The sequence below is a fragment of the Anoplopoma fimbria genome, chromosome 14, assembly GCF_027596085.1.
Source record: "Anoplopoma fimbria isolate UVic2021 breed Golden Eagle Sablefish chromosome 14, Afim_UVic_2022, whole genome shotgun sequence".
NCBI classification, from domain to species: domain Eukaryota; kingdom Metazoa; phylum Chordata; class Actinopteri; order Perciformes; family Anoplopomatidae; genus Anoplopoma; species Anoplopoma fimbria.
Window position 1 is genome coordinate 2,448,376 of NC_072462.1, and position 227,500 is coordinate 2,675,875.

Here is a 227,500-nt window from a genome sequence, read left to right on the forward strand (position 1 = left end):
AGAGGACAAAACACTCTCTTATTACTGCAGACTGTGATTCCTACTGACGTCTCTTCAGAGGAATATTAAAGCAGAACAGAGACTTTATTTACGTCCCTGCTGATTAACAGTCTTTGTCCTCGGGGTTAGCACCAAAATCACACAGTGTAAAATGAGTCTTTACTCGTCTAATGAACATTAAAATGAGTTTATTGTGTAGACTACTGTACTTAAGATACTTTGAGTATTTCCATTTTATGGAACTTTATACTTCTACTTCACTACATCTCAGAGGAAAATATTGTACTTTTTACACCACTATATGTATTTGATGCATTTTTTATTATTAGTGTACTTTACAGATTCAGATTATTAACACAAAATATTATCAACAAATATATAATAATAATAATGACATGATAAAATATAATTAAAGGGAAACCTACCCAGAAGTATATGAAGTAATTCAAATGAGATAAACCCATTCATTCTTCAGTAATTATAATACAATAATTAAATAACTATTATTCTGAAATAGGCCTGTTCTGCATAATCAGTACTTTTACTTTTAGTACTTAAAGTAAACTTTGACTAATACTTTTGTGCATTTACTTTTGAAGTTTTGAAAGCAGGACTTTTACTTGTAAAGTAGTATTTATACACTGTGGTTGAAGTACTTTTGCAGAAGTAAAAGTTCTGAGTAGTTCTTCCACTTCTGCTTATTCCACATATCCACACATTTTACGCTGATTAATGGATTCAACAAACTCTTTATCAGGCAGTTTTTTCTGATTGTGGAAACAGTATTTGAACACATCATGACCAGAAACAGTCACAGCTGGTTGACTGTTAACTGTAAAGCGTTAATTAACAAAAAGAAGAAGACTCGTGCATCAAACCCAAATTGGATTGTGTGGATGTGTGTGTTAGTAATATTTTAACAACATAAAATAAAAATGTGCCTGCAGCGATAGTCAGCTTTAGAGTGGGACAGCTGCACTGACTCTGAATGAAAGCACACTGGGGAATTATTTAATAAGGGAGGATTATTAAAAGGAAAGGCTTCTCAAAACGTTTTTTGGTGTGTCGTTTTCAGCACAACCGAGATTTCCACAAACGATGTGTTGAAATATGTCAACAGCCAGAAGCAGACTGAGCTATCGTGGTGAGAATCAGCAAATGCCAACACACTGATTCATCGTCTGCACGCTGTAGACCGTTAGCTGCAGAGTCAGAGGAGCCGAGACTTCAACTGTTACTCACAGACATTCACCAACAACAAGGAGACTAAATACAGGAGGTGGAGCTGCATCATAACACTGATGTTTTTAAGTGTGTTGTACCAACAGCATCTACTGTGTTGTAGTAGAGTGGAGTAAAACTACTGTGTGAGATGTAGTGGAGAGTGAGATGTAAGATGTAGTGAAAAAAAGTACAATATGTACCTCTGAGATGTAGTGAAGTAAAAAGTACAATAGTTACCACTGAGATGTAGTGGAGTAAAAAGTACAGCAGTTGGGCCAAGTTTAAAAGTACCTCAAAATTGCACTTAAGTAAATGTACTGGGTTATCATGTGACCTTACCTGCAGCAGCTCCTTCTCTCTGCTCTGACTCTCCTCTTTCAGCGTCTGGACTTCTTTCTTTGACTGTTCAACACTCTGCTCCAGCTCTGACAGGAAACAGAAGGACAACATCATTAATCATCTTCACCCAGACAAAAAAAAAATCATTCCACACTTTTTAATAAGCAGAAAGCCGGTTGATATACATCCGATGTGTTTACCTATCATGGTCTTCCCTGTCCTCCTTCTCTCCTCCTCAGCTGTCTCGAGCGTTTGTCTCTGAAAAGGAGAAACATCAGCGTGACTGCAAGCTAATCACTCACACAGTTACATTCTTCTACCTTGAGCTAATAATGACCGGCTCCAGAAAACATGCGAGGTTTGTGGATAAAATAACTCTCTTAATGAGGCCACTTTCACGACGCCCACGAGCAAAACGCCTCACAGGGGGGAAAAAATTAAGACAAATAAGGCAAAACTACAGTTACAGATTGGACCCTCACAGACGTGAAGTTCATCACAGAAATGTGTTTGAATGAACCCTAAAGTCATCTCACTTCTGGAGCTGAAACATTGATGGTTTAATTGATTAACAGACCATTAATCAACTATTTTGAAAATGCACTGATGATTTAAGCCAATTTTAAGCCAATAAATACAAACAGCTTCTAAAATGTGACACTAAATAGCTCTGCTTTTGAATTAAAGTACATTTACAGTATTATATTTATGTCCATGTCTTCTCAATGAATCATCAACTGGTGAGGATGATGACTTTCTGTCTGTTTCTCATGCTTTTTTTTCAATTTGTGCATAAAATAACCTAAGAGGAAATTAAAAAAATAAAATATTGAATGTGTTTTTACGTGGGGGTTTCAATAAAAGTAAAATGCAACAAAGTGCAATAGAAAAACATTTGGTGAATTAATCATAACGTACATTAACGTACACTGCAGAGCTCTTCTGGGTATTTTATTTTCTTTGCATCAGTTGTGTTCTCTTTTTAATCTGTGTAATGTATCCAAGCTCTGACATCTCTGCATAATGTATTCCCATATAATATGCATGTCTACATGCAATGTTGTTTTTTTGTTCCATCCCATTAGAATCTGTGACTCACTCGTATCTGTTTTACTGTCATGAGTGTTATGTATTGCATTCTATTCTCGAAATTCAATAGTTTACTTTGTAAAAGAAAAATGTCCACAGAATGAATGACAACATGAGATCTGTGTGGAGCGATGAGGAGACTGTGACCTTCCTCACATGAACACTGCTTTCACTGGAGCTTTTCTAATCACGTCATCTCATTGTGTGCTCTTCTTCTTTAAAAGGTTTAATGGCACCTGACTGGAGAATTATCTTGATGGATCCACTCCTAATATCTGGGGATAAGTAGTGGTACTAAGACCACTCAAAGCACTTTCGCACTACCTGTCATTCATACCCATTCATACACCTCCAACGGGAGAAACCTCTGGTTAAGTGTCTTGCCTGAGGACACATCTGCATGCACTTTGCTCTAAATTTAGATTGAAAACACTAGCTGGGTTTTCATCTAAATTTAGAGCAAATTCTCAGGAGCTAACGGGCATGTTTCGGGCAAGCTTGAGAAAATTTGACTGGAGTGGAAGATTGGTAAAAAACACAGGACTTTCACCCAGGAGACCTCTGTTTGTGTCCTGTGTAAACTTGTACTTTTGTTGCCTAAACATAACAAAGTAATTTTATCGCATTTTTGTTTTGTTTAAGTTTCGTATTTTTTTTTTTTTACCAAAGCTAAACTACTAGTTTTGTGGACTTTTTGTTTTGTTTCAATTTCCGATGTCCAATTTCAAACTGTTTAAAAGTGTGACCGTGATGCAGGAGAAAATACATTTCCCTTCCAAACATAATAGAGAATGCAGTTTAGTTGCATGCAAACGTAATTTTGAACGAAGAAAAATGGACATTATATAGGATCCCAAATGGCGGCTATGGAACAGAGGAACTTTGGTAAGTGTTAAAGGTTCATCACAGTAAAAATTCTGTTGTGACTTTTACACAAAATTGACTTGGGTTGCTGAGGCTGACGTGTAAAACTGCCATCTCTTTTAACATTTTTTCTCTCTTCTCTGTGTATTTGTGATGATTATGTACAGAGTTTCCTCCTCTCTTACCAGGCTGGTTAGCTGCTGCTCCAGCGAGCTCTTATCTTGCGTCACGGACTGAAGCTCTTTCTGTTTGCTCTCCAGGTCGACACTCAGCTCGCTGATCTGTTGGAGTACACACGGTATAGAACCATAAATGATGCATCATCACAGAAGCCATGTGTCTGTTTACATTAGGGGCTAAAAGGAGGGCTGTAAATAGAGATTACATAAACTCTTACAGTTTTAGATAATGCTATGAATTATACGATAATGAGAATGATTATTAATCCATCTTTTTAAGTGGCTGGTGTCACCTTCTTCTCCTGAGACTGAGCCTGGGCCTTGAGGCTGCTGATCTGCTGCTGGGACAGGGACGCTGCGTCCTCCTTCTGTTGGGACGCCCGGAGCCGGAGCTGGAGGTCGGCCACCTCCCTCTCCAGCTCCATGATCCTGGAGCGCTCAGACACCGTGGCCACCTGCAGCGGAGGGCGTAGAAGAGGAGGCGTGAGGGCGAAAAGAGGAGAAAGGAGCGCTGACAGAGGAGAGGAGACGTGGAAACAGTAGGTCTGAGTTGTTTAGACTTTAACCTGATTATATCTGAGATTCAACTGTATCTAAATAACTAAAAGCAAAGTTTTCAGCCACAGTGGTGTATTTTGATACACTGAATATCATAGGGCTGTGGCCAATAATTATATTATTTTTCAGTAACTTTTTGGTGATCGTTTTTGTCTAAAAAAACGAAGAAATTATGAAAATTGTCAAATTTCCCAAGGCAGCATTTTTGCTTGCTTTTTGTGCCGACCAACATCTAAAACCAAATTTAATTTAATTTACAATAATATGACGAGAAAAGCAACAAACCTCCTTTTAATTAATAATACAGATGGAACCAGCCAATGTTTGGGATTTTAGCTTGATAAAGTATGAGTTAAATAAAAAGAAAAGTAATCCATTACATTTACTCCATTTTATTTTTCTAGTATTTTAATAGATTGATTCTCCGGGATTTTTTTTTATTATTGTTCAACAACTTTTTTTATTTAAAGTGATGTATAAATAAACTTTTTTATCATAAAAATTGATAAACCGACATATGTTTCGGGCCTTAAAAGTGACAACAAAAAGCACTCATTTTATTACCTAATATATACATTTAAATATTATCTTACCTTACTGAAGTAATTACACAATTACTTACAGTTATTCACTTTTATTTCCTGATATGACGAACAAGTCTTAGTCCAAATGACATAGTTAAGCGTTTAGTGAGACATTAAGACCCTCCATAAAGTGACAAAATATTTATTTGTTTTTATGTGGAAATCACTGGTAAACGTTTTATGTTTAAGAAAACCAGATAAAGTAAATAGAGTTTCCTACTTTCTATATTAGAATAAAACTATTTATGTTCGACTCCTAAACATTCATTATGATAAAACAAACTAACTAAAGGACACCACTGTATCTGGACAGAAACAGACAAACACTTATTGTTCAGAGAGACTGAATAAGTAGCAATACGATGCTTAAGAAAATGTATAATATAATATATATACCATTTTTGTGTGGATTTGAAACGCGCGCAAATAAATTCTTAATCAAGAATTTTTTACTGTAAATCTCATATCATCTAATATGGAAACAGGCTTAAATAAACCACACTTGTTTTTAATGGATACAGTAGAAAAATCCTCTCCACAAAGGGGACCAGAGCAAAGTTTCAACCACGAACAGAGAATCTGGATTCATGGTTTTACTCCAGGAGAAAGCCGGGTCAAAGCTTTGACCTTCTGGTTAGAGAATAAAGAACAGCGGCGTTTTACATTTTTCTTATCGTCAACAAATCCCATGAAAAAACCAAACCAAAAATGTATGTTTCGTCTGTGAGTATCTAAAGCCTGATATCTCTTCTTCTTCACTGGAGCTCCAAGAAAAGAGAAAACACTTTAGTTTAAACACTTGGTTTAAACTTTATCAACTGATGAGAAAGAGCTGCAGAACCTTTACTTCCTGTGTACTTTTGTGCTATTTGCATCAAGCAAATGTAGCAAATATTGGTTCAAATTCAAAGTTTATTCATGACTCTAATGGTTCTTAAATCCTAAATTCCATGCATTGATTAGTTGCATGTTAGAAGAGAGATTAATGTTGTTTTTAGATGGATTATTTCTGTCCATCTGAACTCCTTAATTAGTATATAAGCATTAGAAAGACACTATTGCCTATTATGGTCTTGAACAGGACTCTATTTGTTCTGGACTTGGACTCGACTGGACCTGGTCTTGGACTTGCCTTGGTCTCTATTATCTATTTTTTTTGACTACAGCTCTGATTCAAAAGACAAACTAACACATTGTTTGGTTTTGGTCCTTTCATGGGATTTACTAAAGAAGAAAAATGATCGAGGCCGACTTCTTCAAAAGCACAAGCATTTCCAGATCTTTCTTTTTTAAATAAACTTTCATGCACACATGCATAATCTTCAGTGTGATAGATCGGGTTATTAGGAAAGCTCAAGGCCGATGAGATGTTAATGTTCCCATGTCAGGGCTAATCGTGGACAAAGCAACCCGTGATGAATCTGATAATCTGCATAATGTTTGTGGTTCCTTACATAAATCCTGTGTCATCATAATTAAAACCCAGTTTGGGGGAAAAAGCACAAATCTCCCAGTCCGGCTGTGGGACTGAGGACTGCCAGCATTACCCTAGTGTCCTCTAAATCCCTCTGGAGTTTTTCAGCTTTGGTCTTTTCAAAGAGCAGGCTCTGCTCAAGCTCCTTTATGTGGGCATGCTCCAGTCTGGTCTGCGTCTGTTAGTAAGAGAAGAGCAGGAAGAGAAGGAGAACAACACCAACGCAACACTGACATGCCAGCTGTGTGTGCCACGAAAGAAACAGAGAGAAGACAAGACTGTAAAAAGAGACGGCCGGGAAGTAAGAATGCAACTGATGGTTTCCAGTTACATCAGTTGGTTGTGAACAAAAGGAAGAATTGTGATCCGCTCATTCTGCTCTGAGGAATATCAGGAGTTCATTATTTCAATCATCTCATTCTGACTCTCAGATTCCTCACTTTTTTTTACTTTGTATTCCAGATATTGAATGAGGATAATTCAGGCGTTTATTTTCCTCTGAAGAGTGAGGAAGATGCAGACAAGAGAGGAAGATGAAGGCAAAAGAACAGGCATGTGGGTGAAAAGATGATAAGAAGATGGTTGTGTGAGTGCTGCAGATGGGAGGAAGAGTCTGAGAGGAAAGGGGTGAGTGAGTTAAGCACGAGTGAATAAATGAGAGGAGCAGGAAGAAAGACGTGTCTGAACAAGAAAGCAAATGAATGATTCAACGATGTGCAGGAAAAAAGAAGAACCTGAGACAGAATGATGGATCGGATCATCAGTTCTCAGAGGCAAAATGCAAAGCAGTAGTTGAGCTTTTTAAGAGTCATATAAAATATGAACAGCAAGAAAAAAGCAAAAGAGATCAAACTCAGGTGATCATTAGAAACAAGAGGGCTGACGGTTGACATTAGTATTGACTGGTTTTAATACGTGTGTTAAAGGGATAGTTTGGATGTTTAGAAGTGTGTTTGTATGAAGTTCTTCTCCACAGTCAGTGTTTTACTACAGTAGATGGAGTTTGAAGAAACAGACAGGAGAACAAATCAATGTACTGCTGTGGACGTATTTTAGAAACCTAAAAGAATCAATATCAGTTTAAGTGAACGCTATATTTACAATATTTTCACCTCTTTTCCTTGTTGTCAGACAGACCTTTCTGACGTGAACTGAAGCTGTTATCTATGCTCTCTACAAAGACACAAGACTCCATTGAGAAAAACAGTCATTTTAACTTGAAAAACACAAGAGTTGCTGGTCGAGTGCTGCCTTGATCAGTTAGTTTCAGTTAATAAAATGACTGTTTTTGTAAATGTAGATTTGTGTCTTTGAAGAGAGCATAGATAACTGCCTCAGTTTCCAGTCAGAAAGGTAAAATGGTGAAAATATTCTGAATAAAATGTAACTTAAAACTGATATTGTTAAAGGTAACAGCAGTACATTGTTTTGCTCCCGTTCTGGTTCTCCTGTCTGTTTCTCCAAACTCCATCTATTGCAGTAAAACACTGACTATGGAGAGGAACCTCACACAACCACACTTCTAAACATCCAAACTATCCTTTTAATGTAAAATAATTTATTCAACTATCCATCTCATTTGTCAATAATTCACGCATGAATTTCATAAATAAATCCAGCCGTTCAAGAGGGAGATAGAGCTGCAGTGAGTGAGAGAACAATGATTAATTGAGAACCAGATTATATAACCAAACGTTACCTCCAGGTCTCCTCTGGTGATGCAGGCCTCCTCCACACTAAACTGCAGATCTTCCACTTTCCTGTCAGACGGGGACAATCATAAAGTTTCTTCTAACTTTTCATGTCAGACAGTCAGCGGTAAATAAAAACAACGTCAGACCTGTTGACCTCTGCCCTGACTTTTATGTTCTCCATACACAGTTTCATGTTGCAGCCTCACCGTTTCTCCTCCTCCAGCTGGTTGAGCAGCTCCACTTTGTCTCGATCTGCTGCCTCCACCAGCGAACGCAGCTGATCCAACTTTGCCTCCATGTCCACTGCGTACTGTAAACACACGGAATGAATAACATTCATCATTATGACCAGAGTCAGGTGGCAACGACCAAAGCTGCCAAACAACAGCAATATTGGGTCAGAAAAAAAAAGCAAAAGCACAAAACTAAACTTGGAACAAGTAAAAACACATATGGGTGGGGAATAGAATATCTGTCAGCATGCAGAATAAGGCAGAGTTTGCACAGAGTAAGGATTCAACATAGCAGCAAAGCTCATTAACTTACATTTAGTTTTCACACCTTCAGGAAATAGTTTTGTGAATTACGTTTACTAAAACGACAGTTTAATCTTAGCAATAGGAAGCATTTCACTGACCCAGTTTAGTCTTTTTTTTAAAGCTAAATTGTGTTAATAATTGTTAAAAAATGTCCGACCTGATCGCGTCCTTTCCTCAGCAGCACCATCTCCTGCTGCACCTCCCCCGCGTGGCTCGTAGCCTTCGCCACCTCGCACCTCTCCAGGTCTCGCTCCGCCAGCAGCTGCTCGATGTGCTGCTGCTTCTCCTTCAGGGCCTCCTGCAGCGCTGTGGTGCCGGAGATCTTGCGGGCGTAGCGAGCAGATGTCTCCGTCAGCTGGAAGGATAAAGTGAAGGGGAAAATAAAACACCAAATACACAACTTTAGCGTTGACACACAGGAAGGTTTGGGGATGTGTTTGCACGACCAGTAAACATAAACCTCTGCAGTGTTGTTGGATGACGGCACAGAGCGGGTCTTACCAGTCCTGCTCGGCTGGGTTTGCCGCTGATGGAGGAGGTGGCGGAGCTGAGGGAGCTGATGGAGGAAGCACTGGGGCTCCTCTTGAGGCTGGACATCCTCCGAGAGCTCTTCACCTTGGCCGGCGTGGTGCACGGGAAGCCGATCCTCGTCACCTTGTGGGCCGGAGCGAACAGACCGTACCTGGACATGCACTGGAAGTATCTGAGAGGAGAACGGGTCAGGCACCAAATGAACGAGGTGGTTTAGAACATTTCCCTTGGAGGTTACTAAATGATGGTGTTAAAACAGATTACAAGCATGTTTTCTCCGTCCGTGGTCTTTACCTGGTCCCTGCCACGGCTCCATCATTCTTGCCAAGTGGTTCATCCAGTTCCACTCCACACCACCCGCCCTTTGCAAAGTCCGTCTCTCCCAGAAACCGAACTACTCCTGCCTTGTTACCGCCGACCTACACACAGAAAAACACATCAAAATCATTTTAATTCACTGTGTTCTTTGTTTCTTTATTTACAACTGAAGGTCTTCAGTCATGTCGTGGTTTATTCCAACAAGGTTTCTTGGATTTTTTGGGGTATTTCACTTTGTGTCAAATTGTTTCCTCTTAATTTCTGTCACAGTAATATTTTCCAGTCCCCTGTTTTCGTCAGCTGATGTCTATCAGAAAGTTGTGCAGATGGAATGCAGGCGGCAGGAAAAGGACCCAAAATCTAGATATAGAAGCCGGCTGACTGGTGCAGTGAAATGATTTATTGAACAAAAGGCTAAAAGACTGACAGTCCCAGATGCAGGCAGGTCAAAGCACAGAGGTAAGAGGCAAACAAAACTGCAGAAACAGAAAATCACAAAAACAGACAAAACACAAAGGTAGTACAGAGACTGAAGACAAAAGGAGAAGGGGGAGATAAAGAGGGACAGGTGAAAATCACACAGGTGGGAAACGTACAAGCAAAGAAGACTTTAAAACTAAACAAGAAACAAAATATAACAAAACCCCTTCAACCATGACGGCAAGACTTCCAGCTCTGCAGGGAGACATTCTTCCTTTTACTCTTTGATGACAATTTTGTTGCTCAAACTTTGCCCACAAATGGACTGGAACAGATTTCTTTCCAAAGTTTGAACTAGTGAACAAATCTCACAGATGTTCAAGTTGTCATGAACAGATGTTTGAATCAGCAAGTTTGTGCAATCAAAAGAGCTTGCTGAATCTGACTTGAAACATTTCTTTTAGCATTAGAAAACCAAAGAAAATGTTCTGTATGATTATAAAATGATAAATTCTGAGTACATTGGTGATTTAAAACTCTTACCAGCACACGGTCTCCCAGCCTCAGCTCCCTCCTCTTCTTCATGGACTCTGTATCTGACACGTTAGACACCGACTCGCTGGATGTGAGCATTCGGTTTAGTGCAGCACTCGTCTTTATGCCGCTGCCCTGAGCTGAACAAAGAAAGACAACACCTTTACACCACTGAGACACAAACAAAGTAAACATGTATATTTCAGTGATGAATTATCTGGACGGTACCAGTTGAGGTGGAGCCAGCAGGTGCAGGCTCGCTGGTCACAGAGGCTGCCGGTGCTGGACTGGCCTGCCCCCCGTTTGCCTCCGTCTCTGGCAGTGCGGTCTTGGAAAGCTTTGAAGGCCGAGTGAAAATCCCCTTCCCGTCCTCACACTGGAAGTACCGGACCCCGGCCACGGACCCGTCGTTCTTCCCGATGGGCTCGTCCAGCACGATGCCGGCCCACTGACCCGGAGCGAACTGCGTGCCCCCGATGAACTGCACCTGGCCGGCCTTGTTGCCGTTGACCCAGACCTTCTCGCCGACCTGGAAGTCCACGCCTCCATCCTGGGTCGGGGAGGACTCTCTGCCGGGGGACTTCTCTGGAGGAACTGGTTTTGGAGCGCCTGCAGTCACAATCAAAGCTTTATTTACATCTATTCAATACAACCACATCTGTCATACAAGTCAGTAAAAAAGGCGGCTTTTAAAAGGTGTGTTTTGGTTGCTTTGTTTACCTGGAAAGTTTGCCACAACACTCGTTGTCATGGCAACTAAACTCTGGGATGAAATACTGTTCACCATCCACACCACTACTTCTGTCTTTTCTTTTAAACAGCAGCTCAAACAACATATTTTCAAACTGGCTTTAAACTGACTTTTATGATTTAATATCTCCTGGATATATTATTTAATATTTGATTGAATTTTATCAGTTTTTACTTTTCAAAATAATTATTTTTTCATTGTCATTTTAGTGTTTAGTTGTTACTAAATTAAAAAACAGCATCTATATAATAAATGTTAGTGGATTACTGTACAAATATCAAAGGTTTAAGTTCAACTAATGATTATTTTCATGTTTCTGTTTAGTAACTCATTTGGTCTACAGAATGTAAGCAAGTAATAAAAAATACTTTGTGTTGTCTGACCACAGCAGCCAACAGTCCAAAAGCCAAATATATTGTAGTTTGAAGTTTACAATCATAGATTGTGAAAACTCTTTTTATTTACATTTGAGAAGCAAGAAACTAAGATTTCTGACTTCTTTGGTTTAAAGAAAGTCTGTTGATCAAAATAGTTGCTTATTATTTTCACCCAAAAAGAGAATAATGTGAATTTGGTTGTTTTATTCATTAAAAATAAAACAACCTGTTTGATACCTTACTTTAAAGGAATACTAACATATTTTTCTACAAAACCTTTCCCAAACAAATTTAAGCCAAACTTCTCAAATGCATCAGCATTACATTTTGTTTTTCGGACAAATCAGCAGAGCAAAAGCAGTTTGATGATTATGAAATATAAAAAAAATACTGTTTACATTTTTATGTAAGAAAATCAAAAGAATCAAAGAATAAGTAAACTCGATTAAAAATGTTATTAAGCATTAGATGCAAAAATATCTACCAATACTTAGGTACTGAGAACTGATTTCCAGCTCAAACTTTCAATTATATTTATTGTTTTACACATAAATGTCCAGTTCTGTTACATAAAGTACTCATCACATCCTCCACTAATACTTCCTCCCTAAATATAACGTCAGTAATTGATTTCTCACCGGAGGACGGAGAAGTCTTTGTGGGCACCCCAGATGGACGGACTATTTTGCTCGGGGGTTTGAGCCCGCTGGCCTTTCCTGGTGTACTCATGGCTCCTGGTTTGTCCATTGGCAGGGTTCTGGAGGGAGGGTTGTCTGGCCTGATCAAGGTGGGGGACTAGGCCTTCCCCACCACCCCATAAAGTCCCAATGTGATGGAAGGGAACTGGAAAACAAAACAACAGACTCCATTAAACTCATTCAAAATCAAACGTTTTGGTTGAATAGATCACACATAGAAGTCATGTTTTGCTGCCGACCACTCGCAGGGATGTGAATCACAATTGAGTTTCACTAAGCTTACGTTATTTGTCACACATATCTAATTCATGCTTGGTGATGTATTTGTAAGCAGAAACTCAAATCAATCAACCTTCTATTGAGCAAACATGGTCGTTGTGAAAAAGAATCATGTGATTTTGGTTGTTTGTGTCATTAGGAAGGTCACTTTCAAATGTGATGCTTCACTTTTCAAGCTTGTTTCAATTATTGTTTTCTTTATCAAATAACCTGCTGGCAATTTTCCTGATTAATTAATTAATTGTTTTGACTGTTGTTTTGTCCAGCATACTATCCAAAACGAAAGATATTCAATATATGATAAAAATAAAAGTAAGATAAAGAACAATATTTTTTATCATTTGTTTCAACTACTGTACAGCTATTTTTCATTTAAAAATTTTTTTATTTATTTAGTTGTTTTTTGTAAATATTTCTATTTTGATATTTTAAAATTTTGTAGTACTTGTTTTTAATCTTTTTTTCACAATGTTTATTGTCAGCTTGAACCAAAATACCAAGACAAATTTATTTTATGTGAAAATGTACCTGGCAATAAACCTGATAGCAGTGCAAAACTGCACTTTTGCTTGAAAAAAAACTGTAAAAGAACATATAATCAATTATGAAAATAGATTAGTTTGTTGTCAACCAACTAATCAATAAATAAAAAATGTCTTTGATTCAGTAAAAGGGAGAATACTTTTTAGAAGCTCTTAATTCCACATTTAAATACAACAGTATCTCTGTGAGAGCTGCTCCAAATATGAAACAGTTTATTACCAAGCTATTTATGATCACCTACACAATAAATGTGATGCCCAGCTGATGTTTATAGTTTCACCTCTCTACTCTAAATGCCATAAATGACAAATGTATACTTATCAAATAAAGTGAGGCTGGTTTTCCACCTCAGACTCTGAAGTAAAACATTCCTGTCTCTTGGACTGTGTAGGTTTTTGGACTACACAGACTGACCACGCCGCCATTTTTACTCATGAAGCAGATGATTCACTCAACAACTAGGTCACGACAGATATTATGTTTCACACAGTAAAGGCTGTGTTTCAACATAAAGTGCTCCATGCAGAGTGAGGATCTATTCATTCCTTGTTAAAACGCAGTGACTACATTACCCACAATGCAACTCTGCCACCCACAGCTTGGCCTTAGTGAGCATTCCGGTACAGAGATCACTTCTCTCTATTTTGATTCATTTTCCAACCTGAAGCCTAAAGCCACAAATGACTAAACAGCCTAAAACCACAAAAAGAACTCCATAAAGCTGTTCTACATAATGCAGTAGTACTCCCCAAGGACGTCGATGTATTATCCAGTGTTCCCCTTTACGATGCAGCATAGTAAACTACCACAGATACTCTTTTAATGTTTACTTGTCCCTCCCAGGGTTTAGATTTCCATCTGGGAGAGGCTGCATGTAAATTGTGAGTCCGTCGGTTTGAGGTTCATTTGATTAATTGCACATTTGTTTGGGAATATGATGAATTATAAGATAATTATAACCTGAAATGATAAAGGCTTTGAGGCGGGTCCTGCTTTGTCAGTTGTCCTGTCTTTGTTCATGCTCCTAAATCAATATGCGTTTAGTTCAATTATCACTAACAGGGGAACAATACTGACCTACAGCCCAAGTTTGTGCCAATAAAATCATGAACAACCTTTCTTGTTATTTAAAAAAATAATGTATCTGCTGCTTTATCAAACATTTTTAATCTGTTTCTTCATACATTGCAACTTGGGAATAACATATCTCATCTCTCGTTTTGAATGGTACAATACAGCTCAGGCAAATATTGTATTTCTTACTCATTTGTCTGACAGATTTATTTACTTTACAGATTACAAATTCCATTTTCCAAATACACTAAATATTAAACATGAACACAAGCTTTCTTTTCTGCCAGACTCCGTTCCACTTTTCAACAGGAAGAGTAGTTCATAGAAAGGAAGCACTTAGTTTTTATGGCTTTTTCCTCAGATTTTTTACTGCCTATGTACATATATCCTTTATCTCTTAGGGTGTGGGCAATAGTTTACATATCTTTTTTACTGTCTGTGGTGAAACACTGTACTGTCTTGTTGTTATGTTTTTTTAAGAGCTGAAGCACAAGTACTGTAAAATAAAAAAGTATATCTAATCTTATTTTTAAGTTATTTCATCCCCTTCCTGTCCAGGTAAAACCTCGTATCTCCAGATGTGTTGATGTTGAATGTTTGTGATAAACTGAAGGATGAAGTGTTTCCTTCATGTGTTGATAGAATCCTCCTACTTCTTCAGATAAATAAACTCTTTAAAAAGCCTCTTGGATCAGCTGGAAATGTTTGTTCTTTTTAGAGATAGGAGGTTCTCACAGGAACATGTGATGATCTTATAGAATATGATGCATTGATGTGGATTAAACTAACAAACAGGATATAAAGCAGTTAACATGCAACATGCACATTAATGCAGCAGAAATATTATATAGTAATATAGTAAAAAACTGACAGGAAACAATCTGTACTTTTACTTTAAGTAGAGTTTGCTGATACTTACTTTTCTTGAGGTGGGTTTTGAAGGCAGGACTTTTACTAGTATTAGAGTATTTATAGTGTATTAGTTAGTATTAAACCAGACAACAGGATATAAAGGAGTTAACATGAAACATACACATTAATGCAGCAATAATATGATATAGTAATATAGTTAAACAGTGACACAATCAGTACTTTTACTTTAAGTAGAGTTTGCTGATCTTGAGGTGGGTTTTGAAGGCAGGACTTTCACTAGTATTATTGTATTTATAGTGTATTAGTTAGTAAATAGTGAATACTTCTTCCACCTCTGACAGAGCTGCAGGTGCCCAACCCTGACATTTCACTTTAACTGGTATTTCCACAGATTTCCATTAAAAAGAAACATGTTATGATTTGTATTGACTTCATTCCTCTACCTGCTCATGTTAAGACCTTTATGGTTGCATGGAAGAAAAGGTGTTGCATGCAAATGTGCAGGTAACATGAGAAGCCTCTTTTTTTTTTTTTTTTTTTAATGCTGTAACATTACCTCAACACTGCTCACCCCGCCCAACCGGTGCTGCCAGACCACAACAACAAGCACACCCAGACCTGTCAACCCCCCCCTGTGTCCCTGCAGGCTTCTCAGACTGCCACATGTTCATCTCCAGCCCCACACAACCACACATGACCCATTCAAATGCACAAACCCCTGCAGCTGCTCTGCTATTATGACCATTAGATTTGGAGGTTGGCTCGTTTTGTTTGTGTGCGTGTCTCATTCTCCTGCAGAAACGCAGACACAAATGCACCCTCAGGAGGGGGTTTTAAAGCTGAATAAAAGCAGACATGAGTGTGGTGGAGCTGTGGTGGAAGCTTACTTGTTCTCTGCCGGTGACCTGGTGTCGTGGCTGGGTGCAGCGTGTCTTTAACCCCGGTTACATGCTGTGTTTTCCAGCAGAGCTTCCCTTTCCCAGCCCAGCCCCAGCGTGACGTCACTCTGGGAACTCGTGCTGCCTCCACGGACCGAACCGTAAGCTCGGACATCTGAGTGTCGCATTTTTAAATAAAAGACGCACAGAAAAAAAGGTAAGATGGCACAAATAAATTAAAATGTCTTGTTTTCTTATCCGCAAGTAAAATAGAAAAAAAAAGTAGATAAAAACAGCATTTTTATAGTGAAAAAAATAATAAAATAATACCTTAGTATCACAAGAAAAATTATAACTTAGTATTTCTAATTAACTATTTAGTATAGAAAAAATATTTAGCATTTCAAAATAATAACCTAGTATTCCAAAGCAAAATAATGACAAAATATGGACTTAAATACTTATTATTGTAAAGTAAAACAGTACTTCAATTCATTGTAGCAAGTGGAATAATAGTAACCCCTTCTTTTGTTTTTTTTATAAAAACAGCATTGAAAAAAAGGTAAGATGGCACAAATAAATGAAAATGTCTTGTTTTCTTATCCGCAAGTAAAATAGAAAAAAAAGTAGATAAAAACAGCATTGTTATAGTGAAAAATAAAAGTGTTTTTCATTTGACTTTGTGTCTAAAAAAATGACTTTGTATTGCAAAATTATTACTAAGAATTTCAAAATAATACCTTAGTAACACAAACAAATTATAACTTAGTATTTCTAAATAACTATTTAGTATAGAAAAAAATATTTAGCATTTCAAAATAATAACCTAGTATTCCAAAATAAAATAATGACAAAATATGGACTTAAATACTTATTATTGTAAAGTAAAAAAAAGACTTTAATCCATTGTAGGAATGGAATAACTTGTAACCCCTGGTTTGATTTATAAATTATTTTTATTTTATGTGAAAAAAATAAAGTACTCTGTTTAGCAAAAAAGATATGTGGGGAATTAACTTGTAGCTAGAAAAAAATATTTAGCATTTCAAAATAATAACCTAGTATTGCAAAGCAAAAAAAATGACTAGTTTTCACGAAATAATGACTTATGGCAAAATATGGACTTAAATTCTTATTATTGTAAAGTGAAAAAGTACTTCAATTCATTGTAGCAAGTGGAATAATAGTAACCCCTTCCTTTGTTTTTTAAATTATATTTCTCATTATTTAAAAAAAAAAAAAAGTACTCTGTATAGCAAGAAAGATATGTGGGTATTTAACTTGTAACTGGTTTGATTTATACCCCTTTTTATTTTATGTGTATTCTCTGCAAGTTCTTCAAAAAAAGGTAAGATGGCACAAACATGAAAATGTCTAGTTTCTTATCCGCAAGTAAAAAAGTAGATAAAAACAGCATTGTTATAGTGAAAAAAAATAGTGTTTTCCATTTGACTTTGTGTCTAAAAAAATGACTTAGTATCGCAAAATTATTACTAAGAATTTCAAAATAATACCTTAGTATCACAAAAAAAATGAGAACTTAGTATTTCTAAATAACTATTTAGTATAGAAAAAAATATTTAGCATTTCAAAATAATAACCTAGTATTGCAAAGCAAAATAATGACAAAATATGGACTTAAATTCTTATTATTGTAAAGTAAAAAAAAAACTTTAATCCATTGTAGGAAGTGGAATAACAGTAACCCCTCATTTTTGGTTTACAAATTATGTTTCTCATTATTTAAAAAAGTACTTGTAGCTAAATAACTTGTAGCTTGTTTGATTTATATCCCTTTTCATTTTATGTGTATTCTCTGCAAGTTCTTCTTTTATTTATTGTGCGTGCAATACAAATTGACACAAACAGTAATACGTGTTTTTTGTTGGTCATTATAATATTTAATTCATTTATTGAAAACAAAATATAACAGAAAAAAGAAACAGAAATTTAAAAAAAAAGACACTGCTTTGACATTATTTGTTGGAATTCCCTGCACTCTCACTACCTTCATGGACTGAGCTATCCTGGTAAACTTTGCAGTGATGTTTGATTTACGTGTTAAATGACAGTTTAACGACTGCACGTTAAGTTTTTAAAACCTCCCTCTGGCTGTTCAACTGATTTATACTGTAAATATTACGTTACTGGGTAGCAGATAATCAGTGATTGACTATGTAAAGTGTTTTATGAACTCCTTTACAAAGAAAAAAAATCTATCTGATAGATACTGTTGCCTTTATGAGCATTTGCTGGGCAACAAGTCTGGGTCAGCGTGCAACGGAAGCCTTTTCGTTGTTAAAAATAATTGCTCTAATTAAAACACTCGAGGGTTTTCGTTTAACCTACACAAGTACACAGCACTTAGCTGCTAATTAGTACTTTAGGTGGGTAATTGTGTTGTTCACCAACACAGCAAAACCTCTTTCCTACATCATATTATAGTTTTAAACTAGGGTAATAGTATTTCTATCAGTAGCCAGGCCTTTAACATGCTTTATGTATTTATTAGAGTAACAACAGGGATTTAACCCTTTCTACCATCACTGGTGGAAATGTCATTCTCAGTTGTAGCCGTCTGATCTGTGATCTCGCTCCGTCTCAGCAGTTTGTTCAGGAGCTTGTCGAAGCTGCCGCTGAAGGCCGGGCTGGAGAAGTAATACACCACGGGGTTGAGGACGCTGTTGAAGTAGGTGAAACACACCGAGGTGTAGAACGCCAGGTTGGCCTCCTCGAAGTATCGGCATTCGTTGTACCACGCCTTGAGGATCCAGACGGCGATGCGCGATATCGTGCTGGGAAAGAAGCAGGTGATGAATATCAGAGCCACGGCCGCCACGAACTGAACGGCCCGTTTGATCTTCCCCTGCTTGTCCATGGTCCTGACCCTCAGCTGCCACGTGATCCGGATGGTGCAGAAGGCCACGATGGCCGTGGGCAGGAAGAACTGGGTGACGTAGAAGGTGTTGTGCCAGGTGGAGAGGGGACTGAAGCCCATGCAGATGTTGAAGCTCTCGCACTGCGTTCGGTTGCCGTTGTAGAAGAAGTGCTCGTTGGCGAGAAGGTACCCAGTGGCGAGAAAGATCAGACCCCAGAGGGCGAAGGAGACCCAGAGGGCGTAGCCAAGACCCATCCGGTTGATCCGGTTCAACGGGTGGACGATCTTAAAGTAGCGGTCGACGGCGACGGCGGTGAGGAAGAAGATCCCCGCCGCACGGTTGGCCGCCAGCAGGAAGAGCAGGATGCGACACATGATGTCTCCGTGAATCCAGTCCTTGCCGCGCCGGTAGTAGTCGGCCCTGAAGGGCAAGCAGAACAGCACGATGGAGTCGGCCACGGCCAGGTGGGTCAGGTACACGGCGTTGGGCTTCCACGTGTCCATGTGGAAGATGAACATCCACAAGGCCACGACGTTCCCCATCAGCCCGAACATGAACTCCAGGATCAGAACCGGAGGCAGAAGCCGGTCCAGCAAGGGCGACTCGAAGGCGCAGCACACGTCCGACGTGGAGAGATTCATCTTCGACGTGGAGAGATTCATCTTCGGTGTGGGAAAAACAACCGCTGCTGCTCTGAACAGAGTCAACGTAGGTTATGCTCCACCAGCTGACTTCTTTAGTAGGGTGTCGTGTGTTTGCGTTCATGCAAACGATCCTCGGACAAACATCTGTGCACCAAGCGTTATCTCTGGGGAGGCGGTATTGACCCAGAGGAGCGCGGAAACAACTGTAAATGTTATCTGTCTGGGGAGAGCGGCTTCATTATAAAACTATTATGCAGGCGAGAAGGTTCACTCATGGGGGAAGTGAGTGGGAGAACTGGAAAACAAGCAACCTGAGGCCATTTAAGTGACTCAGATAAAGCAGGTGACTTCATCCTCACAATCCTTTTTAATGCGTTTTTTTTGTTGTAATAAAATAGACACAAAAGAAAAGAAATAAAGTTGGAAAGAAGATCGACAGGCGAAGGAGACTGAAATTTATTAGCCTACAGTTTTTGCTTGAGTGAAGAACATTTGGGAGCGATTCACGTCATACCACACCTTTGGCAAACGAGAGAAAGCAGCTATTGATAACTAAAAAAAAAAAAAAAAAAAAAAATAGATGCCAAGTGAGTGGCCAAGTCCACAGCTTTTTATGAACAGTAAATAAAATAGGTATAAAATGACTTAATGTGTACATTTGGCCAGGTTGTCGTCGTCGTTACAGGTCACATCCGTTTCAGTAAAAGTGCATATTTGGTCTTCACTTCTTGACTTCACCCAGATCATCAATGCTCTCATCGTCCACCTGAAACAGAGACACAGACAACGAATTCAGTCTCGTAATTATAGTAACAAATACTGAAAAAGATAGAGCACAAAATGTGGATTAATCCGCCGCTAAAAAGTGTCCCCTCGAAATGCAATATTTCTTCCTGTTTGTTTGATTTTAAAAAAATGTAGTGACCAGCTGTTTTAGGAGATTACGTCGCCACTTTTGAAAGGGAAACTATAAATTGGTGTCACATTAAAAGATTGACATTGTTTTTTTTTGTCTTTTCATGGAGTTTGTTGACATTAAACCCCAGACTAATTATTCAACGATTGTTTGGGTTTCTTATTAGTTAAGTACTCTGCACATGAAGCATTTTTAGAACCATCAGCAACAGTTTTCATGTGCAGAATATCTTGTGAGAAACATAAAATACAACTGTGTCACTTTTAATTTAGCTTTGAGGCCGATTTGTGTCACTGCTCTAATCCCTGAAACTCATTTAAGCCGCAAACTGGTGTATAATTTAATCTGAAAGCATGACAACGTAGGTTCCACAGACTATATTTAAGATAAATACAAGTGCAGCATAAGTATAGTTGTGCTCATTCAACTTCCAGACTGCTCAGTTTCATCTCTCTTTCAAAACGTCACTCTCTTCTCAGTAATGGAGCCACATCCCTCCTCTCCTCCTGCCAACTATCTGACATATTTTAACATCACTGTAAAAGGTACAGAGAAGTTCAACTCAGTGCTAAATGACTAATTCACAGCTAGTTCTGCCTCACCCACCGGGCTGGAGTTTGAGGGGCAAAAGAGAAAACGATTACAGAAAAACAGAAGTAGAAAGATGAACAATTTAATATTTTCCATGCAGCTCACCTCGGGCCACTTCTCTTGAATGACGTCGATTATGTCGTCTGTAAAATCTCCCTGAATGATTATTTCATCCTCTGCTGTGACTGAAGCACCACAGGAGAATTTCTGGGCGAAGAACCGCTGAGCCTCTTTAAGTTCAATGTCTGCAAGAGTCAACGCAGAGTTCACATCAGAGGAGAATAAAGCATTAAGAGAAAGTAAAACAATCAGCGTTAAGAATAATAAAACACACTGAAACAAGTCTCTTACCAAATGTTGCCAGGCCACACACCCTTGTGACGTATTTTTTCTTGGCTCTTGGGATTTTTGCTATCGTGACTTTCTGAGGAACAGTCTTCTTTTTCTGTTTGATCTGTCCTCTCCCACCTTAGAAAAGAAGGTTAAACAAAAATAAACCAGATTAAAGTATCTTAACACTTTTATAGGTTTAATACACATAACTTAAACTTGTAATGTCACTATAAACATGCAACCACTAGAAAAGGAGTTTAACCAAAACAGCTAAATCCTGAACTACAGACGGCATTAAAGTTATAATTATTTTCATTAAATCAAACATGGATACCATAATATACAAATTGCCTTCACATGCACACAGGAAAAAAAATGTTTGCAAATGTCACCAAATCAACTGAAATCTTAAGGATCACAACTTAAACAAAGCAGCGTATCCATGAAAAGTTTATCCTTTGAATCCAGGTATAACTAACACCATAATATTCTATAATAAGACTATTAAAGTTAAACATTCGTCCCCCTACCTCTCTTCTGTTTCTTCTTCTCCTCCTCCTCTCCTCCAGGGGGAGATTCTCCGATGCCGAGTTCCTGCTTGGGCACACTCCCTCCAGGGCCTGTAGTTCAGAGGGACAAGAGGAAAATAATAAAAACCAAAACGGCCATAAAGCTTCTTACCTTTTGGATGAGTGCCATCTCTTTTTAGTGACAGACTAGCATTGCTGACCAGTGGGCCCATAAAACACAGCGGATTCTTCTTTCAGTTTGACGGCATTAAAGACCTTTAGACCCGGAAAGACTTGACCTCATTATGAAGTCGTTTCTCACTCTGAATACATTAAACTGAATTTCTAGACTCAACAGCACACATTCATACATCTGTGTTAAGACTTTGATAGTATACATTTGTCTGATTAACTGCTCTTCTTTCATGCTAAAAGACTTTCCACTAAAGCTCTTTCTGTTTATATATTATGTAAATTAAATTTTTGGCGCACATGAAAATCAAATACTCTTCCACAACGCTGTTACAGTCCAAATAAATCACTGTAGGTAAACAAATAAACAAGGTTCTAGCAGGTAGAAAGTGTTTTTAAATGTGCTGTTCTGCAGTTGGGTCAGTCATTACAAATTCCTGCTGTGAAAATGTGTCTTTAAAGGAAATATCTATTTAATAGAATCAAACCTGGAGTGTTGTGTTTAATATTTCACTCATTGTAAACATCATACAGCAGTACAACAGTGTCATACGGGCAGAAAATGTGGAATATGATTATTTTCCTAACCTTTTGATCACTTATGGGGGGTAAAAAGGATAAACACATTATGGGTACAGCAATAAAAAGGTGACTATTGGAAAAAATTTACACACCAATAATGGGATTGAGAAAAACATGTAAATATGATGACCTTACAAGCAGTGGCATTCATAGTTTATCTAGTCTCCATCAGATAGTTGTGTCATCTGAATGCACATAAGCATAAGCTGTACCACAATATTACATCAGCCAAAAACCAACTATTTATTCTCATGTAACAATAAATTAATATATAAACCTATACTGCCCAGATTTATTCTTAGCACACACGTGTTTGAAGCTACTGCATGCGGACTTTGGAGAAATTAAAGAAATATATACATCTTTGGGTTAAATCTTAAATGGCACTCACCTACAGTCATCCTGGCAAACACATCTGGAAAGTTCTTCTCAAGCCAATGCCTACATTTGGCTGGCTCGGGCATGTACTCACAGTACTGCAGACACAACAGTGTACATTTAGTTATACTGTAAAGAACTACTTAAATATAGAGTTTGACTTGTGTATAGACACTGTGTGCATGTACTAGTAGTTATGTGTGTTCAGCTTTGTTGTCCTTATATTTAGCTTGTGTCTATTCTTCCTGGAAACCGTTTTATTACTGTGTGAGATCAACTTTAAACCAGAGTCAAATTCCTTGTATGTGTACAGGTAGTTGGCTAATCTAAACCTCAAATGAGATATTTATAGATGCTTTAGTGAACATCATACAGTTTAGGTAATGAACATATCCTTAAACTTACCTCCGTAGGCAGAGAGCACACTGCAAAGAAACAAGAAAAAAATTCACATCGTCACATTTTCAAAAGGCATTAACATACAATATCCCAAGAGGGAATATTGAGATGATGCAGCAGCACAAAGAACAGATTAATAGAGAAGTAACAATATATTATAATAATAAGAGGTATATACAACTAGAATAAGAATAAAAGTAAGAATAAAAAGTATACAACAGCAATTAAAGACAAAGTTAAAAGGTAAAGTGACAGTGGTGTCGATAATAGCAGCAAGTCAGCAAATCTATTATATATGTAAATAGTGTACAATAGAATCATATATACGATAAAGTAATGCTAATGCTACTTAGTGTTGTCTGTATTAATATAGCAGCACATAATATAAATAAAATATCGGGCTGATTATTTTCATTACTGATTTTTCTGCCCATCATTTTTTCCAAAATTCGATAATTTAACTTATGAAACATCAACAGAGTCAAACACGATGCCTTTATATGTGTTGTGTAGTTCAACAAAAGTCCAAATACCAAAAATAATAAGTCTACAATGATATCTGACCAAGAAAGCAGGAAATTGTATCATTTGAAAGGCTGGAAAAGAAGAGTACAGAAAGTGTTCCGCTATCTCAGCTTGAAAAATGACAATTAAACAAATTGATTAAATCGACTGACTTTTCCAGCTCTTGTACAAAATATGATGCAGTAAGAGTGTAAGTCAGCATGGTAAGATAATATGGGAAGAGAAGATATATATAGATATATATATATATATGCTGTACCTCCACAGTAAAGTACTTTCAGTGGGTACTTTGAGTCAGAGCAATATGTCACATTTTCTGGTCTGCTTTCCAAAGAACCAGATTCCATCTCAGTAGTAGCCATCACAAATGATCTGAAGAGAAGACAGAAAAGAATGTAAAACAAAGTTGTATGCACAGTGTGGACATATATATATATACTGTATATTGTATTCGTACTAGTTTGTTTCTGTACTTTTGCTCTGGTTTATGCTTCTAGATGCTTGTTTAAGAAAGGAGATGCACTTATGACTTCTGGTGACTAGTAGTTCTCTTGAATACCTATGTTGAATACACTTCCTGTAAGTCGCTTTGGATGAAAGCGTCTGCTAAATGACTGTAATGTAATGTAAAATATACAGGGGACAAATTAAAGGAAAAACCTAAATAAAAGAGTCAAAACACTGAATCTTTCATGAGTATTCATATAATGTGAATAAAATGAATATACTATAAATGTTAGACAAAATGACATCATATGAACTATAATATACATTGAGTGTCTGATGCTATAAGTTTGTTTTTGTTTCTGTCAGCTGTCCTCAGGTGCACATATGTTAATGAGATTACCTGATAAAATAAGGCTTTTATATATATATATATATATATATATATATATATATATATATATATATATGCACACACACACACTCCTCATTCAATGGTTTTTCTTTATTGTTATTCTGTTGTTGAATAAAAATAACAATAAAGACAAACCATTGAATGAGAAGGTGTGTGTGTCCGTGTGTGTGTATGTATGTATGTATGTATATATATATATATATATATATATATATATATATATATATATATATGGGACAAATTAAAGGAAAAACCTAAATAAAAGAATCAAAACACTGAATCTTTGATGAGTATTCATATAATGTGAATAAAATTAATATACTATAAATGTTAGACAAAATGACATCATATGAACTATAATATACATTGAGTGATGTCTGTGACTGTCTGATGCTATAAGTTTGTTTTTGTTTGTCAGCTGTCCTCAGGTGCACATATGTTAATGAGATTACCTGATAAAATAAGGCTTTTATTTATATATATATATATATATTTTGGACCAAAATGTTAGAGAATATACTATAAATGTTAGACATAATGACATCATATGAACTATAATATACATTGAGTGATGTCTTTGATTGTCTGATGCTATAAGTCCTTTCAGTTGTCTGGTTATGTTTGTTTTTCTTCAATATTAATCTACAATGTTGGAAAAAATAAAAATAACAATAAAGAAAAACCATTGAATGAGAAGGTGTGTGTATGTATGTATGTATATATATATATATATATACACACACACACCTATTGTATGTATGTATTGTTATTTTTATTTTATTATATACACATATATATATATGTGACCTTCTCATTCAATGTTTTTTCTTTATTGTTATTTTTATTTTTTCAACTATAATATACATTGAGTGATGTCTGTGACTGTCTGATGCTATAAGTTTGTTTTTGTGTCTGTCAGCTGTCCTCAGGTGCACATATGTTAATGAGATTACCTGATAAAATAAGGCTTTTATATATAAATATAAATATATATAAATATATAAAGTAGAGAATATCTTGTGATGACATGTCTTCAGATGTGTCTTCATCAGACTCCACTGTGGACATCAGGAACAAGGCTGCTGCAGAGGTGTCATCATGAGCTAGCATCATGACACAGGCAGCAGCAGCAGAGCTAGTTAGCTTTAGCCGGCTAACACATGCGGCCTAGCTTAAAACACGTGTTTATAATCCAAACATCACAGGTAGAGTGGACACTGTGACAACGATGACAGACTGTGCTTTAATGTAAAACACCTCTGAGTTTAGTTAAGAGTGGTGTCATTCATCAGGTAACCGTGGACTCACCAGCTGTCACCTGTGTTAGCTTAGCATGCTAACTAAGCTAGCACCGCTATTTAAACGGGCTAAGCTGCTAAAATATAACTTGTTAAAGACAGATAACGGGCTACGTACCCTCAGAAATATGTTCTTAAAGTTGATGTCTCGTCGGTGAACCCGCTCGCATTATTATTAACGTTAGTTTGACTTTTTAGAAAACCATTCTTAGTGAGGTTTTAGTTGGCGTACTTTGAGCACGCCTAGTGGCGCTTCTTGTTTTAGTCGCCGAGGTGGTCGATGCGCAGCGGGGATGCGCAGCAGCGACCCCTGGCGGCCGGAGGACGAACACAACACTGCACGGTTTTATTTAAATCTATTATATTATATTATATTATATTATATTATATTATATTATATTATATTATATTATATTATATTATATTATATTATATTATATTATATTATATTATATTATATTATTTAAAAAATAGGTAACATTTATTTTTAAGTAAATATTATTATTTGTGAAAAAAATAATTTCAACTCCTTTAACGGCATCTTCTAGGCTATTTAAAACAAGGTTAAGCCTAGATGACCGGAAGTAGGAACATAATTAATCTAATTAATTATTTTTTTCGTGTTCCAAGGCAATACATTATAAATACTCTTATTATACTTTAGTTCTATTATTATTATTTTTTTTTAAAGTTCAAAAAAATTGTCGGAAAAATACAAACTGGATGTACGTCGGCGTGACGTCACTGTCCCATCACCACTGAACTCCTTTACGTTTCAAAAGTTACACTTTCCCAAGAAGCTAACGTTAGCCGGCTAGCTAGCTAGCTTGATTTAAGTTCTTCCAGATTCTTTTGTGTCTCCACATAACGATGTATGAAATATATTCTGAAGCTTCTGGTTAATTTATACAAACGTTGAAGTTATTTAATCTAAATTGCAGAGTTTTAGTTCACTTTAGTGGTTATATTAGCCTTGCTAGCTTATGCTAACGTTAGCCTATAAAACGTGCTCAAAACCACAACAATGGAGGTGACATAACACAGGGTTACTGGGGGGGAAACATAAATACATTGGGTGTGATCATATAGTGGGTGGCTGTTATGATGTGATGGATGAAGGGGACAGACTGACTGGTTCCACTGGGAGAGCCTCAGACTGGTTCCACTGGTCAAAAGGTAAACAAACCAACAACATTAGACATTAAAGTCTGATGTGAAGGTTTAAAACATCCATTCTCCACTTTGCCTTCCAGATACTTCAGCTGAGCTCTGGCACAGCACTCCAGTTAAAGAGGTCAGTGAGGTTTCTGTTCAATTCAGTTTGTTTTATATAGCCCAGAAAAATAAGGCTTTTATGTACAGTACCAGTCAAATGTGTGGACACACCTTCTCATTCAACTACTTTGAATAATCTAAAATATAAAACATATTCTGGTTTGTTGAGCATTTGTTTGTTTACCACATAATTCCATATGTGTTGCTTCATAGTTTGGATGTCTTCAATATTAATCTACAATGTAGAAATAAAGAAAAATAAAGAAAAACCATTGAATGAGAAGGTGTGTCCACACTTTTACTGGTACTGTATATAAAAGCCTTATTTTATCAGGTAATCTCATTAACATATGTGCACCTGAGTACAGCTGATAGAAAGAAAAACAAACATAACCAGACAACTGAAAGGACTTATAGCATCAGACAGTCACAGACATCACTCAATGTATATTATAGTTCATATGATGTCATTTTGTCTAACATTTATAGTATATTCTCGGTCCAAAATATTCCATCGATGTTCAACTGGGTTCAGATCTGACAGGAGACTGTAAAGGCCGTAGCATGTTATTCACATTATATGAATACTCATCAAAGATTCAGTGTTTTGACTCTTTTATTTGGGTTTTTCCTTTAATTTGTCCCCTATATATATATATATATATATATATATATATATATATATATATATATATATATATATATATATAGTACCAGTCAAAAGTTTGGACACAACTTCTCATTCAATGTTTTTTCTTTATTTTTATTTTTTTCTACATTGTAGATTAATATTGAAGACATCCAAACTATGAAGGAACACATATGGAATTATGTGGTAAACAAACAAATGCTCAACAAACCAGAATATGTTTTATATTTTACATTCTTCAGAGTAGTTGAATGAGAAGGTGTGTCCAAACCTTTTACTGGTACTGTATACAAAAGCCTTATTTTATCAGGTAATCTCATTACCTTTTTGGTCCAAAATGTTCCATCGATGTTCAACTGGGTTCAGATCTGACAGGAGACTGTAAAGGCCGTAGCATGTTGTTCACATTATATGAATACTCATCAAAGATTCAGTGTTTTGACTCTTTTATTTAGGTTTTTCCTTTAATTTGTCCCCTGTATATTTTACATTACATTACAGTCATTTAGCAGACGCTTTTATCCAAAGCGACTTACAATAAGTGTTTTCAACATAGGTATTCAAGAGAACTACTAGTCACCAGAAGTCATAAGTGCATCTCCTTTCTTAAATAGCATCTAAGAGCATAAACCAGAGCAAAAGTACAGAAACAAACTAATACGATCTGTTCACATGCGACATCCTCTGTCCTTCCCTCACGTCGGCACAGGAAAAACTCCCCTAAAAACCCTTCAACAGGGAGAAAAAAGGAAGAAACGTCTGGGAGAGCGACAGAGGAGGGATCCTTCTCCCAGGATGGACAGAATGCAACAGATGTCATGTGTACAGAATGAACAACATAACAGAGATACAACACATGCAATGTATATGACATAAATGATTCATATAATAAGAGTAGTAAGCAGAGGAAGGAAAAAACAATGAAGACTACTTATAATAACAGCAGCAATTATTATAGTAGAATTATAATTTTGAAATAGGGAATAGTAATTTGACTAATAATAATAATGGTATATTATTATATACCATTATGTTAAATACACTCATAAAATAAAAGGAATTCAGAGTCTGATTGTGATGTGTATATATGCAACTTTTCAGAAAAATGGTGCTGCTTGGTTGGATGGTAGCCAACTGTCTGTTCTAAGCAGCTTCAAGATGGACAACACAGCAAAACAGTGGGCGAGAAGTTCACCTCCAATACCAGCAGACACACTCTGTCCTCCCAGCTCGCAGGACTCCGAGGTGGGATTCAATTTAGCCCCTAGGAGCTCCATGTTCCTTGTTTATAATGTATTTTATGATGAGTTCATGTGCAGGTTACAAGCTCCACCATATCTGATGCAAATTTCCCCGCTGCGAGACTAATAAAGGATTATCTTATCTTAATAGTCAGCTGTAAAAAAGAGCTGTGCACTCACAAACTTTTAGGAAATATTATAAACAGGCTTTATTATGTTGACATTAGCTAAACGTGTCTCTCTGTGTGCTTTGCAAAAGTTCCCTGTGAATGACCCGAGTGGCTCCACCATCCAGAGGCAGAGGAGGGAGCTCCAGCTGCTGATGGCTGAGCTGAAGGACAGGGACCGCGAGCTGAACGCCATGGCTGCCTCCCATCATAAGCAGCTTCACGCCTGGGAACAGGACCGCCAGAGGGTGCTCTCCCTGGAGCAGAGGTGTGCCCGTTTGGATGGTGAGGACACAAGGATTTTTTCTTTGATTTGATAAAGATCCGGTCCTCCTTTACTATTTCTAGATTTGCAAATAATGTAGAATGATAAATCATGAATATATATTTATTTTACTTCTGTTTGTCTATCAATCAATGCCCATAACAGTTCATTTGTTTTTCTGTTATTGTTTCAGTTCCAGACTGTGAACGTGGTTGTTTTTCCTGTTTGTGCAGATGAGTTGCAGAAACGCAACGAGGTGATCCGAGTCCTGACTAAACGAGTGTGGGCGGTGGAAACCAGGAAGGAGGAGGTCCAGAAGGAGCTCAGCGTAGCTCAACAGCAGCTCTGTGAGCTTGAAGGGAAACAGCAGAACATCAGCCAAAAATGTCAAGACTTTGAGGTACAATTAAAACATAAATACACATTTATATTCTCTATATTTATATCACATTGTATGGAAATAAGGCAGATATAGAGCTGTGAGAAATAGCTGGTGTGATTAAAAAGAGGTACCTTTAACACATTTATCAGATTATTTTCTTGGTGATAGTTGAAGGATAAGGCTGATGATATTCTATATTTCTACAATATATCACACTTTGATACACAATATTTATATCAGGATTTTTACACGCAGTCAAAAATAAGCTGAATTTAAAAGTAGAATAAAAGCTACACAATACTTGCTTGTATGATGGTTGGTTTTTGTCTTTTTATGGGATTTGTTGACAATAAGATGTTTTCTGGAAACATAGGCTTGTAATAGGTGTCTTTGTATGTAGGAGGATAAGAATGAATGATTTAATATTATGTAATATTGCTTCCAAGTGTATTCTCGAAGTCTTTCTTCTCATCCTTTTTATACTCAGTAGAAAACAGTCTTAGTATCTCTGCTTGAAGGTTTAAGTGTCTTTGTGTCTCTTAGGAGAAGAACCAGAGTCTGAACTCCACGGTCATGGCTCTGTCCTCTCAAGTCGGCTCTCTGCAAGTCAGAGAGGAGGAACTGAGCTCCATGCTCAAACTCAAGGTACTAATATTTCTTTGTATCTTCCATAAATAGAAGATAGTTTTGTATCTTTTTTGGATTCTGATATTCTGCTACTTTCACCCCCATCAGGACAAAGATGTGAGCGAGGCCTCTGGTCATGTGGTCGACCTCACAGGGCGCCTACGAGATCTGGAGACAACGATGTCAGAGAGTCGCTCACGGGAAAATCAACTCCTGAGAGACTCAGAGGAAAATAAACGCCGCTACAGAGAGTCCAGATACGAGATCTCTCACCTTAAAGGTACACGAGTAAAACTGAAGGTGTTCTGAATTAAGAAACAAGTCATCTTAAACTTTACTAAGTACAATCTTTACGAAGTGGCAATCCCTTAGATTTCAGTCCTGGTTTATTTACAATTTCTATTTTGAGTGAAACCTTTATCAGTCTGGTGTCTTTGGGCTGCGTCCGAAATACCATACTAACTAACTGTTGGTCATTTTTCAGAGCTGCGTGCATAGTTCTAGTTTTACAACAGAAAAACAGTTTTACAGCTATTTTTCCAGGTGTGTCAAAACAGACACCCAGTAATAATGCAAATATTTGAATGTTGCAATACTTTATTCAGTGGGCCAGAGGCTCAATCATCATTTTGTTAACTAATTCAGCGTTAGATAATGACTTAAAATACATTTATTTAAATGAAAATCCTAAAGATTGCCACTTTAACATGGAATCAGACGACCTGAATATACAGAGTTAAAGGGCCAGTGTGTAGGATTTGGTCACATCTAGCAGTGTTGTTGCAGATTTCAACCAACTGAATAAGTCTCGACTCACTCCTCACTTTCCAAGACTGTGGTAATGTGAGCTGTAGAGTCCAAAACTATGGTAAACTTTTCCTCACTCAGAGGCCGTCCATACCATAATGTCACTACTTTAGAAGCAATGGAGGTCAGACGGCAGCTGACGGTGCCACAGTTTTAGAGAACTATGTTGACCTTTAGGTGCTGTGACAGCGTGAAAGTCTCTCTCTAGAGTCCGTGTTGGGTTTGTCCATTCTGAACTACTGGAGAAACATATCATGCAACATAGCGTCTCTGTGAAGAGGACCTGCTCCCTATGTAGATATAACGTACTCATTCTCAGCTAACGATCAGGTGATTATACACACACACAAATAAAAACATAGTTATAAATAGTAAATATCGTTTCTACAAATAGATCCCCTGAAATGCTCACTGGCCCTTGAAGACATTAGTATGCTTCAAACTAAATGCTTATCCAGTCACTGTACAGCGTCTAGAAACCTCTCCATGTATCAAAACAATTATCAGATCTGCACATTTAAGAAGCTGAAACTAAAGGATGTTGTCATTTTTGTTTGAAATCAGTTATCTAAATACTTGGCTGTTCATTTTTTGTTGAATTACTAATATAAGAAGCTTCTAATTATTCCTGCTGTCCTTGTCTTTGTCTCTCTCCTGCGGTCACAGAGGAGCTGCAGCAGCAGGTCACACAGAGCAGCACTCAGAGAGAAGAGATCATCCGTCTGAAACAGGAGCTGCAGCTGCTCCGTAGAGATCTGGTCCTGTCAGGTACATTAAACTACAGCAGTCCACTCTCAAGCTGTCAGTGTTTTTAAATGATTTATTAGGTTGAAATGTCAGTATGTATTGTCTTCGTTTGTTTCAGGATTTCATTTATCCATTTATGTATTTATTTATTAGGAATTTTAATCCTCTGCATATTTGTTTTTATATTTATTTGTATGTTTACTGCTGTTATTTAATTTTAGCTTTTTGATCTGTTTTGTGTTCCTTGATTATTCTCAACACATTCAATTGAATTAATTTATACCTTTTTTTAACCTCTGTATTTTATATTCTCCATGGTGCTGCTATTTTTGCCTTTTGCTGGTTAAACAAAAGCAAAAAATACACAGTAAAAAATCAACAAAATACATTTTAGTGATGCACGCACAACAGAATTTATCCACATAGAAGCTTCTCATCATTTAAATTATACGAGGGCTGTAGCTGTGAATTTATTATTTAGTCTAGACAACAGTAAAAAGCAGAACATGTCACATTTGAGATAACAACCATGTTTCTCTTAGGAATCCTGTGTACATTCCTGTTTTATCTCTGCAGTGTCTTGATTTTGATCCGTGCAGTCTCTGCTTTGAGCCTAAAAAAAAGTGAATGTTCCTGCTGAGATAAGTGCAGCATTTTAATGTTTGTCACCAGGAGAGGGAGACAGCTGGAGGGACGAGATGCTGGAACTGTCTCGCTCCAAACAGGAACGCACCATGTCGGAGCTCCGCTGCTTACGACAGGTACAGTGTCTGATATGTGATGTCTCATAGAGAGATTAAAAACAAAGTCATTCCCTCAGCCTCACAGGAAACCTAGAAAATGCACCAACTTGAAAAAGTTGACAAAATTATCATTTGATCAGAGTTCAGAGTATACGTCATTTCTTCATTCCTGCTGCTCACACTGAGGCGTCTCTCTGGTTGGACAGCATTCCTCAGAGGTCTCCTTTAGTCTGTTTACTGGGTCACTGTCATGTACTTATACTTATACTTGTTTCAAAAACACAACAGTGACAAGAAAGTGTGTTTAGTTACGTTTCATAAATTAAATCACAACAAGGATTTTTCAACATCAGGATAAACTTTATTTGGACAATTGAGGTGTTGCAGAGAAGCACATGGACAGAAATAAATACAGCTAAATAGAGAATGTAAAAAATAATAATAAAAAAAGGTATATAAGACTAATACAAGAATAGTAGGAGCAAGAACAAGAGCAATTAAACACTAAATAATAAGGTAAAAGTGAGAGTGATGGGATGTAATTAGGAGCAGCAAAGTCACAGGTTGTAGTGTAAATATGTTGAAAATAATGATTTGAAAAGCTTTTCTGTATCGATATAATACAGTTATTTATGTACTAAAACATTATAAAATATTAACATAATATATAAAGTATAGCGATAGGATTTAAGCTATAATATGAGGTGAAATGTAGCAATATAATCTAACATAATATATAGTATCGTAGAGCAATATCTTCCTCAATATTCAACACCAAAATTAAAATAATAAGGCTAAGAAATTAATTAAATAAATTAGGCATTAAATATATAAATAAATTTAAATATATAAATGAGTCAATAAAGTTTATCGTTCGTATATAGTTTATGATTATATGTATTTATATATTTATTGCCTAATTTATTTATTTTGGGATTTCTTTCAAAGACATTTATTTATTTAATATTTAATTGAATGGCATTCCATAATATAACATACTTACATATTTATAAATTATAGTATAATAAATATAATATTTAAGTCTAAAGTCTAAAGACAAAGTGAGAATTTTATTTAGATCCATCTCGTTACTAAACCTCGCCCACATATTCAGTTTAACTCGGCTGTACGTCACACTGCAAAGATAAAGAACTGCTGTTTCACGGTGACTTAGAAGTGTTGGTCATTTTGTATCTGATGCTGAGAAATGTAAATACATAAAAAAATCTGTTCATGTGCTTTTACAGGTGTGTGAGAATCAGCGTAATGACCTGCAGCTTCTGCAGTTGAACCTGGAAAGTGCTCGTGAGACACTGCGGGAGAAGAGCAGTCAGGGGATAGCTGGAAGGTGAATAAGGCGTTTTACTGCAGTAGATGAAGTTTGTAGAAACAGACAGTAGAACCAGCACGACAGAAAATCAATGTTCTGCTGTCGACGTATTTAGGACACCTAAAAAGAACCAATATCAGTTTAAGTATGCACTATATTTATAATATTTTCTCCTCTTTAACTTGCTGTCAGATCTTTCTGATGGGAACTAAAGCAGCTATCTATACTCACTTCAAATTCGCCAGACTCCATTGTCATTTTAGCTTGCAGAGCCTGATTAGTTGTCGGTCTACCGCTGCCTCATAGGTTAGTTTGTTTCTGTTATTGTGTGACTTTGGTGAATCCGAACCAACTCTCTGAAACTCTAAAGTCACACGACACAAACACACTTACAGATGGAGGCAGCAGTAGACTAGAAACTCCTGTGTTCTGAGAGGTAAAATGCGTATTTTAAGAGGCTACACACTCTTTGTTCGTGTCATAAATGTGTTGTTTGGTTGTCCTTTTGTTTGTGTCTCAGTCAGGACGAGTTAAGGTGTGTCTGTCTGAACAACCGCTCGCCTTCATCGCTCAGAGTGAAGAACTCGAGACCTTCACGAGACCCCGCCTCTCCTCCAGCAGCCAATCAGCAAGTCCGAGACGACGGTGACCTGGGAGTCTTCTCAGCTCACTCCATTGATGTAAGACAGAAACACAGTTCTGTCAATTAACACATCAAAAAGTGTTTTTTTTTATCTTTGAAGTCAAGATAAAATACTCATGATCACACAACTTATATCAACGTTGGTATGTTCAACGTATTTCTAATCACGTAAGAGATGATTTCAGAGATAAGTTGTAGCCATAGACCTCCTGTTTGATAAATCAGACTTCGCACAAGAGGAACATATTAGTTCATCATAACAGCTGGATCATGATGGTGGAAATGTCCTGGAAAATGATTTCTAGAAACAAGGGGGAATTCTGGAGGTGCTGGATTATTTCTACCTTTTCGACAGAGCCAGGCTAGCTGTTTCCCTTTGTTTCCAGTCTTTATGCTAAGCTAAGCTAACCAGCAAGTCCCCCTTTCTCTCACCAGGGTGACGATCCGCTGTCCAGCTGTTTTCTGCAGCAGCTGTTGGACGAGTCCAGGCAGCTCGTCAGTCCAGAGCACAGCAGTCACAGTGTCCCATCGATGAGCTGTGGGACCACCGAGCCCCTTTACTCTCACCAGTGCCAGACATCCCTCCACCATCACCACCACCATCACCAGCCGAACACCGCCACATACAAGGTAGAGGAGTTTCATGATGCTGGTTTGTATTCATGAGGCGTATCATCGAGGGTGTGAAGTGTCCGTTTGAACGGCTCCTCCTTGTTGTTTGGGTGTGTTAAGACATAACAGTTTTTTTTTTTTCTCCAACAGGACAATGACACTCCACCCAAAGCCTGCCATCGACCAAAGTCAGCCACGTGGACGGGTTGACATTCACAAAAGCACAGATTTTATATATTTTTTATAGCTGAAACATCAGTATTTATCAAAGTGACTTCATGTGCTAAACTATTAAGCATTTAATTAACAGTCACGTATTCAAAAAAATCAGTGTTACAACAGAACCTGTGAGCTCACAGCTGAAGGATAAACTGTCTCTCAGGGAAATGATGAAGTAAAAAACATACATTCATGTCATGAATTTGTAACTTTTTTATACTATTAATCGTGTGTTTTTTATTTGGTGGCACTGCATCCTTTTTTACCTACATGTCTATGTTTTTAAAGGCCCTGTTCAGATTGTAAAAGGCTGTGTTGTGTGGAGTGGGTGAGATGTGAAACCAGTCCTACAGGGCTGGTGACTGGCTGTCTTTCCAGTTTCACTGCTTCCAGATTCACCGGTGACTCAAGAGGAAACAGTCGATGGCTCTGAACAGTTTGACATTTTATAACCTGCTCACTGCTTTTGATTAAAACAGTATTTATATGAAAAACGCATTGTCATTGTTTTGTTTTTATTACCTGTGAATGAATTAAAGTTGCGCGTTTTTACGCATTTGGAGAGCTTTTACGCGCAGGAGAAACGGATTGGTTTACTTGTACTCAGCTTTGTTTTGAGAAAATCTTTTTTCATTTGAAGAAGAGATTTGAATATTTTTTGGGATACACCTATTCTTATTTGAAAGAGGAACGAGAGCTCAGACGAGGAGCTGGACCTCCGTGTGGATTGATAGACTTTTAGTTTTCTTTGTTAGAGACAACATGAGTAAAACCAAGAACAAAAGCGACAATAAGACGGAAAAAGCTTTGGCTGCGGAGAAAGAGCAGTTTGCTAAACAACAGGTAAGAAGGTTTTTTTATAGAGATTTATATAAATCTAACTTTTATACTGTGGAAAAGGTGTTTTGTTCATTTCATATAATGTTTCTTGTTTTGCTAAATTCGTCAAAGTGACGCCTTGTTGGGGAAAAACACTTTAAAGTTGAATATTTAAGTGGAAATGTTTCATAAACTCTTTCATATTTCCCCTTTGGCTGGGATAAATCTAATTTAGAATGTTTGTCTTTATCTTTTATCTATTGAAGTAAGAAAGTTGAATTGTTTTAACTGAGTTGAGTCTCTTTACTTTCAGCTCCACAACATCAGCAAAACCCTGGTCTCCGGTGAAACACCACCCAAAGAGAAATATGTGCGAAGTATCCTTTTCATATTCAACAGCAACTTGGATTATTTACTGACAGATGACATAAAGAAGTCTACTTTGTTTGGCTGTACTCTGAGCAAAACAATACATGTATGAAGATTTGAACTGCTGGTGGCTCTAGAGGGAAAGTCTAGTAAGATCAAAGTAATAAAGGTTCATCCTTTGGGAACCTTGAATGTCTGTAGAAAATTGGATGGGAATCCGTTGAAAAGTAATCAAGATATTTCACTCTGAAACAGAAATATGAATCTCATGGTGGAACTAAAGGTAAAGTTCATACCCTGAGGACGGTGGAACTAGCAGAAAAGTCAGATGAGCAACAAAGTAATTAAGGTTCAACCTCTGGGAACCTTGAATTTATGTAGGAAATCTCATGGCAATCTGTTGGAAAGTAAACAAGATATTTCACTCTGAGCTAAATATATAAATGTCATGGTGGAACTAATGGTTAATTGAGAGGATCACCAAAGTTATTAGGGTTCATCCTCTGGGAACGGTGGAACTAGAGGGAAAGTCAGAGGATTACCAAAGTTATTAGGGTTCATCCTCTGGGAACCTTGAATGTATGTAGGAAATTTCATGGCAATCTGTTGGAAACTAAACAAGATATTTGACTCTGAACCACTAATCTAAATCTCACTGTGCAACTAGTGGGAAAGACAGAAGATCATCAAAGTACTTCAGGTTGATCCTCAGGGAACATTGAATTTATGTATGAAATCTCATTGTAATCTGTTGGAAAGTAATCAAGATATTTCACTCTGAACTACAAATATGTATCTCATGGTGGAACTAAAGATAAAGTGAGAGGATCACCAAAGTAACACAGGTTCATCCTCTGGAAACGGTGAAACTAAAGGTGATTGCAAGGGATCACCAAAGTAATTAAGGTTCATCCTCTGGGAACCTTGAACATCTATAGGAAATTGCATGGCAATTCTTTGGAGAGTTGTCAAGATATTTCACTCTGAACCACTAATATAAATCTCACGCTGGAACTGGAGTGAAGATCAGAGGATCCCAAGAATCTGTAGGAATCATCCTCTGGAGGATATGAATGTCTGTGCAAACTCTCAAGGCCATCCATCCAGTAGTAGAAGTTATATCACATATCACAGTTTGTACATCAGTATTTTGGAGTTTCCTTGACAGCTGTGATGACATCATCCTGGGAACCCATAAGGAGGGCGGAGCCACCACCTTCTGGTCCTACACCCTCAACCTGCCGCTGTCCAGCAACTCCATGATCAGCTGGAAGTTCTGCTACCTGCTGCACAAAGTGCTCCGGCGGACACAGAAATGTGAGTTTGAATCTGAACTTGTTGACCTTTGTTTCTTCTTTGACCTCTCTTTGTGATCTCCCTCCTCTCTGTTTGACCTACAGAGTGTCAGAGATTCTCACCGATACTGCAGAAACGTTAAAGACATGGGCATTCTCTGGGTGAGTAGCGGAGGTGGAAGAAGTACTTAGTTGTAACGATACAACACTGTAAAAAATACTCTGTTAATACAAGTAAAAGACCTGCATTCAAATTACTGCAGAAGTAAAAGTATCATCAGCTATATATATATAAAATATCAGCAGTTAAAGTATTCATTTTCAAGTAAAAAATGTCTTAGATAATACCGAAGAGTTACTTTTATCTACTTTATATACAGTAAGCTAGTTTAGTCCAGTGGTTCCCAACCTAAGGTTGAAACATTGAATTCTAGAGAGCTCTTTTGTATTTTCCCCATAGAGCTTAAAAGAGCCCATAAAAGTTTTATTTAATATACATATTATCCTTATAATTTGTATTGTGCAAATAAACAAATGACTAAATTATCAAGAACTTTCCACTTGTATTGCAGGGAAACTTACACGATCGATACGGCCACATTGTTGCCTTGTCTGCCAAGTTCCTCTGCATCAAAATGGAATTTCATGCAAAGGTAACACATGAATATCTTGTTTTATGGTTTCATATAACGATATGTGACAAACTCAGAATGATAATCATAAAATAAATCCACAGCATAAGACGATCCCAGGCAACCTGGAGGCCAGCGACGAGACTTTGGACAGGGAGGCGGGAAACGACGTGACCAACTTGTGAGTTTTCTATCCAAAACTATCCAGGGATCAGTGTTTTCCTTATCATTAGAGATGATTCATAAATGTGTTTTTAATGTATTGCAGGTTAGATATGACACAGGAACTGATGGATTACTGGGACGCTGGGCTGAAGATGGAGGACACGGGTGAGCTCTTCTACGTATTCATGTTTTATTTTTCAAATACGATAGCAAAGCTAACTTTAATGTGCTCGATAAGTTTAGTAATATTCTATATTATTGTTTGTGAAAAGACTAAAACCAACAGTGTGTTAGTTCGGCTCTAAGTGCTATCGATTTAGCTACTAAATATACTCTTTCAAATATCTCATAAATATTTAGATTAATTTTTAAAAGGATAAATAATCTCCTCAAACAGCTGCTTAATGTAGTTTTTAATCAAATAAACAGGGGGAAATGCGAAGTGCATTTGTTGCGGACTATTTTCTGTCGTGGATTAATCCACATTTGGTGCTCTAGTGAGTTTTTGTAGCAGCAGGTCGTTGTTTGTGTGATTGAGTCAGAATAAACTACATTGTGTGAGTTCATTATGAAGAAACATGTCATCCTGTTCAACATTGATGTGTTTTAATGGAGCTCTATGGCTCTGAGGAAGAGGAGATATCAGGCTTTGATAAACACACTTGTTATGGGATTTTTCAACAATAATAAAAATACAGAACCCCACCAGACTTCTCCTCTACCTTGCATTTGATTTTTATGTTTTTCTCGCTCATAGTTCTGCGTCAGCTGGACGTTAACGGAGCCACATCTACGACTCCGGCCGGTCAGTGCAGACTGACTCCTCTGATTCCTCTCATACTGGACTGCAGCTTCCTCTACCACTTCTCCGTCCTGCTGATGTTCAAACTTCACAGCCGTGAGTCACATGGAAATGTTTTTTTCTTATACAAACCATAAATTGTTACATGAAGCCTTTGAGAACATTTTTGAAAGACAGACACATTTTTTTTAATTAAATTTGTTCCTTAATAAATGGCATTTAAATTATAAGGGATCATTGTTCACTATGGTTCTGTCATTTATTCCCTTGCATATGTTTAGCATCTACAGTCTTTTTAATGTCTATTTGCCTTTGTTTGAATGTGTTGCATTTTTATTTATTTTTTAAAAAGCACTTTGAACAACATCTCTTGTATGAAAAGTGCTCTATAAATAAATAAATGTATTATTTATTATTTATTATTTATTTTTTGTATCATATTGTTTATCATTTGTTTTTATTTTTTATTTATCATTATTGTTATTATTATTATTATTATTATTATTATTATTATTATTTCTTGCTTATTTGTTTATATTTTTAATTGGATCATAATAAACATTTCCTCTGGTTTATAGGCATTGGTCCGGATGTTCTTCTTGGACATCGAGAGCGGTTCCGTGATCTATTTAACAGGTATTTTATCAGTATTATCATGAGGCATAAACACACTTTTATATTGTTTATTGGTTCTGTTAATAACCATCTCGTTTCCTTTCTTCAGCCTCACTCAGTTCTTCGACCGAGCCCGAGAAATGGAGTTCTTTAAGAGTATCATCCAGATCCCAGATCTCCCTGATGTAAGAATCCTCAATGTTTTCACATGTACATTTAATTTGTGTGGTTTTATATCATCGAAATACTTTGATCGTTTATTTAAGTACTAATACGACACGTAGAATACTCTGTAACAAGTAAAATCCCTACATTGAAAATGTTACTTCAGTAAAAGTATGTCAGTTTAATCAGGAAAATGTATTCAAAGAATTCAAACTGTGACTGTTTTACTGTTATATATTCTATCATTATTATTGCTCAGGCATTAATGTAAAAGCAGGATTTTACTGTTTAACTAGTTGATTTATAAACTAATGATTATTTTCATTATGGATTAATCTGCTGATTACTTTCTCCATTAATCGATTGATTGTTTGGTTTGTAAAAATAGTGAAAATAGTGAGAAATGGTGTCACAATTATTAAAGAGCCAAGAGTGGCACCTTCATAATGTTTGTTCATTATGAAAGATACATCAAAATTATCATTAAAACATCAATATTATTATTAATATATCAACGTTATTGGTAATACCACAACATTATTTACATTATTACTAATACACTAACATTATTAATATTTTTAGAAAATCTCCACATTTTAGAAGCTGGAATTGTAAAATGTTTTTGCAGTTTTGCTTAAAAAAATGAAATTATTTGAAATATTATTGCAGAGTTGTTTAAACTTTTGCATAATTTGATTATCAACAAAATAAATAAAAAATAGAAGCTCTTTTTGATGCAAAGAAGCTGAAGCTGTAAAATAAATGTTGTTGAGTGAAAAATATATTACCTCAAGATGTAGTTGAGTAAAAGTATGAAGTGGAATAAAAGTACCTTATTTTTTTACTAAATGAGTAAATGTACTTTGTTATATCCCACCAATGTATTTCATGCACATGTTATGTATTTCTTTTATACATAGGCTCCTCCAAACTTCCTCCGTGCCGCTGCTTTGGGTGAATACAAAAGGCCGGTGGTGGTGATGCCCAACGAGGAGCGACATGACGAAGAGGAGGTGGAGACGCAGCCAGAGTTCAGAGTAGCATCACAGACGCCACAGGTACATGCAAGTACAAAAAACATAAAAAACGTTGTTTTCCAGCTCTTTTCTGGTAGTATGGCTGACGTGTTTTTATCTCCATGGTAGTACTATTCAGTGGAGCAGAGGGGGTCCGAGAACGAGAGTCTGAAGAGAGAGCTGGAGGTTCTCAAACCAGAACTGCAGCTCTTAAGGACCGAGGTAAGACGAGGACGTATTCTGCACCACATGGAGCTGTGACACGTCTCCGGGTATGATCAACCTGTTTCCTCTCCTCAGGCTCAGAGGTGCGTCACGGAGCTGAAGTCTCAGGTGAATCGACTGGAGGCCGAGGTGGAGGAGCATCGCGGCCACAAACAGATGGCCATGATGGAGAAGGAGCACCTGAGGATGGAGGTGGAGGCTCTGAGGTGCAACAGCGTGGCCAACGCCGGAGCTCAGATCGGATTCAAGGAGGCGGACAGTGAGTGAACGGATATATGATTGATTTATATTCATGCATTATCAGACAAAAAACTAAAGTGAAAAAACTTACTTCCAACTTTGTAAATTGTTAGAAAACATTCAACTTAAAACTAAACAACAACAGAAAAACAATCCTGAAAGACACCACCTTTTAAAGAAAAATAGAAAAAGAACTCCGACAACATAAAACAATTTTCGCATTCATGTAAAGATAGTTTACTGTTTTAGTTCGTTTGGATGAAGCTCATTTAAAACTATTACCTAATGATTATTTTCATTATGGATTAATCTGCTGATTATTTTCTCCATTAACCAGTTACTAATACATAAACATTATTCAAATTATTACTATTGTTAACAGCATTACTAATAACATGATTACCAATACATTAACATTATTAACATTAATACTAAACATTAACATTATTAACAATATTACTAATACATTAATAGTATTAATATAATTAAAAGGAAAAGCAGCAAATATTATATTCAAGAAGCTGTAAACATGAAATCTTTTTGCTTAAAAATGCTTAAACTATTATAAAAGAACAATTTCCAATATTCATAAACTGCTGCATAATTTGATTATTACGAAAATATTTCCAAAGCTCTTGTTCTGTTTGTCAACATTCTTAATTTGTAAATTAACTGAAGCACTAAGACTAAGGACAGCTAAAAAACATGAATATGATTGTAATATTCACTATAAATCTGTTACTGTACTCTTTAAAATGTCCGAACCTTTTGTTTTTTTCACGCAGACAGAGCTCAGGCTGCTGAGATCCGCTTCAATCAACTCAAAGAGAGACACGCAGAGCTGATCACCAGTCACGCCGACTTAATGAAGAAGGTGAGACGACCCGTCACTGTCGTTTATTTTCCTTATGATGCTTAAATTGAATTTTGGAATGATAAATATAAGAAATATGTGGAAAATTGTGCATCAAACGCATACGGCCACACTGAAAACAACAAATGCTCAGAAGGCAGATCTATTAAGTGTATTAATATACTATAATATAATATAAAATATAAAATATATAATATAATATATACTATATATATATAATATATAATATAATATAAATGCAAATTAATAAAATAATATGAATTTAATAGGAATATTTGATTAGTTTAGCTTAATTAAGCACAGATTAAATAAAGGAGACAAAACATCATCAGTGAGTTTTCCCATTAGACAGAGCCATGCTAGCTGTTTCCCTATGTTTCCAGTCTTTATGCTAAGCTAAGCTAAGCTCAGCAGCTATTGGCAGTAGCTTCATATCTGCAGACATGTGAGTGTCATCAATCCTCTCATCCAACTCTCAACTAGCAAGCAATCTCAAAATGGCCAATTGTTCTATGAATAAAAGTTTTGGGTTTTTTTTGTAGTTATTGTGAACTTTTGTCTCTTTGTTTGTGCAGAACGCAGAAACAGTGAGGATGCTGTCGGGTGCAAAACACAATCAAGACGACTGGCTGAGAATCAAACAGCAGCTGGAGAACGAGCTGGAAAACCTACGTCAGGAGAAAAGGAACACGGTGAGAACTTCTGACAGCACAGCCAATAAAACCTCCTGATATCATCCTTCTTTTCCACCAGAGGAACTTTTCTGGTGTTGAATTACAAAAGGCTGTCATGAGTATTGATCAGGTGTCTCCTCTCCCGATCAGATGAATCAGCAGCAGGAGGTTCAGCGTTTGAACAAAGAGCTGATGGATCAGAGAGCAGAGCTGGCTCACCTTCACAGCACTCTGAACAGTAAAGAGATGGTGAGCAGGAATGTTAAAGAAATATAAGACAAACTTTTAGTCAAAGCTTAGTATTTGTCGTGGATCACACCAAACTCCCTCTTTTGGCTTTTACAATTCTTAACATTTTACAGTTTTGAGGAATGTCCTTTTCTGAAAAGTTAATCCAGTCTTTCCTTTATAGAAGTTAAACTTCAACACTTTTATTTATTCTTCATCAGATATTTACTGGTTCAAATCAGGATTTTGACATTTTTAGAGTGTATTTATTAAGGGGAAAAACATCCTTTTTGACTGCTAGAAATGGTGGAAGGATATGTTTATACTATATGATGTAAGGTATTTTAAAGAAAAGGTATAATTTGGAAATCTGTATCAGCACTGTTATTAAAGGAAACGTTACTCCAGTCATATTTATTCTACAGAATGTCAAAAAGAGCATCTTTGTTATGACGTTATTAGAGGATTAGAGGATGTTCAAACCTTTTTAAAGGAACAGTGAGTTGGATTTGTTAGCTGCAGTTTGTAAACACAAAACATTGGCCAATATTTGTTGCTTATTCTTGGATGCTTGTTTACGATCTTGCATCCTGGCCGCTATGTTTTTTAAAGAGGTTGACGTCCAGAAACGTCCCAAACACAACAACTTTATAAGAAACATCTAGGCAGAGGAATACAGACATAGATCGAGAATATATACATATTTTTTTGGGGGGGGAAATCTAACTCATTGTGCCTTTAACTTTAATGAACTTCGCAATGTTTTTGGGACCTAACGCACACAAATTCTATGTTGCATTGTGAAATAATTGTGGAATTTATTTTATGTGTCTTACCCATTTATCCTGTTTTGATCAAACACATTAGAGTAAAACTGCAAAGACTAAAATATCACCCATAGAGTGAAATGGAGACTTGTTATGACTTATTCCCTCAGGATGAAACAAATTAAAGTAAATTACTTATGATGAGCGAGACTAATGGAGAGATTCAGCGTTCCTAATCACAAACAGAACAGGACCAACATGTTCCCTTTTTGTTTGACTCACAGAAAGTGTTTCATCTTTTTTACAGCCTTGATTTAACGCCTCCCATGTTTTCTGTTTTTCTTCAGGAGGGATCTCAGGTGAGCAGCAGTCTGGCGGCGCTGCAGGCGGAGCGTGATTTGCTGCTCCGCTCGTCCAGAGAGCGAGAGGTGGAGGTGTCCTCGCTGAGGCAGCAGGCCCAGCAGCAGCAGGGCTCCATGGACCAGGAGAGAGACCGGCTCCTCCGAGAGCTGGAGGCTCTGAGGGCTCAGCTCCAGCAGCAGGTACGGACCCGGGACTTAAATCATCACTGAAAGCTTTAAATGAACCATGTTCTTGTATTTGTTTATGCAACTTACGCGGGTCTGTTTATTTTATATTTGCACTCTTTCCGTCGGGATAAATAAGTTCTATCTTTTCTTATCTTGCACAGTTATACTTGGTAAAGTTTCTGCATGTCTTAGATTTTCTTGAGTCAAACCTAAACATGAAGAAGCAGTTTTTATGCTTCACATATCTAGAGGAAATGTTCTTGAAAGTTTCTTTAACTCCCATTTATTTAAAATCAAGGCTTAAAACTTTTCTAATTTACTGCCCTTTTTAAATTAAATCAAATTTGGGACTAATCAATCATACTTCTTACTGCAATTTAGATTTTTCCTATGTATGTGATTGTTATAACGTTGTATTTCATATACGTACGGATTCATTTTCACAGTAATATACAGAATACATTTTTTGAAAAGCATGTACGAATAACTTTTCAAAGGGATGAAATAACAGACGTGAAAACACACAATATTTAAAAAAAACTAATTATTTTAAAGAAACAATTTGGTGTGCTTAATGCAATAATTATTTAACCATAGCAAGTTTGGTCTTAAAGCTTTTGGGTTTTTTAAAAGAAAATCAAGTAAAAAAACTTTCAAACACAATATCTGATAGTATATTTTATTTACTGTGTAAATTTAGAATGTAAACTATAATAATTGCTGAATACACATGCTGACATGTGAATAATGGGAGTACCAGAACTTATTTTTCCACTTCATGCACTGCTTTAAATCCTATTTATTTGTCCTGTTCTTCTTTTGCAATTACAACAATTTCCTTGTTGTTTGAAAGGTCACTTTACAAATAAAACTTTCCTTTCCAAAAAGCTTGCCATCAACGCTGAACAGAAGCTGGAGATCGACAGACTGAGACGAGAGCTGGACTCAACACGGGCCGAGCTGAACCGAGCTAACGGAGCCCTGCAGAGCAAAGAAATGGTGGGAAGTCATTCTAGTTCCTTTTCTCACATCGTCTAAGAGTGAGGAAATAAAAAGTACTGATTGATTCATGTTTGGATCCTCAGAGCGGCACCCAGCTGAGCAGCTCTCTGGCAGGGCTGCAGGTGGAGAGGGAGGTGCTGCTGCGCTCCATGAGGGACCAGGAGGCCGAGCTGAACGCCCTCAGGCAGCAAGCTCAGCTCCACCACACCTCCATGGAGCAGGAGAGGCAGAGGAGCAGCATGGAAGTGGGAAGCCTCCACGCTCAGCTACAGCAGCAGGTGTTTTACTCACACACACACACACACACACACACTCACACACATTTTACAACATGCACAGTGAAGCTGTTGTGAGTATCAGAGTGTTTAGTTACTGATGTGTGTGTAACTTCAGGCGTGCCGTGAAGAAGAGCTCTCCAAGAAGCTGCAGGAGGAGCAGTTCTGCCTGCTGCAGTGTGCCGTGGTGGAGGCCGAGGGCATCATACTGGACGCTGTGGCCAAACTGGACGACCCCATACACGTCCGCTGCACCAGCTCACCTGGTAAACACAAAACAACATGCATGTATAAAGATGTTTTTGATTGAACAGGATATTTAAAAACAAACTTCATGAATGACTTTAATGACTAATCGTTATGTGTTTAATACTTAATACAAGGAATAATAGTTTAGAAATTAATTAATACACTTAAAGATATTTGTTCTTACAGCTGCATCATCTGGTGTTACAAACCATTTATTATTATTTTAATATGCTGCTTAAAGATGTTAAATAAAGGAGGTTAAAGTTCTTCTCACCAGTTCTCCTTCTGTTCTTCAGATTATTTGGTGAATCGAGCTGAAATCACTCTGAGTGCTATCGACAAAATGCAGCAGAGCCACGTGGTTTATCTGGGAAACATGAACGGTGAGTGAGTTCTGTGTTCAGGTTTAGACATGATGTATGTTTATGTTTAGATGAAGAGTGTATCTAATAAGAAGAAGTATTAGAGATGTAGAGGAGTAAAAAGTACAATATTTACCTCTCAGAAGTAGTATAGTAAAAGGTACAATATTTCCTCTGTCGTTTAGATGCCAGTGGTTTGTTGAGGACGGTCACTCAGTTCTCTCATCTCGCTGCCGACACCATCGTGAACGGATCAGCAACATCTCACTCCGCTCCCACCGACCAGGCCGACCGTAAGAAACTCTCTACTGTTATAAATATATATAAATATATACTAAATACATGATGCACAAACCGTCAAACTCTCTCCTGTTTCTTTGTGTCCTCCAGGTTTGACTGACAGCTGTCGGGATTGTGCGAATCACTGCCTTCAGTACCTGAAGGATCTGAAGCTTCAGGCCACTTTACCGAGAGCAGACCCCTCCGCCGTGCGCTACACCGTCCAGCGCATCCTCACTTTGGGAAAGGTGAGACAGGGTTTACCTTTTTAGTCTGGCTTTAATTGAGTTTTATTGATGTATATTTTTAATAATTTATTTTTGTTTAACCTTTCGAAATATTTATTTTTATGTTACCTTTTTAGTATGGATTTAAATTGAGCTTTATTTATTATTTATTGTACTTTATGTTTTTAGTCTGACTTTTAATTGAGCTAAATTGATAAATATTTCTGATAATTTATTTTGTTTTGTCTTTGAAATTATTTATGACCTTTTTAGTCTGGCTTTTATTTGAGCTTTTATATTATTTATTGTACTTTACCTTTTTAGTCTGGCTTTTAATTGAGTTTTATCGATGTATATTTCTAATAATTTATTTTGTTTATTTTGTCTTATTTATTTACCTTTTTAGTGTGGCTTTTATCTGAGTAAAGCACAAGTACCTCAAAACTGTACTCAAGTACAGTACAGTTACTTTCCAGCTCTACCTGTTAAATACTCTTTTTTGAAGTTTTTCCACGGGTGTTGTGTACTTTAACGGTATGATTCCTGTTCAGGATCTGCGTCCTACAGGACAGGATGTTCTAAAAGAAGAGCTGGGAGCGATGGTGGACAAAGAGATGATCGCTACGTCCACTGCCATCGAAGAGGCGGTGCTGAGAATGGACGTAAGGCACACACACACACACACACACACACACACACACACACACACACACACACACACACACACACACACACACACACACACACACACACACACACACACACACACACACACACACACACACTTGGTGATGCTTAACATTTCTGTTTTAAATGTCTGTTTTTCAGGAGATTCTGAATCAAGCAAGGAGAGAAACTTCTGGCGTCAAGCTGGAGGTCAACCAGAGGTGAGATGAATTATCCATAAAATAGTTCATTTCAGTTTCTCTGCGTCTTTTCCTTTTCTCTAATCTGTGTGATGTTTGTTTTTCTGTTCCTTCTCAGCATCCTGGGATCCTGTTCAGACCTGATGAAGGTGAGAAGTCTGTCTACTTTTTTAAAAATACATTTCTGTGAACTTCTGTGGTTCTTTTTTATTTAATTCAAGTGTTTCTTCTTCTTCTGTGGTTGTTTCCTCTTCAGGCCGTTCACATGTTGGTGATGGCGTCTACTGACCTGCAGAAAGACATTGTGGAAGGAGGCAGGGTGAGTCACCTGAAGTACAAAATACAAGACAGTTTAAATTCTTCTCAGAGGCATGTTTTAACCAAACTTTTAGGAATCAAGACTCATTTACGAGTGTGTTTTCTTTGTTAGTAAAATCTTTTGTACAGTTCCAGTTTGATTCATTCATAAAAGTCCTCTAACCTGTGTCATCTAACTCTCCAACCACAACAGTTCAGATGGTAAAAGCTACAAGTTCATTTAAAATGCTTAAATTCATCTTTACTGACACATAAAATCGTTCTTTTTTTAGGGAGCAGCGTCAGTCACTGAATTTTACGCCAAAAACTCTCGCTGGACAGAAGGACTCATCTCGGCCTCTAAAGCTGTCGGCTGGGGCGCCACTCAGCTGCTGTAAGTATCCAAACACATTGTAACATGTTCTGAATATTAAACTATAACATAGTAAACTTCACCTCTCTGCTGTCAGGGACTCAGCCGACCGGGTCGTTGGTGAAAAGGGAACCTACGAGGAGCTCATCGCCTGTTCTCATGAGATCGCTGCGAGCACGGCTCATCTAGTCGCCGCCTCTAAGGTACAAACTCCAAACGTTCTGCTGCTGGTCTTATTCTACTCAGATCTGGTCTTATTCTATTCAGATCTGGTCTTATTCTACTCAGATCTGGTCTTAGACTACTAAGATCTGATCTTAAACTTCTCAGATCTGGTCCTATTTTAGCCAGATCCCGTTTTATCCTACCCAGATCTGTTTTTTTCCTACCTAGATCTGGTCTTAAACCACCCAAACGTCAAGAATACATATTTTCACACTCAGAAAATGAATGTTGATATTTCTTGTAATTTGTCTGATGTGTTCTTGTGAGACGTGCTGACCCTCTCTTATGTTGCGTCACTAAACATTCTTTAACGCTGCTGTGACTCGGGATGATTTCAGGTGAAGGCCGACCGCGGCAACAAGAAGCTGTCAACGCTGAAGCAGGCGTCGCGTCACGTGAACGACATGGCGGCCGTGGTCGTCACCTCCACCAAACACGGACAGCAGCAGATCTCTGACCAAGGTGAGAGAAGTCTAGTCGATGAAACATCTTGATGTATAAATATTTCACTCTGGACCAAAGTAGACGTTTCCATCCATCGAGCCTCTGATCTTTAACTCTGTGATGTGTTTACAGGTGTGATGGACTTCTCCAGCATGTCTCTGATCAAACTGAAAACAGAGGAGATGGAAGCTCAGGTGAGGTGTTCAAGTCCCCCATTTATCATCTTGTTTTGTGTATTTTTCCAGTGTTGGATTGTAACAAACTACATTTACTCAAGTACATATTTGGAGGTACTTTACTTGAGTATTTTATTTTCATTCCACTTTAAACTTCTACTTGATTGCGATTGTCTAACAGCTTTAGTTACTTTACAAATTTAAGTATTTTGCACACAAAACATGTGGAAGCACAGCTGAAACGATGAGTCAATTAATGGATTGACAGATAATTTATTAGCAGCTATTTTCATAATAATGTGGTCATTTTTTGTGCAAAAACAAAACAGTTCCAGCTTCTCAAATGTATTAGTAGTAATGTTGATGTTTGGACTAAAAAAGCATTGTGAAGGTGTCGAATGATGAAATATATATTAATATTAGAACAGTCGCAGTTTGAAAACTACATTTTTCTGATTAATCTTACATACTTTAAAGTTAATGTGAGGAACATTTAACTGGTTCTGAAATGGGAAAGGAGACACAGGAGAACCAGAACCAGAACCAGAACCAGGACTGAGCGGGTCAGACTGTCAGAGCCTGCTGCAGTAAAATGAAAAGTTTTCTAAAGGAAGTCTGGTGCTAGGATGCAGTACCACTTCTGTCCACATAGGTCGCCAGAATCAACACAAAATGAAAGTTCCTCGTAGTAGCTTTTAGTCACATTTTCAATGCAGGACTGTTACTTGGAACATAACAAGTATTTCCACAACGTGATATTAGTACATTTACTGAAGTAAAATATCAGAATACTTCCTCCACTATTAGTATTTTCTGTTTATTACAATCAGCTGACTCGTTGTGCCCTCTTGACCTTTCAGGTGAAGGTTCTGCAGCTGGAGAGCCAGCTGGAGCAGGAGCGAGTCCGTCTGGGGGAGCTGAGGAAGAGGCACTACGAGCTGGACGCCTCCGGGGACGTTGCCGTCGCCGCCGATGACGCCGGTGGTGGAGACGACAGCTTCCCTCCGCCGCCTCCACCCACCCTGCTGGACTCCACCCCAGGACCTCAGGCCTTCTCACAGACGCAGCCGTACCTGAACACCCAGAGCTTTGCATCGACCAATCCCTTTGCTCCGGCTCAAACACAGCCTCAGTCCTTCACGCCGACAAACACCTACACCCCGTCTCAAACCTACACCCCTATCCCAACTTCTACACCTTTACAAACCTACACCCCTATCCCAACTTCTACACCTTTACAAACCTACACCCCTATCCCAACTTCTACACCTTTACAAACCTACACACCAACCCAAACTTCCTCCCTTTCTCAGGCCTACACACCACCTCAAACCTACACCCCTTCCCAGACCTCCATCCCATCTCAAACCTTTACCCCGGCTCAAACCTACACCCCTTCTCAGACTTCCATCCCGGCTCAAACCTATACACCACCTCAAATCTACACACCAAACCCCACCCAAACTTACCTAAATCCTCAGACGTACTCGCTGACACCGCCCTCCACCGTCTCCCCGAGCCACTCCCGTCCTCAGTCACCATCTCTCCCCCAGACGGCGCCGCAGAACAACACCGAGACCGTCAAACCGGCCTCCAGGAGATCCAACATCTTCACCAAATCTGGAAACTTGCTGAAGAATGCTGTGAGGACTGAAACCAATATAATGTAGAGCTTTGTGTTCATCATCATATATGATTAATAAGTCTTAATATTAATGTGTCATTTTCTTTTTTTAATTACAGTTCAAGCGAGGTGAAACTGGAACCGGGGAGTCTTGAAGCCCGACTGAACAGGAATCTGATATATTTTACTTAAAAATCACTGAAAATACAAATAATATACTTAAATAACTTAAAATCACTCATTTTTAATCTAATTTTATTTCTGGCTCTGTAAATAAAAAAAGATTATAGGAGCTTAAAAGAACAATTGATTGTTAAATGCATATAAAAAATGTGCAAAATTATTTTTGTAATCATACTGAAGCCTTTATTATGTTACTGATTGTTGTTGTATACCAAGTTCATTTATTAAAAATAATAAAATAATCTGAGACAGAATAAAGCAGTATGTTTGCTTTGATTTCTGATGTGCAAGTCTTGAAATATTTTTTATTTTATTTACAGTTGTTCATTAACAAGCAATAAAAAAATAAAAAATAAAGAATTATCTTATCTTATCTTATGTGGTCACCTGTGTTGTCTCTGTTTTTATTCTTTTTGTTATTATTTATTTTGTAAAACAGCATTTGTTTACAGTTGTTCATTAACAAGCAATAAAACAAATAAAGGATTATCTTATCTTATTTTCTCTTATCTTAAGTGGTCTCCTTTGTTGTCTCTGTTTTTATTATTTGTATTATTATTTATTTTGTAAAACAGCATTTTTTTTTTTACAGTTGTTCATTAACAAGCAATAAAAATTAAAAAAATAAAGAATGATCTTATCTTGTCTCCTGTGTTGTCTCTTTTTTATTATTATTTGTATTTTATTTTTTTTTAAAACGCTTTTTTTTTTTTTTTTTACAGTTCATTAAAAAGCAATGAAATAAAATTAAGGATTATCTTATTTTCTCTTATCTTATCTTAAGTGGTCACCTGTGTTGTCTCTTTTTTTAAAAATTATTTTTGTTTTTATTTATTTTGTAAAACAGCATTTGTTCATTAAAAAAACCAAAAACCAAAAATAATTTTATTTTGAAACGTCTAGGCGGAAACACCCTGATCCAAAATGGCGGCCTCGCCCGTGGTGTCCGGTGCAGTGGCTCAGAGGAGTCACCGCGCAGTCAGGACAGCGACGGTCCGCAGCCGTTAGAGATGTGTCGCCTGTAGTTCCGGAGCCGGTTTGTAGTTTTTAAAGGCGTTCTTCCGGACATGGAGCTCTCCTCGGCCCTGGAGAAGAACGCGGCCGACCTCACGGTGATGGACGTGTACGACATCGCCGCGGTGGTCGGGCAGGAGTTCGAGCGCATCATTGACCAGCACGGCTGCGAGGCGCTGTCCCGACTCATGCCCAGCGTGGTGCGCGTGCTGGAGATCCTCGAGGTGATGGTCAGCCGCGGCGGCGTCGGGCACGAGACCGACGAGCTGCGGCTCGAGCTCGACAGGCTGCGGCTCGAGCGTCTGGACCGGACGGAGAAGGAGCAGAAACACAGACAGGTCTCACAGGCCACGTGACCCGATCACAGCTGTCACTCAGATCAATGACCAGTAACCAGTGATCAGCTGACCAGTAACCAGTGATCAGCTGACCAGTAACCAGTGATCAGCTGATCAGTAACCAGTGATCAGCTGATCAGTAACCAGTGATCAGCTGATCAGTAACCAGTGATCAGCTGACCAATAACCAGTAACCAGTGATCAGCTGACCAATAACCAGTAACCAGTGATCAGCTGATCAGTAACCAGTGATCAGCTGATCAGTGACCAGCTGATCAGTAACCAGTGATCAGCTGACCAATAACCAGTAACCAGTGATCAGCTGACCAGTAACCAGTGATCAGCTGACCAGTAACCAGTGATCAGCTGATCAGTAACCAGTGATCAGCTGATCAGTGACCAGCTGATCAGTAACCAGTGATCAGCTGATCAGTAATCAGAGCAGAATGCACCAGTGTAGAGAGACATCAGAGAGTACTGCAGGAGAACTACCTACAGTACTGTTACAATACTGTTAAAGTACTGTTACAATACTGTTAAAGTACTGTTACAATACTGTTAAAGTACTGTTACAATACTGTTACAATACTCCATTACTGATGAGGAAAACTACCTCCAGTACTGTTACAATACTGTTAAAGTACTCCATTACTGCAGAAGAACTGTTAAACTACCTACAGTACTGTTACAATACTGTTACAATACTGTTAAAGTACTGTTTAAATACTCCATTACTGCAGGAGAACTGTTAAAGTACCTCCAGTACTGTTTAAATACTGTTAAAGTACTCCATTACTGCAGGAGAACTACCTCAATACTGTTTAAATACTATTAAAATACTATTAAAATACTGTTACAGTACTGTTACAATACTGTTAAAGTACCTCAAGTACTGTTAAAGTACTATTAAAAGACTCCATTACTGCAGGAGAACTACCTCTAGTACTGTTTAACATACTGTTAACATACTGTTAAAATACTGTTAAAATACTCCATTACTGATGAGGAAAACTACCTCCAGTACTGTTTAAAATGTAAAAGTACCTCCAGTACTGTTTAAAATGTAAAACTACCTCCAGTACTGTTACAATGTAAAAGTACCTCCAGTACTGTTTAAAATGTAAAACTACCTCCAGTACTGTTACAATGTAAAAGTACCTCCAGTACTGTTTAAAATGTAAAAGTACCTCCAGTACTGTTACAATGTAAAAGTACCTCTAGTACTGTTAAAATACTCCATTACTGATGAGTAAAAGTACCTCTAGTACTGTTAAAATACTGTTAAAATACTCCATTATAAGAACTGAATATCTAGTGGTATTCATGAGTAAAAGTACCTCTAGTACTGTTAAAATACTCCATTATAAGAACTGAATATCCAGTGGTATTGGTGAGTAAAAGTACCTCATACCACTGTAAAAGTACTCCTTTACAGGTCCTGCTTTGACAATGTTACTCAGGTAAAAGTAGAAGTACAAGGATAAAAATACTCCACTTTAAGTAAAAGTACTCCAATCAAAATATAACTTGAGCAAAAGTACCAGTACCACTGCTAAAATACTCCATTACAAGAACTGAATATCCAGTGGTATTGGTGAGTAAAAGTACCAAATACCACTGTAAAATACTCCAGTACAGGTCCTGCTTTGACAATGTTACTCAGGTAAAAGTAAAAGTACCAGTGCCACTGTAAAAATACTCAATTACGAGTAAAAGTACTCCTTTCAAAATGTTACTTTAGGTAGTAAGTATCAGTTCCACTGTATTGAAAATAAAGTGCCAATACCACTTTACAAATACTTCATTGCAAGGAAAATCTATCCATTGAAAATGTTGCTTAAGTAAAAGTACCAGTACCACTATAAAAATACTCCTTTACAAGGAAAAGTCCTCCATTCAATGTGTTAATTAAGTAAAAGTACCAGTGTTATAGTAAAAATACTCCATTACAAGAACAAGTCCTGAGCTGAATATCCAGTGGTGTTGGTGAGTATAAGTACCAAATACTGTAACCACTGTAAAAATACTCCATAGTAAGTTAAATCCCTCCATTGTAAATGTTACTTGAATAAAAGTACCAGTACCACTGTAGAAATACTCAATTACAAGTAAAAGTCCTCCATTCAATATGTTAATTAAGTAAACGTACCAGTGTTATAGTAAAAATACTCCATTATAAGTAAAAGTCATCCATTGAAAATGTTACTTAGGTAAATATAGCAGTACAACTGTAAAAATACTCCATTACAAGAAGAAGTCCTGAATTTAAAATACTACTTGCATAAAAGTATGATGTATTATCAGGAAAATGTTCTTGAAGTATCAATAGTAAAACTACTAACCTTATAACTATTCTGTTTACTGTCATTAAGACAAAACAAAGCAGCAAATCATCACATTTGATATTATGAAACAATTAAATATTTTGCATTTCTGAGCATTGTTACTTGATTTCACTCGCCCAGTCAGATACTTCCTGTTTGTTTAGCTGCAGATGATGACAGTCGAAGGGGAATTTATTTGTCCCTTACTCAGCAGGAAACTCTTCACACTCCAGTTATATTTATCAAGTGTGTCACTGTTTCCAATTAGTCATCAAAGTATATTTAATGGTTAGTTGCAGCCAAGTCTTTCTAAAGGAGTACTTTGGATGTTTAGAAGTGTGTTTGTATGAAGTACTTCTTCATATTCAGTGTTTTACTACAGTAGATGGCGTTTGGAGTACCAGCAAAGCAATGTTCTGCTGTGGACGTATTTTAGACTCCTAAAATAATTAATATCAGTTTAAGTGAACAATATATTTAGAATATTTTCACCTCTTTACCTTTCTAACGGGGAACTGAAGCTGTTATCTATGCTCTCTACAAAGACACCAGACTCCAACCGGAGTTGTTTGTCTACTGCTGCTTCTATTGGTTAGTGTGTTTGTGTTATTGTGTGACTTTGGTGTTTTAAAGGGTTAGTTTAGAAACACTAAAGTCACACAATAACACAAACTAACTAAACTATGAGCCAGCGGTAAACCAGCAACTCCTGTGTTGTGTGAGGTCAAATGACTGTTTTTGTGAATGGAGTCTGATGTCTCTGAAGAGAGCATCAGAGACTCACTGTGGGAATATAGTGTCGGTTTAAAACCAGGCCTTCAGCTCAGACTGCTATAAAAAAGTAGATGTGTGAGTTTCTGGTGACGGTGAGTAAACCTTCACTGGTTAACTGATCTCATGAGTGTGATAAAGTGGATGTTTCTGGAAGTGACGGCTGATCCGGTTTCCATTGTTTTCACACGGAGGACTCCACATCTGGATTAGAAATACACACCGCTAAACTCTCCAACTCAGTATTCTGGTGGAACAACCAACTGTAATGATTAGAATAAGAGAAAACATGAGAATTAGAAAAATAAATACAAAATATTAGATGAAAAATTATAAATGTACTAGAGCTGCAATCCCTGATTATTTTTATTAGCATTAAGCTACAGATTATTTATTTATACTGTTGATCCTCACAGTTCAGTGTTTTTTTTCAGTCCAAAACCCAAAGATATTCAGATTATTATGACGTCTGACAAAAAACAATCATATCTTCATGTTTGAGAAGCAAGAAACAGATCATTTGGTGCATTTTTGTTTAAAAAAATAAAAATATTAGATTATGAAATTAGCTGTCTGTCAGACATCTACTTATTGCAGTTCTAAAATAAATGTAATATCAGTATTAAAATGCTAATATGTGTATTTTTTTTGTCAGTTTGAAGGTAGGCCGTGCAAATTTTTCCCTCTATAAGAAAATGTAAAAAACATTGTCACAGTTTTAATGCAAAGTATATAATAACATTTTGTAGGTTATATTTTAAGAACAGTTTGTAAATTTTGCTTGTAGATGAAATCATTTTTTTATTGGAAGCCAGTGCTTTGTTTTTGTTGACACTATTTATAGATTTTCTGTTGTTTTAGCACAAAATTAAACAAACATCGATAATTTAGTCAATAATTCATCTTTTAAGTCAAACTTTATTTGGTTTAAGCTTCTAAAATGTGACGATTTACTCTTTTTCTGTGTTTTAAATCATTGTAAATTAAATATTTTTTGGGTTATGGACTGTTGGACGGATTAGAAAAACAGGAGAAATATATGTACAGAACAACATACACAAACAAAAAGCAAACACATTGAGCCATAACTTAAGACAGATGGCTGTCAAAAAATACAAAACTAAATCAAACAAACAGAAAAAACCACAAAATAAAACATTTAATAGATAGACAGCTAAAAATGAGTGACCAAATCTAATATACACGGCATTTAATCTGATCTCTGCGTAGCTCCACGGACCGTTAGCAGGCGAGAAACGTCGTCATGTGTGAAACAGAATCTGATTTCAGAGCACAGTGGAGCTTTTCTCTACATACAGACGATGACGAATTAAAGGAGAAACATAACGAATGCTGATAAGACAGAAGTTTCATGTCAATTATGTCCAAGTAGAAATATTCCTTTACTGAAGTAAAAATACTAATACCACATTGAAAATACTCCACTATAATTGCACATTCAAAACTTTAAGTTGCATCAGAGTACTAAAAGTAAAAGTGTGAACTGTGCAGTGTTTTATTATTCTGTTTGAGATGTAGTACAGTAAAAAGTACAACATTTACCGCTGGGATGTAGTACAGTAAAAAGTACATATATATAATAAACGTGGTCAATAATGTTCCTTATATAATAACACATTGTGTTTTGTTGTCCAGGAGCTGGAGCTGGTGGAGGACGTCTGGAGAGGAGAAGCTCAGGACCTCCTCACTCAGATCGCTCAGCTGCAGGAGGAGAACAAGAGCCTCCTCACCAACATCTCCAACAAAGACCCCATGAGTGAGGAGGACCTGCAGAGGCACGAGGGTGAGGACCTCACATGCTTATCCCCTCCTTTGCAAAGCGTTGGATGACAATGTTCTATACCTCTCTCATGTGTGTATGGTGAATAAGAACCTGGAGCCAGACAGCTGGTTAGCATAGCTTAGCATAAAGACTGGCAACGGATGGAAACTGTTAGCCTGCTCCGTCCAAAGGTAATAAAATCCACCTATCAGCACATCTAAAGTTCACTCATTCACATATAATATCTTGTTTGTTCATATTTACTGTGCAGACATGTGAGTGGTATCAATCTTCTCGTCTCAGCAAGAAAGGAAAAAAAATCCCAAATGTTGAACTATTCCTTTAAGTGATAAAACAAAGCAAGAGAGACTTAAATCATTTGCTACCTGCTGTTTTTGTTCTGTTTCTGCAGAAAACTGTCACTGACACCGTGTCTCACTTCCCCTCTCTGTCTGTCACACACACACACACACACACACACACACACACACACACACACACACACACACACACACACACACACACACACACACACACACACACACACACAAAGGAGGCCTTCTCTAGTGTCTGACGACGAGCCAGTCTTGTCTCTGCATCAGAGGCTCTTTTTCGTGTTTTTCCACACAGAGGACACAGTCACCCTGACACAGTGTGGACAGACCAGCCTCAGTGCACAAGCACACCTGCTCCACACACACACACACACACACACACACACACACACACACACACACACACACACACACACACACACACACACACGTTTGCACACCAATCAGGGTTTCCTCTTTACAGCTAAAAGACCTTTCTCTGCCAATAAAAAGATTATAAAGAATTTAAACTATTTAAATGTCTAAATCTTCTTTTTTGTATGTGTGTGTTTTTTTGGTCTCCAGGTATGACAGAGAGAGAGAGGCAGGTGATGAAGAAGCTCAAAGAAGTGGTGGACAAGCAGAGAGACGAGATCCGGGCCAAGGACCGCGAGCTCACGCTGAAAAACGAGGACATAGAAGCAGTAAGACGACATACAGGAGAAGATTTAATACTTAATCCTTTTTGGATTCTGATCAGAGACGTCACATCTCTTCTAGCTGTATTTTTTAAACATTCTTTTTTCGGCTTCTCGAATGTGAATATTTGAATAGATGTAGATAAATAAATCTGTTTATGATAAAGGTTTTACTAATATAATACAAGAACACATGATCTGAGCTGATTAAATTAATAATCTGTTTCATTTTCTCACATACTTTTGTCAAAAACAATCAGTAGAAGTCAGGTAAATGTGCTTCATTTGAGTTTAATAGCTTGGAAAAATTTGTATTTCTCGAAATAATTGGAAAACCTTTTGTTTTAATTCTGCTTCTTTTTGTTTTGCAAGTTTTAATGAAAAAGTATTTAAACCCCTGCTGTTTTTACTCTTCTGTTTTAATGAAGAATATTTCATATTTAAACAGTGGCCATGCATCACACTACAATGGAATTCCGGGGCACAACATACATGATACAGATGTTTATACACATCCCAGCTATGGTAGAATGAAAATATTCACAACATAAAATATTTTCTGTTCTTTCCTGTTCTCTCATACTCTTTATTTACCCATACTCCCTTGTTCCTGTCTGCGTCTCCCTGCAGCTCCAGCAGCAGCAGTCCCGCCTCATGAAAATCAACCACGACCTGCGCCATAAGATCTCCGTGGTGGAGGCTCAGGGGAAAGCGCTGATAGAGCAGAAGGTGGAGCTGGAGGCCGGGGCTCAGACACGCGGGCAGGAACTCGGAGCCCTGCGACAGGAAGTTGCACGCTTGAGGGAACGACTCCAAGGAGACCTGCCCGCCCAGAACCCAGAGGAACCTCCACCTCAGCCCCCATCACCTGCAGAGGTAAGGTAGAACAGGAAACCATTACAGACCTGCATGTCAGGTTATAGTGAAAATGTAATAATGTGCAAGAAAACCCAGAAAAATTATAGTTTTTTATAGATTATAATGGCATCCTTTCCGAATACAAGTACAGTGCATTGTGGGTAAAATGTGATATATTGTCTTCCTTTTTTTCTCTCAATCTTTCTGTATCTTATCTAAAAATGTTAAACAACCAAACCAAAGCCTTAAAAAAGTACTTGCTTTGCTTTCTTGCTGAGATTCAGATAGCTACCACTCTCATCTCTGTTTGTTCAGCACGAAGCTACAGCCGGGAGACCATTAGCTTAGCTTAGCATAAAGACGGTACAAAGGTAGAAGAGACCTGCCTTGTTCCACCACATAACCCCCCTTTAAACCACAACTACAAGAAACTATATATAGCATGTTTATTGATGAGCTGTAATGGTCCTGGAATGAAAAATGTTTACCTTTGGACAGAGCCAGGCTAGCTGTTTCTCTTTGTTTCCATTTGTTATGCTAAGCTAAGCTAACCGCCTTGTGGCTCTTCCTTCATATTCAGCAAACAGACATGAGAGTTGAATTGAACTTGTCATCTAACTCTCAGCAATATAGCAAATAAGCGTATTTCCAAACATATCAAACTAATGCTTATAAGTATAAATGCAGCTACCCAGGCCGCTCATATTATGTTTCATATGTTCCAGTTTAAGAAAGGTCTGTTCTCTTATATTTTCAAACCCCATATAATATAATATTACCTGAGGAGTCATGTAGCTTTGACCAGAATTACAGGTGAATGAGTCACAAATAACATTCTGTTAAAAAGGAGAAAAAAACGAGGATTGCTTTGTAAACAGATAATAAAGTGTCTCTTACTCCACCAGTGTGGTAAAGCTGCTACAGAGGTGGTGGTGGGGGGGGCGGAGGGCTGGTCAGACAGACCCGACCCCTCTGAGCCGATGTTGGGGGGGTTTGACCCTTCCTCCTCCCCGCTGCCTGGTTCCCTCAGCCCAGAGGGCCACGAGGATGAGGAGGATGAGGAGGCTGAGGACGAGGAGGTGTTGCTTTGGGTAATACAGTCGTGCTATCTAGCAAACCAGAGTGGTGTGATTGTCCCGACTCTTAACTCCAAACCTGCACTCACCCCCCCACAGAAGAACAACCAGATCAGTAGAAACACAACGAGCTAGTGCACTAACATTAGTTCCACACAGGAGAAGTGGTGAACCGGTTTGTTGTGGGTGTCAAAGAACTAACAGAGTGTCGTCCAACTGGGTGAGACGTTCTGGGCGACAGCACCGATGACCTTTCCAAACTTAGATCCCCTCCACAGCTCGGCCTCTTAACAGCACTTGACGTTGTCCTTTAATGCACCATGATTCTGAAACGCTGAAATAGAAATGGAAGTTGCAATTCCAACTGAATTGCATGATGTTTTCTGCTACAGATGTTAAAATCACATGTCCTGTGTTCTCCCCTATTTTCATATGAATTTGTTTACCCTCCGTCTACGTAGACGCAAGAATTTGCCAATCAAATTGCGTCATTTTAAAGCATATTTGGATTTGTAACATCGTTGTCAGTTGTCAAGCTTTCATCCAAACGCAGCACAAATTTGAATGAAAATCGCCAAAAGAAAATGCTATTTTTTGCATGTTTCCATCCACTACTGTTATGTGAATATTAGTTAGTTGGGTTATTGAGATAAACAGTTTAATGCCATTAAACTCTTGCAGAAGAAGAAGATCACAGAACAAGATGAGGTCATTAAAGAGAGCAAATCAAATGATGGAAACAATGTGGAGAACATGATGGAAATATGACATTTCTCCACCTCAGCCAGGAGTATAAAAATGTTCCGGTGTTTCCACATAAGAGGAGGATGTCATTGCACTGATTCACAGACAGATATTATCAGCCTGCTACACAACACTAGAACCACAGACACTGAGCAACAACAAACACTAGCTCTCCCCCTAAAAGCTTCTTCTTATCTAACATACAAACCTGGAGAACACGTCTTGTCTTGCATCTTAACGTGTTGAAAGAGCAGCTAAACTGCTAACGTCAGATAGCTAATTAGCTGCTCAGTTGCAGCACATTAAACAGCATGAAAACAAATCTGCAAATGTCCCTTTAAGGTGCTGGTGTGTCCGCCCACGACATGCAGCTCCACGTTTGTTATCTCTGTTTACTCCAGCTGAGAGGAGAAGGAGCATTTCTGATATTTCACCAAAGAACCTTTTATCTCCCGTTTTAAAATAAAAACAGTTAACATCCAATCATTACCTTCTGCTTCTCCGGGGCCTCCTACAAAAAGTGTTTGACAATTAATGCAAAAGAAATGAGAAAACGGTTCACACTAAATGTGACTTCAGTTGGACGTATCAATAATGATTATGGTGTCTTTATGCTGCTCGATGCATGAGCGACTTCTGCCCGCTGCATGTGTCTGTTTTTATCAGTGACAGTGAACGTCTCGTGTGTGCTGAGATCAAAACAAACCAGAGTTTGAGTGTAAAGGGAGGAGGGAAGGGCGAACAAATGTATTGGAACAAGGCCCGATGTCTGACTTAGAGTTCAATGTTTGCCACCAGGAGGCGATGTGCGATGACGACATGCCTGCTGTGTTCCAATATTTTACAAAGGTATCCTCACTTCCTTCCCCGCCTTCCTTCCTTCCTTCCTTCCTTCCTTCCTTCCTTTCGTTCTTTTTCTCTCATTTTGTTTCCTCTCCGTGATGCATTTTGTTTCTCTGCAGGAGGCGCTGTGTGAGGAGGAGACGGGAGGTCTGGACCCCAAGGACCCCAACCGGCCCCGCTTCACCCTGCAGGAGCTGAGGGACGTCCTCCACGAGAGGAACGAGCTGAAGGCCAAAGTGTTCCTGCTGCAGGAGGAGCTGGCCTACTACAAAAGGTAACCACACGCGCATATATATATATATATATATATATATATATATATATATATACACACATATATACAGAGTATCAATCTGAGCAGATGAACTCTAAACAATCACAGAGTTACGGCCATGTTGTTGATCATAAATCTCATGTCTGCAGTGAAGAGGCAGAAGATGAGATGACTCCTTTTCCGTCTCCTTCACCTGAGCTGAGGACTCGATCACGTTCTTCTGCTCAGCCGGAGTCGGGAATCAAACGCCTGTACGTTGAATACACATATCACACCCACTCACACACACAGCTGCTCGTGAAAACACATTGGCAGAGATAAGTTCAAGTCAAAAAACACTCAGATTTCTTTGCATGCGCTGAGAAAAAGGCTTATTAAACAAGTCCCTGCATGCTCAAACATTTACTTAATACTCTTTTGGAAATATACAGATTAAATCTGGGCTCAAGAGAAGTAACATCTCCTCGACCTGCAGTACCAGACATTTGGGATTATTTCAGGCTGGAAACATCAGCTTTGTGTGCTTTGTCATAATCCAAAAGTCACCACCCATTAAAGAAGCACATTAGCACCGAGTCTTAAATACAGCCACAGCAATAGTTGTGTAAAAACTGAAACTTTCAGCGTCTACAACAGGAAACGCCTCATTCTGTGCTTACGGCTCACTTCCTGTGTTTGTTTGGACTGTAAAAACAAACTGGAGATAACAGCAGCTGAACAAATGTGTCAAACTCTCAGATCTGAGATCAGATCAGATTTTTATTTTAACCGATGTTCTCCTGCAAAGTGAACATACAATGTGAGTCAGATCACATCTCATGTAGTGAACACAGAAAGAAGTTGCTTTTTATCAAACAGTCGCCTCATCTGTTAAATACGTAGTCTTTGGTGTGTAAAGTCCCGAAGTCTAATATTATATTATATTTCATTCATATTTCAAGTGTTTCTTTAATTTATATACAAATAGTACAAAGGATTTAAGGAATTATCTGTGAATCAGACATTCTTTTACAATTAAACAAGTATTTTATTTAGTTTCATGAGTCCAAAATCCAAATAGTTTAAATTTCCAATGATATAAAACAGAAATACGCTGCAAATCGTCACAGTTTGAAAAGCTGCATTTGTTTTGTCATTTAAACTTTATTCTATGCTAAAAAAATATTTTATTCATAATTACAATTGTTCTATTAATTGATTTTTAATTTGATTTTGAGCTTAAAGTACGTTGTGTGTTCCTTTTTTTTTTGATACCTCACAAGTTTTCCACTTATTTGTTACATAACTAAATATATTGCAGCATAATTAACTTTAAATAGGGAGGGACCATTTGTCACATCAGTCACGTGAACAGTTCCTCTAATAACTTTGTGATTTATTTATTTGTCTTTGTTTGCTGTTTTTTCTGTTCTGAATACTTTTGTTTTGATCTGCATGTGCACGAAGGATGCTCCTCGCACTCACCACTGTGTGTGTGTGTGTTGTGTGTGTGTGTGTGTGTGTGTGTGTGTGTGTGTGTGTGTGTGTGTGTGTGTGTGTGTGTGTGTGTGTGTGTGTGTGTGTGTGCGCACGGTTAATGATTAGCATGCTTTGGTCATAGGTCAGGTATAGCACATGATACACACACACACACACACACAAGGATTCTACATTATTTCTATCCTACTGAACTAAAGCATGACTTCTTTGGTTTAATGGGATCTTTACCTGAGAGGTCAAAGGTTGACGTGGTACCTGTCTCCCCCTGTTCGTCCCCCTCCCCTCCCCTCCCCTTTTCCCTCTCTACACACCTCTACCTGTTTGTGCTTGTGTGTCTTTACTGTTTGTGTAACAGGATCTTCACTGCCATTATGCCGATGGTGGCAGCTGGTTTGATCCCAGACGACCCCACTTTACAGCCAATCAGACGTCTCATATCGCTTGTATGACTCTATATTCTGTTGGCTTCAGAGTCTGTCGCTCTTTCCGCTAACAGCAGCCCCCCCACTGCATGTGCCAGCTTCTTTAAGCCTTTTTCTCCCACCTTTGTAGCATTCTGATTGGCTGATTGTGGGGCTGTCTTGTTATGATTGTCCAATGGGACCATTGAGGATCAGCCAGTCAGAATTGACTTGTAGTGTGTTGTCGTCTCATCTTTCCCCCTCACTGACCTCAGTAACATGTCTGCACCTCTCTAAACTCATTAAAATAATTATGTTTTAATTACAAACTAAAGCACTTTTAGCTCTTTTTTAAATAGTGATTAAATAACTTATAACAGACAGTGAACTCATCATGTTTTACTCTACGTTACTGCACTGATCAGTTCAAACATAACTGATGTTAAAGTGAAAGTTCTCTGTCGCATTCAGCATTACATTTGATACATTTGTATAATTTCTGTAAAGAAATAAGAGAAATTAATGAAAGCGTTTTCAATGTCCAAGTGTACAAAGGAAATCTGCAGCACTGCTTACACTACCACTTCTTTTGATGGATGGATGGATACTTACTACTTACTTACTTGCACAAATACATGCGTAATACCTTCATTACATACAGACATATACATGCATACTTACTTACTTACTCGATCACTTAAATACAAACGTCCTCACATACCTAGTTACTCACAAACATACTTACATAGATACATACTTACTAACATATTTACTTCCTTACATATTGACTTGCATACACACTTCCTCACATACATACTTGCACATAAGAGTATTTTTACAGAGCGGTACTTCTACTTCTACTTCAGCAAAAAACAAGTATTTCTTCAGCCACTCAGCACGGACATATACCACTAGAGCAAGAGCAGCATTCCATCAGCCACTTTACGATCTTTGTCTGCATCACGTTGTTGTCACGAGCTTGTTGCAGCCGATGGCACGTTGTTATCTTAATTACCTTAAACACATTTGTGCATATTTGTGCAAGCAGACTAAATCAGGAAAACGGCCCCAGTGCTGCAGGAAGAAGCTGTGGGATTCACAGGATATTTGGTTTTGAATGTCTGGAGCAGATACACTCTCAATTGTTTAGAGGAATAATACCAATAAATCACAATTAATTTATCAACAATAATACAGTTTGAAATGCCATAACTGCAAACTCTGCTTCTCTGCACACACTTCATACATGTTCACTTCCCTGACACCCACTAAATCCTCCGTCTCCTCTCCTCCCGTCTAATCCTTTTAGGTTTAGTTTCTTCTCACGGGACAAGCAGCGGAGCTCTCAGCGCGGCGGCCAGTTTGACGCCGGCCTCGGCTCGTGGACGGTGAAGGAAGACGTGTACACGGAACAAGCCCAGGAGGCTCTACAGCACCTGTAGAGTCACGGCACCGGGCGAACTCCAGAACTCTCTGCACTCCATGTCCACCACTCGAGGCCGGCTTTGTGAAAGCGTTGGATTTGCACACCCCGAAACCACAAGTGACTGAAAATAGCTCGCAGCCTTTCAGGTGAGACGGAAAGAAGAGAATCCTCCTTGAATGAGGCTCCAGCTTAGATAGATTTATTTAAACATCTGAGAATACTTTATATATATATACATACTGTATATCTCAGTGAGCAATGGCACATATAAACTTTAAAAAATGCAAGAGAAGATGTTGGAGGAGAGGGCAAACTCAAGTTGTAGGATGGAAAGTGGAAAGTAGGATAAAGAAATGTTCAGTGGGGGAAAATGAAGACAAAGATGAAGGCTGGGGACATAAAAGTGTGCTGCTGATATTGTGTTTAAATATCACACGACTCCATATTTATATTGTTTGCTATTCGATAAAAGACGAGGGTTTTACAGTTTACGATCCACCATAGAATGAAGAAAGCATACAGGTAGTTTACTGAACAATGAGCAACACTTTTGTGTCCCTTCTGATTTATTTAATGTCTCTTCCTTGTTCATGTGAGCAGCTCGTAGGTCCATCACCAGCACTATCAGCAAGTCATAACTATGCAGCTCTAAAAAAACTACAGAGTTTAAGGCTTTGTGTGTAAAATGTTGCATAGAATCACAATTTTAAAAAAACAGATGCTTTTTATTTATAATCATTCAACATGCAGTAAAGTATGGAAGCCCAGTTCTGACAAGAAAAGAAAAAAACCACACAAACATAAAGGGTTTGACCCGATAGAAATAAAACTACTAATGTGACTCAAAATGATATATTTTTGACTATAGTAAGTAATGTTTTATTTAAAATTATTATGTCTTCATTTTGACTTAAAAAATCCAAACTAAGATGATAAATTATACACTAATGTCATATTAAAAAGACAAATAAAACAGATTGACAAAGGCTGTGAATTAAATTATAATAATAGTAAATCATCTTAATATTAACTCATAGTTTTGACTTTGATTCACACAGGACTAGTGTTACCTTCAGGCCTCTAGTAATTTATAATAATTGTGAATAATCTAATGTGATTTTAATCCTGTGTAAATCAGCTATTTCCATATTTGTTAAGTAAAACTTCCATATGTCGCCAAACACAGAGGTCATGTGATAATAATAGTCCCATGCCATTCAGCGTCTCTTTGGCTTTGGCGTCTTATTTATTGTTTTTTTTGCAAAGCTTTTTGTTTTCTCTGCTCCTTCTTCTGCCTCCAGGTCAAACATTAGAGGAGGCTTCACTGGCAGTTATGAATGAAAGTTTTGACAGAATTTTGGCTGCAAATTCATGAGGCTCATCTCTCTGTTGAGACCCATTCGCACTGAAGCAAGAGGTCTTTTTGTAGTATTTATTAAACAGAAATAGGCCGAAATAATATGTCTCATATTTATAGTATTAAATATAAATATGATATAGTATCATATGTTTAATATAAACTGATATTACAGCTTTTTAATTTTTAATAATAATAAGTAAGTAATTTGTCATAGTTCTGATTTAGTAACTCATAATTTGTATTTACTAAATTAAAAATATGACTTTTTTATAATAATTATAATAGTTAATCATAATCATCATAATTATTATCTTGCATAACTTCTCATGTGTTTTTTCTTCTCATCTCTGGTGGAAACGGGCTTCCATAAGTAAATATGAAATGAACACTAATGTCAGAGAGCAATAGATGCATTGTGGGTATTACTACTGACGTCCAGCATCCAGAGCCTCTACGTCTGGTTTTAACTCTATCATTGCCAAAGCTGTCTCTTCAAATCATACATAAATATTCAAACCTCCAGTTTTAACAATAACAGCAACTTCAGAATCACCAGCTGAACCAAAGCAGGTTAAACAAACATCTTCTTTGGTGGTTTAACAAACAGATGCAGTATATTAAAAACAAACACAGCTTATAATTCATAATCTGTGCAGAAACCTCACAACATTTAAGCACTCCAGCCTTATCTCTTAGAATCAGTTTTGTCTCACCGAAATTTGTCACTGAGACATTTTTTGTGGGATGACAGGAAAACTAAAGAACAACTGGAAAACATTAAGAGAAAAGTTCTCGTTCAAGTTTTGCCACTAAGTGATGCAACATTAAACATTTTTATTTCTTATGTAAAGCTACCTTTATAAAAAACAGAGCCAGGGGAGGGGGAATATATTCAGATTAAAAAAAACAGACTTTTCGAGATTAAACATGATAAATTACGCAAAAAAACTTTGAGATTCTTGAGATTGAAGTGGTAAATGTATGACTAAAAAAACTAAACTCTGAAATTTAACTAAAATACTGCTCTTCCAAATATGTCTCTTCATAGTCTGGATGATCTCATAAGAGAATTTCTAAAATTGATCATTTAATAATCTCAGAAGAAGTTGTAGTTGTAAATTTGGGATTTTTTATTCTCGTAAATTGAGAATTTCTGAGTTTTTTTCTCTGAATTAAACCCCCTCCCCCGGCTCTATACTTTATTTTTTCTACCTATAACAGCCACAATACGCCATCGTACATCTTTCAGTATTCCAAAAATAAAATATCCAACCATAAGCACACATCATGTAGAAAATACACAGCAATATATAACTTTGAATTTAGGTTTGTTAAATACCTACTACAAGGCCTCGAACATGCTTTCAAAGCAATGTTTTCAAAATGCACAGAAGAAGAAGAATCCTGTAAAATCATGAAGCTACATAGTAAAAAACATTTAACAATATTCCTCAGATTGTGTTCAGGAGACGGATGAAAAGTTGGAAATGACAGAAAGATGTGCTGATGTGTTTTTTGGAGTGAAACCGGGAGTGTTTAATAGTAGAGACACTTCTTTATGAATGTAAAACGACAGGAACACTATGCTGAGCGTCAAAGCAGCTCCTCACATATTCAGATACAGAAAAGATTAATGATGAGACAGAATCTTACATTTAGATTTATATCTGGAGGTCAAAGGGATCTGGACATTTTAAACATGAACACTTTAAAAGGGAAAACTGGTGAAAATAACAATAAACACTCCGGTTCTCCAGCTCAGTATTTTTTATTGTGTTTTATCTCCACCTCTCGTGTTTCCCTGATTTATGAATTAAAACTGATATTTAAAATATATACTGAATGGATCAGAGCTTTATTTAACGAGCCGGCTTCTATTCAAACGTGTCTCCTCAATAATAAACATTCTGTCATGTTGGAAGAATTTGTCTGTTTGTTTTTAATTGTTAGCTGTCAGCAGTGGATGAATGTACACAAGTACTAATATATATGTTTGCACTTGTGTACATAACTTGAGTATATATGTATACTGTGTATATGTATGTATGTGTGTGTATGTACACACACATACATATATACACATATTAACATATACATACACATAAACATACACATATAAGTATATATACATACACACATAAATACATATACATATATTTATATGTATATAAATACATATATTTATATGTATATATATATATACAGATACAAATATAGACATGTATATGTCTTTGTATTTTTTATTTATACATGTATATATACATATATACAAATATGTATTTACATATATATATATATATACACGTGTGTATATATATACATGTACATATATATACATGTGTATATAAATACATATATACATATATGTATTTACATATATATACATGTGTGTATATATAAACACCTATATATATACACGTGTATATATGTATTTACATATATATATATATACACGTGTGTGTATATATATATATATATAAATACATATGTGTATATATGTATTTACATATATATACACACATCCATATTCCCTCTTTCTCTCTCTACTTTAATATTTAAGCTGTTTTATTCCGCTAACTATACAAATGATAAAATGATTGATGTGATTTATTGTTTTGAATTGAGAAAAAACAATCGACTTTGTGCTCATTCACCTTGTATACATCTTTATTTTAACACAAGAACAAATCAGATGCGGGACTCCGGTTACTTGCATATTACATCTTTATTCATCGATGCCTTAAACCCCAGCATTAAGATTTATTCAACGCTACAACAGCAAAGATCTATCATGTCCTAAAAATGGCCAACAGGTCAGTTTTGCCTCTTCTGGTATTATTCCATTAGTTCTACAGTTTAAAATAAATAATGGAATAATCCAAAATGTTTAAGAATGGAAACATTTCACACATGTGACACAATGCTACAGTTAGAGAGGCGGCAGGTGAAATGAGGAGGAGGAAAGTCAAAATGTGAATGTGTTTCCTGAAATGTGTTTTATCCATAAACACATATGCGACGGGGCCTTTTTGTATTAACACTGATATTTTTATGATATTTGAAAACCGTTAAAACAGGGAATCAAAATAATCCAAAAATTCAATAATATACATATTTTGAAAACTTTTAAGAAGTCCATTTCATGATTTTTGAACACTTTTGTATGCAAACTCTGAACATAAACACCTACAGAGATGATGAATAATATTTGATAAAGCTTATTTTGCATTAGATTAAAGTAAAAATACACCTTTTTCTCTTCCTTGCTGAGAGTTAGATGAGAAGATCGATACCACTCATGTCTGTCGGAGGAATCTCAAGATACAGCTACAGGAGGTAATTAGCTTAGCTTAGCATAAATGCTGGAAACCAGGGGAAACAGCTAGCATTGGGTTTTGACTCAGCAAATAATTCCCAACTATCCCTTTAAGTCTGAACCTTAAAATAATGATACTAAACTAAAAATAATAATCAAAAAATCGTTGATAATTTTAGATAATACCAGCACTAATACAAACCGAGCTTATAAGAGGAGAAAGTGCTGTACAATTAAATAAATATAATTGTGTTATAATGCTAGACTGTCATAAAATGCCAAATTATTGTACCGAACCACTGAATATTATATATATATATTGATATTTATATATTTTAAATTGTATCATTGCCTTTCCTGTTACTGTAATAAGAATAATAGGGTGATGTTCCAGATATTTAGTACTGTTAATAAATACCATGAATAAACAAAACAAACAGTGAATAATTGTGCGTGTTTACCAAAGTCTGATATCTAGAGACACTTTGTTGGGTTTCTTTTGGCTTCATGGGATTTGTTGACAGTAACAAACAATATAGAACATAACCAGACTTTTGCTTTAAAACAGATTCATTATTTTGATTTAAACATTTGAATTTGCAGTTATTAATTGTACCTAACATTCAAGCTAAAATACTGTAAATTTAATTCTGTATTTCATATTAGATTTATGGGATGCCCCTGTGATTTAATTCATGAAAATTAAAAGGTATTGTAAAGAGCAGAATTGGAAATTTCCTTTAAAAATATTTCATATATACGCATCACCAATTAGCTAAATTATTAGTCTCGCAATGTTTTTCTAGATATAAATCAAACAGAAATCAAGATAAATAAGATAAATGTGAGAACTTCTGGCTACAATTCATTGAAAACACATTTGAAAGAAAAAAAACTAAAATATTAAATTAAAAAAAATGACCTGTTGGCAGTTCAGCTGTTAAAATACTTTTCACATGAAACAATATGAACAATATTTTGTGAATGGGGGGGGAGAAGAACAGATGTGTAAAAAAAACCTGCAAAGATTTACACAGTAGGAGTGTAACAGTTCACCAAAGACACGGTTCACCTGAACAAAACAACACGAGAGAGATTCCCAGAAGACCATTTGACCTTTTAGTTTGTTAAAGGAAGAGTTTGACATTTAAGGAAACACAATTATTCACTTTCTTGGCAAGAGATAGATGAGAATATTGATACCACTCTCATGTCTGTATGTTAGATGTGAAGCTTAGCTTAGCATAAAGACTGGAAACAGGGGGAAACAGCTAGCCTGTCCAAAGATAACACAATCTGCTATTTAAGTGAGACTGGGCTGTTTTTAAACACGACTAAGCTACTTTTTTATTTTCCCCTGATAAAAATAGCTATGCTACAAGCTTTTTACGTTTAATGTTTAATGATCTGAATTTGGTTTATTTTTTCCTCTTTTATTCATAAATCAGACACAGAACATGACTGGAAAGCTCTGACAGGCTTATTTCCTTCCAAGTATAAGTATGTTACACTAAAATTAAGTTAAAGTGTTGAATGTCAAAAAAATGTAAATGAAAAATTGGCAATTTTGACAAATTCACGGCTCTGATTAGCTTTGATATTTAAAATCGTGTCCCAAAAAAAAGTCAAACTATTCCTTTAAACCACCCGATGATTTGCAACCCCAAACCATGAATAAATAGATTCACATCGTGCAGTAATAAAGACAGCGTCGTGAGTTTTAAGTGAAACTAAAATAGTGATGATTTGACAGCTGAGAACGTCGACTAGATAATCATGTGAGCCAGTCGAAGTACGGAGAAACTTTAATTATTTTAATTCTATTTATATTAGTAGATATTTGCCTAATAAACTTTCATACACATTTGTATTTTAACAGTAATAACAGAATATACTGTAAGTACCTGAACACTTTACTACATGATAATGGTCTTAAATATTAAAAAATACAATATAGGGTTAAAAGAAAAAGCATGAAAAAGGAAATATTAATATGAATCATTCCTTAGTCTGTATGTTTAACAAGAATACTTGTTTTCTTGTATTTATGACCCAAAAAATGCCAACTGAACCATGAGTTTGGTAAACTATTACACTTCCAATAAACAACGGTAGATTGTGTTGAGTTTCGATGGTTTGAAATCAAATTCCATTGAACAGAATATATTAATAATTTGCATCTCATAGTTCTTGCTGATCCAAAAAAAAGAAAAAAGAAAAAGGCTCTGGGGCCTTGTAAGTATTGCTAAGTATCCAACGACTAATTAAGAAAAACGCAGTATAAAAACGCAGAGCATTAACTACCACCTGCATGCCGTAGAAGCATTGGTCTATAGGTAATACAAAATGTACAAAAGAAATGTGCTGCAAAACAACCAGAATGTTTCATATACACATAAATAAAAAGTACAGATGTCGTCTGACAAAGCAGACGGACATTAATGTGATACGTACCCCGTCGACACATAACCCCCCCATCCCACCTCCTCAATACCGGAACAAAAAGGGTACACATTCTGTTTCTAAGGCATTTTGTACACTAGTTAATGAGAAACACAAGTGGTACTTTGAGTCTCCCTTTTTGTTTGTTGTTGTTGTTGTTGTCGAGGATCAGTATTTGAGCCACGGGTGAGCGGCGATGGAGGCCTTACTGCGGTCTCCGTAGTCGTAGAGCAGCTCCTCGCCCTCGTCGATGTCGCGAGAGGCAACGAGGATGAGGTGAGGGACGCCGTTGATGTCGTGGAGTTTGGTTTGGCAGTTTCCGTTTTTGCTGTGATTTATCAGCCGGCCCATTCGACCCGTCTCTCTGGTAGCGTCAACACTGCAGAAACAAAACAACACAATCAGAGTTTATAGGAGAAAATGTTTAACGCACCTCAACAGTTTAAGATAAGAACTTCAATACAGTTCAAAGCTTCTATAAGTTCATTCACAAAACTTGAAATGATCCTGTTACATGAGCCTAAAACTTTAAAAGCTCAATAAGTCATTTTCTCTCAATCAAACCATTATAAAAAGTGTTTTTCTGACTTTGAGAGGCAGCGTGGGATCATGGGAGATTCCTTCAGTGATCAGGGTTCAGGAAAAATATAAATATTTCTCCTGCTGCTAATGTTTGCTCAGCTCAGGGTGCAACCGATGTGGAAGTGTCTTAAAGCTGCATTCTCTCTAGTGTCCATCAGGGGGCGACTCCTCTGGTTGTATAGAAGTCTATGAGAAAATGACTCTACTTCTCTCTTGATTTATTCCCTCAGTAAACATTGTAAACATGAGTTTATGGTCTCAATCTCTAGTTTCAAGTCTTCTTCAATACAGCATGATGTTCATTTAGTAAATGATGCTCCATTTAGAGTCAAACAGACCATAAAGCAGGGGATGCTTTAGGGCGGGGCTACACCAGATTGACAGGTCGACACCAGAGACGTCTCTCTACGTCACTCCTCCTCAGTCCAAATATGGACACTTCTGCTCAGTGTTTACGGGAAAAAAACATGGCGATGGCCATAATCTGAGATGGCAATGACAGTCGACAAGCCAATGGATGATGTCACGATGTCTACGTCCAATTCTTATAAACAGTCTATGGCTCAGCTCGTTTCTCATCCGGTTAAAAAACACCTAGATCTAAAAAGTGTATCATAAAACGTGGCTTAAAACTAGTTATAAAGTCAGTTTACAACGGCTTCCAGCAGACAACCACAACGCTGACACATGCACAAAATCAGTAATCAATGCTTTTAAATGTTGCGTTAATGGACCGGCATTGATTTATCGTACCAGTATGTTTTGCAGAGGTACTGGAAGTAGTACATGTAGCAGCCCGTGGTCGGGTTCAGAGCGTATTCGGCCTCCCTCTTTTTGGCGTCGGTGATCTGCAGCAGGTCTCCGTGGTACTCCACCACGTACTCGCCCTTCTGGAAACACCGCGTCGCAAACACTCCTCTCCCTTTCCCTTCTATATGCTGCACCTAGAAATAAATAAAAAAAACATTATGAGAGGTTTCCACAGCTATATGTATAATTAACTTTAGCCCATTAATTTAAAGCATTGATATTGATCTTCTTCACATTGATCAAGGGTGCAAACAATAACAACAAAGCTTGCATTGATTTTGTTTTGCAATCATTTTCCAAAACCACCAGCGGCTGGATTTCTCTCCTGCTTCACGTTTGTTTACATATCATTTCCTGTTGTCTAATCCCCCTTTACCCTATCACATAGAGCACATATACTCCTGACCTGGTCACCAATGTGATTAATCATGTGATCACTTGAAAGCTGCACACAAACACTCAGGAGCAAGTTTAATCTCTCTGATTTAATTTGCATGACAGTTTATATGAGAGCAATGTGTGAAATCTGACACTTGGAGGGTGGAGACACGTGTGAATCTGATTAATCACCTTTCAAGTGCTCAATTAGCTGAAGCAAAGAAATGCATTTTTAAGAGCAAACATTTGTACCTCCATTCCTTCTTCTATTCCGTTTGTGATGAGATCATCCGTGTGCTTCTTTTCTTCACACTGGGAACAAAAAGAAAAGATGAGATGACGACAAAGAGAGGATTGGATTTCTCTCTCTGGAACACAAACACATCCAAAACATCCACATGGGAAATAATAGAATTATGTATTTAACACAAGCAGATAAAGAATAACTTATTTTAAAGAAAAAAATGAAGACAACCTGGATTTAAAAAAGGAGCTTTTCTGAAATCAGTTTAAGGAAAAAAGAAAAACTGTTTGATAAATGTTTAATAAACTATATCGGTTGTTTAGTTGGGAAAGTTTTCCCCAAGAAACTAATCTGTATTTACACCAAATCAGGCTCACTGCAAATATATTTACTGTTACATAGTATTTACTTATTCCAAAGGTTAACATCAGGTCCTCACTGTACAGGTTTGGCCTTTTGTCTTGCAAAACTGAAACAAGTTAACTTTACTCCTTACTTTGTTTTAGGCAAAATATCATCAATACTAAGGAGACATATAGAAACCGGTGGTTCTTATCCGGAAGTCATTGTTTTAAAGAAGCGGAATAGTAAATAATTGAGAAATGGTGGAATGGAAGTCCTTATCAAGCTTTTTGTCCCGTGAAAAGTATTAAAATACGCTTTAGTAAAATGTTTAAAGATAAAATGTAGTGGTAATGTTTTTTGTGATATTGATGGAGATGGAGGGAGATTACCTTCCTGATTCATTTGTAATCAGAAGATTGTGTGTTTCTTTATTGATTACTTTAGTAGAATACAAAATGTGAAATCTGTCAGAAACTCAGCTAAATAAAAAATGGGTAAACAGACATTAAGGCTACAAACAACCTGTTTATCCGTGAAACTGGAGAGTCAAGGGAGCAGGGGGTACTCGCTTCATCTGCTGTTATTTAATATATATAGCCTTATATTCATGACAATACAGTTATATCTGGTCCAACTATACCTTCAATAACCATCCCAACAAATATATATATATAACAATATCTTACCTTTAGCTCCGTTTTACTCTTTCTTGAGCTTCGTCTTATTGGATAATAGTCGGTAACTTTTCGGTTTTGGGAGTTTTTCCCGCTTGCACTGAAGTGGAAAAACAGAGAGCAACAACAAACTATTATAAATATATGATTAAATATCACTCAAATCATGTTATCTGATAGGATTCATCCTTTGGAAAACGCATCAATAACCATGACGTACATTCTCAGCGTGGATTTCTTTCCTTTGACCTTGAGGCGGACGCCTCGCCGCTGGAGAGCGATGCTGCTGCTGTTGTTGTTGTTGTTGTGGTTGTTGCTGGCGTGGAGGGGAGCGTGAGACAAGCTGTTACCCAGAGGCAGGGGGAGTTCGGCGGGGGAGCGAAGGCAGGTCTGAGCGCAGTGGAGCTGCGGAGGCGACGGTTGTTCATCTGACCAGCAGGGTGAACACGCGCTGAAGCTGCTCTCCATCGCAGGGAAATCTGTCTTTGAGTCTTTTGGTGTCGCGCTGATGGCGTTTGTTCTTCTGCCTGGAAGGAACGAGGGAAAGAAAAAGTATTTTTATACCTGGCTGCTCACTGTTACATAATCTCCCAAAATACAGAAATAAATAGACGTCCTATTGCTCTCCTGTGTGGTGTTAACACACTAAGCTGGAGATCGATCTGACTTACCCTCTCCCTGCCGCTGAGCATCATTTTGCTGGAAGCACACTGGAGAGCACCTTCCCTCCTGTGTCAGCTTGATTTCATCATGAACTGGTGATATGGACCGGGTGCAGCTTAAGACAGCGACTGAGCGCCTATTGCATACGATTTGCTGTGAATGCAGAGAGAAAATGTATTCAGTCAACAGTTCCTGCGATTGATGTGTTTTTATTGACACTCTGTCCAAAGTTGGTGCAGCTGATTGCTTCAATTCTCCATGAAATAAATCAATCAAAACGAAAGACCGAACATGGCGAACCCACAAGATATAATTAACATAATCAAAACAAAGTGAAGAATGCTGACGAAACAGAGATACAATCAATAATGATAAATAAAGTTAAAAAATGCGATTAACGAAAATACAGCCCGACCCAGAAGAGACTCCAAACCAATCCTCTAAGAGCTGCATGAAGTAGAGTTAACACTAGAAAAGTGATGGACTTCTGCCCCAAAAACAAGAGATAAAACAAACTAAAGATATTCCCATTACTGTCATATAAGAAAAGCAGCAAATCTTCACATTTTAGAAGCTGGAACCAGAGCATTTTTGCCACTTTTTGCTTGAAATATGGCATCAAAATGTTTTTCAATCTATTTAAAAGATGTATCAGCTCTCGATCACACAAACAAACACAAATTCATTCATTTTGAGGAAGAGAAGGCATTAAACATGTTTGTTTACCTAAGGTCACACAAAGTCGTTTTGTACACAGGAAACTCTATTTGTTTATAAAAAACTCCTGAGGGCAGCCTTTAAATATTTGTTTTTAGACAGCAGCCTTTAGTCCGAAAGACTATCCCCACTGAAACAAAGCAGTTATTGATTGAACGCAAACAAAACTTTGGATCATCTTTAAATAATGCAAATAAAAGCAGACACACCCCTGTAGTTCTGTAGTCAGACACAACCCTGCAAAGCCAGATGACTTCAGCAAAATGTCCTTTAAGTATGAAAAGTAGAAGTACTGCTCGTCATAGTGCAGTAAATGTTCTCTGACAGTGTTTTACTATTAAATATGATGTCAGGATTAATGTGTATGTTTCCTGCATCATCTCTGTATCTCTAAAAAAGAACAAACAGCCTGTGTTATATACACACATATATATACTGTCTATTACTGGTGTGGGTGGGGCCCTGAGAAGGGGACCATGCTGGCCACACACACACACACACACACACACACACACACACACACACACACACACAGAGACAGACACACACAGACAGACAGACAGACACACACACAGACAGACACACACCCACACAGACACACACAGACACACACACAGACACAGACAGACAGACACACACACAGACAGACACACACACAGACAGACACACACACACAGACACACGCCCACCCACAGACAGACACACACACACACACCACACAGACAGACAGACACACACACAGACCCACACCCACAGACAGACCCAGACACACACACACACACACACACACACACACACACACACACACACACACACACACACACACACACACACACACACACACCTCTAGGGGTCAAATCCACTCCTATTTATTTATTATTTATTTATAAAAACCCACTTGTGTTGTTTCTTTGTTGCCATGTGACGTCACGCACCATGCTAGCATGCACATGTAGCATGTGGCTAACGTTAGCAGCTGGTTAAACTTACCCCGTTCATATCCGGCTCGTCCTCGTGGCTCTGCTCGCGCTCCTCGGCCTCGTTTTAAAGGATAAAAATATAATAATAATAATATAAATGAAGCAGAGATCAGCCTCGTCCTCCTCCCCCCACGTCCACGGTGAACGTGTTCCCCTTTCTGTTTGTTGTTTCACTGCCAGCAGCTCAACCGATGCAGCCTCCACAGCTCCCCTCCGCCATCTTTGTTTTTTTTTCTTCATGTAGAATGAAGGAGGCGGTGACGCGGCTCTGTCGCCCCCTGCAGGCCGCCGGCGGTACTGCGCGTTACAGCCGTTCACTCTTATTAGACTATAAAATAAAATAAGATTATTAGACTATAAGATAAAATAAGATTATTAGAATATAAAATAACATAAGATTATTAGAATATAAGATAAAATAAGATTATTAGAATATAAAATAAGATAAAATAAGATAAAATAAGATAAGATAAAATAAGATTATTAGACTATAAAATAAGATAAGATAAAATAAAATAAGATTATTAGAATATAAAATAACATAAGATTATTAGAATATAAAATAAAATAAGATTATTAGAATATAAAATAAAATAAGATAAAATAAGATTATTAGAATATAAGATAAGATAAGATAAAATAAGATTATTAGAATATAAAATAAGATAAAATAAGATTATTAGAATATAAAATAAGATAAGATAAAATAAGATAAGATAAAATAAGATTATTAGAATATAAGATAAAATAAGATAAAATAGGATTATTAGAATATAAGATAAAATAAGATACGATTATTAGAATATAAAATAAAATAAGATAAAATAAGATTATTAGAATATAAAATAAGATAAGATAAGATAAGATAAAATAAGATTATTAGAATATAAGATAAGATAAAATAAGATTATTAGAATATAAGATAAGATAAAATAAGATTATTACAATATAAAATAAGATAAGATACGATAAGATAAAATAAGATTATTACAATATAAAATAAGATAAGATAAAATAATCCTTTATTAGTCCCGCAGCGGGGAAATTTACAGGATTACAGCAGCAAAGAGGATAGTGCAAACAAGAGACATAGTAAATAAATAACACAAGATCAAAATAAGTATTATAAATAAGCAAATGAGCAATAAAAACAGTAAAAAAACAGTAAAGAACAGTAGAGATCCACAGTAAAAATATATATATATATACAGACAGAAATTATTATAAGTGTTGTATTGCACAGTGTATTAATGTATTAGTGTCATATTATACATAAAATATATATGTTTTTTATTATGAATTACAGTGGTGGAAAGTACTGAATACATTATTGAAATGCTTGTACTTCACTTACACTTCATGAGAAGGTGTGTCCAAACTCTTGTACTGTATACAGTGCAATGAAAGTAATATCCTAGAATATAGGATGTACATTAGATAATGCTAAAATATGTACAGTAAAGTGCAAAATTGTCATTAAATGTTAGAATAAGCTCTGCATTTACCGTATGTACAGTACCAGTCAAAAGTTGGGACACACCTTCTCATTCAACTACTTTGAAGAATCTAAAATATAAAACATATTCTGGTTTGTTGAGCATTTGTTTGTTTACCACATAATTCCATATGTGTTTCTTCATAGTTAGGATGTCTTCAATATTAATCTACAATGTAGAAAAAAAAATAAAGAAAAATAAAGAAAAAACATTGAATGAGAAGGTGTGTCCAAACTTTTGACTGGTACTGTATATGTTTTTTTATGAATTACAGTGGTGGAAAGTACTGAATACATTATTGAAATACTATAACTATAATTATTCTGTCCATATTTATAAGATTTTTATTTTATTTTTTCTACTATGTACCTTGTTTGCACTATATCTATGCTGCTGTAATCCTGTAAATTTCCCTGCTGCGAGACTAATAAAGGATTATCTTATTTTATCTTATCTTGTACCTCACTTGTGTATTTTCATTTACTTCATCTCAGAGGCAAATATTGTACTTTTCACTCCTTTACTTTAATTATCATATACATTGAATGTGTTGTACCTCTGTTATGCTGTTCATTCTGTACACATGATTACATTACATTAATTACATTACATTACATTACAGTCATGTAGCAGACGCTTTTATCCAAAGCGACTTACAATAAGTGTATTCAACATAGGTATTCAAGAGAACTACTAGTCTTACTAACCTTACTAAACTCTGCACCACGTGATAGTATTTGGATAATAATTTTTGTAAAGCATTTTCTTTTTTTTCAGTCACAAGGGGAATTGTTTTTGCTTTGAGGACTTTAATACTTAAAGTACATTTTTGCTCATAATACTTACATACTTTTAAATTAAGTAATGTTTTTAATGCAGGTATTTTACTAGTAATGGAATATTTTCATAGTGTATTAATTGTACTTTTACCTGAGTAATGTTTTTAATGCAGGTATTTTACTAGTAATGGAATATTTTCATAGTGTAATAATTATACTTTTACCTGAATAATGTTTTTAATGCAGGTATTATAATGGAATATTTTCAGTGTATTTATTGTACTTTTACCTGAATAATGTGTTTAATGCAGGTATTTTACTAGAATCTTTTTTTGCATGAGTAATGTTTTTAATGCAGGTATTTTAATGTTATATTTCCACAGTGTATTTATTGTTCTTTTACCTGAATAATATTTCCACAGTGTATTAATTGTACTTTTACATGAATAATGTTTTTAATGCAGGTATTATAATGGAATATTTTCAGTGTATTTATTGTACTTTTACCTGAGTAATGTTTGTTAATGCAGGTATTGTACTAGTAATGTTATATTTCCACAGTGTATTAATTGTTCTTTTACCTGAGTAATGTGTTTACAGTGTATTAATTGTACTTTTACCTGAATAATGTCTTTAATGCAGGTATTTTACTAGTAATGTTATGTTTCCAGTGTATTAATGTGTTTACAGTGTATTACTTGTGTTTCCAGTGTATTAATGTGTTTCCAGTGTATTAATGTGTTTCCAGTGTATTAATGTGTTTACAGTGTATTACTTGTGTTTCCAGTGTATTAATTGTGTTTACAGTGTATTAATATGACTCTTAATGGGGTAAACTATCTCAATTCTTCCTCCAGCACTTGAAAGAATCAGAAAGGAGGAAAAAAACAAAAAAAACCACGAAGAAGAAGAAGCAGCAGCAGATCTCGTCTCGTCGTCACTTCCTACGGAGATCTCGCGTGATCTCGTGACGTCGCATTAGCTCGCTGCCTCTGCTTTTGTGTTTTCATCGTTTAATGAAATGTTAACTTTTCCCGCTCCGGACCGTCGACCGTGTCGCGTGGACGTCGCGCGACACGGTCGACGGGTCCGGAAAGCGGGAAAAGTTGTCGAAGGAGGCGGTTTACGTCACGTGACCGGCGTGCTGCTGGGCCGTTTGATAAACAAAGATGGCGGCGGCTCAGCGGAGCGGAGAGGACAACAAACCGCCGGAGAGCAGCGGCCACAGCAGCCGCGGGGACCGCCACGTGAGTGCCTCCAGCGCGGGAGAGGACGGGGGGGTCATGTTACTGCTCACCTGACGCACGAGCTCGTCTGCGCGCGGGGATCCTCCCGGAAACGCGTTTTTTTGTTTAGTTTTAGAAGCGTCTTCCGTTAAAAAGCGACCATGCTAACACGTTAGCTTAGCCGCAGCAATGACACGGAGCGCTAGCATAACAGTGCGGGAGAGAGGGGGGTGTAGGTGGTAGGTGGGGGGGGGCACACAGACACACAGACACACAGACCCCCCACCTACCACCTACCCCCCACCCCACCCCCCAGGTTGTCCAGGCGGGGTCACGTTGTAGTTTATTAGCTAAAACAAGCTAGCACCGTAGCTAGCTAGCTAGCTGTTGATGTGCTGTGACGTCACGTTCGACGTCACTTTAATGACACGGATGTCACGTGACAGGAGACAGTGTTGACAATAAGGGCTCACACAGGACTAGTAGTGTGTGTGTGGTTATTTATATTAAAAAATAAATAACTTTACTGGTTAAAATAAATATTTAAAAATATTGATTATACAAATATTACTTTTTCTTATTTTAAATTTTAGTTTTTTTTTTTTTTAAATTCATAATAAAGGCTCACACAGAACTAGTATAAATATTTACAAAAAAATAACTTTAGTAGTAAAAATAAATATTTAAAAATATTGATTATACAAAAATACAAAGATGATTAAACCTTTTTTTCTTATTTTAAATTTTAGTTATTTAAATGTTTTAATTCATAATAAAGGCTCACACAAAACTAGTAGTGTGTGTGGTTATTTATATTGGTCCAATATAAATATTAAAAAATATTGATTATAAAAATATGACATTTTAATTAAACCTTTTTTTCTTATTTTAAATTTTACTTAAAAAATTAGATTTATAATTATTAAAAAAGGCTCAAACAAAACTAGTAGTGTGTGTGTGTGGTTATTTATATTTGTCCAATATAAATATTAAAAAGAAATTACTTTACTAGTAAAAATAAATGTACAAAAATATTGATTATAAAAATATGACATTTTAAGATGATTAAACCTTTTTTTCTTATTTTAAATTTTTGTTATAAAAGTAGATTTTTAATTATTAAAAAAGGCTCAAACAAAACTAGTAGTGTGTGGTTATTTATATTGGTCCATATTATTTCTAACAATTCTCCAATATACCAATAAGGCATTACATTAAAAGAAAATATTTAAAAAATATTGATTATACAAATATGACATTTTAAGATGATTAAACCTTTTATCTTATTTTAAGTTTGAGTTAAAAAAGTAGATTTTTAATATATATTAAAAAAAAAAAACTAGCAGTGTGTATTCTCAAAATAAATAAATACCAATAAGCAAAAGATGACAATAAAAATATGCCATTTTAAGATTATTAAACATTGTTTTTACATCGCTAGCTTCCTAGTATATTCTAATATGCAAAGTCACATTCATACATTTCTATACATATCTTTACCACTTAATCTTATTTAAAAATTTAATTTTAGCAATTTGTAATTCACAAAAAAGACTCAAACAAAACTAATATAAATGTTTTATATTTTAAAAACTGCTGTGAACTAACGTGTTAGTGACATTGTGCACATTTATATTATCTTTATTTATGAACATGCACTCTATAAATTAAACAGATATTTATTTTAATCACACATTCAATGTATAATAATAATTTATAATAAAACACTCACACACCAGGTAACAAAAGCACAATGTCACTGTGAACACGTGACCGTCGGTGACCCTCAACAGCTTCTCCCTTAAATGTGTAGTTTTCTGACCCGGGTCTGGTGTCTCTTCTAGCTCTCTGTTAGCACAGTTAAGCCGTGTCACCCTGATTCAACCGGACCAGTGCGGCTCCAGTGGCAGCCTTCACCGGGGGGAGACTCATCCTCACCAGCCTCCCTGGACTCCTGCAACCCCAACACGGCTGAAACCACCTCTCACATCACACCTTTTAACACCTTTTTGTGTTGTTTTGTCACAAACCTGCAGAGCTAAAGGAGGAGTGAAGGGGGAGCAACCAGGAAGTAGTGCGCACCAGAGGCTTTGCAAACACGTGTCTTGTTTTGGGTCACTGTGGAGCGGCTCTGACCTGAGGCGTGCAGACGTCGCAGAGAGAAATGGATGATTTTAAGTCTTATCTCCTTCAAATACACGTGTGGTTGATGTGAATGCATCGAGTCACTGCTACGTGTTTCTGGTTTCGTTTCCACTTTCATTCGGCGTGCGTTGCATGAGGATATACTGCGAGGTGATTATTCTGCACATCTGAATGTGTTAACATGCTTTCATTTGGCTAATATTTGGGCTTTAAGGTTTACATTGTTTTCTGTGTTTGCTCACATGTGAGTACTAATATATATTTTTTATATTGTGTGTGTATATATAAGTATTTACACATTTCTGTGTTGGTTCTTTTTGCAAGCTTTCACTGTTGCATTTTGTGTTTTGCTCATGGCTATGGCTATACAATGTGTTATTATTGATGTGATACATGGTGGCCAGTCACGGCTGGTGCATCCATCAAAATACATTGTTTTTTGGTATTGTCCACATTCTGGATATAAAGTAGATTTATGTGGAGCAAAGTAATCTCAAAGTTTAATCTTTAATTTACATTATATTGTGGAAAGTTTAGAGTTTAGTTATAAAAGCATGAGATTGTAAATGTGTTTTTTAAAGCTAATTTTTTTAGGACTATTCTTAAAATATTTAAATAACAATAGGGTATTAAATTAAAAGGAAATGTTAATAAATATTGATTATACATATCCTAATATATATATATTTTTTATATTGTGTGTATATATAAGTATTTACACATTTCTGTGTTGGTTCTTTTTGCAAGCTTTCACTGTTGCATTTTGTGTTTTGCTCATGGCTATAGCTATACAATGTGTTATTATTGATGTGATACATGGTGGCCAGTCACGGCTGGTGCATCCATCAAAATACATTGTTTTTTGGAATTGTCCACATTCTGGATATAAAGTAAATTTATGTGGAGCAAAGTAATCTCAAAGTTTAATCTTTAATTTACATTATATTGTGGAAAGTTTAGTTATAAAAGCATGAGATTGTAAATGTGTTTTTTAAAGCTAATTTGTTTTTTTTTTACCTTGCATATTATTAAAGCCAGACATATATCTCCTTTTTTTATTTTTAACAATATATATATTTTACTATCACATATATTAAACTAAAGCTGTAAATCTTCACATTTGAGATGCCACAACCTATAAATGTTTGATACGATGTAAATTTTTTGTGCATTCAATCAATCCACTAATGCTTCGGCCTCCTAAAAAAATGTTGTTATAGTTTTATCATTGTTTTAATAAATGTATATATACATTTGTCTTGTAGATGGATCCTGGACAGGATTTACTTCTCGCTGCCCTGAGCGAGAGTGGCATTTGTCCAAATGATATTGGCTTCTTTGATGTTGATTCTCAGGATGCTGCACAGCCCTCTACAACCCAGCAAGTAAGATGGATTTGGCTCTTATCGAGGAGAAGTGATTTATTTATGTGCTCGTGGCTTAATGTTAACGTTCTGATGTCGGTCCTCTTCCAGTCTATCTCCATCAGTGCCCTGGATGTTGGCGTTGGGACGGAGTCAGTGGGAGTTGTACGAACTGAGCCTCAAGCTCCAGTCCCTATAGTTACTATCAGGGTGAGATTACAGAGCATTGAGCTCCCTTAATTAATTATTGAACACATAATGATGTGTTGCAGCTGATGTTTTCTGTTTGGTATGTAATAAAGTCAATTGTGCTCTCTGCTAAATGTCTCCAACAGCACAAACCTCAGCCATCAACCACCACGTTTGTCTTAAATCAGCTGAATCAGTTGCCGTCACTCGGAGCTAACGTGACCAAACAATCCGTTACAAACCCCATCAAACATACCATAACTGTCACCAAAGTGGTCCATGTTGCCAATTCAGCCCTGCGAGGATGTTCGAGCCCCTCCTCCACAAATATTCCTTCGTCGGCGTCCACAGTAGTGCCTTCAAACAGAGATCAGGTACGTTTGAGAGGACATAAAGGCACAGAAGAGGAAAAAGCATCTCTTGGGGTTTTGCTGATTTATATTTTTTGTCTTTTAGCAGATTCAGTTGAAAGACCTCCTTCGGTCCAGCAATGTGAAGAGCACCGGTCTAAAGGGCAACAGTCTGATGGAGCTCATGAGGTTAAAGCCTCCAACTAACATCGCTCCACCAGTAGCAACGGCAACAGCCACAGGTAATTTCCTGGTATTTGTATATGCAAATGTATTATTATTTTTATACATTTGATTTACAAATATCAAACAGTCGTGGTGTGTGGTAATCATCCACATTTGAGGAGGTTTATAAGGTATGAAAAGAGGTTATAAAAACAAGTGTATATGAGGTCCAGAGAACCAAACTAATGAGCTAAAAGAGTAAGATTGTAATTCTATTCATTAATCGTTTGGTGTCTAAAAATAGTGATCAGATGTTTACATTAGCTATCAAATTAGACAAAGAGAAGCATGAAATGATCCCATATAAGATGCATGAACAAGGTAATGTTTGGCATTTATGCTTGAAAATACTAGTTATAAACATCAACAGCTTATTACTTTTTTGTCGGAGCCAAAGTGTAATACTTCGACGTGAACGCTGTGTCTCTGTTGGTGTTTCAGGTGAAATGAACAATGGGATCAAGAAGGAAGTGTTGGGTAAAGATGCTGCCAGGATCTGGATCAATGAAGACATGAAAATGCAAACCTTCCCTCATTCTCTGGTACGTATTATTATAATAAAGATATATATATATTTATTTTTTTTGAATGCTGCCAAGTCTGATGGCAAGCTAAAGTCACTTTTGGCAAGTTCATATTAACTCTTAAGTCTTCTATGATGACAGAAAATCCCAGGGATGAAGGAGGAGGATGAGCCCGAGGAGGAAGAGGAAGATGAACTGGGCCACGCTGAGACTTATGCAGAGTACATGCCAATGAAATGTAAGTGTGACTGTTGGGTTGGTAAATTGTGTACTTTCCCCCCTAATCTCATCATGCCACACCTCTATTTGGCAACAACCAAGGTCTTGAAAACGGCAAGTCATGATGATTCTTAGTCTAATTAAACGGTGACATGGTGTAGATGTACTCGTCTATGAGGCTATCATTTACTGTGAGGGATAGTAACATCAGTGCACCGTATCACCTTTTGATCGATGGCTCAAATCAAACAAAATACATCCTGCTACTGTTAACCTCCCGATGCACTGACCAGTCCGTTTTCCAATGCAGTGAAGATTGGCCAGCGGCATCCCGACCCGGTGGTGGAGACCAGCTCCCTGTCCAGCGTCAACCCTCCGGACGTGTGGTACAGGCTGTCCATCTCAGAGGAAACCATCGATCGGGGCTGCCTGTCGGCGCTGCAGCTGGAGGCAATAACGTATGCTGCTCAGGTAAGCACAGTTTATTTTGTGTAAGATGGACATTTGTTGAATAATTTTGTTCGCAATGAAAAGGAACATTTTTAAAAGCTGCCTTTTGGAAATGAAAGCTATGACAAAATGTGTTCAAGGTTTCAAGGTTAGGAATATGTTGAGTTTGTATATATAGTCCTTGAAAAATTCTGATTTTCAACATAATATGCTGTCTCATCTACACAAGCAACTCGTGTAAACCTAGAAGTCTTTTAATATTTGAAATGAAACAATCTGTCATCATATTTTATCAAATCATGATCAAAACACTTTATAGAAGTTTATATGAACAGCTGGTAAAATAAACAAAGTGACAATGTACATTAATCGCTGTGGGTATAAAGGAATTCTGTAAACTTGAATTTTCACAAATGCATTTATAGCAAAAAAATTGATAAAGGCTTTCTAGACTCTGGACATTTAATGTACCTTCAAAGTGTTTGAATTTTACTCCTAAAAATCTGTATGAAAACTGCAGATTTTGTGGACAAACAAGAAGTAAATGATTATGTAAATGACGGACAAACAATTTAAAAATTACATCTTTCAAAAACTCAATATTTTGAACATATTGTGCCACTTTTCTGGCATCTTTTTACTGATTAAGAGTATCTTTAAAAAAGTGCTCTATGAACATCATATCTATTAATACAATTTTTCATAAAATGTCCTAGAGTTTTGTAGACTGAAATAAGAATACTACTACTATCAAGCAAATTAATAAAATGTGACTAAAATGGAAATGCATATTTATAAAGAATGAAACTAACTCAAAATCAGGTGCAATCATTAAAACTGCAGATAAATACTAAAGGATGTCTCTTTTTAATACCTGGTTTTGGATGACTCAACCTGTTTTTAAAGGGAAATGGTTCAGTTTTGATCATTCGTTTGTTTTCCCTGTGCACCACAGCAACATGAGACATTCCTCCCCAGCGGTGATCGCGCTGCTTATTTAATCGGAGATGGAGCTGGTGTGGGGAAAGGCCGGACCATTGCAGGGATCATCTACGAGAATTACCTTTTAGGCAGGAAGAGATCTCTTTGGTAAATACCCAGAATCCTCTACAGCACATTTAACACAGAGGATTACAAAGTATTACCTCCAAATAAATGTTCTTCTCCTCTGTTCAGGTTTAGTGTCTCAAACGACTTGAAGTATGACGCTGAAAGGGATTTAAGGGATATAGGAGCCAAAAGCATCCAGGTTCACTCGCTGAACAAGGTCAGATACTTTTAAAGATGCATGGATGAAAAATGCTGCCTACATAATGTCGAAAGTGTGACTCAATTACACGTTTATATTTTCAGTTCAAGTATGGGAAAATCACCTCTAAACACAATGGGAGTGTGAAGAAAGGTGTGATATTCGCCACCTACTCTTCGTTGATAGGAGAGAGCCAATCAGGAGGGAAGTACAAGACCAGATTCCAACAGCTCCTCCACTGGTGTGGGGAGGACTTTGATGGAGTTGTATCCTTTTTAAAAGCCATCAGTTGTTAGAATAGATGTCTGGAAATAATGAATACTTTTCATGTTGTCAAAGTGATGTAAACAACATCCTATTAGACCGTCCTTTCCTTAACAAAATGTCTTTTTAGATTGTGTATGACGAGTGTCACAAAGCCAAAAATGTGTGTCCAATCGGTTCGTCCAAACCTACAAAAACTGGGCTTGCGGTGTTGGAACTGCAGAACAAACTCCCCAAGGCTCGGGTTGTGTATGCAAGTGCTACAGGTCAGTAGACTCAATCAAATTAAAACAGCTCTTTGACAGTGTAAACTCTGTTTGAGGTGGCAAATGCTGGGAATTCTGAAAATTCTACTTTCTATCAAGGTGCTTCTGAACCGCGAAATATGGCCTACATGAATCGTCTGGGCATCTGGGGGCATAAAACACCCTTCAGAGAATTTGGCAACTTTATCCAAGCCGTAGAGCGCAGGTAAGTTTCTCTTATTGCAGGTGACAAAACAGGTGTCTTAATGCCCAACAGGTGACGTGTGAAAAACATCCTAACATGTACGCTTTTGTACATTTCTTCCCTACAATTTCAGAGGTGTTGGCGCCATGGAGATAGTTGCTATGGACATGAAACTAAGAGGGATGTACATTGCAAGGCAGTTGAGTTTTACAGGTGTGACTTTCAAGATTGAGGAGGTTCCCCTGACTCAGAAATACATCCACATGTACAACAAATCTGTGAGACTGGTAAGCACATAAAAGTAAAGCGTACAGAAAAGCAGATTGGTGCCATTCTTTAATTTGTCCTAACAGGTAATAAGTCATTTTTAATTATGCTTCTCCCAGTGGGTGAGTGCACGTGAGAGGTTCCAGCAGGCAGCGAACCTGATGGACGCAGAGCAACGCATGAAGAAGTCCATGTGGGGCCAGTTCTGGTCCGCTCACCAGAGGTTCTTCAAGTACCTCTGCATCGCCTCCAAAGTCCGCCGGGTGGTGCAGCTGGCCAGAGAGGAGGTCCAAAATGGAAAGGTGAGAAGACTCTTTAGATATAACAGAACGTAGAGCTGCAAAATAAATAAATAAAAATCTTAATTCTACGTCTGTGCAATTTCATTAGACCAAAAAACTTCTCTAACCTGTATCTTTTTAAAATGACAACTGTATGTTACTCCATGTGACAAACACAGGAAGAGGAAGGAGAAAAGCTAAGATGAGGAAGCAATCAGTGGCAGGGAAACTTGTCACTCTACTACTCTATAGCAGGAGCTTTTAAAAACACTACAGAGGCTAAAACAGTTTATATGTTAGCCAAAGATACTGCAAAACAAGCTGTTAATGCTTTGTCAGACAAAAGCTACTTGATGCTCTCCTGAAAACTGTTCTTGTTGGGCTTCCTGCTCTAACGTTGCATCCACATTTCCTCTGCAGTGTGTGGTCATCGGCCTTCAGTCCACTGGAGAAGCAAGAACTCTGGAGGCCTTGGAGGAAGGAGGAGGAGAGCTCAACGACTTTGTCTCAACTGCAAAGTACGGACTGATGAAAGCGGATTTTTACACCTGTTACACACAATGTTCACATGTACGTCACTATAATGACCTTTGTTGTTGTTGTAGAGGTGTGCTGCAGTCCCTGATTGAGAAGCACTTTCCAGCTCCTGACAGACAGAAGCTTTACAGCCTGCTCGGCCTCGACCTCCCGGTGAAGAAGACCCCCTCTCCCATTGAAACGCCAGCACAGCTAGAACAGAAGGGCAAGAAGAGGAAAGGTAATGAAGATTTTATAACAAGGGCGTTATCTTAAAAATGTCGTCTGCCTCGACTCGTGAACAGATTTATGTGCTGTTCAGAAACGTTTAATGTCTTTTCCGATCATCTCTCCAGGGTCAGAGGTAAAAAAGCAGCAGCAGAAGAAGAAACCTCGCAAGCACGGCGGTCTGTCGGGCACCAGCTCGGAGGAGAGCCAGTCTGAGGATTCGGACAGAGAGTCCGGTAAAGACAGCGACGACAGCTTCAAGTCTATCAGCTCAGGAGACGAAGACGATGACTTCAACCCCTTCAGAGACGAGTCGGGCGACGACGGGGAAGACGGTGAGTCTCCTATTTAAGGGAGGACCGAAGAAGTTGAATAAAAACATTTATTTATCCAATTCAGTGCTCACAACAAATGTTCTGCCTTCATTTTGTTTTAGATCCGTGGCTAATCAGAAAGGAACCAAAGAAAGGGAAAGAGAAGAAGAAGAAAAAGAGGAGGGGGAGCATCGATCCAGACTCCATTCAAAGTGCCTTGTTAGCATCTGGACTGGGCTCCAACAGGCCTGCTTTCACTGCCCCCGTTATCCCCCCCAGCGCCCCCGTCATAGGTAAGAACGACACCACACAGCTGAGCAGGATAACAGCACTCTGATTCGGCCTTTTAAGGGTTAATGAACGCCTTGTTTTTCCTTGTTCATAAGTCAAGGCAGAGATTCAGGATAGCTGCCTAACAAGTCAGGACGCAGTGGAACACGCTCAGAAAATGAAGAAAGAGCTACTGGAAAAACTCGAGGATCTAGCTGAGGATCTACCTCCCAACACTCTGGACGAGCTGATAGATGAGCTGGGAGGACCCGAGAACGTAGCTGAGGTAGGAACATTTGTAACTGGCGTATTAAGTATTTCCCTTTTTTTTTTTTTTTTTTTTTTTATTTATATATAAATGCTGGATCAGTTTTTGGTTTGTAAATTAACTCCCTTCGCCGTTTCTTCGACTGTTCTTTAGATGACAGGCCGCAAAGGTCGTGTGGTCAGCAACGACGACGGCAGCATCACGTACGAGTCTCGCTCTGAGCTGGACGTCCCGGTGGAAATCCTCAATCTCACAGAGAAGCAGAGGTTCATGGACGGAGAGAAGGTAAAGGATAAGATGTTGTGGAAAGAGGGACAATGCTTTTTTTTTTTTTCCTAAAGTTTTTTTAGGTTTTAAGTTTATTTGATCTGGAACAAGAAAAGTAGTAGTTTTGGCCCATTTTGCATTCCCCAGTATTCATTTGTGTATGAAAGTCCGACTAAATATGTTCTTCAACGAACATGACTTAGACGAGACATATCGGCGGCAGCGCACAATGAGCACAGTCAGGAGGACTTGGAGTAGCTTAATTAAGTTAACAATGACACAAACAAGGCTATTGGCCGAAATGTTCAAGTCTGATGACTTAAACAGTTTTCATTGACTCAAACTATACTAAACTAAGATGGGACTAAAATATGCAGACATGACATGAATCTCAAAGGTCCTCAGCTGGAATCAAACCAGAAATGTTGGAAGTTATGTGGCAGGCAACGCTCCAACTAAGCTATTGTTTTAATGTGGAACCACCCAAATTACATTAAAGTCTTTTCTTAAAGAATAGTCATGTTATAATGAGAACTGTGTTTTGCTTTTGTATCAAGCAGCAGATTCAATGCTGAAGTGACGTATAGTGCAACCCTGAAAAACAATCCTGTAGCTAGTCTTATTTGCTTTCTCACAACAAACAAATAACTTCAGACAATATGTTTGGAACCCTCAGTCCAGTTGTTTAGTCCATCGCAGTGTTTCATTGACAGTTTTCACACCAGAGTTCAGTGTGAATGCACCTTAAGATGTCACAAACCAGTTCTAACTTTAAAATTTAGGACCAGCCAACCGAATGATTTAATTAAACAGGGTTGACAGACTTTGATAAATAAAGAATAACATTTGTACATCAAAATGAACACTAACTGTCTTTCCTTTCTACCAGAACATAGCCATCATCTCGGAAGCTGCCAGCTCGGGTATTTCCCTGCAGGCCGATCGGCGGGTGAAGAACCAGCGGCGGAGAGTCCACATGACACTGGAGCTCCCGTGGAGCGCCGACAGAGCGATACAGCAGTTCGGTCAGTAGACATTCCCCTGACTATGTACCAGACAAAAGGCCTCCAACTCACTCATGTAATAAATAACCAATGTGGTTCAAAATGTACCAAACGTTCTGCTCCGTTTGTGTGATGTTCACAGGGAGAACTCACAGGTCGAACCAGGTCACAGCTCCAGAATATGTCTTCCTCATATCGGAGCTCGCAGGAGAGCAGAGGTTTGCATCCATCGTCGCCAAAAGATTAGAAAGCCTGGTAAGGACTGATCGAATGTATAATCAAAAACATAGATACTTAAAGAACGTTTAACATCAAATGTATTTATTAAATGTTTTTCTGTAACAGGGCGCTCTCACACACGGAGACAGAAGAGCGACAGAAACTCGAGATCTCAGCAGGTTTAATTTTGACAACAAAGTAAGAACATCAAGCTTTTTGTCTCAGTAAAGTTCCCATCACTGTATTTAATTTTTCCAGTGACTCACTCTGGTTTATCTTTGCTGCAGTACGGCAGAAACGCTCTGGAAATTGTAATGAAGTCGATCGTAAAGCTCGATTCTCCGTTAGTGCCCCCACCTGCTCACTTTAAAGGAGATTTCTTCAGAGGTACTTTGACTAATTATCTGTTCCACACAAGCCGATTTATTTGTTTACCTTTCAGTGAATATACCCACAATCTATTGTTTGTTTTACAACTGTTTCTCCCTGTAGATGTCTGTGTCATTATTGCATACCTCTTTGAGTTCTATATTTATATATATAGAATATGTCTGACTTTCAGTAACGACAGTATTCTCCTTCTGTAGAAATTCAGATCGGATTAATAGGTGTGGGCCTCATAAACGTGGAGGACAGATCTGGTGCCATGTCACTGGACAAAGGTGAATTTTTTTATTTTATTATTATTAAAAGGAATGACTTCCCAAAATTTTGGGTTACTGTTCTTTTATTTTTTCATATTGCAATATGTATGCCAGATTTTTCTTTTTTACAATGTCAGTTTTTTACAATATCATGCATCATGGCAACTATTCTCACTGTGAAATGTGATGTGCGATGCATGTACAGTTGTAGTGTGAATCTCCACATCAATGTAACACACATACTCTGTTACTGCTGCAGACTACAACAACATGGGGAAGTTCCTGAACCGTATTCTGGGCATGGAGGTCCAGCAGCAGAATGCCTTGTTCCAGTATTTCTCTGACACATTGGCAGCCGTGATTCAGGAAGCCAAGAAGAGTGGCAGATACGACATGGGCATTCTGGGTAAGACGGCCGTCATTCTTTCATATTTATCACACACACATGCAGAAGCAATAACTGGGGCAGAAGGAATTTTACGATGTTTAATTATTTAAAGTGTTCCGCTGTGAGAAAATGAGTTGAAGCACGATCATCTGTCTGCACTGGAGGATGGATTTCAGCGTTTCATTGGATCTGAAACAAATCAAAATCATTCTCCTCCTGTCCGCTTCTTAGATCTGGGCTCCGGAGATGAGAAGGTGAAGAAGGTAGACTGCAGGAAATTCCTAACGCCGGGCTACACCACAGCAGGACATGTGGAACTCTACACCGTATGTTCATATATTTATTTAATGCAGTTTTGACCTCCCTGCCCTCTCGAGGATATGCTTTCAACGCAGTAACATCACCTGACTTTGTCTCTTCTCACAGGTGAGTGTGGAGAGGGGGATGTCGTGGGAGGAAGCCACGCATGCTTGGGCAGATCAGAGCGGAGCAGATGATGGTTTCTATGTTCAGGTAAGAGAAGGTTAACGGTGTTTCTCACTGAGAATTTAGCTCTGCGACTTGTTAAAATTACCTTTTGGTTAGTGAGCAAAAATCTGTATCAAAGTAATTTTCAAAGAGTCTTGCAGTTTCACGGTATATCTGCGTATCATTTTTATCGTTGAATGGCTGGGTATTTTATATAGGCTTATTCTAAAGTCAGGAGTACATGGAATATACAAAAAACATTTGAATGTCACTATAGAGTTTTCTTGACCCCACAACATTATAAAATATATGAAGATATCCAAATGCATGAATCGGCTGGAGAATGAAAACAGTTCTTATTGTGCAAACTGCAACGTAGCAAAATAATAACCTAATAAACTAGTTGGATATGTCAGCAACTTTCTTTTCAAAACAAAATATTCCAATAAAGTTGTATAAACACTATTCTGATCTGACATAATGGAGTAATAAATAAGATTCAGATTTTATCTCCTCCTTTTGATCATATTATGATTTACGTCTTTGTGATTCGTGTTGATGGTACAAACATGTATCAAGATCATCCTGCTACATGAAGGAAGCCCATCAATGATTACATGCAGAGGATAAAATCTCATACTGTTATTCAAAAGGATGATGTTTTGTGTTCTCCGTACACACATCTGAGATGTATGATGTTTGAATGCAGTAGTAGTATTCTTTACATCTAACACATGATCCATTTCATTCACGGGAAATTAATGTCCTACTTGAAAGTTGGGGAATTTGCAAAAGACAGATTTGTACAAAGTTGTCCAAATAAGTGCAGCAGAAAGTCCCTAATGATTCAAAGGCAAAAAACTGCTGGGGCCTACATTTCCCAGAATCTGACTCAAAGGCTTTTTTCTTGAGACTCAACTGTTTTCAAAGGCTGAGTAGTACCGCCCATGACGAGTAAACAGATCTCCATTTTGTATAACCATGAAGTATAACGTGTTTTCTTTTTCAGATGAGGAACAACAAGAAAACGGCCATCCTGGTCAAAGAGGTGAACACTAAGAAGAGGCTCTTCCTGGTTTACAGGCCGAACACCGGCAGACAGTTAAAGCTGGAGACGTACACTGACATCAAGAAGAAGTTCAAAAAGGTCACACAACATTCTTTTTATTTAATTCCTTTGAGAAGAACTCTTAATGCTTTACGTGGTGAATCATGTTTTATTTGTTTTGGCCTTTAGGTTTTGTCCGAAGACGCCAAGCAGCACTGGATTGATCAGTACAAGTCGTCAGCGAAGATCTGCTCTCATGCTTATTGGTATGTGCACTTCAGGCCTCTGTTAAAGGACCAGTCTGGTCAGATTCTGTGTTTATTACCATGAACAAACACACTTTTGTATACTTAGACACTGTCCTGCTACTCTAGCACTAAATGTGAATTAATCCGCTGCTAAAAATAGTCCCAAACTAATTTAAATACGGGTATTATAAAGTGCTTTGACAGACAAAGCAAAGCGAAAACAAGGCAATAAAACAACAGAAAGTAGATGAAACAATAAAACAATCAATACGATCTGAACAATTTAATAAATTCAAATAAAATAACAATATTAAAATTTACCAGTAAAGAGACAACATCACATAAAAGCCAGACTGTAAAAATGGATTTTAGGAAGTGATTTAAAAGAGACAAAATTATAGAATATCCATCAATTTATTCTTGAAACCCAAACTGTCTGCCTCACTTTTTAAAACTTTTTTAATACGTTTTGTTTCTGCTCTCAGGCGAGGTAACTGCAAGAAGGCGTCGGTGGGTCTCCAGTGTGAAGTGGGTCTGCGGTGTCGGACGTACTACGTTCTGTGCGGCTCGGTGCTCAGCGTGTGGAACGAGCTGGAGGAGGTTCTCACTCCGGTCAGTGGAACCAACGTGAAGGTGCAGATAGTCCGACTCCGAACAGAAGACGGACAGAGGATAGTTGGTGAGTTCAAGGACTGCTGCTTTTAAGAGAATCGCTCTGACATTTAGGGAGACTTGTTTTCTTGCAAAGAGTTGGATGAGAAGATTGTTATCTTCTTAGTTTTCTATCTGAGGCTAGATGTTCAGGGTCTCTGCAGGTCTTAAAAACTCAGCATTAAATTCAGTTCCTCAAAAAAGACTAAAGAATTTATTAAAGAAGTCTTTCATTTACAAAAAATCTTAGATATTTTACTTAAAAGGATTGATTATTATTATTATTATTATTATTAAAGAAGTACATCAGCAGTATTTTCTGGTTCTGATTTTGGCAGTCAGGTACATTACAAATCTATAAACTACAATTTAGGAGATTGTATGCACAGGAGGCTGCTCAGTCCTTTAATTTCAGTGAATTCTTAGTCAGCACCATCATATCCAAACTTGCAGATGTGTTAGAGTTAAGGAAACAGCCGTAAGTCCTCAAACTGAAGATTGGAAATCTTTTCCATTGGCACTTTTGTCCGTGCCTAACTGAATCACTGTGGTTTTAAGTTTGTTTTGTCTCCATTTCTACTTTCTGTTTTCTGCTTTATATTAGTTTTGTTTTCAGCTTCATATGAGAGTTGGAAGAAACTTTATTATTGCCACACCACAAAACAGAGCTGGTATTTGTTTTTAATTGAATGCAAAGAAAGACAGAAGAAACAAGAAACAGACACCATAAGTCATTGCAACACATGCACAAAAAAGAAACTCATCTTGATTGTTTATTACGTGCAAAAACCAAAGTGAAAGTATGTGAAGTAGTTAATGGGCCGGACTATCATCGTTAAGTTTCCAGTTTCATATTTACCGTGCAGATATCAGTGATGTCATTCCTCTCATCTCACTCTATTTTCACCCAAAATGTTGAACCCTTTCCTTTTATTTTCTGTTTGATATAAATGTCAATACCATTGGTCTCATTGTCTCATTGTTAACCTCCACCCTTCCCTTTTCCTTTCTTTAACAGGACTGATCATTCCAGCGAACTGCGTGTCTCCGTTAAGTAACAAGCTCTCGACGTCGGACCAGTGCCAGCAGCTCGCCGTGCAGGAGCTCCAGAAGCGCCAGCAGCTCCACCCCCAAAGTCTCTGTCATGCACCCAACACATAGTCTGTGGTGGACTTATGGGTCTCTTATCTCCAGGAACCTCCCCCTCCTCCATTGTCTCTGAGGGGTCAGAGGTCACACACCGAGCTGTGCTGATTCTCAGACGTGAAGCAGCGGTTGTACAGAGAGAAAAGATTTCAGGGGTTTTTCTTTCTTTCTCTTTTCCTTTAAAAAAAAAAAAAAAAAAAAAAAAAAAAAAAAAAAAAAAAATCTCCAGAGACTCTCTTGTTTCTCACCTGGACTGATTTTTGATGGGTGATGTTTTTGTCCTCTGACATTCAGAGTGAAAAGATTTGTGACATATTGATGGAGAAACATGTAAAAACCTGGCGGGCGTGTTGGCCCTGTGGCTGTCGAGTTGTCCGCTCCTCACCCGTGCTTTAAGCTGCTCAGTCCGGACTAACTGGTATGAGGCAAAGACTTTTTCCTGGTTCAGACCAAAGGTGGGCGAGACGTTTAAAGTCTGATTCATTCAGAAAGAAAAGGGGCATTCGATGCTAAACTACAATCCCTTATTAATATTTATCAGTGCATAGCTGCTCAGAAACGATTCAGCACTGATGCAGAGAGGGAGTCAGTTTGAAGAAGAACATTCATCCAGTTACCTCCAGGAGACCTGATGTGTTCTGTCTGATTATCGGTAGTTAAAATGTCGTTATTGTCAGAATCCTCTTGCTACGTAAGTCTCAAATTTATCAGTTGGTTTGTTATTATTTCAAATGTCATTATTTTGTTCCTCCAATTCCATATTGTAACATTAAAAGATGGATTGATAATCTCGGTCTTTAAACAGCAGAAAGATTCCTGAAAAAGCATTTGACACAGACGTTACTTGCTGTAATTATTCCTCCTGTTTGTGCCGGACATTAAAGGGACATTCAGCCCAAAAATATAAATACATATTTGTCCTCTTACCTGTACTTCTATTTATAACTCTAGATTGTTCGGGTTTGAATGTCTCTTCTCTCTGATGTTATGGGACTGGATGTCACTCAGCAAAAGTACATTTTACAAACTCAACAGCGACGTCTCGTTCTTAAAACTGTGACCCGGTTACTGAAGATGATCAACAGACCTTATTGTGAGAAGTTGATGTGGGATTTTTGGAAAGAGATGTTGCTGTTGAGTTTATTTGTGAGTGACATCTAGTCCCATGATATCCGAGAGAAGGTATAGATAGATAGATAGATAGATAGATTTATCAGTCTAGATTACCAAATAATCTAGACTGATAAATAGAACAGTTCAGAGGAAGGATATGTATTCTTGATTTTGGGCTGAACTTCTCTCTCCTAAAGTTTTTATAAAGTTATGAGGCTGCAGCAGTCCGACTTAGACAAATCAAGTGTAGGTGTTTTATAATCTCTGTTCTTTTTATTACAAAATTCCCTTTTTGTTCACCTGTTAAGTTGCAGAAACAAATGGAGGAACATTTGTACTGGAAGATACTTCATCTGTATAACTCAGACTGCTGAAGAGGAAGAGATCTTTTAATAGCTAGAATGAACAGGAGGAATAACCACAGCCAGCAAAACATGACTGACCCTTTGAGACCTGAAAAAAATAGTGAACGTTTCCTTTAACAGTTTGTTAACTGTGCTTTTCTATCAGAACAAAAAGCTTCTGCAGTCAGACACCTTTTACAAAATCACCAACCACATTCTCCCATTCTGACAATCTGCTGGTTTCTATTTATAGTTCATGAAAGTGAGAAAATATTGAAACGGTAAAAAAAAATCTGAGAAATTAGTAAAGTTGTGTTATCAGCAAACCGGTCTTTCTTCTTTTCTTCAGACTCAACACAAATGAAAATCTATTTAGCAGAATTAAACGTTTTTAAATGGTTTCTAATGCTATAATAATGTAATACGCAGATATAAGACCTTCTCCTATGAAGATGTTTCATATCATAACTTTAGTTATAATTCATTGTCAGTTCAAACAGCAGCCTATCGAGTTATAGTGGCTGGTTTTCAATAAATCGCTCCTAATCTAGTCTATGAAACGTCAAAAAACAACCAACACAACTTCTTAGAGCCAAACATAACGTCTTCAAATGTCTTTTTTCATTCAACTTAAAGTCCAAATACCCACATTTATTTAGTTTACTATGATAACATGACAGAAACGTAGGTATTTGTCTCATTTTGGAGGCTGAAATCAGAGAATGTTGGAATAATTTCACTATTTCTGATTTGAAAAATGATTACAACGATCAAAACAATTGCCAATTTTGTTTCCTTTTGACTTGCTTATCAAACACATGCATATATCTGCTTACAAGTACATTATGATGCGTTACAAACTATTTATTAATGTTTATGTCCTGTCTATACATAAATCGGGGTGGATGACTGCTCTTGTAGTTTAGCGGTAGTGCTCCTTTCTCCACAGTTTTATCAAAACACTATTTTTTGAAGTGTGTTGCAGGTTGAAACCACCTTTGGTCTGATTTAAACGTAGATCCTATGAGATGTCGGTGACACCAGGCTGGACAGGAGACGTGTAACTTAAACTTACAGCAGCCAAGGAAATGTGAAATCTTTGATTTTCAAAGCAGCACCGTGCTCTGCTCATTTTGTTTTTTGATTAAAAAGACTTCTGCTCAGGGGTTTAAACTCGTACAAAGACCCTCTTTGGAAAAACAAAAGTCTTTTACAAAGTATCTGCATGACCAGAACTCCAAAAATGTTCCTTCGAAATCTACTCGGTAACTCTGTGGTTGTACCGTCTCAGTAAAATGTCTCCAAAGTCCTCTGCTGTCTTGAGCCCAGTTGTGATAAAAAAATAAATAAATGGACGCCTGCTTCTGTTCGAGTTGTTTTACCTCCTCCGCTGCCTCCTCAGTCCTGTATTGCGTTTATATTCAAATCTGCACTGGAAGGGACGGACCAAAGTCTGGATACACGAGCTGTCCTCATAAGCTGTTTAATTATATAAGACGTGATGTGTCCTCTGATGGACGCACCGTTAACCTGTGGATCAGTTCATGTTATTAACTCTGTGTTCTTCATTGATGCATTTACAAAAAGAGTGAAACAGGAAGAAGTCTTTGTATCATACCAACGTGCATTTTGTACACTTTGTAAAACGGATTTAAAAGACAAAAAGATGCTGTTGGACAGACTTCTCTGATCTGCTCTTTAATTGGGAAGTATTTTAACTTGAATGTCCACCGTATAAATATATATATATATGACTCCTATATATATATATATATATATATATATATATATATCCAACAACTCCTGTTTTTATTTGGTCTTTTTGAGATGTTAGAAAAAAACGGGCTGCTGATTCTGTAATGTTGTTTTTTTGTTTTTTTTGAACGCCGCCCGTCTCTGCAGAACATCGGCTTTAAAAACACTTGAAGGACTTTGTATTTTTTTTGTTTCGTTTTCCTCATTTTCATCTTTGCACGAGTTGCACTACTGACCGAGTTGTACAAATATTCACCTGTACATGAACGAGTGTGATGCTCAATAAAGCTTGGTATACTTCTACCTCGTGGTACGGTTAATTGTACTACAGAGACGTGTGATCCCATTTAATTATGAAAATGTTTTATGATTTTGAACAAATAATCACGGCTATTCAAATGTATCTTTGAAGTCTTTTCATTAAGGCTTGTTCCTCAGAAATCCTCCCCATTTCTGATTTATTTCAAAGGGTTTCAAGGCACTTTTGTGTGTCTATTTACAAAACCAGAGGTCAGTAATTCTGTCATATAACATTTAAAATGTTCAGGGTTCTCCATCAGTGATCAAAGGAAGTATTCAGATCTTTTACACATGAAAAATAGCAATAAAACACTTAAAAACATACTCCATTAAAAGTAAAAGTCCTCCATTGAGAATGTAATATAAGTCAATGAATATACATTTGAACAGAATGGAAGAGCAGTGGCCCCTGTGAATGTTATACTATATATATATATATATATATATATATATACACATTTATATATATACCTGCAAAAATATGCAGGCAAAAACTTTATTTGCACCTGAAATCATACAATAGTGTTATTCGTATAACTGTTTCATTAATGTATAATTATATTGATATATCTTTATTTATTCATTTTAAGTGTTCCTTAAATTGTTAGTTTATATGGAAAAGCATGTTTTATAATCTTTTAAATGATGCTTTAGAATAAAAGCATTTAAAATCATCATTTCATAGATATATATGTAATATAAGTCATGGGGGTGTTTAGTACTTCTGTGTATTGTTTGTATTATTGCATTTATTTGTTGTATTGATACTATTACTTCAGTAAATAGGCTGAGTACTTCTTCCTATACTAACATGTTTTGCCAATACCATAATTAATCAAATTACTACCTATTTTCAGATCAAAATGATGTGAAAACATGCATCACATTTCCCCATTAATGTCCTTAAATCAGAGCCTGTTAACCCATTGACATGCACTCATCAACTGGGGCCATCCCACTGCCTCACTGGGAGGGTCAAAGGTCATGCCACTGGGCCGGGATTGGGCCAAACCTTGTGCTTGTGTGTCCAACCATGTGGTCAAAAGAGCCGGATGGGACCCACTGAGGAGCTTTAACTGTCTGCTTATGAAGGAAGGAGGGCAGAAAACACACATATATATATATTAAATATATATATTTATATATATATATATAGAGGAGACAATGGATCCACCCCCACAGACAAAGACAGGTATCTGCAACCCAGCTCTTTGTTTTCTCTATTTATGTCAACTTAAATTTAATTAAAACCTTTAAATTAAATATTGATGATGATTTATAAAACATTAAAAAAAAAGTGTGGTTAAAAAAAAAAAAAATAGTTTAAAAATGCAAATAAACACATTTGACAAAATCACTTTTATGTCAAATGTGAATTTTTTTTTTTTTTTAACAAAAAAACTACAATTTAAAAAAAAAAGTGTAGTTCAAAGTAGATTTCCCGGGTTTTGTTAATAAGTACGCGCGCGTGAGAGCAGCGCGTGCGAATCCAACGGTTATTTTTTGTTTTTTTTAAAACGCTATAAATACGGTTGTGACCGTTGGAACGTTTCTTTATGTTCTCCCGCAATGGTTCCCAGCAGAGAACACAGTGGGTGTCAATATAAAGTGACGGCCATATTTGCCGGTGCCGCTGTTGTAAACAAAAAGTGAGAGACAGACGCTTCACTGAATTTCGGGTCATTTTTATTTCTTTAATTTAACATGTCTTTGGGAATGTCTTACAAACCCAATGTCCACCAGCACATTCCGGGAACTTCTGGGAACCAGGGTAAGCAGAAAAAACGGCGGAAAATCAGAGTATCCGTCCGTTAGATCGAGTGTTACAGACGGGGTCTCGCGGAATACCTGGAGGAAGACCGTCTGGAGTTTTTTTGTCCGGTTCTATATAAAAGGGTCAGATCCCGGATTCACAGCCGCCATTATTACGACTGTGTGCACGAGCAGCCCGGCGCGAGCGGACGGCGGTTGGGACGTTTAAACGAGGAGCCAACGGCTCCATAAACGGGTTGAACCGGCGTCCCTGTGAGGGGCGGAGGTCCCGGTCCCGACGGTTGGTAGCCGTTACGCGGGGACAGAAACTGTATCACTTGTGTCTTCTTGAGCCAGCCCTTGTTCCGTTTCCTCCATGATGCTCCTCGGTCGGAGCTGCTGATTGATCTGCCTCTCAGGGTTTTTATTTTTATGGCTCTTCGAGGACCTCTCGCGTCCGAGGTTGAATACTGCAGCCGAACAAAGCGGCAGGGGAGCGGCGAGGGGGAGGGCGACCAGAGGCCTGGGTTCTGTGGAGGAAATGTATCAACTTAAAAAAAAATTAAAGTAGAAATAAAAGTAGCTTAATTATATAAATAATAATAATATTGGCATTTTAAATGTTTAAAAAAAAAAAAAAAAAAAGTTCCCACTAGTGAGTACTTTTTAATGTACATTAAAGTACACATTTGAGGTACTTTTACTTCAAATTTATGCAGCTTTATACTCCTACTTTACTTCTTTTTTTTTTTTTTTTTTTTTTAAAGTACCCACTAGTGAGTACTTTTTAATGTACAATTTAGAGGTACTTTTACTTGAGTTTTAATGCAACTTAATACTCCTACTTTACTTTTTTTTTTTTTTTTTTTTTTTTTTAAATATACACACTAGTAAATACATTTTAATATACAGTACAATTTTGAGGTACTTTTACTTGAATCTTTCAAATGTATGCAGCTTTATACTCCTACTTCTTCTTTTTTTTTTTAAAGTACCCACTAGTGAGTACTTTTTACAGTACATTAAAGTACAATTTAGAGGTACTTTTACTTGAGTATTTCTATTTTAATGCAACTTAATACTCCTACTTTACTTCTTTTTTTTAAAGTACCCACTGGTGAGTACTTTTTACTGTATGGTACAGTTTTGAGGTACTTTTACTTGAATAACTTCCATTTTAATGCAACTTAATACTCCTACTTTCCTTGTATTATTGTAAAGTACACACTAGTACATACTCTGCAGTACATTTTGAGGTACTTTTACTTGAGTAACTTCTATGCGAGCAGCCCGTTGCGAGCGGACGGCGGTTGGGACGTTTGAACGAGGAGCCAACGGCTCCATAAACGGGTTGAACCGGCGTCCCTGTGAGGGGCGGAGGTCCCGGTCCCGACGGTTGGTAGCCGTTACGCGGGGACAGAAACTGTATCACTTGTGTCTTCTTGAGCCAGCCCTTGTTCCGTTTCCTCCATGATGCTCCTCGGTCGGAGCTGCTGATTGATCTGCCTCTCAGGGTTTTTATTTTTATGGCTCTTCGAGGACCTCTCGCGTCCGAGGTTGAATACTGCAGCCGAACAAAGCGGCAGGGGAGCGGCGAGGGGGAGGGCGACCAGAGGCCTGGGTTCTGTGGAGGAAATACATATCAACTTAAAAAATAAATAAAAGTAGCTTAATTATATAAATAATAATAATATTGGCATTTTAAATGTTTAAAAAAAAAAAAAGTTTTGAAAAACATTAAAGTACACATTTGAGGTACTTTTACTTCAAATTTATGCAGCTTTATACTCCTACTTTACTTCTTTTTTTTTTTTTTTTTTTTTTTAAAGTTCCCACTAGTGAGTACTTTTTAATGTGTGCAGTTTATACTCCTTTTACTAAAGTTTTAATTTACTTTTTTTTATTTTTTTTAAATACACACTAGTAAATACAGATTTATACTTTATACTCCTACTTTACTTCTTTTTTTTTTAAAAAGTACCCACTAGTGAGTACTTTTTACTGAGTTTAGCAGTACATTAAAGTACAATTTAGAGGTACTTTTACTTGAGTATTTCAAATTTATGCAGCTTTATACTCCCACTTTACTTCTTTTTTTTAAAAAGTACCCACTAGTGAGTACTTTTTACTGTACATTATAGTACAATTTAGAGGTACTTTTACTTGAGTCTTTCTATTTTAATGCAACTTAATACTCCTACTTTACTTTTTTTTTTTTTTTTTTTTTTTAGAGGTACTTTTAAATACACACTAGTAAATACAATTTAATATACAGTACAATTTTGAGGTACTTTTACTTGAGTATTTGAAATTTATGCAGCTTTATACTCCTACTTTACTTCTTTTTTTTTTTTTTTTTTTTTTAAAGTACCCACTAGTGAGTACTTTTTAATGTACATTAAAGTACAATTTAGAGGTACTTTTACTTGAGTATTTCTATTTTAATGCAACTTAATACTCCTACTTTACTATTATTATTTTAAAGTACACACTAGTACAGTGGTTCTCAAATGGGGGTACGTGAAGGCACTCCAGGGGGTACGTGAGATTTAAAAAATATATATTTAAAATTAGCATCCATTCAAAAATCCTTTGAAAATAGTTATTTAATAAATATTCAATAAAATATAAGTGTAAGTTCATAAACTGAATTTAATGCAACAATGCAATCGTCAGTGATGACAGTTTAATACATCTGACACTGATGGCAGAGCGCTTAGTATTACATCTTTTTTTCAACCAAAAATGCTTTGCGCTGGTTAGGGGGTACTTGGCTAAAAAAGTATTTCACAGGGGGTACATCACTGAAAGAAAACCACTGCACTAGTAAATACACTGTACTGTACAGTATAGTACAATTTTGAGGTACTTTTACTTGAGTCATTTCCATTTTAATGCAACTTAATACTCCTACTTTACTTATATTCTTTTAAAGTACACACTAGTAAATACATTTTATGTATGTACAGTACAATTTTGAGGTACTTTTACTTGAGTAACTTCTATTTTATGCATCTTTATACTCGTACTTTACTTCTTTTATTTTAAAAAGTACCCACTAGTGAGTACGTGTTACTGTACAGTATAGTACAATTTTTGAGGTACTTTTACTTGAGTCTTTCCATTTTAATGCAACCTAATACTCCTACTTTACTTCCTTGCATTTTGGAGGTAAATATTGTACTTTTTACTCCACTACATTTATCTGACAGCTGCAGTTACTATGCCGTTTCATACGATTTAAAAACGCTTTCATTTTTACGTAAAAAAGTACCAACTAGTAAGCACATTGTAATTATAATTTTCTATTTTATTCAACTTTTTACTCCTACTTTGCTACATTTTAGAGGTAAATATTGTACTTTTTGCTCCACTGCATTTATCTGACAGCCGCAATTACTTTGCAGATTAAGATTAATAATACAAAATGTACATTTAGATAAGATAAGATAAAATAAGATAATCCTTTATTAGTCCTGCAGCGGGGAAATTTGCAGGCTTACAGCAGCATAGAGTAAAGTGCACACAAGAGACATAGTAAAAGAAAGACAAGATAAAAATGAAATAAGTATTATAAAAAAAAACAGTAGAAAATCAACAATAACTGAAATATTATATTTACAGACAGAAAATTGTAATTTAATATAAATGATGAATTAAGGTGCCCAAAAAATGAGCTACACCTAACAAATAGCTATAGGTACAAAATGAATATAGCAGAAAAAGTACTTTAAAGTGCAGTAGAATACAATTTTAGAAACTCAAGTAGAGCAGAAGTTATTCTGTATTGTACTTATGCACAGTACTTGAATACATGTACTTGGTTCTTTTCCACCACTACCTCGGCCCAGTATTTGTAGTGTGAGTTACTTTATTTGGCAGTTATAAGGTTTTTCTTTGGTTGTTTTCAATATTTTTCGACCAAATTGCCCATGTTTGAGCCAACAAAATAGATCAATAAATTACCGCTGCGACGATAAATCGACTAGTAGTTTGGAAGAAAATAAGTAATCAACTATTTGGATAATAAATTACTCGTTTGATTCATTTATCATTCTAAGCATGCTCTGGTTTCAGCCTCTCAAATGTGAGGATTTTGCTGTTTTTACTCCTGTGTTAATTGTATATCTTTAATTTGTCAACTGTTTTTCTGACAAAACAAGCAATTGTTGATTTACCTCGATATTTGAGGGAAAAGTTTTTTTCTACTTATTTTCTGTATTTCTGCAACAGAAAAGCACAGACATACTGTAGATTGTTATGCTGTAAATCTTAACTGGTGTCGCTCTGTATTCTCTGAACAGTTGGAAGCCTCCAGTCTCCCTCAGCGGCTAACCTGGCCACGTTGCAGTCCTACAGGCCGCTCCTGAGCGACTATGGACCTCCATCTCTGGGATTCTCACAGGTAACTGAAACTGAAACTGAAACTTTGATCTCTTTACTATTTAAATGGATGCATTGTACCTTCATAAAGTAGAGGGGGAGGCTGTCAAAATACAGAATAAAAAGATAATAATTAGTCAAAATGAGAAGACATTATACAACTTATTTTTGAATAGTTTCTTAACATCAATTAGTGGAAAAATATGATCTAGATTAGACATAACAAAACTCTCTGATTTCAAAAACAGAAGATAAGATATCAACGCACTAACCAGAGAGTCTCCTTGTTGCTGGTGAACAAGACAATAAAGTGATTGAAGATGGAAGTTTGGCACAGAGGACAACTAGGATGTTCGCTGTATTAAAGAACCAAATACTATGTAAGACGTGTCGTACCCGGCTGATCTCGTTCTGTTTGTTTGACCTCAGGGCTCCAGTGGAAGCCAAGTGCCTCAGAACAAATATGCAGAGCTGCTGGCCATCATCGAAGAGCTCGGGAAGGAGATCAGGCCGACGTATGCTGGAAGTAAGAGTGCAATGGAGAGACTGAAAAGAGGTAAATGCAACCAAGTACATTAACTCAAGTACTGTGCTTACGTTAGACACAAGTACATACATTTTGTTTTGAAGTATTTCCATTTAATTCAACTTTATACATCTACTCCACTACATCTCAGAGGTGCATATTGTACTTTTTACTCTACTACATCTCAGAGGTGCATATTGTACTTTTTACTCTACTACATCTCAGAGGTACATATTGTACTTTTTACTCCACTACATCTCAGAGGTACATATTGTACTGCACTATGAGTACTTTCCCTGCTGATATTACTTACATACTTTTACTTAAATAAGGTTTTCAATGCACGACTTTTACTTGTAGTGAAGTATTTTCACGGTGCGGTGTTGGTACTTTTACTCCTGTAAGCTTTCTGGAAATTGCACTGCATATGCAGAACAATTCAAGTGAAAAACATACAGTATAGTAATGTTTGTTAATCTAAATTGTCTTTCTCTCTTCAAAGGAATAATCCATGCCAGAGGGTTGGTGCGTGAATGCTTGGCTGAGACGGAGAGAAACGCGAGGTCCTAGCTACGAACACACATTCCTCCCTGCAAGAAGAACTAACAGCGTGCGTCTCAAGAAAAGATTAAAAAAACTTGCATGGTATTTCCTTCAAGAAGAGGAAGTAAAAGAACAAAGGATGGGAAAAGAAAGCTCCTAGAGAGAGATAAAAAACAAAAAAACAATAACACAATTAATGAATCCTGAGGTTTCTGCAGGATTCATTTAAATCATGTTTCGGTTACTGGAATTCATCTGAGAGGATATCATGTGTTTTTATGCCCCACTTTTGGGAACCTAGTTTTTGACTTCATATTTAAAACATTGATTTATGCATGCGAACGGGCCTGGGGGGGTAAATTGTAGACAGTGCATGGCTTGTACAGGGGTAGATGGAAACAACTTGTTTTTTGATAGTATTTCGGTCCGTTTTTTCAGACCCTTATAACACACATGACTGAGTGAGTGAGGGGCAGAGATGTGCCAAACGCATCGGTTCATTCGTGTTGAGGTTGGTTTTGGTATAAGGAAAAAAGGAAAATGCTGTTACTTGCATCTTTGTATGTATTTATTACTCAGTGTAATAAATTGTATTTTCAATATAGTTGTCATCGTTTGATTCAATGCATTTAAGAGGTTCTTTATCCAGTTTTGATAAGTCTGCTTTTAAGTAAAACGAGTAAAGAAAGCTGCAGGGATTGTTCTCTTTTCTAGAGAAAGAAGATACTAAACTCCAAACGGGATACTTTATGTCTAAAGACAAAAAGAAGCCAAGCTATGAACTGTAAACATCTTTAAGTGCCACTAAACAACACCGACACTCCCGATTACTCAGCAGAGAATTTTATATCTGAACTCTATCATCCACCAGCGTCTTGCTGCAGAGGCGGTTCTTCCTTCACGGATCAAGTGAAATATTATTTGCTGTATATTCATGAAAGCACAGCTGCAATTACAAAGCTCTGCGATCCGAGGTCAACGACCCCTAAATTAATAATTTCTAAATTGCAGAACAAGACTTTCTTGTATTAATTGTCAAAGGTGGGACCATTTAAAACCGGAAAATATGCAAATTAGAGAAACTGAAACATAAACAATTACTGCAACGATGAATTGATTTATATGCTAATCATTCCAGCTCCAGTTTGTGTGCTTGGTACTTTACAGTAACAAAAAACTGCAGTGTTGCAAGGCAAGTTTATTTATAAAGCACATTTCATACACATGTGCTTTACATAATGAAGTAAAAAAAAAAAGAAGAGGGCAATTTGAATAAAAAGGCAGCAATGAACATAAAGGTCGTAAAGTGGTTACAGTTGGTGTAAATCTGAGACGGCAGCTTTTACAGCAGCTAATTCACATAAATCACAAAAAACAAACACTAATGAGGTCTGTTGGAACCAGGTTCAAATAAAAGCCACATTCTGTACAATAACTAGAACAAAACTAGGAATATAGATGAAAGATAGGACCCTAATGTGTACTAAATACACAGCACCAGTCAAAAGTTTGAACACACCTTCTCATTCAATGGTTTACTTTATTTTTATTTTTTTCTACATTGTAGATTAATATTGAAGAACAAACATATGGAATTATGTGGTAAACAAACAAATGCTCAACAAACCAGAATATGTTTTATATTTTACATTCTTCAAAGTAGTTGAATGAGAAGGTGTGTCCAAACTTTTGACTGGTACTGTAAATGTTTTTATTATGAATTACAGTGGTGGAAAGTACTGAATGCATTATTGAAATACTTGTACTTCACTTGTGTATTTTCATTTACTACATCTCAGAGGCAAACATTGTGCTTTTCACTCCTTTACCTTTAATTATCATATACATTGAATGTGTTGTATCTCTGTTATGCTGTTCATTCTGTACACATGATTACATTACATTAATTACATTACATTACATTACATTACATTACATTACATTAGTCATTTAGCAGACGCTTTTATCCAAAGCGACTTACAATAAGTGTATTCAACATATGTATACTGTGCAATGAAAGTAATATACTATAATATAAGATGCACATTAGATAATGCTAAAATAAGTACAGTAAGGTGAACAGTTGTCATTAAATGTTAGAATAAGCTCTGCATTAACTGTATCTATAATATATGAATATGATAATACTTTGTATATTCAGATGCAAGGGAGGTACAAGTACTCATATATGTTATTAAAGTAGAAGTATCAGTACTACAGTGTATTCAAAACCATACCCGGAACAAGCAGAACAATGTAAACTGTGTCTGCAGCTTTTCTGTCAAGTTTGTGTCCCAAACAGAGGTGTACGCCCACTTCCGCCTTGGAACAGCCAATAGGAACGCAGCATGAGCGGGACAGCCAATCACAGCGCTCTATTTTTGAGTAGCGCTCGACCAATCAGGAGGCGCGGCTGTGGACCGTACAGCAGCCAGAGATCACTGCAGTGCAGCAGCCAACCAGCAGCAACATGGAGGAAACGATGACACAAGTCCACGGGTCTGTTTACATGCTACTCTGTTTATATGCACCTTTATGTCTGCTACACAACACTGTGTACCTCTCCATGCATGTGTGTTTAAATCTGCGATGCTAACAAACCTGCTATAAAGCAACTTAGCTCAACTTAGCTAGCTAGCTAGCTAACCAGCTGGCTGTCTGACACTGTAGCTAATGTAGCTAATGCTAATGTAGCTAGCTGTGATGGTGTTGATGCATATGGTGGTAAATCAGCTGATAGCAGTCAAACATGGCTGTCACTCAGGAAACACATGTCATGACAGACAGGGAAGGATTGCATATATATATATATATATATATATATATATATATATATATGTATATGTGTGTTTATGTTTGTGTTAACTGTTGAATGTTGACAGCAGATATAAGGCTATACATATTATTATATTCCTTTATTGATCCCCATGGGGGAAATTCAAGTGTTGCAGCAGCTCAACTACACAGACACAGACAATAAATACACATACTATACAACTACACAGACAATAAATACACATACTATACAACTACACAGACAACAATAAATACACATACTATACAACTACACAGACAATAAATACACATACTATACAACTACACAGACAATAAATACACATACTATACAACTACACAGACACAGACAATAAATACACATACTATACAACTACACAGACAATAAATACACATACTATACAACTACACAGACAATAAATACACATACTATACAACTACACAGACAATAAATACACATACTATACAACTACACAGACACAGACAATAAATACACATACTATACAACTACACAGACAATAAATACACATACTATACAACTACACAGACAATAAATACACATACTATACAACTACACAGACACAGACAATAAATACACATACTATACAACAAAAAATATGGCATAGACTGGGTGTTTATTATTAGCTGTAATAGCTGTGTAATAATTTTAAAAAAGGAATATGTTTTGATAGTTAAATTAGATTTGATTTAACTTTATTGTCATTGTTCAGGTTGTGAGACAACAAAAACAAGCATCTAACCAGACTGCAAAAAGCAGTGAAGTGCATAATATTATACAGAATAAATAGAATGTAGAGTAATGTGCATAATATTATACAGAATAAATAGAGTGTAGAGTAATGTGCATAATATTATACAGAATAAATAGAATGTGTGTTATACAGAATAATGTGATAATATTATACAGAATAAATAGAATGTAGAGTAATGTGCATAATATTATACAGAATAAATAGAATGTAGAGTAATGTGCATAATATTATACAGAATAAATAGAGTGTAGAGTAATGTGCATAATATTATACAGAATAAATAGAGTGTAGAGTAATGTGCATAATATTATATATAATAAATAGAGTAGAGTAATGTGCATAATATTATACAGAATAAATAGAATGTAGAGTAATGTGCATAATATTATATATAATAAATAGAATGTAGAGTAATGTGCATAATATTATACAGAATAAATAGAGTAGAGTAATGTGCATAATATTATACAGAATAAATAGAGTGTAGAATAAATAAAAGGTTATGAATACACTGTAGTGTATTAATGCTTTGTATGAATACGCTAAGATATATTAGATATACTTATATATATATATAAGTATGAACATAATAGAAATTGCAGGTATAGTACAAAAGATAAAGTGCAGAATGTGATTACGAATATTGCTATTTGTAGACAATGTATACAGAATAAACTGGAGGTATCATAAATACGCTATAGATATGTACAGTATAGACAGTAGTATATGAATACTCAGTATACAGAGTACAGGCAGTAGTAGTATAAATGTATGTGAATGGAGAGTGTAGGAAGTGCAAGTGAGTAAGTGAATGTGCAGTAGTTTGGCAGCGTAGGCCAGTACTTCCTCATCAAGTTTACTGCTTCTTTTTGCACTTCTGGTTAGATGCTAAAACTGCATTTCATTGTGACAATAAAGTTGAATCTAATCTAATCTAATCTAATCTAATCTAATCTAATCTAATCTAATCTAATCTAATCACATGTCTGACTGCCTCTTGTTTCCCCCTTTCTCCTGGTGTCCAGCTGTCAGACTGACCCCCTCCGCATGGGCCCATAAACATGTCCACAGATGACAGTATCTCTGAGGATGTGTCCAGCTCGGGGGCTTTAAGCCATTGCCATGTCAGCGCCGATGGGGGTAAGGAGAGCGAGACCTCTTTGGTGTCCTCTGAGGGGACGTCGGCCTCTGGGCTGGCTGTCTCAGAGGGAAGACACACAACCTCCCAAACAACAGGAGGCACTGTGGAGAGCCGGCCCCTGGACATCACACCAGCATGCAACAAGATCAGGTGCAGTACCTGTAAACATGCTGCTATTTATGGAAAATATAAAGAATTATGTTTTTCTGTGCAGGGACAAAATATGTAACCGTGACAACCGGTAGATCCATCTTTTATGAGAAGGGATTTTAAATGTTCTTCTACATATAAATTGTGTTAAATTGAAGTCTAAAAATATGAATCTATTTCCGAATTACCCTGAACTTCCCAGAAAATAAATTAAAATGTAAAAGTTTTGGGGGCAGGTTTAGACAGACATCAGTTTTGTGCTTCTTACATGTCTATTGTTTTGTTTTTTTTAAAATAGATGTTCCAATTTTTGAGGCATATAGAATCCTATGCAGCTAGGTCCTAATATGTTAAATCCTGGTTAAAGTGTTGGCACATACGTGTATTACAATCCTTAGGTGCAGTAAGTGAATTTATGGTTTGTGGTTTTCTTGCAGGAGTCTTTGTCTGAGCACAGATGAAGCATTTGAACAAGGGAAGAGCCTCCCATTCATCAACCCGAGCTCCCTTGAGACGCTTAGAGCTTTGGTGCAGGAGATCCAGAGCAGCGGAGAGACCGACCCTGAGATCTGGAAGGATTGTGAGGTGGGGAAAATACCACAGAGCCTGAAAGGCAGTAGTTATTGTAGAATGTGGAGATGAGAGTGTAAATGCACGCTGATGATGATGAAAGTGAAGCTGGGGTTAGCTGCTGTGGCAGTTGTTCTTGTGCTCTGCAGCTGGCAGCCTCATTTCTGAGCTGTCACTTTTATTTTTTGTGCGGATCACACCTGACAGTAAGACAGACAGACAGACACACACACACACACACACACACACACACACACACACACACACACACACACACACACACACCCATATATAGCACCACACTACAGCTGATCTTTTCAGACACAGGATGTGATTTGCAAGGAACAGACAACTGTGATGTGCTACAACAGCAGAGACACTTCACTGCATAGTTCATCAGGCCTTTTATTTTACATACTTGGGCCAAAACACATCTGATCTTTAATAAATCTTTGATGGGTTATTGAATGGCCAAATGACTAATTAATTATTGTTGTTTGTGTCACAATCACAGTGATGCACAGCTGCTTCTCCTCAGAAATACAAATACTCTTCACATACTCTCTCACTCAGTGTGCTTACATGCAAATAAAGGTATATAATGTTGTCACATTGTCTGTTGCTGTTTGAAAACAGCATTAGTCAATGCATTGTTTATTATGAAATTGTTGCATAATATATATTTTTAGTAACCTGGTAACTGCCTGGTTTTCTGCAGTAATCTGACATCTTAAATGTCATGTAAAGTAACCGTTATTGGACAGCTGATAAGAGATTACACTGCTAGATCTCCCCTGGATAAAGCTGATCTATTTGACATGTATATGTGTAACGGGGAGGATGTAGGCCGGGCACATGGTTCTGTTTCTGCTGCATTGCGTTTCTGCATACACGAACATGTTCACACATGTCGGGCTGCACACGGATGGTCCACGTGGACCCATGCGGCAAGGAGCAGATGATGGACTTCACATGTAGACAATGCAGCACTTTGTATCACTACAAGCAGTAAAACACCCCCGCCAGACTTGTTTACTGCACAAAAATACTCTTCTTGGATAGTTAAGTTAATGTGCCTTGTTTAAAGAAAATCTTAAGACTGCATCTCCTCCTTCTCCTTCATTGAAAAATAATCTATGAATATGCAATTATTGTTCATTTCAAAACTTTGACATCAGTACACAAAATATCTCATAGATTTCTCAGAGTAACCTGGTTTCTTGTGTGCCTGTAAATATCCCGGCTCATTAGCTGAGCTGTATGGAAGCTCATACTTCAATTTAGCATCACCAGATGTTGAGTTTCCACTTCGCCTCTGCAGTATTAAGATGAAAAGACAGGTTAAAGGCAAATGAGGAATGTTTGTGTACATTGACAGTGATTAAAATAGACCATGGCTCTGCACCAGCTGTTTCACTGTAGGTTAACTTCTTGCTGTGAGTAATTAAAGTGCAGTTTTCTTTTTTCTGCAACAGGGCCGATGGTTGCATCTGTTTCAGCTGGTTGAGAAGCAATACCAAGAGCAAATAGTCGCTCAGCAAGAACAATACCAGTGCCAAATACAGGTAAGAGTGCATTTAGTCATGTCTTATCATGACTCTAAAATACCAGTTTATCCAGTAAAACAATGTTGTTGTTTTTACAGTTGATTCAGGATGAAATTAAAGCTCTGGTTCAGCTCCAGAACCGCCAGGCCAGCATCCAGCCGCACACGGACTTCTCTCCAACATCGTTGACCAAAAGGACTCCAAACACAAAGGACTATATTCTCCCCCTCCTCTCCGGTGACTGCACACTCCTCAAAAATGTGGCCAGTGACAATGACCGCCTGGCAGCTCCTGCCCTTATCCCTTGTTGCTCCCCTTATTCCCCAACCAAGAGATCACAGACCGCCAACCAGTCGGAGGAGCGGGCGACCACGCTGCTCAGCAGTGGGTACGGGACTCTGTCTACTTGGGAAACAGGTCTGGAACCAGCCGGGTCTCCGGGGGAGGATGAGGAAGGTTTTCAGGGGAGGGAGAAGCATCATTGGTCCCCTAACCTCCAGGAGGATCCAGAGACAAATGTGACTGGGGGCCAGCAGGATTTTTCTCCTGTGAGGACTCTGGGAGTGGATGAAACTAACCCTCTAGACTACCAGCAGAGAACCTCTGGGTAAGTCTGACTTTGTTTTAATGCACACACACACTAAAGAGCTCCTTATGTAGTTCTTGAAGAGTCTTATTGTTGTTCCAGACCTGTATATATGGACTTTAATGAGTCCATGTAGTTTCTGCTGCTTATCTGGATACAGGTTCTGTTTGATGAGTTATTAAACCTGCAATAACAATTATTTTGTGCCACTTTGGGGCATCACCTTTTAAGTTGATATGGTGAATTTGTAAGCAAAAAATTACTTATTTACACATTCAGCAAATACAGAGGAACACTATGATTAATTTGGAGTCTTTGTGTGTGTGTCTCCTGATGAATGTAAGTCCAATATTCTCTCTCTTTTAGCTCTATTTTTACAGCAATACCTGGGGGAAATATATGTTTCAATCAATCAATAATTCAATCAGTCAATAAATTCAAGGTCATATCATTCCCTCTGGTTTATAGTGATATCTTTCATACTTTGGCAGGTATGACCACATTCTGTTTGGTAACAAAAACGTCTAAAAAAGATTATCTTTTAACTTTTTTTATAAGTATATATATATATATATATATACTAGTATATAAGTATAATATATTTCTACTTATTTGTTTTTATAATTTTTTTATTTAACCAGCAAAAGAGATTAAAAATCTTTTTCAAGACCATCTTTACCAAGACACACAGCAGCACAAATAAGAGGTACAAAGAAACATAACAATTTAAAATAAACAAAATGACAGAATTATAAGATATCAAAAGACATTCTTAAACATTCAAAACATCTACAGCCAGATGTGCAGACTTCCAAGTAATTAAAAATCACCTTTAAATTCATCAAATGAGAGTGGCTCTTGAAGACTCAAGATTCCAATCTGAAGGAGCTGCATAATTAAACACCCTTATTCCCAGTTCAGTACTTACTCTGACCTGTTCTGGTCTGTTCTGTCTGCAGCACCAGCCAGCTTTTGACCTCCTGGGCCCAGAGGCAGAAACTCAGGCCCAAGAAGAGCAAAGCAGGACCGGCTTCATCCCAAAACCCCGAGTACGAGGAGCAGCCACTCGGCATCAGAGAATCCCACAAACAAACCCCCCCAGAGAGCTCAGACCTCCAAGACCAGGTACAGCTCAGTGTGCAGAGTGTTTATCACTCAGAACATTACTTTGTTTTGATGTAAATGTCTCCTGTGGTTTGTCCTGATTACGTTCCCGCTCTGCTGAGTCTAATCCTCTCGTCTCTATCGGGTTTCAGCAGCGACCGTCCGGGCCTCCGTCCAGCTCTTTCCCCCTGAGGAGGAGTGACAGCCTGATGTCTGAGGCGTCAGGTAACGATTCACTGACTCAGACAAAAACACAAAGCAGGACGGCTCTGACAGCGTGAGGAAATCTCTATGTGCCTGTTATAGACAACAAATACAGGATATTATGTGTTTTAATGGAAGACGTTGCAATTACCACATGTGACAGTAAGATGGCACTGTTGTACCACTGGGGGCTTTATGATCAGGAATAATTTGAATTCCCTTTTTTCATTTCCTGAAACATTTCACACATGTCTTACCTTTTATAAACTTTGACAGGTGTCACCTTAAACCATTATGAAGCAGAGCTGAACTGTCACTCCAGTCTGACAGAGTGCATTTAAAGGATAAGCCTGGTTATGTTTTATATTTTTCTTACTCTCATCAAATCCCATGAAAAAAAAACAACCAACAAGGTATTATATGGTGTCTCAGTATTTAAAGACGTCCTTACTCTCAGCACCATAACACATTGGTTCCTACTGAAACATAAATCTTTAAAAACTGGTAAAATAAAATATATACTTTTTTTTAAGGATTCAGAAAAGAATCACTGTGTTCTGGCAAACAAACAGGAGGAAATGTTGCATGTTTAATTTTTTTACATAGGCCCATCTCTCTCACTCCAATAGAAATATAACTGTGACCATTAGAAACAAGGGAACCTGCAAGAGGGAAGGAACATAAAACGTTATATGAATTATTAAAAGTCTGCCCGCGTAAAATTGATAGAATGAATCCAAAATTTGTAAATCTACTTTTCCATTTTTTAAAAATATATTTCCAAAACTACCCCATACCAATCTTCAAACGTAGGTGTTGGATTACTCTGTCCTCTCCGTCGTAGGTCTCACTTATTGGCGTCTGACTGAGAGTGAGCTGTATCACCCGCTACCGGACAGCTTCGACAGCGGCGCTTACCTCCTTCTGCAAGAGGCATCCCTGAGTCTTGTGAGTAACAACTACAGCTCACCTGTGAGTGGTCTGATTGAGGGATGTGTTATGAGTAAAAACAAACCTGAGGAACCTCTCCTCCTAAATGTCTCATCTCCGTCTCTTGTAGACTCCGTCTCAGGAGCCTCGTCTGTCTCTCAAAGAGATCTACCAGAACAAGCACAGAACAGATTGTAAACGCTCGGACTGGGAAGGCTCTGTGACATCCAGTCCTTCCTCACCACAGGTACGTCACACCTCTCATCAGTGATCAGTTTATTCCATGGCTGAGACCTAACTAGTCATTCTCAAAACTTAGGTTAAGAGCAGGCAACAACCTCAATGCTTCATGTGTTAAAGCTGCATTCTCTCTCCTGTCCACCAGGGGGCGACTCCTCTGGTTGTATAGAAGTCTATGAGAAAATGACTCTACTTCTCTCTTGATTTATTCCCTCAGTAAACATTGTAAACATGAGTTTATGGTCTCAATCTCTAGTTTCAAGTCTTCTTCAATACAGCATGATGTTCATTTAGTAAATGATGCTCCATTTAGAGTCAAACAGACCATAAAGCAGGGGATGCTTTAGGGCGGGGCTACACACTGATTGGCAGGTCGACACCAGAGACGTATACAGCATCTCTACGTCACTTCTCATTCCAAATATGGAATCTACCGTCCACTGGTTGCAAAAAACCAAGATGGCTACGGCCAAAATGTCAACTCGAGGCTTTAAAATGACACTCCACAAACCAATAGATGTCATTTTATTTATGTGTATATGTAGTCAATAACACATGCATGAAACAGAAGATTTGATCAATCAAACGTATATATCTCTTCTATATTGATGCTTTACCTGTACAAGATATTATAAGGTGATGCAGAAATGGCAGTAAAAAATGTCAAGAACATTCATTTAAATTTCCTCTTCTTGAATTAGGTCACAATGGTCTGTCATTCTAACCCATGTTTTTGCTTTCTTAGGTGTTGACTTTGGACCCAGCAGCAAACCAGCGGCACTCGGATAGAACCTCTGGCTTCACGTCGCCCTCTCACTTCAGCAGCCCTTCCTTCGCCGCTCAGCCCCACCACTACCCCCAAGTAGGGACCCCTGTGACCCCTGACAGCATGGTGGAGGGCAGTCCAAACCCCGGGGATACGGACTGCATCTCTGACTCCTCCAGTGCTTCAGCTGCCGGACCTTCCCCGTCTAACGGTCAAAACTTTTGGGGAAACGGGTCCCAGGCCGCCCCGTTTACCCTCCATGGTAATACCCAGACCGGCTCCCACACATCCAGCCAGCAACACGGAGCCAGCGCCCCCTTGGCCAGCGAGGAGGAGGGCAGCCACACCCACACCAGCACCCTGAAGCCCCGTTCAGCCTCCGGTGCTTCTCAGCGGCCTGCAGCCGGTCCACACATGGAGAGAGCTTCATCACTGGAGGATCCGGTCGTCCTTTCTCTGTGAGTGTTACATACACAGTTTTCACTATTTATTCCCACTGATTGATGCAAAAAGTATTATTATTTATTCAGCACTCTCTTAAACACATTTATAAATAACTTTATAGTAGAAAAAATGGAGATTTAAAGTAAATGAAATCAGATAAAAAGAGAAATAACCCTCTGAACCCCAAAACCCGCCGGCGGGATTGAAAAGCATATTTTCTTTAAACAATCGCCAAAACTACAACGTTTGTCACAGTCAGAAGCTCTACAAACTGCCATTATCATCAGATTTTTATCTTTCTGATGGTCCTTTATAATATGTTGATGAACTCTACCGTCAGAAAAAACATATTTCATCAAAAACATTTTATTCTACATGTCTCATTTAACATTTCACACCAAATAAACCTTTTTCAGTAACCTGATTCTGTAAAAAACATTAAATTCTGTGCTCCTACATAGCACGTAGAGCCTCCATTTTTTGTATAACATTGGTAGCACTTGTGGACACTTGGAAACATGTTGGATATATAGATTCCATTGTTTTCCAATTTTTCTATAATAAATGATCAAATAAATTAAACCTCTTATGGTTTATGTCATGGTAACTGTGTGATATTGCACTACTACTGCAGTTTTTTGCGTTCTCTCTACTTTAAGCCATGGTTGTGCTGTTTCCATAGAGATGCAGGACTTTTATATTGCAGTGACAATCAAAGCCACAGTTGGAGTTCAGAGGGTTAAATCATTTAAAACAACTGGAGAATGACATAAATACAAACTCTGTTTTAAGACAGGATTTTAAAGAATATACTTTGACTGCTTGAGGTTCTTCAGTTGAGCAATCTGGACTGAGAAGACCTGATCCGACCCTGAGACCCTGCCAGAGGATCTTAAGCATTTTTCAGGCTTGTAGGGAGTTAGCAGTGATTGATTAGACAGATAGAAGCAGGAGCCATGCAAAGCTTTAGAAAGGTTGTTTTTAATCAAAAGAAGTAGTTAGCATCTTAATCACTCTGTGTTGTTGTCGAGTCCCACAGATGTCGTCCGCTTTAAACAGTTTCATTCATCTTCCTCTTTTCCCTTTTTTAATTCTCTCAGACTGAGGCAGAACCTGAGAGAGAAGCACTCTCGACACGTGGCTGATCTGAAAGCGTATTACGAGTCTGAGATTCAAATGCTGAGAGACAAACTGAAACTCAGAGATCTGCCCCGGGATCTAGAGAAGAGCAACCAGGCGCTCACAGAGAGGTATCTCTTCATTTCTTTATTCATAAACGGCACAAAGATACTGCTCTTCTTTCTCTATTTTTACTTTACTTACTTGTGTAGGACATTATGTCTAGACATCGGACGGGTCAACGTGGAGGGGAAGCATTTGTTTGTTTTAGAGAAGGGAGAGAGGGAAAGATATGAACTCGTCTTTAAGGTCACAAATGATTCATATTCAAAGTTTAGAGATATACAAATGAAGTCCTGCAGGACCCCACATTATACTTACATTATGCTTCAGTTGTCCTCCATTTTATTTAATTTCCTAACTTTTTCTTATTGTCATTTCTGTTCATGCACAGGTGCAAACATCTAGAGAAAGCGCTGTCTGAGGCCACCGGTCACATTCAAGAACTCGAGGCAACAAACAGCTTGTTGGAGAAAAAACTGGTATCAATCCTCAGATTCCTTTTAACATTATTTGTCACAGAGTAGCAAGCTAAAAATGCCTTCAATTAAATCCATTAGGATCTTAAAAGTGATTAACTTGGTAGATTTGGATCTATTATTAAGTGGTTATTTCTACCAGACTTTCAGCTCTTCATTGTTGGGCTTTACAGTGCACAGAAACTTTGGATGTAGAGGATAGTTTAAGTTGTGACCACAATAAACATATCCTTATCCCATTAATGTATGTCACTTGTCAAAGGAAAGCTTACTACGATGTCATATTAGGGCCGTTGCGAAAGTGGAGCTGGGGAATATTCAGAGAAAAACTCAGAGATTAAAGTCTTAAATTTACCAGAAGGAATTTGGATATTTTCTCAAATGAAAGTGGTGAATTTACAAGAAAAAACTCACAAATGTACGACAAAACCCTCCTGATATTGTCTAAGATTAAAGTCATACATTTGCGAGAATATGAACCCAAAAATCAAACTCAACCTCAGATGACGCCACTTATTACACCTGCAGGAGATGACCTAATCAGTTTGTACTCTGCAATCGGATTTAGCAAAAAGGAAATACTAATGATTTGAGCCCAAAATCACCATCTTGTCAGATGCATCCAGATTTCAAAGAGATATTGCTGTGAATTGGACTTATTCAGAAGAACAGTAGATACTGATTTGAGTTTTTTTCTTGTACATTTATGATTTTATTCTCATAAATGAACAACTTAAATCTCAGGGAATAATATTTTTTTCCCATAAATTTACTAATTTTGATACGACTTTCCCTCTTCAGGCAGAGTGGCCGGAGCGGTATGCCGTCGCGGGTGCTGCCGTGAAATCCTTGCAGCAACGACTGGAAGAAAGCAAACGTTCGGGCAAAGAGAAGGACGCCCTGGCAGCATGTTTGAAGGCCCACGTCCGTCAGCTGGAGGAGGCGGCGCAGAAAACCAACAGGGAGGCAGACGAGAGGGAGGGGAGGAGGGAGAGAGAGTACAAGATGCTGCAGGATGTGAGTCTGAGATCAGATCACATAATCTCTGACCTCTAAAGTTCACCTCGTCACTGGAACCTTGCTTCTATCATTATGTCATTTTTTACATATATTAAATCATAGCTTCTATTTAGGGATGCACCAATCAGATAAGTTGGATGAATATCTCCAGATATTGACCTTATTAAGGGTTGATACAATTTGCATTTAGTCTCTGTTGTTTTGTTTCCTCAGCTGCTCAGAGAATATGACTCTCTGGTGAAGGATCACGAGGGAATGAAGGTAATGGATCTCTAACTGGAACTGATACATACTGTACATATTAAAATAAACATGTTAGATCAGCGTCATCATCTTCATTCATGCTTGTGTATCTACAGAACAACCTGGTGTCGACAGAGAACAAGCTCGCCGATGCCACAGATCAGATCTCAGAACTGAAGAGGTGAGTGGTTAATCGTAGAGTGTAACAGAGTATAGTTATTTCATGGTTTTGTTATTCTAGAAAATCTGAAGTTATGAAAGACATGCAATCTGTTTTATGCTTTGCTTTTTGTTTGGTATCCAAAGGTCAACAAAATGCACCTGTTAGCCTTGGTTAGCATTGTGTGACCCTCAGTTACACACTTTTTATACCCTCCGCTGTCTGAAGTCACAGCCTTAAAAAAAAATGCTTATTGGGCTGAGATTTTACGAGAATTTTTTTAACCAGTCAATAATGTTTCGGTCCAGTTTTAGTTTTTCTTAAAGATAATTGTATCTTTTTAGATTTAGTTTAAGTTTACAATTATAACCCTGGAGCAGAGGTTAAAAAATATGCCTACCTGCACCTCAAAAGATCTTTAACTGACACGTTATATCTTGTCGTTTAATACATAGAAAAACCAAAGTGTAAAAACAACAAGTTGAGGTGTCATGAGGGTGTTGGGTGCCGCATTAATTCTCGGTCTGGAGTTTTCCTTTGGTGTCAATCTTTTCATCCAACTCTCAGTTAGAAGGATAATAAGTGTATTTCCAAAAATGTCAAATTATTCCTTTAAACAATGCTGACTAAATATAGTGAATAGCCTGACACATGTCTTGAGCAGATCCAGTGGTGAGGTTTTTAAATAGTATTGGACGCAGACTCTAACACACGACACAAACTGTATAAAGATCAAGATCTCCTAGCAGAGCTGTGACTTTACAGCTGTAGCTTCAGGCCTGTCACGTTGTCATTGGCTGCCTCCAGCTATTCTGTAAAAGAGCTGCAGTGGAGGCTGGATGACAGCGGGGAGATGGAGATGGAGAGGATTAATCAATAGAGCCTTAATGATGGTCTCTGTGCTGTCGGAAAAAATAGATAATAGCATTCATTGGCCGTCACTATGCAGCAACTTTCCATCGCGGTTTCTGCTCCTGCCTGTAAATTGGCAGCGATAGAGGCAGCGCCATGAACTCCTTATTGATGAAAGTCCGTCACGTCGATACAGCGGAGTCACGGACAGATAACAGACTGCAGCTCGCAGAACATCGATGTGTGTGTCATAGGAGCGCTTTAGCACTGAAACAAATCACCTGGAGGGAGACCGAGAGAAAAGACGGAGAGGTTCAAAGACCTTTAAGTGACCTTTTTAAAAAAGAGGGAGACTAGAAAAGAAGTTACTATAATGTACAAACAAATCTATCAAGTCAACATAAAGTCTGTCTGTATCTTTAAGTCTTGTTACCATCTATTTTGTCTCCGTGTCCCCCCCTCACAGAGTGATCTCCAAACTGGAGTCTCAGGTGAAGCAGCTGGAGCACGAGAACCAGGCCAGGGCTCGGTATTCTTCCCACAATAACACACAACCGTCCGGGGCTGGGTGAGCACCTCCACGTACTGATGATCTGTCTCTGCTACCAATCTAGAGTCGGTGCTGTAGACCGATTATGTCTGCGGCTGTTTAATGTGGGAAACCACTGATGCAGTCCAACGTAAATGAAATAGCATATTGTTTTCCTGCTACAGCAAACATATCTGTCTGATCTGAATCACATTAGCCTTCCTGCTAAAGTCTCCTTCTTATCTAACGTACAAACATGAGCGTGTCTTGTTCTGCATCTTAGCTTTTTGAGCCACCAAACAAAACATTCCCCTCTGCAGGCACCATGCCGGCTAGTTAGCTTCTCGTTTAGATGCCGGTGTCCTTACTCTTCAATACCACTAAAAACACGCTTTCTGACACATGACGCATGGTTTGATTACTTTGTCTTTTCGTTTTCCTGACAAAAATCATCAAACACACAGAGTATTTCTATATTTTCTACTGACATTTTTCTTCTTTTAAATAATAAAAAACTATTGACAATAAATTAAACAAGCGTTAAATACCAATAACTGCAACCATCAACACTCATGCATCCATGCGTTCACACACCACCTAAAACAACAAACACTTGACCTTCATGCCACATTACATGACCTGGGATGCCAGCTAAGTGATGTTATTGTTTTTATTTGCTTTGTTTTCATTGTTATCGCTTTTTCTGTTTCTGTTTTTACATGTAAACCTTTTGAGAACCTTTTTTCAGCCTCCTAGGGCAAAAACTTTTATCGACTGACGTTTTTTTGTACAGAAATCGATGTCTAAGTTTAAATTGTCCTCTTTACATGTCCTCAGCCTCTTCCACCACCCTGACCTGCTGATGTCACCCAGTAAACGCACAGCAGAGCCAGACGTCACCCGCAGAAAGTCCCCCTCCGAGCAGCTGAACAGCAGCAGAAAATCCCCATTCCCTCAAACTAACCAATCGAGTATCCACAAGAGGTCACGGCATTCATTAAATGATCAATCATCAGTAACAGGAAGCTCTTTGGACTCCTCTACAGCTGGTGTTAGCTGGAGGTACCTTCTTATTGTTGTGGTTGTTTTCAGAAACAGAACCTGGTGTAGATGTTAGGGGATTTAACAGACATCCTGTCCTGCAGGTGTGCGTCTCCCCCGGAGTGTGAACAAGCTCCGCCTCCGCAGCGACACCAGGAGCCGAGCCAGCGGGAGGCCGGACGCAGGGAGGGGTCCTGCTCCCTGACGCCCATGATGAGGGCCCTGATACAGCTGGAGGAGACCCGAGCCACAGAGAGCCGGGCCCCCTGTAAGAACAGCTCCACCACCCTCAGTATGACTCACACTCAGGCCACATCCACACTGAAAACACAAAACCTTTGCTACGTTTATCTAGTTGTACGTTATTCAGTTTCATTTGCAAAGGTTTCGAGATAACTTTTGAGGCAAATGAAACAAAAGATACCACTGTGGGTACGAAACAGTCGGCGTGTCATAGAAGGGTTTGTGACTGGCTGTTTCCTGCAGCACCAGCAGGAACAGAAGGGAACAATGGCTGCAATCATTTTGACAGAATGAGACTGTGATGTGAAGCGACTGGCATCCAATCAGGACTCTATTCTAGATGCTCAGAGAGGTCTATCACAGCAGAGCCTGACGTGTTTCACAGGATAAACCAGGAAACTGTTACCTTTAATAAGAGAAAACAAAACTACGGCCGACTGCATCTATTATTATAAACTTATGGTATTTACAGTTATTTTATTTTTATCTAAATCTGAACAGGCCTTTATTTAAACAGTATGGTTATATACATATAATGTTCAGAAATCTCTCTTTTAACATGATACTCAAAGATAAAAAAGCCAGTGTGCTAAAGAGAAATACACTGAACTTCTTAGGGCTGCAACTAACGATTATGATCATGAACAATTAATCCTCCAATTACTTGAATATTCAGATGTCAGAATATTTCTATAAAATGACAGGAAAAAGTGAATAATGCTCATCATACTTTCTAAAAGCCCAAAGTGACGCCTTTAAAATGTCTTATTTTGTCTAATTAAGAAAACATAAAGAAATTAAATTTATTATCACATAAGACAAAGAAAAACTGAGAAGCTCAAGTTGTATTTTTTTGATGTTTATACTATTAATATTGCTCATCACATCTTATTTTCGTTTTTGTTAGTTTTACAGTTTACTTATTCATTATATCTTTCTGTTGATTGATTAATTGATAAACAGATTTTCTGATTGTAATAAGGCCAATCAAACACCATGATTTCTAACTTCTATGTGTGATTTTTGTACTCGGCACACACAACATCTCCGTCCTCGTTCTGAAGCTTTTTGAATTGGACCTCATCACGTCCGTTTGGTTTCTCTCCTCAGGGGTCGGCAATCAGAGGACCACCGTCGGGTTCGTGGAGCGGAGACACAAAGAGGTGATTCAGGAGCGAGGCGGGCTTCAGGCGGACCGGGAGGCGGTTAAACCCGGAGGAGCGGCAGCCAGAGCTGAGCGAGGAGGAGGAGGAGGAGGAGGAGGAAGAGGAGGAGCAGCAGCGAAAAGAGCTGCAGCTCTGCTGAGAGCTCAGAGGAGTTTGTCTCCAGACGGCCACAGATCTGCATCACTGCCTCCTCCAGAACATCGAAACAAACACCCAACCACGCCCAGTACGTCCTCTCAGTTAAATGTCTTTCTGAAACGTTTCAGAAGAGGAGTTTAGAGTTGTTTATGTTGTTTACAAGCTTAAATATTCCTCACTCAGATGCCGACAAAGCTTTTCTGCCATCACTTATTTAAAATGTAAATACAGCCAATCTCTAGCTGCTCTCATAAACTATATATATATATATTTTTTTTTTGTCTGATGATTTTACCTGCAGCAGCTCCGCAATGACTGCTGGTCAACGTAGCATTAATGAGCTGCGATCAGATTTCATTCAGAAACAGAAAGACATGTAAAGGAAAGTCGGTTTATAGCTGCAGATGTTCTGTCGACCACCCACCTGTGAGCTGTTTCATCTTTGGGAAAAGTTTACACTTCAGACGGATGAAACAAATGAATAGAAAATGAATGACGAACTGTAAACACAGAAGAGTTTTTTACATACTTGATCAAACATATAATTATGTATTAAAATAAACTCTTAGCCAAGGAAAACAAAAGCCAACCCAATAAATTCTTAATTTAATGGAGAGTGTAGTTATTTAATGATTGTTGAATTGTTGTGTTGAAGTTTTAATTAAGTGTGTTTTTTCTCTTCCATCCAGCAAAGAGAGGAACGTTACTGATGCCCATGTCTGCTAAGTCCAGTCCTAAACGCTGCCCCACTGAGAACTACTCCACTGCTTTTGGTCACCTGATGCCGAGAGAGGAACACGTGCACAACAGGTGAGCAACACACAAGTTCACATATATTGTCTAAGTCTATTGTTGATTTTTTTGTGAGTTTTCTCTGTCTTGAAAACGCACAAATTTTGGGTGGAAAGAAAGGGTATTAGAGAGACAGAGCAGTAGCCTCCTAACGAGACTGTTATCCACATTAACACTGAATGAATGAATAACAAAACCACCTTGTGTTCCGTCTACAGGACTGATGGACAAGCTGACCAGAGACGTCATTCATTCAACAGCAGCAGTCCCAGGAAGAGACTCCAGTTCACGTCAGACAGAGAAGATGGTAAAATATAATATAGCAATATATTAATCTATAAAGTAACAGAGATCAGAATGGGGGGCATATAAGCCATATTTACTTTTACATTTTTTTTTTTTTTTTTGTATTTCTGCAACAGCCCTGTGTAAAAAAAAAAGTGCCAGTTTATCCTGTGTTTTTGGGATTGGGTTTTGTTCAGCAAGATAATGTGATAATGTTTAATAGTCACATTTAGACAATTGATAGCAACCAACTATTTTAAGACATGTAAAAGCTTTAAAATTCACAAGAGAACATCTCTGGTATTAATCACAGACCTTCTATCAAACCAAAAACACCAAAAAAAACATTGACTTTGAGGCGAGGGAACTGGAAATGCAAAACTGCTGACTCATTTCTGGGTTTTAGGACTCATTCCTGCAGCACTCTATAATGTGCAACACCCAAACGTCCACAGTGCCAGGGACAAAAACTGGTTAAGGTGCAAAATATACTTCATATAGGTATTATTGGGGTTGTAGTGGGTGGTGATGTTGTACTGGAGTGCTTTATATTAACATATTTACCCTCCTCGTTTATGTAAATATCTGCTCACACATCAGACTCTCTGTCTTCTTCTCCCTTCAGACCTCCAGCGAACCGAGTCGTCCCGCAGCATGAACCCACCGGAGGGAGGCTCCCAGCTGGGCTGGGAGGACCAGGGAGTCTGTGCTGGATCCGACCTGCGGGACTCCCGCGAGGACTCGTCTCCGCTCCTCGTGGACGGAATCCACTCGCTGGCTGAGGCCGAGAAACTGTTTGATGAGCTGACGCAGGAGAAACTGCAGGTGAGGGTCTTCATTCTTATTTAAATCTGTGTGAGACGAGCTGAGATCATCACATCGCTCTCAGCGTTGTCTCACATGTCAACCAGGACGTTTTTTATCAACTCAGCAAATTTACTGAGAAGGACTCCATGTAGTTCAGTTCAAGGAGCCTCAGATATTTACAGACTATTTTATTAGATTAATCTTTGGTTCCAATAAAATACTCTTGATATGCAAGTTGAGATTAGCTGTGCGTGTACATTTTACCACTGCTAGCCTCTTCAGAACAAGGTCCTCTGGCAATTATGTGTATGTAGAAATGTTTTTTACTTGCGCATAATTACAGAGAAATGGAGAAATGTCTTCCATCAGTTGTGTGTAAGCATGCTCTGAGGCAATTCTAAATTTGTTCACAGAGTAAGAACAAATTGAGGAAACATTTATGAATCATGATTTGTGTGTAAAACGCTCCTACAGATTTGTAGGAACCCACACTGTGAATGAAGCCCATGATGTTAGGAAACAAAATAAACACATTACGAATTGCACTGATCGCACAGACTGAGGACTTCCTCGTTAGATGGGCTACTGCAACTTGATGAACATTAAAGTCCACTGAAAGCTCTGCATTTCTTATAAACGGCACACAAATGTTTAGAATTTCACATTATTGGAGTCAAGTGATTTCACATGTTTTGTTATTTTAGTTATTTGTGCCATAGGTTCACTTGTAAATAATTACATTTCTAAACCAATACATAGATTAGATAAGACATTGGAATACAAACATGTTTTCTTAACATGAATAAGAGTGCATTTAGGTGTCTATTAAAACAATTAATTATCATTGTGGCATGTCCTGATAAACAGTAATTAAAAACATAATAAATAAGTTCCAGTGATTCTTAATTACAAAAGCTCTTACAGTCAGTAATAGGCGTGGTTTTAAATATTAACAGCTCCTTGCAGATTTATTCTTATTTACAATAATTCACTATGTGTTTACAATAAAGCAGAAAAAACTCATTAATGTATATGCAATAATTAAGATTGGTGTATATGATGGAATAGGGGCATTCAAATGTCCCAGAGGAACCAGGTTTGGGCTTTTTCTGACCCTCCAGCCGGCTTGTTTTCCTGGTCTAGTCTAGTCTAGTAATCCTCGACCCGACCTCTTATGTAACACAGACTTCATTGTTTTCAAACCACCGCAAAATGACTTCTATTTATAGGAAGTTCATGACCCCCCCCCCCCCCCCCCCCTTCTGCCCTCCATTCTACCCCCTCCCTCCGTCCTCCGTCCTCTGTCCTGGTCATACTGGGACGTCAGCCACTAATCAGATGAGTCCAGTCAAAGTGTTTCAGCCAGTCATGTGCTTGTTGTTGCATCAATATAATTATTTTTCTTAATGAATGATTAACCTTTTTCCTTGTGTGTGTGTGTGTGTGTGTGTGTGTGTGTGTGTGTGTGTGTGTGTGTGTGTGTGTGTGTGTGTGTGTGTGTGTGTTGTGTGTGTGTGTGTGTGTGTGTGTGTGTGTGTGTGTGTGTGTGTGTGTGTGTGTGTCAGATTGAGGCCGCTCTGAGCCGGATGCCTGGAGCAGGAGGGAGAGTGACTCTGCAGACCAGGTTAGATGAGGTAAGACTCCAGATATTGATTTATCTTCATATCGTTTTCCTGTTTGTTTGTTTTGTAATTAGAGCTGAATGGAGAGTTGATTAATTATTAAAGTAATTGTTTTTTCCAGCTTCTCAAATGTGAGGGTTTGCTGCATGTTTTTGTTTTGTTTCATTGCAAATTGATTAAATAGGTGTTTTTCTTTTTACTCTTGGTCCGAGAAAAATACAAGAATTGAGCTTGGAAAATGATGATGAATATGTATTTCAGTTCAATAAGTTTGAAGCTTTGCTCCAAAACAGCAAATCATCACATTTGAGAAGCCGAAATAAGAGAATGGAGTCGTGTTCAGCCGATTAAAGCAGTGCATCTCTAATGAATCAGTGCTGGGATCATTTCCTGCTCTCCCTTCCTCCTCAGGTGGCCTTAGAGAAGCGTCTGGAGAGACTGAATCGTGAGCTGGGATCCATCCGCATGACTCTGAAGAGATTCCACGTCCTCCGCTCGTCTGCCAACATATAGCAATGTCTGTCCTTTACATCACAGCGTAGATGATGCTACAACCTAGTGTCTTGGTTTTATACACTGAAACACCGATTGTCTCCATGTGCCATAAGTCCATCTGTACAGTATCTCCTCCACGCCATCTTTTTATACGTATTACTCTGGGATATTTTTTATATGTTGGAAAGATATTGCAATTTTATGGAGTCTATTTTTAGTAATGCACAGATTTGTAATAGTTAATTACTTTTTTAGTCACAGAAATATTAATATAATATGTTTTACTTGCCATATTCAGGTGTAGATTTTTAAAAAATCTGCTATGTGAATGATCAAAAAGGCTTTCCAGCAGAGACATTCATCCACTTTGGAAATACCACTGCCATTTGTTCATGTGTTTATGGACATTTTTATATGTTTATTTTATGTTTCTGTACGTATTTTACATGTTTATTTTTTTTCTATTTGTTTTGGGCCAAATTTATCAAACTTGAAGGAAATATTTTATGTTTCTGTACATATTTTACATGTAGTAAAGTATATTTTTTTCTGTTTGTTTTGGGCCAAATTTATCAAACTTGAAGGAAATATTTTGTTTACTTGAATCAATCGCCTTTCTTCATTGTTTATCTTTTCATTCCTACTTGCCACTTTCGTTTCATTGTGTTTCATATACAGGACTGGATGAACCGGATCAGAGCCACTTGTAATATCCAAACCAGCACACTTTTTCAGTAGACAAACACACAAACAAACACATCTCAGTTGGTGGTTTCTCTAGCGATGCTTGTGCATGGAATTTCTTGCACTGCTTCCTTTTTGCCATGCAGTCTATTTCCCCCTACCAGACAGGAACTTCACTGGAACTATAATGTTGTTGTTGCACAATAAATGAAGCTTTTCTTTTTGATAATAACAAGTATTCTTCATCCTATTATTATGGCTGACAAATGTATTATTCCCATTGTGAAACAGCGCAGTGATTCATTGCTTTGAAGTCAAAGGAGTTACACGAATCTCACCGAAGCGGTGCGATATGACACAGTTGATAATTCACTTTCTGGTCTGAACACACCTTTTTAAATGGTTAATTTAAATATAAGAAATATGTTTTAAAGGCAAAGCATCTCTGCTAGACTAACCTTACATCTATGAACAATAACAGACAGACGGTGTATTGTTTTTATTACAGAAAAGAACTCAGATATTTTACTAAGAGTAAATAATAAAATTTCATATATACAGTACCATATATTTCTTTATTTTTTTTAATTATTTTTTTCTACATTGTAGATTAATATTGAAGACATCCAAACTATGAAGGAACACATATGGAATTATGTGGTAAACAAACAAATGCTCAACAAACCAGAATATGTTTTATATTTTAGATTCTTCAAAGTAGTTAAATGAGAAGGTGTGTCCACACTTTTGACTGGTACTGTACATATGTTTTATAATCGGATTATTAGAAGTGACAAATGTTTCATATAATACAAACTCATTTTAATTACTTAATGTATCAACTAGATTAATCATCTTAATCCATAACTATAAAGCATTAGTTGCTTAAATATTTGTATCAATGTGAATCTGTAAATTCACTAAAGCATAAATAATAATTAACTTTTGGTCCTTTAAATATATTTTTCATGCTCATATATTTTGTATGCAGGACTTTTACTGCTGACATATTATTATTACACTGTGGTAAAAAATGTAAAAGATCTGAGTATTTATTCAACCTGTGATTAAAGTCATTTTTCAGCAGGAATTTCATAATATAATATAATTTCATAATTAATATCATTTCATAATTTATTTCTCTGAGCGGCTGCAGGCGGCTTTGCACCGCTTGGTGGCGCTGTTCTCCTCTGGTTGTCTGACAGAGGGACGTCCTGTCTTCTGATGTAACTGTTAACCCGAATATATCATCAGTCACCGGGTGCTGGAGCACCGACAGGACGGCCGTGATCCTGGATGGATGGAGGTGTGAGAGCCGGGTTCACCTGCACTGCTCTCCGGTGTGAGCTGGACAAACACACCTGGAACACCAATGATGCATTCAGCCTTTCTGTGCAGGTCCAGCTGAAGAACCGGGACTGCGGATCCACTCAGCTGCAGGTGAGCCCCCCAGGATGGATGTGTTGTTTACCTGATCACACCATGTCACCACTAATTCACTCTCAGATTTACCATCAATTACACAGAGTGACACGATGCAGATGTTGTTTTTGATGTGTGATTGAGCTGCAGTGGTGGTGGCCATCTATCATTGCAGCTGATCAATATCATCATCTATACATCTGATCCTGGTTTGTTTGCTGTGCAGATATTGAGTCTCATATATCAGCCTCTGGTAGTGGAGTCATAGGTTACATAAACCTAATCCTATTTACATTTTATCCTATTTCAAAACACACATGCATGTGCTATCTCTGCATGCAACACACCCAGTACACTGCACAATGCTCGGTATGAATGTGCATTAAATGGCTGTAATTCAGTGTGCATGGCTGTATTAACCTCTGTGCACTGTTTATGTACACTGTCCACCATCTAGTAATAACATAATGTTCAATAATTCACAATAATTCACTCTGGATTTTTCTACAAAACATGCAGGACCCACAGCACATGTATTTGTATTTTAATAATGCAAATTTCCAAGTAATCAAACCAACTGGACTCAAAAACAGCCATGTTAGCGACTCTGTAAAGCTGCTTTAAGATAAAGGCTTATGTTTGTGTGGATCTGAACCAAACACTGGGCATGCCTTTCATCTGCACAAACGAGCAGGGCTGCAACTAACGTTTAATCTATTGATTTGGTTTTTTTGATTAATTGTTGGTTTTTTTGATCAATTGTTGAGAAAATAATGAAAAAGTGGCTGTCACAACATCACAAAACCCAAGAGGACATCTTCAGATTGCTTGTTTTGTCTTGTCAACAGTACAAAATGTGAATATATTGAATTTACAAATATAGAGGACAAGAAAAGCCAAGAATAAGAATAATGGCATTTTGTTTTTTACCTCATCATATAGTTTCAGATTTATTATCAGATGATTGACCAATCAATTAATAATTGTTTCCGCCCTGCAACTGTAAGTTTTTTATATTATAAGTTCCTGCTGTAATATTTATTTATGATCCTCTTTTGTTAGATTTATTTACTTGCTTACTCTCTGTATGAAACCTGACCTGTCCTTGCTACAAATGTCCTGCCATCCTGCTAACAATGCAGGCATCTACAGAGCCGAAGCTATTTATAGCCTCTGAAGGTGAAAACACTAAAGAGCTGCTGCTGCACGTGTGATTCACACCGAGCCTGTAACTTATTTAGACGGATGCTGCTGTGGAGCCAAAACTTTCTAGGAAGAACACTTCAAACCTGGAAAGAGTTTCTCAGCTCGCCTGTCGCCAAATAACTTTAAATAATCAGTGTCAGCACCTGGCGTCAGTAGATTAAAGCAACAAAAACATATCTATTAATCTAACTGTAGATTTACAAATGTGTGTGGGCCTTTTTTTTTTCTTCTTCTTTTTATTTGGGGATTTTTTTCAACATCAAATACTCCTTTTTAGTGGCGCATGTAAAAAAAAAAAGCCTACATTTGAGCTAAAAGCCGACATTAGCATTTAGCAATTATTGCTGAGGCCGATGGTGAGGTCAGTCATTTTGTTGCTCTTTATACTACATCACCTGAGTTACTCCTTTGATCCCTTTGTAACAACAAGCAACAACAAACAACAAACGTAAATATGACTCCTAATCGTAGACTGTATTTATAAGTGGATGTAGTTATTGTGATGTCATTCATTGGTTTGTGGAGTGCCGTTTTGAAGTCTCAAGTTTGGCGTTTTGGCCGTCGCCATCTTGGATTATGGGCCTCCCCGTCTTGGTTTTTTGCAACCAGTGAACGTAAGTGACCATATTTAGTCTGTGGAGGAGAGACCTGTCAATCAGCGTGTAGCCCCGCCCTAAAGCATCCCCTGCTTTATGGTCTGTTTGACTCTAAATGGAGCATCATTTACTAAATGAACATCATGCTGTATTGAAGAAGACTTGAAACTAGAGATTGAGACCATAAACTCATGTTTACAATGTTTACTGAGGGAATAAATCAAGAGAGAAGTAGAGTCATTTTCACAGACTTTTTGTCAGACAACCTGTACGGCTGTTTTTTTCCTGTAAGGACATTTTGTTCTCAGCCATGCTAGCGGCTTATCTCTAGGGATGATAGCCGTCTATCAGATTACATAACTATAGTTGTTGAGATACTTCACTCATAAGCACAAATGTCAGCCTCATGGTGGGGCTAGAGAAAAAGTCAGGGAATCATCACAATCATTAGGGTTCTAGCTTTGGGCACCAGGAATGTCTGTGCAAAATGTCATTATACTCCAGCCAGTAGCTGTTGAGATATTTCAGTCTGGACCAAAGTGGTGGACGATCAGCAGACCGGCCGTTTCCTAAAGAGCCGAGCTGCTATCGCGGCTAAAAATCTGCAGGTTATCCAAGGATTTCACCTGCTATCTGAAGTAGTATCATATTGGCAGCTTCACTATCACCACAACCATCAGATCCACCGCGTAATGCACTGGTCCTGTTTCCTCCCATTACAGCTCCACTGTGCATGATTTTAATGTGTGTGGTTTGGATTGAAAGAAGATGGAGCCTCCCAGGATCTGATTATCGGACCAAAATGATTAGGTTTGCTTTAATGAATGCTGTTAGGAAGTGGCCACCGCAGAAAGAATGAGTCATGGTATTGATTGCCACCCCCTCCCTTCAGTTGCTCCTTCTCCCTTACCTCCTCTCTGTACCCTCCCCCCCCCTCTCTCTCTGTTTACCCATCCGCCCTTCCGTCTCTTTTTTCCTTCATCTCACCCCTTAAAATTCATCTTTTCCCATCTCATGAGACAAGTCAGATTCTTTCTGCAAAGATACGTCAGACAGGATTTTGAGGAGAGCTGGTGTGCAGCCGAGGTGAGCGTTGCATACCAATAACCACATGACTCGCTCAGCGGTACAGTCTGGGAAAGAGGGAGGAGGAGGAGGAGGGTGGTGGTGGGGAGCTGAAGAGGAGAGGAGGAGGTCTTGTCACGGGATGCCACGTCATCGCAGTGTGTGGAATCTATTTTTAGCAGGGTAAACAGAGGGATTCCAGCCCACTGATCATGGCTTCACAGCCAGGACTGTGTGGTGGGAGGATGGAGACGCTCTTGGATGTGAATGAAACAACGCTTGTATTTAGTCCCGACTATCTGCCTCCACCCGTCACTCCCGTCCCCCCCCCCCCGCCGCCGCCACGTTCTGTCGGGGAGAAACACTGCGCCACAAATAGGCCGACGAGCTCCCCGTCTGTCGCTTTTCTCCTCCTCACTCTGCTTCACATGCGAGCACATATGCACTGCGTCTCCCATGAGGAGCGTTGTAGCATGCGTACCAATGCTGGAAAATAACCATAACCTATAATGAAAACTAGATCTTTATTTGTGACGCATTCTGAGGCAAACACGCCCGATAAATTATATAAAATAACAGGTAATAGAAATAATACACACTACATGTTAAGTCTTTATACTGTCAACATTTGAACACTCATGTTTTTAAACACTGTACAGCTCTTTTCTTTTTTAAACTAATATTTTACCTATATTTTATTGTAAATAGTCTGGGCAATAATTCCAAATGATAATTGATCGTCTTTCAGTGTAATCAGATCTTGTGATACACATTTATGTCGTCTAAATTGACGAGCACATACTTCCTCATATTAATCAGAAATCTGATTATTTTGCATTAAAGCTCTTAATTGAATTAGAAAATACTTTGTATTTTGTAAACAATGTCCCATTTCCTCTCATTTCCATCTTGTTTCAAGCTATAGACACTTATTTATTTAAAACATCATCAAAGAGGCAAGAAATACTTCTGTTCTTTTTCTCAAAACTTGTTTTTATAATGTGGCATTACTACTTTTTTACTTTAGTAAAGTCTTTGAATATTTCTTCCATGTCATACAAACATAACAAGCTGTATATAGACTCACATTGTCAGGGTTTACAGCGGGCCTTCAGAGGATGCCCTTGCTAGAAGAACGTTTTAAATATAGATCCATACCTCCATCATGTCCCCAGTTGCTCTGGTGGGATTGTTCTGAGAATCTAAAGCTGTCACGTTCGGCCACGTTTTGCGGTGCGAGCTCGAGCACTTACTCTAATTAACAATCCCGGGGCTTTGTTCAGGTCCAGCGAGCCGTTGTGTCCTCATCAAATATTCAGATGCACACACATGTTCGCTGGTATGGATGAAGGAAGAGCAACCTGCTTACCTGAGACTGAGAGCGTCACTCGGGTAGTTAAAAGTTATCTCATCAAACCGGTTGATTATCATGGTAGCAGCTCTGTGGGATAAATGCTAACAACAGCATGCAAACATGCTGATGTTTATCAGGTATAATGGATACCATTTTCACCATCGTTTAAGCTTGATAACTTATGCTAATTAGTAGGGCTGCAACTGATTATTATTTTCATTATTGATTCATCTGCAGATTATTTTCTAGATATATCGATCTAGTGTCCGTCCTAGTTTCTCAAAGGCCAAAGGTGAAGTCTTTAAAATGTCTTATTTTGTCAGTTTAAAACCCAAATATTCAGAGGGAAGCAGGACCTCTCCATATTTGAGAGGCTGAAAATAGCATTTACTGCATTTTCTGCATGAAGAATTACTTTAACAAATATTCATTTATCGATCGAATTAACAATTAGGCGACTAATCTTACCAGCTTTACTAATTAGCACGAAACACAAAGTGCAGCTGAGGCTGTTTGGTTGGGCCGGTAGTTCTGCAGGAATTTGGACCATTGGACAAATTGAAAATTTGAAGCGATGATGGTGCTGGATGCAAAGTTAAGGGATCAACAAAGTTATTACAATAAATCCTTTGTCAAGATGTTTCACTTAAAGGTATAAATATCAACCAGCTGGTGGCGCTAGAGGAAAATTCTGAATATAAATAAAGTCAGTAGGATTCATCCAACAATGAATGTCTGTGCAAAGTTTTAGATATTGATTTAAGATATTTCAGGCTGCACTGAAGTGGATAACTGAGGCACCAACATGTCTAAAAACCTGTAACATCTGTGTGATGATCCTCTCTTTATAGTCATGACGTCATGAATGTGATCCAGAGATGCATCTGTAGTCTTAATAGATTCTTAATCTCTGTGGACCGGGTGTCACGGCGTCCTGGATGGTGTACCACGTCTCCCACGCTACACCGGCTGTATATTAACCGGCCTCTCAGGCCTGGAGCCGGGCCAGACAGTAATGCTATTGGCTCAAAGAGTGGAAGTTCCCTTCCTTTTTATTATTGGGCCTTCAATCTTCTCAGCTGTCTTCTTCTGTTTCCTTGTCTATATCTCATTAACAGAACCCCCCCTCTCTCTTCTGTCTACCTCCACCTGCTGACCCTGTTGTTCCTGTGTGTCGGTATGTGTGGATATTACTGCTCAGGTGTCACGTCTCAAATTTAAAAAACAAAACCCAGCCTACTCTTTTCTTCTCAGTGCATTCCCTCCCTGAGCCTCCGTTCATACCAGTAAACGGAGGCGGGGCTATAAATGGAGGAGAAATTATGAGTTGGTAAAGTTAATTAAGAGTTGTTGAAAGAGGAGGCAGACAGTAGACTCCGAGGCTGCTTCTCTGATCTGGACAGCCTGCTGCTTTCCTCTCTTAGAACAACGCATACAGGTTATTTGAAGGAATAGTTCGGTATTTCTTTCTTTCTTGCAGAGAGTCAGATGAGACGATTAAGTGTCTGTTAAATATGAAACTGCAGCCTCGACAGTCAGCTTTTTGTTGCCAGCTACTCAGGAAATTGTTTCATCTTTAAGGGCATGACTTTGTGTTTAGTAAAAGAGGAAGATTGACACACTATGTGACCCAATCAGCAGGTGGTTTATCTTCATATTTGTTGAGATCTAAGGCTTGTTGTAAAGAACATTTGTGACATTTAGCAAGGACTGTATTGCCATCAAAGCAAAGATGACAACTGAGGCATTAATCGTGTGTAAATTGTTTTGATTTGGAAAGACACACCACTAAAACTCAATATCAACTCACTATCGCTTGTCAAAATGCACAGGTTGCATGTTCTTAAAATGTAACATTTTTTATTTTGTATGCAGATGACACAGTCTTTAATTTCTTCTATTTCAAGATTGCAATCCATCTTTAACGTTCTTCAGGCAATATCTCTGCAGAATCTCAAGCTTGGACTGAATGCTTTCAAGACAAAATGAAAGCATTCATTTAGTTATCAAGAACCCATAATTCCACTTTGCATCTCCCTGCCATCGTACACTTAATAAGTGTACTTAATTTGTCCAATGTTATTAAATACCTGGGGATTTGACTAGAGAGTAGGCGTTTAAACGTTTAAACACTCTCATAAACTAAAGATAATATCTGGCTAGAGCGTGTTTGTGTCTTGAGGACAGGAAACTGATTGTAGAGTCGACCACCAAGTCTGTGCTCGACTGTAGAGATGCACTTAAAACAACAAAACCATGCAATATATGGTTTTTGTTTTGTATCATTACAGAATATAAATATTGTCCTTGTCGCTGTGTACTAAATGAAAAAGTAGCAACAAGAAGAGAACTATATTCTGTCTTTTCAATATATCAATTCTCTTTTTACATTTAAAGCCACTGTTCAACAGAGCAGATCACGACTGTTGTAAGTCAGAGGATTTTGAACATTGAATGCCTCATTTCATTGGTCGGATTTAAACTTCAGATCTATTTAGTGATATCTGTGATATGTTTTTGTTATGTCTGCCTGCGTTCTTTGCATGTTATATGTGCTTTTGTTTGTGTTTATTTCTCTTTGCTGTACTTTATTACAACGTAATATATGTTGTAATGTCGTGTTTACAGTTTGTTCTTCTACCTTCGAATAAGAAAAAACATCCAGGAGCAAATTGTGAATCATAGATTGATATGTGGAAGTATTTTAAAAGTTTTGACTGCTGGGACTTAAAATCTGAGCTTAAAAAGAAAAGTAAGGTCTTTGTTAAATATCTAAAACAAAAAGCAGTAAACTGTCGAAGTGCATCTGTTTCCTCATTCCTCAAATGTTTGTTTTTAAGTGCAGTGTGCACCATTATAGATGCTCAGAGTAACCAAGGACCCAGATGAACGGTGTGAGAGGAGATTAGCCGAGCCCCCCCGTCAGACAGTGATGCATCATCGCCTTTTACCCCAACGCAGAAAAGCAGAGCAATTTGAGAAGCATCACAACTAACCCCTGCCAGCAGCCCCACCACCATCACGCTGCTCCCTGCCTCCCCTCCACCTCCACCGCCGCCCTGAGCTAAAAATAGCTCGTCCTCTCTCATCACCAAGCCATCACGTCAGGGCCGCGCTCACTCTCATTTGCTGCCCACGCCTCTTTTTATGTTGTGATGTTTTGACGGAGTCAGATGATCACATTAGCTGTCGGTGGGGACATGTTTAGCATCCATTAAGGGGGAAAGAGATTTTAAAGCGAGGTGTAGTTTTCCCCTAATGTGTTGTACTCTATTTTATTCCAGCCCTGTTACGTTTCTGTGTATCTAAAACTGGATTGAGGAAGGAAATGTTTCGAAACATGACTTCTTGTATTTATGTAGTGTGACATTTATGTGTTAGTTGTGCGTGCCTCGTAAAATTGACATTAGCAGGATATCATTGAGTCTCATCTCGGCTGTTTCTCATTCACAGGAAGGAGTGGAAGATAACCATCGCTGGAGATGGACTGCAGGTCAGTGACAACATCTCATATCTGTAGTTATGTTAAACTAAACATTTTCTGTTTGCATATTCATGGTGGAGGAAGTCATCAGATCCTTTGTTTAAAGAAAAGTACCAGTGGTTCTCAAAGGGTCACATATTAGTCAAATAATTCCGGTCTGATTCCTTTTTTAAATTTAAAGATTTAATGACGTAGGAAAGAAATTCTGCTCTGCAAATTTGTATACGTAATAGCAACAGCTATCAGATAAATGAAGTGGAGTTAAAAAGTACAACATTTCTTAATAAAATGTAGTGGAGTAGAAGTATAAAATAGCATAAAATGGACACACTCGACCTCGATACAAGTACCTCAGAATTGTAGTTAAGTACAGTACATAACTCCCCTTTAAACCTTTCACCACTGCAGCTGAGATTATTTTTGAACGATGTAACCTCACCACTCGGTGTGACAATGAAATTAAAACTGTAGAAATCCTCTGGGAAGACAAACAAAACACATTGTCACACAGTCACATCACAGGAGTGGATGCACGGTAACCTGTAACCCCGGGTCTCTGTTTGATACGAACAGGATGAGTAACAGGACTGTCTGGTGTGGAAAGATGTGTTTGACAAGATCACAAATTAACAGCTGTAATAGTAGCAGATGTTCACGTTGTGCAGAGGTTGATTCTGTTAAGGTGTGTTCTGCTGATGCTCAGATAAAGTGTGTGTGTGTGTGTGTGTGTGTGTGTGTGTGTGTGTGTGTGTGTGTGTGTGTGTGTGTGTGTGTGTGTGTGTGTGTGTGTGTGTGTGTGTGTGTGTGTGGGTTGGGCGGAGTACCCATCAACAAGCCATTTCATTCTGTGGATGTTCATCCCTGCAGCTCGCAGATAAAACCAGAGGCTGACACTGAGGAGGATGCTGCTGCACGAAGCTCATTCTCCTTCTCGGCCTCACTTCCTGTTCGTTGGTATGGCGAGTAGTATTATGAGTACATTTAATCTCGGTGCAAGTTCACCTTTTGTGATCCGCTGTAGTAAACGTCTCCAGGTTCATCCTCACACAGACTCAGTCCTTGTGCTGGAGAATGTGTCTGAAATGTCCTAAAGGATGAACCAGCAGAGACTCAATCCCCCGTAGAACTGCTCGGGCTGCAGGTGGGGGGTATTTTTAACCTCAAACCCACTGAGACGCGTCGGCTGGATGTAATTAAAGAGACAGTTATAAAGCAGACATGTGAGTCACAGAGTTTATCCTACGCTCGCAGCGCTCACAGATCTCATTCAAAGAAACAGCTTCAGATTCTGCCTCTCTTGCACATTCATTACAGAGCTAAGCGTCAAATATTGCGTGCAACAAATGCGAGAAATAAGGTTGATATTTCTGAGCTTTCGCACCACGAATGAAGGCATCAACTAATTACTTTGAGCGGAACGGGTCGAGTTTAGACAACAACATGGAGGCAAACTTAATAACTCCTTTAAACCTTGACTAAGGCAGTGCAGACCAGATCTACTCCCACTGTTATTACCTTTCACAATAAAAGCCCTAGACGTATAATATTCAAGTATTTTGCATTTTTTGTGTTGTTGATTTTGTCACGCCCCTCGGTGTGTACTGACAACTAGAAAATATAATATGACTACTCAGCTTTACATGTTTTATTCACAGTGTTTAAGCTCATATGCAAAGTAAAATTCATATTACATTACAAGATACCATGATGAGCCAGTGTTGTTGTCTTGATGCAAAATCTTAAGCATTACATTTAAGTCATTTCAGTGTAGAAAAGCTGCTGCAGCCTCCACATGTAAATGTAGCTTGTAGCCCGTGAGGTAATGGAGTGGCGTCACAGCTACGGTCTGTAATAAAAGCGCTCAGTGTTTGTTCATTCACTGAGTGGGTGGGCAAAAGAAAAGACCTGTGCTCGCACCACTCAGCTGGCTCATTCAGATTCCATGGGGGACGCAGGTGAGAAACATCCACAGCGGTGTGGTCACGACGCTCTGGAAATAGATTCATAATCAATCAGAGCAGGTGATCTGCCTCTGGGGGCAAAGATAAAAGTGATTCATGCACATGTGATTTACTACACCTCACTTTCAAACTGTATATATTAATATCACATTTAGAAATAATCACAATCGAGTTAAGTTATTGCTTAACGGTTTGTGAGTTAAATAAAGTATTTTTAAATTATTCTTGATCATAACTTCCTCTAGAAAAATGAGATTGCAACAATTTGTTAATTTATCGATTAGTCTAAATGTTTATTTTAAAGCAAAAATTACAAATTTTCTCAGATTCCAGATTCTAAAATATAACAATGTTTTATAAAATTATATTCTGGGGTTCTGGACTGTTGGTCAGACCAAAAACTTGCACTTGTTTTATTGCATTCTGTAAATTAATCAATCAATCTAGTAAATAATGGGCAGATAAATATATGCAGACAATAATCATAATCATTTTTTAAAGCAAAAATGCCAATTTTTCTCTGGTTTCAGACTCTGAAATGTGCATATTTGCTGTTTCTTTATTTTTTTATTTCATTAACAACATTGTATAGTAAATATCTTTTCGGTTTTGGTCTGTAGGACAAAATCAACTTTGAAAACGTCACTTTGAACTTGTTGTTTAAAACATTTAAAAGGGCATTATGCCCATTTGTTGCAGACTTTAACGGTTTAAAAAAAGGTTTTTACGAACAGAAAGAAAGAAAAAGCGATAAACCTTTTTTTCTTTTCTTTTTATGAATATAAACTAATTTAACAATAATAAAAAAATATAGGAGACTCACCAAACAACTCGTCATAAAATCTACATACACTTTTTAGGTTTGTAGATGGTCTTCAGGAGTCTGTGTATGTGAAATTTGCCAACTAAAAGAATGAAATTTGCAATAACACACAACGCTTTAATGTTATTCTTATTCTCTTCTTTTTTTTTTTGTTCTTATTGAAAACAAATTCCTGTATATTTGTCCAAAACTGACTTGAAGATGGGAAATCAGCAGTGGAGAAAAAGACTCTGCGTTAGCAAATGATGTACAATGAAAAGGCAATCAATCCTGTGGGCTGCACCGCCGACTTACTGCATCACAATAAACCCCACCAATCGGGCTTCAGCCTCATGCGTCTCCATGGTAACAGAGCTTCCTCAGTCCCGAGGAGGTGGAGACAGCAAACTGGGGGGGGTGGAAACAGAGCAGAGGTGGACGGGGGATGAAGAGGAAGAAGAGGGAGAGAGAGAGAGAGAGAGAGAGAATCGATAGCTCCTCTTATTTCACAGTGAGGGTTTTAAAAAAGAGAAGCTCCTTCCCGATCAGAAAAGGGGTGGGGTGGGGGGTTCAGGGCGAGCCGGCGGTGGATTGGCTTACAGTAGACGGCAGAGGAAGGAGCGGCGTGCAGGGATGGGGTGCAAGGATTCCTGGGCTACTGGTCTCTGTGGGACCAGCATCTGCAATGGACCCTAAAAGCCTCTGCTCAGTGGATCAGCTGGCTTAGATGCTTCCTTCTGTGAGGTAAACCGCTTCCTTTCACCTGCACATTTTTACATACTGCAGCAGTTTTGCTGTTATTGAAACACATGTAAAGTAGAGGATGGCAACATGGACGCCTGCCAGTTGGACTGTGGCTCAACAGGCAGACTGATCGAATCCAGACTGATGTAGATGGGAGGAAGTGGAGGTTGAGGATCTGCAGGTGGCTGCATTTAGAGGTGGGGAACGATAGACGGCTTTGTAAAAAAATATAAATATGAATGAGCACAAGCGGTGGATTTAATGTGTGAGATTTATTTGTAAAGATCAGAGAGATATAATGTGTTGTTGCAGTGGAGCAACACATGTTTAATGGTCATGTTGGGTGGTTGTGATGGGCTGCACGTTCAGTGAGTTTCCCATCTGTGGGTTGTGTTTGCTGATCAGAGGAAGCAAAATCAATCAGGAGGCAAAGAAAGGACAATAAAATATCATCTGAATCTTTCGCAGCTAATTCGAACGAGAACATACATTACAGTACAGGGTTTGTACTCTTGGGATTTCACAAAACCTCATTCATTCGGCGAGCCTTCATGTTTCTTGTGATGTGAGGAATGCTGTGGTGTGTTTTGGATCAGTGTGTCTGTGTGTGTTATTATCAAAAGAGAGGAATCCTGTCGGGGGATCTTGTTATCGCAGCACGAGTCATGTAGCTTTACTAACCGCTGAAGAAACGAATCAGATGCATCCTGGTGCAGCACGCTGTGATGTGTGAGATCGACACGGTGCATCGGCTTATCGCTCTTAAACATGCTGGAGAATGTCACAGGACAGAGTGACAGCTACGTATGTTTCATATATTCTATATATTTATATTTTCCCTTTGTCCTCGTGATATTGCTAACTCATTGAATATGCGTTCTGCCAACATGTTCTGAGGAATTAATGGCTAATGTTACAATTTGTTTTAGTGCTGACCATACTTGTGTGAAGAAGGCCTCCGTGGTTTTAACCCGTGCTGCCTGTTGATTTCTCACTAAATTAGCATTCCTGCTACTAGCTGCCGTTTTTCCATGAAATTCCATCAGTCGTGCTCACGAGTTGACCGATGTTTTTGTGCGTAGTTAATACGTTTTTTGAAATTAAAAGATACAAAATAACCTCTAAGAAGTTATATTACTGTTTCCCAAATAGTTGGTTTTTTTTCTTAATAAGTCAATGTTGAGTTTCCACTTTGTTTCCACTGCCCCCATGTGGTCAATAAATCTGTAATTGCAGGTTTAAGGGGGGAGGGAGTTGACCGGCCTCTTAAACTAGTGTTGTATGTAGCCCTGTACACCATTACATGTGGTTTTGATATTATGAGTAATAATACATTTTGCATTTCTGCAGAATAAGATCTTTTTAGAGCAGTTGTAGCAGCAGAAAAGCTTGCAAAGGGCAAATAAATGCATCCAGATCCAGAGAAAAGTGTCAGCTCTCAACATCCAGTCTGAGACATCAACAGTGGGTTTCTCCGTTAAGGAACAGGGTTTGAGTTCAGTCTGAATGGGTGGACGGTAGGATGGGGTTCTGTTTTCAGGGGATGGGTTGAAGCTGCTGGCAGGCGGTGCTGTGTTTAATGGACCAGAGCCTGTTTTCCTCTGAGTTGAATGCCTCGATGTCAGAATTTGGTGCAGTTTAGCTGAAGGCTCTCTCAGTCTGCCGTCACACAGGACTGTGATGGAGGGAGGCTGGCAACCAGTCAGCCTCTTAGTGGTGCAGATGAGACGCTTACTTTCTCTGCGGAGGCGACACTGACTGTGATTTTTCGACTGTGAGCTCAATTAGGAGGCCTTTGAATTTAACCAGCAGACTATGGTTTGAAATTTCCCAGCGGCTTCATGAAGACAATCTTTTTTGTTGGAAATGTTTTCACAGCTCCCCGGGAGTTTGATCCACCCATCAGTGCTCGCTGTTTTTCTAAAGAGGCCGGTCTTCCTGTAGGATTGGCTGCATGTGTTTATTACTAATGGTACGTTACGAGGTCCAAACTTCATCAGTTAAATGGAATAGAGTGGATAGAGGTACACGGAGAAGGCAGGAAGATAATTCCCACCATGCTGTGGTTTGGTTGCTTTGTGGGTAAATTGGCCACAAGCCCGAGGGAACTTTGTGTATGTTTGAAGTATCGCTGGTCATTCCCAAAGTAACGGGAGGGAACGGAGCCATATCCAGAATGAGTTATGAAAGCAGATGAAAAGCATTACATCAAATGTTGAAAAACCTAATTGAAATATGTGGTTGTCTGCCAGTATTTTAATGTTCTGCTTTCAGGGTTAAGTGCTGAGTTTATTATAGTGAGGGCTGGATGAAAGCTTATTGTCTTACCAATATTAATATTTACTGAAATACACACAGACAGTAATGTTACACTGGATAACAGTAAAAGGTTGTTTTGAAGTCCATGACCAAGTGGAAAAATTGTACTTTAGTCAACATTCTTTATTTTTCTGTCTTATTTTTTGTATAAATTTTGTGTTGAACAACATTTTTGTGATAAAATATTGAATTGCATAAATGTGGCCACGCCTACCCTACAGTACAGTAAATGTTAATTTTACTGTAGGTTGATGTAGGTTGAGCAAAACAAGGAATTTGAAGTCGTCCCCTTGGGCTCTGGGATATGTTTTAGTATTTTGTATTGTATATGTAGCTATATACGTCAACTAAAACTAAACCTTTCTGAAAAACTGAAACTAAACAAAAATTTGCAAACACTCTGAAATCAAACGAAAATGAAAAGGCAAAAATAAAATAAAATAAAAAACATGTAACTTTGATTTTGGGTGTTGTTTGTTTACACCTGATGATTTAAGTCCAATGTTCTCTCTCTTTTATCTCTGTTTTTGGTCGCCACCACCTCCTGAGGGAAATATCTGCCTCTTTAGCTGCTAAATGCTCCACTTTGTTTACCAGCTAACTGTGTCTGTCTGCTGTTTGCTGCTGAGCTGGTAAAGAAAAGTGTTTTTTTACAACTTTTTCTCTGAAAACAACACCATGAGAGCGATGACAGTGAACCAAAACAGTGATATGAGGTCTGTAAAACCCAAACAAGGAGCCGAAAGGGGCTAAAGATGCCACTTTATCCAGACCTATCCCTGCTATGTGGTATCTAGTGCTGGGCCTGCAGCTAACGACCGTTGTCACTGTTGATTCATTTGCCAATTATTTCTCGACTCTTAACAGTCCAAGATTTACGTCTTGTTTTGTCCCAAAACCCAAACAACTTTATTTAACAATGGTCTTAAACAGAGATATTTCTGGTAGCATTCCTCTTCTAGTCAGCCCTCCGTCCTCATCACCTCCTCCTCCTCATTATTCTTCAGTTAATGTTTATCTTTTTCCAGAGAATGCCGGCTGCCGTATCTGATGTGCTGACTCACAGCTCACTTAGCTGACGGAGACAAAAAAGGCTCGATCTTCATGCGTGGCTCCGCCTCTCTATCTGTTTATGTGTCAGCTCTCATCTGTCTCCGTCTCACATTCTGCTTCATGGGGATTACTGTGTCTCTATAAATAGCAGTTCTTCTGTCGGTCAAGGACTTATTCTTCACAGGATTCACCGAGAAACGCCACTCCATCTCCTCGCTGTAATTATATCAGAAAACCGCCGCAGCTCAATAAATAAGGTTGCACCTTACAGCCTCTGGATTTGCATCTTGAGACAGAGCCCTGCAGTTTTATTACCTGTAGATATTGTTTATTAAACGCATCATGAAGTCATCATTATTCTTGATTCTTGATGTTAGTCTTGTGTTGAACCTAAGGCCGAATAACTGTTTAACATTATTAAACATTATTGACAACATTATTGACAATGCGATTGAGATATTTAAGTTTAACTTAATATATATATATTGGTATCAGTCGGTCCGTACCAAAGCTGTGAACAAACAGACCGACGCTGCCGCCATCCTTATCGCCCAGAGCAGCTGAAATTAAATAAATGTAGAATAAATATTAAAAAGCTAATGAAGCCTGAAGCATGTTGTTGGCACGAAGAGCCTCCGGGCTACTGTCACTGTCATACTGTACTTCCTGACCTCTACGGTTCATCTGCTGCAGCAGCTTCACCAAACATGCATAACCTAATCATGCACAGATGGACAGACGGTGGGACACAACCTGCACACACACACACACACACACACACACACACACACACACACACACACACACACACACACACACACACACACACACACACACACACACACACACACACACACACACACACACACACACACACACACACACACACTTTCCAGTTGACACATCAGCTCCTCCTCTTTTCTCTGTCATGTTAACAGCATCAGATTGACCCTCGTTCTTATTAAGTCTGAGATTAAGGAGCCGTTGTCATGTGACTCTCCTGACCTCGTTTGTCTGTCTGCTTGTTAGTATTTGACGGATCACACTTTCACTACTGTTTGGAATAGATGACAGTGATCATTTTTTTGTGAGCCTTAAATAATGTTATTTTTATAGACACATATATCACAATATCAGTGGTGGAAGAAGAATTCTAAGCCGTTACTTAAATGAAATGGTAATAACACAATATGAATATACTATACTATACACTATACATACTCTGGTACAAGTAAATGTCATGCATTTCAAATTTTACTTAATTAATAGCACAGAAGTATTATCAGCAAAGTTGGTCTAAAGTACTTTGGAAATAATAGCAGACTGCTGCACCAGAATTATAGAAATTGAAACTTGATATTACAAATTTTTCTTAAGAAAATAGTACTTGAAGCAGATATAATCTATATTTTTATAATATGAATGTGAAAAGAGTCTCTGATAGAGATTTACCTGAGGAGAATGATCAGCTGAATCTGCAGCTTTATAGTGAGTCAGCTTGTTTTACTGCTCTGCTTCCCTCTCACAGCTCTTGTAGCCTTTAGACGGACACAGTTAGAGACCAGCAGGTAAACGTAGTGGAACATTTAGCAGCTAAAGAGACATATATTATTTCCCTGGTGGTGGGGACCAAAAAGAGAGCTAAAAGAGAGAGACTATTGGACCTACATTCATCAGGTGACACAAACACAAAAACCCCTCATGAATATTCATGCTGCTCTCTAACTACTGGATGTGGAAGTAAGAAACTTTTTTACTAACAAGTTCAGCCGAAGAAATCAGCTTATAAAGAGATTTTGTGCATTTAACAGTGCATCATTGCAGTAAAAAGCTGTAGAGCAGTAGAAGTAACAGGACAATTAAATACGACAACATACCTGGATTTAAAGTCAACATTGAGCACAACTTGGCTGAATCTTCAGTGTGTGCAGAAACAGTTGGGATTTAGGTTGCTGGGGGATTTCAGGGATGATGCTGGGTCAGTGGATTACCTTGTAATAGATCTGTAGGAGGGCTGGAGGACACACACACACACACACACACACACACACACACACACACACACACACACACACACACACACACACACACACACACAACACACACACACAGTGTTGGCTTGTGCATGAGGCGGGGGGGTTTAATCCTTGAGACAAACATGCTAACTCCTCCTCTGCTTTGTAAGTAACGCTGGAAGCTAAAATCTACACATTCTTAAAACCTCTTCTTGTCCGTCCGTCCCACTGAAAGTCTGTTTTCTTGTCTCCTCACTCAGGCGTGAATAACGATGACTCCCGTCCTCGCTGTTTGAACATGCTGCTCGGGTAGAGGAGCGTCTACCCGCTTTACACTCTGGACACACAGACACACGGAGTCGGCCCAATTCAAGCACAACCATGCTGATCAAGGAGTATCGCATCCCCATGCCGATGAGCGTGGAGGAGTACCGCATTGCTCAGCTCTACATGATCCAGGTGAGTGGGTTTTTCACTCAGACAGCAAAATCCGTTTGTTAATGAGGTGTACAGAGGAAACTGGAAGTATTTACCTTAAAGTTCAGGTTTGTGCGTGAAGGTTGGGAGGCTACGGTGGAGGTCAGGAGTTCAAAGTGTCGTCGTGTCATACTGTACCAGAACTAGAGCAGTGAAGAACATGGTCAAAGGGTCACAGGGTCGCTGTGGCTCTGCAGACCAGATGGTGCTACCATATGCCTGTGGATTGTGTTTCATTAAAATCATTTTGTGCAAATCCACACACACATAAACACACATCCCCAAAAAACACCCACAGAAAAAAAGATGAGGAAGAAGTTTTTTTGTTTAGCTAATAAATGCAGGAAAGTAAACACAAAATAAATGTTTTATTCAAATTAGCGTTTAAGCCATGAATCAAGGACAAGAAAGCAATTAAGTTAGTGTGATTAAATAAAAACATAAAATCAGATTTTTGAATAAGCCTCTAAATAAAATGAATTAGTTTGTTATTATGTGCATATTGTCACCTAAAACAGATTGAATAATTATGATAATGCAGTTTATTCTAAGTGGCAATAAATCCACAATAATTTGTAGTTCATGTTTTTGAGACTTTGTTATTGAGCATGTGCAGTTAATAATAACATTCTGTACAAGGATTTATAACGAACAACGCGTGACAACACCAAAGTATAAGAAAAGACAGGTTGGATATTTATCCCTGTTTTTATCATTATGTTAAACAAATAGAAAACAGAAAGAACATGAAGAAAAACGCTACTTAAGGAGCAACAAAAGTCAGCCTGGCGTTAACATGATTCTGCATAATTTTCTTGCAAATATATTACTTTATAATGCCAGAGAATATTTGAGTATTTATCTTGTAAATTCTGAGTATTTCCTCAGAATATTACCCCCCTTCTCTGGCACCATAAACATTTTTTTCTTAACTACAATAGTACTGATACACAGTACTGCAACAGAGGAGGGAAACCTCTCCCTGGACAAACAGACATGCAATAGATGTCTTGTGTACAGAAAAAACAATATAATTAAATTACAGTACAAAGAATCAGGATGACAAGTAAATGTTAACATATATAAATAATATGAAACCAAACCTACATGGCCAAAAGTATGCATAGAAAACCTAGAACAAACCTCCTGAATATCAGCTTTGATGATGTACACGCACACACACACACACACACACACACACACACACACACACACACACACACACACACACACACACACAACACACACACACTACTGGACCCTTCCTCCCCCCCGCTCAGCGTCACAGCTGAGTGCCGGTTACCATGGTAACTGGTGACATCAGCTGCAGCATGGCATCATTTGTTTGTGATATGGGCGGAACGAGAGAGAGTGAGAGAGAGAGAGAGAGAGAGAGAGAGAGAGAGAGAGAGAGAGAGACGAGGCGGGAGGAAGGGATGGACGGACGTGATGGTGCAGACGGCGTTACCATGACAACGTTGAGTCTAGCTCTGAATTACTGGATTCCCTTTAAAGTCACATGCTCAGTATGAGGGGGGTGGACACAATAACATGAACACCCTGATGATGATGTTGTGTTGTTTCTTTTACTTTTAATGAATATCTAGTTTGGAAACACCGACATGGACTCACGTTGTGGTCAGAAAAAAACAACAACAAAATCTAAAACAGATCTATGAGCCGCTCTGTTTTCCTGGATGATATGTTTATTCATCATCATTGCATTTCTGTTTCATTTAACCACTGAACTGACGGTTTCATTTGCTAAATGGCAGAATGGCTGAAGTATTGGTCGTGGTCAGCGTCCGAGCAGCCGGTGAAGCTGTTTGAGGTTCTTGTGTTGCTCCGGTAGGACTGTGCGAGCGCCGGAGGAGGGGGGGTTGTGTCCCTGGTTTATGCTAACCTTGCTGTGTCACATGAATTATTCAGGGGCAGCTCAGCCCGGCAGAACCGAGACCCTCAGCAGAGCCAGACCCGTTACAATTCCACAGAGTCAGTCTGCACAGAGCTCGTTGCAATTCTCAAACTGTGCATGGATCTGTTTTCTTTCACTTCTTCTTGTTTTTTCTCTTCCTGTCAGCTGTTCTTTTCTTCTTTAACCTTTTCTGCATTTGAAGCCACAGCTCTTTTCCTCTCAGATTTCTTTCTCTTTAACAGTTTGTGTTTTGGTTTCAGAATGGATAAATCATGTCACATAACTGCTTTTTATTTCATTCAAGGACTTTTTCATTTAATAATATCCAAATTATATTATTATTGATAATGTTGTTCTTTATATATGTTCAATTGTATGTTTGCCTCTCGACAGATTTCATATTTTTGCATGTTGAGCTGACCTGCTGTTCACCAGACTCTCTTTTTAACGTAACAATGAATTACAGTTTAATAATTGTTATGAACACTCTTTTTCCCCTATAATTAGTACCAAATCACATAGTTCATTCCAGGAAATTTATAAGTAAATGTTTGGGGAGATTATTTGGGAAAAACCCGGACCTGTAAACTCAAGTAAAAACAAGAGTTCTTACTTTATATTCAGCTTTTCCTCACCTGCATATTTTCCCTGAAGCTGCAGTTCCTGTTCTTATCCGAGACACGAGGAAAACAAACACAAACTTGTTGAGTCTTATTATTGTAGCAACATGAAATAGTGTAACATACTCTTGTCAGAAATGTTAGTTTTTATTGGAACTTGCGTGCAAATTAATTAATCTTTCTTTTTAAATCTAACTATTAGCGGTAGATGATTTTAAAACGTGTTAGTTTAGAGAATATGAATGATCCAAGATGAAACTGACAGAAGGACTGACTTCAGCACCACGGACAGCGCCATGTATTTATAATAAATAGTGACCTCCTTTTAGAAACAATAGTAGGTTGTGTGTATAACGTTAGCAAGTGTGCGTTCAAGAGAGAGAGTTCTGTTTGTAACGATGAGTATGAAAGTGGCAGTTTAGGCTGATATAGATGCAGCAACTCCTCGAGACTCAAACCACGTTATGTGTGACTGTGAAGTTACCTCTCCGTTAAGTTAACCAGAAGTGACATTAAAGGGTGGAGCTAAGTACAACTAAATGCTGAATAAGACATTTACCCGACCAGAATGTTACAATTAACTTGAACATGAAGTGTAAACACACTTTGAAAGGGTTAAAGTTATAAGACAAAAACACGGACAACACCCAGACCAGACAGCACCGCGTTAACGACCTGTCAATCAGTGTGTAGCCCCGCCCTGAAGCATCCCCTGCTTTATGGTCTGTTTGACTCTAAATGGAGCATCATTTACTAAATGAACATCATGCTGTATTGAAGAAGACTTGAAACTAGAGATTGAGACCATAAACTCATGTTTACAATGTTTACTGAGGGAATAAATCAAGAGAGAAGTAGAGTCATTTTCTCATAGACTTCTATACAACCAGAGGAGTCGCCCCCTGGTGGACAGGAGAGAGAATGCAGCTTTAACACATGAAGCATCGGCTTCACTCTTCAGAACTGGAGGTTGCTGACTCATGTTTTTAATTGAAATGTCTCAACAACTATTGGAAGGATTGCTGTTCAAATTAGTGAAGACGTTCGTGTCCTTAGATACTTTGTTTATTGGTCATTGTGAGCATTTCTGCATGCTGACGAAGTCCAGCCTAACAGAGCTGCTGTACACTCTTAGTCTTGCTGGCTTCTTCCTTTCCTCAACAAGTGTGTGTGTTTGTGTTTGTCTGTGTGTGTGTTTGTGTCTTCGTCTGATTTTGATGACAGCCAAACAGCAGAAAACACTCACCTCAGCAGCAGAGGCAGCGTCCTCTGGTTTATAAAAGCTCCCTCTGTTTGCTCATGACAGTCTCTGAGTCAAGCAGCAGAGAGGGAATTGAAGGTTTTACTACGACATATATTAAAACTGCTGACTGCATCTTTAGCTCCAGATCTTCCCTCTTGGTTGTGTCTGACTGTTGGACAATTATGCAAGAGAATATATTTTACTATAAACCCAACAAAGACCTGTATTATATGTTGTTTTTATAAAGATTCATAAACCTTAAAGTCCGTGGAGAAACGCTGTATAGTCCGATCCTCTCTCTCCTGTGCTGCAGCAGACACGAGGAGGGTAATTTAAGGCCCTTAGCTCTTCACCTAAATTACATTACCTGCTAGATTACAGCAATTTTCCAGCTGTTTGCCTCCTCTGACCTTCATTACTGATATCACCTCCCTAAAGTCTTCAGGAGAGACAGCTCAGCGTTCAATCTGAGCTCTCATTCTTGACCCCGAGCACCCCACTCTTGCTGTTAATAATGATCGCGGTGATTTGTAATCGCGTAGCGCTGTTCCTCGACCCGCAGCGCATTACAATGGAAGGAATAAAACAGCTTTTCAATCATCCGTCTGACAGCAGAATACATTATATCTACCGTGCGGTCATCTCACTGCCTCGGCCGTAAGATTAAAGCTTAGCGGCCTGTGCAAACAAAGATTTACTATTTAATTAGTTGATTCAAACTACAGTGCATCCGGTCATTTGTGTTTTGAGCACCTGTTTGCATTAAGAAGAGTTCATCATGGTTGTGATGTTTGGCTTAAGCACCTGGAAAAGCCTTCTCCATCACCAGTCTGTGTATCAAGGCTGCTTAAAGTGGATGTATGAAAATATACCAGATCATTTCAGAAATATGAGGAATTATTTAACAGTAGAAGCCTCTAAGACATATTTGAATGCTATTATTCTTTCCTATTTTCATTACTGTATATCATGTTGGTCTTAAGCAATATAATTGTTTTACTTATGAACTAATTTATCATTCAACTGACTGTAAAATGGCTATAAAACTTTAAAAAAATGTTTTAAAACCATCACAATTTCCCCGCAAAAATATTTAACTTACAAAGAAAAGCAGCACATCTTACAAGCTGGAAACGGAGAACGTTTATGAAATATTTTCCTCAATATTTGTAGACGGACTAATTGATTAATTGACGCCTCAGTTCAGCACGAGTTGATCGCTTCTCCATAAACTTAAAGCTGGAAGAGTAAGGGTTCCCGTATCAGATCCTGGAGGAGGTTACTATGTTTTACCAGCCATGTAAACACTGGCGGTTACAGTCTAAATGGAGAGCCTCTTAAGGAGATGTAGTGTGTTTATAAACTGATGCTGTAATCCACGTCGCCCTCTGTGGAGCAACAGGCTTAATACACAGATCAGTGTTACAGGATCTGTTGGGTTGAACCATCTGCTGGGTTCTATTAGAGGAGGAAACATGCTGGGGAGAAAGAGAAACCTCTGATTTGACATCATTTATGCAGAAAGTTTCTTTTAAGAACTCATCAGTAAAAATGTAACAGTTATGTTTGGATTATTTAGCACAGAAGGAGAGGAGAGATGAATAAGAAGCAAAGTGAGCTGTGAAGGAATAAAGAGGATGTGTCTGGAAAGAATGAAAAGAAAAGCAGTTTTCTTCTGGGGGTTTTTTCTGTGCGCCAGCTTTTCTTTCCCCGGCTCATCACTTTGGCTCTGCTGCATCATCCATCCAGCTCTGTGAGGGTTTTACATGGTTGGGTCTCGAGGCGCATGAGAGACAGGAGCGCTGCGTGAAGGTCTCAGGGGTTTCATTTGAAGATGAAGGAAAGGAGGGAGGAAGGGAGGAAGGGAGGAAGGGAGGATGTTTTTCGGGCTGGATGACGTTGAATTTTTGCCTCACTTTTGCAGTGTCAGTTTGATTCACTCACTAAAATAACTGTGAGAAACTATAAAAACTCTGCAACTTTCATCTCCAGTAGGCCGCTCTTTACTACACCTGTAATTATCAAGCTTTACCCTGTGGAGTTTACAATGCAAACGGTGGCCAATGTTCCATCGGAAGACTTATTCATTTTTGAAAACATGGATCAGAGGATGAGAAACTCATCAGAACCAGCTTCCTCAGTCACTACTGTAGCTTGTATGCTTGTTAGCCGAACATTGCAGCTCACTATTAAGCAGAAAGACACACTGTTTAATTAATGCTTCACACTTTACATTTGTATTTTACATAATGGAAAGGTTCCAAACCTTTCAAATGACACTTTTAAAGTCTTATTCAATGAATGTTTGGGGTTCCTTCTTATTTATAACATTAATTATCATAATGTTCCAGGTCTCTATTGAGGAAAACAAACATAAAGCATTTCTATTTATTTTAAACAACATAATAAGCACTCTTATGTAAGTGCCAGAAATAGCTATTTTTGGAAGGGGGTTGAACTCCGACATCTGGGATGAAACCAAACCTCCACCTGTGAAAGAATATAAGAAACATATTTGATGAATCTGAGCAGCTTCGTCTCCTCGTCCTTCTGCAGAAAAAGAGCCGAGAGGAGAGCTGTGGTGAGGGCAGCGGGGTGGAGATCCTGGAGAACAAACCTTACGAGGACGGACCCGGGGGATCGGGTCAGTACACACACAAGGTCTACCACATCGGCAAACACATCCCGTCCTGGTTCTGCGCCATCCTGCCTCAAGCTGCCCTCCGCGTGGAGGAGGAGTCCTGGAACGCCTACCCCTACACACGAACCCGGTGAGTCATCACACACATATTAAAAATGATGAATTTGGACAAAAAAGAGAGACTTAAATCATCGCTGTGCTAAAACATTGGTTAACACTTATGGATACATTACATAAAGTGATTTTAGGAAGATTGTCTTATTTAAAGTAGAAAGACTGAACTCTAAGTAACAAAACACTTTTAATGGTTTTAATTTTATGACTTCTAGATTAATACATTTATGAAGTATCACTCACTGGATATTGCTGATGGAGCCTTTTCTTTATTTGGAACAATTTCAGCTGAATAATTAACTTTTTATATCCTCCAGATGACTTCATTTGTGGATTAATAGAACTCCTATAAGTATTTCATTTTTTTTCTTCACATAAACTGCCAAAGTGATGGAGGAATGTGCTTCATGGACACATACTCTTCTTTTTTTTTCACAGATACATTTTTATCAAATTCTTTATACTATTATATTAACTCTTTCCCAGCCTTAAATGTCCTTGGGTCTACTTATGATAGCATTAATAAAACTATAAACCAAAGTAAATACAAGCAACTTAAAAGACTTGCATAGGAGGAAATAAACATTAAAACATTGCAGTAAAATGGACTATTGTAACAGATACAAAATGACAGTAAAGGAGACATGAGAAATGAATCAGAGCACATACACTAATTGTAAACTTGCTTGGCATACATGTGAGACACATCGAGGCACACAAACTGTACATATGCATAACTGTTTTATGATTTGATAGAAAGCAAAAAGCAATCATGGGGACAACAAACAAGCGGTGACAAATGACAAGAACAACAAAACAGACAAAAAATAAAGAAAGAAATGGAATAAGATAGAAGTAATAATAAGTAAAGCAAAAAGACATATCACTGCTTCTAAAACTGTGTGTCTCTTTTGTTTCTCAGGTACACCTGTCCCTTTGTAGAGAAGTTCTCGATAGACATTGAGACGTATTATAAACCAGATACTGGAAATCAAGTGGACGTCTTCAACATGTCTTCTGCTGAGAAGAGACAGAGGACTGTAGGTAAGTCACGCACACAAGAACACACACCTACTGCTGCCGGTATGAAAACTCACAGATTGAACTGTGAGCAGGATCAGGAGTCAAACCTTCTCAGTGTCATGTGCAGCGTGAGGCAGACTGAGGCAGGCTTCGTGTTCAGCCTCTGAATACTAAAATCCACCGGGGTGCAGGAGAAATGTGCAGACACATTCCCCGCAGGGAGTTATTACATAAACCTCTCACACACCTTTTCAGACAGGTGTTGTGACATCTGTGCTGCTCATGCCTGCTGCTCACATCTGCATCCTATCTGCAGTCTGGTGTGATTAATGATCATTTGTTTCCCCCCTTTGCAGACCCCATAGACATTGTAAAGGACTACATCACTCCTCACGAGTACCTGGTGGAAGAAGACCCTAAACTCTATCAGTCAGTCAAGACCAAGAGGGGTCCGCTGTCGGACGACTGGATCGAGGAGATCAATCAGAATCCTGGAGAAAGTCCCGTCATGTGCGCCTACAAGCTCTGCAAGGTGGAGTTCAGATACTGGGGCATGCAGTCCAAGATCGAGCGCTTCATACACGACGTGGGTAGGTATATGTGTGTGAGTGTGTGTGTTTTTGGGTCACCTTTAAGGCTATTTCTTTCCTTTTCTATTCATATAAGAGTCAAGTCTTATTATAAAAAGTTACCTGAAAGAACAGAACCTGAAAAATCTGGGGGAAATCATGAAAAATCAGGATTATTGCTGAAATGGCACAAATTCCTGAAAAGTAATTGAACCCTGGAAGGATTGGAAATAATCCTGATAAATCAGGGATGTGGGAATAATCTTAAAAATTCGTGAATAATCCTAAAAAAGTGAGGATTGACCGTAAAAAACAGAGAATAATTTCAGTAAAGTAGGAGGATATCCATGAAAAGATCAGCATGGAAATTACTTTCTTTCAAATCTTACAAATACTTTTGTAAGATTTGTCTATAGTTGGAAAATATTTAACACTTTTATTTATCTGTGTTTTTAAAAGAAAACAATAAACATCATAAAAACCTAATCAAAGTAAATAAAAAAAGAAGCAAAATATTGGAAAAGTTGTGATAACCCCCAAAATTTTGGGAAGAATCCTGAAAAGTGAGTGATAATACCGAATAGGAATTAACCCGAGAAAAACTTGAAACCTTTGGAATTACCCAAAAATATCACTGGTAACCATAAAAAGTTGTAAATATATATATATATATATATATACATTTTCATACTTCTTTCACCTGGGAAATGACAGTAAAAGATTACTCTGTCAAAAACATTTGGTATTCTCTCAACATCATCATTTTTGATCTTAATGACATTACCTGATTAAAAAATGAAATTGATATATCTGAAAAAACAAAAAGACTGGAGAAATCCCTGGATCCTCTGAAAGAGAGTGAAAGTTGGAAAGATTTAATTTCATTCGACGTCTTTCTTTTGATTTACCGAGAAGCACCAGCTGCTTATAAAACCAAGCAGATCATTATTAAAGCGTTCAACCTGGCAATAAAAAATAAAATTAGCAAACAGAGAACGTTATTAGATTAATATCCAGTGGAAATAACCCTGACACATTAATAAAGTTTGACAGGTTCTGCATTATACAACCCAGAGAACCTTGTTAGAACTTGTGTATGTAGAGCTGATTCTAAAAAATAAAACAAAGCATGTGTGTTGAGGTAGCAGTGGACGCAACAGGGACAAAAAAAACCAAAAACAACAACACAAACACATTTAGTGGTTGAAGATCTGTTGATTAGACCACAGAGTGAGAGAACCATGAGGATGGAGCAGCTGCTGCTTCATTAGCCGGGAAGTGAACGCTGTGAGGGAGCGAGCGGACGGCCGACGGGGTGTAAACAGTCTTAAATCACAGCAGGGAAACAGAAACACCGGCAGGAAATGAATCCAGTCTGCTCTGTTATCTCACGGAGCCAGACTTCTTCTCTGAGCTGCCTCCTCCTCTCACACACTTTCTATAAGGTACCTTTAGTATTCAGTCTTACCTGTCCTCTTACTGTTCCTCACACTCACCTTGATCTTTCTCAGTATCTCTCCCCACGAAAAGTATCAAAACTAAAAGTACATTATGCATTATACATGAAAACTGGGTCTTATATATATATATATATATATATATATATTATATATATATATATATATATATATATATATATAAGAAATATATATTTTGTTAATATATATATCTATATATATATATATATATATATATATATATATATTTCTTTTTTTATATATATATATATGTATGTATAACATATAAATAGATATGAATATATATATATATTTAAATATATATATATAAATATATATATAAATATACATATATATTTAAATATATATATATAAGAAATATATATTTTGTTTTATATACATATATTTTTTTCTTTTTTATATATGTATGTTTAACAAAAAAATATATATTTATAAGAAATATATATTTTGTTTTTATTTATATATATATTTTATTTAAATTTTTTATATGTATGTATAACTAAAACAAAGAATGTATATATATATATGTATATATATATATTGTGCATATAATTAAGTCCTAAACAATATTTGAATGATGTTGCAGTAAAGTTGTTTTTTTTCTGAAGTTCAAATCAGCTATTGTTAAAAAAAACATTAATACTACAATATTAATATTTTTATTATGATTATGATTATGATATTTGCTAAACAGAATTCCCGTTGTTTGTTTGTCTGTCTGGTTGAAGAGTCTAGACTTAGTTGTTCCTCTCCTCATGTCTGAAACCGAACCGACACCTTTGCTCAGGACCTTTACCTGACATTTTTAACTGTGCATCTCTGACCAGACATTCTGTTTTTGCCGACCATAACTATATAGTCTTAAGGTTAACCCACTTAAGTTGATTTATGTCACAGAAATATGATTTGTTCCTCACTAGAATGCCAATAAATCCTCGTTGCTGTCCCTGCAGGCCTTCGTAAAGTGATGGTCCGAGCCCACCGGCAGGCGTGGTGCTGGCAGGACGAGTGGTACGGCCTGACCATCGAGGACATCAGGCAGCTGGAGCTGGAGACCCAGCTGGCTCTAGCTAAGAAGATGGCCCAGTACAGCGATGGGGGAACCGAGAACAACGGCTCCTCCGTCAGCCAGGACCAGGGTCAGGGGGCCGAGACCGGGGGTCGACCGCGGAGGTAGAAGGAGGCGGAGGAGGAAAGCTGGGAGATTCACTGGAGACACGAGGGGAGCTCACCAAGCAGTGGTCAACGTCCTCCAGATCCTCCAACAGATCTTCTAAGAGAGGCGGTGAGGACCACGTTGTGCTTTCGACCTCATTTATTTAATATTGCTTTTCGGCAAACCTCTTGTAATTTCTATAAGATTAAAGGAAGTTTAGGAGTGTGGTTGTTTGAGGTTCTTCTCCACAGTCAGTGTTTTACTACAGTAGATGGAGTTTGGAGAAACAGACAGGAGAATAAATCAATGTTCTGCTGTGGATGTATTTGAGACACATAAAAGAATCAATATCAGTTTAAGTGAACGCTATATTTAGAATATTTTCACCTTTTTACCTTTCTGACGGGGAACTGAAGCTGTTATCTATGCTCTCTACAAAGACACCAGACTCCATTGAGAAAAACAGCAATTTCACCTCACAGAACACAGGAGTTCCTGGCCTCCATCTGTTAAATTGTTTGTGTTTTTATGTGACTTTGGTGAATCCAAACTACTTTTAAAACACCAAAGTCACACAATAACACAAATAAACAAACCAATGGAGGCAGCATTAAACCAGCAACCCTCATGCTCTGTGTGGTGAAATTACAATTTTTGTCAATGGAGTCTTGTGTCTTTTAAGAGACTAGTTAACCGCTTCAGTTCCCCATCAGAAAGAGCTTAAAATATTCTAAATATAGCCTTTTTCTTAAACTGATATTGATTATTTTAGGAGTCTAAAATACGTCCACAGCAGTACATTGTTTTTCTCCCATATATTGTAGTAATACACTGATTATGGCGAAGACGATACAAACACATCCAAACCATCCCTTTAACGTCCCGACCTCATGCTGTGTTGTGTGTTCACAGGAAGTCCGTCTCACCAGAGCATTTCAGAGTGGAGGATGCAGAGCATCGCCCGAGACTCAGAGGACAGTACGGACGATGAGTTCTTTGACGCTCATGGTAAATGATACATAATACATCAACATTAGCCAGTGGCTTTGTTATGTATTTTAAACATGCACTACTTGTGTTATAGAGCTATGAATGATATTCCAGCATCGCCTCCTGCTTCGTTATGGCTTTACGGCATGCAAACATGATTAGATCATCTACTTGTATTATATTTCCCAGCATGACTGAAAATATGATCTGTGCAGCCCCTCAAGGTCTCCTTTCTCAACCCTGACATGTTTGCTTTTTGTTCTCATTTAGCTCCGTAGTATAGGTGCATTTCTTTTTGTAAGTTAATGCTTTGGAAGAATAAATAGTGGACGTATCAGACCATCAGATTTATAGAGGTGAGGTGATTTATAGAGGTCTAATAATAGATATAAGGAGCCTGATTCAGCTGCCAATCTCCCAGTCGAATCGTCGCAGTGATGGGAAAACGTGTTATGAAATATAGGATCATACATCATTCATAAATAACAAACATGGCTGCTTCAAAATCAAATAATCAGAGCGCTCACATAAAAACGTAGCACTATCAGAGGCTAGATATATTCTTTTGTATTCATGAACAATTCTCTAAAGTCAGCTGGGGGGAGGATCATAGAAACAGCTGTTCTCTGCGTGTATAGCAGCTGTTTGCCTCCTCCTCGTTTACCTTCTGTCTGTTGTTTGCTACAAAGAGGAAAATGGAAATTAGGACCTCAAGTTCTTTTTACAACCACGAAGAGCAAACAGGATAAGAAAATGTGTCTCTCAATTACACAACTGCTGTACGGTCCATAACAGTATATTGTATTTCTGCCAATTATGTTATGTTGTTTTTATTATATTCTTATAGATATATAAAGGTTAAACAAAGGACTATCAATGAATGGACGAGAAGACCTAACCAATCAGACTTGACTATGTAAATTAGGGTCTTTTATCCATAAAGCAGATTTAAAACAACAAACAAGGAATAAATATGGTATTTGAGGCAGGAGGGTTTTTTTATATATATATAATTGCAGGGTTTGAATAGATTCTTGTCTGTGTTATGAGATGATTATGATTGTTCTGACCTGTGGAGAAGTGTCGTATATTTATTGCATTACCTTTGTTTCCTGAAGAAGACTTTTCTGACAACGAGGAGATGTTTGCAAAGGAGATCACTAAGTGGAACTCCAACGATCTGATGGACAAGATAGGGACAATGGAGGTGGACGAAGGACAAGGTAAGTGACTCTGCTCGTGTTTAATAAAAGCTTAATAATGCTTAATAAGATCAAAGAAGTCATCTTTTCTTTTCTAAATTAATTCATGTTTTTCACAGAAATGTTGTATCAGGAGTCGGGCGGGGAGTACGCTGCCATGAGTAATGAGGAGAGGCAGATGGAGGTACAGCTCCTTCACTGTTTTTCTAATTTTATTCATGTCTCGCTCTCTCTCACACACTAACACCCTTAATTAAATAGCTTGTAGATAACACTCCTACTCATAAATGAGCTTTTAGTCATCCTGCCAGTGTTGTGAAATTAGGATCCACTTTACTGCTGCAGACATCAGCTGAGTTTCATCTCACCAGAGGTAAAATACTAAAGGCCCAGACCGACCACTTGAACCATTATCTCTGGCCCAAAGGCTTTCAGAGGTTACACTGTTCGGGTTTGTATGAATGCTGCGTGTTCTTGCTCTTTGTGTCCGGTGCTGTGTCCCAAAAGGCAAGGACATGGATCCATCAGAAAACTAAATGAAACGGAAAAAGCTGCGTTGTAGTGGACAGTTCTTCTACTTTCTCACTTTTAAGCTACCTGGTCACTGGATGCAACTTCATACTTAGCAGACAGACAGAAGAGCGGTATCAATCTTCTCATCTAAATGAAAACGAATGAGCCTATTTCCATAATGTCAAACTATTCTTCACCTGTATTATTCATTTGCTTCTTAAATATTCATAATTTGAAGCAGGAAATGCTTCAAAAACAAATGCTTTTTCTCAGTTCTGATACTTATGTTAGTATACTGTGTACACTATCTACATGCGTTTGTTGTGAATTCGTCAGGGTAGTGTTATCTCCTATCAGACATGGCTGTTGGACACTTATTGGCAATGACGATCAATATCTTCTTCTTCTTTTTAATGGTAAATTGCAACCAGATTAATACATATGATTAAAATGTCAGAAAAAAAGTGAAAAAATACCTTACGGTTAAGAAGCCAAATAATTTAAGTTTACAATGATTTAAAATAGAGAAAACCAGTGTTTTTTATTTATTTTATTAATTTAATGTCACCTGACTAATCTATTTACCTTTTTTAGCATATTTTCCCCCTTTTTGTCCCTTTAATCTGTTCGCTCCTTCTTCCTTATTTACACTGTTTCTTTCCTGTCTTCTCACCTGCAGGACTGTTCGTCTCAGCAGTGTCTCCAGTCGGCCAAAACTCACGTCCTCGTTCTGGTCCTGCATGGAGGCAACATTCTGGACACTGGCTCTGGTACAGCTGCAACTTCCCTATAAAAGTCACGATTGCATACATAAATTCTAAATTCTAACTCCACGGGTGGATATGTAATGTGAAACGCTTCGAGCCTACAAAGAATTATCACCTGAATCTGCAGTTCCCTTCAGCTCTACGGAGCGTTAAAGCATCTTTCAGCTCATTGTTTTTTTTCGGCGGTGACAACTTTACTATTTCCCTTCACATCTCATAGATTTCATAGCGTTGTTTCCAGCAGCAGGCAGGTTTTTTAAGAGAAAAAACTCTTAAAAATCACCTGCACAGTGTATAACGGCAGGCAAACAAAGTGAGAGACTACCTGGTGAACATAGTGCAGCATTTAGCAGCTGAAGAGACAGATATTTCCCTCACGGAGGTGGTGGAGAATAAAAAACAGACTTTGATTAAGATAGTTTTAACTCTTTAAAATTCTTCACATGACTTGTTGACCAATGCAGCTTGTTCTTTGCAGGTGAACAGAACAGCAAGCAGGGAGACCTGAATACGCTGAGTGGAGCTTTTGAGACGGTGATGAGGGTTCATTACCCGGCAGCGTTGGGCCGCATCGCCATCCGGATGGTCCCCTGTCCCGCCGTGTGTGTCGACGCATTCTCACTCGTCTCCAAGTGAGCCGATACTCTTTAGCATTCAACAGCATTCAAATGACCTGCTGTAATACACAGACAGATATATACAGACAGATAACAACACCCACTCCTCTCTGCTCTGCAGTCTCAGCCCCTACAGCTACGACGAGGGCTGCCTCTCCAGCAGTCAGGACCACATCCCTCTGGCTGCTCTGCCTCTCTTGGCTACCTCTGCGCCACAGTACCAAGACGCCGTTGCAGCAGTCATTTTACGAGCCAATCAGGTGTACAACGACTTCGTCAAGTCTCTGGAGGGAGCGTCTTTTAACGGACAGGTCAGTGTGTAACCTGGAGGTTCATATTTTCTCCCCAGAGGTTTCATCATTCATGTTAAATAGGCCCTATTATGCTATTTTCCGGGTGCATATTTTTATCTCAAGTTACAGTTACAACATGTTTACATGCGTTAATGCTCATAATCCTCCTTGTTTTTCTCATCCTGGCTGTCCTGCAGCACCTCTTCTCACCCTCTCTCTGAAACGCTCCGTTGTAGCGCTTGCTCCTCCCTCCAGAAAGCAAAGTCTGCTCTGATTGGTCAGATAGCCCGCTCTGTTGTGATTGGTCAATGTTTCACATTTCAAAAAACTTTTCCTCCGGAGATTCAGCTCAGTCTCTCTCTTTAGTTGTTTGAGGGTCAAACTAGCCGGAAGGAGTTTTACGTCACTTCCGTAACATTATGACCTCATGAAGTTACATTGTGACCTCATAAAGTTACATTATGAACTCATGAAGTTACGGAAGTGAAGGAGAGAATTCATTAGAGCCGTTTCAGGCAGCTCAGGAGCTTCTGAGGGGGAGGGTAACTCCTTTTAGGCGTGGACTTCAGGTTTTACACTCTGACCTTTTACAAAAATATATATAACACACTAAAGAAGAGGGAGGAAGTGGAAAAGCATAATAGGGCCACTTTAAGATGAAGCTGATTCATGTGTGTTTGTGTTTTTGCTTTGACACAGGTGTGTGTTATTGGTGACTGCGTTGGAGGAATCCTGGGGTTTGATGCTCTGTGCAGCAGCTCGGTGACGGTGTCAGAAAGCCAAAACAGCAGCAGACGTGGCAGCGCCATCAGTGTTCAGGTAACAATCTCAACTTGGCAAATCATGACAACTTCATGGCAAACCAGTCAATAGACGTTGAGGTATTTATCGTCTCCGTCTCTCAGGACACGGACCTTCTCTCGCCGGGTATCGTCATAAACAGCATCTCTCCGTCCCTCGAAGGAAGCCGCCATCTCAGCCGCAGCAACATCGACATCCCCCGCTGCTCGGGGCCCGACGACCCCAAGAGACAACTTCCACGCAAACGCAGCGACTCCTCCACGTACGAGCTGGACACCATCAAACATCACCAGGCCTTCCTGTCCAGGTGAGACGACACAAACTCTCCAACAGATTTCAGCTCAGTGTTCATGTACAAAATCTTACTCTTGTTTTTGTCATGCATTTATTACATCACCGCAGCTCTTTCAGAAGCTGAATTCATCCACTTAATTACTTTCCACTATCTGGGGTTAGCTTCAGGAGGGAAGCTCAAATATCAGACATTTTTCTTTAGCCAACATCTTGATGAAGACTAAGAGGATTGACTGTCATGGTTTATCCTTAAACTCATTCCCTTTAATGGCAACACAAAGTATGTTGTTTATTAAGATCCTAGTTAGCATTTGCATCACAGCAGCTAATCTTCTTGTGGTCCATACAGTTACACACAATGTAATGCACGTTTAATGTAAAGAAAGGAGTAGCTGACTGAAAGTAACCTCAAAGGTACATCCACATCTGGCTAAAAGTTGTTTCTTTTTCAAAGTATTCTTATTGGAAACATGTATGTTGAATCCAATTTTGCATTTATACAGTCATTTGTTAATTTGTGATTAAAGATTAACTAATTTCATCAAAATTCTTGTTTTCAAAGGTCACTTTTCCTTTTAATTTTGTTTAAGTTATGAAAAATAAATTCATAATTCTTCATTTTTTTCACCTAAGTTTCATTAACGTCATTAACTTTGTATGAATGTTTCAGTCTTCACTCCAGTGTGCTCCACGGGGAGCCCGGGTCGCGGCGCTCCAGCGGCAGCACGATGCTGGAAGGAGGCTCTTTGGGAAAGTTTGACTTCGAGGTGACGGACTTCTTCATGTTCGGCTCTCCTCTGGGGCTGGTGCTCGCTCTGAGGAAGACTGTGGTGCCCACGTTAGATGGTGAGGAAGGTTTGCTTCTCTTTCTGTGCACCTTTTAGTTCTAGTTTGGTCATATATCTTTTTAAGTGCATGTTGTAGGTTTAAAAACACGTCTCCTCTAATATTTTTCCTTGTTCCAGATGAGCAGGATGTGGTTATTTGTAGCTTCTTTTCCTGTGTGAGATTCTCGTCTCCAGCAGCTGGAAAGCAGGTGTCAGGGGTCAGAGGTCATGTTTCTGATCTCAATGTTTTGGCTACGAATCTGTAGTTTGTGCGCTTTGGGGTTTAAAGGAGAGAGGATACTGACCTGCAGCTGGCGGGTGAACATCTGGACTAATTTACAATCAGATATGATTAAAGTCGATGTTGTTTCTCTTTCTGTTTCTTAGATTTCTCACGGTTTTGATTTTTTGAGGTTCATTTTGATCAAAATTTGCCAAACAATAAAAAGACAATTACTACAAATGAAACAGAAGAAGTTGTGATTTTACAGAGGTTTACAGCTGGAACAAATTTTTCCTTCCTGAGAGTTTGAGGTGCTGGTTGGCAGTATTTTGTTCTTTTGGACAGAGCAAGGCTACCTTTTCCCCTTGTTTCCTGTCTTTATGCTAAGCTAAGCTAACCGGCTTCTGGCTGTAGCCTCACATTGTGGTATTTTCTCCAAACTATTCCTTTAAACAATGAGTCAACAGCAGCTTAAAATCTTGTGAGTGCTCAGCTCCAGTGGTTTAATTTCTCACCTGGCTTTAGTGAGGTAGAAGTGTACTCCAGGGCGTGTCAGTACACTGTGACATCACTGCTGGGTGTGCCTACAGGTTCAACAGACTTAAAACTTTAAACCAGAGATTTAAAAAAATGTATTGGTTGGCTCTTGAAGACTAGTTTCTAGTATCACCCCAGTTTTTTCTCTTCTTTAAATCACTTTGTAAACCTCTTTCCCTCTCGTTGTGTTTCTTCCTCCTCTCCAGTGTCCGCTCTGCGTCCGGCCTGTCAGCAGGTTTACAACCTGTTTCATCCAGCCGACCCGTCGGCCTCCCGCCTCGAGCCTCTCTTGGACAAGCGCTTCCACCTGCTGCCTCCCTTCAGCGTCCCTCGTTACCAACGCTTTCCTCTGGGCGACGGACACTCGGCTCTCTTGGGTGAGTCCACACAAACGAGACATACATGAGACCTTTCACTGCCTTAATACTCTACATGTAGATGAGTAATTTGTGTCTCTCTCTTCCTCCCTTCATGTGGCTTCTTAGTTGAGACCGTCCAGAGTAACCCTCAGCTGCTGAATGATTCTGTTGGTGCGTTTGCCCAACGCTGCCAGGACAGCACCGTCAACGAGACCTCCATCCCCGTGCCCGTCCTCAACTGGCAGCTCCACACAGACAGTGTGTATATAAGAACTTTGTCTATCAGTCCTGTTGCTCTGTTTATCTGTTTTATACCTCTCGTGTTTGTTTTCTGCTTTGGCGTATTTAAAAGGAAATTTGTGTTTATTAGAATTAATTATTCAGAATAAATTATTCCAGGTTTTACCATTATTTTTATCCCTTTTGTTAACACTGTTCTTACAAAGTTAAAGGAATAGCCATACCTACTGACTCCAGGAAGTCCTTGGGCACAGTCAAAAAAATGGTTCTGCACATTCCATGAAACGAACAAGCAAACCCTTTTTATGCTAAGCTAAGATAACCAGTTCAGTGCCCAAACAAATATGAAAGTGGTATCAATCTTCTCATCTCACTCTCGCCAAGAAAACAAATGTGTGTATTTCCAAAATAAAAATCTTCGAGAAACATACAAACAGTGAAACAATTAGTTTGACAAACTTATTTGAAACAGAAAACAAAGGCCAACAGTAAAATTATTCCCATTACTTCAGTTTTGACTTTGTGTTTCATCTGACAATTGACCTAACGTACTTCAATTGCAAACACAATTCTCCTGTGCAATTAGTGAAAATTGTTGACATTTCAGATGCACTTACTTTCAGTTTTACTCCCAAATAAACTGTTGACTTGTTTACAACCTGTTTGATCGTCTGGTGCTTCTTGCCCTGTCAGACTTTGTTGTAGCTTCTGCCAAATACTTCGCAGTTCTGTTAACTGCTCTCATAAAAAAAAAAGTTTGACCCCATTACATTAGCAAAGTGGCTGCTCATCAGCTTTGGACTCAGGTCTGTGTCTTTATGATGAAGGTAGTGATTAATAGGCAGAAATCACATTAACAGATTTTTGGATTCAGGACCACGACAAGAAAGATCGTACAGTTTTATTAACTTCTTATGTTCTGGAACTTTAATTACCTTTAACATGTTTTATGTGTAAAGCCCATAAGCCATTCGTTTTTTAAAGGTATTTTCCCGTACTGGAATATTTATTTTCCATCTCTGCAGTGAGGGATGTGACTCTAACTCCTCCCTTCTGTCTCTGCAGCGGATTCTCTTCACTCTCACGTTTTTGTGGACGGCCAGTTCCCGTCTCCCACGTCACCAGGGGTCCCTCACCTCCGCTACAACCGCAGGGCCAGCGAGGCCAGCATAGCCAGCCAGGTCTCAGGCCTCGCCGACTCTTACACCGCCTCCAACATCGCCACCAGTGAGTTGACCTCTAACCTTCCCCTGTGTGCGACCCAATTTTCGGCCCACGAGCTGACAGTTTACATGTTGACGTTCTCGTTTCCTCCCTCCAAACGTCCCCCCTCAGCACACAAACGTGAGGTCAGCCACTCTAAAAGGCCCGGCCTGCTGTCCCAGCTGGCTCTTCCCTACAATAGATTTGCCGCTCGGAGCTCGTCCCTGCGCTCACGAACGACAGTCCGTCGGGTTTTCCCCAGACCCAACGCCGTGGAGTCCCAGCACGGCTCTGACGTTAGCTCTGACATGACCTCTGACCTCACAGATGTCACGTCCGACATCACAGACTTCAGCTCAGCCCCTCCGTCGCCTGGGGTGCTGAAGAACATAGCGCAAGGTACCCTGGGAGATGTAGTAAGAGGACGTTAGGGAAGGATGCTAGGCCTCATCCTCGTTTCCCTGTGCTGTTTCCTTCCTCCTCTGGCTCCTTCCTCTCTCAGATAGTCCTCCTCAGTAGTCATGTTTCAAAAATGACAAACAGGACTCGCAATCCTCTCTCAAGCTCAGTTTCATGAGAACCACTTCTATGTTTACTATTGCAAAACTACCAGAAATAAACTGTGACAAGGTTCTCACAGAGTCTGAGCTGTTGTTTCCTTGCGAGTGTCGATTCAAAACCTCTTTACAACTCTTCACTGTGTGTTTATATTAATAGTTTGGAGTCTAGTGCCTCCTAGTGCAACCCTTTAAATCTTCTAACTTCCTCCTGTTTATGATAATAGATGTTTACCTCTGGATGAGCAGATTTTAGATCGTCAGTGGTGGACACTACAAACAAAGATCAATATACTGGATGCACTGATTCCTAACATCTGTCTGTCTTTGTTCCATCTCTCCCTCCCTCCCTCCCTGCTGTAGTTGCCTCTCGGTGGTGGGGCAGTAAGAGGATGGACTACGCTCTGTACTGCCCTGATGCCCTGACGGCGTTCCCCACCGTGGCTCTGCCTCATCTCTTCCACGCCTCCTACTGGGAGTCTACAGACGTCGTCTCCTTCTTGCTCAGACAGGTCCTTTCTCTTATTATTTTAATATTCAAATTGAAAGAGTGTTTTTTTTGATGGGAATCCACCATTTGGTCCAGACTGAAATATCTCAACTACTATTGGATGGCTTGCAATGAAATTGAGTCTAGTTTAGCTTGGCAATATTGGACAGATTACCACAAACTTTGGTTCATGATCCCCTCAGGATGAATTAATATAACTTTGCTGATTGTTTGACTTTTCATGTAGCACCATTATCAGGTCAAACAAATGTTTTATAGATACTTTGGTTTAAGACCAAATACCTGCAGAACTAACGACATTTCCATCAGCCTCAGCTTCACTATGTTTTGTGCTAATAAGCAAATTTTGTGGAACAAACTAAGAACCATTGCTGACATCATACCAGTGTCTTAGCATTTTTATTGTGAGCATGTTAGCATACTGACATTAGCATGAATCCCAAAGCACAGCTACATCTGCTTTGTTACAGAATTGCTTTATTCTATACACATTTTATTCCACCAAGTTTTGTGGTTAATGAATGTATTTCTTTGTCGCAGTTCTCCATTCTTTCCTTACACTGATAATTCAGCTGCAGATACAATCTAGAGTTTTGTGAAAAGGCCAAAGCAATTAATCTTGAAATGACACGATGCAACAGCAATTTAAATGAATATTTGTTTCGTTGCTTTCACGAGCCAGATAATACAGACGAAGATGCCAAGAAAGGAAGCAGAGAAAGTTCCTACTTTGGCTCCAGAATGAAATCTAAAACTTTAACTACTTTGCAGTAGCAGAATGCTGCAGCATAGTTTTATCTTTGGCTGAACTCTTGAGTGCTGAATAAAGCAGAAGCTGTATGAAGATCAGGATGACTGTGAAACTGAATCATTTAGTGTGAAACAGGGATAGACTTAAAATGTGATGGGCTTTATTTTAAATGATTAATCTTCCCCAGGTGATGAGACACGAGAACTCCAGTATTTTGGAGCTGGATGGAAAAGAAGTGTCTGAATTCACTCCGTCCAAACCCCGAGAGAAGTGGCTCCGCAAGAGGACTCATGTCAAAATCAGGGTACGGTCAGAATCCACAACACTCCCATTGCAAATATGGACTAATCACCACACACTACCTGTTACATTATCATCTGTTATTACTTCATAGATAGAGACCCGAATTTCAAAGTCGTCAATGAATCTTTAACTCAATAAATTATGTTTTATTTCCATCTTTACTTCAAGGACAAAACCTTTACTGCATTATTTAAAAAGGTAGTCTCTCAAGTCTTTCTTTCTGGCCAGTAGTGGATACTTTAGTACAATATTGACATACTTGTACTTTACTTAGCTGTTTCCATTTCATGCTACTTTATACTTCTACCCAGCTTCATCTCAGAGGAAAACATTGTAGTTTTTACTTCACTAACTTTATTGACCCCTTTGCTAAGCCCCGCCCCTGGAACACAAACCTGCCAATCATAGTGTAGCAATCGACCTTTTGTGTCAATTTTGATCAGTTTATAGCTTCTATCATCTGAATTTTGGCAGCTAAATAAGAGGTAAAAAGAAAAGTGAATGAATCAAACCATAACTGGAGAAGTGAGTGGAGATGACACCTTTAAACAATCACAGTGAATGTTACAGAAGAACATAAAGGAGGAGGTTGGTTTTCTGATTTCCTGTTTCATCTTCTTCTGTGTGTCAGAACGTGACGGCTAACCACCGAGTGAACGACGCCGTGTTCACGGAGGACGGAGCCCAGATGGTGACGGGACGCTTCATGTACGGCCCGCTGGACATGGTCACCCTCACCGGAGAGAAGGTACGGACGACATAAAGAAAAAGACAAGTTATATACAAGTTATCATGTCACTGAGGTCAAACAGTGTTGAGAAGATCTTTGTGTTACTTCCTGCAGATCGACATCCACATCATGACGCAGCCTCCCTCTGGAGAGTGGGTGTTGTTCAGCACGGAGCTCACCAACAGCAGCGGGCGTGTCTCCTATCTGATCCCTGAGGGCAAAAAGCTGGGCATCGGGGTGTATCCCGTCAAAATGGTGGTCAGGTATGTGAAGTACTTTTATTTCATGTAAGAAAATGTACTTATAAATCCCCTCCTTTCATAATAACTTCCATCTTCCTCTGTCAGGGGCGACCACACGGTGGCAGACAGCTACATCTCCATCGTACCTCGGGGAACAGAGTTTGTAGTATTCAGTATTGACGGGTCTTTTGCTGCCAGTGTGTCCATAATGGGCAGCGACCCAAAGGTTCGAGCCGGAGCTGTGGATGTGGTGAGGTAAGGATCGCATATGACAGAGATATTGTTCATATTTTTGTGTGGATATAAACATATAGTGTAGTTTAGTGTAATGTGAAACATCTGGCCCGGGTCACAAGGAATTACAAGACAGCTTTCAAACAAAAACAAACAAACAAAAGAGCAGAAAAAAATAAATTACCACATTATAAAGTACTTCTATATTCTAGTTTGAATATTCATTACTGTGTTTTTTCGTTCTTCTTCATTTTTTCCCTTAAGTTCTACTTTAATGCTCTATTTTATTGCCTATTTTATTATTTTATTATTATATTCTAATTTAAAAGGTTTGAAATTTTGTTTATACATATTTCATTGTGCAATCCTGTTGTGTATAAAATAATAAAGCTAAACCTTGAAAACAGGATGCTACCAGTCTCAATTAAAGCCACCATATGCATAAATATAATCCGATTATTTCTTTCATTTGTTGCAAAATGAAACAATCCTAGATAACTCCCGTGCACTTTTAGAACAATTGAATAAAATAGGATTTATACGGTAAGAGTGATACATCACCAACTCTGCAGTTTACTTCAGCTTTACACAACACACACAGCAACTTCCAGCTCATTTTACTGTTTTGGTTCAGTCTCACCACTTTCATAGTTTCATTTTCATCCGCAGCAGGCAGTTGTTTTTGGTATAAAACCACATTACACTATCTGCTCACTAGAGACCAGCTGGTGAACATTATGGAGCATTTAGCAGCTAGAGAGACAGATGTTGCCTCCAGTATTGGACTTCATCAGATGGACATAAACGCTGTGCTCCATTTATGTTATTGTTTTTTCTGCAGACACTGGCAGGACTTGGGCTACGTGATAGTTTACGTAACGGGTCGTCCTGACATGCAGAAGCAGCGCGTGGTGGCCTGGCTCTCTCAGCATAACTTCCCTCATGGCATCGTCTCCTTCTGCGACGGGCTGGTTCACGACCCGCTGCGGCACAAGGCCAACTTCCTCAAAAGCCTCATTAACGAGGTGAGTCAGGGGCGCAGTGAGTTCGAGGGAAGCCTTCTGATAAAATCCTTGAGGTCTCTGAAAGCTGATTTCATCTCTCTGATCAGGCCCACATGAGGATCTTTGCAGCCTACGGCTCCACCAAGGACATCTCCGTGTACTCGTCTATCGGCCTGCCTCCCTCACATATCTACATAGTGGGAAGGGCCACCAAGAAGCTGCAGAACCAGTGTCAGGTACGGAACAAATCCTCCACTAAGTAAAAAGTCATGCAATAAATAAGTATAATTAACTATCAAAATTGAAAGTACTCATTCTCCCCTGTGGATGTTGATTACAGATGAAATTATTAGATATTTAATGATGATGCATCAGTTACTGTTGTAGCTGCTCTGGTGCAGCTTCTTTTAACTACTTTATATACAGTTACCTAGTTTATTCCAGTGGTTCCCAGGGGTCGAGAGATGATTAACGGGAGAGAAGAAGAAGACACTAAGTTCTGATGAAAAACATTTGTATTTATTTTATAATAATAATAATAATCTTTATTTGTTTAGCACATTTCATACAGACTATGTAGCTCAAAGTGCTGTACATTTAATAAATAAACAAAAATAGAAAACTTTACTTTTACAAATAAAATAAGTGGTTAGAAGAAGGGATGCATTTTGCACTTACATTTTAAGTGGCATTTAAAGAAGTTCAATGAATAAGATCTGGAAAACAATTTACATTTGAAATTAATTTTTTTTTAGTTTTAGTTGGACAATTTTATTATTATTGCTTTTTCTGTGAAATATTGTATAATTGTAGCTCAAACTGTTTGTTTAAATGAAACCGTCTGAGAAGTAAATCTCATTGTATACGAAATATCTCATGGTCGAGCTATCTTAATTAAAACAGTTACTATAGCTTTAAATAAAGAACACTATTGTTCTTGAGTAAATGTACTTTTGTTAAATTCCACCACTATGTTCAGTAGACTAAGAAAAGGTTTTAGTATTGTTGTTGTCTGTGTGAGCTCAGTCACTGGTTAGTAAACCAAATCTAAACATCTTCCCGTCTCCTCCAGTTCATCTCGGATGGCTATGCTTCCCACCTCTCCCAGCTGGAGTACAACCAGAGGTCTCGCCCTGCCAAGTCCGCCAGCACCCGCATGGTCCTCCGCAAGGGCAGCTTCGGTCTCGGTGCAGCCGGAGGAGACTTCCTCCGCAAGAGAAATCACATCTTTCGCACCATCTCCTCTCAGCCAGGAGGGGCGGGGCCGCCCTCCCCCAACCCGCCGGGCCGGACCGAGCGAACCCAGAGCCAGTGTGAGGTGGAGCGGGATCGAGTGGTCGGGGCGGCGGCCCAGAGGAGCATGAGCATCGCTTCAGGGTGCTGGGGTCGCAGCGGGAGCACCAAGGAGGGCAGCGGAGGGTTACTGGGCCCTAAATGAGGTTCAAAGTGGAGCTGTGGTGTTAAAGGACCCGGCCTGAGCCACCATGATCTCTGGACTGGACTCAGAGAGGAGGGTTGAAGAAGAAGAAATGGACTGAGGGTTTGTATTTTAGAACTTAAAGGGGTAGGTCGGGGTTATAGCATGAACCCTCTTGATGGGATAGAGAGACCAGGAGGAGTGGACTAATCAGGCCAAGAGGGATCCAGCGAACAAAGACAATTCTGTAGCATGACTCTTTTACAGTAATACTTTTATAGGATACATCATTAATTAATGAGAGAAAATGAGAAGGAAGGATTTAATGAAATATTGTAAGCCTTAAACTACTCTCGTGTAACGGGATCCCCCCCCCCACCACCTCCCCTCTCCAAACACACGTTAACAACACGCTGTCCAAGCATTCACACCCTCATGAGCTCAGGACAAACTGCAGAGCTGGTCGAGCTCGGGGTTTGAGGCCGAGTTAAGAGCCGACGACCTTCGGTTCTGTTTCAGTCCCTCTGTCAGCTGAGCGACAACATGTTTCTCACACAACAACTGTACCCAGAAATGACTGGCAATAAGCAAGTGCAGAATTCAGAGTCAGTTCATCCAAATGACATAAAAAGACATATTTTCTCACTTAAAGACATGTTTTCTCACTTAAATCTTGTGGTTTCTATCCGTGCAGGAAGTTTTGGGTTTGTTTGCCATCGATTACTGCCTCCAACTAAATACAATACAGAATCCAGAGTCAAGAGGACATGTTGAACTTTTGGGTGGATCCCGATGAAATTGTGTAGAAACGTTCATTGTCCCCAAATGAAGACGTCCAGAGACTTTTTTGATCCCTTGACTTTTCTTGTAGCAACACCATGAGATCAATATTTTTGGTCTGATGTGAACTGTCTCCACAACTACTGGATGGATTGCAATGAAATTGGGTACAGATATCCGTGGTTTCCAGAGGACGAATCCTCCCTTAAATATTCTCAACATCTACCAGATGATTAGCACAACTTTTTGTACAGACATTCATGATTCCCAGTTGATGATTGTGGTGATCCCCAGACTGTTTCTTTAGCGCCACCATGAGGTTGATGTTTGTATCAACTGTTGGAAGAATTGCCATGAAAATTGGTAAATGTCAAAATTTAAATTTTTCAAATACCTTCTGCTAAACTAATGACTAATACCATCAGCCCCATAAAGCAGAATCTTAGTCTTATTTAAATAATATTGCGCCTCAGTTGCATTTAGACGGAGACAGAAATCTTGGGAAAGTTTGGCGGATAAAACCAAAACTGTAAGAGAGAGAATGTGTCTTTGTTTTGTAGTTTGGGTTACCTGATCCTTTTAAACATCTGAGAGATGGATTTGACATCATGAAATATATTGCATCAGAGGTGAAAAGCACTTCTTGTCTTTGTTCCTCACTGCTATGCTACATGTATTCAAAAGGCTAGTTTTTATTCTACAGTTTGTGTGAGACTCAGAAGTATTTTCCCTTTCAGTGTGGCCTCTGGGCCATCCAAGGCCTTAACATCCAACAACACACTTGTTCCACAGACGACACAGACAGCAGACAAACAGGGCATGCAGCATTAAAGCAACAAGTGAAACTCTGTACAGTCCACAGCAACAATCCCTTTATATATTCATCCGCTTGCAATACCTCTGATCCACCAGTTGGTGGTATTCTGTCCCCCAACATGTGCTGCTGCTGCTGGGACACACTAGTGTGGCGTTTTCCCAGCTTTTTGCTCTTTTGGACGGATGGAGGATGGACGTGGTGTTTCTGCTGATGAGCTCGTTTCATGTTGGGCTGGACTCTTGGAGGGACGGAGGCAGTATTTCCACATCGCTCTCACTCACAGAGACCTGTAAATCTTTCAGTATTTTTACCAAACGGACTGAAGAATGGGCCGGACGTGATTCTGCGTTAATGTTGGAAAGACTGGATCTTTTATGATTCATGAGAGCAAACATCACGTCGCTGCTTCTGTCTACTGAACTGTATATTTTCATACAAAGAGGACGTAGATGATGAAGAAGAAACAGAAGAAGCCACCTCACATCTCCAATCTCCAATCCAAAAACACAAACATTGTGCACAGAAAAGTTTAGCAGTGCTGATGCCACCCTCGCTCATTAATTGAAAGGTTCACTCTTGTTCAAAATCTGTCTTAAAACAAGAGTCAAGTACCCGAATGAACAGTGAAACAGCTGTTGCTTGCTGTCATTGTTTCTCCTGTGCATACTGATGATTGGGGCAAAACTCCATCTTGTGCAAAAACGTATTTAAAACTTTATATGAAGCTAATATGAAGGTTTCTTAGTTTGTCAATTAAGTGAATATACCTTCAAACCTTTTAGAATGAAATTAGACCAAAACAAAATTCTGGATATTTCAGTCAGGTTTCAGGATGTATCAGAGTACTGAGTTGGCTCTGAAAAGGGTAATAAAAGACTTACCGCTGCCATTTTCATTTTTGATCATCTCAAACATGTTGAAGGGGTTCAGTGTAAGGCCTTAAAAATGGTTTAAATCTACAAGATAGATCAGCATCAGTATTGATTGGAAATTATTTTATCCTCTTCTGCTGCTGTTTCGTCTGGTGTACCCCAAGGCTCCATCCTTGGCCCTATTTATTTTCATTATTTATGCTTCTACTGGGCTCTTTGTTTTGTTGTGATCCACAGTCTCTTTTAACCCATATATTTTCTGAGCGTTTAGATCTTGTGGCTTATTCCCTTCTCTAAGGATGTTTGTCAAATATTTAATTAACACGGTAGTAAACAAAAAACAGTTATTACCATGTGGTTATTTCAAATAGACTATTTATTTATTTAACTACCAAAAAACATGCTAAATTATGATATTTATCTCATAGATAGAAGATTTTGGCCCATTCCTTTCCAGTATGACCAGGAGAAAAGATTGCAGATAGCAAAAACTGTTTCAATATTCTTAAGGGCATCTGACTCTTGTTTTTAAGACAGTCTTGAAAATGTCTGAACCTCTCCTTTAAACCCATGAAAGCTTTTGGACGTGTGGAGTGTTTGTACCTCACTTCATTTTTACTATGCTGTTGTTTTAAGCCCCAGCTTCCACATCACACAAAAGAGTGTCCGTCTCCACTCTCTGTGTGATCAAGTAACGTCTTCAACCCACCTCGAAAAGCCAAAATCATTCTCTAGATACTGTAGTGAATCAACTGTGTAACCTCATTGTTTTTTGCACTAGTTTACGGTGGAAATATACTGTAGTTACCATCTCATGTTGCTACATTCAAACACCTCTGTAGTGCATGACTCTTTTTTTTATTGATTTCAGGGTATGCTGTATGTGCAGGTTCGAACAGGTCTGTACATTTTTGTCAGGATATGGAAATAATGTAGGTAAATGTGCCAAACAGTTGAAAGTTCTAGAGGAGAATATTTATAGATCAGGGGTTTTCAAAGTGTGACACCTCCATCCTCCTGTTATTTGTATTTGTCTTCCTTCTATGTGGAAGATAATCAGGATGTAAATAGGAAGTAAAATGTTGTGAGTTATGCTATGGGCTTTTTTTTTACGTTAACCTTTTGGCAATTAAAAGTATGCCGAATTAGCTAATAGCACTTCCTGTCTGCATTGAACCCATTGACGTACAGACAACCATCTCTGGATTACTTTGATACTGAAGGAAACGTTAAAATGTGACTTTTTTCTGGCAAGTTCTGCTAGTAAAAGAAGTGTCTTTTTTCTTAATGATTTCTAAGCACATTTGTGGACGTTGTTTTCGCAGTGGACATCAGAGATATTTACTTATTTTCAACTGCCTTTCCTGTCTCTTTCACCTCACCCATTATGATGAGGTACCTCACAGTTTGAAACCCCCTGATTTAGACTGTACCCAACCATTTATTACCATTTATCTTAGTAAGAAGAAGCAAAGTCTGCTAAAGTGTTACTTTCTTCTTTGACTGGATTTCGATGACTTTTGGTGACGGCACGGTTTTAATCTAAAAGAAAAAATGGCTTTAACAGAAAGATGATTTTAGCTTTGAATTGAGAGCAGAGGTCGAGCACGTTGACAAAAAGCTATTTTATTTAACTCCAGTGTCTGTTTTGCTGTGTGTGGCAGGTTTTTGGCTACAAACACATTGTTTCCCCTCTTTTCAGCCGTTTGGCTGCTGAGTTGAATGTCAGTGTACATACTGTAAAGATGTATATGTAGGACTTATACGGTTGAGAGTTATTTATTTACCTAAAGATCATGACCTTACTCTGGAATTTTCAGGTGAAATATATTATAAAACAAATATGTAGCATTTTATTTGTCACTTTGGAGGTCATCGAGGCTACGGACCAACACAGGAAGGTTTTTTTTTTGTTTTGGTTTTTTTACCAGTGCAATATTATTGTTCCAGTCACAGCCTGGCAAAACCACTATCACAGCAAGGGCACAATCTACCACAACACAAAGCTACAGGAAACCCACAGTCTGGAATCACACACACACACACACACACACACACACACACACACACACACACACACACACACACACACACACACACACACACACACACACACACACACACACACACACACACACCTCCTGAAACCTCTTTGTACCTGAGCTACACTGCTGTCTCTCTTTACAACAGTCAACTGCTGAGCATTTTATAGGACTCACCGTACCTATTTTTCAAAACTGGAGTATTTTACAAAAACCTTTAAAGTATAACTGGAGACTTGTGATTTTTCAGCTGTGGGTGCATGAACAAGTTTTAAAAAAACAACAACGTACGAATCAGCGTTATTTAACAAGCTGTTGCATGTCATCCAGTCAGATTGGAGCTACGTAACCTTCATGCTTAACAATAATAAACCAGTTATGTTGTCCGCTACGTCGTCGCTGTTAAATGAAATATATATATCTGAACATCCTGCTGATTATATGTGAGAATATTACAATTATTGCCACATTTTGGATAAGAGGTTTAATCTAGCATAGTTTTAAAACACACTGTACAGTGCTAGTTTTAGTTACTCCTGAAGTTTTTTATGTTACCACTTTTTAATAAAGCACCCCTTATAAAGAGGTAATACGTTTAAAGTATTGCTTATTAATGGTTAAAGTAATAGTTTGAACTTTTAGGAAATTTTGTCGCTTTCGAACAGAGACAGGCTAGCTGTTTCCCCCTGTTTCCATGCTTTATGCTAAGCTAAGCTACATTTTGAATACATTATTTAGTAATGCTTCATTGTTCAGTTAAGAGCCAAGAATAAATGGTTGTCAGGTTGTGAAAAATTATCATCAAACTGTTAAATCCATTTATTAACATCTTACTTATGACTGCAGACTATTATTAAAGGGATTTTTATTAAACTGATCTAAAATGATTTATAAACCATTAATAAAGCCATTACTCACAACCTTTAAATAACTTATAAGGGGTGTCTTATTAATAAGTTGTACAAAGATCTTTATGATTTATAATTAAGTATAAATCCACACCGGATGTCATATCTTTAAAATACACATCTGAAACAAAATAAACAATATAGAACTGTAGGTCTGTGACAAACATTCAGTGCATTAAATAGTCTAAATATCAGTTGGCAATAATTCAGATATATTTTGGATATATGCAGTTTTAGATTTGGATTTGACATGCTCAAATTTTAAGGTATTTCACTTCATTTTAACCCTGTTAGTTAGCATTTATAAGCAGCATAAACACTTAATAACTTCATTTATTGTGTAGTTGCAAGCAATTATAAGGAAACTATATTTATTTAATACAACTCAAACTCTACCTACAGTATAAAGCATCCATTATTGGATAATAATCAATACGTGATAGCTTATCATAACATAGTTATAATCATATATGTCTCCATGGGTTTTTTAAATACATTTATAAACAGTATTAAATCTGTAAATGATGACTACATGTACATAAACAGTTATTACATGATTTATAACACACATTTGATTACAACTTTTATGTTATGTTTATTATTTTTTTGAGAGTTTATACATGTTATAGATGCTTCAATGGATGGGCTATCGATATATGTGTAACTGTTTACAACTACCAAAACATTAAAGTGTTATAAACCATTATTTTAGTGTTTATATTCTGCTTTTAAATGCTAAACGGGGATTTTCTTTTTACATGGTCGGAGAAAATGTTATCCTTTCATTCGTGACATTGACAACCACTGATAAAAGCACTGTGTGTATTTGATTAATAATAACATGTTTTCAGACGGAGGATACAGTAGGTTCATATGTGTAGGGCAGATCAGGCTGACCTCTGACCTCTGCCTGGCCCCGGCTCTCTCTCTACCATTGTCTGTTCTGTGGAATAAATACAATTGGACGGTAACTCAACACGTGTACGTGTGATTTTACTTTGCTTTTCATTCAAATATATCAAGGAATACTGGATGGATGCTAATAATATTTTGAGAATCCTCTGGTGCCACCAACACAGTCGACATGTGTTGTTTTGATTTAAATATCTTGACAGCTATTACACTTTTATGGCCATCCTTTTTGTTGTGGCGCTGTCAAGATTTAGATATATTCTAATATACTTAGTCGCCTATCACTCATAGCATTTTTATCCACTATTAGATCAGTTGATTTAGTCTAGGGATCTATAAAACTGAGTTTCTCCACAAAGAATCATGCAAAAGTACCACTTTAAAACTTGTGTTTACCAGAGATGTGCTCAAAGGTTTCTTGGAAATAAGTCATTCAGCATGAAAAATGATAAAAAAAATTACTAATCAACACGCCCTATTTCAACTCCCCAATGTTGATTAAATAAAACAGAAAATAAATATATATGTAATGGTATTTATTTTTGTTGTTGTTGTGTCATCATTAATTGTATATACACCTTTGATTTTCACTGCTTCACTGTAATTGTTGTGCACATTACAATGAAAAACTTGAACTTGAATAAGTCCAAATCAGTTTCTTGAGCAGAGGCGGGAAAACCGTCGCTTCCTCTAGCCGTAAAGATAACGAATCCGCCATGTTTAAAAACCCAGAAGTTGGTTTAACGGCTGCGCAGGTGATCGCAGTGTTAATTAATCTTGAGTAATTCTGAATAAGATTCTATTTATTTCCCTTTTTTTACAGCATGTGGACATATTTTTTTTTATATACTTTTTAAAATTATATTCAAATAAAAAAATATGTATTTGAGCTATTCCGCAATATTTGCAATTAGGCCTTGAAGTAAAAGTGTGGCTCCTTGGGAATCAATGCGCCAGACCACACCACGGTGTATTTATCCGCAGCTGAAAATAGTCCCCAATAAATGCCTTAATTCCCTCTAGTTTGAGACACATTTGCTTAAACTGGTTTAGGAAAGTTGGAAGCAACAAAATTGTAAAATAAAGGCCTCATCCTTAAACTCTATGTGTCTGTATATTGTCATGAATAGTCCTTCTGCAGTAACAAATTATGCACCTCAAAACTTCCATCATCATCTTACCATTTTAAATATTTAGTTTTTGCAGAAAAAATAAAAACAAGTACAGCAACAAGAAGTAGAGTTTCTTTATTTTGGCAAATGAAAAATTACTGTTTTCAGTAATTGTTTTATGGAACACTCTGAAATCAATGACCGTGTCTTTGATTATAGTGCCACCATTAGGTCAATTAATGTGATGCAAGGTTAGTTTTGTGTTTTTTTAGCTTTTTCTCAATCAAACATATATTACATACAGTATCAACACAAACACACAGTGGCTCATTTTACACACAAACAACATGCCCCGTTCACCCCTGAGCTGAAACAAGGGGAGCGAACAGGAATAAAATCCTCCAAATATTGCACAAAATGGCAAAAGTTGTTTTATAAAATTGGCCAAAGTGAGGATAAGCTATGATTTAACTCTATAAAAATGTATTCAAAACAAATAATTCTTCTTTTTTTTCTTGTTTTAAAATGAAGCACTTGTGACTCACACATACAAAAACCTTGTAAACACACTTCACAGGAAGATGGAAGAGCAAAGACGGTTTGCTCTTTGGTTTTATGGTTGGACTGATGCATGATGGGAAGCGACGGCAGCCTGTACAGCAAAGAGGTTGAGGAGGAACCAAACGCACAGAAGAGAGTAAGTCATAAAATCACAGCCGAGCTTGATCAGCTCTTGACCTCCTCAGCGGCAGGCCTTCACCTTTTCTTGAGTCAATATTACAGTGATATATATATATTTTATGTGTGTCTATAGTGCACGAGGCCTCTTCGGGGTTATCTGTTTGCTAGCTTGCTCCTCTTCCTGGAGTGCAGAACGGAAAGACTTGACTTTATCTGAAAGAAGAGAGAATAATATCACAGCACAGGTCACCAGTAGTATGTACCTAAGTACATTTACTCAAGTACTGCACGTAAAGTTACTACAAGGAACTTTCTTTTTGAGTTGATTCTGGCGGTCCCTGTGGACAAAAGTGGTAGTGTTTCTGAGCACCAGACTCCCTTTAGAAAACCTCTAATTTACTGCAGCAGGGTCTGACAGTCTGCCCAGCTAAGTCCTGGTTCTGGTTATCTCGTGCCTCCCTTCCCTCCAGCAGGCCCAACAATACGGTCTGGTTCTCCAGCAGTGTGGTTCTGGTGTTGGCTCCCAGCGGGGACCGAAGGAACAGAGAGGACTCTGCTGGATCTGGGTCTGTCCACGGTGGACTGGTCTCTGCTGGATCTGGGTCTGTCCACGGTGGACTGGTCTCTGCTGGAGTCTGAGCTGAAGGAGTTTCTGGTGAACCTTCATGATTTCATCTGGTTTCTCCAGAATCCGACCCGGTGGCTCCGATGACGAGCTTTAAGAATAACTTTATAGAAACAGACGATCTTCTCTCTGATGGTCTGTTTACTGATGGAGGTCTATAGAGGATCAGGACTAAACTGAGACTGGTTCAGAACCAGTTAAAAGTTCCTCACAGTAACTTTAAGTACAAACTTGAGATACCTGACAGATTAAAGGGTCTTAAAGGGGCTTCAACATTCAACAACAGGACGGGTGATCTTTACCTCTCAGCTCGGTGAGAATGTCGATCTTCTGGTCCAGGATTTGTTCCAGTTGAGTCGCAAATGACTCGACGTCGTAGTCCACCTCCTCCGTCATTTCCAGAAGCACCTTCTCGTCCTCCAGCCAGCGGATCGACTCCTGAAAGGACAGTTTGAACACTTATGGGGTTGTTTGAACTTTATGATGTCATACATTCGGCTGATGAAGAGGATGAGAATCTGTCGGAAATTTAAATGAAATGAAATACATGTGATTTAAATGAAGTCCCTCTGATTTTTCCGAGCTGCCTCCGTTCCTGAAGGTGCTACTTTACCTGGAAAACGACCCTGTGGTCCTCCAGAACCTGCTCCTCCATCTCCACCAGCTGAGAGACGGCCTCGTGGAAAGTGAAGAGCTGCGGGGAAACCTCCTCCTCCTGCAGAGATGACGACAGAGTTTAGCTTTACATCAGTGACTCTTTTTATGTTTTTTCTTTTTAAATCATTCACTGAGTTAATGGATTATCAAAATGGTTGGATAAATATTACTGGCAGTATTTAAACATATCAAGCAAGCCACTTGACGTATTGTTAAGCAAATGTGTTTTAATGTAAAAGTATGTTCCAGGACTTAATGAGATTTTCTTTCCTTGTTCCAGAACCCAGAACTTCCAGTTTCACTATAACGACCAGTTATGAACCGGAATGGTGACATGTGAGTGTGAGTATTGTTTATAAAGAATGTGAACGTCTCCTTTTAATCACTTTATTAAACCTGCTTTAATCTGACAGTATCTGAGTTTGTCTTACGTTCTGTTCACAGAGCAGCTTCAGATCGTCCCTCTGAGGAGAACTCCCAACTCCCCACTGAGCCTCCAGCACCTCCAGCTGGTTGACGTGTCCTCCCTGACGGATGTCCATCTCTGCTGCAGGGTCCACGGTGAGTTCCTTCACCCTATAAATAACAAAAGGACCATTGCAACTAACTGCTGAGCGACTCATGTACAAAAAATGGTTGTGAGCTACATGCAATGTGCAGACATGTTGCAAACATCAACATCAACAAATACTGGATGGTGGAGAAAACTCTTGATGCAAAATATACAGAAATAAGACAGCCTTTCTACTAATTTAGGGATTAAGTGATGTTACAACTTGAGCTAATGTGCTTTATCATCCTCAAATATACTGAATATTTGTGGGCGGCTTAATTCATGAGTTTGGTAGCAAATTATTAAACACAGACATCTTTCAAGACAAACAAAAATACTAATAATTTGTGACTTATTTTTAATTATCTTGTTTAAAATCTTTAATGGTATATGATGCAGCATTTTCCTTTAAAAAAAACAAGTGACTTTTGGGTAATTCTGAGTGGACAGGAAGCAACAAAAAGTGGTAATTAATCTGTGGAAAACAGCAATAAGAAACGTAGTATAAATGGATCTTACTCGTAAGAAGGGGAGAGCTCAGAGCGACTCCCTCCTCCTCCGCCCTGGGAGAAGGGAATGTCTGAAGGACTTATCCCGAACTCCTTTACTCTGGAAACGTCACGGGAGAGACAGAAAAACACAAAACACAAGACGAGGAGAGGATCGTGTTATGTTGTTCAAACATTCTCACATTAATATTTAAAGCTTTTTAAACAAATCAATCTGTTTTTACCTGTTGGCATATCTCAGCGTGTTCAAAGTGTTCTCACATGAAGCCATTCCTGGAGAGATGGTCGCAATCTGTGCAGGGAGTAAGAGAGAAAAATGCATCATATTTTCAATAATGCGTCCATCTAAAGGAGGTGCAGTAATATTCACACAGCTCTGCTTTCGTCTCACCATGCATGTTCTGGAGTTTTCTCCTATGAAGGAGTCTCGCAGCACTTGGGTTAACTTGCTGGCTCTGAACGGAGTGTGAGGTTTGTTTCTGCCCAACGCTCGGATACACTCCTGCAGACAGACAGACAGACAGACAGACAGAGGAACAATTAGTCAATTAACTGAGTAAAATATCAAGAAAACTTGAAAATATTCTTTGCTTTCAGCTTCTCAAATATCATTATTTGCTGATTTTCAGTTTTTTATTGTGACATAAATATACTTAGGTTTTAGGCCGACAAGCATCTTTACAAGGTTTTCCTTGTGCTATGCGAAAGTGTATTTTTCACCATTTCTTGGCATTTTAAACAATAAACATTTGACTGAGATTACTTTCATTTAAATCATGAGTTGCAGCCTTAATGATCATCAGAGGCTGCAGAGGTCATTTCTTTGTTTTGTGCACCGTTCCACCTCTATAATCTACAGCTCCGGTGTGCTTCTGATCTATTGAGATCACACTGTACATATTTATTTCCTGGATGAAATTCCACTCTATCAGGCATTCCAGATATTTGTTGAATGATGCATTTAATCAGATTTAGTACCCAGACCATGGAGGTCAGACGTTAAATCATTGATTTTCCCTCACACTATTGTTTTAGACTGAATAACCTCCACATCCCTGCTGACTGTTCTGTTCCAGTAAAGCCACTAAAGCTCAGGATATATTTTGGTACTGAGGAGGAGACCTTTAGTGCCAGCAGGCTCTTGTTGATCTCGGCTCCTTCCAGGCGGGTCTGGCGGTCGGCGCTGGACGTGTCGGCCCCTCTCTCGTTCCCCGCCAGGTCGATCAGGGAGAACTTTCCGTGCATCTTCCCCCGCCGGCGGAGAATGATCTGGAAGACGGCGTGGCTCCGAGAGGAGTGAGCGTTCGCCGAGGTCTGACCAGAAGTCCTGAAGGAGACATAAAGCTTATCACTGAGGACCAGAACACAACTTCTGCTCCTCCTGTTTCATTTAAACCATTGTGTCCTGACCTGCAGCTGTTTCCCACTTCGATGAGTTTGAGGACTTCCTCCGTGCATTTCACCTCCCTCTCCTGCAGCCCCACCACCTGAACCTGCTGCTTCCCGTCCTCCAGGACCCGTAACTTGGCTTTGCGGTTTAGCAGATCGAACACCTTTTATATAAGATAATGATATCAGATTAGCCTTTGTTGATTTCCAGGGGGAAGCTTTTTGAAGCAGCCAAGGAAAGAATGAAGAGTAAATAATCAGAGGTATATAAAACTAAAACAAGCATACAAGTAAAAATAGGAACTATGCAAGAGTACTCTTGATTTATTCCCTCAGTAAAGTGAGTTTATGGTCTCAATCTCTAGTTTCAAGTCTTCTTCAATACAGCATGATGTTCATTTAGTAAATGATGCTCCATTTAGAGTCAAACAGACCATAAAGCAGGGTATGCTTTAGGGTTTACTCATGACCACCTTCCTACCCTGTGATGCTTCATATATACGGGCTCATAACACTTGCATTGAAAGGTTCAGAGGCAACACAAACTCAGTCCTCTTATCAAATAAATTCAATACTAATCTTTTGTAAAACACACTTGCCTTCCCGCTGTAAATCTCAAAAAATGTGGCAAAGATTTGAAGATCCAACTTCTTGTAATTTGGCTTCTTTATCATGAGAAAAACATCTCTGGCTGCACAAGGAAAGAAATAAAAAAAGAGACTTAAATTCAGTCAGATGCAGAAACGAGCAGTGACGACAGAGAGAGGTACTTTATGAGAGAACTAACCGGAGAGTGCGTAGATCCCTTTAGAGCAGTCCTGGTTCTTTCCGGAAAAGTCGCCTCCCATCGTCTAAAAGGAGATAGGAGTTAGTTGGAACAGGAGAAAATCAATAAAACCACAAACTCTTCTAACGTTGTTAAAATCAAAGCACTCACATGTGTTTTTCCACTTCCAGTTTGTCCGTAAGCAAAGCAGGTCGCCATCCCTCGCTCAAAAATGGTCTCAACCAGCGGCTGAGCGGTGAACCTGAGAGAGGAAGAGCACAACTTATTCATATGATTTTTATATTAAAACGTCTTTATAATTTATTTAAACGCACAATATGAAATTTTTCTCATTATCAAAACAATAACATAAGACTTTGAAGTTGTGAAGGAGCGTGGGATCATGGGTGTTGCTGTCTTCATTGCAGTCTCCTACTTTCAAAAACAAACAGACCCGCTGATTAAAACTTAATAAATGCTTCACATTTAATACCTGTGTTTCCCCAACGCTGTTCTAACGTTTGTTCAGCTTGTTTCTCTGATAACATAACGTCCAGAAATCCTTCATCCGGTTAAAAAACACCAAGATCTATGAAGTTTATCGTAAAAATGTGGCTTGGACTGGATAAAAAGTCAATTTATGACGAAAAACAACGCTGACTCTGCACAAATCTTATCTTATCTTCATTAAAATGACAGAAAACATTTGTCATCATGTAAGCCCACAGCTAAACAAAATATTTACATATGTCCCGCCGTTTAAACCGATAATCGACATTTTATTACATCTTGTTCCATAATATAACCCGATACCTGTAAACCATTTCGTTGGTGGAGTTCTCATCGAAGGTGTAGTCGAATCGAAAAGTCTGGTTCTCCAGGTAGCGGGTCAGGTCCACCTTCTGCTTGGGCTCGTGGACCATCACCACGTCCTTACTGGGAATGGTGATCACATCCAAATCCTTCGTTGTCAGCTCTAAAGAGAAACACGGACAAAGAATTTACTGCCTCATATACATAAATAAATAACTCTATCTGGACCCACCGTGTGTATAAAGCTACTCTTACCTTTTTTATTAAGAGGACGTGCACGTACACACACACATATCCTGTGCTCTTCAATCTGAAACATCAGAAGGTAAAGATAAACTGTACATTCAGACATTACATTAAACATTTAACCACTTTTATTTCCTCTGGAGTAGCTTTAAAGTGAGAAAACTCAACTCATTCCACCCAGAAAGTTTCACATATATTCTGTATCTGATTGTTTCAGCTGTTCATTGAGTGAAAAAACACAATGTTTTCTTTTTAAATATTTTAAATATCTTTATAAACATTTCCCCAAAAATTCAACCTGACATACGTTATATTTGGAAATGTTAAGATCTTTACTAAAATGTAAAATAAAGTTATGTTGATAACAAACTCCACAACAAGAGCAACAAAGCTGAATGAATATCTCATTCTCATGCATCTACATCTTTTCTAACACATAAATATGTTAAAGTCACTTCTCCTCTAATGTGTTACGACTGGAGCTGATAATAATAATAATAATAAACAAAACCAGACGACCTCACATCTCTAATAAATGATGTGGATATTTTCATTAAATTAAGGAACTTGTTTTCTATTAACTACGTCACAAGTGATGGAACACTGGATCTGGAAAAACCAGACTCACCAGATCATTGGTGGTTAAAGGCCTGTAGTCCAGACTGGCTCTGAAGTCTCTGATCATACACATGATTTCATAGTTTGGTAATTGCACTTCCACCTCCTGAAATGGAACAAAAAACAAAAGTATCAAATGAAAAATACTCCAAAAAAGACAGTAAAGGTTGTAGATGTGTATTTATTCTAGAAGCAAATGAAAACAACTTTGTTTATTTGGATATTTAACATGATATTTACACTTTTCCTTTTAAAACTTAAACCTGACATCAGACATGAAGCTATATTATTTTGTTTAATTTCTTATATTATTGACCGTTAGCACACCAGACTAAAATAAGAACACTTTCACTCTTCCCATATGAGCATATCTACCTGAAACACAAAAACATTGAAGTTAACAACTGGCACAATCAGACGTTTTTTAAAGTCCACTCTCGTCAGAAACATGTTCCCTCTTCTTGTTGAACTTGGATGTTTGAGCTTCACTGTGCAGAGTGATGTGTGTTTCTCAGTTAAAGACATATAAGCGTGATTTTATGACATTGCAGATGATTTGAACAACAACAGCAACATGAAAACTTTAAACCTCCAGATCCAAAACACGGAGACTTTACATTGAGGTAGGAGACTTTTTGCGTGGAGCAGTAAGACTTTTGAAATTCAAAATATTTGCATATTCATATATTTTAGATTTTTCACTGAGAGGGTGGTGTTTTCTCATGTTTGTGTTCTCGTACGTCTTCTTTTCTAAAAGTTCATAATAAATTAGAGAAGAAAAAAAAGAAAAGCTTGTTTTTTTTATTTATTATAAAGTTAGATTTCTTTAAAAAAAACGTGATCATCAGGCGAGAAACAGTAAATCTAAACCAAACATAGTTCCCCAGCTCAGACGCTGTGTGTGTACTCTATATGTTTTTGTGTATAAATGTGTGTATACTGTATGTATGTGTGTGTGTGTGTGTGTGTGTTTGCTCCTCACCTGTGCTCTCTTCTCTCTGAGCTCTTGCTGCTGAAGTCGTCTCTTCTCTCGTTTCTCCTGCAGTTTCTCAACTTCCTTCACACAGTTGGATTTCTTCCGTGCTGGAGAAAGAGGAGCGAAATACGATTATTACAAAATAATCACAACTAATGAGCTAAATTATATAAAGTCAGCACTTTCCTTAGAAAAACAATGGTTAGACTCCTACAAAACATATCCCTCTCATCATCATTTATGACCAATAAAAGTGTTTGGCAGTGTCTGTATCTGCAAAGACGCTTCCCTCTTCCTTTATTATCTTATAATCATAGGTTTTTGGGCATCCATCGTTTAAGACGTAGCGACCAGGTGCCAGATCATAAACAAGCATCCAACAGAAAGCTACGAAAACGGCAAACACAGCGCAGGAAAAATGCAAATATAGTGACGCTAAACAGAAAGCAGACAAAGCTCGTTCAAAATAAGAGCACTCAGCATAATGATTACTTAAGATACTTGAAGTACATTCTGATAAAACTTACATACTTTGACTTAACTTTGAATAAAGGACTTTAAGGTGTAGAAGAGTATTTTTTTAATCTTTCATATAGCCCCTTTTACTTAATAAAGCATCTGAAATCTTATTATGCCGCTGGTTTTCAATAGTTTTGGAAAACAATGAAGCTCTATAGCACAGAGGATTAAGATAAGACATATCAGGCTTAGGATACACTCATGATACTTGTTGTCATGATAATTGTTGGTTTTGGACAGTTAAAAACATAGTTATCTCCAGACTTCAAATGTCAAGTTTTGAATCAGTATATGTATTTCATTTCCACAGTAGCGTACATTGATGCTAATTCCAGCAGCCACAGCTGAAAGCAAAAACAAGCGCTGTAGTATGACTCAAAGTCCAGCAGCCGAAACCAGTGAGCGACTGTGAAAGAGCCTTTGAACGCCTCACAGCTGTGTGGAAGCATGACATCATCGGTTGTGGCCTCTGCAGCATTAACCATCCACTAGAAAATAACAACACACATCTTCCCTTATGTACATGGGATATAATAAAACTAGACATGTGTGGGACTGGAATGAAAACCTGTGATTTATTTTTTTATGCAGATGGAGAGACAGTGTGTTACCGTTCTGCTGCTGCAGCAGCGTCATGTTGAGTGCAGACTGGGGGGTGATGGCTGGGGGGGGCGGCTCTACTGGTTGGCTGTGCTGGCTGGGACGAGCCCGGGTGGTTCCCACTGCTGCAGCTGAGGAGCACAAAGATAACCCAAGACACTCATTCTCCATGTGTGCAGCGTTAGAAAACAAACAGACAATCGTATAACACCACGTCTACTGGAATCTATTCATGCAGATAGTTTGGGTTTTATTTAGCAAGATCATTCATTTGGATGCTCAAATGAGAATATTTTATGGTTTCTCTTAGTCAAATGAATTTATTTGTATTGTGTACAGTCGGTCAGACAAAAAAAAAGACATAACTTTGGTGTAAAATGTTCATTAAATGACTTTTCGTCTTGACGTTTTGATAATATTATCATATGTTTTTTTTGTCTTGGCTCATGCAAATAGTGAAGCTCAATGACAGGAACTTTGTTGACAACCAACCGGTGGTTTATTCGGTTCTCCTCAACTGTGGTAAAACATTCTGTGGTATCTCATCTTTCTTTTTGGCTGGTTTTTCAGGACAAACCACTGCACACACAAGGCCAGCTGTGGTCAAAAGCAGCTTCTGTTTCTGCTCAATTGTTCAACTGTCTTTTAAATTGAGCAAGATGTGAATTAATCTCAAAAGGAATCTAGTTGCTAGGTGTTGTCTTTGCAAATGATGGTCCATTTAGAGTCAAATAGACCATAAAGAGGAGGATGCTATAGCATCTTTCTCTGCATCAAGTCCGTGTGTTCAGATTTGACTGAGTTAAAATGAAACTTGTGGCAATCGGGCACTAAGGCTTTTAAAGTATCAACGTACCTCTATTCTCTCGTGGAGGATTCTCAGCTTTAGGTATCGATGTAGTCCGTTTGGTCTAAAAAATAAAAGAAATTTAAAAAAGACAGAATCTTAAACCACAACAGGGTTGAAAAGACTGATTTCACAGACAGTGTTCAAGTTAAAACACTGACATATTAAAGAGGTGTTCACTTTCAACAGTGGGTATCCTTCACATTCACGGGGAATCATGGCTCGAAATATCTTCGCTGATCTCAATGCACACGTCAATATTACACTTATTTAGTCAAATGTTGCTTTTAAATGTTTGTGGAGGGAAACTCTGGGGTCCTCCCTCAAGAACATTTGAAGATTTTTGACATAAAACTGCAATTTCACATCCTTTTGGACCATTATCATAACTATAAATAACACCTAAATAGCTTAAAGAAAAAAAAAATTGCAGTAGTTAAATAATATATATTTGTTTTTACACTTATCAGCCTTTGTCTGAACATTTTATTCTTCTGGCAGTGTTTGCCTTGTTAAATGATATTCTGTAAATTAAAAGAGCAGATTAATAATGTTCTATTAATTATATTTTTTAACAAACATTTAACACATTTTTATATTTCTATTGAGAATGACAATAATAGCCTTTAGCTTAGACCCTGATATCCCAGCTCCAGTCACCCCTACCTTTCTTATTAAAGTTATTACTAATAAATACAGATGTCCTTAAAATGTCGCTAGCTGAGTAAAACAATGCTCTCTGTCTGTCAAGAATAAACATCCATTAACATGTCATGTGGGAGAAAGAGGGATTGATAAGACCTTGGGGAGTTTGCTGGTTTTGGCAGCATTGGAGGGAGGAAGAGGAGCCTCAGGACTCTGTGGTATCTCCTCATCAGGAACAACATCTGGATTCAGAGCAAAGACGCTCTCCAGATCGATCTGAGGCGGAAGAAACAAAGAAACTAATCAGGCAAAATCAAGATGGAGAGATCTCAGTATAGAGAGCTGAAGTGAAACGAGAACTTCAAGGTTCTGTTCCAGAAGTGAGAGAACCTCATTCAAAACCCCTTTGACCTTTGTATCGATTCTAATAACTAAAATACAGCCTCGGAACGGAGCCTACTACGTGGAGTCGCTCTATTCATAAGGTTAAGATGAGGACAGAGTTTTCTGAAACATTTATTTAGCTGCCTTTAATGAACACCATTACCCATAAGCCCCAAGACCTTCATGGACTAAATGTTACAGCTGGACAGAAGAGGCGAGTCCATGGCGGTTAGTTCAGACGTGTGACACCAGCAGGAAAAATGACTTTAGGAGAGAGTGTTTGTGAGTTTAATGGTTAAGGAGAAACTGCTGCGTTTGTAGTTTTTTCATGGGAGTTGTAGTTCTATGCCTGTGCTCGCAAAGTAAACGTTTGTCTCATAATATAGAAAGTTAAAGCTCAAGAACACGCTTAATTTTCTTTCAGAAAGACACGATGAAAGAGATTTTGCATTGAGCTAAAGAAGCTAGTGCAACAGAGACTAAGACAGGAAGTGATGTCATGACTTCGGATGACTAAGAAGAAACAGAACAGAGATGAGACACACAAACATCATCTCAAAATGTCTGTTTGTATTAGCAAATTAGTGGAAGCCAGTCATCCCGATTCAGTATTTACTCCTGAAGAATTATAGTTTTATAGATATTTATGAATAAAAATGATAGTTTGTAGTTCTCTTCTTGTTGATAGTGAGTACCTGCCTACTTATGTACTTCCTTCTCATGTAGTACACAGTATTATATTTTAAGCTGCCGTAAAACAGTTAGTAATCAGCTGTTGTGTTGATGTTTTTCTTCTTTCCTTCAATAACAAACTGAGGGTAATTCTGCGTTTCTTTATGCCTTCTGTTGTCTACTCAGTGGTCAGATTAAAGAGGCTTAAACTGAGATTTGGTCACCTGATAATCCAACAGTGCTAACCCTAAATCAACCTTCTATTTCTATTGTGAAGTTTGAAGAAGAGCTTTTCCTAAAGCAACTCATTCCCTGTTAATTCCAGCTTGTTATATGTTGCATTATTGTGAAACACTTGACACCTAAACAGGAAACTGTGACTATTTAAATCCAGGTTTACAGTTTATTTGACTTTGATTTACTTAGATTTTTAAGAGGACATCCAGGTGCATAATACAGGAAGTTAAGTGGCAGCTTCACCTCTTTCCCTTTGGTGTCTCCGTTCTCGATCCACTCCACCGTCACGCTGTCATTGTCCTCGTGCAGCGACGTGACCATGGCCTGGTGTATTCGTCCTGCAATGTGAGAGGAGGATGTAAAGAGACGCCAGACTGGTGCTGCATGGGACTGTAGAGTTATACGACATATATATATATATATAAAATATATAAATGCTGCTTTAGTATTAACATCAGGAGGCAGACATTAACACAACCAGTGAGCCAGATTAGTCTCTTGCTGAGAATTGCATTTTCAAATCATCTCATGCAGGAAGAAAATATGAAATATAACATATATATATATATATATATATATATATATATATATATATATATATATATATATATATATAATGCTGCTTTAGCATTAACATCAGGAGGCAGACATTAACACAACCAGTGAACCAGATTAGTCTCTTGCTGAGACTTGCATTTTCAAATCATCTCATGCAGGAAGAAAATATGAAATATAACATTTTGGATGCCTCTCATATAAGGATACAGAGATGCTAATGGGTGTGGCTCATGATGGATGCTGATGGAGACTCCCCTCCCCTCTCCTGTCATTCACAACTTGCATTTAATGGCTGTTAAATAGCTTCCTGGCAGCCTTATCTACACATTTGTACAGTAAAAAGAAACAATGAGCTGTTTTTAAAGCAGTGCAGGCAGACAGGAGAGGAGGAGAACCCCCCCATGCATGCATCCATCCATCCAGGCCACCGCCGGCTGATGCAGTGCAGTAAATAACATGCATCTCTGCTGTTTCTATGCAGGTGGTTCATCTTTATGCATTGCAGAGATGTGCTGAAGGGCCACAGCAATGCATGGCAGGTGTTTTAGGATGATTTGCCCGGCTGTAGCAGCTCCATCTCTGCAGAAACAGCCCTCTGCAGGGAGCGGTGTTGTTCGATTCTCCCACCCGGACTCGCCGGATTGGGGAGCGGTGTCAGGGTGTGCGGGGAGAGACACCTACCGTCGCTGCGTTTGATCTCCACGTAAATACCCACGAAGATCTTCCCAAATACACCGGCCATGTCCTCTCCTCGTGGGATGGATGGTGTGTGTGTTTGTGTGTGTTTGTGTGTGTGTGTGTGTGTGTGTGTGTGTGCTGCTGCAGAAACTGAGGTCACTAGCGGTCAGTCATAGGAGAGGCAGGAGAGGAGAGGAGGCTCTGCGCATGCGCGATGTGATGAAGTCAGCAGCATCTTCTGTAGCAGTGGTGGAATATAGTATTAGTAAAAACATATTAATATAGATCAGTAATTAAAAATGATCTTCAACATTAAAGCAATGACCACATTAATGCATCTGTTATTATAATCCAGTGACATAATATATATTGTTTTCTGCATTATGAGTACTTTAGCCCTTTAGGTATATATATTTTTATAATACTTTTGTACTTTTACTGAATTTACAATTTGAATGCAGGTTTATTATTTGTAATCCAGTATTTTTCACATTATAGTATTAGTAAAAACATATTAATATAGATAAGTAATTAAAAATGAATGATTTTCTTCAACATTAAAGTGATGAGAATACATTACAAAAGTGATAATATATTTTTTTCTGCATTATGAGTACTTTAATAATGTGAAGAATACTGGATTACAAATAATAAACCTGCATTCAAATGTTAATTCAGTAAAAGTACAAAAGTATTGTAAAAATATATATACCTAAAGGGCTAAAGTACTCATAATGTCACTGGATTATAATAACAGATGCATTAATGTCTTCATCGCTTTAATGTTGCAGCTGGTAAAGTTGAAGATCATTTTTAATTACTTGATATACTGCTGGATAGTTTTATCTATATTAATACCTTTTAATTTATGATTGTCTCGGTCGATAAAATAATTAGTATAAAGAAGAATTAAATGGAAATGCTCAAGTAAAATACAAGTTCCTCAAAATTGTAGTTAAGCACAGTGCTTGAATGAATACATTTAGTTCCATTCTGTCACTGATTGTACCTATACTATGTGAGTATGATCAGGATAATGCACTTAAAGTATTAAAAGCAGAATTGTTACTCCTCTGATTGTTAGTACTAGTTAAAATTATTAATTATATTATTATTAATAATGCATTGATGTAAAAAAAAAACGTGACTTTACTGTTGTATTTGGTTGAGTAAGATGTTATTTTGAATTAATAACTAATGATTATTTTCCCTGGGGATTAATCTGCTGATTATTTTCTCCATTAATTGATTGTTTGGCCCAAAGTGACACCTTCACAACAGTCCAAACCTCAACATTATGAAACTTAAGTTTGAGTTAGTAAGAAATATTACGAGAAAAAGAAGCAAATCCTCACATTTAAGAACCTAGAACAATGTTTTTTATATATATTATTAAAAACAACGCTTGTTCAAATATTTACCAATTAATTTTCTGTCAATTCACTATGTTCTATAGAACACATAGGTAATTGACAGAAAATTCTCTGATACTCGTAGAATATCAGAGAAGAAATGTGAGCTAATGGGTTGAACACAAGATGGCAGTAGAGGCACGATTATAGCAGCAGAAGATAAAGTGAATACATAGAAACTGATAGAGAATAGAGTTGATAGGAAACATATTTTTGGTTCAGAACTTCAAGATTCAATCTGTCTGTGATTTTTCAGAAACGCACAATTTAAATCTGTCAGCTGGGTTGGACATTGCCATCGTTGCTCTACGGATGAGGAAAGAGACATAAGATATATCAGGCTTTGGGTCACAGTAGGATCAATTTATTTTTGGATTGTGTCTTTTCTTTTAGACGATTTATGTCAATAAGTATAATACTGAATTTCACCAATCTTATTCTTTTAAAATCCCAGCATTTGTGTACATTAATCAGTGAGAAAAAAACAAATCCTTAAAACAATCCTCAGAAGTGTTTCTTTCACGTCAGAGAAATCAGAAACCATGACACATGAAGGGAGGAACTTGAGCGTATTGAGATGCACCCACCCCCCAAAATCCTGCCCAGAGAGCTTTAAGTGGCACCAACCATCCATCCACTAAGATGACAGAAGACCGCCTCTGCAACATATTCACACTCTTTCATTAACAACACACAATCACAGAGGGATGGACGGACACCCAAGCACTCACACATCCCCTCGGTCACTCATCAGTCCATCCGGTCCCCGAGGTGTCGGCCATCGCTGTCTCTCGTTGGCGTTTCCCCAGCAACCACGGCCTCCTCTGTCAGACTTGAGAGAGTCCTTACTTCTGTTTGCTTTGGTTTCTGGGAGATTAATGGACGCGTTATTGTGCTGGTTTTGTGTCTAGTTGTGTGAATGAACAGAGGGGGGGGGGAACTGAAGAATGTCATTCGATGGAAATGTAACAATGGTTTACATTTAGTGTTTTATTATGCTTCTATGAAAGGATTTCATTTAACCGAACCACTCATGACATTTGAAGCTAATTCGTCTGGTAGGAAACACAGACTGAATCCAGATCAACTATGCATGCATACATATTTCTGGGGATCATTCGCATTATTTTACATACCATTATTCCATGTAGTGCAGCTACTGCAAGGGATCTACTTTGCAATCATGGTTAATTCATGATCTGCTCAGACGCTGCATATGGAAATCCTTTTGAAGGCATTCTGGGGCTTGGAGAAAATTCCCCCTTTCTTATAACTTATCTTCGCTTTGTAAAGGTCGTGCTTCTTCTGTGTTTTAGTACATGTGTATTCTGACAGGTGATATGACTGACCTGTCATTCAACATTCTGCTGTAGTTTCACTCAGACATGTAATTACATGAACAGTATTGACAGCTCTAACCGACAGAATCAGAGGGGTGCGTCTGAGACTGTGTTTACACGACACGCTAATATGCAGGTTATGATGAGAGAGTATTGACCTGAAACACAAGGAAGTACTTGCTCCCACATTTTATTAAATACCTGACAGGTTTAAAATCTAGAATTTGGGTGCCGCAGTAAAAGTAGAGAAAATATGATGAAGTGCCATTTAGGGTGCTGAAATAATGGAGAAAACAGGATGAAGGGCCCTCTAGGGTGTCCAAATAATGGAGACAACATGATGACGTGAACTCCATGTGGAGAAAATGTGAGGAAGGTCCCTCTTGGGTTCTCTTTCTCTCTAGGGTTCTCTTTCTCTCTAGGGATCCTTTCAGTAGAGAAAATGTGCGGATGTGCCCTCTAGGGTGCCCAAATAATGGAGAGTATATGATGAAGTTCCCTTCCTGAAGAGAAAATGGGATGATGGAACAAACGTGTATAGAAATTTAAACGCATTACTGAAAATCATTCTTAACTTCTGAAATTGATATTTCTTTTGGATAGCAAGCTCTGCTTTTTCCTGACTGCGTCATTATTACCTGAATACCTATGTTGAATACACTTCCTGTAAGTCGCTTTGGATAAAAGCGTCTGCTAAATGACTGTAATGTAATGTAATGTATTCAACTTCCTGTGAGTCTTCACAGCCTTTTTCTGCTCCACTGTATGAAAATAGTACTTTTTACTCCAGTACATCTCAGAGGTACATATTGTACTTTATACTGTACTACATCTCAGAGGTACATATTGTACTTTATACTCCTCTACATCTCAGAGGTACATATTGTACTTTTTACTGTACTACATCTCAGAGGTACATATTGTACTTTATACTGTACTACATCTCAGAGGTACATATTGTACTTTTACTACATTTGTCAGCTTTAGTTTCTTCTCAGATGACAGTTTTTCATCCCCTTCCTGTCCAGGTAAAACCTCGTATCTCCAGATGTGTTGATGTTGAATGTTTGTGATGAACTGAAGGATGAAGTGTTTCCTTCATGTGTTGAGAAAATCCTCCTACTTCTTCAGATAAATAAACTCTTTAAAAAGCCTCTTGGATCAGCTGGAAAATGCATCAATGTCACAAAGCTGAAAACAGGCTGTTTTATCTCTAGAGATACAAGGTTCTCACAGGAACATGTGAGGATCTTATAGTTACAATGCAACATACACATTCATGTAGCAGGAATATTAATCCAGAAACATCGGATAGAAAACACTGAATATTTTACTGAACTATCAACACTCTTACTTAACGTACTTTTTTGCACTTTAAGTAGAGTTTTGAATGCAAATACACAACAGTATTTACACTGTGTGGTATTAGTACTTTTACTAAAGTAAAGGATGCGACAACCTCTTCCACCATCATATTTTATAAGGGGTCACAAGGGGGAAGATTTTACTACACAATCAATTCTTATACTTTTCATATTTAAAGCCCTTATTTTACTTAAGTGAGGTTTTGAAAGCAGGAATTATACTTCTAGTGGAGTATCTTCACAGTATGGCATCACGTAAAGGATCTGAATACTTCATCCACTGCTGACTGTGTGTGAGCTGCCTGCTGTGTCAGCATTGTTGACTCCAAAATGACCCTTTACGAGAACATCTCATTCATTGAATGCACCGTAATGGCCGCTAATTAATAATCCCTGTCAAACCTGAAGATCTCTACCCGGAGAGAACTGAAAGGTCTGAGCGGTGCTCTGTGAGGACCAGGGGGAGGGGGGGGCAATCGAGTTACCGTCCATTTTACTGATTTCATTTCCACCGTGGCGAGGCCGCGGCGGTGGAGCGTCTTCAGTGGGTAATGGTTTCTGGCAACGATGGGGCCCTTAGTCCTGCTCAGTGGAGCTGCAACATCCCCCCCAGGGTTTCATTGGCAGTCAGAGTTATCGTTTCCCTTCTCTTGAGGTCACTTAATGAAAAATAAAAGTTATGCTTATCGTTAACCTCACGCACTATTCTTTTATGCATAAAATATCCAGTAAGCTAAACAGTGTCCTTGTGTAACTGCGTAGGTCAATCAAATGTGAAATTAGATCATTTAGGATTCATATAAGAGAGAATCTGTATTCAGGCTACCAATAAGCTGAGAGGCTTTATAGTGATTGTCAAGAAAATAGGCCAGAGACCTTTTAATTGGAGGGGCAGAAACAGAGAGGGGGGGTTGCAGTGTTTTAAGACTTCTCCAGGGATGGGGTGCTTTTACTTTGAAGTGCAGCACAAATCCCCCCCCCTCCAAATCAAATCCTTGTTTGCTCGTTATGTTGTCATGGGCTGATTCTTAGACGCCCGAGTCAAATCTTTTGGCCCTGGAGAGACGAACTCCTGGGGAATGGCAACGAGGCGGAGGTGCTCGTCTGTTTTCAGGTCACGGTTTGATGTTGTTGACATAAAAAAAAAATACACCTTTTGAGTTGATAACTTGACATGCTGGGAATGTGTAATAGTGATGGTTTGATTGACAGGTCACAGTGAGATGGCTCATATGGAGCGAGATACGTCTGTTCTCTTAAAGCCTGATAACGACCTTGAACCAGTCAAGTTGTATTTCTTCATTTGCCCACATTAAATGTTCCCTCTTTGCCTTTTTTTCTGATTTATCAAGCAAAAGACAAAGAAAAGATCAGTAAAATCATCATTTTATTGATGCTTAACAGACGTTTGACGTTCTCAAACTTATTAAGGACATGATCTTTCTTCTTTGTCTTTAAATTCTTGTCTTTGATTACTTTAATATCCAAGTACAGACATGGATCGTATAATGAGACACAGAAATGTCATAAGATACCGGATCGTTAGTGAATACACAATAAATACCCAACAACGCAAACGATCAATGTGAAACCTTTAAAATCCCATTAATAACGATGAAATTGTGGTATTCTAAATTGAATATTAAGTTAATTTTAATGGATTGTATGCACAGTTTAAGGGCTTTTTAATGGGTAAAAAACCTTCAAAATTGACTGAAAACCAGTTCTTACTTTACACCGTAAAATAACTTGACATTTTTTTTGTGGTTTTTGGTCAATTTTGAGTTTGAAAAAACTCAAGCTATGTGTATAGTCTACTTGAAATACCTTAATGCCTTAATTTAAGGTCTATTAATTTATCAATTTGAACGCCAGAACTTTCCCCTGAGTTGTATAATTAAGGTCCTTGTTATTGTATCCATGTTAAGAGATTTTTACCCCTTTAAACCACTCCAACTGTCCATATATTCCATTAAAAATACCTTTATCTATTGCAGTCATCAATCCCAAATTTGAGGCATAAATGCCTGAATATTGTTTTGAATACAAATCCATTAAAGACCTTCACTGTGAAACTGAAGCCCTTTATTTTTTTCTTATAATTCATCTATTAATAATGATGACATTAACGTACTTCTGATTGGATTTATGGGAAGAATTAACGGATTGTAATATTTGAAGGTATTTTAATGGATGTTTTGCACAGTTAAAGGTTTAAATTGACCAAAAACATGAAACACATTCCTTTATTTATACCTTTTAAATGTTTTTTTAATATAAATCTTTTTCTTTCACCTCTTAAAACCCCAATTAATGACTACGTTCAAGTTAAAATGTAAAATAATGGGGTAAGAGTACTTCCTTGTTGCTGAAATGCATTAAGTTATCACAACATACTAATGCATTGATATACAGTTTGTTTAAGCCTTTCAGAATAAGTCAAATATTTCAATTTTATTCCAATTACTACTTAAAATGAAGTGCTTGCATGAAGCTGTTGTAGTTCATTTTGAAGTCAGACACTCCGTCTGCTGCAGAGTCCATCTAATGCATTTCTTTCTGACCTGATACTCTCTCTAAACCAAATCCATCTGGACTGGTTCTGTAATGAGATGCATTAGAGTCGTGTGGCCGAGAAAACCAATACTCCCAGCCATCCTCCCTCCACGAATCCACCATCAGCTGGGCCATAAACTGGGCTAAATTTAGTCTTTTGTCTCCGGCTGCTCTGAAATCTTCTAAACTTCTGAGACTTGTCAATGCTCTGAAAATCAACGTTTTGTCAGATGATGTTCGCACCGTTTTAAAACGTGATTCCATCGATTCCTCTCCGTCTGTTATCTGTCGCTCGCTCGCCCTTCCTGTTGCACTGCTTGTCACTTATTTCAATATGGCCGTTTCATGGCGAGATGATAAAGCCATTATCTTGCCTATTCAAGAACTGTCACACGCCGTCGCCGAGCGGGGTAACAATTAATTTTCTCCAGCGACAAAGCCTCAGCGGCTCCCTGAATGGAGATTACTTTTCTTTGTCAATTTTTATTTGAAAATGTATATTTCACAAACGGTGTGTGTGCGTGTGTGCATGTGTGGTGTTCAGTTGGTTCCCCTCAGTGGGGCCTCAGAGCTGTCAGCGGTAGAGTCGGTGGGATGCTCTGGATTGTGACAAACTGCAGAAGATGACAGTTGAAAGATGATGGAGAGAGATTGTGCTGCAGACGGGGATTTGCCGTTTAATATGAGACACGTTTTGCATACATTTAAACTTTGGTGGTAGAAGTATTTTTTCAGATACTTTGCTTCAGTAAAAGTACTGATACCACACTGTCCTGCAATCAAAACATAGTCTGGACCAAAGTGACCGACAACCACAGTACTTCTGGTTCAACATAATGGAAAATTTGCAGTAACTGACATTTGTTATTCAGTCTGTTATTCCAATTAGGTCAAGTTGCTAAATCCAATCACAGTAGAGAGAAACAGTTAAACTAGCTAGTCATGCTAAACTCAGCTAGCCTAGCTTAGCAGAGTAGCAACCAGTCACTGTTGCAGCTTTTCACTGAAAGTTATGCAACTTGGTTTGGTTGAGCTCCCTTCAAATAACATATTTCAATGTATTAAACAGTTTATTATTTTATTACATTGATTTTAATATAAATATTGTAGTAAACATTAAACAAGCAGTCAAAAGCTAGTTTGGAGCAAAACAGTATTGTTGGAAAAAACAAAAGAATAATTTAGATATGGACTGTGAATAATCAAAACAAATTACATTTTCCTCAACAAATGGCAGAAACAACAGAAAGAATACACTTTTGTTTGTATTTACTGTTTTTGTTTTGCTCAGATACCTTTTTAATCTTTTTAAGATAACTGAATATGTGTTCTATAATCATTTATTTAAGGGTAAAATAAACAACCTAAAAAACAAAAAATGAATATATATTAACCTTTCTATGTTTTGCTGCAGTGAAAGCTTTCAACCTTTTTCCATTGCTTCTGTATAGTAATACTCTTTCTTTGTGAGGAGGCAGAGTGGTTTTCTGCTGATTATAGTTTATGGAAATGTGGTTCTAATAAAACTAAAACACCATTAGTGATAATGGGATATTGTTTCAGGCGGTGTGATTTAAGCTGACTGTGATTTAAGTTTATTATTTATGCACAAAAGGAACGGTTAACAACAGAGGAATACCTCCACTTTCTCATATTTCGGGGTCCTCTGAGTCTGCACATCGACAAAGCTGGTGGGGAGAAAACACTCTTCGTTATTAAATATTCATGGTGTGTTCAGCACAAAATATGTCACCGCTATCTTACTCAGAAACTGCTTTCCATGATCTGTCCTTTATGAAAAATGCATGCGTTGTTGCTCTTGAGAAACTTCTGCAAAGCCCAAACTTCAGTTCGATTAGGGAGGAATCAAAGCAGCGAGTTCGTCTTCATTGAAATGCGTTTTTGAAAAAAACCGACATTGAATAAAGTGGAGAGTGGAGGATTCCTCTCCTCGCATCTTTGAGCTCAGCATGAGGAAACTACTGTAGGATAAATCAAAAGTCTGCAGCTCTGATCCTGAAAACACACTAATAAATCAATAATTACAACACACAGCTAAGGGATCAAAAAGTTTTCAAAAGAGCTTTGTATAATAAAAACACATGATCGATGGATGAAAACTTCAGACAGAGATGCATCTGAATGCAACGGTTTTCCTTGAGAAGCGTAGATTTATAGTGTCAGACCTGCTGAAGGCCTCGTCCTCCACCTCTCAGACGACTATTAATCACCTACACCTGGATTAGAGATGCCTGAATTGCTATAATTAATAACCATAAACCGCTGGGAATTTTTTAAGCAGCCAGTCACGTTTGTTTCTGTGGGAGACTTTTGGACACTAATGGACAACCGCGACGTGGAGACCCTGAGCCAGACAGTGGCTCTAATAACTGATGTTTTTCCTCTTTCTTGGTTGTTTTTATATGCACAACTTATTCCACACAATCTGACGACGCATCTGGAGATCAGAAAACACACTTCTGCTGATGTTCAGCGGGTGCATTTACAGTTCTAAACCTGTGAGTGGTGCTGCCAGCTGCTGAGTGTGTTTGTATTTATACAGCTTCTCCTCTGTCTGCAAAACAGAAAGTACGACTATTAAGACAATGGAGCCGACAGAATGAGGCCCTCTGTGTGTTTATTTATACCGTCCTCCAACTCACAATCCTTCTCATTCCCTTCATCTGTTTGGTTGTGAAGTAACACTAAAATTAGAGCAATTTATTCAGCTTGTCAATTGATCTTCCTCCCAATCATCTTCTTAGAAAAAACAACAAAACATATACATGTAAATAGAATAGAAAGTAGAGCAGAATGGTGTGTTAATGTTTACGTTTTGAGCTCATGCATCTGATTAAACTACAGGAAGGATAACTATTTGGTGCAAATACTTATACATCATCAGAATGTATTCGTATGCATTCAAGGAATTTCTTCAGCTCACTAACTTACATACACAGAAATAGACAATCAAACAAAAAACAAGGAGATTAAAGAAGAACAAACGTGAGCATAAACATTTATCTAGTATGCACACATAAATATAAAATGCAAAAGTATATATATATATGAACATAAAAACACAAAAACAATGACAATGAAATGGAAATAATAGTGCAATGATGCAGAGTTGTCACAGGATACTTCATGTACATGAGGAATTTAAAGGTACAGGTTGTTGCACATGGATTTGTTTCTGACACAGTATATATGATTTAATAATCATCACGATTTTGGGAATTTAGGCTCAATAACATTTGGAATTTGTTGGGTATAAAAGCTCACAAAATATATATACAGTGTATTAGGTTGTAAGCTGGTTCCAGCTGTTTGTGTTGTTTATATGCGTGCAGCAGCTCCCAGTTTTCCCTCCCGAGACATTCATTTGGTGTACTGGCAGCTTTGGCAGCAATCACAGCAATGACCCGACCTAATGTAGCGAGGAGATCAGTAGACCACGGTGAAAAATCATCCCGCACGCTCGCTGACTCCCTCCCTCTCTCCCTCTCTCCCTCCCTCCCTCCCTCACATGGAGGCAGGAACATCTGCGACAAACTAAACAAAGGACCAGAGAGCTGAAGTGGATCATCAGCACAACCGAGCCTGATACCTGCATGTTTGCTCACAGCTAAATATACGCTGTGCTCCAATCCTGCTATATTGTCTTTATCATTGCAGTATAAATATAAATATATAAATATATATATATATATATAGACGGTTTGAGGCCTGCTCGTACTTTCACCCCCTGAGAAGCAGCTTTGATTTGATGCTAGATGACTGATGCTGTGAAAAGAGCCCGGGGCAGAGCTCTTGTAAGCATTAAAATGTGTGTTTCATCATGACAATATATATATATATATATATATATATATATATATATATTATTATTATATATATATATATTATATATATTATATATATATATATATATATAATATATTTATATATATATATTATTATATATATATATTACACTCTCCCAGATGAATATTTCAGGCAGAAGGTGGGAAGGCAGCGGGATCTGGTGTGAGGAGAAGAAGTGTTGGGTTGAAAATGCTGCTGTGTATGGTGGCCCTGAGCGATCAATGCACTGCAACTAAAAAACACACGTAGATGGACCAAACACCAGCAGTTTGACAACAGATATGAAGCATTATGAGACGTCGCATGAGAGCTAAAGCTAGCCAATTGTGTACTTAATCAGTTTATATGAATTGGACTGCTAACGCTAGGTGATTAGCAAATACCTGAATCATGCAATTATCAGATTATATCTAAAATAAACCTTAATTGTTTGACTATTTTTCATCAGCTTTGATGTGGTCAACTTCAGTAACTGAGTCTCTGTTTGCAGCGTGTTTTTGTGTTTGTGTATTTGCAGCGTGTTTTTGTGTTTGTGTATTTGCAGTGTGTTTTTGTATTTGTGTATTTGGAGCAAGTTTGTGTATTTGGTTGCGATTCTTTAGTTGCATTTTTCTCTATTCGAAGCATGTTTTGCTACCTTGAAGGGCGTTTTTGTTGTGTTTGCTGTGTTTGAAGAAGGTTTTTGATTTGGTAGTTTATTGTGTATTCGCAGTTTGTTTTTTGTATTCGTTGTTTTGTGCATTTGGAGCACGGTTGGTTATTTGGTTATGTTTTCTGTGTTTTAAGCACGTTTTTGTGTATGGTAGTTTTTTGAATATTTGCAACGTGTTTAGGTTTTGTGTGTTTGGAGTGCGTTAGTGTATTTGGTTGTGTTTTCTTTACTCGGAGGGAGTTTCTGTATTTTATTTGTGTTTTCTGTAGTTGCAGAACGTTTATTTTTACTTAGTTGTGTTTTCTCTGCAGTATCAAAATGCAACACAGTTAATCAAAATCTATTATGACCACAGTTGAAAAGATGAAATGAAAAGAAAAGACTGGGGTTCGGTATTGTTGTTATTTCACCTTAAAGTATGACCTTTTGTTAAGCCCTACGATATTGAATTAGGGGATCAAGAGTTCTTTACACAATTCATATCCATTGACATTTTGTTGGCTCACGGGTTGCACATTGTGACCCCCGAGGAGAAAGCAATCGATGGCCTCAGCATTTCTCTGTGGACACGATGGTACTCTGCAGAGCAGGGAGTGTTTTTTTGCCACACATGGCAGGATTCCTGTTGCTGTGCGGCCCGCGGGAGACCTGAGCACACAAACCCCGTAGATCCACACAAGGTGAAAAGGTGGCCGAGACGCTGCTTACTCATCTATTCCGCTCACGTTTGGACCAACGAGGCAGACAGACAAGGAGGGAAAAGAGAAGGGGGGGGGGGGCTCTTTCACAGCTGAACCCCCAAATGTCATGGAGAGGGCAGCACGTTATTGCCATGGAAACCAAGCCTCGGTTATATTTGATTTTGCTCAGCAGCGAGGCTCTGATGGGATCCCTCTCACCTGCTTCCTGCTCTCCAGGTGACTGGGATTTTCAAAGTAAAGGGAACAGATTGCGGCTCTTGTGGGATTAGTTTTTAACTCTGGTGATAATTGGACGGGGGAGAAAGAAAACAGGACTCCATCTCTCCATGTTTTCTCCTTCCCCTTTCGTCCATTTGGAGCTCTTCTCGCTGTATAAGTTTGTCCCAAAGCGTCGCTGAAATATCGTGCAATCAGAGCCCGAATGTGCCTCTAAATTACATCATTTCCAATTGGCTGAAATTCACAAAACAACACACCTGAGTCATGATTACTGTATCTAATGCTGCACAGGCCCGACTGCCTGCAATATGAAGCCTTCCGTCTAGACAGCCATTACCCGCCTGCACCTAAAAACAGTGGAATCAATACCATCGCAGGGAGTCATAATGGCCCAATTACTGTTTGTAGGTTTGTCAATGCCACGTCTCCGAGGACGCCTGCAAAAGGCCACAACCAACAGCACACTGTGTGCCGGAGTAATGCCATACATTTGTAATCTTGTTTGTGTGTGTGTTCGTGTGTGTGTGTTACATTGTATATTCTCTGCTGCACTGCTGTGACATTTAATAGAAACAGGTATATGAGCCGCTGTGTGTTCAGACTTGTGTTTGTGTTTCTGATTATCAGGGATGGGAATTAAATAAGTACATTTAATCAAGTACTGTACTTATGTTGGGGTACTTTTCTCGACAAGTTCCATTTCCCGCTACTTTTACTTCCCTACATCTCAGAGGGAAATGTTGTACTTTTTATTCCTCTACATTTTTGTCTACATTTGATGACTTGAGCTACTTAAGATTCTTTATACAAAATATAATCAATAAATCACATATGATGTATTATTATAGGTTACACTCAACTACAGTGTACAAAAAAGAAGCTAATATTTCATTTATGTAGCTATAGTTTAATACATATAATTGGGCCATTCTGCAAAATGAGAGTACTTCTACACTGTGGTATTACTGCTTTACTAAAGTAAACAATCTGAGTATTTCCTCCACCATTGGGGACGGTGTAACGTCAGATAAAATCAAGAAGAGCATCTTTAATTCTTGCTTACATTGCATAAACAGAAATAAAATATTACGGGTAAATAAAAGGTAAATTGATACATATGAATAATTAGTAATTGGTGATGGACTCAATTAAAACTTTCATTAAAACACAAGCTTGCCCACCTCCACACACACACACACACACACACACACACACACACACACACACACACACACACACACACACACACACACACACACACACACACACATATATATAGTTTATTGAAGTTGTGATTTTATAGGCTACTATATTATATATTTTGAAATATATTTATATGTTTTCCTTTTGTAAATGTTATATTTTTGTTGTATTTGTGTATTTTTAAAAAAAATGTTATTAGTTACTTTTAAAACATAAGTTTTCATTAGAAATAAAATGTTGTATTTTTCATAATTGCTGGTGTGTATTTGTACTGTCATATGTTCCACTCAGTAGATACATACATATCGTAATCACTAATTCTTATTAATTGTATGGATCCTTTTTGTTAGTTAGTAATGTGTTTTTTTTTTTTATATATATACATAGCATTGCATATATCTCGATCTGTTTTATTGCTATCCGTTTTTTTTTTAACACAGCCTCAGATTTCCAGGATTTTGAATATAGAATTGTCTTGAATTGAATTGAATTGAATAACACACACACACACACACACACACACACACACACACACACACACACACACACACACACACACACACACACACACACACACACACACACACATACTGATGTTTACTGATGGTCTGTATAAGTATTCTCTAACAGAACTTCTCTGGAGGTCGTTGTGAATGCCGTCGTTATAGTCGCTCTCATAATGTATGAATGAGAGTCATTTGTTTTGTACAGTGTCATTAATTAACATGAGTGTCTCTGTGTGTTTCTGCTTTCTTTGTATTAGCACTTTTCCTGCCCTCCATCCCTCATCTGGACCTGGTTCTCCACCTCCTCCTCCACCTGCCTGTGAAGAATGGCTCCATATGAACTGCATAAATCATCAGACAACAAACAGGTAAACACCTCCAACTGAGAATAACCGTAACTAAAGGTATTATCCTCTGATATGTATTAGAATAAAAAGTACAATATATACCTCTGAGATGTATTAGAATAAAAAGTACAATATTTACCTCTGAGATGTAGTGGAGTAAAAAGTACAATATTTACCTCTGAGATGTAGTGGAGTAAAAAGTACAATATTTACCTCTGAGATGTAGTTGGAGCGAAGTAAAAAGTAGCATAAAATGGAAATACTCAAGTAAAGTACATGGAATGTGTACTTAAGTACAGTTCTTGATTTATCTGAGTTGTTTTACTAAAAAGACATTTACCCTTTTAAACAGCCTGGGTATTTTTATTTCAATAATTATACAAGGTTAAAAAATGTATCCGAGTATTTGTACACAGTTGTATTGGTACTATTACTTCAGTAAAAGATCTGAATGCGTCCTCCTCTCCTGCACTCAGGTGTCTCACCTGTATTTGAGCGACAGCAGAGGTCATACTGACGTTAAATTGTCCCTCCCGCCCTGCCGTCCGTCCCTCTGGAGGTCCAAGTCTCACGGAGGTAAAGGAATTGAAGAGGCAGGCTGTAAGAGGCTTCTTTTTGGGGCCCATTAGTCAGAGGCGGGGACACTATCAAGGCTCTGATTACAACGGTGTGGAGTATTCCCCCGGGCTGCTCTCCTCTTCATTCATATTCTGCTCTTTAAACATCCCATTCATCAATTACCACCACTGCAGCACCACACGGCCGCCATTGTTCATTTAGACTCTCTCTCACACACACACACACACAGAGTGGGTGAACACACACACACATTATGCAGAATGTGTAAAAACACCCCCGAACATGTAGAGTCCATTATCATACACATGCACGGATGCACACACCTTTAATGATTTGCTGGATGTAGCTGCTTCGTGTCCTCACACAGAGACAGAACTGTAGGATTCTTTCTGTTTGTGGTCACTTTGACTGGATATTGTTAGTTTTTGGCATCGTAGTATAAGGAATTTAACCTTTTTTTATCTATGTTAAAGGCATGACTGTCGGTCGGTTGATCCGTCTGTCCACCACTTTGGTCAAGACTGAAATATCTCAACAACTATTGGATGCATTGGTGGTTACTTTTGCACAAATATTCATGTTCCCCTTGGATGAATCCTCCTGACTTTGGAGGATTCATGACATTTATTGTTTGGAGGGAAATATCTCAACATCTATTGGAAGGATTGCCATAAAGTTTGGTTCAAATGTTCCCTGCAGGATGAAGAGTAATAACTTTGATGATGCCTTCCAGGGCAAACATCAGTTCAAAATGTTAATTATTCTAATACTTTTACTCTCAACAGCCTCAGACACCAGCTGTACTTTGCCAACTTTCAGTACTAATTAGCATTTATTAGAAAACTAAATAAAGTTCTTAAATAAATAATTTGGCCTGGATAAATTATAGCGTTTCTGAATTAGATCAGTAAATAATAAACTACAACTTCCAGCAACTTTTTGATGCTACATATTTTGTTTAGTACTCAATCCAACCTTAGTGGCAACACTTTTCCCTTTTTGATGCACACATTCTCACTTTTGTCTTCATTCTATTTAGGGGACAATCCTGCCGTGCGTTTTTGAACGACTGCATAAAGCTTTGGGGATGTAAACGAGAAGTATAATGTTACTTCGGTTTCAGTCAGTTACGCTTTAGGCTACAACTAGAGACCTGTGTAGTTTAGGTTTTTTTAGCTTATTGCCACCATTTAAAGGATTCAGAATTAACTGTCAGCAGTTCCTGTTTGCAGTGAACACATATATGTACAGACAACTATCATTGGATTACTTTTAATACGGAATTCTCAGAGAAGTTCTGGAGTCATAAGAAGTGTCTTTTTCTCCATGATTATTCTCTGGATTTAATTATAATTAAATCCTCCGGAAGTGTAAATTACACTGAATCATATGTGTTTTATTTTTGCGTGCTCAGATTTGGCTGAGTTATGAATCAGAGAAGGACAAATGTTGACGTGAATTGCCGCATTCCAGTGCTTTTAAACTGTCTAAGTTGCCTCCAAAGCAGCTGCTGCAACTGCTGACCGAACTACAATAATTAACTTCCCTTTCAACTCATGCAGTATCATTTCCTCACCCCTCTCCCTCCCCTTCAACTCTCCCACAACCCCCTCGGGGAGGGGGCGCCTCACAGTTTAAAGTACTCGAGGCTGGATGGATGCAGAGAGAGACAAACAAAAGGGAAGTAGACGAGAGAAAATCATCACTGTGGTGTTCAGTCTGGGTCCAGATGGAGAATAAAACATGCCCGAGTTGCTCGCAGCTTGAGAAGTAATTACAGTCATTTAGCTGAGCTACGTATAGACTGTATGCACGCACACACACGCACACACGGTTATATATATAGTTCACATGAATAATAAACACACCAACGCAAACATAAACACTGCATACTGATGAGCAGAAAGAAGACAATTAACTGCTACTGTGTCTGTAGTACTGTAGTCTCTGTGTCTGTCTGCTGTTTGGTGCATAACAGGAAGCGTACAGCTATTTTAAGAGTTTGCAGCAGCTTAAAAAAATGCTTCGAGAGCTGTGAGAGAGAACCAAAACAGTCAAGTTGTAGTCCAAAAAAACGGCAAAAGAAAATGCAAATGAATGCTCGTTTCCATCCACTCCCATTATGCAAATATTAGAAATGCGTGCACAAGATTGACTGCTGGCGGCACAATTCTCCTGTCGGGTGCCATTGCACCATCGCAGAAGTAAAGGGTCATGATCTAAATAAAAGAAATGTGAGATTTTAAGTTTTCTGTAATTTACAGCGTTTCCATACAGATGTTTTAATGCTCAAATTGAAAAAGTGCTGGAGCTGAAATTATCTGAAACCATCCACTGTATATAAGAAGTGGACGTAGTAGTCATAATCTCCCCATTGGTTTGTGAAGCCTTGAGTTTGGGGTTTTGTCCGTCGCCATCTTGGTTTTTTATGCAACCAGTACGCAAGTGACCATATTTTGACCCGGAAGAGTAACGTAGAGACGCCGTAACGACTCTGGCAGTGATGAATGTATGCTACAGACTAAAAACTAGCATCCTAGCGTGCTATGAATCAACGAAGCGAGCTAACGCCAGCTAGCTCAATAAATCAAACTTGCACGCTAAGATACTATGTGCATAAGGGATGTGCAATTGTTTTACATTTTTGCATTTTTCTATGTGTTCTCTGACGTTTAAACGTAAGTAAAACACCCCTGGTTACTACTCTTCATCTGTTTCTCGTCTTTCATCATTTTTTATTGGTAAATCAAACTGTTACCGTCCTCTCACATCCTCCTGTTTGTATCCATCAGTTTCCCTGATTGCTCTGATCCAACAGAGCCGTTCTCATCCTCTCATCCTCGCTGTCTGTCACTACCCACCTCTCAACCTTTTCATCCGCTCTCTCCTTCATCTTGTTGTTTTTTTTTTCCCATGGTGCCTCACTGCTCTGTTTGTTTTTTGCTCTCTGAGACATTCAGGTGGGTCGGACCCTCAGTGAGTCTCTGCTGTTTGGAGGTTTGTCTGTGGAGCTGAGATAAGGTTTTAGGGTCAGGACTAATTTAGAGTAATAACACAGACCTTTGAAATAGTGAGTGAGTGAGTGAGTGAGTGAGTGAGTGAGTGAGTGACAGCATATTTGTGTGCATATATTATTTATTATGACTAGAAAGCCACAAGTCATAATCATATATATTTTGTTTGGTTCCTGCCTTTATGGCACACATAAAGGATGCAGAAAACATAATATATATATAGCATTTTTTTCAATAATAACCATTCAATTTATTTGCATTTTGTATTTACCTGTTTAGATATTGTTTCTTTAGTTAGCGGTGGAGTCCACCATTCATAAAAATCTGCAATTGTTCCCTCAGCCTGACATTGAATTGACCATCAAATATCACAGTAAAATATACATAATGCAAAATCAAAAACACAGAATGCAGGTGAAATACATAAGTGGTTAAAAAACAGATTAAAAAGATACCAAATATGTTTTGGATAAAGAGAATAAATAAAAAATTGTGTATGGTCAATCATAAATACACTTTTAAGCCTTGATATTAAATGAAACAGGGGAAATGGCAAAATTCTTTGTTTGTGTATAGATAGAAAACTATTTTTTTTGTTCTATCATTAAACATGTCATCGTGACGTCACTCATTGGTTTGTGGACTGCCGTTATGAAGCCTCTAGTTCTGCGATTTGGCCGTCGCCATCTTGAGTTTTTGCAACCAGTGAAAGGAAGTGACCATATTTAAGAGTGACATAGAGACGCTGTATATGTCTCTGATGTCGACCTGTCAAGCATACCCTGCTTTATGGTCTGTTTGACTCTAAATGGAGCATCATTTACTAAATGAACATCATGCTGTATTGAAGAAGACTTGAAACTAGAGATTGAGACCATAAACTCATGTTTACAATGTTTACTGAGGGAATAAATCAAGAGAGAAGTAGAGTCATTTTCTCATAGACTTCTATACAACCAGAGGAGTCGCCCCCTGATGGACAGTAGAGAGAATGCAGGTTTAAGACACTTCAGCATTGACTTCACTCAGCAGAATTGGAGGTTTCCACCTGAGAAGAAGTTTAAAGTAGCATTAAATAGTAAATACTCTAGTATATTCTTAGTTACATTTAACCTCTGATTTATGGCTCATTTCTCTTTCATGTCACTCCTCCAGCCCCTCAGGGTCACGTTGAGTGTCCGATGTCGAAAAACGCTTTGAGGTGGTTTGAATCCCTCATGAGGCAGAGGCTCATCTTTTTATTTTTTTGTCTTCCTCCTGTCACCTTTAGTCTCTGCTTCAGTCCTCCAACGGCTGACAGGCTGACACCAAAGCCTTGTTTTATCCCGGCTCCTCCAGCCGACGATGACACTTCACTCAGGTGGAGAAACATTTGGCGAGTGACACATCAGTGCTGACGAACAGAGGGAGCCGGTTTATACATGACATCTCATCCTGAGGCCGAGATATAGAGATCAGGACGGGTCATAAGAAATATAATATACTGTGAATCTCAAGGTTCTCCAGCAGCAGTGGTGGAAAGTACATGTACTCAAGTATTGTACTTTAGTACAAATTTGAGGTACTTGTATGAGTCTTTTATTTTCATGCACCTTTACCTCATCTACTTCTACTCCACTACATTTCAGGGGGAAATATTGTTCTTTTAATTACATTTATTTAACAGAGTGATTTACTTATAAATTAAGATTTTTGCATGCAAAACATACATATTAATGTTATCAATTTAACTATCTTATAATATGTACAAGTACAGCTAAACTGATTAGTTGATTCATTAATTAGTGGGGTTTTTTAAATGATCAGTTAAGTAATTTTCCCTGTACAACATTTCATGGTTCCAGCTTCTCAAATATATAAAAAATGCTGCTTTACCCTTTAATCATTTTTATGTTTCAATAATAATATTGAAACGGTTTCACTTTGGTTTTCTGGGTAATTGTGACGCCATTTTCCAGTTTATTTATTATTTCTACAAACAAAACAATCAATCAATTAATGAATAAAATAATCAGGACATGAATCCATAATGAAGTAGTTAATAGTTAGAAATGAACACCAGCTCAAAGCCTACAACAGTAAAACTCTTCTCTTACTTAACTGCATTAGCAATAATAATCTAATAATGTAATATATAATAATATAGAACAAACGGGACATTTTTCTCCTTTGAAAATGTTACTTAAGTAGAAGTTTGTAAGTATAATCAGGAAAATGTACTCAAAGTTGGACATAGTATACAAACAAGCTTGTTTGAAGCCTTAACTGCATTGAAAACATACTTATTGTCTCATATTCTTTTGTGTATTTATATTTGTAGTGTTACTTAATATCATTATATCCTAATTTAATACATCTTAATTACATCTTTGTCCTCCTCAATGTGCTTTTGAAGGTAGTATTAATACATTTATTTGACTTTTTTAGGAAACCTTAAAAGGTCTTCTACAAATAAACTCATAATATGGTTTTGAATTATGGTAGTTTTTAATAACTTTAGATGTTTTTTAGTATATTACTGTAGTTGCAAGTGTAGCCTCTTGTCTGGTTTATTTAATTGCCACACAATCAGACTAGTTAGTGATTTGTTCAAAGAGCAGAAGCAAAGGTCAGACTGAGTATGGTCCATACTAATAATAAAAACATGCATAAAGGTGAATGTTGCCATGCAGATAAACTAGAAATACATGCTTACATCACTTCCTGCTGTGTACCACAGAGTCAAACATTCACATCTTTAAACAGATCACTAAGTTCTAGATATAGATATAGTCCACTGAAGCATTAATTAACTGCTCATCACGCTTTTAATACAATTTAAATGTAATATACACCCTCAGGTTACATTTAACAAAGGCATGTTTAATGTATTCGCTTCTTCTTTATCGTAAATCTCACAGGAGGGGAATACATTACACGGTTACGGCGGGTGGCGAGGAATTATTGCAGGTCGAATGTTATCAAGAGGAGCAATTTTGATATTAAATTCTGGCTGCTTCTTTTCAAGTAGTAATTGGCTGGAGGGAAATTATCTCTTAATTCAACTTAAATCTTGGTTTGCAGGCTTATTAGGTAAGTGAATAAATGGCAACTATTAATTAATTACCTGACAGGGATGATGTGGAAAACATCGCTGAGGCGCACACTCTGGAGGTATTAATTAGTGTTTAATTATAAACTCTGGTTATAAATATAAAAAAAATATCACATATTTTCACTTGGGAACAGACATCTGTGTGTATTTCAACAAAAGACAACCATTTCAAACCTTTATCCATTATTTACAGCTATTTAATCCATTTATCTATTACATTTAGTTATTTTTAATCTATATATTCTATTACTTAAGATAACTATTGTTATCTGACTATTAGCTAACGTTAAACATTTATCTGTTTTAGCTAACGTTAACTATTTCAAACCTTTAACCGTAATCATTAGGTAATTACTTCCATAATGTATTTGTGACTTTGAGTTTAAAATGAACTATTTCTAACCTTCATCCGTTACTTTAAGCTAAATATTCCAATCATGAATCCGTTACTTTGAGCTAACGTTAGCCATTTCAAACCTTTACCGTAACCGTTAGCTAACTACTTCAATAATCTATTTGTTACTTTGAGCTAACGTTAAATATTTCAAACCTTCATCCGTAACTTTTAGCTAACCACTCCAATAATGTTTCTGTTACTTTTTGGCTAACATTAACTATTTATAATCTTTATCCATTAGTTTAAGCTAACTACTTCACTAATGTATTTTTTACTCTAAGCTAACGTTAATTATTTCAAACGTATATGCGTTACTTTTAGCTAATTATTTCAAAAATGTATACGTAACATTTAGCTTTATTTCAGCAAATTATTCATTACTTTTAGCCAACTATTTCAAACGTGTATCCATAAGCCTACTTTTGGATATTTCATATGTTTACTGGTTTGGGTTATTATTTATTTTTTGGATTTATTTGGAAGTTACAAATTACTGTTACAACATAATATTTTCTTGTATTTTTAGGAATATTTTTTTTATTGCTATATTACTCTTACTTTGGTAGTTTTTTAATGAAGAGTATTGTATAGACTAGCCAACATGCTAAATGCTATTACGCTCTGGTATGCTATGGTGGTGATTTCTGCCTTCACTGAGGTGTGTGACGACCTTCAGTTTTGAGTTGTTTACAAGCTATAAATGTCCCTCTATAGAAAGAGAACGTATTGTTGTTTTGCAGTGGTGATTGTAAATACGTACATTTTCATGAGTGGTGCACTTAAGTACAAATTTGAAGTACTACAGTACAAGTACCTCATAGACATCTGAAATGTGACAGGGAGCCTCAAGTAGACACATTTTTGCAGTGGTTGAACAAAAGTACATCTGCTCAAGTACTGTACAAATTGAATGTACTTCTACATCTCAGAGGTACATATTGTACTTTTTACTCTACTACATCTCAGAGGTACATACTACACCTCAGAGGTACATATTGTACTTTTTACTCTACTACATCTCAGAGGTACATATTGTACTTTTTACTCTACTACATCTCAGAGGTACATATTGTACTTTTTATCAGAGGTACATATTGTACTTTTTACTCTACTACACCTCAGAGGTGCATATTGTGTTGATGTTGAATGTTTGTGATAAACTGAAGGATGAAGTGTTTCCTTTATGTGTTGAGAAAATCCTCCTACTTCTTCAGATAAATAAACTCTTTAAAAAGCCTCTTGGATCAGCTGGAAAATGCATCAATGTCACAAAGCTGAAAACAGGCTGTTTGTTCTTTTTTAGAGATACGAGGTTCTCACAGGAACCCATGATGATCTTATAGAATATGATGCATTGATGTAGATTAAACTAGGCTATTACCACAATTTTACTGCACATTAAGATTTTTTACTCATTAAGTATTTCCAAAGTGTGTTATTATTACTTTTACTGAGGTAAAGTATCTCTGTGGCGTTATGTTATTCCACTAGTATGTATGATTTTAATTAAATTTATTTTGTAGTCTAAAGATATTCTTTAAATGCTTTACTTTCATCTAAATAAGTAAGCTAAATGACTGTAATGTAAAGTAAGTAAGTATGTTTCCGAACAAGAACATTTTCCAGAAATATTGTTGTGCTCTTTCCATATATATTTAGATATGTTTTTATCTTATTAAACATCCAAAGTTAGGTGCTAATGAGACATTTCTTCCATAATCAGTGGTCAGATACATTTTTAATCATCATTCACATTTAGAAAAAAGTCTCCCAGTGAGAAGATGATGCTTAATACCAAAGAGCTTCACTACCAGCAGCATTTATTAATGCCCATCAACAGGCGGAGAGGCTCTGCTCTGTTGCTAGGAGACTGGAGAGGATATTTACAATCTGCCCCAGCGAGAGACTCTGATTGGTCCATCATCACTGGTGTAACTGACCATGAGTGCAATTAGTCATGTTTCAGATTTAGAGTCATTACTATTTTTTGGATCAAGCTAATTTTGTGTGAATTGATCAATTAGCTATTGGACTTTTGAATGGTGATCGTAGACTGAAAGCTGTTCTGTGCACCGTGAAACATATTAATAAACAAAAGAAACTGCTGCACAACAAAAGAAAATGTCCTAATATAATAATACTGATTATTGAAAAATTAGGTGAAGTTTTCACCAGATTCTCTCCTCCAGTGCTTCACTACGAAGCGTTTTATTGGGAAAGGGTTGGCCTTTCAGGAAAACACCTAATTGCTATTGGCTGTTTCGTTTCACCGTGACATTTATGAAAACTTTATGGACAGCAATCACACCAGCTTGTGACATTTTCCGATTCCCCTTTTTAAAGCTGTGAATGTGACGGGTTGTCTTCTTTACGGGCCACGAGACTTTTAAAAATGAAAACGACAACAACAGAGTCTGGATGGAACGGATGAATGAGCAATGAGAGAAAAGAGAGTGACAGAGTTTTCATCATTTCAAGAAAAAGGTCATAAATATGATGCATCATGATGGAGACCGGCGTCTTTTTCACAGCTTGTTGAAATCTGCAGTTAATTGAAATGATGGAAAAAGAAACCGATGTTCAGACTCCAGCTGAAGTGTGATATAGTACTTGGCTTACGTTTGATTTTGACGTGTGAAAAGACTTAATTTCCAATTTATTGGCATTGAAAACCATTTACGGCAAACGCTCCAACATTATAAAACATTTATTTTAAATAGCAGAAGATGAAAACATTCCAAACAAAGTAAAAGTACTCCTTTTTGTATTTTATTTGTCTTTATTTGGATATTTCAAATTGTTCTACTAGCTGAATCTTAGCAGAGGACAAAGTATATATGCATTTTTATTAAGTAAAAGTAGCAATACTGCTCTGTAAAAATACCCTGTTACATGTTTAAGTCCTGCATTCAAGATTTGATATAAGTAAAAATACTTGTTGGGCAGAATGGTCCCTTTCACATTATGTTTAATGAGATTTATTATGTTATATATGTGGTGATTACTAAGTCAGTGTGCATTAATTCAAAGGGATTGCAGATACACAAACTTTGACATGAATTAGAAAAAGACCAACTCATACTAATTAAACTAATGCTAATCTCATAAAGAAGCTAGATCACATGCAAATAACGTTCTTTGCCATCTAATTTCGAAGATTCAAAGATGATTTATTGTCATTATTCAACACAGGGTTGCACAACAAAATGCAGTTGTAGCACATTTGATGCACAATAAAAACATAATTAAAATAAGTGAGTTTATATACTGCGTGTTCAGGGACACGAATTGCGTTTCTTTTTTTTGGTGTCCCTCTGAACGACTTTCTTTGCGTGACGACTTAGGTTTAGGCAACAAAACCACTTTGTTAAGTTAAGGAAAAACATCATGGTTTGGGTCATTTTTGGGGAAATTATTAAGAATGTCACTTATGCCGACTGTTGCATAGTCATGTTGCATTTAATTGGTGTCTCCACGACGAATAACGCTCCTAATTGACTCTCCATTCATGTCCCTGGACAAGAACCAATGGATTCAATTTCATCCCTATTTCACAAACTTCCATGAGACTGGGCCGGAAAATATGGCTGACATCTTAATTAATAATTGCTGAAGTAATAAAGATAACAAATTAAGAGAAAATGTAGTGAAGTTCATGAGCTAACGGCAGCAGTATCTACAACATCGTCAGTAAATACCTTTTAAAACCTACATTTGCATTCTTCTCTGCTTTAAAGCCACTGAGGGCTTTAATCTGACTCCAGATCAGTGGTTTGGGGCTACTTGGTGTTGGTGGGACAGGTGGACCGTCCTCCCTGCAGTCACCCCCGCTGAGCCCTCATTTGCATACAGGATCAGATTATCATTACATTATGTATTCCAAGGACAAGCAGGGGTGTGATGGATGATTGGTGCAGTCGAGTAATCTTCACCAAGGTGCTTTGTCCAACCTCGTATTTCTGCCACGTAAAAAAAAAAAAAAAAGAAAATCAACCCCTAGAGCGGCAGTGATGTACTGCTCTGCTGCTCCAGGGTCAGCCGCTACAGATTCAATTAATATCTAAAATATCAGGCATTATTTTTGATTTAATTATCCTACAGTATAGATTGCTACGTATGTTTTTAGTCCTGTTTATTTTATTTATTTAACTCATATTTACATGACCAATACAGAAGCATACATAGCTCACACTCAGTTAACAGTGGACACTGGTTGTACCTTCAAAATAAAGGTGTAAAATCTACTTTTCCTGAATAAATGAGCACAAATCTTTCAAAAATGTTAAATGCAAAAACTGTATAATATATAGGATATCTTTTTTTAATATTTTATTTCAAGAATACATAATGTAGATTTAAATTCATAGTTATAGCATTCTTATAATATTTATATAATTAAACAAAAATGATAAACAAAAAGGAAGGAGGTAGCAAGGAGCCATAACATTGACAATAAAATAAATATAGAATACCACAAGTTATGCTTTTAATGTGGTGGGTCATCTTAAACCTGTTATTTTTAAAAATGGCAGCTATAAGAATAAGATAAAATAAAAATACTAATCCAAAACACAATGCTAACCTAGCGTTTCAATCCTGTCATCTCACAAATATTTTTATCTTGTGAAATTTCTGACATGTGATATCCTGTGACAAACCACCTCTGCAGTTCCCATAATAGATAAATCATTGTCGATGGCTTTACTGAGTGGAACAACAGGCTTGTCCACGGTGATAACATTTATCTGCAGTGCCAGATACACAGATGGAGTTACAGAAATAGGCTGGTTACAGGATATCTCTACTGGTTGACCTAGAAAACCATTTTGTTGTGCGTTTGTGGTCCAAAAAAATAGCCTGAAGTAGTGATGGCATGTTGGATTAAGTGCTCAGAGATTCAACATGATGTATGTGTGAGTGACAGAATGAAACGGGTGAGATGTTGGCTTCTTTAAATGTGAAGCACAACATCACCTGCTGATAAAGAAAAGAGAAACAACAGACTGAAAGCTCCGAAAAATCTCTAGGAAGTGGACATTGTGCCGTGAATTCCTGCTATATCAATGTCTACATTTTATGTTAAACCCCCTGTATTTAGCTGTAACTTAAATATTCAAGTCGTTATCAAAAGATCACGTCTGTTGTCTGGAGATAAATCATTAATTAAGAAGATACGATAAGAAGATAAAGTATTTTATCCACAGAGCATAAATTCAGGTGTTGCAGCAGCAATAAGTACATCAAATAAGAATAGAAATAAAAGTAGAAACAATACAACAGCAATTTATCTCAAAATAAGACAGTCAGTATACATATAGTTCCCTCAACCGTTATGGTTCCTGTTGTACACTTGTTGTTATTGTACTATCAGAGCTTATAGTGAAGTACTGTCTCAATAGAAGTACATGTTGTGTGGTGTGATTAGTAGAAGCATAGTACTTGTATGAGTTATATGAAACCATCTGCCCGTACTTCACACCAGTTAAAATACACAGATTCAATGATAATATTCCAGACCTTTGTTTTGAATGTAACCTTCTACAAGGATATTTTTATACACGGCTGGTTATGTATATATTTATAAATATATGCATGAATATATATTTTTTCTTTGTACTTGTGTACTTTTTGTTTCAAGTGAAGAGGTTTGGAAGCGTAAAGACGGGAGGGTTTAAGAGACGGTTACATGCTTCTGTTGTTTTAGTGCAGTTTTTGTACGTATTTTATATTAAAGCAATAAACATTCTGTTTAATAATAAATATATGATTCCATCTACTATCATTTTTCTTTTAAATATTTATATATATTTATAAATATATATATATTTATAAATATATATATATTTATATATTTATAAATATATATATATTTATATATTTATAAATATATATATTTATAAATAAATATATATATTAAATAGTGATTTTGGTTTAATTTATCTTCATGGCTGCAGTTTTCTCATTTCATTTAACAATTAAAACTTTCACAACAGCCAAAAGAAAGAAATATGTGTACAAATACATTCGTAGTGTGAATCAGATGACTTTATGTAGTCGACTACAGTCCGTAGGTTAAATTGTATTTTTATCATTTAATGGTCCTTTTGTTTGCTTTTTGTAAGAGCTTCCTGTCTAGAACAGGCCCCTTTGCAACAGACAGGAAGTGGGATGAGGAAAGTTTAAAATTCCTAAATTATCTTTGCAGGAAGTTAAAAGGAGCACTAAGAGAAATGATGACTTCCTCTTTGAGTTCATTAATCTGTGAGACTGTTCTCCCTTCAGAACCAAACTCAACTTTAGATAAACATCTGGGTCCACATCCTGCTGCTGGATAAAAGAACACGACCACAACTGGTATTGATGAAACAGTTTGATGGGTTGATTAGCAATCTGGTGAATAGACTCCTGACCACTGGGGGAGGAAGTATTGAGATGCTTTACCAAAGTAAAAGTACTTGTGAAAATACTCCAAGTTAAAGTCTTGCATTTGCACTTTCTTTTTAAGGCATTCTATAGTATGACTTTTTAAAGACTTTTTCAAACATACAATGACCTTTTCATGACTTTATAGACATACTATACTATGACTTTTTTCGTCATACTATACGTTTTTAGGATTTTTTTTTACATACTATACTATGACTTTCCATATACTATACTATGACTTTTTAATTTTTTCGACATACTATACTATGAAGTTTTTATGACTTTTATCGTCACACTATACTATGACTTTTTAATGACTTTTTTCGACATACTATACTACGAAATTTTTTCGACATACTAACCTATGATGTTTTTTTTTTTTCAACATACTATACTATTACTTTTTTCTATATACTATACTATGACGTTTTAATTACTTTTTTACTATAGTATGACGTTTTAAAAAAAAAAAATCGACATTCTATACTATGACGTTTTTTGACATACTATACTGTGACTTTTTATGATTTTTTCTATATACCATACTATTACTTTTTATTTACTTTTTTACTATAGTATGACGTTTTTAAAAAAAAGAAATCGACATACTATACTATGACGTTTTTTTTGGACATACTCAACTATGACTTTTTTAATTTTGTTTTTTCGACAAACTATACGGTTACTTTTTAATAATTTTTTTCGTCATGCTATACTATGACGTTTTTATGACTTTTTCCGACATAGTATACTTTGACTTTATGTTTTTTCGACATACTATACTATGACGTTTTTATAATTTTTTCGACATACTATACTATGACATTTTTATAATTTTTTAGACATACTGTATTATGACGTTTTTATGATGTTTTTTCGACATACAAACCTCTGACTATTACTTTTTTATGACTTCTTTGTACGTGCTTTTTTCGAGGTACTTTACTATTACTTTTTATGTAAACATTTGGAATTCTCAGAGTGAATATCATTAAGAACACAAAGACTTAGTTCTCTGAAAAAAACGAATTTAATTAAAACAAAATGTTGATTCATTAACAAGTTTATAAAACAGTGATTTAGTTACATAAATAAATCGATCAGTGTATCAAATCTTAGTTTCAACTTCATGAGCATGTTGACATGGTTGTACAATCATTTACCTAACTTAATAAATAAAATGGGAGCATATTTCCAAACAAAGAAGAGCTAATAACAAGAGACGACACTGAAAAACAGAAGAAATTGAGCTTTAAGCACAGAATACAGTTCAGCTAAAAACAATTAACAATACAAAAAAAAAAAAAAAAGGGTTGTAACCAAAGTTGTATTGGCGTATGAGAAAAGTTTGGTAGTTAGAACTCCCATTTGGTTATTTTAAAGCATTAAGACAAGGCAAGAAAGAAGGCTGTTCTTGTGTGAGAGATTCTAGAGAAAAATTGAAGAGGAGGAAGAAATAACAAATGGAAAAGTCAAGATCGACATTAAAGAGCAACTTTCGTCCTGCACAGTTGGGATGTCAGAAGACATAAAACAGAATTTTTTTTGTGACTGGATCACTGCAGAAGGAGACACAAAGGCAGATTTCACTTGAACACCGCAGCCGTTTGTTGTCGCTGCTTTGCCTCAACAGTAGTCTCTTTCTCTTGACTCCTACAATCCTCAATACACTTCTGTGTTCAAGAGAATACACACTTTGCATGTCCACTTCCTGTCTTGGTTTCTACAGTTCATTACATGTCTGCAGAGCCCAAAATGTCCTTCTGTTTTGAATTGGCCCCTGATGCAATGCAAGGCGAACGTTTTTTTGAGTCCTTCTGATATGTTTTTTTGTCTGTTTCAAAAATCAAAAAGTACTGCAGCTTCAAGTATTGTGCCTTACATAGAATATTCTGTCATAAATTAGTTAACATATACATTTTTTTTCAATATTCAGACATATACTTTCATATATACAGGACAATAAAATGCTTTTGTTCTCTCTTTTTGTTTGTTTTTTTTGTCTGCTTTTCTTTTTTAGAAATCCCTGAGAATGTATGTTGACAGTTTTCCACAAGATAGTTTGTTTTTGTGTTTCTGTGACAGAAAACGAAGCATACTGAATGTTTGAGACAACACTGCAAAGCCAAAGCAATCAGCCTGAAGATGAAAACAAATATGGAACTCTGACTGTGAACTTCACAGAGCAGATGAGCGAGGACTCGGAGGGGCAAGAGTAAAGCTGGATCCTTTTAAAAAGAGGTACTTGTCACTTCAGATGGAGCATCTCCATTTGGTTTAAAGCCGTTTGTCTTCTTCTTTGAGGCTGTTGAACGTTAGCTGAGGGAAGTAGGAGGTGCAAGGTGGACATTTTGCCACTGGACAATACAGTTTAATATACTCAGTGTAAAACTCTTACTCTCTCGCTTTCATACATATATAAAGGGAAACACACGAACTTCCACGAATTGACTCCTTCTGCAAACTTAATGGTTTTATACACATCAATACCAGCTGTTCCTCTTTATGGTTTAACAGTGTTTTCTTTTTCTCCTTCAGGTTCAAACGAGAAAATTGACCCTAAAACACATTTCGTATCGTATTCCTGTGAAGTCCAGTTAGTCAGTGCAACTGCTTGGTACGAGTGTGAATGAATGGGAATATTTCCACGTCACAGTCTCATCATTTCCCTTCAGAAAATTGTGTTCATCATCACATTCGACCTCGCAGTGGCAAATCATAGGAATAAGATTTGCATGAATGTTGTTTTAGGAGGATTTTCACTTCAAGTTAGAGAGGATGTATAAAAAAAAAAAAAGGGCTATTTGGTTGTCGGATCAACCAAATCTTTCTCGAACGAGCATCATGAGTTTCTTCTTGCCCTTGTATATCTGTTTCAGGTTGTCTATGAACTGCGTGAACTGGATGTGTCCGTCGTGCGCCATCAGGAACGTCTCTCTGGCTTTACTGAGGAACTCGATGAACTCGCTGTAGTGGCGTGGGCTGATGTGCGTCAGCCGAGAGTGCGTGGTGTTGATGTAGGCCCCGATCGTGGCGTCCAGCAGCTGCCTGAGCGGAGCCTTGTCCAGAGGCATCAGCTTCCCAGAGTTCCTGCGACTGTGCAGCGCCACCATGCCCGGCGTCGTTAGCGTGCACCGCCGCAAAATGTCCGACAAGACGGTGGCGCACTTCACACTTTTCACCACCAGGGGGATGACCGAAGCCAGTTCATTTTTCCCCAGCGAGTGGCTGAGCGCACACGCCCAGAGCACGTCGTTTATGGCCGGGTGCGTGTCTTGGTTGTAGCTGAGGTTCAGGTGAGTCATGGCTAACGTGGCTAGCTTGTACGCCCTCATGGGGTATCCGCGGTGCTCCATGTAGCGCGCTATCGTAAACAGCTGTGTGTAGTTCATTCCCGTGGCGGCTGCGTCCAGTACAATCTGGTAGGCCGTTTCGAAGGCAATGTGGTCCTTCTCGCAGAGCGTGAGGGCCGAGAGGGCACAGTTTTGGGGGTCCTTCATGGCACACTGCAGCGCCAGGGTGCGGGCGGAGTTGGCCAGGTTCTCCTGCTGATGGCAGTCCAAATGCAGGCGGACGATGGTGCTGTTGGACATAACGGTGCTCGCCACGACGCTGGTGGCCTCGGTGGGGGTGAAGAGGGTGAACCAGCTCTGCATGATGCTGTCCAACGCAAACACACCTTGACAGAGAGGAAGATAAATGTTAGTTTATGATTTATATCTTACTGATGGAAAACTCTCCTCCCATTTTAAAGTTAATGTTGGTGTCCCCCAAGGTTCAATCATAGGTCCTCTTCTTTTTCCATTTTATGTGTATGTCATTAAAAAGTCATAGTATAGTAGGTGAAAAGAATCATGAGAAAATGTATAGTATAGTAGGTAAAGAAGTCTGAAAAAGTTATAGTATAGTATGTTGAAAAAAACATTAAAAGTCATATTATGTCGAAAAAGGTCATGGTATAGTTTGTCAAAAAGGGCCATTCAAAAGTCATAGTATGTCAAGATTTTGAGAAAAGTTATAGGATAGTATGTCGAAAAAAGTAAAAAGAATTCATGGGAAATGTCATAGTATAGTAATTAAAAATTGGCCAAAGTATTACATTACAGTCATTTAGCAGACGCTTTTATCCAAAGCGACTTACAGTCAGTAGTATATTACATATCATTCACCCATTCACACACTGATGACAGGCTAC

The 227,500-nt window shown here is 38.0% G+C and overlaps 13 protein-coding genes across 22 annotated transcripts in view; 7 read left to right on the top strand and 6 right to left on the bottom strand.

Annotated features, from left to right (window-relative positions):
* The window catches only part of clip1b (CAP-GLY domain containing linker protein 1b), a 32,844-nt gene extending 16,837 nt beyond the window's left edge, over positions 1-16,007 (bottom strand). The window contains exons 1-14 of one of the 2 annotated variants that reach the window (XM_054612674.1): positions 15,830-16,007; positions 12,114-12,318; positions 10,576-10,956; positions 10,357-10,487; positions 9,370-9,494; positions 9,046-9,247; positions 8,702-8,899; positions 8,212-8,315; positions 8,011-8,071; positions 6,385-6,489; positions 3,989-4,150; positions 3,702-3,797; positions 1,764-1,821; positions 1,564-1,649 (exon numbers count right to left, since the gene is read on the bottom strand). In XM_054612674.1, coding sequence (XP_054468649.1) covers positions 1,564-1,649; positions 1,764-1,821; positions 3,702-3,797; positions 3,989-4,150; positions 6,385-6,489; positions 8,011-8,071; positions 8,212-8,315; positions 8,702-8,899; positions 9,046-9,247; positions 9,370-9,494; positions 10,357-10,487; positions 10,576-10,956; positions 12,114-12,222 — 1,818 coding nt within the window. In that variant the 5' untranslated portion in view covers positions 12,223-12,318; positions 15,830-16,007. The remainder of the gene's footprint in view (positions 1-1,563; positions 1,650-1,763; positions 1,822-3,701; positions 3,798-3,988; positions 4,151-6,384; positions 6,490-8,010; positions 8,072-8,211; positions 8,316-8,701; positions 8,900-9,045; positions 9,248-9,369; positions 9,495-10,356; positions 10,488-10,575; positions 10,957-12,113; positions 12,319-15,829) is intronic. The other variant, XM_054612676.1, reaches the window with a different exon arrangement.
* Positions 16,008-17,708: 1,701 nt separating this feature from the next.
* On the bottom strand, positions 17,709-19,687 carry LOC129102085 (hydroxycarboxylic acid receptor 2-like). Its single transcript, XM_054612045.1, has one exon. The coding sequence runs from the start codon at positions 19,359-19,361 to the stop codon at positions 18,348-18,350; it is 1,014 nt and encodes a 337-aa protein (XP_054468020.1). The 5' UTR covers positions 19,362-19,687; the 3' UTR covers positions 17,709-18,347.
* A 90-nt stretch (positions 19,688-19,777) lies between these two features.
* Positions 19,778-26,198, bottom strand: denr (density-regulated protein). The gene is made up of 8 exons (XM_054612046.1): positions 26,044-26,198; positions 24,028-24,140; positions 23,250-23,269; positions 22,858-22,942; positions 21,714-21,803; positions 21,202-21,318; positions 20,956-21,095; positions 19,778-20,109 (listed from the first exon to the last, which is right to left on the bottom strand). The coding sequence occupies exons 2-8, from the start codon at positions 24,128-24,130 to the stop codon at positions 20,065-20,067; spliced, it is 600 nt and encodes a 199-aa protein (XP_054468021.1). The 5' UTR covers positions 24,131-24,140; positions 26,044-26,198; the 3' UTR covers positions 19,778-20,064.
* A 400-nt stretch (positions 26,199-26,598) lies between these two features.
* ccdc62 (coiled-coil domain containing 62) lies at positions 26,599-36,123 on the top strand. 2 transcript variants are annotated; one of them, XM_054612768.1, is made up of 13 exons: positions 26,599-27,101; positions 27,179-27,219; positions 28,951-29,094; positions 29,350-29,542; positions 29,756-29,922; positions 30,448-30,549; positions 30,640-30,811; positions 32,005-32,106; positions 32,758-32,846; positions 34,076-34,176; positions 34,679-34,838; positions 35,237-35,431; positions 35,564-36,123. In XM_054612768.1, the coding sequence occupies exons 1-13, from the start codon at positions 27,035-27,037 to the stop codon at positions 35,621-35,623; spliced, it is 1,593 nt and encodes a 530-aa protein (XP_054468743.1). In that variant the 5' UTR covers positions 26,599-27,034; the 3' UTR covers positions 35,624-36,123. The 2 variants fall into 2 exon arrangements, with proteins under 2 accessions (XP_054468743.1, XP_054468744.1); XM_054612769.1 differs by lacking the exons at positions 26,599-27,101; positions 27,179-27,219 and adding an exon at positions 28,575-28,712.
* Positions 36,124-36,394: 271 nt separating this feature from the next.
* Positions 36,395-51,705, top strand: LOC129102484 (huntingtin-interacting protein 1-related protein-like). Its single transcript, XM_054612653.1, is given in 34 exon segments — positions 36,395-36,475; positions 36,765-36,830; positions 37,999-38,123; positions 38,125-38,137; positions 38,221-38,277; positions 38,688-38,768; positions 38,852-38,928; positions 39,016-39,077; positions 39,670-39,810; positions 40,293-40,350; positions 40,439-40,514; positions 41,415-41,552; positions 41,640-41,732; positions 41,811-41,994; positions 42,761-42,849; positions 43,425-43,541; positions 43,674-43,772; positions 44,866-45,060; positions 45,937-46,047; positions 46,134-46,328; positions 46,444-46,591; positions 46,871-46,957; positions 47,122-47,229; positions 47,327-47,463; positions 47,994-48,104; positions 48,271-48,329; positions 48,427-48,457; positions 48,565-48,627; positions 48,899-48,999; positions 49,076-49,181; positions 49,542-49,665; positions 49,780-49,841; positions 50,684-51,466; positions 51,567-51,705. Coding segments are annotated over 34 exon segments (4,014 nt in total). The 3' UTR covers positions 51,603-51,705.
* Positions 51,706-52,538: 833 nt separating this feature from the next.
* rilpl1 (Rab interacting lysosomal protein-like 1) lies at positions 52,539-69,246 on the top strand. 4 transcript variants are annotated; one of them, XM_054613102.1, is made up of 9 exons: positions 52,539-52,982; positions 57,734-57,881; positions 58,760-58,878; positions 59,503-59,748; positions 60,636-60,821; positions 62,349-62,399; positions 62,513-62,667; positions 62,817-62,918; positions 65,857-69,246. In XM_054613102.1, the coding sequence occupies exons 1-9, from the start codon at positions 52,698-52,700 to the stop codon at positions 65,987-65,989; spliced, it is 1,425 nt and encodes a 474-aa protein (XP_054469077.1). In that variant the 5' UTR covers positions 52,539-52,697; the 3' UTR covers positions 65,990-69,246. The 4 variants fall into 4 exon arrangements, with proteins under 4 accessions (XP_054469077.1, XP_054469076.1, XP_054469074.1 ...); XM_054613101.1 differs by lacking the exons at positions 60,636-60,821; positions 62,349-62,399 and adding an exon at positions 64,502-64,589 and having other exon boundaries at positions 65,857-65,936; XM_054613099.1 differs by lacking the exons at positions 60,636-60,821; positions 62,349-62,399.
* A 748-nt stretch (positions 69,247-69,994) lies between these two features.
* Positions 69,995-78,694, bottom strand: kmt5aa (lysine methyltransferase 5Aa). Its single transcript, XM_054613192.1, has 7 exons — positions 78,495-78,694; positions 76,796-76,940; positions 76,345-76,651; positions 76,137-76,224; positions 75,114-75,173; positions 74,427-74,617; positions 69,995-73,470 (listed from the first exon to the last, which is right to left on the bottom strand). Exons 1-7 carry the CDS (start codon positions 78,501-78,503, stop codon positions 73,260-73,262), a joined length of 1,011 nt encoding a protein of 336 aa, XP_054469167.1. The 5' UTR covers positions 78,504-78,694; the 3' UTR covers positions 69,995-73,259.
* Positions 78,695-81,845: 3,151 nt separating this feature from the next.
* On the top strand, positions 81,846-101,145 carry sbno1 (strawberry notch homolog 1 (Drosophila)). 2 transcript variants are annotated; one of them, XM_054613193.1, is made up of 34 exons: positions 81,846-82,006; positions 84,022-84,280; positions 85,396-85,515; positions 85,606-85,704; positions 85,830-86,057; positions 86,140-86,275; positions 86,700-86,800; positions 86,924-87,020; positions 87,312-87,472; positions 88,407-88,540; positions 88,628-88,718; positions 88,805-88,966; positions 89,095-89,230; positions 89,330-89,435; positions 89,548-89,701; positions 89,801-89,983; positions 90,383-90,480; positions 90,568-90,719; positions 90,835-91,041; positions 91,143-91,313; positions 91,407-91,576; positions 91,712-91,843; positions 92,715-92,850; positions 92,972-93,084; positions 93,175-93,246; positions 93,336-93,435; positions 93,636-93,710; positions 93,952-94,098; positions 94,312-94,406; positions 94,507-94,593; positions 95,558-95,695; positions 95,786-95,862; positions 96,330-96,523; positions 97,514-101,145. In XM_054613193.1, exons 2-34 carry the CDS (start codon positions 84,263-84,265, stop codon positions 97,654-97,656), a joined length of 4,233 nt encoding a protein of 1,410 aa, XP_054469168.1. In that variant the 5' UTR covers positions 81,846-82,006; positions 84,022-84,262; the 3' UTR covers positions 97,657-101,145. The 2 variants fall into 2 exon arrangements, with proteins under 2 accessions (XP_054469168.1, XP_054469169.1); XM_054613194.1 differs by lacking the exon at positions 81,846-82,006 and having other exon boundaries at positions 83,786-84,280; positions 86,143-86,275.
* A 1,092-nt stretch (positions 101,146-102,237) lies between these two features.
* Positions 102,238-108,957, top strand: LOC129102378 (cyclin-dependent kinase 2-associated protein 1). Of its 2 annotated transcripts, none has more exons than XM_054612500.1 (4): positions 102,238-102,345; positions 107,210-107,310; positions 107,718-107,844; positions 108,317-108,957. In XM_054612500.1, the coding sequence occupies exons 1-4, from the start codon at positions 102,318-102,320 to the stop codon at positions 108,382-108,384; spliced, it is 324 nt and encodes a 107-aa protein (XP_054468475.1). In that variant the 5' UTR covers positions 102,238-102,317; the 3' UTR covers positions 108,385-108,957. The 2 variants fall into 2 exon arrangements, with proteins under 2 accessions (XP_054468475.1, XP_054468474.1); XM_054612499.1 differs by lacking the exon at positions 102,238-102,345 and adding an exon at positions 102,644-102,924.
* Positions 108,958-110,770: 1,813 nt separating this feature from the next.
* Positions 110,771-131,778, top strand: LOC129102841 (M-phase phosphoprotein 9). Of its 3 annotated transcripts, none has more exons than XM_054613115.1 (24): positions 110,771-110,856; positions 112,949-113,214; positions 113,652-113,799; positions 115,260-115,349; positions 115,430-115,938; positions 116,877-117,042; positions 117,174-117,246; positions 118,070-118,173; positions 118,286-118,402; positions 119,141-119,619; positions 120,706-120,855; positions 121,179-121,266; positions 122,065-122,280; positions 122,497-122,544; positions 122,643-122,707; positions 124,005-124,106; positions 124,905-125,129; positions 125,213-125,400; positions 126,462-126,743; positions 127,345-127,465; positions 127,666-127,754; positions 128,358-128,557; positions 130,105-130,173; positions 130,573-131,778. In XM_054613115.1, the coding sequence occupies exons 2-24, from the start codon at positions 112,985-112,987 to the stop codon at positions 130,672-130,674; spliced, it is 3,861 nt and encodes a 1,286-aa protein (XP_054469090.1). In that variant the 5' UTR covers positions 110,771-110,856; positions 112,949-112,984; the 3' UTR covers positions 130,675-131,778. The 3 variants fall into 3 exon arrangements, with proteins under 3 accessions (XP_054469090.1, XP_054469092.1, XP_054469091.1); XM_054613117.1 differs by having other exon boundaries at positions 125,213-125,376; XM_054613116.1 differs by having other exon boundaries at positions 117,177-117,246.
* Positions 131,779-149,742: 17,964 nt separating this feature from the next.
* On the top strand, positions 149,743-175,233 carry LOC129102369 (membrane-associated phosphatidylinositol transfer protein 2-like). Its single transcript, XM_054612486.1, is given in 27 exon segments — positions 149,743-149,820; positions 156,173-156,387; positions 157,294-157,415; positions 157,751-157,984; positions 160,395-160,595; positions 160,598-160,726; positions 161,510-161,605; positions 162,706-162,810; positions 162,909-162,973; positions 163,982-164,072; positions 164,548-164,701; positions 164,808-164,997; positions 165,679-165,798; positions 165,885-166,087; positions 166,745-166,920; positions 167,868-168,038; positions 168,147-168,278; positions 169,326-169,487; positions 169,596-169,862; positions 170,384-170,532; positions 171,470-171,586; positions 172,217-172,333; positions 172,430-172,578; positions 172,663-172,812; positions 173,633-173,816; positions 173,903-174,031; positions 174,868-175,233. Coding segments are annotated over 27 exon segments (4,272 nt in total).
* Positions 175,234-183,463: 8,230 nt separating this feature from the next.
* On the bottom strand, positions 183,464-195,730 carry LOC129102309 (kinesin-like protein KIF2A). Its single transcript, XM_054612394.1, has 20 exons — positions 195,632-195,730; positions 194,636-194,730; positions 193,256-193,375; positions 192,464-192,518; positions 191,619-191,738; positions 190,495-190,595; positions 189,523-189,618; positions 188,904-188,958; positions 188,649-188,811; positions 188,007-188,097; positions 187,857-187,920; positions 187,669-187,760; positions 187,091-187,233; positions 186,803-187,007; positions 186,072-186,182; positions 185,905-185,972; positions 185,050-185,194; positions 184,575-184,676; positions 184,264-184,399; positions 183,464-183,549 (listed from the first exon to the last, which is right to left on the bottom strand). Exons 1-20 carry the CDS (start codon positions 195,690-195,692, stop codon positions 183,464-183,466), a joined length of 2,109 nt encoding a protein of 702 aa, XP_054468369.1. The 5' UTR covers positions 195,693-195,730.
* Positions 195,731-224,324: 28,594 nt separating this feature from the next.
* The window catches only part of zswim6 (zinc finger, SWIM-type containing 6), a 42,472-nt gene continuing 39,296 nt past the window's right edge, over positions 224,325-227,500 (bottom strand). Inside the window, exon 14 of the mRNA XM_054612096.1 lies at positions 224,325-226,984. Within this exon, the coding sequence (XP_054468071.1) occupies positions 226,122-226,984 (863 nt within the window). The 3' untranslated portion in view covers positions 224,325-226,121. The remainder of the gene's footprint in view (positions 226,985-227,500) is intronic.

Coding starts and splice junctions, on each gene's coding strand:
- LOC129102841 (XM_054613115.1), top strand. CDS start 112,985: ATGTCCACAGATGACAGTATCTCTGAGGATGTGTCCAGCTCGGGGGCT. Junction 122,545..122,642: donor AGGATCACGAGGGAATGAAG/GTAATGGATCTC, acceptor GTGTATCTACAG/AACAACCTGGTGTCGACAGA. Junction 125,130..125,212: donor ACAGCTGGTGTTAGCTGGAG/GTACCTTCTTAT, acceptor CCTGTCCTGCAG/GTGTGCGTCTCCCCCGGAGT.
- rilpl1 (XM_054613102.1), top strand. CDS start 52,698: ATGGAGCTCTCCTCGGCCCTGGAGAAGAACGCGGCCGACCTCACGGTG. Junction 58,879..59,502: donor AAAACGAGGACATAGAAGCA/GTAAGACGACAT, acceptor GTCTCCCTGCAG/CTCCAGCAGCAGCAGTCCCG. Junction 62,400..62,512: donor TGTTCCAATATTTTACAAAG/GTATCCTCACTT, acceptor GTTTCTCTGCAG/GAGGCGCTGTGTGAGGAGGA.
- denr (XM_054612046.1), bottom strand. CDS start 24,130: ATGGCTACTACTGAGATGGAATCTGGTTCTTTGGAAAGCAGACCAGAA. Junction 23,270..24,027: donor GAAAGTACTTTACTGTGGAG/GTACAGCATATA, acceptor GTTTCTTTGCAG/TGTGCTCTCTGCCTACGGAG. Junction 21,096..21,201: donor GTGTGGCCTGGCAACATTTG/GTAAGAGACTTG, acceptor TGACTCTTGCAG/ACATTGAACTTAAAGAGGCT.
- LOC129102309 (XM_054612394.1), bottom strand. CDS start 195,692: ATGGCCGGTGTATTTGGGAAGATCTTCGTGGGTATTTACGTGGAGATC. Junction 193,376..194,635: donor GAGACACCAAAGGGAAAGAG/GTGAAGCTGCCA, acceptor CTTCCGCCTCAG/ATCGATCTGGAGAGCGTCTT. Junction 192,519..193,255: donor AAACCAGCAAACTCCCCAAG/GTCTTATCAATC, acceptor TTTATTTTTTAG/ACCAAACGGACTACATCGAT.
- LOC129102378 (XM_054612499.1), top strand. CDS start 102,858: ATGTCTTTGGGAATGTCTTACAAACCCAATGTCCACCAGCACATTCCG. Junction 107,311..107,717: donor CATCTCTGGGATTCTCACAG/GTAACTGAAACT, acceptor GTTTGACCTCAG/GGCTCCAGTGGAAGCCAAGT. Junction 107,845..108,316: donor AATGGAGAGACTGAAAAGAG/GTAAATGCAACC, acceptor CTCTCTTCAAAG/GAATAATCCATGCCAGAGGG.
- kmt5aa (XM_054613192.1), bottom strand. Junction 76,652..76,795: donor TGCTCAGCGGCAGGGAGAGG/GTAAGTCAGATC, acceptor CGTTCCTTCCAG/GCAGAAGAACAAACGCCATC. Junction 74,618..75,113: donor GAATAGAAGAAGGAATGGAG/GTACAAATGTTT, acceptor ATTTATTTCTAG/GTGCAGCATATAGAAGGGAA.
- sbno1 (XM_054613193.1), top strand. Junction 88,719..88,804: donor AGGTTCACTCGCTGAACAAG/GTCAGATACTTT, acceptor TTATATTTTCAG/TTCAAGTATGGGAAAATCAC. Junction 93,711..93,951: donor TGCCATGTCACTGGACAAAG/GTGAATTTTTTT, acceptor TTACTGCTGCAG/ACTACAACAACATGGGGAAG.
- ccdc62 (XM_054612768.1), top strand. CDS start 27,035: ATGGATGAAGGGGACAGACTGACTGGTTCCACTGGGAGAGCCTCAGAC. Junction 27,102..27,178: donor CTGGTTCCACTGGTCAAAAG/GTAAACAAACCA, acceptor TTTGCCTTCCAG/ATACTTCAGCTGAGCTCTGG. Junction 27,220..28,950: donor ACAGCACTCCAGTTAAAGAG/GTCAGTGAGGTT, acceptor GCAACTTTTCAG/AAAAATGGTGCTGCTTGGTT.
- LOC129102085 (XM_054612045.1), bottom strand. CDS start 19,361: ATGAATCTCTCCACGTCGAAGATGAATCTCTCCACGTCGGACGTGTGC.